The sequence below is a fragment of the Melozone crissalis genome, unplaced genomic scaffold, assembly GCF_028551555.1.
Source record: "Melozone crissalis strain CALT ecotype California unplaced genomic scaffold, PUWL_Pcris_2 ptg000013l_1, whole genome shotgun sequence".
NCBI classification, from domain to species: Eukaryota; Metazoa; Chordata; class Aves; order Passeriformes; family Passerellidae; genus Melozone; species Melozone crissalis.
In genome coordinates this window covers 60,936,352-61,216,950 of record NW_026535791.1, presented here as the reverse complement: position 1 = coordinate 61,216,950, position 280,599 = coordinate 60,936,352, and the positions used below count along the sequence as shown (strand labels likewise).

At 39.6% G+C, this 280,599-nt stretch overlaps 3 protein-coding genes across 8 annotated transcripts; 2 read left to right on the top strand and 1 right to left on the bottom strand.

Moving 5' to 3' along the window:
* The first annotated feature begins 6,801 nt into the window (after nucleotides 1-6,801).
* SMPX (small muscle protein X-linked) lies at nucleotides 6,802-43,120 on the top strand. Its single transcript, XM_054272148.1, has 4 exons — nucleotides 6,802-6,848; nucleotides 11,085-11,174; nucleotides 14,819-14,972; nucleotides 43,040-43,120. Exons 1-3 carry the CDS (start codon nucleotides 6,810-6,812, stop codon nucleotides 14,957-14,959), a joined length of 270 nt encoding a protein of 89 aa, XP_054128123.1. The 5' UTR covers nucleotides 6,802-6,809; the 3' UTR covers nucleotides 14,960-14,972; nucleotides 43,040-43,120.
* A 21,125-nt stretch (nucleotides 43,121-64,245) lies between these two features.
* KLHL34 (kelch like family member 34) lies at nucleotides 64,246-66,033 on the top strand. The gene has a single exon (XM_054272168.1). The coding sequence runs from the start codon at nucleotides 64,246-64,248 to the stop codon at nucleotides 66,031-66,033; it is 1,788 nt and encodes a 595-aa protein (XP_054128143.1).
* Nucleotides 66,034-68,097: 2,064 nt separating this feature from the next.
* Nucleotides 68,098-274,267, bottom strand: CNKSR2 (connector enhancer of kinase suppressor of Ras 2). 6 transcript variants are annotated; one of them, XM_054271704.1, is made up of 22 exons: nucleotides 273,905-274,267; nucleotides 238,161-238,324; nucleotides 226,090-226,292; nucleotides 214,815-214,902; nucleotides 199,804-199,845; nucleotides 189,939-190,058; nucleotides 183,422-183,481; nucleotides 178,646-178,714; nucleotides 163,191-163,337; nucleotides 153,447-153,580; nucleotides 149,543-149,754; nucleotides 145,544-145,633; nucleotides 143,961-144,175; nucleotides 126,061-126,109; nucleotides 125,019-125,191; nucleotides 122,851-122,924; nucleotides 120,375-120,446; nucleotides 114,491-114,558; nucleotides 109,826-109,926; nucleotides 108,061-108,598; nucleotides 72,887-73,083; nucleotides 68,098-69,865 (listed from the first exon to the last, which is right to left on the bottom strand). In XM_054271704.1, the coding sequence occupies exons 1-22, from the start codon at nucleotides 273,966-273,968 to the stop codon at nucleotides 69,650-69,652; spliced, it is 3,096 nt and encodes a 1,031-aa protein (XP_054127679.1). In that variant the 5' UTR covers nucleotides 273,969-274,267; the 3' UTR covers nucleotides 68,098-69,649. The 6 variants fall into 6 exon arrangements, with proteins under 6 accessions (XP_054127679.1, XP_054127682.1, XP_054127680.1 ...); XM_054271707.1 differs by lacking the exon at nucleotides 163,191-163,337; XM_054271705.1 differs by lacking the exon at nucleotides 178,646-178,714.
* Nucleotides 274,268-280,599: the final 6,332 nt, after the last annotated feature.

Here is a 280,599-nt window from a genome sequence, read left to right as displayed (position 1 = left end):
TTCAAAGTTGCTTTCTGTTAAAATCAAGCATAGGAATTTTTTGTGATGCCTGGTAAAATTGATAGCTCCACAGATTTTAAATTTCTGTGGTTCTGTCTGACCAGATGTGACTGGGTACCATTGCTAAGTCTCTGCCTTCCATCAAGTCTATGTGCCAAGTCATTATTACATGGATGCATCTTTACTAAGGGGAAAGAGCCGAAAAATACAAATAAAACCTGAATGACTTACAAAAATGGTTGGTGAATCTGGGTGTTTTTTCAGGATCCTCTGCATAAGTCCTCTGATAAATCTGTCTCATAGCAGGTTTCTTATTTTTACATCTTGACCAGTAATTTTGGTGTGTTGACTGAGGAGAATAGTTATACTAGTTACACAGCAACTTAAGTTTGCGTATTCTTCATAAAAAATTCAAATGAAGGTAAAGATAGGAATTAATTAGCCAAATATATAATATCATGGGCCCAGTATTCTTCCCTGATAATATGGAAGATGGAGCTAAGATTAAGACAGAGAAGCAAAGTTTTGCATTTCTAAAGATCTGTAATTTGAAGCAAAACTCCAGAAATGTATTTTTTAACTTTTTACTTTGAAGAAGTCTTATTTCAAGTGAGCTGAGGTTGGGACTTGTTATGTATGGACTTGCATTTTCAACTGTATTACACTGTTTGCATTACACTGAAACATTGTGGACTACACTAGAAAAATAAGTTCTTTTGGCATGCTCAGGAAGTTTTATCTATGCTCATGAGGTTTCTCAAAAAGCAAAACATTTACGTAAATGTATTAAGTAGTGACAGCTTTAAAAAACAGTTCTGACATTATGCAGTGAAATATCCCAGTGGAGAAGTAAGACACATACACATTTCTGTTAACCATCAACTTCACTTTCAAAACTAGTAAGTTGTGCCAGGAAGCATATTAATTAGACAAGCTTCTAGCAATGCCACAACAGTCTATTTTTAACTATATTGGGATTTTACACTTCAAATAAATGCATTTCTACTATATGTTTTGGATCTCTATACACAAGACATAATAACTTTATGCCATGTGTGTCAATGTACAGGGCCCTAACTTGCCAGACACTGAATCCATCATGTGAAATGCACATATGCCTCCTTATTTACTTGCTAATTCATCTGCTGTATGCATTTATCAGATGACTCTGCAAGTCATGGGGTTGTGCATCCCAGAGGGTATTCAAAGGCAATAATATGCTGCAAAATAATGCTGAGTGACTATTTTTCCCTTCAAAATCTACTCAGATCTGCATTTTCTGATATTAGTGATAAGATTTAAGTTTACTCCTTTTATCCTCACAATTTAATATAGTTCAGGTGTAGTGACAGTTACTGGATGTTAGGTGGGTGACAGACTCTTTTCTTGTTTACACTTCACTAAGACTACTAAATTACTTGTCACTGCTATGAAAATTTGTTGAAGGGAACAGTGTTGAGCTGATATTTCTTAGGCATATTTGCAAAATGAAGAAATTATAAAATCTAAACAGTGGTCTACCTTTGCTTAATTAATGACACATGGAAGAAAGAACTATATGTTCAAGAGCTAGTTTGTAATATTACTATTGTAATATAAATTGAAATAAGTTAATGTACAGGACCGTGTTACAAAAATGTATTGCCTCTTCCATTGCCTTCTGGTACTTTTGTGGTAAATATGAACCTTCAGAAGAGGTATGTAAAGTCACTTACCTGAGTCTGGCTTTGTTTTAATGTGGTCTCAACCACCTGGGAGGCAGAGCCTTCAGCTGACTGCAGAGTGCTCTGTTCTGGCCAAGGAACAGCTTTGTGAGCCCTCTTGGGAACCCCACCACGTTTCAAGTGCAATAGTTCTCTCCTGCCTCAAAATCTTTGGCAACAGGCATAACAGGCATTAGCCTACCTGAGGAATGGAGGTCTCCTTGGAACGAGCTGATGGCTGTGTGTACACCCATCAGTCCTACCCGACACAAATGCATGTCCTGGTTGTGTGCCTGTTTCTGTGTCATCCATCTTCTCGTGGCTGCTTGGGAAGGTGTGGCTGTAGGTAGTCAGCAATCTCCCAGAGCAAGTCATCAGCTTTATCAGCTTCCAGATGACAACATTTTTGGGAAAGAGGGCAGTGGAGAGTGAGTCACAGGCTTAATGAAGCAGCCTGCTCGGCCACCTTCGTATTTCAGATACTTGAAATTAAAAGGGTTATTGGTCAAATGAGTTAAACTCGAGGGAGATCCTTGACAGTTATTGCCCATAATGACACTGCTCTTGTCACCATTACTGTTGTGGGTCCAGTGGAGATCAGGTACAGCAGAGGAGTGAGGAAGAGAGAAATTTATTCTTGTGAAGACGCACAGATGACCAGGAATTTGCACTTCTGCAAGTGGAAACCTGAGGATATGCCCCACACGCGACTTGTTGTGAGAGCTCCATCAGTAGCCCTCACTAAGACAATACTCCAGCCAGCATGAGCATAGTTATGTAATGTTTTACTTCCCTCATGAGCTATAACAACTCTCTCTCTCTCTCTCACATACACACTCCTCCTTTGGCTTTTCTTCATCCCCACGCCCACAGGCTCAGCAGCTGGTCACTGTGGCCTCGTAGGCTCAGGAGCCCTCCCTGGTGAGCAGGGCTGTCCTGCAGGGTGAAGGCTCTGCTGACACCCCAGGGCAGCTGCTGGGTGAGTTTGCCCCGAAAGCAGCAGCAATATGGTCACGTTGGTCACCATTCACCTCCCCTAGATAGCTCCTCTGAGGTGACTTCCTCATAATTACGTCTCCATAATTATTTCCTTCTGCAGTGTGGTGTAGGGAGGCACACACTGCCCCAAATGCCGTGGGAGGAGTTCTGTGTTACCTGCTACTGCTGTATGCCTGGCACTTGGGAAAAGCCTGGAATGACAGGCAGAGGGAGGGCAGAAAAAGGACCTAAAGGTGTGTTCCTTCAACACCTCCTGCTTGACAGTTGAGCCCTGCTTTTACCATGGTCAAGTGTCACAGGGGACCAAGTTACAGGGTGAATCAAACTCTATATTTAGGAAGAACAACTGGAAGCTATGACAGGAATTCCCTTTTACACTTTGCTTCTCTGCCGAGTCCCACTCCAGCCTGGAGCAGCACTCAGTGCCGTCCAGGCTGAAAGCATCGGAGCTATTTCAGACACATTAAAAGGGTCACAGTCAATACCTCAGCTGGTAGAAGAAGGTACCTCTTTCAGCATCAAAAGGAGGTGTGCCTACTTACTTGACGGTTTGGAACTTTTTTTATATAAGTAATTAAGTTAGCTACTCTTGAAGGGGTCAATTAAAATCTTGAAAGACCCTCATGAAAACTCTTTAGGAATTGCTGTGTTTACTACAATAGTTGTGGTTTTCTGCCTATTTTAATGTCTCATGCAGTGCATCAGAGAATTCAGAGCAGATCGCTATTACTTCATAGTCTGTGGGGATCTAAAAATTTAAAATAAAAGTCACTTAAATACCTCATGACTTGTAAGAAGTGTGTATGAGTTTGAATATTGTAGTAGATAGGCAGAAGGCTATTGTTTTCTGTATGTTTATTATAGTTAGTGAAATATTATTGTTTTGATGTAAGAGAGGTTTCTTTCACTAAGCCTAACAGGCAGCTGTAACACAGATTATTGTGTATGTATTACGGAAAATGTGACCACATTTGCCTAGAGCTTGTAATAAGTTTTTGTGTAACAGGCTGAAAGCTGCAGAGTAGGGGTTTCTCTTCTTTCATTAAATTGCTTGGGTCTCACAGTCATGTAGTTCCTGTCAAAGTCTTTTAATAAGATAATACACTGCAGTTCTGTCTCCAAAATGCCCGTTGTGCTTGATGCTGTGCATGCAGTGGGGGGAGAGGACAGATTCCAGCTGGGGCAGGGGGAGGGCTCTTGCTGTTGTCTGTGTGCTACTGTACATCTCTTGTGTGCATTACAAAAGAGGGCATTATGATATCTCATTGTATTTAAAGCAAATTGAATAAATCAGCTTATTATCTTGCTGCAGCTCTGTCAGAAATTATTTTTAGCAGAGAGACAGAAGATAGGTTCCTTTGTTTTACAAAGTTTTGCTTCAAAACACTCATTTATTCCCCTGCAGTAGTCCTATATTTCACAAGTAGTCCTGCTCGTGAGTACTTCACTGGAAAGCAAGGGAATTTGCAAGGGAAGGTTGCCATAAACCAGCTCCAAATTGAACTAATGCTGCCACTGCTTTCTAAGTTTGGCTCAGCATGCAGCCCATAAAAGGTAAAAGGTAAGGTGTGGGGAGGCCAAAAAGACACCAGGGAATACAGGCTGCGTGTCTGCATTTCTCTGCCTGCCAGAGATGTGAAATTCTGCTGTGGAAATGAGGGTGAAGTGGGACTTTTTCAAGTTTGCAGAGCTGATTGGAATACCAGAAATAACTTAATACAATCAGTGCAGCACTCTTGACTCTCTCTCTCTGAGACACGTGGTGAAAGAGCAAAGGAATTGATAAAAATTAACTTATCACTTCTGTAATGGATGCTTGTGTAATCTAAGGTTTATTTTCCTGTGATTGATGGTCAGTATTGCTCTGTAAGGAAATTCAGGGAAGGGAGGGAAGGGGAAAGAGGCACAGATCTATTTTTACTCAGTAGTGTGCTGTTGTCCTGATTTCTCTGGCGGTAATGAGGACAGCACGGTCTGCTAGGAAAATCACCTCCTCCAAAAGCAGTCCTACACAATTGTATCATGCATCCCTCTTTAGGCACCAGTGTCTGATTGCAGTAATTTCCAGCACTGGCTGCTTGTGAACCCAGAGCACCTCGCTGAGGAGCACTAATGCTGGGCTTGGTTCAGAGCTGAGGTTCAGGGTAAATCCTTGCCATTTATCTCTAAGTGCCCCAAGAGGTGTGTATGGGTGTTACTGCAATGCACAGGCATGCAAGATGAAGTACATCTCAGCAAGAATTTCTTTGTGACAGTGTTTGGGAAGTAGATCCACTGTGCTTCAAAATATTTAATGTTATTTAAACATTTTAAAATGTGCTTTTGTTTCCATTTTTCAGTCTGATTAGAAAGATGAGAATTTGATTAAAAATTAATTAAACATTCTGTATTATGACTTCCATCTTCCCAGTCAGTTGGGGAATTATTTTGTGTTTATTTTGGAATACAGTCACTGATCAATGGAACAGTTATTTATATGCCTCATAAAGATTTTCAAAACTAAAGGAGATAGAGTCTGGTAAATCTTTTTGTGTTTTTGAAATGTGTTTGAATTTTATCACAAATGTCAGTGGCTGAGATTACATCCCCTAAAGTAAATTCTGAAGTTTTAAAAACTCCCTCTCATTTGAAGATTGTATATATAAAACCACAATATAAAGCTCATTAAAAGAATGCTGATTTTATTTTGCACAGTGGGATTTTTTCTGATTTATTAATTTAGTAGAAGCAACTTAAACCCAAACAATTTATGAACATGATTGTCATCTGTCTGAATGCTGTGTGGGTTTGGACGCTGCTTTTTGTAGCTGAGAGTGTGACCAGAGGGAGACCTCTAATGGCAGGTCATTTGTATTTTTAATTCTGCTCAGCATCCTGCACAGATTTAAAACTGATGTGAGAATATGAAGGAGGAAGTCTTCTAGTCAGTCCCAGCAATACAATTTCAGGCTGATATTGCTGATATTCTAAGTTGAAGCCAACCTACAAATGATCTGTTTTTTTGGGGACTGCCTCATGTGGCAGTTATACTCTTTGAGGTAGCCAAGTCTTTACACACTTTTAATTTCTCAGTGTATTTCTGCTATTCTCTCCTATGTCATTTATTTCTCTTCTCATTACTTCCCTTCCTATCTAAGATTAAATACAGTATCAAAAATGTGCTGTAGTTTGGTGGTGATCTGTGACTTTTCTGGTGAATTAATTTCTCAGCCTTTAGAATTACTGCCTTACTTTATATTGTATTAGTTAAATAACAAGACTTTGATGAAACTCTAGTCCAGTTAAAATGTAACTTCTCAGTGAGAGAATGAAAGGCTGAGATGGTGTTTCAAATAATCTGCTAATAAAATTTCTTCCTTTTTACTTTGGTGTATTTCCCTTTGCTATTGTATAATAATAGTGTATCAGTCTGTGTTTCTCCACCTGCATAAAATTATATGGAAAAATATGTTATTTTTGATCTTATTGCTTAAGAAAATTGATGAATCTATATGATCCAAAACTTTGAAGGGAGGCTACTTTGTGCTCTAGCAATTGTCAAGGAGAACGTTTCTGTTTGACCATCTTGATAACTTTCAGTCCACAAGCATTAAAGATTTGCAAGGACTGAGTCAGAAAATTATTATGTCTGCATTTATCAATATTTTCTAACAAGTTATGTTTTATTTGAGAGAAGGCCTAAACTAATAATACTGAAATAATAATAAAACTGAAAGTTCTAATAATTCCCACATACTGTGACTGAGCTAATCATACACTGTTTATCCTCAAAAGCTTCCTTTAATTCTTACTCATTTTACAGTGCTGTTAAGGTTTGAGAGATTCCTTATCTCTACTCATTATTGTTTTTAATGTGAAAGAGATAGCTTCATTTGTGGCTATGAAAGATTAATTGGTGAAGCTCAGGTGTTCTGTCTCCTCCTGATATCAGAAGGAATAACTAAGCAGCTTGGAAACTGAGATGGAAACAGGAGCTGGGCAGATGAAATGGATGCCTGTCAAGAGGCAGCGTGGGTTAAGTTCTAGCTTATCTTCCACAGCTATCAGAATGTCAGAGCCTGTAACACTTTCCAATTTTGCTTGCAGGGATAAGCCTCTGTCGTAAAAATGTCAAAACAACCAGCATCACATGTCAAAGCCATTCAGGTAAGAGATAGCATTTATGTTTTTAATATAATAAAATAATAAATATCATCTTCCATTGCTTGGCAGACTGCATTTTTACTCAAACAAAGCACCATAGGAGTGCTAGCTGGGGTTATTCTGTTAAAGTGAAAAGCTTAGTAGATATGAAAGCACTGAAAAAGCATGACCTGGAGATCATCTTTTGATCTGAGCTGATAGAAAAAGTGGATCAGATAGGTTCATTAATCACTTGTTTGCATGGTCTTTGCAGTGTTAGGGTATGCCTAGTGGAGGATCATCTAAGAAAAGTATGGTAATGCATCTGTGTAACTGTAAAGTAAAAATAATTCCTACAACCATTAGATTTGCCACAAAGCCAATATAATGCTGGGAGAATGATAGGCTAAAAAGATAGCATGGGTGTTGTGAAGTTTTTCATGTTTGCATTCTTAAGGAGAAAAACCTTCAAGTTCAAATAATTGTTTAAGAAGCCTTTTATTTAGAAGCCCAAGGAAAATGAGAGGAACACAGATCTTTTAATTTGAAACATTCTTGTCTGCCACGTAACTTTTCAATGATATATTGAAGGAAGATGGAGTTGACTGTTGCATACTTCTTGCTTATAAGGATAGAGTTGATTGTTGCATACTTATAAAATAAACAGCTGGAGAATTATCCCAACATCATCATGAAGTAAAGTCATGAAGAACGTGTTTAGTTCATGTTATCATTGGTTCTTGTCAAAAGGCCAAAATATCTTCTCAACTGAAGAATCTTACAGAATTCTCATGTATTTTGTAAAATGCACTTCCAATGAGATTTTACTAGGAGTTCAAGTTGCCTTACCTAAGAAACACAAAATGGAATTTCTGAAGTCTTCTTTGTTCTCTGTTTTCTTGAGATAATATTAATGCAATGGATTGGAGTACCAAGATTAATCAGCCAGGGGCTAGGCATCATACTAAAGATGCAAGGCACTGTGAAAATGCAGATTCTCTTTATCTTTATCATCATCATCATCATCATCATCATCATCATCAATTCTACCAAAATAGGCATGCAAAATACTGTACACTAATTCTGTTGAAATTAGAAAAAAATTGCCATTTTGCCAGACTTTTGATTTCACTCAGTTCAAATTTAATTCCCTCTTTTACAATGACTATAGAAATGTTTGTAGGATTAATGAAAAAATATGGATCTTTAATAGCTGAAAAGTATTTATTTACACTTTTCCTTTAATCTCCACAGGTACATACAAACATTTCTAAGGTATTAATTGGTTTACCTTTTTTTCTTAGAAATGTAATGATAGGCTGCATTTTATTTCTAGGATGGCTTCCACCTTCTAAATATAAACAATGCTCCTAGGTTGTTCATTTAAAAAATGCATTAAATTTAAGCACTAAGTGTTATATTTTAAGAAATTTTATTTTTTTGCAAAGGTAACTTGAATCATGAGAAAAATTACAGCAAAAATTTAAAATATATCTATTAAGCATTGGGTCAAAGGTGGTTCTAGTAGGGAGACTTGCACCTGAATTGATGCTTGTTACACTTTGAGCAGTCTAAGAACTATGACTCAAAATGTCACATTACTTTTCTACATTGCGATTCATATCTTATGATCCTTTGCTATTGTGTGCTGGTATAATAGGACTGATGTGCCCTGGGGAACGTACATCATGCTGCAGCAAAGGGAATGTAATGGCACCTCACTAACTGAAGTGTTTCATGGTGTTCTGTCTCTGAAATGGCTTTTTTCTGACTGTGATAGATATGGACAAAAATGTTCACTTCCCAATAGCTACTTAACACAGATGTGTGAGAGTTAAAGGCAGCAACTGATTCCCAAGAGTAGTTTGGGGCAATAGAGGACCAAAGGATGTTAATTTCTGGAAGCAATTGCTGACCTCCCCTTCTCACTGTACTGAAGGCTGTGAACAGCTCTGACTGAAAATTATTCTATCTTTAAACACTCTTGGCTTTGCCCAGAGGTAAGGGTGAGGAGGTTTCTAGGTTTTTGTTGTTGTTTGTTTATTTCCGGATTTCATTCCATTTTCTCTCCAGCTCCCTTCCTTCCTTCCTTCCTTCCTTCCTTCCTTCCTTCCTTCCTTCCTTCCTTGTTGTTAGGCAACACAGCACAAGTCCTTGCAGAGCTATGCTGCTGTACAGAATTTGGCACACACATTACACAGCTGCTCATCTGCAAGACAGGACCAGCTCTGGATTAAGAGAGATTTACAGCTCAGAACTTTGGTACCTATGGTCAGGAATTGTTTGGAAACATCATATTTTCATTTCATACTGGAAATACTTTCATTTACAGTATGTATTATCAGATCCAAACTGTTTTTAACTATGTCTTAAAGGATGCTCATTTTACTAAGTTATTTTGTCACAACTGCGTACCTCTTGCTTGAACTCTGACATGAATGTCCCTACTGCAGACAAAAAGGTACAAACTGCTTTAGTGTGACACAGATTACTGGGAAAGTGCTGAAGCAGACCAAAGAGTTCTTTATTGAATTTAATTAGCAGCCTGGGACTTTTGCTTTCTGAACCACTTTTAGTTGCAACTGGTCTGTCAGTCACAGTGGGAAATGCAAGGGCTGTAGTGTTCTGTGGGAGGCTGGCTTCTGCTTTGGCTGCCTCCAAGGGGAAGGAATGTCTAAGTTCAGGATGTGCACCACAAGGAGAGATATCTCTTAAAGGTTCAACTCTGCAAACCTTGCAGAGCAGTTTCCCATTCCAAAAATCGAAGCTGTCTGGAGATACCAGAGCTTGGTGGGGCAGTTACTTAAAACTAGAAATGGCAAAGCTGGGTTATTTCCACCCATAAATGAAATAATGAGTTAGGAACTGTGAGGATGAAAATTCCCAGTCCCCATGGAACTTAAAAAGTGCAGGTGAAAAGTTTCACAGTATCTAAACTAATGCCCAGTGGAAGACCTTTATGAAACAAATGTCTGTGACCCTGCAGATATTTGTCAGCCCCACTGAAATGACAGTGTCATCTTGCATGAATAAGATAATGGGAAACAGGTAAGCAGAATAGAAGGAAAAGCATTCATTTCTTGGCAGATGGATTTTTAATTTGCTTGTCATTTGATTACAGCTGTCAGAACAGTTGTTGTTACTGAAAACCGTGAGCTGTTTTCCTGTGGTTGCCCAAGTGGGTCATGATCTGCAAGACCATAACTTGAGCAGGAGGATGGGATTATTTGTCTTCATTTAGGTGGTAAAGGACAAGAACAGAGCTCTCTGTTAGAAGGTTCTCTGCTTCTGCTCCGTAACATTATCGATTCAACCCCTGGTTTTACCAGTGGGAGTCGTGGTATTTTGATGACATTTCCTGGGAGCAGCTTCTCTTCTGAGATCACGAGATAAGAATAAGTATAAATTGTGCATTTAGTTGATTGTGCCATTTGACTTTTAAAACAATCTTGGCTGGGTCACATTGGGAAATGGATACTTTTCAGCTGCTCTTTCCTAAGCAGTGTTTTGTGCTATTCTGTTCCCCAAAATCTTTACTTTTAAGATATATATTATCAGCCCAAATTATGTTATGGCTGCTGGCTTTCTGCCCCAGGTAAAAGATGAGATTGATGCAGTTGTGTGGGTGTAGTTCTGGAGGGAGTTTGCAGAAGCCAGGGGCCAGTGGTCTGCCCTGTGTTGGAGCTGGTTCAAGTGTTTGCAGTTCGTAGCAACTGTGGGTAAATTTTATTGGTAAAATCACATTTTAAATACTTACGGCTTAAGATGACTCAGGGCAGGCTTCCCTTCTAAGATACCTGTGATTAAGTGAGGTGAAAAGTGGTGTCATTAGAGAATGGAGAGTGGTTCAGTCATTGGGTGTAATTGAAGGATTTGCATGATTTACACTTAAACATTGTTTTTGGCACTCACTCTCTGTTTGACCTTGACCAAACTGAAGCAGACCTAGGTGCCTAAAGACTCTTTAGTGTCCAGTACTCATTTGTTTTAAAGTTCAATGAAATCAGAAAGCATTAGTCTAAAATGCAGAAATTCAAAAGCTCTCTAGTTTGTTTTTTCACTTTCTCTCTTTCAAATGGAGATGAAAGCACTTCTCTTTCCACAGGAGTGGTGTGATGATGCATACATTGAAGACATAAGTGCTTGGAAAAACCGTGATAATGTCTGTATGCTTGTCCCACTCCTTTCGAGTTTTGCCCTTTACCAACTGTATCTTCATTTATCAGTCACTATTAAATGCATCAAATTTCCTTCTGACAGGCTAATATTAACATCCCAATGGGAGCATTTCGCCCTGGTGCAGGCCACCCTCATAAAAGAAAAGAAGTTACACCTGAAGAAGTAGAGGAGGTAAGCAAAAAAGGTTTTTTGATTTGTTTTTTTCCGAGGAGAATCCCTGCCATAAAATGGAAAAAGCCTTTAAAGTGTTCTTATAGCTCCACATACCCCTCTTAGGTACCACAGCTGGACATGCACTGATCATTCACGGAAATAAATGGCCACTTACTAACACTTCATGTATAAATAGTTCTGCTTTTGGTGCCAAGGCACCTATAGGAATATAAACAGCTTTAAAGGTGTGTAGCTCTGCTTCCCCAGCAGGATGATATCTGCTGTCAGGGGAGAGAGCCAGGATTTCACCAGCAGTATTTCTCTAGATGGGAGCTGATGAGATACAGCAGGAAAAGTTATAGCAAGGCTTTGGAAGACTTTGCTGCTACCTGTCACCCTGTGGTGTGATTTATTGTTACAGCTTAACAATATTGGAACAGGTTTTCAAACACAACGCTTTTTAGAAGGTTTATCAACAAGAAGAAATTGAATGTGAAGACACTTGCAAGTTAAAACAGAAATTCCAAACCTATTTATCTGCCCAGGGGTGAAAATACTCCATTTTCGACTGAATTCTGTATTTTCATGCTTGTATTTTGCAGGAAGTGTTTAACACTGAGGTTTGAATATACAATCCAATTTATACCTTAACTAACATTGATCACAAAGGTTATGATTAAACACAGATATCATATTTCTGAATCATATCAAAGCATCTCAATTACCATTAACTTCAATAATAAATGAGACCCTAACACCTACAGTGGAAGAAAAGGTAGTGGTAGATATTCCAAGCAAGATAAAAAAGATGGGTGCTCCTGGCCAGTTTACTTAGTCTGGATTCACAGTCCCCACATGAGAACTCATCCTGCTGGGCCAGAGCTCCCACTGCTCCTCACAGCCAAGGGCAGGACAGGCTGTGTAAGACCCAATTCTTCCTCTCCTGTCTCAGGCAGATTTTTTCTCTGAATTTTGCCATATTTTGATATAAACAGTGCTCTGTTTACAGAGAACTTTCCTGAAATAATCAAACCTAGGCTGACTTGGCTCTTCAGAAGATTTAGAAAAAAAATATACAAAATGACCTTGGATAGGTATTGTGGCTTTCTCTCTTGGAAAGGAATCAAAGCATATTCTCTCTGCAGTAATTAAACTGGTGAAGGAGTGGATGTTACTAAGCAGAAACTAATATAGCATGTGTGAGTTCTAATAGTATTTGAGAAATAAAACAAATGACTGGTGCTGATAATTACATTTGTTTGGGTAATTGAATGTTGGTTTCTCAGCTGCATGAATACCTATAGGAGACAGACATTATGGAAGATCTTGGCCCAGGTTTTATGGGCAATACTCAACCAAACCAATGGGATTAAACACTACAGACAAAGATCTTGTTATAGGAATAGAATAAAAATGCTACCAGTGAACTTGTCATTTCAATTTTCTCATCTTGTTAAGTTTTGCCATACAGCTCATGATTTTTCAGAGCAGTTTTAGACAAATGCAACTTTTGCTAACAGTGCATAATTACTGCTAACAGTGCATTTGCCACTGTATTTTAAAGCCTTGACATAGGAGATGAGGGGAATATGGATCTTACTCAAAGGGGTGGTGGAGTCAGATAGGAATGTGTATTTTTGAAGGTCAGTGGAGCAGACATGTTAACATGAAAAGAAATGGAGGGTGGGAATTACAGGAAATAACTCTTCTTCAGTCAGAGCATTCCCATGCTTGTATTTTTTAACCCTTATTGTATATCTATTAACCCTTATTTTATATATATTGTATATGTAAGGGACTCTTCAGGCTTCCTTCCATAAAACTGAAGGCTTTAGTCTAAGCTCAGCTGTGTGTTGCACATGGAGTGAGTGATACAGGGAGCAGTGAGGTCCTAAACAGCAAACACCTGAGGCTGGAAGAGAAAGCTGACAACAATTTATGGAGCACAAAGTCTCCAAAATGTGGGCAAAGCTTGCACCACTTGTTCTACAAGAGGAGTGGTATTGCACATGACTTGAAATGGTATTTTTTACATAGTTTCTGCTATGTATTAATAAGTACTGCTGGGTTCAGGGAGTGCTTGTTTCCCGTGTTTATTCAGATTATCTAGGAAAACTGTCAAAGGAAACAGTACAAGCTCATTACATCTTTGACTACTAATACAATTTTGTGCATCCTTCCAAACAGCTTTTGTATCATTTTACTTATTCTCCTGCTGTGCTTTGCTACTGTTTCAGGATGTTAGATCATTAAACCACGTATCAGGCAGTACATATAGTTCCTGGGGATGAATTACTGGCTAGGATTTGAAATAATCTGGCAAAAAATAGTCAAATATTATTAGTATTATCTTGGATTAATTAATAGTGTATTGGCTAAAATGTCAGAAAAGATAATACAACTGTACCAAGCCAAGAAATGTAATTATCAATTCTATTTTCTAATATCTGGTGATCTTAGGAAAGTCCTTAAAGATCAGATAGGAAGAAAGTTTTCTCCAATACCTTGGTTTTTTGCTAGTAGACATTGCAATCTTCTTCCTGCTTAGCATGTAGTCCATTAGTCGACAGAGAAAAAAAAAGAGGGGTTTACTGGCCAATAATATTTGACAAGTAATGTTGGAATTTTAAAAATTAAGTTAAATATTAAGAATTGACTGTTCACAGTTAATTCCCCTTTTCAAAAAGGGTGGCTAATAAATCTGAATCATGATTGAATTCTAAAAAGTCCATCACAAGAGGACATTCACAGAGTAATCAAAAATGAAAAAATAATTTCATAATGAAATTATTTATAGTAAAATATAAATTAATCTCTACATGTACTTGATTCCTCCTTTATGTCACCTTTATAAAATACACACCAGGCTGGAACAACAGTACACTCATGTCTGGAAATCTACTCCTTGAAAAGATTACCCAGTCTACAGTAGAAATGGTCTAAAATAGCTGCTCTACTCACCTAGAAGCAATAGTACAGCTGAGGGAAGTACCAAGGGCTGAAATACTGTGGTCCATTGGGAAATGAGCTGAGTTGCTCATTGTTGTGTAATTGCTGTTATTTAACTGGTATTTTTACATGTCAGCAAAATAGCCATGCAGCACTACCCTAATTCAAATATAAAATGATAAAAACCCCTTCTGGTCTTGCAACTGAAGTTATGAAAAGTTAAATTTCAACTCATGTTGATCTTGCATGGAGCTTTTGGAGTCCATAACCCACTATCATAGCTCTTCTCCAGAGCTGCAGAAGTACATGATGATCTTTCTCTCCAAGTGTCTGCCAACTGTGAAACTCTAAAATGAATTAGATGATAAAAAATGCTGCTTTTTTATCATTTAAAATATGAAAGATTTAAAGTTTAATTCTCCTTTAATTCTCCAGTTATTTTCTAGAAATATAATTGCCTGGCATTATAAATTTTAACCCATTCTAAACCTCATTCCTCTACACTGAGCATCTTCCATTCTTTTTAGAATGGTTTTAGACACTGTAGACAACAACCAACAAAATAACTTATCTCTTCATGACTCCACCCCTTTTTCCACTGGGATTGCCTTTAGAATAAAGACATCATTTCCTGTTTTTCAAATAACTGATCTATGCTCATGTTCAAGAGATTGCTATTGCAGCAGGAAGGTCACTGGTGTCTTTTTGTGCAGAATGCTCCTGCTTCAACAGAGGAGGAGAAAGAGAAGAAACTGCTCCCAGGAGCTAAGAAACTTCCAGGTCTTGCTGTCAACTTGTCAGAGATTCAGAACATAAAGAGTGAGCTGAAATATGTCCCCAAAGCTGAACAGTAGCTGGAAGAAGCAGGTGAGTAGAAGAGAGGTTCTCTGCATGGCTCTGGGAGAAGCAGGCTGATCCAGAAAGCTCTCTAAGTAAAAAGACGGTTTTTCAACTACTCCAGTGGACCTGGAGTCACACACCATAATTCAAAGGAAAAATATTAGAACTCATAATTGGGATTTGCTGTTATTTCAAACATTTTGGAGACTATATCCAGTGATATATGGCACCCACCAACCAGCCTGAAGTAGTCTGTTCAGCATACTAGGAATTCAGTGCATTTGGAATATCAAAGCCACTTTAAAAATAATGTATTGCTTCATAAGCATAAGTTCCAGTTTTGTAAAATATAGATCTTTTATTTTTACAATATAACTACAAATTAATGTTTTCCAATGCAAATAAATTTATTGCAATGATGGACAAGTAGGTCAGTATTTTTGAAAAGCTCCTTTGGAACATTAGTTATTTGATATTAATTTATTCATGTAATTGAAAATTGACATACTAATGGTTCTATGTATTTGACCACACAAACATACCCCACGCTATTTGTGGCACTCCAGGGCTTGCTGTAGTCCAGCACAGCAAGGACATGGATCTGTTGGAGTGAACCCAGAGGAGGGGCACAAAGGTGAAGGGAGGGCAGGAGCATCTCTGTGAAATACAGACTGAGAGAGTGAGGTTGTTCTGCCTGGAGAAGAGGAGGCTCTGGGCAGATATCACTGTGGCCTTTCAGTACTGAAAGAGGGCTTATAGAAAAAAGGAGGACAGAATTTCTGGTAGGTCTTTTTGTCATAGGATAATGAGTAATTGTTTTAAACTTGAGGGCATTGGATTCAGACTAGATATTAGGAAGAAGTTTTTTGCAATGAGTTTGATGAAACACTGGACCAGGTTGCCCAGAGAGGTGGTGAATAAATGCCCCAGCCCCATAAACACTGAAGATCAGGCTGGATGAGGCTCTGAGCAACGTGGTCTAGTGAAGATGACTCTGCTTATTGCAGAGGGGTTGGAATAGATGACCTTTAAAGATCCTGTCCAGCCCAAAGCAGTCTATGATTCTATGATCGTTTTATTTAAAAGGAAATCTTCAGTGCCAAGTGAATATTTCCAAAAGGAAATATTCAGCGCTTCAGTGCCAACTTCAGAAAAATTTATATCTGATTTCAAACTAGACCCATAAGCCTTTCTTGTTCTACATTCTGAACCTTATAGAAATTTATGATAACCTCTGTCCATGAAATTATCCTATGATTTCTTTGAAAAGCCTGAGTCAGTAAAGATGTGTCAGGCACTTACAATGAAAAACCCAGATGTACAGAGAAGTTTTAATTCCAAAAAATCCCCACCCTGGCTATAGTAAGAAAAAGATAGTTGTGTCACATAATATTCACCTGAATTGGTAGTTGTGCATACTGACTGATAAATCCTTTTTATCTTGAAGAGAGGCAGAGGAGTTGAGCAGGAGAAAATCATCTGGAATTTACTGCACAGAAACATAAATGAAAAAGAGAGGAAAACAGAAAGCCATGCAAAGGGGTTCTGGGAATGCAGAAATGCTAAGAACCAAGAATATGAAAAGAAATTGTGTATAACTTGAGTGCATTACCCCAGTGCACTCTGCATCATTAACATAATTATTTTTTATATGCAGCATAAATATGCCATTTGGAAGGAAAGAGTGTTGAGTTTTTTCTTGCTTTTACCCTGCTGTGTCATAATGTTCCTGATATTTTAAACATGTAACAGAGTCTTTCTCTTCAGGAAACTTGGAGGAGGGGAAAAAACATTTTGTAAAATGTAACATTTTAGTAATTTCAGTAAAGCACTGCCCAGAGAAATATGAATCTTTAATGTGAGGCTTTAAAGAGGTTTTTTCCTATAAGAGATATTCCAACATAAATTTAGTCCCATATTTATTCTCAGATAATTACTATTTTTAACATTTAAAAGTTTTTTAGTAATTACCTTACTGAGAATCTGACAGAAACATTTAGGGCAGGCTCAGATGTTCACTCTAAAGTTTTCTACAGAAACATCAGCCAAGTAAAGGGCATCTTGAAAGCAATGAGATTATTAAGAAGTAATTTCTGTCTCTGTCCTTCTTTTGATGTATTGGTTATCAGGTTCTGACAGGGATACAGGTTTCTAGATTTTGGGTAGTGCAGTCACAGATCAGATCTGAAAACTCAGTGTTCACAGGATCTGCAGGTACAAGACTCACTGGATGTTGGGCAGAACTAAGCATGTGCCTGAATTCCACATAAAATTGAGATGTAAATTAATCAGGTGCCACATCCAGCAGCCTTGAGTGATACTAAATGTAAGGACTGTCCCCTGTAAGAGGAAATTAATCAGATCTGTTGCTTAAGTTGTGGCCTGCAGCCTTGTATAAAATGTGGTCTTGTCAGAGAGCTGTTTAATGATTGATTGTGCAAATCTAGAGAAGATTATCTCAGTCTGGAAGAAATTCACAATCACATATACCTGATGCTTTGCTCCATCTACAAGAAGGGGTTAGAGATCATCCTTTGGATGTGATGATCTCAAAAGAATGGTGAGCTAACTGGTCAATAGAATATGCCAGTGCAGAGTGTGTACTGATAGATGAGAGTGTTCTTTGGTTTTCACAGTTTGGAAATTAATTCTCTCTTACATCAGTACTATAATCTTCTCAGATATTAACTATTGAGGGATTTCCCTTTGATATTATTTTTTTTCTTTCTTGTGGTACTCTGTAGGAAACTCTGTTTCTACTTGAAACAGTTAGAATAACTCCAAATACTCTGGATAATTTCCATTATTCTGTGATCCTATAATATCATGCAATAAAAAAAATCACAAATACACTTTAACATGCCACAGATATCAAGGCTTTTAGAACCACAGCAGGTATTTCCAACTTTACCTCCTGTATTTTCATATTTCATGGTTAGTTTCAATAAATTGTAAGCTGACATGATTAATTTTGTATTAATTTTGATCCATGTTTTCTTGCTCAGTTTAGCATGCAAACCCAGCAGCAAAAATAAGAAACCAACAAAGCATTAGGCTGGTTCAGTATTTGCAAACCCATTCCTACATAATTTTCACTTTAGAGTAACTTCTGTTAAATGTCTTAGGTCTTGCTCTTCACCGAATTAGGAAACATGAATAGACTTGCTAGGATCATAGTGGTGACTACAACAGTTTGTGGGAGGAATGTAATTAGGGAGATGTCATGAAGCTGGATCCACTGAAGGTCATCAAGTGCTCCTCAGTTAAGATATTACTGTAGTCATCCCTTATGGGGATCTGGTCTATCATCTATAATTAGCTAATTAGCATAATCTCTCATAAAGATTTTTTTCTTCCATACCTGTAGATGATGTGTTACATGCAGCTAGTTTTAATATACAATGTGAGTTATGATCAATTTTCCTTTTCTCCATCTACAATTTTTTTCTGCTCTTTTCACACCTGGACATTTCTACATGCACAGGAATGAAGCATATGCAAAATAAAGTAGTAGCAAAATATCATACACTAAAAATATATGCCCTATTGAATAAGCAATGGTAGGAAGCATTTAGTTTGTGACAAATGGAGCCTGCTGCGGCTGAGATTTATTGCCAATTGTTGTGATATCTCATGTGATAACTAGCATGGTGATTGTACTTGAAAATGGGCCTGAGCACAAACTGGCATTTCCCCTGAGAATATAGATAATGGCAGCCAGTTACTTCTGCAGCTCATGTTCATTCTTCATCCTGCATCCCTTCACCTTTGTGTCCTAAGTGTGGAGGGCTGTGTAACAAATCTTTTATGGTGATGGGCCATGGAATCTAAATGTTGGACTTTGGTTTCAGAGGACCTAAACCTTCAGCTAAAGGGGTCTCATCCTTTCCTCTTGAAGAAAGCATTCTTAGTGGAAGAACTTCTCAAAAGGCAAAAAGGGAATTTACTATCTTGAAGTTACAAAACAGTCTGTCATGGACATAGGGGCAGCACTCCCAGCACTGTATTCTGGTCGTGTTTGGAGAATGAGATTGTCAGGATCCCCATCACAATGTTGATGAGATGGTTTCTCACCATCTAATGCAGTACTTGCAGACAAATCATTGTCTTTACCTGGAGCTCTACTGGAGAAGGTGGTTTGATTGCAGAAGGTAATTCTGTTGTCAGGTTACAGAAGCAAGGGAACTCTATTTTGAAGTCTGAAGAACTAGCGAAAGCTTCCTAGCTCAGCTTAGCCTTTGCACTATGCAGAGAATTCTGCCCCACATAAAATGAGAAATCTTGTCAGCAGAGCAGCCTCTGAGATTGGCATCACTTGGGGGAAAAAGAAAAGGGGAAAAACCATAACAGAAGTCCCTCAGGGAATAAAGGTCTTATATCCATACACACAAGATGGTGTGCTATTAGTTATTCCTTGGTGTTGCTATTAATTATTTACTTAAAAAAATTTGTCTATCACCCCAGGCTAAAAATGCACATTATAACTTTGCCCACTAAAGACTTAATTACAGTTTCCTGCTATATATTGCTCTAAAGCTGCCCCTCAGTTGCAGCAGCCATTTACCTCTCCTGGTGTCCCTGCTCTTACACACAATTTAGTGTTTGCATCTTGTCCCTGTGCTCTCATGGATCAGAGGGGTACAGTTAAACTGCAGAACAGTTACAAGCAAGGTTATTGCTTTTTTCTCAGAAACACAACAGTGCTTTGCCAGTAGAGGAACTCTGACCTGCTGTGAGCTCTTGAAAGAGCACTGCAGTTTTAGGAATATGTGTTCATTTAATTGAGTCCCAGCAGCCAAAGCTTCTGTGAGAGAAGGAGATCTTGCATCCAGAGGATGCCAGGGTAGGTCAGGATATAAAATCTCCTGGAGTGGGAACTATGGGGTGAAGAGGGAAGATGTGCATCAAGAATTTCTGCAGGACCCTCCTGCCAAAGTGAGAGGGGTCATGGGGAGATCTCCTTGGTGTGCATGAGTGCCTGAAGGCAGGGTGCAAAGAGGGCAGAGCCAGGCTCTTCTTGGTTATGCAGTGACTGGGCATCCCCCAACATACTCACTGTGTGGCCTGTGTTAATTTCAAAGTCTTCTTGTCTTCCTCTATCTATGGTTTCCCACCATTGTGCTGTTTTTGATTCAGAACTCCCAGACCAGCAGCACTCGAAGGTTTCATGGCCAGCCATCAACTTTGTCAGGTCCCTTCTACTTGTAAAACTGTCCTAAGAAACTAGGTAGCTGAAGGCTTGTAGGATTTTTTAATAGCATATTTAAAGTTCTTTTGGTTTGCCTTCCAGGTTTTTTGAATGTACTTAAGATGTGCTTTCAGACTTTAAAATGGAAGAGCTAGAAATTTCTTTTCAAAGAGAAAAATGGAATGTCCAGGACATTATTTAGTATCAGATGAACCATTGTAATCCTATTACCTCCTTGAGAAAAAAAAGATCATGTTATTATTTCCCAGAATTTCTGTGAGCAGAACAAAAAAATTAGTTGTCATGGTTTAACCCCAGTCAGCCACCAGGTACCACACAGGAGCTCACTCACTCCCCCACCAGTATTGGGGGGAAGAAAATTGGAAGGGTAAAAGTGAGAAAACTTGTGGGTTGAGACAAAAACAGATTAATAGGTAAAGCAAGTGTCATGCAAGCAAGCAAAGCAAAACAAGGAATTCATTCACAGCTTCCCAAGGGCTGGCAGGAGCTCAGCCATCTCCTGGAGAGCAGGGCCCCATTGCACACATCAGTGACTTGGGAAGACAAACACCAGCACTCCAAACATCTCCTCTTCCTCCTTTTTTCCCCCACTATATACTGATCATGATGCCATAGGGTCTGGAATATCCCTTTGGACAACTGGAGTCACCTGTCCCAGCTGTGTCTCCTCCCAGCTTCCCACCAGCATGGAAGTAGGAAAAGCAGAAAAGGTCTTGGCTTTCTGCAAGCCCTGCTCAGCAATAACAAAAACATCTCTGTATTATCAGCCCTGTGTTCAGCATAAATCCAAAATGTAGCCCCATAGCAGCCACTGTGAAGAGAATTAACTCCACCCCATCCAAACCAGCCCAATTTCCTGTAATGTGGTTTGCAGCTGTCTGTCCTGGATTGAGTCTCTAGCCCAGCACACATCAGTCCTTTGCAAGTCAAGGAGAAATTTCCTTCTCATTCTCTAGCTGAATTGTGGAAGAGGAGGGGGAAAACAGACTGGAGAGAGTCTGCTTTCTGGAGGCCTAAGAAAGCTTGAAGGTGTGCGTTAGGAGGTTAATTTTGCCAAGTAAAGAGCAGGGCATATTCTTATAAACCACAAATGCTTCTACATAAATTAGTTAGGAAAAGATTTTGCTTTGTCGTTCTGGAAACTGACTAATAACTTCAAAACAAACACTGAAGAATCAGAAAACATTTTGCTTCAAAGCAAACTACAATAATAGATGCTTGTATTTTTTTCAAAACAAAAATATGAAAAAAATAGTCTTTTATTTCCAAACTGTATATTCAAACAGAGCTTTTAAAATTATTATTACTGGAGGAGACAAGCATAAAGTAATAACTTGAAGAAGTCTGTCCTAATTTTTGGAAGATGAGCATGTTATTTACTGCTCTATCCACACCATACACAGGAGAGTTTGCAGACGTGGAGATGAACAGGCCTCTACACAGGGACAGGAGAAATGTCTTCATTGACCCTCTCCTTTGAAACATTAATGCACTTAAAGTAACAAAATATTTCCAATGCTAGCAATGTGGACCCACAAGTCTCTGCTCTGTTCTCAAGTGAGAACCATTTCTGGAAGAGTTTTGTTTGAAAGCTGAACATTTTCATAGCACACTGCTATTTAATAACTGCTTCCCTGTAGTCATTCTGTTGATTACTTAGTCCTGAACTCTTTTATAAAATAACCCCTCTCTTTCCATGGGTGCTGTTCATGAAAGATTTTCATAAAAAATAAACTTTACAATCAGTTGCCTGAGATGCAATTTCTGGGGTGACATCCCTCAGAGGAAGCTCAGAAAGGCAGGAGGTCTCATGATATATTAGATGTTGAGGGATCAGTGAAATGTGAAGAGGGAATACAGTCACCAGTCTTTTTTTGGCTCATCTCTGCTAGATGTGTTAAGACTTAGCCCATGAACTACAGCATCTAAGAACAGGTACTACTGGAATGTACTCCTCTTGGAAATCTCAGTACAGGATATCAGGAATCCCTAAAACTTCAGTTATTTGCCGTGTGAACAGATCCAAGTATTTAGATGAATACTGTGACTTGAAAGGCACCTATTCCCAGTCATATTCATATAAATCCATGCAGAACCAGCTGTGACCAGGGAACTGTGGACATGAGAAGCTGGAGAGCAGGAACAAGATCCTACTGATCACTGCTAGATGGGTATGAGTGAGATGAGAGCAATGCTGTTTGTCTCTTTCTGGGAACTGTCCTGCCAGTGTTAGGTACGCCTGGAGCAATCAGACACTGCAATGACAGAAATCATCTGAAACACAAAATAATAAGCAATTCCAGTCATTCCCACCTTATACAGTTCAAAATGTGTTCAGCACAAGGTTTTCAAGCACTACATCAGAGTGAAAAGGCTAACTGCTTTGGAACACATGAAGTGTGACTTCCCACAATAGTAACAGCTCAGATAGTTTTATCAAATCTACATAAATTGTAGCCAATTAAGTTGACAGTATGATCTGAAATATCTCAGCTCTGATGTGATAATCAAATGAATTTTCTTCTAAATTTAGTGCCTCATCATTTTGTTTTATAGATTTTATTCATTTCATTTGATAGACTACCTAATTATGTTCTCACAGCCTTGTGCTTAAAAACCACATAAATTACTGCATTACTGTACTTTGTCATCTCTTGCAGAACTGGCTCTATGTGGCATAAGCTTTGTCACCCTTGTCCAGGAGCAGGCCATCTACAAGTGTCCCAAGCCCTGCTTTGTACTCAGGACTACATCTGCTTCAGCCACCAAATTGCTCCTGGTGTGCCTTCTTTTAAAAAAATGTAGCTCTTTTAGTGCCAAGGCTACCTCTGTTTCACACTTGTTTGCAAATTTCTTCAGAGAATAACATTTTGTAGTGTTTGAGCTCACTGTGTGGAGGTAGAACATCCTATGTAGGTGGAGCTCACCATGACACTGATCCCAAGATCCATTGCCCCGCTGTCGACACTACAGAGGAAATTCAAAGCTTCCAATGTAGCTGGGTTTTGCTGACCCTATCTGCTGCTGTTTTAATCTCCTAATTTCCCTTTGATTTGGCAATGGAGTCTCAAATACGCTGTATTTCCATGTGAACAAAGGACATAGCATAAATGAGCATTTCCCTGCAGAAATATGTATTAGTTTTACTCTCAATGTTGGTCATAACTTATTTTTCAAATTTGATTTGCTATGGGTTTTAGCTAGCTGAAGGGAGACTCAGCTGAACTAACCTTTACTTCAATTTGAGAACAAGTGTAATGCCTAGTTTTCTGTCCTGCCATTTACTGTCATAACAGTAGGGCTGTATTTGCTTCTGACTGCAATTGACTGAGGTTCATGTACAGATATGGATTCCATAAAAGCAGAATCAAGCCCTCAGTCTTGCTCTTCAGAACTCACTCCCCCACCTTGGTAAAGCTGATGTAGCATTGCTTTTAATTTAATAATTCAGCTATTCAATAGATAAAAGAAATAAATTGAGTCCTTCAGCTTTTAGCTCTCCTGGGTCTTTGTTCTCATTTATTGCCTTGGAGCACACCTTGTCTTAAAATTGCTGTTCCTCCTACGTGAATTTGCAGAGCCTTTGAGGGCAGAGCAGAGCAATGCTGGAGCAGTGATGGCAGAGGGCAGGGATGCACTCGGGGAGGGAGGCGCTGGCCGCGATCGCCCCGCTCGCAGCGATGCAGGAATGGGGCTGGGACAAAGGGACAGAATGGCTTTTACTGAGGAAACATCAAAGAACAAAAAGCTTCCCCCAGAGCCAAACTGCTCCTGTTCTGAGAGAAGGATGATGACAATAACCGGATATTGCTGTTTCAAAGCTTTGAAACGTGCTTGCTGCCTTTGTACAGAAGATGAAACCAGCATGAAGTATGTATTGAAATGGAAGAAAATGCATATGCAAAGACTTGAAAACAAATATTTGAGCTGAAATAGGCAGAATCCAGGGAAAATAATACCTTCAGTTTTTCTGTGTTTACAACTCACACTGCTCTTGAGTGCAGTATCCTTCCCAAAGATTGTTAAAGATGGCATACAATATGTCCTCTGCTAAAATTAATGAAGGATCTCAGACCTCCATTAAATACCTAATGAAGGATCCCAAACCTTTCAATTCTGAATTTCTCAATTTCCTCGGTTTTGTGGTTTTGTCTGAAAATATTTGAATTGATCTGTCTCTTCAGGCTTTAAATAGAAGCATTTATTTTTGAAAAATATGTAATATTTCTCTTTTTTTAGTTCTCAAGAAAAGAAGAGCTCTGTCAAGACGAGGCATACTTTCAGTTTTTCAGTCCATTTTGCTGAAAGTGAGTCCAGATGGGTCTATCACACATGTACCCTTTTTTTAGTTTAAGCCCTTAATTAAAACAGTAACGAATAGCATAGTAGTGCATCTCTTTCTGCTTTTTATATGCTTCTAAATTTTTTATTCTGGAACAGAATCAATATGCTATATATGTGAATAATTACTCTGGGGCAAATTAATTCTGCAGCTAAGTGTTGTCTGTCTCCAGTTACTACAGTTTAACACATTAGCAGACAACACCTGAGCCACTTCTGAGCTCGTGGATGCTTCAAAGTCTGTCACAAACCACATTTGTGTTTTGCCTTACACGTGTGGAGAACAAGAACCTGGCCAAACCTGTGTTAATCCTGGCCACAGAACACCACAGCTCACTTGACAAGCAGTCATGGGCCATGTCCAGGTGTGAAGTTCTGTGCAGCTGGGTTGAATTAAGAACACCTAAGGCAGGATGACTAGTAGGGTGTCATCTTCAATGCCTTGCTTTAATAGACACCATAGAGATGAGTAGAGGCTGGCTCTCAGAGAAGTTTGTGCTGACCTGCAGCTAAAAGCCTCATTTTTGAGCTAAAGATTGACCATCCTTCAGCAAAGTCAAGTCCTTGGGGCTCCATCTCCAGTGAGATTTTTGGCATCTTAACCATTTCCATCAAGGCAAACCCATGGTACAAAAACCATGTGCAATGGCAGAAGAATACCTTGAGCCAATGGACCCTCAATTCACATAGTGAGCAATGTCTGGAACTTTATGAGCAGCGCAGGGACCAGATCCATGTTGGGCAGAATGAAGCAGGCAGCTCCAGACAGTCATCCAGGATGGCAGAACACACCTTGCACTGCTGTTCTGACCTGCCTCAGGGAGACACTTCATCTCCATGTCCCCCAGTGCTCTCTTGGCCAGGGAAGTGATCCTGTGCAGGATCTACCAGGGGGAACAGCTGCCTGAACTGCAGCTTCTGTAAACACTCACTGCCTCACTGGCTCCCTCACTAAAGAGGGGAGCTGAGTGCCTCAGACCCTGAAAGCAGGCAGGCAGGAGTGGAGAGCAGCTGGCCCACGTTATGGCACTGCCTTCTGCCTCAGTTGCAGCATCCCAAGGGACGGATGAAGGCCAGAATTGTCTTCCCCTGCCAGGGTGCTCTAGCATTGCTCAGGGGTAAGTCCTGGCTCCCCCCAACAGGCTGCAAAGAGATGTACAAGGTTATAGAGAGAGGAAAATGGAGGCAGTGTCCTGTCTCACCCATGGTCCTCAGTGCCTCTGATCACACAGATCCCTTCAGAAACTTTCTGCCCTGCAGAAACCCACACTTCTGCCATCTTGAGAAGATGATTTTGGATGTGCTGTTATGAACCCTTGAAACACTTCTGCAAGCAGCATGATGAAGCTTGTGTGGAAAGCTGTTTAGACATAGCTAACAGAAAAAAATGGAAAACAATCAGATTTTTTCCCCTGGAGCTTCAGCAATGTTCTCAGTAAAGCCAGGAGACATTTCCCATCACCCTGAATAAAGTGTGAACTGTCTCCTCCAGATATGCTTCAAATTTTTAAAAAAGCAAGTAGAAAAATTTGCAAACATGCAAGAGAAGGGATGTGCTGGTGGCCCCTCCCTTCTGCCTTGGCTCAGTAGTTATCACACATACACAGCCAGGAAGCATGAATAAACCAGGTCAGGTCTTTCTTTGCCTCAAAAGGATTAAAACCCACAGTTCTTCCTTCCCTGGAGACTGCAGGCTAGCTTGGCAGGGGGCCCTTTCTAGACTTCAAGCTAAAGCTAACCTTCTGTGCAGAAATGAATTAATCTCTAGATAAGTCAGCTTGATGGAAGCTTAGCAAAGTGGAGCTCAACTTGCACTGAGGAAACTTGCTTCCATGTGCCTTAGCCTGTGGATTGCTGTGTACCATGTCTAAAGGATAATTTGTGTATCACCAGTCTCCTCAAGCTATGATGTGAAAGAAACCAGGATGGCTGCTGCTGTGTTTTTGTACAGTCTGATGCAATCAAATAGATGCTGAGGAGGACAGTCTCTGTGGAAAGCCACCAAGCTTCTGAGTGCTGCTCAGGTTTACACGTCTCCCTGGCACTCAGATGAGCAGGATTATTTAAACTCAGGTAATTTTAGATGGGCATGAGTACAGTTTGAGATTATGGTGTAGCTGGTTTTGAGGACCACAATTTTGGATTTAAGTACCTGCATCCCATTTGCACCTGAGGCCTCCAGATTGTTGGGGCTGTCCTTTAGTGGTAAGGAGCTCAACCCCAAGGTCACTCAGTGGGAACTGTGCTCATAAATCACTTAAGTGCATGTCAAAAATCACACTCCAAATTTGAATCTTCAAATTGCATATTGCTGACTGCTGAGAGTGAGTGGGACTCTGTGTCTCTGCAGCCAGAGCCAGCAGCTGTGCTGGTACAGCTGTGCGAGTGCTCCAGCAGGAGCTGCTGCTCACCTCTGAGAGGAGCCTTTCTGCCAAGCTGAGCTAAAGAAATATTTTCCGCAGAAACTGTACATCATGGCCATGCAAATTCAAAACCAAAATATAATTGGTCTCTGGTGCCTGTGTTTTAACAGCAGGTGATTCCTCACAGATTTTCCTTCTATTTCTCTGTGGAAACATATTCTTTTCCTTTTCAATTTGTATAGTCAAAAAACAATTTTCTATTTTGAAACAGTGCTGTGAAAAAGTTTAGTTCTCCCATATGTCTTCCAGTCAATCCTAATAACTCATTTCTAAATGCTCACTTGTCACAGATTGCAAATCAAGTATTAACACGACAGGCAACATGTTGTAACACTTTCATTTATGTTTAGAAGAAACCTGTCTATTCCTTGGAAAAAATGGGCTTACCTTTGAAATCCTAATAAATGACAAAATTCTATAAACACAACATATATATATATATATACTGGTTATTGATATGAAAACATGCATGCTGTAGATTTATGTATTAAAACTGCCCCACTACCTGCAGTAGCTTTGAAGAAGTGAGATAATGTGAAGAATTGAGCATATCCTGTACAGACCAGATGTCAGAATGCACAGTTTTCTGATGCAGTCAGTAACATGTCAAGTTAAATTAACAGCCTGTATATGATGTCTTGGCTTCATGCTTTTCCATCTGAGGCGATCCTCTGGGTTAGGTGCAAGACGGCTGTCAAATTTCCCAAGCTGATTAAGAACTCTCACTTTTCCATGGCAAAGGAGCCATAAAACCTAGAATGAGACTTAGATATGCAGAAGAGGCTGCAGAGAATGTGGGTTATGTAAAAACTATGTTGGGTTTTGAGTTGGCAATCATTTTCTTACTGCCCTTTCCTTTTTCCTCCCATTTGCTGTATTTTTCAATATATTTTACTTCATACAAAGTGCTAAGAATTTCAGGAAAAGTATTTGCAAAGTGCCCAGAGACCACTAAGCCTCAATTTAAATGTATTGAAAATAAAACCAGAGCCAACTTCTGTCTCATCTGTGAGTATATTTGCAGGGATGTGACCATTGTCTCAGGCCCACTCTTTTTACTGCACATGCCAGAGTTATGTTGAAAGAAAACAGGGGGATGATTAGTACCACAATTAATCATAGTTCAGTCGTGCTGTGATATTATCTGTAGGCATATCAGACATACACTATATTTATATGGAACAACACTCACTCACACATTATGAATTCTGTGAGAAGCAGCCATATGACCAGGAGAAAGTAGCATTTTTAGAAACTGTAACTGGCACAGAAAGTCAAATGTGGGTTATTTGCAGTACAGACTGGGTAAAGTGGCAGAAGAGGCAGAACTCATGATGAATAAATTGGGTATTGCTGCTCAAATAGAGATAGCTGAGATTTCTTTTGTCTTTCTTGGAGAGGAGCCTCTTCTCAGTGACTTCAAGATCACAAAGTTTGCTGCTAATGCACTGAGAGCAAAGAAATCAGACAGACAGAGCTTAGGGATGGGGATTGCTTCAGGTTTGGCAGCACTTGGCTGTCCCAGCCCCACACTGCCCATCCCTGTTCCTGCAGTGCAGCTGTACTGAGGAGCCACCTGGCTCCACACCAGCCTCACAGTCGAGGAGAAGGAACTTCCCCTGCCTTCAGAGGCCAGCAGGGACCACTAAATGTCACTTCTGCTGACTGGGATCTCTGGGCACATCTTCTCCTTCAGCAGCAGAGCAGCACACAACACTGGGTGTTACTCTCACAGAGCTTCAGCCTGTCCAAGTGCCCACAAGATCCCTGCAAAGTCCTGAAAGAGCTGAAATTACAGCAGAGCTGTGTTCCTTTCCTGAGGCTTCCAAACAAACACAGATCCTGGCAAAGCCCTCACGTGTTCACCTCTAGGAAGCTTCTGAAGTGGACTCTCTGTGTAACTTTAATTGCAGTTTAGTTTTAAAGTGGGGAGCACATCAGGCAGCAGCAGGGGAGCATCTGCAGGATGATCCCTCCTCCCGAGGGTGGCAGGTCAAGGGGCAGCAGCCCTTTGTTCAAAAAGGGTCTGTACAGGTTACACTGCTGCATTTTTCCCCTTTCCCTACCACAGGTAGGTTGTGCTGCTGCTCTTCTGTGTTTCCCTGGCTACCACAGAAATGTGGTTGTTTTACTTTCCCCAGCCTCTTCTCAGTAGTAATGTAAAGGAACAGTGTGTCCTTCAGCTGCTTCAGCAATCTGAAGTGCTAAGAATGCAAAAGACTCTTTTCTTACAGTCTTTTGTCTTCTTATGCTTCTTTATTTGCCATTAATATTGTTTTTTTTTTTCCCCAAGCACTAATTTTCAAATGAATTGTGGTTTTGTCAGCTCTACTGATATAATGATTTAGTACAGAACACTGCCCAGAGGGTTAATGGTGAATCGAGTTAATTTACACTGTTGATTGTTGGTAGGATGTGGTTTGGGAATTCTTTTTTCTTTTTTGGTGGTGAAAAAACCAGGGGAAAAAACTGTTACAATGAGATAAATTCCAGTCAAAATATATCAGTAAATACTGCATCATGGCAGTAACTCTTCAGGGAAACTAGAGGGCAAACTTCTAAAGTAGTTAGAGCTCTGTAAACCTGCAATTAGGTATCTCCTCAGCTTCCCAAAGAAACGCTAAGTGCCTCACTCCTTGGGGCTGGCATGTTTAATCAGCTAAATGCTTTCAAAATATTGCCCTGGGAAGGCTCAGGAAGCCTGCTGCATAAAAATAATAGTCATTGCTGTGTGTCAGCAGTCAAGCAGCTCCTATTGTAAGTCTGCTGATTATTATACCCAATATAACTGAGCTGTCTTTTGCCTATCCCTCCATTTGTCTCAAATTTTTGTGCCATGAATTGTGTCTTATTGTGTACTAGAAATCACTGTGGGCCAAATAGGGCCTTATTATTATTGTTATCTTTATTGTATGTGTGAGTATTGCTTAGCATCTACATGGGGCTTGGCTTCTAGCCCATTTATAAAAATAATTTTTCATTTCCTGTGGGTCAGTCTTTGTGTCTGGGGGAAACTGGGTATACAGCTCATTTTTAGAGCTTGTAGCTGTCAAAATGAATCTTGAAGGGCAGCATTAAAGTGTTTGGCATCACACACCCTGAATGAAGGTGCAGATCAATGCAGCAGGAGACTGAGATGAGGCAGAGGCTGTGGAACCAGTTTGGAAATGCCAAGTTTATGTTATTCTGCAGATTTAGCCCCTGGTCTCAGCTGAACCACAAGGGAGCAGGAATAGCTGGAGTTAAACCATACTATTTACAGTTTTAAAAATTGGATATTTCTCCTCTCACTTAGGAAGCTATGTCCAGCAGCTTCTGAATGTTAGAACTGTTGAGCAGGGATTAGGGGTTTTGAGTCTGTCAGACCTGAAATTGCTGACCCTTGGAAGCCCCCAAAGCCAAAGAGCAGCACCAGCCTCCTGGGCAGCTGCTGGGATAAAAACCTGGCCAGATCAGTCATGCTCAGTGTTCCATGTTGTATCAGGAGAATTGCTGAAATCAAAATCTTTCCATAAAAAGTTACATTTTCAAATCACCAAACTTTCCCAGTGGAGAAATGTTCCATCAGAAGAATGTTGGACCATTTTGACTCTTGGCATACTCTAAGGTACAAAAACTCATTGCATTTTAAATAAATTTCAGCAGCCTCAGCCCATGCCAACTCTCAAGCAACAAATCAAGCAAACTTGGCTTTTTCTCCAGTAATTATCCAACCTGATAATTCTCTTGTCATTTCACCCTTTTGCTTCACTGAAGGAAGAAAGGGCGTGTTTGCAGCACACCAAGATGCTGTTTGCTTCTATTTCCATTTCCCTGCAACTTGAAATTCATAAAAAGTCATGATCTAAATATATATATAATTTTAATCCCAAAGTAAGCATACACTAATAACCCCAAAATCAATTACCTACAGGATACACATGATTAGACTTTGTTTTATAAAACTTTTTTTAACATAGTCGTTTCTAAAATCAACATAAAATGTGCCTATTTTTCAGGCACACACATAAGTCAACAGTCTGCCTTGCCAAAGTTTGAGTACATGGCTTTTGAAAGTCTAACCAGTCAACACCCAGTGCTTAGACCTTTCTTCTCAACCATTAAAGTTGTATGAAAATAGAAAGCATATACAATAAAAAATGAGTGGCAGAGCTAGGATCCTGGACAATATGTGAATTCCTATGGATAATGAAATAAAAATCTTTGGACAATATTAAAGTCTGATAGGAAGTGAAAAATCGGGCAATATGGAAGCTAAGGGTGAGTGTTTATGTGTTTGTCATTGCATGTGTATTAACATACTGTACAGTCTGTTTTATATTGTGTTGCCTGAATTTTATGATTCATAACAATTTTCCTCATACCATCTCATAGCTACAAAATTATGTGTTGTTGCAAAACAAGCACAGCAATGCTGAATCATCCTTTCTACACACCAGTAAGCCTCTGAAGTAGCCTATCTCACTTTAAGTATAGGGGAAAAAAAACTTGGTATTGATCTCTTAATATTTGTATATTAACAATCACTATTAGGCTTCATGTTCAGTTTTGACTGATTAACTGATGCTTATGTGAGTAATTTATCAACTCAATGTTATTTTAATATGTGCTTTTTATCATTAAGTTCCTCAATTTCTTGTGAATAAGAAAAAGCCACAAGAGTCAGCTGTCAACAAAGACCAACAGCACCTTAGAAATGCCATTAGTGAGGGACTCCATAGGAATCAGCAGCATGCCAAATATTTCACTTTCCACAGTCTTTATCCCAGCAGCTCTACCATCTCCGGCAAAAAAAAAAATCCTTAACCTTTTGCTTACCATTTCTTAATTTAAAAAATGCAAACAATATTTAAACTCTTCTCTGTATGTGAAAACCATCCAGACATGAAGCAGTGCTGCTTAGCACTGGGCATGTGTCTCTGGAGAAAATGCCAGCTTATCAGGAGTTTGAAGTGGCAGCCAGCGTGACAATAGCAAAAGACATGGGCATTCAGGTGTGAAATCATAGAACCTTCCCAGCAGCAGCATTTTGCTGTGTGATAGGTTGCATTTGGATTTGTGAGAATGTTTCATACATAATTTCAGGTAAAGCTTTAATATTTGATTGGAGAGCCAGCACAAATGAAGTGCCAGTGTAAAAGGAGTCCAAGGCCAGTGCCTCCTCCAGAACCTCTTTTGTGCAAAACAGCTTGAAAATCATTGCTCATAATTTAATTATGCAATACAGCTGTGCCTTTTAGAGTTCACATCGCATGAGGCAGAACAATCTTGAGGGTGACAGCCCACCCCTAGAGTGGCTTTTATTACACTCTTTGAGGGCCTACAACAGGACTGCCAAAAGGATTCACATGGAAGAGTCTTTCCCCTACTAAAAAAATGTCAGTAAAAATAACATCATCTTTCTCCAAATTTCAGCCTCCCCAAATCAAGTATTTTTCTAGCAAAACAAAACCAGGTGGCCTGAATTTTCCAACAAAAGCACAGAATATCTGGGCGTTGTCATCTTATTGCAAAAGTCTCCCTTACCTTCTCGGTGATTTCTCATGGTCAGTTCCTCACAGCACTGACTCCTTCTTCATCTTAGTACAGGCAACAAACCTCAGCCCTCTTCATAGCACAACAAACAAACTCTAACTCTCTCCTCACCACATTAACCCCCCTCTTTTATAGCACTTGTCTTCTTATTGGACACAGCTGTGGCCTATTAAGGGCAGGCCTGTTCCTAATCTTTGGTGATTAGTACAGCTGCAACTCCTCAGGTATGAGACTACCTTCTGCACTATCTTTATTTTCTTACATTCTATCCCTCCACATCTGGGGATTTTCCATTTCCTGAGAATGAATCCAAATTTTTAACCTATCAGGCCCTTTTGTCAAGAGGCTTTGATTTGTTTGATTTACAGCTCTCTGTCCACCCCAAACAACATTTCTAAAAGCTTGCCACAGCTGTTCAGCAGCTCCAGTGCTGGGTGCTGTGGGTCTGGTGCAGACAGAAGCATTAAGATCATGATGAAGTTTTCCACTCCAGGCTGCTGGAGGGTTTGCAAGGCTGGGAGGTTCCTGCCCACGTGTGCCCATGTGTGCCAGGCACAGCTGGGGCTGCTGGGTCTGAGCTGAGCCTGGCCTGGGCTCTGCTGGGTGAGGATGCCGCGGCACTGAGTGAGAGGGGCTGCCACGAGAGGAGCAGCCAGGGCTGGGGAGCTGCAAAAGGGCTCTGGGCCGGGGCTAGGGAGCTGCAAAATTGCTTTGGTCCCCTGATTGTGCTGTCCTAAGTGGGACGTGAGAGGTGTTAGAAACAACTGCTCACTTTGAAAATTTAAAGAGGTTTATTGAACCTTGACAAAAATACAACAAAAGGACTATATAAGGAAAAATTCACAGTGCAGGGAACTGCCTTCATGGATACCACATAGCGGTTCACCATCAAGATGGAGTCTCAGTCTTTTGTACCCCTGGGGGTTGCATCAGCCAGCCCTGGCCCCTCCCAAAGTCTGTCAGTCAGTTCTTCTTTGCCATTTATCAGTGGAAACTGCTTTCTTGTAACTAGATTGGAGGTCAAGTGTTGCCATGCCTCACCCCCTAAGCACCAAGCTTTTCCATTCCCACCTGCCTCATGCAAGGGACACCTGTGCAGCTTCTTTGTACCTGTCCTGGACAGCCCAGGCTGTCTGATGGCAACAATACAGGGGGAAAGGGAACTGTGGGGAGAATAGAGGACATCTAAACTACGACAACATAACTACACATCACTAAAGCTTTTCTTAATATTCATACAACAGTTATCTTTTAATTGCGAGAGCCAATCATCTCATTATCCATCTATAACAATGGCTTTGGACCAGGGCTTGGGAGCTGCAAAATGGCTTTGGTCCCCTGATTGTGCTGTCCTAGGTGGGATGTGAGAGGGAACACTCTTTTTGGAACTGTAGTGCTTCTGGTGGGCTCCCTCACCATCCAGCCTGAAGGCTGTGGCCCCACACTCACCAGGCACTTCTGAAGCAATGCAGTGTGAGAAATAGCTACTCGCTTTTCATAATTTTAGAAAGGTTTATTAAACCTTATCAAAAATACAACAGAAGACTGAATAGAGAAAATGTTACAGGGCAGGGAGCAAAGGGTTTTCCCCACCATGTGCTCTCCCTCCCACACAATGGAGGTTTTGCCTTTTAACCCTTCCCAAAGTTCTGTCCATAGACCCCTTCTTCTCTGTCCAGTGGTGGAGAGCTCTTCCTCAGATCCTGGCTGGAGGTCAGATGTCACCACAGTGACAAGCCAGCCCTCCCAAATATCCCAGCCCTGGCTGTCCCTTGATAACAATGCAACAAGGTAAAACATGACTATAAATCTATAAAACTTTTCTTAACCTATATACATTATATTTGTCTGTAAATTGTGAGAGTCAATCATGGCATTACTCATCTCTCACAGCAGGAATCCGGTGGTGTGGCTGTGTAACAATCTGACCGTGCTTGATCTGGTTACAGAGTACAGCACCAGTGATGTGTTCCTGCCCTTACTCCGGCTGCAGACACCTCTGAGGTTATTTCCCCACATCATCTCTGGGCTGGGCTGCCAGATGCTGGCTGCAGGGAGCCTCTGCAGCAAGAGCACTCAGCACCATGCACATTTTCTCCTAGCTGGAAACTTGTTTTCAGAGATATTCCCTGGCTGGAAAACCCCAGTCAGACAATTAACTCTCAGGGAGTGGATTTCATATTGTATCACTGCTCTCAGTACAAGAAAGATGTCCCATTGTTTTAAATGTCACAGCTTTCTTTTACTTCCTCTTTTAATATTTTTATTGTTTATTTTGGGGTTTTTTGTTTGTTTGATTGCTTTTCTGTACCGAATATTTTACCAATCATTATTTTATTTGTATTAACACTTCATCTGGTCCCTTCTGTGTAGATCTTTGCCTTATAGACATCAAAATTACCACTCCATAATGGCTCCTAGCAACCTCTTTTCTTTTTGATGCTACTCCACCACCCAGGTGCATTGCTACTGGCTATTTTCCACTCTGTGCCTGCAAGCAGCTGGGTGGTTATGGTTGTTATTGGAGAAATCAATGGGATTTGTTGCACCTCAAAGGAGGTAATAAACACTTTGCAGGATCAGTCATTAGGCTTTGGCTTCCTTACTGATGAATTTGCCCCAACGATGATTACTGAAGTTTCACTGTCTGCTGTTATGGGGAATGAAAATGAAATACAATTAAACTGTCCAAGAAATCCCTCTCTAATCTCACTGACATAAACTTTTTGCTACTTAAGCTCTTTAAGTCATTTGGCTTCATTAACAGACAACTTGGGTATACTTGCTAATATGGTCAGGATGACACTGACAACAGTGACCAAGCTGTTGAATGGTGCCTACACTGGAAATCAAATGCTTTTTAATGCAGAGATTGTATAGGTGAATGAGAAGCACTTAACATAAACTCAGAGAACAATTTTCCCTATATTGATAAATAATTGCAAAGAGTAATAATTATAGGCACACACCTGCATGGACTTGGCAGAGCTTACTGAAGAGCTAGAAAGGAAAAAGCTTTTTATTTTTTTCCTTCAGAAGACACTAATTTAAAAGGTAGAAAGTGCTGCAGCATAGTTCTCATTAACAGAGGTAAAAAAAGCCACTGCAGCTCCTTATCAACAACTTTAATCACAGCATATGCTATATGCTGCTTAATCTTTGCTGGCCATTATGAATAACAAATTACCTCATACAGTCCCAAAGCAACTGAAGATGGGTCTGCAGAATCTTTTTATAGGGGGGACACTTTAAGCTGTGAGAATTTGTAGTAAAAATGTTAATGAAAAGCAGAAAATTGAATTAAAACTTGAATTTAGTGTGAGGTAAGCATTTGTTACAGCCACTGTGCTTTAAACCTGTACAGGATAGAGAGAAAATGTAAAGGATAGCTCTAGAAAAAGTCATTGCAGAAGTAGTAATAATACAAATAACAGAAAGTATACTAGAATTTATATAGAGTTTCCTTTGTAATAGCATTTTAAAGTGCTCTGCATAATCAGTCCTTTAAAATTCAGTCTCTTTTTTAATTACTCAGATATGATAAACTTCAAAATACGTTTTACCAGCTTTACGAAACTGTTGATTTTTTATCTTTCTAGACAATGTATTTGTATCAGCATTTGTAGTGAATCCATTAGCTAAAAAAACCCCCATGCTCATTAAGGTTCTATTTCGTGTAAATGAGAACTGGCAGCCCAGCATAATCTTTTAGGCAGCTTTCTGATCTCAGCGAAGAAATGCCCAAACAAAAGTAAAATTATAACTGGTAAGGCTAAAGAGATGTGGAAATTCAGAACACATTTCCATGCTCTAGAGGCTGTAGTGTTTGTAGCCCACTACAAATCCCAAAACTTCTGAATTAGTACTAGTCAAGAGATAGGGATATTTGTTTGTTTTTCACTGAAAATGCTGATATCTGAGGGGTTTGGTTTTTTTTTTTCACTTTTGGAACTGCTACTTATTGCAAGATAATACCACATACCTGTGGATCATTGGCATTGGGGTTCCACTTACAAAAAAAGGCAACATAATAAATGACAGGTACCATGTCTTTATGGACATTAGGTCTTTTGGAGAACACATATTTAGAATTCAAGTTGACCTGAAAGACTTCTATTTGACAGTGTCATTTCAGAACCACTGAGTGAAATTGTTCATTTCCAAGCTCCTTTGGTGCCAGAGCTTTGTGTCAGTGCAGGTAACAAGAAATTTTGATAACAGTATAGCACAAGGAATGTTTCCACCTGACTTTTCCTGTGTTAATAAAAGGGTCTATTGTGTCTGGCTAGACCTGCTGTTACACAGCACTTGGCTGCAGCTCCTTTGTGTGTGCACTACTGAGCTGCAAACAGAGAAAGGGTCAAAACTGTCCTTCACTCCCCAGGTCACTCTGTCTGAACTGAGATTAAATTAGAGAAAGAACATATGCATGTCAAAAGGAGCAGATGGCTTTCAATAATTTCTTCATAGTGAAGATAGCAATGTTTGTTACTTAAAAGATTACTTTTGTGTTTTGGTAGAAAATATTTTTTGCCTAGTGTTCTTTGTCAGACAAATTGGAAGGATAAAAATTCTGACCTTTCTCTTTTTGTTTTGAAACCCTGCATGTATGTGTATGTGCAACCTACATTTCAATTTTCAGCTGCTTTCTTACATATTTTTATTGACTGTAGGTAAAGGGCAAAAAAAACAACAAAGGAGTTAAAAATAATTTTTTAAAAAGGCATACATTTTTATCTTTCCAGGGAATTTTTATATTTCACAGAGACAATGCTAAGAAAATATAATAAGAGAAAACATATTTTAAAAGACATATGATATATGCTCAGGTATATGAGAGATGAGAGCTGCTCTCATTATCCTGACAGAAATATAACAAATGTGTTGAAATAATTTGTAAAAAAACCACGCAGGAAATTAAAATAGTTGAATTTAAAGTAGGATCTTTCATTTAGTCAACCAGATATTGTTGGAAAGGAGTCAAGGGATGAACTCCCTCCCCTTTGCCACTTAAAACATCTCTCTGGCATCCCATCACAGTATTAATATGTTAACCTGGAGCACATTTGACTTCCTACTGCTTCCTCTGGCATCTGTGTGGACATTGATCTTGATATGACATAAATATTAAAGGAGTTGCATGGGAGAAGCTGACTGCAGCAAGGGCTGCCCATCAAAGGGAAGTGAGGGGAGAGGAATTAAAGCAGATCCCCTGGCACTCCAGGTTACTGTCTCCAAAAGGTCAAGGCTTTTACCAAATGTGCAGGAGAATTAGAGAGTCTAAGGAGATAGTCTGGCTTTATTTCACCTTGGCAATTCACTAGAGCAATGAAAAGAGACATGTCCCTGGGTTTACCTTTTGCCCAGGTTTTTCCTTCTGTAGAGCAGTGTGTTTGTAATTCTAGGCTAATTCTGCTCCAGACTCACAGACGTTCACGACCTCTGTCCCCTTCTTACCTTACTGTAACTGATACCCTTTTCATTCCCAGTGTGCTATCTGCTGGGAATGGCCAGATGTCTTTTAAATGACATAATGGGAACAAAACTCTTTCCTAGGACTCCTAATTCCATAAGAAGTCATTACCTGCATTTCCCACTTGCACTTTTGGAGGGGCATTTTTTAACCCTTTTTATCAATTTTTCCAAATGGGGCAGTATTTTCCCCAAGCCATATCTGTTGTCCATGTGCAATTCACCTGTTATGTAATAAACACTTTCAGGAGTTTGGGATCTTTAGAGTGTGGATGACTTAAATCATGATCCACAGCCTGGCTAAACAGCATTGTGAAGACAAGGGCCAGTTCTCCAACTGTGGACTCCCTGTCTGCTCCCAAATAGAGCTCTCCTTGCTGCCTCTTTTTGAGGGTTGCATTTATGGCTGAGGTAGTGGTGAGTAAGAGATCTATAAATGGGTTCTGGTGAGGAGTAAACATCATGTGGTCGTTCACTTTGGAAGCTTGTTGAGTGGGAGGCATTTACTGAACCTTGGTGCACTTGCTGTAATCACTGATCTTCTTCGAAGTGCTAATGTCTCTTTCATCCTGTGTAAAGCTACTTCTTATAAAATAGGATGCCTTAACAGAATTTTGGGGTTAAATATATAGGGCTGGGAACTATTGAAAAAAAAAAAATTATTCAGTGCTCAAGTGATTCATGCATGGTCTTTAATTATATAATATTAGCACCAAATGTGGTCATTTTATTGCATATATGGAGATACAGCTAAAATCTGGAGGGATTTCATATTTCTTGTTCTTTCAGCTAGCATGCTCTCTAAGAACAGAAAACACTGACAACTGGAACTACTAGTGTGTTTTTAAGAATAAATATTTTGCGTCCTTGCTGTTAACTAGTTGAGTGTGTTCAGAGAATAAAAGGGAGATGCAGCATTAAAAACCGTAATTTTGAAAAAGGAAAAAAAATAGTGAGATTTTTGCAATTCATTTCTTTATTTGCATTTATTTTTGAAGCTGCATCTGTGTTGAACAGCACATACATTAAATAATTTCTTATATAAAAATAGCTACTCCTTTTTTCTGTGGTCAGAAACCTCAGGGATCCAGTCTTTTTTATTCCAGAAAACAGCGCTGGCATCCAACCAACTGCAATCATAGCCTTGCAGATTCTCAGTCAGGGAATGGAGAAGGTCTTGAGGGCTGAAAACTCCCCTAATTTCATGATTCAAAGTGTTCCTGAGCATGTACTTATGTCCACCCTTAATCAGGACAACATTTAAGCATTTGTTCTCAAGTATATTCTGTTTTTAAATGCCTGAGGGTTGTTTCAGGCGAGGTTGATTGGAGCAGTGAGGGAGTCTGGTGATAACCTGCAGCAGCTGAAAGAATCACCAGAGAACATAACTGTGAGCATTGCTAATGTACCATAAGCAACCTATTTTTGAGTTTACATGCTCCCATGGCTCTCTGGAGGAGTTTGTGCTCTAAAAATAACGTGCCTTTGGGAGCTGGGACAGGGAGAATTGCAGCTGGCCAGTGGGAGGTCTGAGTGGATTAGAGCATCACAGGGAGATAATAGAGAGTCCACTGACTGCAAAGGGAACTCAGGTAGTAATTATAAGCAACCAGAGAGCAGAGAGTGTACCTGAGAGAAAGATGATACAGTTACCAGGTGTCAAAATAGCACCACTTGCAAGCAGCATGCTTTAGACAAGATTTTAGAAAAGTGGGCTTGATTTTCCTCAGCACCTGAACCCCATGGTAATATTTATCATCATGGCCATTTGGTTTTTGCTTATTTTGAGTGGCAAGTGGCATCATTCCTGGGAACTCTAGTTTTTGGGGTTTTTGCTTTTCCTGCTAGCTAGCTACTCCTGTAGGCACATGGTCTCCTAGAAGGCTGGGTTTCCTTTGGTTGGAGCTGCTGTGTCCCAGTTGGGACTGGAAGAACTGAGCACAGCAGGTCTTTTGGTGGTCCATTGCCTAGTGAGAGACCTGAGTCATGGAAGGAGGGGAACAGAGAGGTGCTTGCTTGGCTGGATGGGACACAGTGCCACTTTGGACCTTTCAATCCTCAGATCATGAAGGTGTTAAGGGATATTGATTTTAATGGGAGCTGAAGGTCAAAGGTGTGGGAGCTATGAGAAAACAAAGAAAGGACAGAAAAGTATTTAAAAAGATGGAGCATGTGACCAAAAGTAATCCCATCAACCAGATTACTTTTCTTATTAACAACACAGTAATACAGTTTATAGCACCTTGCTGTTTTAGTTTGTAAACTCACTGATGGCTCCATGGCCAGGCAGGGGCAAGAGGGACCTTGTACATGGCCCATGAATCCACCTTGGCCCTCATGAGTAGAGAACAGCTTCCCCTGGGACAAGCAAAGCCTCTGCCACACTTACAGACTGCCTGACCCCCAAGACCACCTCAGGAAAACATCCAGTCTAATGTCCTACTCAGGTTATTGCTCAGGGCCATGTCCAGTCAGGGTTTGAGTATCTCTAAGAATGGAGATTCCACAACCTTCCTGGGCAACCTGGACTAGTGTTTGACCACCCTGATGGTAAAAGTTTTATTTCCTATCTAGATGAAATTCCCTTTATTTCAATTTGTGCCTTTTGTCTCCTTTCCTGTCACTCAGCACAGTGGGGAAAGTCTGTCTCCATCCTTTTGTACCCAAAAGCTTTGTACCCACCTTCTTTGTATTACCATGATCCCTGGGTGCTGGATGTGCCCAGCAAAGGGTGGCTGTCATGAGGAACTCAGGAAGTAAGGACAGATAAAACTACTTAAAGAAGATAAGCGTGTAGCTCCCATGCAAGGCAGATGTGTCCTCCAGGACAGGATGACACCTGCAGAAAACACAGCCTTAAATCTAAAATGCTGAATCTGCTGGAAGGATACAAAAAATATAATGCAATCCTAAAATCCAGAATGCTAAATTACAGCTGTCCATCATGCCACAGTCTGCCCACGATGTGTTTGGAGGCAGAACCTGTCACTGGCCTCTTTCAGCAGAAGGATCAGAAAATGCTTGTGATGCTGAGGACCACACTGTGCTCAGATTTGCCTGCTGTGCCCTGCACACTCTTTCTCCTGATCTCAGGCTTGAGCCCTTGAGTTCAGGCATAGCCAGAAATGTTTTATTCACATACCACTTGAAAACAGCCACCCTGTGATACTCAGGAACAGGCACAGAAGAGTTTGAAAGAGAAAGGAGGATAATCCTGAATGCTGAAGCACATGGAGAGTGTGTGTAGGCAGGAGGTAATTATATAGGACAGGATTACTTGTGCGTGTGTATCCCAGGGAGCCATCAAATACAGTCCTAAAGTTGGGTTTTGTTTTTGAGAGCAGAAAGAGAAATACCTTAAATTACCTGACTGGAAGGAAATTTCAGCTGAAACAGAACAGTGCATTGCCTTACTGAGCCCAGCTATGAGATGGCCACATTGTTTGATTGCTAATGGCCACAGAGTGTTGGTAGCACTACTTGTGGTGCTATGGCGGCTTCACTTGGGCAATGACTCCCTCTCAGTCTCTTTCTAGACAGGTTAATTAACATTTCATTTCTTTATTTAAAGGTTGCCATCACTTTCAAGCAGTCAGTGTAAGCCATGCAGGGTTTCTCTTAATAACACCTCTCTTCTCCAGGGAAGAGTTTCTTCTGAAAGCAAAGCAGTCCCAGCCTTTTGAATGTCCCTCCACTGTTTGCTCAAATGTGCACAGCCTGCATGTGTTCAGGAGCACAGCAAAAAACTCCCTTCATGTAACTCATTGTGAGATATAGAAGGTTGTCATTTTTTATTCTGTCCTGTGACTTTTTCTCGGTTTTCTAAGTGTTTATTGAAGATTCATGAGTTCAATAAAATTTACCAAAGGTAGACATATTCCTCTACTTCAAATACCTATATCTTAGCTGATTAAACATGTATGCTGAGACAGTTAGTGCCTTGACCTTTTGACAGTTAATTGAAAAACCTGTTTTCAGGTTTTCAATATTGAGCTGTCTAGAACCACTGATATCAATAACAACCATGGTATTTCTTAACTTCAAAGAGAGCAGAAATTGGCCCTGTGCTGGGCTCCAAATTAGCTGTGACTGTGCAGAAAAAAGTCTGTAGGTGGGTCAAAGGAAATTGCTCATCACTCCCCAGACAGAACCTAAGTGCCCCCTGAACCTTGCTTTAGATAAATAAATAAATAAGTAGGATTTATGAAAAGAACACAGAAGATATTTTGCTACTATTTCTCGAATACGGTCCTTAGGACTGGTCAGTCATGAGAATTAAAGCAGAAATAGGGGAGAAGCAGAGCTGTGACAAAAGAAGTTACAGGAATATAAACACTATCAAAAGAAGAGAGGCTGAAAATTCCCGAGGGCCATTCAGTTTGGGTGGAATCTCACGAGTAAAGACTCTAATGGGTAGAACAGAAGAGGCAAGAGAAGGGGATAACCAAAGCAGCTAAAAAAATTAAAAATGCACAGACATATATATGTCTATATCATTAAGTAGTATTTAATGGTAAAATTAAATACCATTTTGATTTTTATGAATTGATGCATCCCTGCTCCCTGCAGCACAGCCACACTGCGGAGCCACAGGGCAGGATTTGCCTCCTGTGCCTGCTGGAGCAGTGGCAGAGCTTTCCTGGGGCTGAGCCCCACTCAGGGTCTGTGCAGGGCTGGACCTGCCTGCCCCAGGCTCTGCGGGATGGGATGGGATGGGGTGGGGTGGGATGGGATGGGATGGGATGGGATGGGGTGGGGTGGGATGGGATGGGATGGGATGGGGTGGGGTGGGGTGGGGTGGGGTGGGGTGGGATGGGATGGGGCACAGACCCAGCATCCTCTACCAAGGGCAAAATTCAAGGCTTTAGAGGCCTCAAGTCTTGAGAGAATCATGAAGTTTCATCAGACAGAGATCTGATGGAGAGCAGGTGGGAAGAGCTACTGGATCACAAAGATTTGTATTCCCTAAGCCTGGCTGTAAACAAGTGCTGTCAGAGAAGGAAAAATTGCAGGTGTGGGGAGTGTTGTCCCCCTCACAACTTTTCTGCATGATCTGAAAATACCTGTGAGTGCACTGATAGTGATTAATTTCTGGTCTTGTATTTGTTGCACAGGTCTGACAAGTGAAACGGAATGGATTCCAACGAATGGAGAAAATTTCAAATATTTTATATATTTGTATGAAGACTATGAACTTCCCAACTCTTCAATACCCCCTAAGAAGCATCTTCTTTGTACATTTATATCAATGCTTTCTCCTTGTCCATTTTGTTTAACATAGGAAAGTAGTGCTGAAATAAAACAGAACAAAGCAACTAGCAATGAATATGTGTATGTACAGGAATGTTTTTGACCTGGGAAAGGGGAGTAGTGTAATTTGAAGTTTGAGCAAAAATAGAAAAAACTTAAAATAATTACATCATTATTTGCAATTAATTTGGTTTCTTTTTGAAAAATGTCAACGTGTACAAAAGAGTTTTAAAATTAATTCACAAAGTGCAGAATAAGTGAGTGATATAACATCTTATACTCTGCTGGCAGTTCCTAGTTATAGAAGAGGAATCATGTATCATGTGTAATAAAGGAAATTAAAATATTAAAAGCAATGGTCTTTCTGGTGAGTTCAGCTAAATTCTTCCTTTGTTGTAGAGACAAAGTATTTCTTTTCCCCTGGAATCTAAAATGCACTGCTGTTCTGATACTTATGCATCACCTTTACACAATGAATATACAAGATGTGAGGTAGCTGACAGAAAACCTGAACCTTTATTCAAATAAAGAGTCATCCAGCCTTGATGGAACATGTTCATGAATACAGCTTGAAGGATCATATCTTCAAAAGCTCAAATCAAAAGGGGACACCGGAACATGGATGCTGGGCTAAAGTAATGTGTGATCACTGCACCTCTTACACAGAGTGATTAATCCTTGATGCTTGCATTATATGGACTGTACATAAAAGAACACTGATGCATATTCCATTTTTGGAAATGAGATCTTATTGTAAGAGAAAATTACACTCTGTCTCCATGGTCTCTTTTATGTTACTTGCTGTAAAGGGATATGAGGAGCTGTTTTTAATAATATTCTTCTAATGTTGATTGAAACTATTCTACATACTCTGAAACTCTCTGCCTGGCTCTTGTTTATTCAAATAAAATAAAGATAATTATTCTGGTTAGAAAACAGATTTCAAGTTGAATATTACTTACAATGACATCCATCTAATTCTTGTTTGCTCTATCAGATAATACCAGAGCTAACTGAAATGATTTTTGAATTTTAAGTTTCCATATATTTGCATTACTTTGTACAGGAAATTAGAAAGGAGCTATACTCTCTGCAGCTCAATTAAAATGACATTATTGTACTTTTTGCTTTGAACATGCAATATCAACATTGCTTACTGTCCTGCTTCATCCTTATGTGCTCTGATTTCCTTTAATGCATTTCTTGGAGGTGAGCATCCCTGAAGGACAGGTTGAAATGGAAATGTCAAGAGATGGAATGTATCAGGGGCAGTTTTCATTTACATCACAATGAGATTAACATGTCTGTTCAATCAAAAATGAACAGTTTTCCCCCACACTGCATTATCAGTCACTGATATTGGACTGCATTGTTCCTACCAGTCTGGAAATGATAAAAAGGAGAAAACAGATTGATCCAAAAGCACACTGAAGATGAGATGAGTCAGGGCCTTGGCTTTTGTTTTCTTTACTCACTTAAAAAATACTCATTTCAGAGAACTGGGGGAAGGTAAAGCCTCATTTCCCTCCTGCTTTTATAGTTAGGAAAATTCACAGTGTAAATTCCAGGGGATGGAGAGAGTTGGGGCCACATCCCAGTCTTTATACCTGATTGTGTAGGTGAAAGAAAGAACACCTACCCCTGACAGAGGAGTGTGGTTCTTTTGCCAGATTTCAAATCCTTGATTCCAGATAGAGGGTACCACTGGGGGCCACTGAAGCATCTTCAGAGTGGTGAGGGACCAGTCAGAGGCAAAGAATACTTTTTCTGAGCTTTGTCTTTATTTTAAATTAAAATTTTTACACTCCCTTGAGACTGACAACGAGTGGGGAGTGGGGATCAGTGAGAACCCTGAGTTAAGTCTAAGGACTACAAGAAATTCTTAATAGAACATGAAATTAGCAACAAAGCACTAGGAAAAAAGGAGGCTGTGAAGATTCTCTGTCTCAGCTAGCAAACAGTTTACAGCTGGTCTGAACCATCTTGTGCTAGTGAGGTTATTTTTCATCTAAGCCTTATTAAAGGTTCTGACTGTAGTGTGCACACAGGCCAGTGAAAGCTGTCCCAGGCAGCTCTGCAGCCTAGTGCTTCTGGCATGGGACATTCCATCCCCCAGATGTTAGAGTCTGGCACAAATTTAGGGAAGGACTGAGGTCTTACAATGAAGAATGAGCACACATAATCACAGATCATGCTAAAATCATGCCCTGTCCTGTGGTCACAAGGGACTCTGTGGGAGTGAGCCAAACTCACTGACAGGGTCAGTGTGTGGTGTGAACACCTCCCTGGTGATCATCCCTAGAGTGGAGCCAGAGCAATGGCTGCACCAAAGCAAACACAGAGAGAAAAGCTCCCCTCCACTCCTGTGCCTGACCCTTCCACAGGAGACCCATGACACAAAGCAAAATGATGGATTTCAGTGCCATCTCTGTGCCTGGTCTCCTTGTGGTGCTGGTGTGAGAGTGAATCAGAGGGACAGTTCTGCCCCTGTGCACCAAGCACTGGGCATGAAAGCTGGGGGAGAGTTTCCTTTGTTAACTCCCTACCCAGAGCATTGAATTTTATTTTTTTTTCCTAATGCCAAAAAACAGATTTTGTTACTCTACGAGAGATTGCTCAATGATGTTGCGGCAACATGTTCTGTTAGAAAAAACAGAAATAGGTGTCATGCAGTGCCCACAGCAACGGGTTTAGTCTAATGAGGCAGCAAGACCACAACACATCTGGGAAGAGATCTTTATTCACTGGCTAGTGAACAAAACCACACTTTAATGATTTTTCTGGTTATCTGCATAGAAAAATCCAAACACATTTAGCTTAGAGGTAAAGATAGAGGTAAAATAATAATTACTGTTCTTGAAAATTTTGGGGAGTTTGAATGTATCTCCATTGGTTACTCTGGTTTAATCACTTTCAGTTAAAAGATTATATTGCTTCTGCATTTCTGAGGCAAATAGTGTTATTTGTCTTAAAACTCTGGAGGCTTGGATTTATGCATTAATTTGAATTATAGAATTAAACTGGCAGTTTTATCTTTTCTGTGGTGGTGTAAGCTAGTAGTAAAAGCAAGCAGTTAAAAAAACCCCAAACCAGTACTTCCCCACTGTACTGCTTTACATATTGTATCAGTAAAACATCTATAGTTACATGCAACTGTGTTTATGGATGTAAGTGCCCCAAATCAGATTCTGGAGGCACAGTTCACTGGGTTCAATGGCATCTCACCAGGACTGTGCTCAGTGTACTCACAAGGGTGATGAAAAAGGTCCTTTTATTTATCTCTTGTTTTATGCAATCTGTAAATTATTTATGTGAAGGCATTAAAAAATCTGGCACTTTGACCATTTTTTATTATAAAAAATTGATGTTGAGAGAAGAGAATCATGGAAGAGGATCCAAGAAAAATAGATGTATCTTTTCTTTAGCTTCAGGGACAGAATATTGAAACAATTTTCTTTTGCCTTTGTGACTAAGTCCCAGTTTCTCTAATGTGTGGATATTTAATTCTAGTGAGTTTTTGCAGATTAAATAATGCGCTTGGAAAAAAGATCCTAATTTTGGTATATGGGCTGCCTAGTACTACTGGTGCATAAATAATTACAAAGAAATCTTCCCCTAAAGCCACTTTTTCAGTCCTCAAAAAATACTGCAGCCCCAAGATGAAATATTCTGTAGAGACAAAAAGCCTGAGGGTTGGATATAAGATCAGTCAAACCTGGTAAAATCCATTTCTCTTGTGTCTTTGGAAGAAGTTTCAAGCCATTTATAAAGTAAGCCCACCTATCCATATGTTCTATTTACTTCCCACTACATTACTTTGCAGTAATCTGTGAGGTGGATGCTTTCAAAGGCATCCTGCAGAAGACTGGTGGCTGACTGCAAGTGCAAGTGAAGTGAGAGTTGGGGGTTTCTTAAGCACTGGTGGATGGTAAATCTTGTCTAGTAACTAATCAAATTTGATTCTGTCTGGATATCAGAATACTGTCTGGATATCAGAATCACAGGATACTGTGAAAAGGGGTTTAGTCCACTGTATCTTTAGTGAAACTGGAATTAAATTTGTCTTACTTACAGATGCAGCATCCACAGTGAATGTTTTTTACAGGTCCTGCAATAGTTTCTGTTGAGAATGATCTTCATCTGATACAGTGGTACTTCACTTCCATCTAAGACTTTCTTTTCTAGCTGAACAATTGCAGGGTTTTAGTGGTCCATAGGACATCTCCCTTCCAACAGGAGATTGACAATCCAAGCCCTGGATCTTCTATCCTTAGCACATAGCTGTCAACCCTGTGAGGCAAGTTTGGGCACAAGGGGCAGGATTCACACATTTTTTTGGGTATGAGGAGGATCCATATGAGTAGATGTCATGGGCTGACACTGGCCAGCTGCCAGGCCTCCACCAAAGCAGCTCACTCAGTCTGCTCTGCAGCTGGACAGAGGAGAGAAAATATAATGAAGGGTTCATGAGTTGAGGTAAGGACTGGGAGAGATCACTCATCAAATACCATCAAGGGCAAAACAGGCTCAACTTAGAGATATGAAGTTGAGCCTGTTTTGCCCTTGCTAGCTGATTTTGTTAGCTGATTTTGCTAACAAAATCAGAGTGGGATAATGAGAAGTAAAGTAAACCCTTAAAAACACCTTCCACCCACCCTCCCTCCTTTCAGCTCCACCTCCTACTCCAGCAGTGCAGGGAGACAGGGAATGGGGTTATGATCTGTTCATCTCCCGTGGCTTCTCCCTCTGCTCAGGGAGAGGAGTGATTCCCTGCTGCACCCTGGGGTCCCTCCCATGGCAGAGAGCTCTCCATGGACTTCTCCAGCATGAACCCATCCCATGGACACCCATCCCCCTCACACTGCTGGGGTGTGGGTAACTCTTCCACGGGGTGCATCCCTCCAAGGACAGGTTCCTCCAGCCTGGGAGCAGGGTCCCTCTCTCCACAGGTCTCCCACAGGATCACAGCCTCCTCTCAGGCATCCTCCTGCTCTGGTGTGGGGCTCCCCCATGGGCTGCAGGTGGATCTCTGCATCCCTGTGGATCCCCATGGGCTGCAGGGGCACAGCTGCTTCACCATGGGCTGCACCAGGGGCTGCAGGGGAATCTCTGCTCAGCACTCAGAGCCCCTCCTGCCTCTCCTTCACTGACCTTGGTGTCTGCAGAGTTGTTACTCTCACGTGTTCTCACCTTGCTCTTCTCTGGCCAAAAATTACAACTGTGGCACAACTTTTGTTTTGATTTCTTAAATATGTTATCACAGAGATGTTCCTACCATCTCTAATTGGCTCAGCCTTGACCAGCAGCCTGCCCATCTTTGGACCCAGCAGCGATTGGCTCTGCCAGACATAGTGGAAGCTTCCAGCAGCTTCTCACAGGCATTTCTGTGGCCTTCCTGCTACCAGGAAAGCCAGGCTAATGCAAACCCAATACAGCAGATCAACACATCAAGTGCAGGAGGATAGTGCGAGAGGGATGAACCATAGAAAATGAGATGTGGAAGGTGGGGCTGAGAGGCAGAAGACAGCCTAGGCTAGGTTACTGCTTTGAGAAATGGGGCAGGGAGAAGATTTACTTCAGGTAAAACAGATTTAAGTATCTTTATAAGACAGATGAAATATTCTTATAAGCCGTTGGGAGAAGTCTCATGATCACTGGCCTTTTTTCTCATGGGGGCCTTCAGCTTTCCAGTTGTCTGCTGGAAATACACTCCAGCAGAGAGGAAAGAGTCCAGGAGGTTCCTGGAGTGTGTGGAAGATTGTCTGACCAGCTGGTGAGTGAGCTGCCCAGGGGAGGTGCCCTGGGGGACCTGTTGTTTGTGGACAGAGGACTCGTGGGTGATGTGGTGGTTGGAGGGTGTCTCGGGCAAAGCCATCATGAAACAATAAAAGTTTTTGATTCTTAGAGACATAAGGAGGGGGGTCAGCAGAACTGCCGCCTTTGACTTTGAGAGGACAGCTGGTCACAACTGGTATCCCTAGGGCTCAGCTTTGGAGCCAGTCCTGTTCAGCAGATGGCATCAAGCTGGGTGGGAGCGTTGATCTGCTGGAGGGCAGGAAGGCTCTGCAGAGGGATGTGGACAGGCTGGATTGATGGGCTGAGGCCAGCTGTATGAGTTTCATTAAGGGAAACTGCCAGGTCTTTCACCTGTGTCACAACAACCCGAGGCAACACTCCAGACTTGGGTAAAAAAGGATGGAAAGCTGTGTGGTGTAACAGGGTCAGCCTGGGGGTGTTGGTCAACAGCACCTGAGAATGAACCAACGTGCATCCAGGGGGCCAGGAAGGCCAATGGCACCTGGCCTGGATCAGCAATATTGTGGCAGCAGGACCAGGGCAGGGATTGTCTCCCTGTACTCAGCACTAGTGAGGCCACATCCCAAATCCTGTGCCCAGTTTTAGGCCCCTCACTACAGGAAGGACATTGAGGGGTTGGAGTGAGTGCAGAGAAGGTCAGTGGACACTGTTTAGTGGTGACCTTAGCAGTGCTGGGCTAAAGATTGGACTTAGTGATCCTGTCTTTTCCAAATTAAACAATTCTATGTTTCTGTGATTCTAAAATCCCTGCTGCCATACCACTTCTTTCTTCCCAAATTTTCAAACAGATAATGCAGCAGGTTCACCTGAGCAGGTCCAGCAGGTTGGTGAAAGATATGGGCTGGACTGAACCATGAGAGAAAAATGCTTAGAGGAGGCCAAAGACTTGAGGCCAAACCTTAAGGCCCTTTGGATCATTATTGTTACTCAGCTTAGGAAAACCACCTTTCTCCTTCCTTCCCCCCAAGAGTGCTTGTGTGTGCTGAGGTGCTGATTTGGAGATGCTGGTGAGCAATGGAGGAAACAGCAGGGTTTGAATGAATAGGGCTCTACTTCCCAGTCTTGCTGGTTGCTGGCACAGTTGCTGACAAGCCTGGCCCTGACCTGATGAATTACAATGACCCCTAGAATTACAAGGGTCAGGGGAATATCCAGATTTGTGCTTTCCTACAGAAACTAGGTAAAAAACCACAAATTCTTAAATGTCTTATTGCACAGACAGGTAGCAAATGCACACAGACACAAAATCAAATGAAACCAATAAACTCCTCTGCCCTGTGAAGCACAGAGTGTCCTCCTCCTCCCTCTTTCCATGACAGACACATGTCCCTGGAGCTGGGGTATGGTTTACCGGCCCTCTGGCCTTCACAACGTTCTCGGCACTCGTTGTACGCTCCCTGCATGCACATCCATATGCTCATCCTCTGTTTTTATTGCTGAAGGTTATCGAGGGCAAATGAAGGCCTCCAATGCCACTTTCTATGGCCAATTTAGAGCTCACAGATAATCTCCTGTGAGGTCACCCACCTCTTCTAAATGTCATGCACGCATGTGATCTGAAGGCCTTCACAGTCTGTCCCCATGCCTGAATGACATCCCAGTGACTCAGCCACTAACACCTCTGAATGAGGCCACCCCTTAACTCCCTGCTATGGCTGTTTCTCCAATAAAATGTTACTGAGCATCCTCACAGTAAGGGCAAACAGGTGGGGCAGTGTGAGGGGTAAGAGCTCTGTGGAGATTAGGAAAATGACACTGGACGGCACCACAGAGTTGAGAAAATTCATTTGACATCAAATTCATATAGTCATGACTCAAATGGGACGTGTGGGATCTTCCCTTGCCTTTGAGAGGAGAGGAACGTGCTCTGCCTATGCCACACATCCAGCCAGGCAGCTGAAATCAGTTGTTCTCACCTAAACCCAAAGGCCAGGTCAGCTGCAGGTGCAGGTGAAGCTCTGCTGCTGTGAACCATGGATTTATCCAGCCTCCACCTGGAAAAGAGCCCCAGCAGATCAGGAGCTCTGGAGGAGCCTGATTCAGTAGGATGTGAGGTGGGACCACAGCCTTCAAAACCCCTTCCTGCTGCGGTGGAGGCAGGCCAGGAAGGCTCCTCTCCTTCCCTCCCCTTCCCTTCAGCAAGACCCAGGCTCTGGTAGCTCTGCCAGCTCTGCTAGCCTCTCCTGGGATTGCACCATCTAGCCTGCTTGGCTGGGGCTTCCTGCCCTGCTGTCCTTCAGGGAGCTCCTCACACCTGTGGGGGAAAAGCCCAGTGCCAGGATTTCCAGTCCTTTCCCACAAAGCTGAGACTGTCTCATCCCTCCATGAGCTTCTTTATGTGTCTGTGATTTCCTCTGTGAGGTCATTCTGTCCTGCTGGAGCAGAAGTGAACCAGCACCATGGGGGAGTGGTTTTGCATTGCAGGATTTCAGGAAACACAATGTATGTCAGTGTGGAGACAATTCCTCCAGAATTTGTCTCGTTGTACCCCAGCAGTCTCACTGGTGTTGCATCATCTGGCAAACCTTTACCAAGAGCAGCTTCCAGTTCTTCAAGGGGGGGTCTCTGTGCTGCACCTCTTTCAACTTGGTATGGAACAGCATGAATCAGGAGCATATGGCTGTTGTTAGTCTTGCTTGTTGTTTTTTTTTGGCTTAGTGATATTTTGCACACCTTGTTCCCTCTCAAGAAAAGGGAGAAGAAAGTGACATCCAGAAATACAAATTACTAATATCCAGAGCAAGAAATACTTCTCCTCTACCAATCTAAAAAGAAAATTACCTGTTTTATTCATCTTTATGACATGTAGGAGAAATAACAAGAAAAAACTAGCTCTGACATCAGTGATGGTGCAGTTCATTTCCATACTACTGCATTCAGTTGTCAAAAATACATTTTCATGCATCTGTCTCAGCAGAAGTTCTCAAGTCAGGACTTCTCTGGGAAGCAGCTTTATAAGGAGCAGTGATGTTGGGCACTGGCTTTCCAGTGGCTCTTTCTGTGAAGAGAGGCAGTGCTTTCAGGCAGACACTTTGCATGTCCTCTGTCCTGTACATTTTCAGCTTGCTGACATGCTTAGTAAATTTTGCAAACAGCAATTATGATGTCTCCTAAGCACCACACACCAGCATGCATCCCAGGCTGTCTCCTATTTAAAGCTTTTGTTTGTCAGTAAAGCACCCCTATTTAGAAAATCACTTGTGTGAATCACCAAAGCCTGAGGACTTTGTGACTGAACACTTATTAGAAGCAGAAGATCCTTAAGTACATCCCTCAGAGGGGTTCAAAATGCCATCTAATCCATCTCCTTGCCTCCAGGCAGATTTGTAAGGAATGCATTTTTTGCAGCACATTTTAGAGATGATGCCATGCACGATGGCAACCTCACAACCTCCCTAGGCAACTTGTCCTAGCCTTTTGTTATATTTACTTTTAGAAATTCTTACCTGATTTAAAACTGTTATTATTGGCCTGCATATGCAAATTGGAAAATTATGACAACCATATCAATTTCCCTCTCAGAGGTGAGAAGGCAAACCCTGTATTTCCCAAGACATGATTGACCTACATGCAAGGGGGGACCTTGGTCTCTTGTGATTTTTCTAGGTCAGATGACAAAAATAATGAGTCTTAAAGGAAAGTGAGCTGGTTCTTGCTGAACCCAAGCAAGAAGGCTCACACTCAGAAGAGCTAGTGGTTCCCAGTCCAGAGTAGGATGGAGAGAAGGCTCCACCTTCTCTAATGCCACTAGAGAACAGACCAAAACCAAAACAAGGAAAAAAGGAAGAGGATAGATGACTAAACTTTAAAAGTCAAACCCCAAACCACTTCACCATGCAGAAAGTGCAGCTCAGAACACATTTTTTTATCTTTACAAGCGAGGAGCCCAAACGAGTGTGCAGTGATTGGTGTAATTAGAAATTATAAAAGAGTCAAGGCACAAAGTTGGATTATACCTTCCCCAGCGATTCTCCTGGTTGGAATTTTTGGTCATGATGAAGTGAAAGGTAGGTATAAGTAATACTGATAGAGATAATTTCATGTCTGAATAGTCTTAGGAAGCTGAGACCAGTAGCTGAGTTGAAGCTCTGCTGGAGCTACAGCTTCCCCTTACAGCTATAGCTGTGTAGGGGATGTAGAAGGCTAAAATTGTTTTAGAAAACCTGAACCCCTTTTTATTCCTAATACAAATTTTCACTACTAATAACAATCACAAGAAAATCCTTTTCTCTTCCCTCCATCCACATTTTTTAAATGAGAAGGTAATTCTAATTTCCTGGCGTATCATTATCACCCAACAAATCAAACCCACCCAAAAGAATAAGCAGAAGGAAGGTGTCTATTTTCATCACTGAACACATAAGCTTTTAAAAATAACGTGCTGAGGTGGGCCAAGGGGAGAAGAACTTTACCTCCCATCTCTGCACATTCATCCCATAGTGATGCCTGCTTTTATGGCAGTGCAGGCTGCCCCAGGAAGCCAAGGTTAAATAGCTGAAGGTTGAATAGCCTGGCTCCCCTTGGAGATAGCATTTGTGACCTTTAGAACACTGTCCAAACCAGAAGCTGGTAAATATTTGTTTCTAAGAGAAACCCAAACAATGAAGAGCAAAAGGATTTATTGACTGCAGTGCCTTACAGTAGTGGCCTCATGGGAGGGCAGTTTCCAGCACCTTCTGAGTGTTTCAGAAGTGCCCCTTGCACTGTCCTGAACAAATCCAACAGTTTGGTGTCACCTTGATAACAGAATCACAGCATTTTAGTGAGTAGGAAGGACACTGCCATGAGGAGCAGTGGCCATTAGGATTGTTTAGCTGCCTGATGGGACCTTGGCTTCTAACTGCTCTTTCTGCCTTTGCAAGGGACCTGAATACTTTTGTTTCTGATGCTTAGTTATGCCTATTTATCCTCTTGTTTGTCTTTTCAGTTGAGAATTTCAGTACATGGGAAACCACAAATAGCTTATAGGAAATGAAGTTCTCTGCAATGATGTTTTTTTTCTGGACTTATGGAAATGTGTTGCAGTTCCAGAAGCTGTAGAAATGCAGTATTTTCTCCAATAACTCTTTTCTGAAAACAAGAGGAAGATCAGGAGAATGCCTGATCTGACAAGCAGGGGAAAAAATCAACCTTTTAAAATTAATTATTGTTATTAATAATTTAATTAAACATTTCCAGAAGTTGAAGCAGTAGGAAACAATATTGCCTCTGGAGTAACCCAGGTGAGATCAGCAGGGCACCCCCATAACGCTGGTGCCTGAGGACTCTGCTCCCCAAAGCATCAGTGCAGGCTGCAGAATGGGAACATCCTAGCAGAGATTATTGCGCCCTTCCCCACCCTTGCTCACTCCAAACATGCCACTGACAACCTCTACACAGCAAGAGTTAACCCATTAAAACTAAAGTGCTGTAGGTAGAAACTCACCAGACTCTCTTCTCTAGAGGATAAGGGGCTCAGTTGTAAAGGGTCTGATCTTTAAAATGACCTTTATTCTAACAGGACCCTTGGGAGTTGATTATACCCTGCATATCAGGTGAGAAAGACAGCATATAATTGAAATAATAATTGAAAAATTAAGCTGAGAGAGCCTCCCAAGCTTCTCTGTGCTGCTTCTGCTTGTTCCAGAGTTGATGGCAAAATTTCTATTGGTTTTGAAGGAACCAAAACCAATCTCCATTTCCATATAACTCTGGAAACTTTGGACTGAAAAACACTTATTCAACCACAAGGTTCATTTGAAAAAAATTGCAAAATATAGCTCCCTGCAGAAGATCTGTTAGACTTCTGAGAGCAATTTTATATCATCAAAGGCAAATAACCTGCTTGGGGAAAAAGAGACAGGTGACTTGCATGATGACTGCTTTCATATTCTGTTTCTACTTTCAACTTACAGCCTCTAAACCACAGTCAGGAGTGGCAGAAATATCAGGGTGTGCAATTTGTGTGCACAGACTGTTTATTTTACATGTACAGCTGGTGTGTGTCAAAAGTGAGTGCATATGGCTATTTCAAGGTATGTCCCGAATTTGAGTGTTTTCTTCCCAGAAAGTGCAATCTTCAAACCCTGGAAATTATGTTATGGTGCTGCTGTTGGGAAGTATGGGAGAATTTACCTCATACAATCCATTTTTTTTTAGAAGTTTTGACTTAGCTGCTGTAATGAAGTGCTATACCAGCAGTGCATAGTATCTGCCTGCATAATGATGGGCTGAAAGTCTGCCTCCAGTCTAATTTGTGAAGTTAATATTTTAACTTTTCTTTTGGTGGTTTTTGTTTCATTTTGTTTTGGTTTCATTTTTTTGTCAGGGCTGCTGGCATATTCATATGTTACTGTGAGCTAAATGAAGGTGCAGGCAGAGAGATTATCTACTGCTCTACATATATAAACCTAATCACCTTTTGAAAGTTTTCTTCTGACCACATTTGTCATTTTCACAGTGCAAATTGAGGAGATTTTCTTTGTGGTAATTTATTTGTTGGACCATGGTTCAGCAAAGAGGAAGATGGCAGAGGATGAAGGTAGGGAAGCCATAGTTACACCCTTTCAATTTGGTCAAGCTGGCCTAAATCACTGTATTAATGTCCTTGAATGACCTCCAGAAGATATTAACTATGTCATTACTTGTAATTTAAAAAACAATTGAGACATAAACATTTATTTTTATTCTCTTCCTCCTTTCAATGCTAGGATATGGAATTGACACGATTGTGTGGTAGCTCCATTTAACCACATTTCTCACTGAACCTCAGCTCTCATTAGCATCCTCCACTTGGACATGGCTCTGTTGGGATCAGAGGAGGTTCCTTGACAGTAGTGCTTCTTTCTTAAATGAAGGAGGAAGGTGCAACTGTACTGGGTTTTTGTGTGTGAGGACTAAGAATTTTCTGGCAGAACCTGGCATCCTGCTGAGCTGTATTCCCCACCCTCAGCCCCCAAGGCCGCTCTCTCTTTACTGCAGGAGGGGTTTTGCCATCCCACCCCAGCCCACCCCTCTGGCCATTCCTGGGGAGGGTGTGTGCCTGCCCCGGGGGCACTGCTGGAGTCCTGATTTACAGTGTCAGACATTCTGCTGAGAGATCCCCCCTGGTTCTGCTGGGAGATACCCCCTGCCCTGAAGCCACCTGGATGTCCAATGGGCAGGTGAGTCTTTGCAGCACTGGGAAGGTTGCTCTCAGACATTTCAAAGCTTGTGTTGCTCTCAGACATTTCAAAGTTTGTGTTCCCCCCCAAAGAGTTTCAGGTCCATCTGTCCTCTTCACCTGCTTCTTCTTCACTTGTCTGTGGTTTCCTTTCTTGGGTGTGACAGAAGAACTAACACACAGCAATGATTTTCCCACTTCAGGCAAAGTGCAAAGGTCCCCATGGCACTCTGCTGTTGTACCAGGGAGATGCTGCTGCACTGGTGCACACTGCTGGGCTCAGGGCAGGAGTGGTCACTCCAAGAGTCACTTCTGTCAATCCTTATCCTAGACAGATGAGACCAAAATAAACTTGCTGAATATAGAACAGCCTTTCAAGCTGTTTTGGGTATACTGTGTGGTTTTTTCTGTGCAGGCAAGACACACTGTGTGGGGGGTTTTTTTCCACTTCCATGAGGAGTCAGTATTTGCATTGTTCCTGTCATAAGAACTCCAAATTAAAATTAATAAAAGTGAGCTCATAGTACATTAGTTCTTGGAGAGGGCCTTGGAGATGAAGGTTTGGCTCACTGCTGTCCACAGTTTATGTGCATGCCCAGCTGGCATCCAGATCATACCAGCAAAGAGGGGAGATGACTGAAATCCTGCATGGTCTTCAGGGACTCTGGCCTGGGGAAGAAAATTTGACATACACAATTTCTGTAGCTACCCTAGGAATTTCTTTCAGGAGTGGAATTTAGAGACTATGTCTGGTGCGGAGGGAGTTGTCTCTCTCCCTTTTTGGTGAGCAGGGCCACCAGTACCTTGTGCCACTATGGATTGGCTCTGAGATCAGCCTGACAAGTGATCAGAGAGGCTTGCTAGTCACACATCAGTCAGTAACTCCTGAAGATCAGGGGGGTAAATGACACACATTCCATCAATGTCTTTGTCACACTCCAGGAGGGCTTTATTCAGTCAGAGTCATTGAGGGAAAAAAGTTCTCTAGATACCTGGGGGTTTGTCATCCATCCTTCATCCTTTGGCATGTGCAATTTTTTCCAGCTGCACTTCACCCATGGGTGCTCTCCCACTCTCAAAACTTGTGAATAAATGAAAAAGGATCAGCATGTGCAGGTGCAATCCCAAGGATAAGCTTGATACTTACAGGACATGGAGGGACCAAGTCCAACTCAGTGAGTGGTGTGGTGGTGCTGCTGACAGTGATCACAGCAGTGATGACGATACTGTGCAGACTCCAGGAACACTTCCAGTGATCAGCTGACATCAGGATCTCATTGTGCCATGCAGAAACAGCAGCTGATTGCACTGTAACCTTTACTTTGCTCACCAACAGTCCATGTGAGAACATTTGCATGATTGTGAATTAGGAAATCAAAGAGGATGGTAGAGCTGAATCCTAATAGCTTATGTGAAAAGCACCTTGGCTTCAAAGACATGCAGCTTGGCTTCAACACTGCAGCTTTACTTCATCTCTGTGGTGTCCCAATACAGGAAAATGTCAGTTTTCTCCTCTGTGGTCTCAGAGCACTGGTTGTGCCTTACATCTCTATCCCTATAAAAACTCATCTTCCTTCTAATTACAGGTAAATGCATTCAAAGATGAGTGAACTGTGGGAGGCCAGTCCCCACGTCCTTATCCTTCTCTTAGAGCTGAGGTGTGTTTCCCAGCTGTAGGGGTTTTGTGCTGGATGCATGGATCACCATGGAACCAGGCCAGGGTGGGCTGGGCATGTGCAGGGAGTGCTGGCTGCTCTGTCCAGCCAGGGCAAAGGTGGAGCCCAGCTCTCCTGCCAGGAGTGCTCACACAGCCCAGGCTGCAGCTGCTGCCACTACATGTACCCAAGCAGATAAGGGCTGGGAACACAGTTCAACCAGCCCCAAGGTCTTTGGGAGGCAGGAATGCCCCACTGGGTCAGAAATGTTCCTTTTATAGCAGGAGGGATTCCATATGTGCAGAAGGGACCCATGAGCAGAGTAGCTTCAGCTAGGGCTGTGCATACCCATGCTGTGCAAGGTCAGCAGCCAGAGGTGTCTGTGAGCACCCCTGAGCTGGATGCAGGGGGAAGAGGCCCCTGGGCAGGGGTTGCAGGTCCCCAACAACAGCCCAGCAGCACTGCTTGCCCGGGGTGAAAGCCAGGGCTCAATGCAGAGCATCTCTGGTGCCACCTGGCCATCACAGGAACAGACGAACCCCAAGCAGCCCTCCACCCTCAGCTGGGAGATGCTGTGAGAGCTATTAGTGCATCTGCTCAGAAATGGGCTCATTAAAATACACATTCTCCTTCATTATCCTGTGTCTGCAGTGCCTGACTCATCCCACTGCAGTTGCTCTGGAGTGGGAACCCAAGTTTAAAATTTTCCAACTTGTTTTTTATTCACCAGGGAAGCTCATGTCTAACCCACTGAGATGGAAACTGGAACAGCTTCTGTCTTCATGGGAGGCAAACAAAACCTGAAAAAACAGAGAGAGGAAATAAATGAGGCATAGTCTGATTGAAAGTCTGGTATTTCACATTGCCTTTCACAATCTGACCCAGGATGCTTTCTTGCACAGGTGAAGCTATGCTGGAGTGCCCCAGCTGGGACACGGCCACTCCCAGCCCAGGTATGCCAGGGTTTATTCCTCCTTTCCTCTTCTTTTTCCAGAGCACAGAGGAGTGCCACACAGCCATGGCCCAGCAGCCATGGTCCTGCAGCAAGCCCTGCCTGGATCCCTGCTTTGGCTGCTGACCCTACCAAGCCTCTCTTCTCCCCACGGGCAGACAGAGCCCTGCACTCAGAGCTTTGGCTGTCCCCAGACCCCTCTGGGGTGGCGCAGGCATGGACACAGGGTGCTGAGGGTCTGCAGAACTTCTCTGCCAGGCTGGGGGAGGCTCTGCCTGGTGCTGCTGCCCAGCTCACAGGTACAGAGTCCTGTGGGCACCACTGGGACAGTGCTTAAAGCCACAGGCAGCCCCAGCTTCCCCCTGCCCCAATGGAACCCTCACAGCTAAGCCCACCTCGTGCAAGCTGGGATCTTCTCTTTTGCTTTTGTACCAGACATAATTCACCAGACATTGCTTTTAGCTGCAAGAAAATTCCTCCCTCTTACTGTTTTGCTCTTAAGAGCTGCTTTCCTGGGCTAAACATCCTTTGCTTTAAATAGATGTGCTGACCCAAATACTACTGTGAATGATTATTCAAGGATGAAGAACAGACTGTAGTCCAACGATTTTTGCAAGACAACTTAAATCAATATGATCTTTCTGATTACCACTTCCAGGAAACCTGTAGGGCTACACTCATTACTTGGCTCATTTTGCTGTTATTTGTTCATTTGTACATTATGAAGCATCTGAAATATTTACTCTGTTGTCCTCTGGACTGCATTGATTTCTTTTGGAACAAAATGTAGCCTGGTAATCCTCTGCTGTGGAATTTTATAACAAATATTTTACAGTAAGGCACTTGTTAGTAATGAGCCTAGTAGCACTTGTACAACTTTTTCTATAATCTTTACCCTTAAAAATAATGGGCAGCATTTAAAATAATAATTCAATTGTTTATTAACCAATGGCCTACTTGCAATATTAAACTGAACGTGGCATTGTAACTTGGGCCATTTTTCAATTCTCTATAGCAAAAAACCTCTGCATGTGTGGAAGCCAGCATTTTTCACAGCACACATCTGAATGTTTTTTTATTTCAGGCTGCCTACTGTAATAGAGCATCACTTCAACAGAAAATATGCTGAAAGCCTGAAATTTAAATCTAATTTAGAGTCTAAAGGATGCACATGATTAAAAATGTATTATCTATTCCCAACAAATCAGCATCATTGAAATACTAATATTTCCCTAATTTTAAGCATCATCTAGTGAGTCAAACATTAGATCTGATCTTCCAAATTATGCCCAAGGAAAATAAGATCCTGGTTTCACTGCATCCCACTTAGTGCTAGGTCTGGTGCTGAGATTTGTAAGTCAGCTGTTTAGTCACCATCTGTTCTCTCACTAATGGACATTAAATATTCTTCCAAAGGTGCTGCAGACCTGAGCTTCTGCATGAAGATAATTTGTTTGTTGACAAAGGAGGGTCTTGGCTGAGCAGGCTCCCTAGTTAGACAAGCCTGACTGCCTGGAAGTGAAGCAGGGAAAAACCTCATTTTGATAATGATAATTTTTTTTATCACTCCAGAGCAAGGGACTGGAAAGGATGAGGTTTTATTTCAATTATAAGCCAAAGGAAAAAATCTCCAGGCAAATAAACAGCTTTATAAGGATCATGATTGTTACTACTTCCATTAGCTGGCTTGCCATGAAGATGAAGTAGGTCTGAGAGAGAATAGCACAGCAAGTCTGCATACAATTATAGGACCTGCTTACCTGGCACCGGTGTTAAATCAGCTCAGTTAAATCAGCTCCAGCAATTGACCTGTATGAACAGCCAGCCACAGCTGGAACTCATTTGGAAAGGTGTAGGATTGATGAGGGTAGGACGGTTGGGACAGACAGAGACGAGAGAGCTCTGCAGCCAGGTTGTGGAACTTGCAGTTTGTTGCAAAGGGCCTGGGTGCAGGGCCCTGCTGGGATTTGGGGTTTATTGCAAAGGGCCTGGGGGCAGGGCCCTGCTGGGATTTGGGGTTTATTGCAAAGGGCAAAGGGCCTGGGGGCAGGGCCCTGCTGGGATTTGGGGTTTATTGCACAGGGCCTGGGTGCAGGGTCCTGCTGGGAGCTGCCAGCCACAGCTCAGAGCAGGCCCGAGAGAAGAAAGGGGGAGAGAGGATGAGAGGGTAAGAGCATAAAAGGCAAGAGGTAAGAGACAAGAGGTAAGAGCTAAGAGGTAAGAACTAAGACAGTGAAGTTCCCGTTGCAATACAATAAATCATCTTCTGTGTTGAATATTCTGATTCTCACTTAACCAATTTAGTACAATATACAAATCCTATACCATTTCTATACAACCTATAAGAATCACTACATTACCATATTGTGCTACATTTTAAACCCTAAAAACTACTCTTTGGACCCCTTCTGCCAAGCTGGCAGGGTCTGCTCGGACTCTTGGGCCTGTCTGCAAGCAGAGGGTCTTGTTTCATCAAAAGGGGATTACCTTCAGCCAGCCACACCATTGTTTTCCCATTGTTCAGTAACTAAGGGATCTCAAAACTTGCTTTCATTTCAATCTCGCTTATAGTTTCTATATTCTCAAAATATTTTGCCAGGCAATCATATTTATAAGGTTTTCCTGTTTCATCTTCCCCAACAGAAAGCAAGCGATGCACACCTGGTGGGGTTAACATGGAGTCACTCTGGGCACAAGCAGAGATGTTCAGGCTGAGCCTCGTTTGGCCTCTGAAATTACAGAGCTTGTGGCTGGAGCTGTGCTGGCACTTTCCACATTCCAGCCAAACTGGTGCAAGACCAGGCAGTGCCTTGCTGGGGGTGAGGAAAAGGCACATTGCCTTGGACTGGGGTGCATCACCTGGGAGGCAGGAGTGTCACATGGGGGTCAGAAATATTCCTTGGCTGCTGCTGGCAATACCCTCAGTTGGCCAAGCCATACATTTGTCCTCTTTCTGGTCAAATCTGGATGCTGGGGAAGTGGATTGATTTATGTGTCCTCAGGTCCCAGGTACTCCATGGTACCAGCACATGTGGCCCTTCCGCAGTGCCCTGGGGCTGGTGGCCCTGGTCCCACAGCAGAGCAGCCTTGCTCTGTGCCCAGGATCCCTCCTGGTGCTGCACCCCAGGCACCCAGCCATGCTCAGCTCTGCTGGGCTACATCTGCTGGGAGGCCACACAGTGAGGGAGGCTGGCAGCCTGGCCTGGGCCACAGAGGCCTCTCTGCTGCTCTGGTTTTGGGTTTTCCCCATTTCTCCCTGTGCAGCACTTCTGGCTGTGTCAGAGCACTTATGGCAGCACAGGCTAAGGCTGGTGGAGGACAGGAACTGTTGCCTCTCATCTCAGGCTCCAGGGAAATTGTGATGTGCAGTGCCCACCTGCTATTTCAAAACAGTGGAGGTTTATCTGCATCTCATGTTATAGAAATCTGGTACCTGCTGGGGTTTAACCGGGGAAAGCAGCACCTCTAGGAGTGGGAGCATTTAAGGCCTGGTCCCTCATCACTAGGACTTGTGACTGCCAAGGGTGACAGAGGTACCTGGCCTTTGTTCTCTACTTCCAGAACAGGAGAAGTATCAAAACTAAAGCTTGGAATCACCTGCACAGTTTCACTAACACCTGAAATACCTTAGAGTTGTCCCAGCTTGGACATTGGCAAAACTGCTGGGAAAAAGAAGCAAGCATCCCTTTTCTCCTTCATCCCTACTGCCCACACATGTTGTGTTGCTAGCAAAGGGCAAGATCCTGATTTGTGGTCTATAATGTCATGATGGGAAGTGGATTCAAGCAGGAAATCCATTTTCAGAGCTCTACAGCAACAAAAAGTGATGTTTTTGGAGTCCTTCCCCACAAACAGAGCAGAGCATGTGTGGGTATCAGTCTGTTTAGCAAGACAGTTTAAGCTCACTGGAACAGTCACACAGCATGCACAGCCCATATTAGGATCCAGTCAGCTCCAAACACTGCTCAGCTACAGGGGTAAGCCAGAATTTAATGACATCACATAAATAAATATAAACAAATATAGTAAAAAGGCTTTACCTTGGGCTTAAGCAAAAAGTGAATTTTTCCAGTCCTGTGGGATCCTTCTCTGCTCCCAAGTCTGCTGGCTCACAGTGCAGCAAAATGATCAGGCATTTATCAACCCTGGCAAGGTCTGCAAGTCCTGAGGGTGTTTGATTTGGAAAGAAAGGTGTCTGGAGGAAATTCCTGAACATCTTCACCCAAAGTTACACAGGGGAAAAAAAGAAGAAATAAAAGCAAGCTTTAAGAGGTCAGAATGTGTAGCCTGCCCAGAGCTGCTATTCCTGGTAGAAATTAGACCCTGAAGTGCCCAGGTGAAAATCAGGGATAATCCCTGTATAAGTGCTTCTAATTAGGACAAACTGAGAGTGAGAAAGTTGAGCAAGTCAGCACTGGCCCACTCCTGGGGGCTCCGGGTTTGCTCCCAGCTGGTAACTGAGAGCACAATTATGCAAATCCTCCGCTATAAACAGAATTTGGTTTATTATGGCCGAACTGGGGGAATCTATTTTTGTCCCCACTCTGTGTGAATGTGTTACCCTTGTGATTTCCAGCCAGGTCATTCCAAGTCAGCTGCTTTGGCCGTGGCTGTCGCTGGAAGCTCCTCTGGCCCCATTTCTCACCCAAACGGGGTGGCTCCCAGGCGAGGGGGACGAGGGGATGAGCCTGTGGCTATTCTGGTAGCTGTGAGCCACGGAGGTGTCACGTGAAGCAAAGAGCCAGAAATGCATGTCAAATCGGACCAGTGACTAATCACGGTATTTTGGTTGTCTTAGTGGCTGCCGGGGAAAGATTTATGGACTCAGAAAATGTTCCCGTAATAATCCCCGGGTGCTGATTTGATCTTCGGCGGAGGCTTCCCAGGGCCGTGCGGAAAGGGGACAGAAAGGGGACGGAAAGGGGACAGAAAGGGGACGGAAAGGAGCTGCTGTCCCAGGCTGGTGACGTCTCAACTGATCGGAGTTCAAAATACAAACAAGAGGAGCAAAGTCAGCGCTCTCTTCACATCTGTGTGTACTCAGAGCCACGCGCTGGCAGCCAGAGAGGATCCCGGGGATCCGCCTGTGGAGCAGGAAGGGTTGGGGGTGACGGCCGAGCAGACACGGAGGGCCATTGATTGGGACCGTCATCGAGCTCCCTCATCTGTCACCTGATGGCCAGCCAAGCAAGTGCTGGGCACAACCGTGGACCCATCATCCTTGTGCAACGTGTGGAGGCAAGAAAAGTAAGCATCCCACAGCTGATACACATTCAGCTATTTTCTCTATAAAGGAATGAATTGAATTCACTACAAAACTACTAACTGTCCCCCTATGCCAGGCAAGAGACTGACTTGGTATTTTTTGGGTTGGGCTGGGCTTTTCTTTAACAGCTGGAGGTCTGCTGGGCATTCAAGCAATGGCTGTTGAGTGAGGCAGCTGTTTCAGTATCTAATTGCATTTTAGCTCCAATAGCTCAAGGGAAAAGCATTGCATTGTCTGCCATGAGCTACTTCCTGTCCTACTGCAAAGCACACTGCACTGCCGTGCTTGCCCAATACCAGAGCCTGAGATCAGAGGGCTTTCTCTGTGACATTTTGCTGAAAGTGAAAGAAAATGAGTTTCCTGCACACAAGTCCTTGTTGGCATGCTCCAGCGACTACTTCCGAGCCATGTTCAAAAGTTATACCCAAGAGTCTAAAGCCAGTGTCATTCACCTACAAGTTGTCTCACCCACTGGGCTCCAGCACATCCTGGATTTCATTTACACATCCTTGCTGCCCCTTTCCTTTGAAAGCCTGGAGGATACCTTGGAAGCTGCAAGCTACTTGCAAGTGACTGATGCTATTGGCTTGTGCAATCAGTACTTAGTTAAAAATCTTGCCTTGGAAAACTGCTGCTACTCTGCCAACGTGGCCAGGAAGTTCTACCTGCCAGATGCCCTAGCAGCTGCAGAAAAATACATTATCAAAAATGTCTGGAAGCTGCTGGACTTGGATTTGTCAGGACTTCTCGAGCTGAACTTCAGGTCTTTGCTAGCAGTGATTCAATCAGCAGATCTCCCCATGGTGGAAGAATGCCGCCTGTTGAATCTTGTCCTGCTGTGGTTGAAGCGGGATAAATCCAGGCTGGATCATGCAAGCAGCCTTTTAGAGCACATAAGATACGGTCTCATCCCAGTGGAAGAGCTGAGAAAAACCTACACCCAGTCAGAAGTGTCCCTCTCAGCAGGTATTAAGTGCATGATCATAAAAGCAATAAATTATCACACATCTGTATACAAACAGCCTGTCCTGCAGGATAAGTCCACCACGCTGAGGAACCAGAAAACTCGGATCATTCTGCTGGGAGGAGGCACAGCAAGCGAGGGGCTGGTCACCGATGTGGTGGCCTTTGATGTTTACAACCACAAATGGAGAACCCTCACCCAGCTGCAGGACAGGGTGCAGAACCACAGCGTGTGTGTGGTGGGGAACTTCCTCTATGTCCTGGGGGGGGAAATACAAACTGGTACCCTGGGTGATGCTAAAACTGGAAAGACCTTATTAGTTACAAACAAGGTCCATCGGTATGATCCAAGATTTAACACATGGACCCAAATCACGGGCATGCTGGAAAAGAGATGCCAGTTTTCCTGCTGTGTCCTAGGCAAGAATATCTTTGCCATTGGTGGAAGGGGCGAGGATGGGTCGCTGCATTCATCTGTGGAAGTCTATGACATCAGCAGGGATAGATGGACCAAGGCCAGGGAATTGCCATGCAGGATCCATGGTCATGCCAGTGCTGTTTGCAAGGACACCATATACATCTCTGGGGGCAAGTACTCGGCCCCAGCCAGCACCAGCAATGACGTTTATTCTCTGAGCTCACTTGAAGGGCAGTGGGTGAAACGTGCCCCAATGAGCATTGCTCGGTTTGGGCATCAGATGGCAACAATCAGGGGATCCATATTCACCTTTCTGGGATTATATGAACCTTTCTCTGAAATAGAAAGGTATGACCCGGATCAAAACCAATGGACTCGGTTGAAACCCCTGGTCTACGATCGATTCTCCTACGGCCTGGCAGTGGTGGAGGAAACAGCTCTTCTCATTGGGGGAAAGAAGTGGCAAAACTCCCTGGAGGTCTCCACGCAAGACGTGGTTGGCTATGACATCGACAACGATGGCTGGGAGGAGATCTGCAAGGCCCCTCTGCCCTGGTGTGGGCTGCAGTGTGCTGTGCTCCAGCTCTCCGAGGTGGCCGAGGAGCAGGACAGTGACAGCCACCAGAAGAAGCTGCCCAGCTGCTGAGCTCCCATGCTGAGGAATGTCCATCCCAGGGCAGTCCTGGAGAAGAAGAAAATTGCAGTGGCTCTGAATGTGAGAGTGGAAGTTTTGCCTGGATAAGCCAAATGCTTGGTGGAAACAGGCAAGAAAATCTGGCTCCAGCACAGCAAATACATCTAGGATTTATAAAGCTGGAAGCTGATCTCACTGAGCAAGGATGTAGCAAGTAGCTTGCTTAGAGGTGATGAGTGAGAATTGTAATCTTTGACTTTTGGATAATACCTAGATAGCAATTAGTAGGTGTTGCAAGTGGGATTTTTCAAATATTAAAAAATATAATCTGTCTTTTCTGTTTTCTTAATCAGAGGTAATTCTCCCAGCTGGTAAGTGCTATTGAGTTTTATGCTATGGCTAAGCAAAAGGAAAGAGAGCTGTATAAAGACTAGAAAATTGATGCCTGCAAGAATTAGTAGCAAGTACTGCCAAGGAAAAAGTATTATTTGATATACTACTTACTAGGCAAGAATGTCTTAGCTAACCAGCATGAAATTACTGGACAGAGGCATGGACTTTTCACTGCGTAGAGTCAGCTACAGCTGAAAGTTAAAACAGTGTTTGTTTGATAGAAGCCATTTCTCTCTCAGTGGCATCTGTTCCAGATATTTATTTTGTGCTACTTTAAAGATGCACACTACTGGTGATGTACATTTCTTTTGTGTCCCAGCCCTGTGTTAGCTTAGATGGCCAGAGCTGAGTGGATATCCTTATCCTTATCCCTAGGCTCCAAGAAGCTTCTTACAGGAGTAACAGGATGTCACTGACACCTTGGCATTTACCTTGGCACCATTTGCTGTTTTATCACACCTGCTCATAAGGGTAAAATGCTTCCTTGCTGTTGAACTGCTGCATGACAGAACCCTGCAGTCAGAAAAGGTTTACTTTCATCAAAGAGTACAAAGGGGAGGGAGGTAACTGAAGGTTTTCAGAAGTCTTTACTCACTGTCTGCCTACATACAAATCAGCAATAGTGTCACTCCCTTTTGGCCACACTGGCAGCGTTTGAAGTCACATGGGGGCACTTTAAGATACATGGAAATGTGAAAGGCAGACAAAATGGTCAGATGCCACAGAATCAGTCTGGTATGGAGTAAAGTGAATCTTGAGCCATAAATGTTCATTTAAAAGCTAAATTTATTGTACTTCATTTTTACAGTGTTCCCTTTCTAGGCTGAGAGTGAATATAATAAAAATATATATAGAAGAACATTTAATAGTCTTAAAAGAAGGCAGCACAATGGAGAGGACACATGTTCTTTGTCACTAGACTAGCTTAAAAAACTGTAATGTTGAATTTTCACCTTTAAAGCAATCAAGCTAACTTTACTAATGTAAAGTGCAGGCAGAATGGCTGTTGCATAGCAACAGATCTAAGTCTTCTGAACTGCCTTGGTTTTGACAAGGAATCAACTACACAATGTGCATATACATCCATCAGATATAAAGAGTTTTTCATATGAATATATTTACTTTTGGTCCAGTAAAACAATAGCAAGATAATCTAAATGCTTGGAACAATAGCACAATCCATTTCAAGTCAAGCATTTTTAAGAGAAATTTACAAAAACCTCACAAATTTAATATACAAGTCAGTACCCATGCAGTAAATAAATGTCCAGTTTATACAAACGATATTCTTCTAATAGTACAAATCTTACACTGGATCCAGAATTATATACAAATATTAATACATGATTTGTCATCCAGACAACTTGAATATAGGATTACTGAAAATGGGCTACAGAAAGGCCACTCTTCTGTACAGTTGTGCAAAATCTGCAGAACATTTGCAATCCAAAAGCAATAACAAGGTAGAAAATGAGGGATAGAAAGAGGAAAAGAAAGTAAAAGGGGGGAAAAAGAAAAAGAAAGAGAGAAAGAGAGAGAAAGAGAAAGAAAGAGAGAGAGAGCGAAAGAGAAAGAAAGAGAGAGAGAGAGCGAAAGAGAAAGAAAGAAAGAAAGAAAAAGAAAGAAAGAAAGAAAGAAAGAAAGAAAGAAAGAAAGAAAGAAAGAAAGAAAGAAAGAAAGAAAGAAAGAAAGAAAGAAAATGAGAGAATATATCCGTCCATTCTTTCCTTCATCCCTTCATGGATATAACTGCCAGGAAATATCAGAGTTCATAAAGTTTAAAGTACATTCACTGAGCTGCACAGGCAATAGTCTCAAGTTGGTTAAGAGTACAACTCATTAAAGTATAAAGTAGGCTTTTTCTTTCCACATGAGCATTATTAAATTATGTCATGAGTCCTAACTTACGCAGCAAAATACTGAACAGCAGCAGAAATATTGTGTCATGCTCTTAACATTTTTCAGAACCAAGTTCATAAAAAGTAAATATATGATTTAAGAGTTCCCTCCCACTTTTATTTCAGGCATGTGCCTAACTCTAAGGAGCTACTTCCCCTCATATTCACTGGGTTGTCTTCAGCAGATAACAAATCTCATGGAAGTTTAAAACATTTTAATTGGCCTGTGAACTCAGCAGAGCCCAGAGACATCCCTTCCCCTTCAAAAGCAAGCCAGAGGCTTTTTTACTCCTCAGTTATTTTTCAGGTTTCATGCTCAATTCTGTTCTCATCACACATTATCCCTGCATACAATACAGCCAAATTTCACAGCCCAGAAAACACACAGGAAACTACTTGAAAAATCCTGTTCACTCCTTTTCTATTGTGGGAATCTTCAAAGCATCTCAGATTTGAAGCATTTCATTGGAAACCTTTTCCACTGCTGCTGTTCTGGGCTAAAGAAATGCTGCTACCAATGCTACCAATGATGTTGAAAATCTGTATTTTCTCTTTTGCAAAATCTGCACATTATACTGATACCTTCAGTGCAAAAGCTTCATCAATCACAGTACCATGACTTTTTTTTTTTTTTTTTTTGTAAATCAACCTAATGTGTTTAAGAGACAACATACAATTTGGTCTTAATTATAATACAAACCAGCATCCCTTTGCAATGGTGGTAAACCTAAGCAGCAGGCTTTAAAAAAGCACAAGGAAATAAGACCTAACCTTTTGACACTTAAACTCACATTAGTCATTTCTTTGTCTGCTGAGTTTTACCCTTTTATGTGTTTGACAAAACTGAAACACAACAGCTGCATTACACCTTTTCCCTGTTATTTAAGAAAACTCCTAGAGTTTCTAATGAAATATAAAAATTGGTTTTCTCCCACCACCAAAACAGTACCTGCACTCCAAAAAATGCAATGCAATACTGGAATTATATAATATAAAATATCATTGTAAAACTGACCTTTGATAACAAAAGCTTTATAGCATGTGGAACTTCCTGCATGAAGGCCACAGTCTTCCAAAAACGCTTTTAAATCCTTTTCTTCAATAGCTAAAGATCATGTTTTTTTTTTTAATTCACAGAAGGTAAACACAAGCAGAGCATTGGTAGCATATAAAATATACAAATCCTCATTAAAGAAGTGGTATCGTTGACCATTGAAGGTTTCACACAACTGAGTAACATTAAAATATAATTTACTAGAGCTCTCACATATTGATATAAAAACTACTTTATGCACTTAAGTAAAGGGCTGGGGTGTAGCAAATGGACAGAGAGACCTTCATACATGTGTTTCTATGTAAGAGTGAGTGTGTGCTAAGGAGCCTATAAGTGCTTCAACCTCCGATGAGCCGCTAACAGAGTCCCTCCGGGGGCTGCTTTCATAGGTGCTCATGAAGAGATCAAGGTACATTTGTTTCCATTCTTGAAAGTCTCTAGACGTCAAGGCTGGATTATCCAGAACTTTATCTATAATGGCTACTTCTCCTTCCCTGGCCTGTGAGAGAAAAGGAACAAGCAGAGAGTTAATGCAAGGGATTAGTCAGTGACAACATCAATCATGTGGGTGGAAGCAGAGAATGGAGGGTACAGCTCAAGCCTCAGAGCCCCTGAAAGCACAGGGACTATCTGATCTCTGAGCACTCACACACAGGAGCCTTTCTACAGGGTGTCCCACACTCCCCCGTGGGACTTGGGCTTCCCTTGCCTTGTCCAGAACCCTCAGTGAGAGTTCCTATTCCCCCACTTGCCCCCTTGTTCAGACAAAGCCTTGCCCTATTTACTGTTAGCTGCTTGCATTTCTCAGGATGGGTTTCACACAGCAAAGCGCCATCTGTTTGCTCTTGATCACATCAGAAATTCTGTGTGGGTGTGTGGGATGCAGACACAGGCACAGCACAGCTACACCTCCTTACAGGCTTGCCATGGGGCACCTGAGCTCTGCACTGCAAAGGTTTGTGCAAGGAGTCCCAGGGAATGAGAGCTCATCTTCACTGCAGATCCACTGCATGCCACAGGCTGCTGGCTGCAACCTCTTCTACCACTGATGTGGCAGAGAGAAGGCAGAAAAAGGGAAAATATAACACAGTTGCTGGTGCCTCATTATGCCCCATGGAGGCAGGGGAAGTGACTGTACCATGAACCCTCTCTGGTGACTGTGCATGGAGCTGAGTGTCCCACATGTACCCACAGCCACTCGTGGTTGTTGCAAGTGGAGGAAGCTGGATGCCACAGCCAGAATCCTTGGAAACACAGCTAACACACACCTGTGGTTCCCAGCGCTGCTCCTCAGCACAGGAATGGCCTGGCCACCAGCAATCCCCCCTCCAAGCTCCCTGCAAGATGGGTTTCACACTCCTCATGGCTAACTCACATTTTCCATGGCCATACTATGAGCATGATAAATCCTTCTGGGTAGCATGGCAAGGGGAAATACCAAGCTGTGCATGATGGGACAGGTCAGAAGGGTCAGAGACATCTTCCATAAGCAGTGCTTTCATTGCTGTGCAAACAACAGCAAATTAACACTACCTGCTAGAACACTCATTTCCAGAAAGAGAGGGCAAGCTGAGAGCAAGCTGTGGAAAAGAAACCATGGGAACTCCTGGTCACCAGATCTCTGCTTGAGCTGCCATAACTTATTTCTCACAGATTGTGGCTGGTCCCACACTTCTGCACTACCAGCCAGGTAGCCCATACTCAATGACAGGAAAATGATTTTGTGTTATCACAGGATAGAGAGGTGTCTTTCATTAATGACTTAGAAGACAGGACATCAGGAGCCAGAAGCATTTTGGAGGACTGTCTCTGGATATTATTATGTAAGAAAAAATTCAAGGAGAGTTCAGAACATCGGTGCCAACAGGCCAGTGCAATTGGCTGCATTCAGGACGGAGAAATCAAAGTTACTGATGGTAAGAAAGACTAATTGATTGGGTAATAGCAGTAGCTACTGGTTGATACAATTGCCAAGAGTATGGCAGAGCTGGAGCTCTGGGCTGTAATGCAGTCACAAGTTACCATGATGTCACTGCAAACCAAGCATGTGTCACTCTACACTGCTGCACTCTGCAGAAAACAACAATTATCTGTCTTTGCTCCTTGCTGCCATTGCATTTCCCATTATTGGTCTCATGTACATAACAATGATTTACACCAATCACAGTCCAAACAAGAGTGCTGACAGGCTTAGAAAATACAGCTCATGGTCAGAGAATGAAAAATTGTGTTTGCTTGGTCCAAAGGAAAGAAGTTCCAGAGAAGATCAAACACAAGCACTGCTGGATCAAGAGGCTGTGCTGTGTTTTGGACTTCCCTGAAGTAAAGCAGTTTCATTTGCAGGAAGCCACTGGTATAATGCATCTCAGGTATCAAAAACCACTAACAAAGAGACAATTCACACGGCAGCAGGCTGCTGGTGCTGCACCACAGCTGTGGGGTGTGACCCCACTGTGGGACAAACCCACAACCATGGCATCAACCTCCTGCCACCCCGCTGTGTGTGAGAGCACTGAGATTTTGTTTCACTTTCTCATGCTTGTAGAAGTCATGGACAGCTGTGGATGTTGCCCTGTTTTGCCAGCCTTCAATCCTACAAAACTTGCATACCAAGATAATAATGCAAGTTGCCTTCAAGGAGATGACACAGTAGGGAAAGTTAAACACATGTAGCATTTCTTTTCAGGATGGGAGCCCCACAGCATGAAAACAATATTGTCTAAAGGCTTCTCTAGGTGATAGAAAACTAAATTAATTAATGTTTATAAAGCCCTCTTTGATGAAAGCTGTTACAAAATGCACTGTACAATTATCTGGTGGCTTAAAATGTGGTAATTTAATATAGTTAACAGGGTCCCTGAGGAAATCCAGCATATTGTTTGCTGAAATCTCTATCAGGGCATAACTGAAACTGCTGTAACAAAGGAAGCTGACAAGGAGGCTAAAAGAGCTGTAGTACATTTAAAATTACCAGATAAATTTTCAAATCTATCATCATCTATTATCATTGCTTATTTAATCAATCTTACTGATTAAATACAATGATCCTATCAGTTTACACAGAAAGCAAGCACACAGTTTCCTCCTGGACAAGCTCATCAATTAGAAAACAGACAAGTGTTGCAAGAGATACTGTTCCCTTCTAAAGGCTGGCTTTGTCTAACTTTAGACTTTGGCAATTACAAAGGGAATGTGTTTTGGTAAATCAAAACGTTCAGGGACAAAAAAGGGATTAAGGTTTCCTCCAATAATTTGGTGTGTCAACTTCTGTTAAACTAGCTAGAGGAGGAGCAGCTGACTGAGATTAAATACAAGAAAATAAAGAAATTAAAACTGATCCCCTCACTTTCACTGCTCTCCCAGGCACATTTTTCCTCTTCTTTTCAAGCAGTGCTTCCTCATGTCTCTCTTGTTTGCACACTGGGCTCAGCCTGGACTCCAGCTGTACACAATAATCTCTGATTACAATACAGCCCAATCCAACCCTGGGGCAGGATTTTTCCTCCCTGCTTTATCTCACCTTTAAAGTGCTTTTCAGAATTCGCAGCTGGTGCAGTTTTTCATTGACTACTGGGTCACTACATCTCTTTATAAAAGATTTCTTATACTCCAGCTTAGTGGAAATCCGGTGCTCTCCTAAAGGAGACAGGCTGGCCTGCTCCAAGGCTCTGTACAAATCTTGCAAGGAGTCTGCTGTTTTTTCCTCTATAGTTTCAACTGTAATGAGACAAAGGGGAAAACAAAAAAAGGAGGAAGAAATAGAGAAAGCAACAATGCATCATTAATGTGATTACATGAAGACCTATCAAAACCTTTGCCAAATGTTTAACAGGTTTAACTAGACCATAAAGAGAATATTTCACACCTCCTAAGTCCTAGAAAAGAGCACTACCACTGCTCCTTCTTGCTATTGGCTTCACAAGAAAGGGAGAAAAACTTTCAAGAATGTAAAAACTTGATATGCAGAGAAACAGGGAAAAAAGAGAAATAGTGCAAGGTGCAGTGATTTACTACCAGAAATCAGATTTCTGGTACTGCAGTTACTTAGTTCTGGTGACCTCCTTGTTACAAGCAGAGGAAGCCCTGGCAGCATCCTGCTAAGGAGCCCATCAGGGATCACATCTCAGACTGGAGTGCTGATAACAGCACTCAAGAATATGTGATGGTGGCCCTGGAATGATATGTCCTAAGAAAGTCCACTTATTTTTGTCTCTTATTTTTGAACTCAGCAGTGTTGTTCAATAGTCAGTAATGCTGTCACTTATGCTGGTCTGTTACTTTACTATTACCTCATGGTTCAGCAGCAAACTAGAGACTAAATATAAGAGCACAACCATGACCTGGCAGCATGGCAAACCAAAACAGAGCTGTTTGCATTATGGTTTGGTTTAAAAAAAATCAATATTTATAATGTACTATAACAAAATACAGAAATATGAGAAGTATTTATTTATCACAGGTTTAAAATATTTGTTCTAACTAGTACTGAAGGCATTTAAAAAAAAAAGGGAGAAAGGTTTTGCTTCTTTAAAAACAAAACCAAGCAAAAAAGCAAAAGCTGGGCATGAGGTGTTACTCTGATATGAGCATTTGAAATGCTTCACTTAGAAAACATCAAACCACTTCAACCTGTCACACAATGTTTCCCCCAGAGGAAACTCTTTGGTGACTCTGTACAAGCTTTGCAAGCACCAGTGCAGCCAGGATTAGCAGAGTGGGGATCAGGAGCAGCCAGGGCAGCCCTTGGGGCAGTGTTGGCTGCGTCCCTTAGCTCTGTCCCTGCTGTCCCTTGCACACTGACACAGGTTCATGCAGCACCCAGGCACTGCCTGTGGCCTCCTGGCTGCTCCCAGAGCCTCGGGATCCCCCCAGGCTCTCACAGTGGTGCCTGTGGCCTCAAGAGGCTCTCCTAGAAGCTCTTGCAGGAAGACTGCTTGGTTCCAAGCATCAGCTTCACCCGGTGACTGACCCAAGACAGTGATTTCCAGTGGCTGGAAGTTTCCCACATACAGAAGTACCCTTCAGTAAAGAACACCAGTGTCCTCAGGGGGTTACAGGGTTTGTTATCAGTCACCAAAAGAGAAGCAGTTTGTGTTTAGAAGTGACATTTTTAGTCCATCGAGAGCTACCTGAGGCCACCTCCCATTTGAGCCCATGCTATGCAGGAGGGCAACAACTCTTCTCAGGCTCAGGCAAGAACTCCAGGAACCCAAATCTCCTCACCCCATCACAAAAAGTGTTTGCATTTGTACAGATCTTTATACAATCCAAGAATTTTGCAATCAGCAACTAATCTTGCTTCATCTCTCATCAATTTATTCCTTTGGCCTATTCCTTTTATTTCCTTTCCTTTTAGAAAATTCCTTTCTAAAAATTTAGAAGGGAAATTTTTTTAAAGCACACATCTTACATTTTTTTTAAAGAGATATGGAAGTGAAGAAGGGTTGGAGACTTTTTATTGATGGAATTATTTTGAGCTCCCTAAATCATCCCATCCTGTGCTACCCTGCCTGGTGAGCAGGGTTCATCACTGTCAATGGTGGCCAGAACTGAAATAAAATGGAAATGAGATGCTTTTCATTTTCTTGTAATTTTCTTTCTTATTAAAACTAATTAAACTGTATAAAATTTATTAAAACTAAATCTAATAGGCTAAAGGTCAAAACATACAGCAGCTGAATAATTAGAAAGTGGCTAAAATCTTCTGTGGTCTTGATTTTTATGCTTTCTTGAGAAGTCTATGCAGCAATGAGGTCAGAAGTTTGGGATCTCTCTATCAGTTCCTATTGCTGAATGCTGATGCCCACCAGTCTGACAGCTGTGGAAGGGAGTGATTTGCTAAAGGGCAAAGGGAAAACTCCCTCCTGGTCTGACACAGGAGGATCTCACACCTGTTTCTCTCTCTCCTTCTCATCTCTGGCTATCCAAGGCAAAAGAGATCCTTCCTCAGGTGTCCCTTCCCCAGCAGCACTGCCAAGGCTGTACCTGGGGGGATCAGGACAGGGATGGCTTGCTGAAGCAGCAGACCAGCACTTTGGTTCCACACCACCTAAATTCACTTTGCTAGAGTGATCTAGAGCTTGGATTGGCAGCCAGCCACCACACCCAGGCTTGCCATCAAAAACCCATGGCTTCCTAAAACACAGTAAGTCCCCACAAGATAAAATACAGCCTTTGAGTTCAACCCTAAGGTTCAACACTGAATGCAAGTGCCTTTAATGAACCTGGATGGCAACATGGCCCCTGTGATTATAAACCCTGTGCCAGGGAGGCTTGTCCTGCCCTCCCTCTCCACTCTGCTGGCCTGGGATCTGCATGGCTGGTGCTCCTCAGGGCTCATCCCCTGGGACAGGCTCCATGTGGGCTCAGAGGGACCATGGACACAGGATTTCTGCCTTCCCCTGAATGGGCACAGCTCTGAGCGGCCAGGACTGTTGGGGCCAGGACACAGGCTGGGCTGGGCAGCAGAACTCTGGCAGGAGGTCTCTGGAAGGCATCAGAACATCACCTCCACAGGCTGGGGCTGCCTCCCCCGCACTCTGTCACTGACTTGGTGATGTCACTGTGAGCAGCACGTCAAAAAGGGGACAGGATTTCCTAAAGAGGAAAGGGGAGGGAAGAAAAACAAGTCCCTTCAATGCCTTGCTGCTGCTGAGGCTGGGAGAGCTCTAAAGAGGGCAAGATGCCTTGTTCACCCATGGTGGGGGAGAGGGCAGTGGGTGGCATGAGAACACATCCCAAGCCCTTAATATTTCCCAGAGAAATGCTGAAGGTGGTGCTGCTGCTCTCAATGGCTCTCAGTGGGCGGGAATGAGATTACACACACAGCTCCCCTCCCTCAGCCTTCTGCTAGAGCCTTTGATTGATTTCCTGTAGGTGTTGGTGAAACCCTTGGCACCATAAAGCATCTGAGGTATTCTGTCAGATATAGAGCTGAGCTTAAAACATGTTTTCTTTTTTAAAACTGGTGGATTTGCATGCAAGTCATGCTTTTACAGCATGGCTGTCTCGTTAAGGAGGAATAAGACCTCTGGTAATGTTTTGTTTAACTAGAAAATGTGGTCTAATAGGATTTGCAGGTGACCTCAGACCAGCAGCCAACACAACAGTTGTTTTTCACACTCATTCAGCTGCTGAGTAGGGGGTTGCATCTTTCCTGTTTCTCTGAGTGCACTGTACAGGTCACAGTTTCCACATACTGCTGAAAAGCAGGGTGTCTTCTCTGAAGCTGTACTTTTGTCCCCTGCCCCACAGAAGCCTGAACAGCTCTGTAACTCAGGAGCAGAAATAAAGCTGCAAAACTGCAGCACATGGGATCTAAATTTGGTGAGAGCCCTGTCTTCCAAATGCAAGAATATACAGGCACTGAATTTTGTAACAAAGAAGCTCCTGCTGTCTTCAAGTGAATCTAAAGTTATTTGCTTCAGTTCTGGACACAATGAGTACATTTGTCTAGTAAACATTGTGTTTATTATTATTTTTCACTATTCTGCTTTCTAAAGGAAAAGTTTCTGAACTTCTTGTACTTTGCCCTCAGTTCTTAGAATGCAGTAAATGTTTGTAACTACTTTTACATTTTCTCAGGAGAGAGAGATGAAGATTTATAGCTGACTAGGTAAAACTCCAACAGGTGTTTGGGTTCTTGGCATTCAGGAAAGAACTGGTGGGATTTCTCATACTGTGTTGCCACGTGCTGTTGAAAAGAGCAAGCACCAAGCTCTGTGATGTACTACAGTGTAATCACCTCCTGGCTGTTTGGCAATTCATCTTTCCATTATTTCCCTCTTATAAACCAAGATCATAAGGTACTTCTGTGAAAAGTGACCAGAGAGAAGTTACCATTGGTATTTACATGGATCAAGAGATCATTGGTCTGTGTAAATTGATGATTCAGGAAGATGGTACTGAATTAGAACCCTGCAGAAGGTCACTGCAGCCCAGCTGGCTAACACACTCCTCTCTGGCCACAGAGAATCTCTAGGCACACACTTCTCATAAATCTGCTCTAAATAGATGGAATAACCTCCAGCAGTTTTCAGCGGAGGTCCTTGCATTTCTGTGATTCCCTTTTCTGCTAAAGCTCAAGCTTAGCCACAATCTTGCATGGTTTCTGTCTTTCAGTGAGGTACCAGAGGAGCCCATGATTTCAGGTGGGGCTGAGTGAACAGAAGTGCCTATGTAAGGACAGTTAATAAATTTTGTCACCTACCCTGCCAACAAGGTGATGTTTTTCAAGGATCAAAGCTCTTCATTGGGACCCCTCTGGTCTCTGCCAGTGCCTCCAGACATCACCCAGGCCCAACCCTGTTGCCTTTAGACTTCTCATCCTGACTGATGGACACCACTGCCATCCTGATGGAATTCTCCATTTCCCACTCTCCTCTTTTCTGTTTGCTGCCTTTTCTGCTCAGTGACGCACTTTCTTTGGCTGTGCAACTCCTCTCACACACGCCCACTCCTCTCCTTGCAGTCAGCCCTGCATTTGAGCAGAAGTGCCACCCTCTGCAAATCTCCAGAAAGCCAAGCTGCTGTGAAGTCTGCGACAGGAAGAGAACAAGGCACAGTCAGACTGAAATCTCCAGGCTCCACTGAAATTTAAACTTCCATTTTCACTCCTTTCGGTGAGCTTACTCCTTCTGGCAGAGGAACCAGCTAACCTCAGCTTTCTCAGGATATTAAGGAGGCAATTTTGTTAGGATACATCACTAATTACATTATTAAACAGCTGCCACATTATTTTCTTCCTCCAAATCCCAAAGATTTGATTCCAATTTGAGAGTTACACCTTTTTCTTTACCGTTTGTGCAGGGGAGGCATTTACCTCAAGTGTCCCAGAGACTTTCTGCGAGTGACAGTAAATGCAATAAATACTCCCCCAAAACAAGAAGCATCCCAGGCCTCTGGGAAATGGTCTCAAGTTAGATAAAACAGCCTTGGGTGCACAAATCTCTGGGTGTTTTTTTCCCTTTGCCTTCTTGACCCTGATGTGTCTATGTTGGGGACAGACACCCTGGTCTGCCACAAGCTAACTAATAACTGATATAATCCCAGCAGCAAGAAAGCATTTGTAATCTTCAGGTTCTCTCTGCCATGTCTAAAACAGGGACCATCAAACCTGCCAGGGCCTGCAGTGGTTTCACTGACAGGGAGGCAGAGCAGCACACAGAGCCCTGCAGAGCCCTTGGGAAGGGGCAGCTCCTGCAGCACACAGAGCCCTGCAGAGCCCTCGGGAAGGGGCAGCTCCTGCAGCACACAGAGCCCTGCAGAGCCCTTGGGAAGGGGCAGCTCCTGCAGCACACAGAGCCCTGCAGAGCCCTTGGGAAGGGGCAGCTCCTGCAGCAGCTCTGCAGCCCCAGCTGTGCCAACAGGCAGACAAGGGTTGTGGCCACAGTTTGCCAGAGCCTAGCTGGGCTTGTAAACCCCAGGAACACTTAGGAGAGAGACTGAAGGGATCTCCCTAGGTACTAGATACAAGGTGAAAAAGAAGAAGGATGAAAGGAGAGTGGATGCGGACTTTAGCAGTGTTGCAGTGGAGGGGAGAAAAGAAATCCTCCAGAGAAGCAGTTGGTTTCTCAGTGCAAAGCCTAAATCCATCTTTGCTGCTGGTCAGGTTAATCATTAAGAGTCCAAACTGCCCAATAGTGAGACATACCCAAATGCTTTAAATACAAAGATTCAGGAATTGATAATTTTTAACATTATTTAGATGGCTGGCTGGCAGACTAAGCTATGTATTTCCTTCCCCCCTCACAACCTAAAAGGAACAAAGTGGTGAAATCAATGAAAGGCTTAAAGGAGATGGTGTCTGCAGAGCTGTGGCTGTGCATGATGTCACTCCTGCACAGGTATGGGGGGAGCCACAATGACATGGAAAGTCAGCTCCTCCTAGGAAAATGCTACAGGTCACATCCCTAATTACTGAGAAAAGGAAGAAGCAACACAGTATTTAAGCCTGGCATGGTACAGCAGGCAGGAGGCGCAATAAAAAGCAGATCTGCATAGAAACAGCAGCTGATCATCTGCTCTAGGTAAAATAGAACAAAGTCAGCTCCTCCTAGGAAAATGCTACAGGTCACATCCCTAATTACTGAGAAAAGGAAGAAGCAACACAGTATTTAAGCCTGGCATGGTACAGCAGGCAGGAGGCGCAATAAAAAGCAGATCTGCATAGAAACAGCAGCTGATCATCTGCTCTAGGTAAAATAGAACAATTTCCCCGTTAAAGTACAAAAGATACCTATGCTTTGTCCTATGCCACTTTAACATCAAGGTCTGACTGGATATGTGATTACACCTGTAATCACACACACACATATTTATATATATATATATATATATATATATGTGTGTGTGTCTATACACACACACATGAGCATATTAATGTTTTCTACAACTGAAGCAAAGCTTAAGCAAGCTGAGTTAAAAGTAAATTAAAAGCAAAATGGGGGCTTCTTGAGCAGTACCCAACCTTTGCAACCCTTCTCTCTGGTATTGCTTCCCTTTCCCTGCCTTCTTCTGATTCATGTAATCCTCTGTCCTTTCTGTCCCTGTGTTTGTAAAAATGCAGGATTTTCCCAGAAGTCTTGAATCAAGGAAGGGAGGAGTATCGTTTAAAAACAAGCTTTGATCCATGTGTTTGGTGAAATTTTAGTAGCTGGAGGATCATTAAATTTTATATTTATTGTATTTACTATTTTGTATTTATTCAATACACGTATTAAATCTGGATTATATACCATAATTTCCTCTAAAGTGGGAGTATTTTTGGTTACCAAGATAGTTGTTCACAGTTTCTATTCTCTCCTGTTACATAAACTTGCAGACAATAAAAGATACTCCCTAGGGAGGGTGTTCACTGAAAGCACCAACACAACACAGTCCTGCACTTGCCGCAGTTTTACACCCCGTGGTACAGGCCTGCTTCTCTCACATGCATGAGCATAAATTGGGTTTCTTGAAATAAAGTGAACTGTGCAAGCAAGTGGAAAACTCATCTTCCAAATGCCAGATATCTGAAGGTATTTCAGGCATTTTCCACTGCAGCCAAGTTCAACACCAGAATCAGGTGGGTACCACCTTTAAAAGATCTAGCCCTAGCCTCTGCCAGGCCTGACAGATGCCAAGCCTTTGCTGTGGCACCCAAGGTCTAATTCTTATTGGGAACTCCTTATGGCACTAGCAGTTTTCCTTTTGGGTCAGTAGATCCCTGAGAATCTCTTTTCCACTGGAGTCACCTTTCTGGGGACGTCTGAAGGACAAGCCATGGCCCCACAGGCTCCTGTGCCCTGCTGGCTGCTGCAGTGTGAGCTGCAGGCTGGAGCACGTTCACAGTGCCACCTCCACCTTCATGGGACACTGCTCTTGCTCTGAGTCCCACACCCACCTCAGCCACATCTCTGCAGCCTTCCACACAACTGGAATTGCTTACTAAACACAGCTGGAACGAAACTGAGGAAAAACTAAGGAAAAACCCCCTCCTGCAGATCTGCATTGTGGAGCTGACAGTGACATTCAGCCATTCCTGACATGCACTGAGCAGTGAAGTACAGGTGCCAGCTAAGGGGTCACTGTGTTAGTGAGAAGGGGACACACAGAGGGAATAATTAACTTTATCTGCTTGTGCTGCCTCTTGACAGCTCCTGCACGCCTCAAATGAGCATCTGTAGCTCCCTCTGCTCACAGTCCTGCTGTTTCATGAGGTTATATTCGTGGGCATAAGAATGAAGTCACTCCAAAGCTTCCCAAAGTAATGGAATTCTGATCAGTGGCAGAAGTTTTCTGCAGTAGGGTTATAGTTGCATCCTTCATTGGTTTTGGATATGGTACTCTGCTCATTAAGCTGCCTGAAAAGGCACTAGTTTAACCTTAATCTGCTGATTTTAGTGACTCTCTGGGAGAATTTTACACAATGAAATAGGATATCCTGACATTTTTCTGTGCCACACACTGATATAAGTGCTGTTTAATTTTACTACAAGCTATCAATGCTGAAGTGAAATAAACACACCAATGGTACACTTCCCCTTGGGCCCTGCAGTTCAAAAACAACAGAAAACTTGTATTTATGAGGAAAGCCAGGAGCTGGAGCAAACTGGGCAAAACTGCTAGACATGTGGGGATTCTGTAGCTTTGGAACAGGACGAGGAGTTCCCTACAAATACTAATTCACGAGGAATATATAGAAGGAATTACTCCTTGAGGAAAATACTGGTATTACAAACCTAACCTAAGGTTGCAGCACTCAAAGTTGTGAAAGGTTAAGTGACAAACGATACGGACCCAGCAACATTACTCACCAGTGAGAATCAAGCCACAGTCACGCTCGTACAACAGCAGTGCCTGGCAAGGCTTATGGGACTGATACCTGAAAGCAAGCCTGAACAGATGGGGGACACGTTCCTGGGGAGCAACACCCACCCTGAACATGAACTCCACTTCAGACCACACCCCAAGCTGCTTCTTTGTATGAAAATGTAGCACTGAGAGTGGAGTTTTCCAAAATGCATCACTAAGGAACTGCAATTCTACTTTCAACATGGGAGAAACATTAGTGTGGGCAGGGGCCAGGTTATTGAATGTCTGCCTCAGTTACCTCTGTAACCCACTGGGGTCTGCTGGGGAAGCACCTCCTGAGGCATTTCTGAAAGGGGCCCAGAATACTTCCCAAAATGTTATCCCACAGGATGACATATTTATTCAGATATTCAGATTTATTAATGGATTTATAACTGCACATTATGATAGCTGCACTGATTAGATTCCAACCTAATTAAGCTGTACCCTGAGTTACATCTTAATTATGCAGGCCACAACACTGCCAAATATTAGGCATCCCCCATCAGCTGCTGAATGCCCATCACACCCCCATGGTCTGTAAGCACCACACAGAGTTCAAGGTACCTTTCAGGACAAAAGCTTTTGCTGTGATGAGAGAAATGCAATAATTCCACGTGGCTCTTCCAGACATCACTCATGTCACCAGATGTCAAAATGAACTTGTGAACATGCATGAACCTCAGCATAATGTGCTCTGAAAACTGGCATGAGAGTTGTCACAGCAGAAAGGTCCAATCCTCCCCCATTGGGCAGAATGTGTTTGCCACAAAAGGAACAAGAGAAAGGAACTGAACGTCAGCCCTGACAGACAATGGTTATGCAAAAGCAAGACAGAAAATTTGCTGGCTTATTTCCTTTATTAAGCCCAAAATAACACCTTTAAAAAATCCTGACTTCATGAATAAATCAAATGCCTTCATTAAAGAAACATTTACTGCCATTTTCTATACTTTATTTTAAGGCATACAGAAAAATATTTAACAAATGTGTATGCAATTAAATGCCAGGGACTGCTAATTACAGCCCTTCTGAATGCCTCTGCAAAACAAAGATACTCAATACAATATGTTAGAAAGGGTGGGGAAAAGAAAGAGAGGAAGCTGAAGACAATCTAACAGGCATTAGTGCAGATATATGCTGGCCTTTGGCTACGAGCAGCAAATAAGCCATCAGTGTTACCCCAAATGGCAGCCAAAGGACATTTTAGAGTCACATCCTTGCTTCTGCTTCTCTAATTCATTTCCAAAACATTTCACCTCTAACTAATTATGGAATTTAATGACAGAATGTAAAGGACTGGCTGGGGTTGCAGGCCATTCCAACAAGACTTTAATCACATATCCTTCAGGTTGCAGAATCTTTATGTACTTAGCAGTGATTTATCATTCCTGGCAGAGGCAGGTACTTCAAAGGCAACCTTATATAAAAAATAAATTCTGCCTTTGCCAAGCATTGGAAAGAGCACTAAATTATATTTTAAAATCAATTCCTACAGACAAACTCAGAGGGTTTGTCTATCTGGCCAATAGGCAAAAATTTATGACAGTACAGTTTTGTAATCAATAATAGCAATACAGTGCATGTTTCTGATTAGAAAAAATTAAAGATGCCAAAACAACATTGCTAAATATTTAGGCTGTTTTGTGACAGTCCCATTGAGCAGAAATATAAAACATGCATTTTGATGAATTTCCAACTAATTTATGTCATACTATACTTTTTATTTTTCAAAAAAAGAATATTAAAACTATTATAAGCTTTGTCACCTGCTGTAAGGCAGAATGATGTAATTTTATTCACTGCACATTTCCTGTTTGTGAGGCAAAAAAGCATAATTTACTTCTTTATAAAAGGGAAATATATATATAACTATATATATATATAATTTTATTGGTATTAACATAATGCAATACCATACATTGAGCAAACAGAAAGAAAACATTTCAAAATACATTTTTTAAAAGTATCTCCCCGTAAGATAGTATGAAATATCAAGTAATTAGCATTAACATTATTACAATACACCCTTAGCCAAATATATCAAGGAAAACCCACATTCTAATCACAGAGATAGAGGCAAACATCAACCCATAGGGGACTCAGAACATAATGATAAATACAATATCTGAATCTACTTTGAGTGACATCCAGACAAATACTGGCCCCAAAACAGCCCTCCGGAGTCTGGGTGTTACACAGAGAATACTTTGTGCCTGCTTGGCCAGGCAGCATCACTCACATGTTTTAGTCCTAGAAGATAAAGAGGAACCAAAGATTGAACTGCAGAGTCTAATAAATCTCAGCGTGAGGTATCTTCTCCGTCACCGTCCGAACGAGTGCCAGTGTACCCTCTGCGAATTCAGTACAAACCACTGGATTAATGGAAGTCTCTGAAAGGTCTGTGCATACCTCCACTCGACAGAATACACTTAGTTTAGCATGACACAGTAAGGAAACTTCCTTCACTAATGTGAAGCACGCTTAAATGACACGACTCTGTCTGGTTGGCCTGAATGGGTTCACTGGAGTTCAGTACAAGCAATGGGAAATTACAGTTACCATGGCTGAATCCCTCTTTAATTCCTCGAGGTGTGCAGAACAAAACTGAGTGACATCAAAGCCCTTCCCCTGCCAAGACCCTCTTCCCCTTCCGTTCTCCCGTGCGGGGGGCAGTATTTTCTGCAAATGTGCTCCATGTAGACTGGATCTGACTTTGTGCCTAGTCCCACTGTGGAAAGGGTGCATTCTTCAAAAGACTGGCCATGCCCTTTGACACCTTCCTGGAGGCCTCATATTCAGGCATGTGGTTGTCTATGCTTTAACAGGTCTGTTCTCAGTTATAAACATCAAAGTTATTCAAGAAGAACTGACTTTCTGAACGGAGGCCATTAGGTTGCTTGCAAGAGGCTGAAGTTGAGTCTCCGTCGTGCCAATTCTCTAATGATAAGTTTATCAACCTTTGAGTCCAATCGGTTCAGTGCCAAGAGATGTGGTTCCCATTTGACATGGAGAGGTGCTATCAACTCTCGCAGTGTATTAGCCTAATATGATAAAGCAGTGATACAATATGTTGAAAGATCGGTGATGTGCCATTATTTCCATATCATATTAGTAAATTAGAAATACTATCATGCAAACAAGAGCAAATAGCAAATCTAGCATACAGTAGCAGCATTACAGAGCCTTTCTAATCTGCATGCAGCGATGCTTGTGAGGACAGAGACATGGCACTGTTCTGCTATTACACCTCACTCCATTAAAATATCCATCCCTGATGCAAAAGAGGTATTTAGGGCAGAAAGTTATATATTCTCTTTTTGTAGATATGTTTTTTTAAAAAGAACAGAACAAAGACCAATTAAAAAAACCCCAAACAACCCACAAATAAAACAAGAGAACAATACACATCCTAACCAACTTAGTTGGTTTTCTCCATGTTGAAGACACATTAGCTCATTTGGAAGCACTGGGAAAGGGTCACATGAATGAGGAGAATGGAAGCAAAGAATGTGCCCCAAATCCACCAAACGTGCTACAAACACAGAAAAATATCCTGGTGGCAACTTATGCGAGAACTAGAAAAAGAGGTGGCACAACACAATCTGGCTCCTTTCGTTCTCCTAGCTGACAGTCCAGCGTTGTGCAATGGTGGGTGAAGGATAAGATACAGAGCTAGGAGATCGTGTGATTTTGCAACCACACTGACATTACACACTTCCATAAGCTAGGGCTTGAGAACTCGAGAATCTTTGTGGACCTGTGTTAGCAAAGAAAAGAGAAAGAGAGAGGTGGAATAAACAGCATACAGCTAAATTGTTAGAGTTTCTGTGTGGATATGCAGTCTCTGCACTGGCAGTTTCAAAAGCCTGGCTGTTCTCGGTGCATTCCCTATTCTATTGTCTACTACACTAAACTGTAATAAAAAATGAAACTCCGTGGATCTTAACATCCATTGTCATTTTGAATCCCACATATGAAAAGATGGGGGATGTTTTGTTGTTAAAAAAAAAACAAAAACAACTTCAGGAAAGAGTTCAACTGTGCCTAATGTAAAGATGTACAAACTCATTCCAATTAAGGGGTGGGATTTGTTTAACCCCTGTTAAAGAGATTATTTTTTTCCAAAAGACAGGATGGAAAGGAAGGAAAGCATCAAGCATTGCCATTTTTATTCTTGAGCATATCACAAAAGGTCTGGAAAGCAGACAAGAAATATTTTCTCAGGGACAGAAAACACAAGGTAGAAAGAATCCCAGATGGAAACATTGGTGACATTTACTCCACACATGGCAGCAATTGGAAAATGAGTTTCAGAGAGGCAGAGGGTGAGCAATGCTACACAGAACTCAAACCCAGTTCAGCCTCTTCTCTATTACTGAGATTTCCTGGGACTCTGTGCGTCAACAAGGAGAGGAGGAAGAAGAAGTGTGAGGAAAACAGTTTATATAACTAAATTCTAAGTATAGCAGTCAAGAGAAACTTTTACATAACCTATTGTTTAAAATAAAAAACCCCATTAGATTTCACAACCAAAATGAAAAAAAAACCCCAACCCAACCCCCAAAACCAAACCCAAACCCTCTGACAAACAAAAGGCCAAACCAGCACATTTCAGGACTCATGGGCTTGAGGAAAGGGAGACTTTGTAGAGCACAAGAGGGAATGTTTTTCAGATTTCTTCCTGTTCTATACTATGAACAGTTGTAGCATTGAAAATAAGAATCTTGGATTTATTTGGAAAAAGGCATTAAGTGAAAGAGGATACTGCTGCCTCATAGGTATCACTTCTGCAGCTTCAGGAGATCCTGTCATCTTATGGCTGTTCATACAACTTAATCAGTAAGAATTCAGAAAGTTTGTTTCAAAGGTCAGGCTTTGGCAAAATAAACTTCCCTTTTTGCGAAACAAGGTGGCTGTGAAATAAAGGAGGGTTACTGAAGTTAAGGCAAGGGCATTATCTAGCAGATGCCCATACCAGCTCTTGCTCATGCCCAGCTGAGTCTGGCTGGGACATGTCCTCTATCTGTGGAAGAACTGCTAACTTCAACACATGGTGGGACAGGACTTGTGTTATGTACATAAAATTCAACTAAATTTTACACTAGAAAACTATTTCTGAAAAAAACCCTGCTAGTAAGACACACTTTTGTAAAGACTATTCCATAATATTGCTAAGGTTTTATTATTATATAAACTATATAAATTATCAAACACTGGTAATTTTTCACTATCCCAGTTTGGATTAGTCACTGTGCATGAACTGCCTTCCATTAACCTCTTAAGGTCAGTGGTAGCATATGCTTTCCTATTTATCTTAATGTGACTACAATTCTTAGGCACTAGGGGGCTTTTCTAAATAGATTTTCAATACCACTTACGGACAGTAACTAAGTGTTTAGAAAATCTGCTTTTTAGTAGTAAAAATTATTTTTCCTTATTCTTACAAACTCCACATTTTTTTCTGTATCACTAACATTAGCAAAATTATTTATGTAAAAAATCTCCAGCATATGGTTTTGTTTCGAGATAAGGGATTTAAAATTTGTTTTAAAGGAGAACAAATACAAATAACAATGAACGAGTAACATGCTTTTGGACGGATACTTATTGACACTACAACTTATGAAACTCATGAGACTTGCAAACATTTTGAAAAATAAACCAACTGCCATTCACATACAAAAATGAATGTGACCCTGTGAATACAGCAAAGTGAACTTACTGCATTTATCAACCAAATTTTGTCTGCATTATGAATTTTATGGCAAATGACTTCCCCAGAGTGGTCACAGATCTAAAACTGTCTGCTGTAAATGTCTGCCCATTTATTCAGCTGAAGTGGTCATGTAGGATATGAGGAATTTTATATCTGAGCAAAGCTGCAGCAGTAGGAGGTACTTTACCCATCTAAAGTGGTGAGACAGAATGCACCTGGGCTGGGATCACCCCACCAAGCAGGAGCAAGGGGATGCTCTGTGTGCCTTTCCAGGCCAAGTGTCACAATCCAATAAAAATGGAAGCAAAGGGAAGCAGAAAGTTCTCATGAGAGAAATATCTGAGAGTCACAATCAATACGTTCTCAAAATGGCTCTCACACAAGAAGTCCTATGTAAGGAAAGGGACACAGAAGGTGATACAACTCTTTCTCTTTGAGACTGATCTATAAATAAATAGTTAGGGAACACCAGCAGTCACTAATAAGAAGGTATGAAGTTAGGGTTTTTACTTTGATGAGTTTTTTCATAATAAAAAGCACAAGATTTTACCACTGCCACTTAGTGGCACACTTTCTTATCAATCTTCACGTGATATATTTTGCCTAAACAGACTACAAGATACCTGGTTATTAAATAGTATTTTTATGACAACTTCTCTTTTCAAAGAAAGGTTAGGTTGAAGAATAGCAGGTTAATTAAATTATTTATTTAATTCATACTGAAGTTTATAGTGACCATCAGTAAACCTGTACCTGCCTTTTGAAGATCTACCTTTTCCTTAGCTTTTATCCTATTTTGTGTACCTATTTCTACATCTGTCTACATATTCAGGAGAGAAGAACTTTGACTGGAAGCCCTTACCTACTGTCTAGTCTTATAATGAAGCATATCTAGTCATGCATTTTCTCCAAAAGGTAAATCCTTTTTATGAGTGATCAGGGTACCAACAAGAAAGAATGCAAAGAACAGCAGGGAAGAGAAAACCTTCCCCATGTGCCACAAAGCTGCCTCTGCTGGAAATGCACTGGCAGATACATCTTTCTCCTTACCAGGGAAATGGCCCAAGGCCCTTTGACACAGAGTGCTGGGGAGGAACACTGGCAGATCTGCAAACTGCCAGTGCTGCTCACTGGTGGGAAGCTCCCACCACCTCCAGGGCTCAGACAGATGCCATGCAGAGATGGAAAGGAGCTGGTAGAGCCTGGCAGTGAGACTGCCTGAGGAAGGAGAGATTTGGTGCAGCAGTTCCCCAACATTGTACTCCAAAGCAGTGCCTGCCCACGTCATCCTGTGGGAATCCAGTCAGGTATGGAAGCAATAGCAGGAGTCACTCAGCACTCTGCAGTAAAGGGCACTAAATCAAACAATTCTAATACAGGAGTATGCTCTCTGCAAAAAGCAAGTTTCAGCTTTTCCAACACCACAATATAAGCTTTAGTGTGCCCCATGTCCTCACAGAGGAACACCAAGAGCACAAATGCTCCATGGGAAGGCACCATGGTGAGGAACAGGCACAGGGTGTGAGCCCACATACAACCTCCAGTGCCTGCTCCTCTGCAGGTGCTGCACTGGGTCCCATGAGAACAAGGCAGTGGAAATTACAGGGCTCTGATCAGCAGGCATTTTCCCTCCCACTTAGCGCAGTATTTCTAAATTGCAAATGTAACCCAGCTCTCCTATGCACTTCAGGTACTACAGCTACTGCTAAATAACCCTGTCTACCCAGTACTAAAGAACTAAACAAACTAAAATGTAGCACATTAAATTGCCAAATCACTAACTCTTACTATATTATTATAGTGTATTATATTATATTATATTATTTCTAATTCTGCCCCTATTTTGTCCCTCCATATTAGATTTATCTCATGGTTATTCTTATGCTGTTCAGATATCTCTCTAATATCTGCAAAACTCTCTCCTTCAGCTCATTACCAGGGTCTCACTGGAGTGACAGTGCACAGCTTCAAGATGGAGCAGTCTGAGTGTCATGTTGGAAAATAAGGTTATTTTTCCAGAGCAGTTCATTTTGTAACAATTGCAAAGCAATACAAAGAGCTGCTCCCAGGAAAGGAAGCCCTCTAATTTGGGACATAACCAGTGAGACACAGCTGAATAACCATTTTCAGGAAAAAAAAGAAAGACGAGCTGGCTGGACTTCTAATAGTTTTATATAGATTTAGAAGCAGAGGATATAATCACAACTTTAGCATCCCACTGGGCAGTTTGTGAATTCTGATAATGATATTAAAATTTCTGCATATTGGCACTCTAATTGCTGGATTACACAGAGAGTTAAGTTACATAAGCCTATGGGACAAGCCTCACCTAGGAGAAGACTATGTTAAATCCCAAAGACAAGTATATAAGGCATATATCTAATAGTGAAATTCCTTTCAATACAAATCTTAGTAGTATTGTAAGCTAAAATCAGCCAGGCTATGACTGCAACGGCATATAAGACTCAATTTAATCTACTAAATCTCCTGCATTGTTTATTCTGGGAACTACTTGAAAAGCCATGTCCTTGTTTCCTGATCATAAAGCAGGAACTGTAGTTCCAGTCCATCACCTCATGAAAGAGGAGCTCATGGGAGCTCTGTTTCCTGACTAATGCTTTGGACATCAACCCTGAAAAGAAAGCAATGGTCTAATTTTTTGCATTGTTATCAATGATTTTTGTAATAAGGAGTATTTAAGCAGAATTAGTCTTATTATTGTGACAAATTATTCTTGTAATGTGCATTACTTTACTAATTACTTTTTCAAGAACTGTAGTTCTGGAATTTTTTTTTACATTAACTTATTCAGGGCTTTAAAAGCAGACAGAAACATACTGAATTAATTATAGCATAACAAATTTAAATTTACACAAATAATTTTTTAACTTCAACCAGTAGAAGCCTCTTTGATCAGAGAAGACTCTAACAGATAGCAATTATGTTATCAAGTAACATGATTGCTTTTTCTAGCGGGGCTTTCCATCCTGATAACAAAAACACCAATACACTGACAAAATCCCTGGTGTGACTAAATAACCCCAGCCAGACTGTCATGTTCCCACTGCCAGGCTGGCCTGGGACCCCTTCTGTGACTGGGCAATGGAAGAGGCACAGAGCACCTGAACACTGCAAGCTACTGACAGCACAAGATGTGGTTAAAGTAAAACAGACTGAGAAAAAGGTGTTATCTTCTTTGTGCCACATTCAGCTGAGGTCTTTCAGCAGCTTTTGCCAAAACCTCCAATGGGAATGGTGTCAAAACCTACTTGGGGAAAATTGGGGGAGCAGATTATCATTATTGTTATACCAACATTGATCAGGTTGAGATACTGTAATTTAATTGGAGCTCACTGGAGGGGTACACACACAAAACATGGACTCTACTATTACTGTCCTGGCAAGGCCAACAAGTGAATTGTTGGCACCACTCCTGGCTGGCTGTGCTGTGTTTAACAAAGGTGTTCCCTTCTCCTCTCCTCATGTTCTAGCATGTGTTTCATCTGTCAACCCAACCTGCCTTGACTGTTCCCAGGCAAGAATTATCGTTCTGCTCCGACTCTATTTTTGACTCAGTCAGGTGTCTTTCAGGTTTGAGGAGGACCATATTTAGTAACAAAAATGCTACCAGACCTGAAGCCCTCCCTCCTATCAACAACCTGAAATATACTGCATAAAATTAGCATATAAAGAAACTGCTTTTAGAAGTCTTGCTTTTAATTACTTTGGTTCACATAAAATAAGACAGGAATCGCCTTTCTTTTTCTAAACCAATGACTGAGCTACTTTCTTGGCTATCTATGGTGTCTTGAAAGCCCACCAAACCAACATGAAGAAATGGCCTCCTTGTTTGCCTGGGGGAAATTCCTTACCTATTTGAGAGTATAAAATGAAGAATTACTGATTAAATGTTTCACACTTGTTGGATGCTGAAGGCTTGTATTTTCATCTGGTAAATTTAAATTATTTTTTATGAGAATAATTTTCTCTATATAGAAAGCTTGCACTGAAAGGTTTTATGCAAGGTACTCTTCTGACAAGTCAAACATTGCTATGTTATTTGTTAAGAATCACTTGCATATTTTTAATGTGTAAGAGCTGTTTTCAGAGGGGATACAAATTGTTCATGAAAAGTGTATCTTAAACTTTTCATATTCCAAACAATGCTATCACTAGTGTAATAAAAGAAAATCAGGGTTGCACAGGGATTTCATGACACTAAGGACTCCTGTTACAGGAGTTAAGTGCCGAAAACATCAGAATCTCCTGACCGTATTTTAACTTTATAGATAGCAATAAATAGCAAATTTTAAATTATTTGAAATCCCTGAACATGCTAGACTGGATGAGATATAACATGGATACTACCTCCTGAAGCCTGCTAAGACAATATTTCAGTATGCCCTTTAGGAGGGGAAAAACCAGCAAACTGATCAAGGGAGTATTTTGTCACATCACCTTATGTGTTCAAGCTGCTGGCTAAACTCTTTCTGAAAATCACAAGGCTGCCATTCACGAAAATGGATGGCAAAAGGGATTTGTGAGACTGGCCAGGAACCCAGACAAAGCTGAAAGATGCCATGCCAGGGTTTCATGGCCATGATGCCCAGCCATGCAGGAGTCCTTAGCCCTCCTTCCCATCCTTTTCTGGAATAGAGAAAGGCTGTATTTCACCCACCAGGGACCCTCTTGGTGAGAGGATGTGGTGCACCCAGTGGTTTTCAAAGAAAGATCCTGATGAAGTTCTTGGTGAACTGGTGATAACCAGTAAGAGGGTACATCTACACTCCCATCCATTCCTACTCTTCCACCAACTCAGGAGGTTTTACCCGCAATGACCTCTGCATAGAGGTATAAAGACACAGGTATGAAAATTGCTTCTCTTTAGCCTCTTCCTTCCTAATTCATCCCCAAGCATCTCCAAAACTGCCCATCACACACTGTTTGGTGAGGTGTAGCTGCCATACTTCTGTATGATGGCACTGTTCCACAGAAAAGATTAATCCTGCACTGAACATACAGCACCAATATGTGACTCAGGCCCTGGTTCTGTTCTCCTGCACACCTGACCCCTCCCCAGTGTGGAAGGGCAGAGCCTGGGGGAGACCTGCTGTCCCCCTGGAGGGATGGAGCAGTGCACAGGGCCCACCAGGTACCAACCTCACCATTCCTAAGGTACATCAAGCTCCTCTACTGGCAGAAACCAGCAGAGCTGTGTTGGAGATCGGCATTTCTCAAAGCCTTTTGAGTTGTTAGAAGTGGTGTTCTTTTTCAGGAGAATGAAAACAGGATCTCTGCAGCTTTCAACTGGAAATGAGAGTGCCATCATCTCAGAATGACCATGACTACTTGCTAGCTTCTGCTACCTCATCCAGGTCTTTTAATCGCAAAAAGGGAAAAATACTTTTAGTTTACTCCAAGTTAACAATATCCAGGGAAAGAGAAGTCTGAAATAAGTGAGGGCAGCTGTTCCTCAAAGGGCTGCCCCAGCTCTGGGAGCAGCTGGGCACAGGGAATGGCTGGTGTGAGATGGTGGCTGATCAGGCTGAGGCAAGGAAGGGGAGTTGGAGAAAGGCAGGGACTGGGTGAGAGGGAGCACCCACCACAGTGACACCACTGACACCTGACCCTGGCAGTGCTGTAGCAATCTGCTGGGGGGTGGGGACACATTTTAAACATAACTAGTTTTACAAGAAACCTCTTGATCTGGGTAATGATGTGGAGGGCTCAGCCTGCTCCCCTGGCAGCCTCCAGCAGTGCCAGTGCCCAGAGCTGCTGTGTGCTCAGCCCTTGGTCCTGCCAAGAGCAGCAGAAAGGGCATCAAGAGACTCGAGGAGAAAATCCCTTACTGTCACCACAACTGGTGACTTTGTACGCAAGGGAATCCAAACCGACCAAAATACCCTGAGATGCTGGGGAAGGGTCACCTGTAAAAACAGGCACCTTTTGAAAATGGCAGGTAAGAGTGGCCTTCCCTCAGGGGAAGGTCAGCCAAAGGATGCTTGTAAGGAGGGGTTTCTGGTGTCCACATCAGTCACATGCCTGAGCAAGGGTCCCCTGGACAAGTTGCACCAAGACCCGGAGCTGGTATGCAGGGATGTATTCCCAGCAATTTGCTACACACTCTGGCTTTGGTTTGCTTATGTGCTTTTCCCCAAAATATCACAACTAAACAAAGAAAATAACCTCTCTACAGCCTGAAAAACACAGACTATCGTGTAGCTGAGCTCTGTTCTTACCCCATAACAGCAACCTCCCTCCCATGCATTTCTCAAGCTGCTCAGTTAGCTATTGTTCTCTGCTATTTTCTTCTGCTACATTGTCTTTTTTACTTTCTTCTCCTCTGCAGTCTTGTACATGAATAAGCACTACACATCTCTTTTTCATGCATTACCAACATCAAAACCAAACCTTTTCCTTTTTTCCTTATCAGGAAGAAACATCTTATACCAAACAGCTCCCTTTAGTTCTCTTCTTGGATTGCACTTGTTAAAAATGTCAAATCAGCTTCTACAAAAACAGAGAACTAAGGAGGTTTGGCTTCTACCTACATATAAATAAAGGAAGTAGAGTAGATAAAGCAGAAGCAAAAAAAAAAAAAGAGACTAATTTGTGACATCTCACCTCAAAAAAGCAGTACTGAAAGAGGCAGAGAAGGGCTGATAGGATTATTGTTGTGCAAAAGGATTTTCCTGCAAGGAATACATGGTCTGGGGCTAATCAAGATTTCTCCTCTATAAACAAGGGGGATGGAACAGAAGCCTGTTTTCTAAGGACATAAAGGCAGAAAAAAGGTTGGTAATTGCCTCTTCAAGTAACTGAAACATCTGAAAGTTTGTGTGCTAGGTTCAAAACTAACTAGAAGACATGCTTGGTCTCTCTAGCTTGGAGTTAAAATGTGCAACTCCTTATTGCCACATAATAGAGCTCAAAGTACTCCTGAGTTCAAAATCAATAAAACTGTTGTGTGGAAGAATGATCCATCAAGGGTTACAAGAAAGATGCCCTTAACTCTCCCTAGAAATATGTTTTTAGGCATGGTTCAAGGCATTGGGGTCTCATCTCTCTTTGGTACAAACACTTGTTCTTGCAGGTGACTTTTTAAAATTCGAATAACTCAGAGTCTGATATCCGATATAGAACTAGACAAACCAATGCTTCAGACAATTTTTGCTAAGCTAACATCTGCTGTGCAGAATGGAAATATTAGATTGCAAGGTTAAACAGTAAAAAAAGGCTCAGCGAATTTTTCATTTTGCAAGGATTATTTTTTTCAGACTAATGTAGACTTCCCTCTTAAAGAAGTTGTGTATCTAGTGTCAGTAAATGCAATAATTTTCCACTATAACACCAGGACTCACCATCAGTGCAAAGGGCTACTGCAAGGAGTTACAGAGTAACCAAAAAGTTCAGTGTATATTATATGACAGACCTTTTCAACATCTTGGTGGAAAAATAAGAATATTTAGATTTCCTATGGAAAAGAGAAGGTAGGAACAGGCAAGAATTGATCTGTTCTGGTTATGTGTTTGGCAACACAACAGCTGGTGATGAAAAATGTTGGTGACTATTACTCACTTCTTTGTGAACTATAAAATACAGCAAGAGCACACTCAGCTCAAGCTGCAGATGTTTAAAACAACCTCTTAGAAGGTGTGTGCGGAAACCTTGGGGGGATTTCAGAACTGGAAATCCACAGCTGAAGTCTAACTGCAGAGAACAATCTCCCCTGCTCAACCTGGAACTACCACAACCATTGGCCTTGGAAGGAGCAACAGAAGTGAGTAAAACCCAGGAGGATGAGAGAAGAAAATTTGGCTGTATACTTTTGGTCATTAATAACATTGCGAAAGAAAAGCAACACCAGACTAGGGAAATGCAAAACATACAAGGACAAAATAAAGAAACAGCCTCATGAATTTTTCTTTTAAAAAATTTACTCTATTTGCATACAGCACAACTGAGAAAGTCATCTGAAGAAAAAGTCTCAGCTAGTATTTTCAGAAGACAAGAGCTAAGGGGCCAAAAATAACTGTTGTACCAACTAATTATGGATGTTAATATTACAGGGTTTTCAACTTAACAATGAGGTTATGCCAGAGGTTTTTTTATTTATTCAACTAAATAATGAGGTTATGTCTCCTTGGAAGACAACTTGCACTGAGAAGTATTTCAGTGCATTGGCATTATCAATGCACAGAACATGGCCCCAGCATAAAATCCATCCACGTGGCTCACCTTGGCTCAAAATGCTAAACTGCATAAATCTTTAAAATAAAGGCTAAAGCAGCATAGGTGCATTTACAGTAGGTTATGCTGTAAGAGAAATGTGACACTGTAGAAATAAAATACTTTTAAAACAGTTTTTCTAACTGGGGAAAGATTTATAACACCATCATCCTCATTTGTGGCACAGAGAATTAGAGGCTGATGGGATTTTCATTTCAAAAACCAATCACAACTTAATTAAACTTGTTCCATAGCTTACCTCACCATCACAGATTTATACCCTATTTCTAGTCTACTTTTTGCTTCCATCTCACCCCACTCGATTTTGCAACCTCCTCAGCAGCTACACCCTGATGTTTCCAATTCCCAAGTACTACAGATCAGACTGCACAAGCTGTTTCTTTTCTTTTTCAAGAAAAGGGGTAAATTAAGCCTCCACCACCTTGGGGGTGTGTGCTTTCCTTTGTTCATTGGGTTACTCTCAGCAACCTCCTACTCCCCATCATTCCAAGGAGCAGTGGTACTGAAAAATACACACAACCTTCTGACAGCCTTGGCAGCAAAGCCAAATCCATATAGGATATAAAGGATATAAAATCTCACCCCTCCATGTCTGTTTTCCTCCAAGTAGAAACTACAGGGGGCCATGGGTACTGGCTGATCATGGCCATCCACCATGCCCTCATCCTTCCACATTCAACCTCCACTAAATTTCAGAAATAATGAAATCCACAGATCCAAGTTCTATTCTCAAAACTGAAGAATCTAATTTTTACTTCAAGTGATTTTTATACTCTCCTATAAATCCCATAGTCTTATTTAGCCACAACATACACAAGCTTAGGAAAATTGTCTTTTGGGATGGGACAGGCCAAGAAGAAGGTGGCTGACATAGTTCTGAGTTGCATCAACTGTAAAAGCCATTTCCAAACTGTGAGTACTCAAGGCAATAATTTTTTAACTTTATGAAAACACTCCCACTTCCACCTTCTAACAATAGTTCAGAAATAATTGTGCCAAAACTTTCAGCCATGAGTAAGCAAGTATTAAACAAGTATTCCCAGGAAAGCTAACATGTATCTTTTTTTCCTCTTATTTTACTATGAAGACATTTTACAGATACTTTACAAATTGTGCAAAGCTTTCATAAAATGAATTTTTTCAACTTCTTACAATTTGCATAGATACAAGGATAACTTGTTTATGCTTAAGATTCATGATAGCCACTTAAAAGAGATCTTTATCTGCTGGCAGAATTTGTGAACTCAAGGTTAAAACACAAAGTGAGCAGAGAACTTGGAAACTATTGATTTATTAATCCATAATGCAGTGGTGCCTAAAGTGCATTTGTGTTTGTTGGGTCTTTTTTATTAATTTTATTTTTATTCCACAGTCTCACCATTTCATAAATCCTGTTAAATTTTCAGTGTCTTGGTATAAAAAAAAATTTGGTATGGTTAAATTAGTCTAGTTCATTAATAAGTATTTCTAGCCCCTAAAATAATCACATGAAACTGTTGAGGATACATTAAGAAAGAGGACATTAAATACCTAGATCATACAGTGACACTGGAGAAGGTAAGCAGAACAATGTAAAAAATTAGTAATTCAGTCTTGGATAGTTTTAGTTTGGAGTGTAAAATTTAAATCGAGTTTTCCCCAGGTTCTTTACACAGTCAGAAGTAAATAAATAAAACTTCTCTCTTCTGTCTTCTAAAGAAACGGAAACCAGCAACTCCAGTTGTCTTTAAAGCCATTACAATAAAGTTAGAAATATAACTGTTTTGCTGTAAAATTATGTACATATACTTAGCTTAATGAAAAAAAAAGAAGAAAATGTCTTGAGAATAATTTTTCTTTTTTAACTAGAAGTTTAAAATAAATGGCAGGACACATTCTAGCAGGGAGGAAAGAACAAGAACTCTCAGAATAATCAGCTTCAAGCCTTTTATAGATTTAGTATGATTTTTAGATTGGCTTTCAAGTGTGCACATTAGTACAGCAAAAAAATCTCACTTTAATGGCAAGTGTAGAAGCTATTGAAATACTGTTATGTGAATTCTAAACCAGATTTTGCTACTTTTACTACAGGAAAACACTCTCTAATTGTGTCTCTTACTCACTATCTCTCAAGTATTCCATGAAGACAACTTTGCACATGCAGGAAGCCCCTGCAACAGGGGATTCTGGCATTGCCAAGCCCCTGGGTACCACAGCAGGAGCTGTTCCTGGAGCCTCCCCAAGCTCAAAATCTGAGCTCCTTTCAACATGGAACTAAAAGCCCAAGGGTCCCCAGCTGAGTTTTCTTGCTTACTTTCATCAGCAGTGCTGGGTAAAGAGATGAGAGTAAACTTCCTGCCCTTGCCTTATCTCTGTCCATTCCTGAATTTAAAACCAGGAGAAATCTCCGAAGTGAGGCTCCCTTAATTTTGCTTCCTCCTTGAAGCCTGTAAATCATCTCATGATTAAATGAACGTTTCAAAACTGGTTGAAAGATGGTTTAAATTGAAGTTTTTTGGCAGCCTCTCTCCCCTCTCTCTGATGGTGATAACAACTCAAATACTTTTAAAGAAATCAGTGGTGATATTTTATATTCCAAAAGCCTGAAGTTTATCCCTCTGGAATCCAGAAGAGAACAGATAATGAGCTGGTATTATTTTGTGCCAGCAATACTCAAAAAGTGAAGCCAGAAAGCAAAAATCCTGCTTAAAATGCAGTAATTTTCTTCATGTAAATACAGTAAGATCCTGCACAGCAATTTTTCCATGCTTTGTTCATAAATCATGCTATCTAATAGCACCACACTAGTACAAGCATGCTGGACTGCCAACTATGCAACAGATTTAAAAACTTGCAAATTTGAGACACAAAAGGAAAAAAAAAATTACCTTCTTGTTTTTGAACTGTGTGTTTTAAAAATAAAGGTAGGAACCTATTTTATTAATAATGAATGAGAACTGCAAAATTGCCTGATTACAGGGCGCTTTTTTTTTTGTTTGTTTGTTAATACTGTGTTATCACATTTGTTTCAAAAGAACTGGAAATATTGAATTAATTCTTAATTCTTAACAGAAGATCTTACAAATTAAACACACATGGCTACTATAAACTCTGAGCATTGCACACTTTTGAGAGATTGATGGAATCCCAAGTGACAAAAGCAGGAACCTTCCGCTCCCCACTCATCTCCAGGTAACTTCTTCCTTGGCTATTTAGATGCAGAAGGTCTGTGACACAGGGAACTGTACTTTCCTTCTAGAAGTTCAGCTCTCAGAAGTAAACAATATTAGCTACCTAATAATACCCAAACCTTCCCTATAACCTCCGATAGCAAAGCCAAGCCCAGATGGAGGAGACACCAGAGGCTCACTGTTAAAGGGAGGAGCTGCACAATGTGGGGTTCCCCTGAGGCTGCTCTGCATCCAGAAACAGCCCCAGATGGCACCAAGAGCCTGAACAGCGCAAGAGAATGAACTTATTAAAATCCACAGGCACCAAAGTGTGAGGAAACATCTCCTAGAGTGCTGGAGGACAGTTTCAGAGCTGGAATGATCTGGAAGGATGAAATCCCTTGCCAAGTTTTATATATCAATATGGTAAATGCTGTGCTAACAGACACAGAGCCTGGCAAACACTAGGTTTTGTTTTGTGGGGTTTTTTTGGTTTTTTTTTTTTTTTTACTCAGGCTGTTAGTTTTACAAAATGTCACTATATTTTAATTCAGCTGAAGCTTTTATTAACATGAGCTAGTTAATGTGGATAGGTAAGAGGCCCAGAAAAAAATCAGAACAACTCCAATTAGAAAAACAAGCATTAAGCAGAAAACCATCTGGGACACTGTACAGCCCCAAGTGAAATATGAAATACAGTATGGTTGCCAAACAGATGCTTACCACAGTACAGAGCATAAAACAGCCAGGGCAGAGCAAGCTCCCTGGTCTCAACCAGATGTGATGCACCCAGCCTGGACACTGCCATGGCAGAAGGGATGGGAGTCAGCCTGGAAAACCCAGGGAAGCTCAGCAAGAGCACTAACTATGGGAAAAAACAAACTAACCTTCACAGCAACCTTTCAGCTGGGAAGAAGGGCTGCTGTAATGGAGCAGTCTGTTTTCTGTGCCATAAGGGAATGGAAATGCTGGGCTTAAATTGCAGAGGGAACAATTCAATATCCATTAGCAGGAAAAAATAAAATTATTCCTTCCCAAAACAGCAAAGAGGAAAAGCACGGCCTGGAGGGAATGAAGAATGCCCACCACCAGGGGTGTTTTAAATTTGGAAGGTATGGCAGCTCCAGATCTAGATGGCAGAGCTACAATGGAAAATCTTCCAAATAATTTCCAGCTCCTGGGTCCGAGGCACCCACATCACACTTGCAGCTTCACCAGGTCATTGCAGGGACCAAGACTTTAACCTATATACACTGCCCTCCTGCACTGGAAAGGTTTAGGAAACCAATAAGGAGATTAAGAGGCTAAAAAATAAGCATCTAGTGCCATTTTAGCTGCCCAGGGGTATCCAAGAAGTTGCATAGGGCTGGCAGGTGGAGCAGCAGCTAGCGACTGCTAGGAAAGGCAGCCAGAAGGCCAAGCAAGCACGATAGGTTTCACAAAAATTCACAATTCACAAAAAATTGTCCTACAACATTGATTGCATAGACCTCCATGAAAATATTCATCTTAAATCCAAAAATTCTGAGGACTTCTTTTTAAAAAAATAGTTTAAACTCAACTGCTTCATAAAAAATATGGCTTTTCTAGAGTCCTCTGTCCAGCAAAAAAATGTTGGCAGGATGCTGACTGTTTGCACTGAAGTCTTTAATAGCCTGTCCTGCTTCCCATGATGAATATCAACTAAACAAGAATGCATCTTTACATGGTGACCCTCCAGACATTCAGCATGGTAGTAGTTTAACAAAACCATATCCCTCCCATGTCCTTGCAAGCACTACTGACTCAAGTTCATCCTTGTTTTAATGATTGCCTTGAAAGAACATGAGAGGCACACACAACAGATGGCACCACCTGGAGATGTAATGAAGACATTCTGATAAGATTTTAGTACTCTGTTCCCCCTAGTCCCCCTATGCCATCATCTTCTGACTTGATTGCCATTTTTTATAGAAAGGGTTTCATCTTTTTTTAGCTTTGAAAATTTAAAATTATACATTTCAAAAGAACATTCTCATGTAAATCATAGGGAGCTAACTTTTTCTATTGTAGATTTTATTGTAGATTTCTGTTTCCTTTGCATTTAGAAGCCTTCAGATTAGGCCAAATCCCTGCTATATCTCAAAGAAGAACTATGCCAGTTCTGCAAAAATCCCAGTGAGAAATGGCTTTGTCATGGAAAAATTGCAGTTAAATTGCAGTAGTCAAATCTAAGAATGTCTTTATAACAATTTTCCGTAGGTTTCAGTGAGAATTTTTATATAAATGATTTTAAAAATGCATGTTTTTCATATTTGAAACCAAAAGAAATGTAAGTAAGTTTAAATTTTAGGACAGGAAAACCCTCTTTTCACTGGAAAATTATGGGGTAATGAAAAAATAAAGTTGGATTTTCCTGTTCACCCACAAAATAATTAAAAAAAATCTAAGTATCTTCACATAGAAAATTTGACTATAGCTTCAGAATTGAAAGATTGAAAGCACATTAAGAATAGAGGGAGTGGAAGCAGCAAGCACAAAAAAGGGCATTTTTAATATTGCTACCAAAACTTTTCAGGCCAGCAAACTGGGATGGAACAGCAGTGGGGTAAACAGAGAGCCCTAGAGGACTTGTACTGTCTTCCCTCTGCTGCTTGTGAAGTGTTTTAACATTTAGGAGTGACCTTTCCCAAGGAGAGCATCTCTGCAGCCAGACCCAGACAGGCAGCAGCAGAGACAGAGCTTGCTGACACCATGAAGTGGAAAAATTAAATGCAAAACAGACTGGTTGCACAACACCTGGCAAGAGAATTAATGCAGAACATAAAAAAGCCCCACCAGAAATATATTTTTTCATGTACAGATTCTTTGTTTCACCACCCAACCCAAAGGGGTCTCTGGTAGGGAGCAGCATAGCTCCATTGACAGTCCCCAGCTTAGAAACTGAATTGAGGAAACTTAGCAAGAAAAGCAATTTGGAAGAATGGCCATGCAAGAAATTCTCTTGTGAACTTCTTTTGCGCATAAAAAGACATAATTTAATCCATATATTTCAGGCAAAAGCAGATGACCTTTATTGGCAATGACACCCAAAGCTATTAAAACCAAAAGAAAAGTAGGAATTCATCTCTCCTTTGTATTTTTAGCAGCATGGGCAATGGAAATCAAATAAAATTTTAAATGTGGCAACAAGATATTTGTGGGCAAAATGCATCTATATGTATAAACACTAACAAGCATAAAATTAAAACTATTCTTATTTTTGTTGACAGCCCATATTGCTTTCTGAACTGCTACTCAGTAAATGATTCAATACTTGGCTTTCAAACACTGCAGGCAATTTTTTCCCCTTGAACTGCAATTTAAAACCAGGATATAGAGGTTTTGTATCCCATCATTTTTGTTTAGAATACAAACTCATTTCTGCAGTGGAGCTGCTTTTGCAGATGAGAATAGAAAAAGCTTTATTTATGAAATTTTAAATTTTAATTAAGGAACATGCTCAGAAATTAACATATCTACTCCAAGTTGTTTATGTAAGGTAGTCATAGTTTTGAACATAATTGGGCAGCACTTTTAGGTAAGCTCAATCTGAGTTAACAGCAAAATCACTGCCTTGGAGGCAATGGGACAAGTAGACAAGGCATAAAATGCTGATGGTCCTCAGCCCACAGGAGTGCAAATGCCTAGCCAGGTGCCACAGGAAGGCTCAAAAGGGAATTAGGAATGAAAAATCAGATTACAAAAACAAAGCTCAGAAAAAGTAGACATTTCACTAACCTACTCCAGTGTCTGAGCATGCATGGGCTGTGTTGCCCAGAAGGATGTCAGGCAAAAAAACCCAACCCCCAACTTGTTAAATGCTCCTGGTTGTACAGGACTGATAGTGGATGCAGTAAGTCAGAATAACACCCTCAGTGTCCCAGAAGGTGCTGCACTTTGTGCTATGCAGCAGTTTCATATGGAATACTTCTAATGTGAAACATTACCTCAGTTTCTCATAACTCTGCTTATTTAAAACCCTCCTGGGCATTATATCCAGAGGGGAAGATACAGTAAATCTTAATGCTTCCTCCCTTGCCTCTCAGTGAGGATAAAACTAGGTGGTCAGACAACAGGACACCACTAATGATGTCCTCTCTAAAATGGAAAGAGGCTGCCATAAAGCAAACTGCCCTATTAAATTCAGCCATATATCCTCATCAACTCCAGAGTGTGCAATCCAGGCTTCATGTGTTATTCATCCTGACTCCCACATTTCACTGTTGCCTAAAACCTGCCAAGTGAAGACACTCTGCCTAAAATGCAGAGAAGCAAAGCCTAGAAGTGTACACAGGGTACCATTTCACAACATACTGTTTAACTAGCAAACATTGATCCTTCTGAGACATACCATTTGCACCATGCATTACAGCCCCCTCATTACAAAGAGGGAAGCCTCCCTAGACCTGTATTTTAGAATTTGAAGTACCTGACCTTATTGAGAGTATATTTTTCACTGGCAATAACTCCTTCTTGAAAGAAAATCTGCCTAGGATGTCCCATGGATACACCTTGGACACAGTGCAGGATACTTGCTGCCAGTCAGAGGAGTCCTTACCTCCTCTGTCCTATTTTGTGAAAGCACTGCCACCTTGAATTTAATTTCTGCAACTGGGAAGTTGCAACATGGGAGAAATTGTTCTGAGTTTCCCTTATTCTCTGGCTAGTTTGTAGTTTTTTATTGGGGAAAAAAAAGAAGAAAACCTCTCAGGCTTGGTACCTCAGCACGGTCATTTGGTACCTGTTTCTGTGAGCAGTCCTCCCTGACATAAAGCTGATCTTTCCTGAAACTCTTCACAGGGACTGGACATCTCTCAGAGGTGCAAAATGCCAACATTAGCTCCTGCTCTGGTCTTTGACAGTGTTTTCAGAAGTTTAGGGTCAAAAGGCAGGTTTCAGAGACTGGAGCATGAGGCTTTTGTGTTCCTCTGGGGCAGCATTCACAAAACTGTGTGGGACCAAGCATGGGATGCCAGGAGATGCTGGAAACTTGCACAAGAGATTGTGGTGATGGAGCAAAATGCCAGGGATCATCTGTGAGTTTGCCCAGCCTTCAGAAGCCCTGTGAAATCTTTCAAAGGTGACAGAAGTCACATGAGGGAGATTGTAGCATCTTGTAAACACTCTGGAGGGTGAAACCAGTGCAGCAAACAAGCAGCTCTCAGCCATTAATTGCCCCAGAAGGGCAGCCAGTAATTTGTTAGAATTTATGTAAAAATTTTTTACAGTTGTCCATGCTATACAGAAGGTATTATCTGAAATTAAGATGATGGGGTAGCAACAAAAAAAGTCCTTGAACACATGTCAGGAAAAACAATAGTATTAAGAGTGCAGAAAAAGGACTGAAAACTTGCAGAACAAAGAGGCAAGAAACAACACAGAAGGAAATAAGATTTAACACTGCAAAGACAATCTAAGTGATTTCTTCCTGCTGCAAATCCCTTTTCAGACTCAAACACAGACATAAGTGCTTTTCTATCCATGTTCCCTGAATAAATTTGTATGGAGGCAGCACAGTGGAAAACTCCCTTGCACACTGCTGCAGGTCCCAGGTGTGAGTTCCCTGCAAAGTGTGCCAGTATTACCCCAGCCAGCCCTGCAGCACCTGGAGCCAGCAGCAGAGCTCCTGTCCCAGCACTCTCTGGGCAGATGACAGCACCTGAGACTCCCCCAAACATGGCTGTTCTCCAAAGACTTTTTCAGGGAATATGCAAAAAAGGTGCAGGATTTCCTGCAACTAAGTTAACTTGGCTTGCAGGATCAACAGCTAGCTACACCCTGCAGAGAGCTAGTAAACCCTAGTAATGCACAAACCAGAGAAGTCTTTGAAAATGAAGGAACCACCACCAAAGATAATTTAAAGAAATAAAGAAAAAACTGAAGCAAGCTTTCCTGGGACAAAACCTGGAAGCAGTCTCTCTAGAAGTGTTCTTTGCATGAAGTGGCAGAATCTGTCAAAACAGAGTGCAGACAGAGGTGGAGCCAGAGGGGAAGAGGGTGACAGTGTCATGATATGCTGCTGTCTCCTATTACCTCCCACTAGCAGAAAACAAACCTGAAAAGGCCCAACTTTTCCTTCACAACTGAATCACAGACATGCAAACACTGTGCCACAGCCTCCAACCTGCCCTCTGTGTTCAGGCTGCCTCTGAACAGCACAGCAAGGGGCATGCTGGTGCTGCAGGTCTGAACGTGGTTTGCCATTTGCATAATCAGGAACAAACACATGGAAAAGCTCAAATTTCCCACAAGAGAATCCTCTTTGATTACAAAGCAAGAGACCACTACAAAATGGTGTCAATATGGAACATCTAAATGATTTACACAAAAGTCATTTGGGAAATAAAACAATCCATTAAGGATTAGCAGTGCAATGTTAATGTGATATAACAGGACAAAATAAGCACCTGAACACACAACAAAGTTAGGTCCTGACAGATAAACACAGGAAAGGACAACCCATATTTTCAATTTGCCACATATATCTAGGCATTCTAGAAGAGTTGAAACACAGAACTATTTACAGGGTCAGTAAAGTCTTGAAATATCTATTTAAGACATAAAGTGGTGACTGTCTGAGAGAAGATGCTTCATTGTTGCAAATCAGCGTAACTTTAGTACAAAATCAACAGAAATATGTTAAATTATAGCAGCTGCGGACAGCATCTGAAAAAAGTGTGGAGCTCCTAGTTTGTGGTGCAGTTATTTGAAAACAATTCTGCAAGAGAAGTTGGAAGAAACAGGACTGCATTTTACTATCTAATTTAAATTCAGGTGGTTCTAACAGTGAGAATGTAACAACAGAAAGCTGAGAGAACAAACTTTTGGCAAAGGCATCTGACAACAGCAAAGGAGCTGCATTCTTGTCTTGCACAAAAAGCAATAGGAATGATTAAGCTTTAAAACACACACAAGTACACACAAGAACACACATAATCATCCAAGAGCCCAGAACTCTGTCAGGATCACAAATGTGTAAGGCAAATAAATATATTTAAAAGATTCTGATACCACATGAGGAGACATTCAATGTGAGGTTAAAACATTTCTGAAAGAGAGAGGATTTCCTTTCTCCAGCCAGTTGCAATGTTTCATTTTCGCAGAGCAATGGAAGTGAAGGAGCCAGTGAGGTAGCACACACAAGGTAGTGACTTAGCAGATGTAAGCAAACCTCTCAACTCAGAAACTGGATTTTGCACTTAGGAACACCATTTGCAGGAAATCCTCCTGCCTTTTACTGGTAAGGGCACTGGAAAAAGTCAGTGTTGCAAACAGAACATTGCAGTCATAGCAACAAGCAATTCAACAGTTAAACTTTTCAACAGACAAGACAGTATTTTGCTTCTCGTTTTTTAATTTCAAGGTCAACAACTCATCGTGAACACTTGACCTGTCTAGCTGGTCATCAGTGACTCAAAAATAATCTGTTAAAGCTTCAACCAAGGAAACCTCCCCACTCAAATAAAAAATATAAGCATGTATATACAGGGAGATCACTTCAAAAATTACACCTTTGTTCTCCTTTTCTGGAAATTAGTATAGAAGGATGGAGAAATACCCCAGATGATTAAATCAAGCACTAGCCTTTTACTAGTAATTAGCATGCTATAAAATGCTACAACCAGGTACACAAAGGCATTGAAATTGACATTTAAAACACCTAAAAAAGCTCTTAGACCTTGCAATGGTATCTGTAAGTAGTGCCCAAACAGCACGGCAAAGCCAGTGGAAAGTCCCCTTGACCCTTTCCATTTCAGTAAGGACTTTTTTAGAAAAAATTTTTATATTTCTATCAGTAAAAACCCATTTGAAAACCAAATCTGAAGGCTAAAAATAGGACAAAATGTGCTGCATGGTTGATGAAATTTAACCCTGTTAATTAGACAGCTTCATTTCACAGTCAGTAAGAATCTAATACTACCCTAATAAATGCATCAGTTTTTTGCAAAGTGTCATGCATGAACACAATTGAAATAGTGCCTTTTTAAACTTTAATGGCATCAAATTTAATATCTGCAAAAGAAACCACTGTTTTCTCAAAGCAGCAGAAGAAAGTAAAGAATTGGAGATGTTTAGAAGGTAATGCCTAAAGCATAAGAACAATGGAAAACTTTTGATCTCTCCTAAGTGTACCAAATAACATCCACATGAATTTTAATGCTCAGCAAAGGTGCTAACTTTAATGAATCAACTTAGGTAGACAGTTAATCATACAAAGCCTTCATTACCCTTTCCTCTCTCTTAACCATTTTTGTACTTATTTACTGCAGTGAAAAAGCTGAATTTGAAGGAATAAATAGCAGGTAGCTTCAAGGGCTATTCTGCCTTCTTTACTTCTTCAGATAACTTAACTGCAGTGCAACCCCACAAATCATGAGTGCAGGCTTCACCAACTGACCCTACAACCTGGGTGCGGACTCAACGTTGCTAGCAGCACATACTGAGAAGCTCCACAAATGACAGTGAAGGACAGAGCATGAAGCAGACACAAAAATGTGTTTACATGTTCAGGAGGGGCAGGGACCTTTTCTAATCCCTGGTCATTTGGATTATGTTTGATAAGTGGGACTAATAACCATGGAGTTTTTGTGCCAGGTGACTGACAGTTACTCAGAATTATGGGTTTTTTTAAAGCCTCGCTGGTCACAGTTGTTTTCTATATATTTTTTTTTTATTTGAAATGCTTTTTTAATTTCTTTCCTTATAAATCACAATGAGAGGAACTGGGAAAATACCTTCTCTTTTTCAACTTCTTACAGATTTTGGGATGTCTTTTGACCTGCCTGCTTGGATACTGCACAATCACAGCCTGACTCTGCACTCCAGGATTTACCAAGAGGTTTTTAAACTCAGATGGGATTGGCTGGAAATCTTACCAAGTATGTCCCTTAAAAACATGTTTGTTACTGGAGGAGGATACTGTGCAAGTGTAAACATGAAGAAAAGCATGGAAGCAAAATCCATTTAAGCTAAGGATTACTAGTAGAAAGGGATTGGTGACCAGCCTACAGGGAAATGTCTGGGGATTGAGAGGTCATGCAGCATTCTGGTTATTAGGCCTCATACACAAGGCAGACCAAAGAGGTGTGCAACAAGGGGGACCTGGTAAAACATGGGGGATGTTGAAAGACTGTAGGGGATTTTTGATAGGAAAAAGGAAAAACAACCACTACATTACACAAACAGGACACTTGAAAAGCCACAGAAACATCCCATACTTACTTTTATCTTCCTGGTTTTCTTCTGCTGCTTTGCCTTCCTCCTCCTCCTCCTCCTCCACCTCCTTCTGCTGTGCTTCTTCGTGGTGGTCGGCAGCGCCGACCGAGAGGCTCTGGCAGCAGTGGTTGAAGCCGCTGTCCCGGGGCAGGGTGAAGCTTCGGGGCTTTCCCCCGTTGCCGTTCAGCGCCTGCATCCGCTCGCCCTCCACCAGGGGGAAGGGGCCGTAGTGGTCTTGCAGGTGGCACTTCTGGGTGGGCAAGGTGGACTGCCGCCGGTGCTCGGGGGACACCACGGCCACCTCGGAGAACACCGAGTCCTCCAGGGGCAGCGTCTGCAGGTAGTGCAGTCCCGAGCTGGTGAGCGGCGTCTCGATGAGGTCCTGCCAGGAGCGCCGCTGGCTCGCCGTCTTGCGCACCGGGGACTCGGTGGCGCTGCCGGCCACCTCCGGGCGGAACTCCTCGTGCGACGACTGCGACTGCGACGTCTCCGTGGACGACAGGCGGCTGTGCTTGGGCTCCACGTAGGGGCTTGTGCAGCTCATCTGCAATGGCAGCAAGGAGCAGCCTTCAGATCAATGCACTCCGAGAGATGCTCCTAATAATAACTGTCGCTTCTCATTATCAGCCATGGCACCCAGTTCATTAATAAGTCGCAACCTTGCCTAATTAACCTGTCCTGATCCTAATTTTAATGCATACCCATGTCTCTATGTTATACCTGCAGGTCAAATACTGATAGTTATTCATAGTAAGTATCTTTACTATGTCACTTAATCCATAAAATAAGCCATGAAAATTTGCAGAAAACTTTGCAAAATATAGCACTTTGGAAGACATAGAAGAGATGTACCCGATTCATTCAAAACCTTAAAAACGCTCTCCAAATGCCTGTTATTCTATTTTGCTTTTCTTTGGAATCATGCTTGCAGTGCTTCAGTACTGCCATTCAAAGGTCTATACTTCTGTAAGATAAAGTACTGCCTTCAAATTAAACATCATGAATGCTCTCTTTCCCCTGTATTTCCCCATTGTTAATTCCAAAAACCATATCCAAGTAAGATGCATTACTTAACACTAAGTATGCAGAGATGAAAGTTAAAATTTAGAGTGGAAAGTAAGCTACAGGTCTATAATATAGTTTTATATCAACAACTGCTTCAAGCAAAATAATCCCCCTTTTTTCTAATTTATATTTCTCTATAAGAGAAACCTACTTTTTCACAATAAGAGAACACCTGGTACTGCTGTTTGCAATACAAGACAGAACATTTTTATGCTGGCATTTCTCTGGAAATTCAAGTGTAATTTGTTACTGTAATGCTTCATAGAACTACTGCTGGAGCCTTAGAGAAGAGTCTGTGTTGTTGTTCCTGAGGCAATATTTTCTCAGAAAGTTGGTAAGAGGGTGGTGAGGGATTGCATGGATGAGTAGCTGTCCATAATGAATGAAGAACAAGAAGAAAGACTTCTGTAATTTAATCTATTTTGTACAGCAAGTGGGATTATAAATCCCTGTTCTCTAGAAACCAGTGGAAACAGCAAAGGTGGCCATTGAAGTCTGCAATGTGTGTTGCTTAACCAATGCCTTCAGTCAAGCACTGACTAAAAAACCTCCTGGCCGCGCTCCATCCTGGGTGCATGATTGTGCCCCTGGGCAGGAGAGCAGGCAGGGGTGGCCCTTCGGGCACACATTCCCTTGCCAGGGCCAGCTGCAGGGGTGGCCCTTTGGGCACACATTCCCTTGCCAGGGCCAGCTGCAGGTGACTCACCGAGGGCGGCCGTGGGTAGGTGTCGTACGGGGGCGGGGGGCTGTCCTGCTTCGGCGTCGATGGAGTGTCAGCCTCCTCCTTGTCACTCTCGCTCCAGTAATCTACGGGTCACACAAGGATCAGGTCAGAAACTGCCAGCACATTTTGATGCAGTTTTGTATCAGAGATGTGCTTTCACAAAAGCAACATGAAATTCCTCCTTTGGTATTGTTGGCAGTGAAATACTGATGCTGATGCTGTCAGTCTTAGCTGCTGTAACTTGGAATTGTCTTAATCTAAAGAGGGAAAATCTAAACATTATGGGGTATAATAAATCTAATGTCCCATTACAGAACTATTGGACAGCAATGTGAAAATGACCACAAATTTAATTCTTGTGCTTACCTTATAAATGCAACAGGCATACAGAATACTCTTAATATGTGTATCAGACTTTCCAATATTTATACAGCCAAGAAAATAATTAAGATTAGATATTTATTGGCTGACAAATCCTGCAATATTTTTTGAACTGAAATTATTAAAAACATAGTTTTGCTAAAGTCTTGTTGACTGCAAATAACAACAACAAATGTATTTAACCAACTGGAAAATCAAACAGGTAGGAGTTATTGCACCCATGAATAATCAGTGCTATTTTTCTACCCTTTTTTCCCATTATTTTCTACCAGTCAGACATGTTTTTCAGTTCAATTTCTAATAACAAACAGTGGTATTTAAGGCAAGACAAAGAAAAACTTTATATCATACATCTGCTTCATAAACAGCTGCTGCCCTGTCGTTCATGCAAGAACATAAAGGTGATATGGTAAGGAAAAAATATGACAATGACATTTAAGAACAGAATTCAAAAAGAAGGATGAGAAAGTATAAAGGACATAGATTTTGTGGGTTAAGTTTATGGTTTAATTAAAACATTTCATTTTTTCAGGAAATCAAGTCTTGGCCAAGCTCATTTCAAAGGGGAAAACACAAAGAAGAATATATTATATGGGCATTTATTATGTTACAAATATTTTAGAAGTAGAACAGCACCTAACTAAAAGGACATTGAACCTTAATATTTCCTGCAAAAAAAACCCAAACAAACCCTAGTTAACTGCTGACCCGGTTCAAGACAGACAACTCTTAACACTTTTGCATGTTGTAAGACTTGTGCAAACATTTCTGCTGTCACTTTGTTTCTGACTGCATCACCTCCCAGTATTTGGGTAAATCATTGTGTGACAGGACACTATAGCTCAGACTGCTCACAGATTAACCACTGGCAATTTTCATTTCACATGTTCAACAAAGTGCATCATTACTACTCTCTCTTTGAAAAATAAGGAGAAAAAGACTGATTGCTTCTTCACAAATAATCTAAAGTAAAAATCTGATCTGGCACCACATGTAATTTTGTCTTTAATGATTTTCTCTTACGATTACTGCATTGTATCATCAGTGATCTACCATATTTAATCTTATTAGAGACTTAAAGCATAAACTTACCTTTAAATGACATCATCTTGAACAGGAGTCTCTACAGTTTTGTTTTTTAGATTTCAGTATTGGTGGGGACAGTCTTATTTATCTATTCAATTTTTTCCACACAATAGCAATTCTGTTTTTACTCTAAGCCTTTTCATTTGCTTCCTGCAAGCTTACAGCTGAGACATTCTCTTTAAGCAGTATAATAAATAAGTTGCATAAATAAAGCTTTTATGACTACAAAATAAAAAAAATTCCTAACAGTTATGTCTCTAGACATCTGCAAATAATTATTTTCTGCTGAATGAAAGACTAAATCAGTGAAAACTCTTTTTCTAAAGAAATCCTATTTTTAAGAAAACTTGTTTCCAGCAACTTAAAACAGCTGAAAATATTGGCAGGTAGGCATGTTTGCTCCTATTGCAGCAAAGCCTAATGGTGTGCTGTGTGGTGAGAGACCTGTCAGAACTGCATTGCTCAGTGACATTTCTGCAGACTTGGAGCTCAACTGTTTATTCTGAAAGCAAAATTTAGCAGCCGCAGTGCAGGTTCCAATTTTGGCTAAAAATACGAAGGTGTTCTTCCTGTCAAATCCACACACAAGAGAACATCGTGGGATGACGCTTTTGCACACCTTATCTCAGACAGGGAATTCTGTTGGCAGCCTGTAGCTTGTCTTGAAAATTTCTGCAGTAACAGGGGTCAATTTTCAGATAAAATGTATGAAAATGGCCTCCCACCAATTTTTATAAATGCTCTGCTTTTGGCAACTGACTCATTAGAGTCCATGTAAAACATGTATGATGCTATGAAACAGCTGCTGTATCTCTCTCTGTAGATTTGTCCAATTCAGTGATGGACAAGCTCTATGTATCAGGCATATCTTGAAAGTTTTCTCAATGACTAACAGACTGAATATATTATATATAAACCAACACTGATCTGCCATTTCCTGAATAAATATACTCTATTTATATAAACTAGGGATTTTTTCCCTCTGATTTGTGTGACTGGAAAGTATATAACTTCTCCATCCAAGGAAGTCCCTTGATATATTGCTAACATGCATTGTATTTCACATGAAAAGTTGAAGGTATTTTTATAAAACTGTTCTGTACAGAATGTAACATTTTATTCAGCAGTACACCCACAATTCGATGATTCGTGCATCTCTGAAGCTCTTGAAATATATTTATGAACTTTAGATTCAGAACCATTCAACTCTTAATTGAGACAGATTTGACAACTCCTGTTGAATTGTTTCAGAGGTATTATAAAGCTTTGCTGCAAAAGGCTGAACCACATAGAAAGAAAAGAGCTTTTGTCAAATCAAATATGCAGATGACAATTGGTACAGTCACTGAATATAGAAAATTCTAGCTTCACAGTTTCTATAATGGCAAAAATGCTTGAAGTGATAGAGAGGTTTTACTTTGCTAACTTTGCTAATTAGGGACAATACTGAGCTGTGTAACTGCCCTTGTGCTGGGAGCCAAGGAAAATCACCAGAGGCATTAAAACAGTGTAGGGCAGTGAGGGGACCATGCGATACTGCCTCCCACACTAAACACAACTAAGCAACACAAAGAGGATACAGTTCTACCTACCTGCCTGCAACAAATCAACATGAGTGAATGGTGATAGTGTAACAAAGAACTCTGTCAGTGCCTAGGATATAATTTGCATAGTCAGTGGGGATTCACTGATTATCTTCAATAGGGAGACATTTTAATAATAAGCTACATGAGGCCTGAATGCACATCATCTCATGTCTATCTGGATCATCTGCTATTTTATTACTCAGTGATTTCTTAGTAGCAAAATATTTCTCCATGTCCATCTGGATTTTGAAAGGTGTATATGTGTAATTGTGCACTTGGACACCATTAGCATAACATACACCTTTTCACTTACTGCCCCACATGGCATTGTAATTCTGGTGCCAACCTGCTGTCAATAAAAATTGTAATTTGGCTTTGAATGCCAAAACAGAGGATTTCCTCGAAGACTCTGAGATTCAGAGTTTGTTCACAGCCTCTTCAAGCAGTGACAACAGATGGTACACAGGTTCTTTTAACAGGTTACAGTAGTGCTGCTTAGGAAATATGGTTCCCAAACTGATTTCCAGGTCTGGTAAGGCACTGAGAACATGACTGAAGAACAGTGAGCATGGTGCTGCTATCCTGGGCTGTGGGAATGCAGAGGGCCTGGTGGCAAAAATGACATGAGTTTTTTGGCCCAAAACCCAAAATCTTTCTGATGAAGGCTTCAGAGCCACAGAATTAAAAACTGAGATTTTGACTGAGTGGGAAGCAGGCAGACAGGCATCTGGATAAGTTCTGGATCATCACAACCACTGCAATTTTCTGGTGCCTGCTGCTTGGTACATATGTTAAAAAGAGCATGAATTCAAAACCTATCTGCTTGCCAAAGCAGATACTTAGATAGGAACCCTTCTGTGCATCCATGTCACTGGCAATTCCAAGAAAGAGCCTCCACAACACAATTGGACTGACCCTTTCTTTTTTCTGTCTGCAATTACAATTTCTACTGCAAGAGTTCAAAGAAAATCAACACATTATTTTATATGCTGTTTTTTTGACCCATTAAATATTAGGCATAAAAAATAAACATGTAAAATGTTGTAAGCCTACAACTCAAAGTGAAATGCCAACAGGGCTGTAGCAACACACTGCAATACAGTAAAACCAGTAGGAATCACAAAATTTAAGTGGCCTTAAAATTAAAGTCCTTAGAGTAAATCCAATTATCTCAACAGGCTTTAGAAAAATGGTTTCGTTCCCAAGACCAATTTTATGCACTCCTGCCCTCTGTGAATTCAAACACAAATGCAGTGTTTCAAATATTTTTTTTAGCCTCCAGATTCTTAAGTTTCTTCTGATAAGGGACACAGATTCCTTGGTACCATACAGTGGAGCTTACTGGCAGTACATCTGCTTTTTTAGCTATCTTTTGCAGTCTTCTCAGGAATAATCTCAGAAGTGTCTGCAGATGAGAGTCTGAAGGAATTAGTTAGAACTCCTGTCAGAGAAGGAATTCTCTAAAGCAACAGGAATACCCATATGTGATTTGCTTTCAGATGATGAGAATGAGGCCTGATACACAGCAGGGAAAAGAGAACAGATGAACTTGTGATAAGAGCTGACAGAAGAAAACAAAATAACAACACGTTACCTTGCTCTTGTTTGATCCTCTCTCTTTCTGCATAGCCAGCAGCAAGCATGTTAATTCTGTTGAGCCATCTGAAATAATATTAAAAAAACCAGTGATACCCATCCAGCCTCTTAATTTTTGCATGCATTTCTAGCAAAAACAAACCTAGAAGCATCTGAAGGAGATTAAGGACAATGTTATTTTTCATATCAGACAGCTGTTCTCTTTGATACTCTTATTCAGGGAGTCTCCAAAGATCTATGATTTTGCTGTTGAACAAACTGTTTTCACAGCAAGGATTTTGTTTCAAATGGAAAACCATGTATGATGTCAAACATCTGTAAAATAAAGGATTTAGAGATAATCAAAGAGTTGTTAAGTCTGCTGCTCACAGATATGCCATCACACAAATACTCCTGCTGTTCTGATTTCTTAAGAACAACTACCACTTTTCAGAGATTGAAGCAATATTTTAAGGCCTGAATTGGCAACTTAGCAGAGGAACAGAGCAGAAAATGGCGGTAAAAAGAAAAGGTTCACTCCCAAACAGACATTGTGGTTTAATTATGCCATTATGTTTTAGAGCTTACCTACAGTGCCATGTACAAAGAGAAGGAGGCATATCAGAATTCACTTTTGTGTTTGTGTCACAGAAATGCAGGGAGAAAGATAGTTGCTTCAATGCAATTCACATCTAAGGCTTTAATCCCAATTTAGCTTTGAAAAAATGCTTCCATAAACTGCACAAATTAAAAAAAACAACCCCAAACAAAACTAAACAAAAAACCCCCATTACCCAAACACTCAAAAAAACCAACCAAAAAACAAACCCACAAAAAACCCAATCCAAAAAGCAAATGAGCTATTGCTGCTCTCTTCTAGTAGGGCTGTCATTGCCAAGCATACACTGAACTGTCTGTAGCAGGGCAGTTTCAATCTGTGCTCTTTTCCCATGGGGCTCTCAGTGTATTCATCAGCCAAATGCTTACACTGAATCAGGTCCTTCATCAACGAGGCTTTAAACCACCATGGCAATCTCCCGTGTTGTCCAGTCCATGGTAAACCTGGAATTACTTGCTCCAGTCATCCCATAGCCAGAATTTGACAGGCCTGGTTTGCCAACCTACTGGCTTGCAATTTAACTGCTAGGGTATACAGAAAGACAACTGCAGTCAGGTTTGGGTTTTCTTCAGGAATTGGAAACCCCCTTTTCAGAAACCTGTGCCTGAAGGGTTTTGTTTGCACACTGCATGCACAGAAACAGGATGTTTGTCTCAGCAGAGGAGATACCTTTGCAATGTCTCCTGCATGCCTGCCTTTGAGACAGGCATGCAGTGCAAGGCAAGCATCAAATCATAAAATACAGTTGCTTTCCTAGAAATTAACTCCTGTCATCATGGAGTCAGAGAACTACAGAATGCTTTAGGCTGGAAAGATCTTAACAATCTTCTAGTTACAAATCCCCCTGGCATGGGAGAAGGGACACTTTCCACTGACTGCCACTGTCTTAGCACAAACAGTGACCACATTTTTGACCTGTCTACCATATTAATCATCCATAAATCATTGTACATTGGGAAGAAAGCTAGGGATTTGCTCCTAAAGTGATTGCAGAATACTTCATGTTACCACAGAATCAAAATTTCTGCCAGAAGAATAGGGAAGCTGAAGAGGACACTTCGAATTTGAGTTGTAATTGTTAGCAAGTGCCATACACTTGTAAAAACAAGCAGCACACAGGAAGAGAATTCCAACAAACCTCATCTCAGACAATGATGTTATACCTTCAAAGCCAAAAGAAAAGCCATAATTTAGGCTCACGTTTTTGATATGTGAAGACCTCCTTTGGGGAATAAAGCTCAGCTGCCAGCTGAGCCAGCTCTGCCAGCTCAAATCAGAGGCACAGAGGCAGGGACCTCACCCAAAGCACTCCAGTCCTGTGCTGTAGAGGGACGAGCAAAGGCCAGAGACTTGTCTGTGCCCTAAGGGTAAAGCAGCACAAGATGACAAGCATCTGCTCTGTCAAATGGCATGGCAGACAGTGGGGATGGTGCTTTGCTTGCCTCTCACCTCTTCAGGATTTCACATTCCCAGTTCAATCCCTGGTTTACCACCCTCACCTGCACTGCCAGCAGGGAACAGCCACCTATGAGCCCCACTGCGTAGGGCTGCTGACCACAAAGCATTAGACAATAAAGCTATAAAGGTTCTCCTGTCCTTCACTCTGTCCTAAACATGAGATAGCATTTCCTGGTAAGTTTGCTTATTATTGAGGTAACCAGTTAAATTAATGAACGCTCAACTGTCAGACAATTGATGCTGCTTACAGAGATGACAGATGACTGTTTCCAGGAAAGCATTATTTCCTGGAAAATAAAATCTAATGAGAGCCCAGGAAATGTGTAGCATTCTCTCACTCTTGAGAGAGACACCAGACTGACTCCACCTCTAATGAATTTCTGCAGGTCATGATCTGTGTTGAGGTGTGCACTGTGACCTGCAGTGCCTGCGGGGTGAACCAGAAGGTGGCTGTAACCCCTGATGAGGTTGTACACTGTGAACAACCATTGCTTTTGAGCAGTTTGCCAGTCTGGAAACTAAAGGAATGGTATTGACTTCTTCTGCATAGTTTCTGAGATGTGGCTGCTAAAGCCTTTTCAGATAGGGTTAGGGAATAAGTATTATTTTAATAAAGCATTATTCTGGTTTGTTCAAGTTCTGGTTCGTTCAAGTCAGACTTGTATGAGAAATCCAACACACTGGACTTGTATCAAAGAGGAAACACACTGATCTCCTCAGAATGGAAGAGGAGTAATACATGCCTGGGTTACAATGCACTGAGGACAAAAGTTCCAATCATACAGCTACACAAATGTTTCTTAATATGCATATTAACAGATACAAAGCCCTAGGCCATGGGAGGATTTCTATCTTTCTTCCCTTCAGTGTGTGTGTCCTGGTAGGCACTGTAACCTTTGGAGGGCAAGAGGCCAAGAACATATTGTTTCTTTACAGCAAATACAGCTTCAATTTTCTTGTGAGAATTCTAAAGTCTATTTTCTAGGTATGACAATACAGTGTCACTGGTAACTGCAGCAGTCATTCAGGTTTCCTTTTTTTTTCTTTTTAAGAACAGCACATTCATTTCTTGTCAGTATTTAATTAAAACAGTTTTATGACACATAGAACAGGATTAAAGCCCCCTGACTTTCTGGAGACCTGCAATTTATGTAAGGAAGGATGCACAGTACTCTCGCTCTCACAGACTAGTAGGAAACATTTCTCTATCTTATCTCACATTCAAGCAGATGCAATAAATTTAGTCAGAGCAGAGTGTCAAATTCTCCTTAATCATAAACCTCAAGGCTATAGGATGAACTTGCTGTATGGGAATTTGGATACCTTAGAGTGTCTATGAATACCTGAATGCAGTTTAACCAGAGTGAAGAGAATAACAACGAATTTCCAAGCAACATGTTTCCATGACCATACATTTACACTAGAAAAAAGTACTTTACATCTATAAAGGATATTCTGTCCTCTTCTCACATGGAAAAAGCATGCTAACAGGTACAAAGAACATTTTGCTGTTGTGGCCATATGGACTAATGGACTTCAGATGCCACAGCAACAAAATTCAGTGATTACAGCTCTCCAGATTCCTTACCAGCACCATGGTGTGGCACAGTCATAAAAGTAGTAAGAAAATTTGAATAGTGACAGAATTACCTGAGATTAAAATACCCATTTTATGTGAGTAGATACACACAAACAAAAACTTCATAGCTAGCAAACATTTTTTAATACAAACAACTGAATCATTTTATACAAGGGATGAAGGAATTGAACCATTTTGAATTTTCAGTCATTCCATATATTAGCAATTTTCTACTGTTGTTTCTTCTGCATCAAGTATAAACAAACTGAAATGACTGCCTGATACATAACTAGAATTTATGTTAGAAATTTGACAAAAAAAAGAACATAAAATGATCAAAAGAGAACTAATTTAACTTCATAATTTCATTCCATATTTTACTTAATCTAGGCTTCAAAATACTTTTAGACAGGAAGTATTTTATTATCCCTGCATTTGAAAGACTATTTTTCAGTAAATTTTTTCCCATCTATTGAGTCAACTGAATATTTGTGAAAGTGAAATAATTTTTCTAAAACATTAAACAAGGAGAAAAAATAAAATTCTTTGGTGAGACTCTGATGGCAACTCAAATGTAAGAATTTCAAGTAATTCCACAGACCCTGACAGAGTTTAAATTTACATTTAAATTTAAATTTATAACTCAGATCCAAACTTTGTCAAGCTCATTCTAAAGGAATTAATATGCACTAGTTTCAAAATATGGTAAAAGGAATATTTATGGTGAGAAAATAAAAATATTGCAATTCCTGGGTTTTACACTGTGCAATATATTTTTAAAATATTGCTGCACATTTGCTGCTGCTTTCTGATTACTGAAAAAATATATAAATTTCTATCCTCAAAAAGAAGGTGCCTTGTCATACTGAGTGAGGAGCTGCTGACAGAAATGATTCAGCTACTGCTGTGGTTCAGGATATGTTGAATACAGACCAAGCCATTATTCTGTTTGCTGCACAACAAACTGCTTTTTGAGTGACTGGCTGGACAGAATTATCAAGGAAAGGCAAGCCTAAAATTTCCCAAACCAATAAAAAGGTTTTAAGTGTTCTAACTGTGAAGAGACTTTTGCAGTGAGCCTCAGTCATGCACAAACTTCTGAAAAAATGTTGACAGATATTTCTAAAGGAAAGCAGGCACAGTGGAGTATCAGCATGCCTTTCCACCCAAATATTATCAGCAATGAACTGGCAGTATCCTGAAGGTGCTCTGCTAGGTAGTGGAATCAGGTACACACAGGAGAGCTTAAACCATGATTACAGGACTTGTTAAGTTTTATTGATTCAGTTTTATCTCCTTTTTCCTCTGTTTTGAAAATAGCTCTGGTCAGTGAGGATATCAACAGACATTATCTAAGATAGAACAATTCTCAGGCTGCAATAATAGATTTTTGTTTGTGTTGTCTGTCATTTGATGAAAATGGCATATTATTTTGAACTGAGTTAATTTCTGTTGATATTGTGAAAATAAATGAAATAAAGCCCCTAATATTTGAATAAACATGGGATTCACGGTCTAATTTACCATTCAAATGAATTAAGAGGAATTGTGTTTATTTTGTGCTGAAATTTCAATAATTTTTCTGAAAAATTGTGCAAGTAGCCAAGAACAGATACAGTAAAATTTAGTACTCAAAGAGCTAAGACTTAAGTCCTTGTTCTTTTTGAAATGCTGAAATTTTCCCTATCAAATCCAATACAACCAAAGTTTCACTTCAAAATTCATGGACGTGGAGAGAATCTGCAAAATTCATTGTAACTTCCACTCCTTTTTCAAGACTAGCATAAGAAAACAGTGACTGTTTTAAATCTTTCTCCAACTTCTTACTCCCTTCAGGACAAGAAACAGAAGGACTCCCAGAGGAAGCATCACGTGTTTGGGAGTATGAAAAGAAGCAGAGTTGGAGATACCTCAGCTTTGCAGGTGCCACACAACCAAAACCAGAAACCTGAAATTCTGAAATTGTGTTTGGATGTTGTTTCACACACTGTATTTATTTCTTTTTAGAAACATGGAATCATGTTTCTAAAGATTTCAAACCTCTGTGTCAAAAAAGAGGTAATATTTTTGAATTAAATAATTAACATATGAAGCCAGTCAGAAACAATGTTTCTCTGCACCTATTTTCTCAGCAACTAAACTTATCTTTTTATACTAACAAGTAATTTGTTATACCTATGTTATTAGTAGCTTCAAGAAAATTCCCATTTAAGGAGTGGGTCCTTGAACTTTGCTAGATTTCCTTACCTGTTCATATCATCTAGATGTTCAGCAGCAAAATAAAAACTTTTGATCTTAGGATGGCAGGCTTTGAATGCACTGTAGAGGAAAAACACAATTAAAGAAATGTAATGGCACAACTCTTTTTTTTTTTTCTGAAATGTAAGATCACATGGTCACCAAGGAATGGGATGAGTTCATATTTCTGCATGCCCCCAAACAGTATATGAACATACAACTTTTAGGATTGTGCCAGGTTTCACCAAGTGAAGTGCTCTTCAACTACCCTTCTAAATAATCCTTGGTTCATATGTGCATAAATAATTGTTCAACCATCACCTGTAGTGTACTGTTAAGGATAGAATTTTATGTATTGGGTAATTTTGCTGATATACATATAGCTATCAATTTTTTCTGAACAGAAAACTGACTAAACAATTAATTCAATACAGCAGTAAAATTTTTAGTCCTTGTGATTTCTCACATCCCAATGACTTTGACATTACCTTTAGCTCTAATGATTGCATTTCAAGCAGGAAATTGTGACGTGCTGATTGACTTCTAAAAGCTGTCATAAATCAACAGTGTCTTCATGAGGTCATCCTAAGCAATGGGCAATTACATCTCATCTTTCCTTTCCACCAAAGTAATCAACATGACTGGGCTGAGAGAATTACTGCATTTCATACATAATATGAAATAAATTACTAGAAAGAGTCTTTTAACTATGTTGGATAAAGATTTACGGTGAAGTACCTGAAGATCCAGCAAATGCATTTGAAATAATGAATAATTTACAGTAGAGAAGAATAATTTTGAGAACAATCTGAAGGTGTCTCTTAACAACAAAAAATGTAACAGTCCTAAAGAAAATAAGGAAAACTGCAAACATGATACATGATGAGCATCATCACCATTTTTCTGAGACATAATAGATTTTATACATATACACATACACACATATATATAATGTAATATAATAATTCTCACTCTCTAATCGAGTCTCAGAAAAATGGTGCTTATCACCATTTTTTTATGCTTATCATGCTTGCCATTTTCAGTATACATGTATGTGTGCACACAGATGTACACAGATATGTGTTTTAGAAATCAGGCAAATGAAATTGGTAACAGGAAAGTTACTTCTAGAGAAGATAACACAACACTGAGACTAAACAGATTCCTCTATCACATGACAGCAAACAGTATTATGCAAGTCAAAGCAGATGTACAGTGACATCTGCCAGTTTAGAAAGACATCATCAAGTCACTGAGACCTAAAACTGGACTTCTTAAAACTGTTACAGCATCTGTCATCAGGATTCTTAGAGGGTTTTTCCCTTTATGTGCCACCCAAGCAAAGAATCTTAATAACCACATTTTATGTGCTGCTATTCAACAGACATTAAATCAAGTAAAACCAAACCAAACAATTTCAGCAGGGTGCAATGCTGAAAAGTGAGTCGACTTTATGCTGCTGCATCAACAAAAAAGAAACAATGTGGCCCAAGGACACAGGACAACAGACTCAAGCTAATGTATCTTTTTTTTTTTTTCTTCACAGCTTTTATCTTCTGCCCTTTGAGACCACCATGAAGTGTAGAACTCATCCTAAAGAGAGATATAGATCAACTGATACAAGGTTGGTGCTTTCTGTAGAACTAGAGGTAGTACAAATCATACCATTTTGCATTTCAAAATTATGTTTTGGACGAATTTCAGCAATTCCAGTCTCGTTTAAAAATGTACAAATCATTAGAAGGTACGGCAAAAAGATTTTGAACAATAATGGCTCTAAAAATATCCCTGTGGGAGCATGGGACCTGTCACATTGCTACACAGGCTTGAACTTATCTAAATAATAAATGGATTTCTGCAACAGCACAAACCTGGACAGCTGCATAAACAGGTGAGAAGAAAAGTTCTTTTAAGACCTTTAGGTCATATAACAAAAATACAACAAATCACTGTCATCCTCTTTTTTTTACTCTGCCCCAGGAGTGAAATAATGTCTCAGCAAACTTTGAGATGATGCTAATGGATTTGGAGTTATATTAAATATTGATGCCTGGCCATGAACTTGGGGACTTTCTTATTTGGATGGTCTCTGTATTATGCTTAAAGCTGTTTATTGAGTATAAAGAACACAAAGACTCTCCAACCCTCAACAAACAAATAAAAAAAAATATAGCAACCCCAAACAGAAAGGAAAAAAAGGAAAGTAGAACTAGGAAAATAAAGGGACAGAAGTAGCCTTGCTCATAATTAATTTTGGTCTAGTCAAGCACTGTGGTTCATGATGAAGTGAAAAAATAGCCTTCTTTGGGCAAGACGGCACTCCAAACAGAAAAAAATAATTTGCTTTTTTCATATGAGCTTATTCTGTGATACAACCTCTTGACAATTGTAACAAAGTCCATTATTTCTCTGTTTTAAAGGAAAACCTTGTCTTATGTTAGCAGTTCATTTATTGTATCATTGCATTATTTTTAAGCATGCTTACTATTTCTTGCGGCATTCACTGGCTCTGTCAATTTTAAATTCTGGTAGACTGATGAATCCTTCTGCTTTTTCATCCTGCAAAGATAGTTCCAGATATTACTGTAGCTAAAGTGTAAGGTAAAAAAAAAACCCCAGCCTGTTGAAAACTTGCAAATATTTTCACTTGCCTGCTTCTTACAAAAGGAATACTTATGTCTGCTCTGCTCTGGCAAACCTCTCACAGAAGTCACTGGGACTTCTGCTGAAGTAGAAACACAGATCCCTTGGTGAAAAATACAGTTTTAAATACTCAGTTTTCTGAAACAATTTCACAGCTGAATCAACATTTGAAAATATACAAAATCACCAAATGTATTCAGTCAATTAGTTATTGTAATTAGTTAATTTTTGGGGAAAATGGACTAATTAGTAAGGAGAAATGCAGCCTGGCCGAAGAAACAGAGAAAAAAAGCAATTTCAATGGGTTTTGTTTATCATTTTATGTATCACAGCTAAGAGGCATGATATCTCTTCAGCTACTTTTATCTCTCTGCAACATTCAGCATATATTTGACCTTTCTCCCCTCTCCTCTGAAGATTTTACAGGGTTTATTTTATCAGCTATGCAATCTCCCTTGACTTTTCACAGTTTGAAAGCATTATTTATATTAAGCTACTCTTACATCAATAACACAGACCCGGTTATTTAACTGCTCATAACTTTGCATGCAAAATTAACACAGGAACATAGAAATGAAGCTGGAAAACACACAAATGTATGTGAACAAATATACATCTTTTCCTAAGAGTTTAAATGGTTATTTACACCACATATGCAGTCCATATGATTATATGCCTTCCTCAAAATAAGTAAGAGGCACAAATCAGCATATAAAACTAGAGCTGGAGTCATTATGTGGAAGGTACAGGATTGTAACTGGTTCTGCATTAGCAGGTATTTTAAAATCAAAAAGACACTGTTTAAAATAATCTTGCTATTTCTTTTTTTTGAATGGTTGCCTAGAGAAACAGAGTTTTGGCAAGAGCAGTGTTTGCTTGTCTGTCCACCTGCCACTGAGGCACCCCCTACCAGCCTTTGACTCTACTGGTGATGACAGACACTGTGCTGAGGGAGCTGAGGCCTCAAAAATAACCAAAACTCAGAAAACCTCAGGGAAACTTGGGATGGGGTAGGAGGTGGAGGTGCTGAGAGCACTGCACTCCACATGGGAAGGATGGCACAGCTCAGAGCCGCTCCTTGGACCCAGTGCTGACCGCTCACTGCGCTTGCAGGCATCAATTACTGCCCTGATGAAAACCTTGTCATGGCCAAGGGAGGGAGAATGGAGAGGAGGGAGTTAGGGTTACTGATCTGAAGCTGGGATCAAGGCACAAATGGAATGAGTCTGAGAAAACAAGCTTTGGAACAACTTGCTCTCTGTTTACTCAGAGAGAAGTTGGGGATTACTTTGAAAAAGTTATGTACAAATGCTTGCTGTGATTAAAAGAACAAGTCCAGGACAGAGTGCATACAGATGTTAACAATGGTTTTATCTCAGCATATTTACTAATGAGTCTAATAGGATTAAAAATCAAGGTATCATAACCCTGGCAAAAAGCTTTGCAGCTAAAGCTGATATAATAAATGTGTACCAATGCAGAAAATGTTGCATAATCAAAACTGTACACAATTCAGCTGGGATGCTCCTGTGCTTTTAAGTTCAGCATTTATGAGCACTGAAATGATATCAAAAGCTACAACGAAGAAACAACAGGAGAACAGAACTGAGAAAACAGAACTATCTTCCTTAATTGCCTAGCAGAGATAAACAAGAAACACCAGGCAGCACAACATTAAAGTTTACACTTCCATGACTAAGCTTGAATGACAGGATTAAGTAATTACCTTTTCACTTTCAAGGGTTTGAGGATAAATTTATTCTAAACTGGTGTCATGAGGACACAGAAAATTGTGTTATTTCTCCATGTAGTAAGAGGTGAATTGGAAGGAACAGATATCTCAAAATCTTCATGGTAATATTGTCAGACAGTTAATATTAATTTCAGTATGATTGTTTGAGTGAATAAAGTTATTAACATATATAAGCACTGAAAGCATTGTTTTCACACCAAATCCTGACTACAGCACTACACAAAGTATTCATTGAGACCATGAGTACAGGTGTTTACCTCTTCATTGATATACCAATACAGAGATGTATCCTTCAGGACAAACCAGTACTTTTTCCATTTTTGGGAGAAATAACTCTTGGCATCTTTCTTTTTCCAAAGCCAGCCTTCACAGTCCCCTCGACCAAGATCTTTACACGAGATCCGTCTTTTGCTTTTACCAGGAATAGGAGCTGAAAATGACAATAAGGTGATGTGAAAGCATTTGATTTGTCCACTAAATCAACAGGATATCTAGTGAGAAAGCACTATATGTATGTTTAAGAAAATTAATTAGAAATTTCAACATCAAATTGCCATGAAAAATTATTACAAGCATTCTATTTTGAGCACAAAGCTTATGCACACCACCTTAATTTAAAGGCCAAACCAAACCAAACCATGTTCAGCATCTCAGAGCTCATATCCTATTGATAAGACAAAAAAAAAAAAAAAAAAAAAAAGGCAACACAGAAAGAGAAGACAGAAGACACTATAGGGAAAAGAAAGGCAAGATATTTAAAAATAAGAAAAATGCTTGTTTGTAATTTTCAACTTATTTCACATTACAATAAAGCGCACAGCATATAAATTCATGTACTTCCCACTTGGTTACCAAATACAACTATTTAAGTACTTCACAGGTGTTCACAAACCTCTCTTTGCAGCGCTTTTTGAAACTAAACAGTTCCTAAGGCCTTTGTACTTCAAAATCAAAGGAGGAAAATTTACTATGATATAAATTACCTGAGAGCGTAGGTAATGAGCAAGTGCTGCAGTGAGGCATTACCTGAACACAGCTGGAAAAACCAACCCTGGCCCCAAAGAGGCTAGAGTCTAAGTATTCAAAAAAAAAAAAAAAGATAAAAGCAGATACATGAAGGTAGAGGAACATTAGGTAACTGAGACATCAGAAATGGACTAATACATTCTCAACATGATCAACTGAATTGAACATTTTATTGGAGCTAACAAGTTAGTGTTCCTCAGATACTGCAATACCATAAAATTCATCTTGGCAAATCCCTTCGTACCCATATATGAAAACAAATTTATTTTTTACCTTTGTTCTTCTTTTTACTTTTCTGCTGTAGAGAAGACTGCTGAAATGTCTACAAGAAAATCAAAATGGAAGAAGTGAAATTACAATGCTTATATACAACCACATACTTATAATAAAAGAAATGTTACGTTAAGTCATATCAGGTAACACCAACCAAGAGACTTCTAGCCTAAGAATAAAGGTGATTTTAGTTCACCTGTTCATAAGGTTGTAAAGCAAAAGCACACTGTCAAACATCTCAAAACAGATCACCAGTTAAGTTGCCAAACTAACTGTAGTTTCTGCCCAAAATGGTCCCTCTCCTCTTGTTCTGTTAATAAAGAAGGAATATCTCTCTTTGTTTAGTACAGTAATGAAGCTACACAGCCCATGTATTTCTAATGTATACACTAAATAAAGTATTCTTGACATCTATATGTAAATATACAAAATAACACATTGCCTAATGCAGGTGTGGAAGTATTCATACAACGGTCATTAGATCATCAGACAATTTTCTCAGAACCAGGCCTAGTATTCTGAAAGACATCAGTAAATTCTGCTTAATCACAACTGGAAAAAAGTATCCCAAATAAAAAGTCTGAACTTTATTTTTTCACCAGGTTTTAAAGTGGAAGTATTTCCCTTCAGGTGATCCACTCCCACAAACTCCCCTGACAATGAGACAGGATGGAAATTGCTCCTTTATTTAAGATCTTAGCTTATTAGTAAGATCAATAGGTATTAACACATTTTATAACCATTTCTGTTTAAAAACTGTGACTCAGATAAACACAGTCCCCAGTGAACTAAAAAAATAATAAATCTGTAATGAATCAGCAAAAATTTAAAGATGTGATTTGACTTGTTTTGAACTTCAGTTTTCTAGAAAGGCAGACAAATGTTATCAGTGTTAAAACTAAGAAAAGGTTACCATTATTAGTGTGTCTGCTTATTAAAACTTTCTATTTCAGCTTGTCAGGAATCAATACAGAAATCAATACTTCTGTGCCACTTGGTAAAAATAAATCTAAGCAAAAGCACTGACAGTTCTGCAAGTCCAAATCCTGTTCCTAGTAGTAACACAAACGCTCTCCCTAGTTTACAAGACTAGGTTCAATTCAAAGAGCAGCTTTGGTTTTGCACCTGGCACTCAGTGCTATGGCTTAATTGATGTGATATTTTTTGGTCAAATGTTTGTGATCTTGGAGTTCTTTCCCAACCTTAATGACTTTATTCTAATAATGTCTCTCCTCCCTGCTTCCCACACCCCTGAGCTCACATGCAGCAGACTCAGCTTCAAAGGGATCTCTTGCCTCACAGCTGACAGATTTTCATGCAGCAAAAACTAACATGCCCATGGGGAATCATTACTAGCAAGACAATAATTAAGTGTAATTAAAAAATTTAACTGACTTGCTAGATGTGCTGATCCCTCAGAGACCCTATCTGACAAAACCTACTCCCCTATACTGCTACCTCTGTGGGTCAAAGTAGGCCTCCACTGGGAAGTAAAAAGAGGATCCCACTCGTTCTCATTTCCTGGCTCTTGTCCTTTTTCTTCTGCTACTGGTTACCAATTAAATAAGCACCAGCTCTCAACAAACCAAGACAGCAACACCCATCCCACTTACATCACACAAAATATTTCAACCTGCGAAGGACTAGAAGAGATCTTAATGACCCAGGAATAACAGAGCGGCTGAGCAGAAATGAGTAACTCCCTCTGAAAATCTTACTTAATTCAAAGTGGATGAAAAAATACACAAACATACAAATCCAAAATTTAGCACTTCTCAGTTCACAACTCAGACAATTTCATTCTGTTGTTTGACTTTTCTGCACCATTATTTTCACAGTGTCAAAACAGAAAAGGAAAATCTCTGCTCCATTTTCTCACAAGTAATTCTGAGAGCAGGTGAGAACATATGAAAAGCCTTCTCTTTAGATGTTTTGTCTATAAATTGATCCTGCAAACCTCAGTTCACACCTCTTAACTTCTGAGTCAGTTTTTGGGAAGAAAGGGTAATGAAGGGGTATCAGTTTTTAACAGGAAAAAAGCATGTAATTTACATGTCTAACCATTTTTCCATACATTATGTTATATTGCAAAATAGAAAGGTTTTATTAAATCCAACTATTATTCTAAATTAGTTCATTGAATGAAATAATAATTAAGGGCAAATTCAACAACTGTGAGAAGTTCCTAGGAATAATTTAAACTGCAGTGATTTTAACTAACACTTTGGATTATTTTACATAGACTTCAGACTTCAAGTTAGTTGACCCTTTGCAAAAAACAGCACCATCTTTTTTCTTAACTCAGAAAATGTATATGTAATATAACATATGTAATTAGAGAACAACAACAACAAAAACAAAAAAGTGAGCATGAAATCTAAAAATGCTTCTTTTATTGCTTTTTAAGGAACTCACTGAATGCAATCTACAGCCTCTTACCACTTGTAAGTGCTGTTTTCTCAGTGGTGTCAGGAGGTCATATCCTTCCTCCTGACTAGAGCAAGGCTTGCTTTGAAGCCAACACTGGGTCCATCTCCAGCCTTGATAAACTGTCTCCAAAGAGGTACTTTCCACAGCTTCTTTAAGCAACCTGTTCTAATGCTGGCCACTATGATGTTTCCTCTTTTACAGCTTAATTCTGTGATGCGGTAAATACAGAAATAATGTAACTATGACTTCTAAATGCCATGAACCCTAAAACCATGGATTTACACCAAGAAATTCAGCTGTACTTATGTAAACTTGCTGTAAGACACTGTTTAATCACTCGCCCACAAAGCCAGATTCAATGTATGCTCACTGCATTTTGATTCTGATACACCTTGAGCTTTGAGTAACTGCTTTCATAAACATCTTGTCCCAGTTTCCAAGAATCCATCTCTTCTACTAATTCTGAGAGCAAGCATGAAATGAAATAGAAAGCAGCATTCCATATTAAAGAAAGTCATTATTAACTCAAAATAATGAGTAAAATGGAAACAAGACGGACACTGAAAAGATTAAACAGATGAGTACCTTAAGATAAATGGAAATTGGCACTCCTGAAGAAAATGTGAAACTCTTTAATAATATTCTGAATTATATGCTTTCAAATCATCCAAAACACAACTAGAAAAACTTTGCCCAAAAGCAAGGTATCACTTGATGTTTAACATTCATCAAAACCCCTTTGAATACACTGAGACATACAGACTTTTTTAGACACAATGATTTTCTCTCCTGTAATATGTGATCTTTGAGCTTGTTCTATTGAATAAAGCCCCTGGACAAGTGCATCTCTAAGGAGAATATCAAAGAAACATTTAATGTATATATAAGCCTGTCTTTCCTATTAGCAGCCTCAAAGGACATGTATTTTAAGAGGAATAAAAGACCATTTAATAAAGGGTTTTTTCCTGTTTCTGGTTTGGTGTTTTGGTTTTTAGGTGAGAATTTTTGGTTGTTTTTTGTCTGTTTGGTTTTTCTTACCAGTGTTCTAGCATGCCTCTAGCCCTACCTTTCTGAGGTCTTAGCTTGAACCAGAGCCAATGGAGATTTAATTGTGCAGGGAGGAGCCACAACAGTCCCACTCTTCCTGCAACTGTTCATTACCAGACTTGCTGTGTGGGTTGTATTTACTCTAACAGTCTTCAAAATGATTGACAGAGTTCCAAAAGGCCAGCAGACTGCACCCCTGTAAAGAGCAACCTGCCCCAGGGCAAAGCCTTTTAGGATTACAGCACAGCAATGCAGCTACACTGGAAAAAACTTGCAGGTGGAGGCTCATCCCAACCAAAGAGATCACCACTAGCCTGTAATTGTAGTTGTTTTTTAGCAAGAAAATAATCCCATACAGCTGCTGTAATCAATACTCTCTGCATGCACACAGTAACATATCAGCATCTTTGTATGTGTAACACATTTTCAAGAAAGGAGACTTTCGTGTTTCTGTCTCATTCTCAGAGTTATTCAGGTTTCTCTTCTGGGAGAAAGTATTTATTATCGGTTAGTTCTGTGACTGCTCTGTATTTGCTCAGAAGGGAAACAAGATGGAAAGTTAGTCATTAATGTTCAGAAGGGAAACAAGATGGAAAGTTAGTCATTAATGTTCAGAAGCCTGAAAATGTAACTTATTTAGTAGTAATTTCATAGCTCTCTATTTGGAAAAATGTATTTAAATGAAAGTGTGAAATTATTTAAGTTTCAATGAATTTATTTGCTTCATGTCAAATAGGAAACTTAATAAAATGGTCTTTCAGTACTAATATTAAATTGGAATGAAACTGCTATCAGAAGAGGAGACTGATATAACTGTTATGATGAAAGTTAGAAAACTTATTTTCCAGTTGATAGCTCAAATAAAAGTATAATACAGATTGGTTATCAAAATGATAAATTTGAGAAGATTATTTTGACAAACTTCAAGAGTCTGAGGAAGATGTCTGAAGATTTGAGGTTAAGCTGTTCCTTAGATTTCTCTAAGACTTAATATAAGTTACAAAGGTGTGACCAACAGATTATTACATCCATGTTCAAAAAATAAATATATTATAATAGTTATATGAACTTCTTCATGGTTACAGAATGTGCAGGTCTACCAAAAAAAGACCACAACTGAAGATTCTCTGAAGGAACAGACTGACTACAGCAACTAGTACTATATTGAACAGCACCTAAAATTCTCATTCAAGGGCTTTTTTGTTTCTCCACTATTCTGAGATTTTTCACTTGCTCGTTTAAAAAAAGCTGGAAGAGAGAACCAGGTTATGGAAAAAAATAATATCCAGTCCTTCTACCCAAATCTGGGCTCAGTCTGAGTGAAAGGGAAAATGGCACACATCTATAGCTTTATTTAGAGCTCGGGTCAAATCCAATTTTTCTCAAGCTGCAAGTTTAGACACCAAGGAACTGTTTACAGGCAGGCACATCCCCTCTGTCACTGTAAGACAGCTTTCTCTAGTTTCAGCAGGATAGCTTGCAACACATCTGATTACTGGAACTTTCTGTTACAGATGGAAAAGCCAGGATCTGGGAAAAAAATGAAAGCTGGTTCTGCCTATCATATCATTGATCTCTCACTTTGAGAGATCGTTCTCAATGCTTTGAGAACACGGGCAATGTTCTATTTTCACTGTTTTAATATACCACATACACATTTCTCTGCATTTGGTGTGTTGTGATCCAAAATTTCAGAGCTAAAAGAAGACTGAAAAGGGGGAAAATGCAAACCTATTTAGATACAACACCACACTTTATATCAGTATTAACATCTCATGCTTAAGGGTACTCACAACACAGGATTTTGCCAAAATCTTTTCTGTTTACCACCTTGTTTAGTCTCCATTAAGACCCTATAGCACACAGTACTAATTATTTTTATGGATATTTGTGGAAAATAAAGATATGATGAGGTAAGACCTCTGTCAGATTAGAAAGTTTGAAACCCCCTGCCAATCAGCAGCAGATATTCCTTCTTGCATTTTGTTGATGTCCACAAAAAGAAAGAAACAGCATGTGTGTGCCTCAAGAGCTTTTTACTGCATAAAAAACACAGGCTGATATTTTGAAGCTGCCAAATTTTATATACTCCTCTGAGGTGAGTAATGGCTATATGAGCTGTGCAGGATGATCTCCTTATCACATAATCTACAAGGGTTGATAACATCTAAGATGTCTATTCTTTTCATACAACTGCTCCTATGTCAGCCTATCCAAGACAAATAGGCTAGCTGAGGGCAGAACTATGATTGTCTGAAATGTGATAGCAAGCACAGCTTTTCTTATTCATTCTCCCACTTCTAAATGTTTCCTTATCATTTGGGGGGGGGGGGGGGGGGCTCTGTGGCAAATACTACAGCAGCTGGATACAACTCAGCAGTTGCAGAAGGTAGTGCAAGTATTTTGTCAGAAGTTGTTAGCATAATGAATGCAAAAATAAAATGATTTTTTAAATCTTCAGGCTATTTGGAAAAATAATATACAGTGGTGCTGCTTTCCACCACTAGGGAAAGACTCTCCTTCTTAGCCATTAAGCCACAGGACTCTTTGAAATACTGAAATACCAAAGCAGTAAAACTCCTGGACAACATTAACTTTAAATGAGAGTTCTCATATTCCCCCAGTCTTTCTGACTGGCATAACAAGGACTGCAGCAGTGTCCCAGCTGCCTGAAGCCAATGAGAATAAACAGTTAAACTAGACAAGTGCTGCTCATTAGGATAATTTATTCTGTGGTCATTCTTCTGCTCTACATCTACTTTGAAACATGCAATTTTGGTACCTCCCACACTACTTTTTATTGACAGTAAGAAATCTAGGAGGGAAAGGGAGGATTCAAATACTCTATGTATCCTTTAATGGCATAAGTCCAAGATGCATCAGTTGCTCCATCACTCTGTGTTTCAAGTGTCCATTTAAGAAGGAAAATAGAAACTAAACTACCACCTGTCACAGAACAGTATTTAACCCTTTATTTGGATTTCTACTCCCCATCAGTTCCCAGTTTAACCTCTTACTGAAGAGAATGGACCAGTCAGAAAAACCACAAAACAACTGAGGCAGGCAATCAGCCCTGGAGATCATTTTATCCAGCCTTGTTGCTCAAAGCAGACTCCAGCAGAGAAGGCTGTTCAGGGCTGTGGCCAGTTGTGTTTTCAGTGTCTCCAAGACGGAGACTCCACAAACTCCATGGGCAACCTGCTCCAGTTAAACCATCTTCACAGTAAAAGCATCTTTTTCTTATGTTTATATGGAATTTCCTGGATTTCAATTTTTGTCCATTGCCTTTTTTCCTTTTCACAGTGTGTCTGAGACAAGTCACCCCAAACACCCCAAGGATACTTGTGCCCTGTTGCTACGCTCCTCCAGTAGATACCAAACTTTGCAATTTCCTCCACGAAAAATCTTGGTTTGCTTAGAAAATTTCTATGTTATTCACAGAGAAGGCAGGTTTTCCTTGTATGCTTATCTAAACATTAAAACAGCAAGATGATTCAAACGGATTTAAGAAACTTATTCTTGATCTACTATTGGATTCAAGAGGTGGTCTGTGGCACAACATGGACCTTTTCAGAAGAAAAAAACTGCTGTAAAACTAAGTCACCCCTGGGGCATTAACAACATCTTCCACCAAGTCCGTGGTCCTTGCAGAGGAAAAATCATTAGCCTAGAATAAAAGTCTCATGCCCCCCTACAACATCTTGGTGCTTGCTTATGGTGACAAGCACAAACACCTCCTTTTGCAGGAGGAGGGAGCAACACTTCTGATTGTGCCCCTCAGCATGATCTCTTTCATACTCTGACTGTGTGACAGAAAAAGTGCAGAGGATGTAGGTGGTCTGAGAAAACAGATTCTGCTTTAAGGAAGACACACTATTGCAAGTTATTCTCTGTTAGCACTTGGACATAATATCCTTTGGGGAAAGAAACAGAAAACTCCTTCTGGCTTTCAAAAGAGGGGAAATTTTCAGGGGAAAAAGAAGGAAAGAATTTCTGTACATCAGGAATTACATATTCTGTTAAAATTCATACCAAATACTTGCATTGCCCTTATGAATTAAGGCAGGAAAAGAACAGTTCATTGCAGGATAAAGGTCTCATTACTTGCTGGAATTCAGTAAGGTTTCCTCTAAGCATAAGATGAAGCAGAACTTTGCAGAAGGTGGGGAAAGATAACATTAGGTCTTTTTAATTCTGAGCTGGCCATGGTGATTTTATGGGTACAAACCAGCTTACAAGAAGTTTTACACATCACTCTAAAGCCAGAATTATGTAGTGTTGGAAATGCTATCTGCTTGGGTTTATCTGAAAGCAAAGGGATATACTTGAGAAGTGGACAAAAAGCAGTTATTGCTTTATGAAAAATACCAGGCTGCTTTTTCCTGCACAGCGCAGTAGCAGAGATGGATTGGCTGACTCAGGGATCAGGCACTAAGCAACAAGCACTTCTCTCCAGTAGAACAGAAACACCCAACAAAACAGCTTCATTTCAGGAGCTGCAGTGCTGCAAAGAGCCATTTTCCTCCCAGGTGGAACCATACAATCTCCCATATTGTGTGCTAGCAGCAGGCTCGAGGGCCACCACTATGTAAGTGGAGCAGAGGAATGGGGCAGAGACTCCTGTGGAGTCAAAACCACTACTTGGAAAAAATCCCTTGTTCAGAAACAATGGAGTTCTTTGTCAAAGCATTTTGAGGCTTTGACATAAAACGGAACTTTGAAACAGGCACATGTGTTCCATTAATTCAAACAACATTTCCACCACTCAGTACAAGTTTTTTAGAATGCCAAATTTCTTGACACATGCCAGCCAGTGTCCTTGGTTAAATGCTTTCAGAGTCCTGGTATCTCCCCTTCCCTTATGCAGAAAGAAAAACAGAGAAGAGCCACTAGAGAAGGCAGGCCCTGGATCAAAGTTCTCCTGGATGTGACAATCCCCAGCATATTGCAGTGGTAACTCATGCTGAGTCCCCTCTGTGCAATACCTGACATAAACTTCTCTGCTACAATGTACTGCACTTCATCTCTTCTTTATCAAAGGGGAATAACTGAGGGACTAAATCACTTATTCTACATTAATAAGAAATAAAACTGTGCTACTGTGATTGTACCAGCTACAGGTAATGCAGCTTACTCATGTTCAAACAATGCTAATACCTACAAAAGCAATGGTCCTCTATCAGGTAATAGAAGCAGGATAAAATCAGGAATGATTCTATGAAATACATAACATAAAAAGATATAGAATGGGGACGTGAAAGGAAATTAGGAAATGTTCTGAGATGAGAGATTTATTAATGTATAGATCTACATCTCTAGATCATATAAAATTACATTTTCAGACCATTATATTCTATGCAGTAGGGAATAAATCTAGACTGGCAGAGCTGCACTGATGACCTTTACAGTAACTCTCTCATTTTTAAAGATTTCCCCAGCTTTGCCATGGAAAGAAATTATGACAGGCCATTTTTTCCCCTCATGGTCACAATGCAAAAGAAGGTAATAGAGAAAGTTTAAACAAAAATTTCCCACAGAAGACTCCCACTGTCTTATGATGGCCCATAAACAAATCTTACCTCATCTCTAGAGGATTTTGCTTTGTTGCAATAAGTAACTCTGGATTTTAGAAATGATCAGAGAGTATACAGAATTAGATGTAAAATCTCCCATATTCAATACCTTCAAATTTCATTTGGGCAACCACTTCCCCAATAGGAGCAAATTAATGGTATTACCTATTTCTTTCAAAGAGAAACAATGCAGATGTGAAAATATTCTCTAATCTGTGACAGGAATAATATACCTCAAGAACAACGCAGATATTATTCCATATAATTAAAAGAACTTAGCACTCCCTCTCAAGGAGACTAAGTATTAGCGTTTCACAAAATATATGCTCAAACAGAACTCAAATATAAAAGCTGCATATGCACATCTACTCTCATCAGTCTTGAGTTCAAGGGACTGAGAGTCTAGAGCTGGGAAAATGGATGTGAGATTACCAAGGCACATCCCCGAGATGATTTTAGCTAAGGAGCAATGAAACAACAGAAACTATCCCTTAAATATGAGCAAGTTGCCATCCTCTCAGCTATTGCCAAAACACCTGTTTTGCTGTTCATCTCCAACTTTCCTGCCATGGGGCACACAAGCAGTGCTGCAGGTTGGCCAAGAGTTCATTCAGTTTCCATCTCAGGAGGTGTTTAGCATCCAGCTGGGCAAAACCCTGAGAAGCCTCGTCTGACCTCAGAGCTTGCCCTGCTTTGAGCCAAAGACCAAGCACAGAACCTCGTGAGGTTGCTCCCAGACTGAATTATCCTATTATCCTATGCACTTTATGCTGGTTTCTGAGGCATCTGGGTTTTGTTTTTCTGTAGTAAATTGATTAGATGCCTTGCTCTTGCTGGCATCTTTCCTCCCTCTGTCCAACATTTTACTTGGAATTATGACAACTGGCTACCCATTCACCCAGTTAATCATCTTTTACTGGTCCCATCATTAGTAAGAGCAATTCATATCCTATTTGAATGTGGAATTTAGTACAGATCTGAATAGGAATAAGTGAAAGAGATTGACTGTAATAGCAGAGGACTAGACCCACAGGCCTCTCTATTCCTCTCTGTTGATTGCACTAGACTAAAAATAATATAAAGCCAACTTCCATTAGCAAGGAATTTATATGCTGTTTCTCTCTTGCTTTTTCTCTCAGAAATGTAGATTTATTTTGAACCAAATTTTTACTAAACTCTGATGGAATAGCAAAAATTACCTTTGACCACAACAATTTTATGCCTATGGCAGTCATTTTCCAACTGTCACAAGAAAGGCATATTTTGCTTATTGATTAACTGTTTCACTGCATTGTTTGTTTATTATGCTATACAGGTCACTTATGACCTAGATGAAGTTTCTACACAGATTTTGACAACATGAACACTATTTTTATCGCTTATCTTGTGTCTGCTACATTTGTGAAGTGCTGCATTCAAATGAAAGGACACATACAGTCCTGTTTAGATGGTTTCTTTTGGGGTGTAGAAGATGGCCAAGTCCTGGAACCACTATTCCAAATTTTAGAATATGAGTGAGACATGCTGCTCTCCTGTCTGAACCAAATATACAAACCCACAAGTATCCAACTGAAAGAAACCCCACATGTGTAGGCACTCAAAGCTGCCCATGGCCAATGAGGCTGTGGGACATTATGGTGTTTCAGACTCATCAAGGCAATAGGTAAAAATTTTCTATTATGTTTCTTTTTCTTATCCTACTTTTCCCTTAATTTTTTCAGCATTGTTCTTTCTATATATGTCTCTCAGAGCCAAGGGCTGTCTATACCTGAACCATAGATTAGGCTGATGAGAAATGGATAGAAGCTCATGATGTCTTCATAGCACAACTGCACTTGCTTCTCTGCACTGCATTATATAAAACATTTGACTAGCACTTTTGCCTCTGAATAGACTTTGAGGCTTTTAAAATAACTCCAAATCAGATTATTCTATAACTTCATAAGCCTCTTCAGCTCAGTTTCTACTGCAATGCAGTGAGTTCCTTCCATTTCCACACATGTGGACCTAGCTACCATCACAGCCTTATTTCCTCATTACACTGATGGAAAAGGGAGCAAGGAGCTGAAGTCTTAGAACAAGACAAACAACCCCCTAAGGCTACAAAAACTTAGCTGAGATGTGACCAGTGTAACCTAGAAAAGAAAGATGTAAATGTCTTAAATGTTCCAGTTATCTCCAGAGAGGACACCCAGGTGCTGAGCTCTTACCAGCCAAGCTCTGCTGGAGCTCCATGAACATGAAGCACTTGAGGAGAAACCCAGGCACCACAGCAGCTCAGTGTTGGACTTTGCCCTGAGGCGCCCAGGAGCCTCCTCCCAGCCCAGTCTGAGACAGCTGTCTTTGAACAGTCCAGGCATCAGGAGAAATTACAGTTTGTTCACTTGTGACATTTTAACAGCATATGTACTACTTTTAGTAAAGGCCTGCATTTTTCTGCCTTTAGAGTAGAAGCACAGTACAGTGTGCACAATTATATTTCGACTGTAAAGGGATAACTTTCAACAAAGCAGTAAAGAAATGATTTTTAAAATAATTTCTCACTGCGGTAATTAGACACTGAAATTTTTCATGACTATTTCTAAAACTGTTCATTATGTTTATTTAATTTCTGGACAGTTACTTGAAATCCAGTGCACTTTCTTAGCTGGGAATATAAAATGCCAATGGTTTTTAACTGGAACACAACTAAAATTTCTTTACATTACATAATTCTTACATTTTAAAAAGAGAGTTTAAGATTTCCTTTGCAGATAATTAAAGCACATAAATCTGTAATCTATCTGCAAGTTTCAGTATTATTTTAATACATATATTTAAATGCAGATGAAAGACCACAGAAAAGAACTAACACTAATTCAAATATTAACAAAATTTATGGAGACTCTATTGGAAAATATTTTTTACTATGCACTTAGGTTAAACTGAACTTTGATACCAATGGCTAGATTTTTATTCTCTAACAATTATATGCCTAACTATAGACTACTGTGAAAACAGGGAGGAGAAAAAGAAAAAAGGAGGCTTGTTATTTAAATAATGCCATAGTTGGACTCCAGACACTTTTAAGTTACAAAAAAACCAACTCCATCTGTTGTAATGGTACAATGACATTCAAAATTTCAGACTCCTACTTAAAATCTGTTCAACTCATTTTTAATCTGTTCTCTACAAATTTTTTGTTTATTTACAAATACCCATAACAAAAAAATTAACTGAACAGACATTCTTTAAATACTGTGATATCTAAAATTGTAGGAAACTTCTAGTTTTTCAGTGGGCTAGATTTGTTTGGGCTGTTTTTTTAGTAAATCATTCTACACTATTTAATGGGTTTTAGTCGCCATTTTTATAAAGAAGAATTTTTGCAATAGGTTGATGGCTAGCTTGCACATAAGCTTATTAGGAAACCATTTGCACATGTTCTGCACTTTTTAAGATGCTAGTTATTGGGAACTATGATTAAAGGTTTTATAAATACATGCATATTGATTCAAGAATTTTCATAAAAAATTATGTAAAGTATTTTCACTTTTTACTTCCTTTCAGCCTTTCTGCAGAAAGGAAAAGGAGAAGTAAAGGAAAATCAACCACTTCAGTTAGATCTGAAGTTTTCAAAATCATGAGTTTTTTAGTGACTTCTTCTCTGTATTGACAACATCTAAACATACACATTTTGCATTCAACTTTTAGAAAGCATTTTCCTGTATTTTTTCTGGAGGGGTTTGTAGGAGGCAAGAAAAACCTGGAAATATGCATGATTTAAGTAGAAGTCATTTTGGCTAAAAGTTACTGTCTCCTTTCCAATTTATATTATTAGCTAAAAACTGACTTTTGCGATAGGTCCATAAACAAATCTTCTTCACTTGAAGTATTCTCAACAAGATCACTGTTGCAGCCAGCTGACCCTGGCTGATGCTGCACCACCTGCTCTGCTGAGAAAACCCAAGGAGCTGCCCTGGCACAGCCACCTGGGGAGTTCTGGGGGGAGGAGCAGCTCAAACTGAGCCCTGCTCACACCCCTGGTCCTTGCTGCCTCCGTGGCAGAGGAGGAAGGAGAGAGCCGGCTCTCCGTGGGTGCTCACTGCAGCCAGTATTGCTGTGAATTATGTGATTAAGAGTTATCAGGCTGCATTTCAACCACATGGATGGTTATACATTGCTAAAGAGGGAAAAAAAGAAGTTTACCAAAGTTGGACCAACTTAATGCAATTTGCAGTACAACTCCAGCTATAGCTTTTATTTAATTTCTCCCTTATTAAAAATAGAACTGGAATATTAAAGTGCATGTGTACATATCTGCACGTGTAAAGTTAGCAAAATCCCAAAGGTACAAAACCCTGATTTATCTGCTCAACCCACTACTGAGCGATCTGTTTCAGTTACATGAACTTCAAGTGACACATTTCATACTAAACTAACCTTATTTTCAAATGCAAATAAAATAACTAAGAAAACTCCACTATTAATTAAACAAATTTAAATAGTCTGGTTATCACAGCATAGTGAGAAGCTGTTATTTTTCTGCCACTTGTCCTACAACTAGCGAGTCACTATGTATTGGTAAGAACATATGAACAACTGAGCATACACTGGAAAATGCAGAGATAATGGGATGCAGGAAGGGAGAAGAAACAAGGTCAATAATATAAGTTTATCTGTGGAGGTTACAGCCTATTGTATACAGCAGGGAGTTATGCAAGAAAAAGCAATCTCACTTACTACCACAAACAATAGCCTGTAAGCTTTTCTTCACATGGCAATGCTGCTTCTAGGCTAAGGGAAAGTTGTATTGATCCAGTTAGCAGCAAATTATTATTAACCTGACACTGAACTTCTTTTGACCTATGACTCTATCTCCCTCCTAAATAACCACATTATTTTCCTTCAACAAAAACAAAGCACAACACACCAAGAAAATTCCTTTACAGAAAACATAATGAACTTGAGAAACTACAACAATATGTCAGAGTTTTCATCTCTTGTGCCCCAAAAGTTCAAGACAAAATGTGCTGTTCTCTACCTACAGAAATAGATCACATTGAACACCTGCTTGCACATCAGATTAGCAACAGCTCAAGCAGTTTGCCTCAGCTTAATAAAAACATTACCACACTGTGTTGGTTTCTTTTACAATACTGAGGAAGAAAAATAGAATGCAAGAACAACTTGTCCAGAAATCAACAAAATACTGAAAACAATTTCTATGATGAGAAAAAAAACCAAAGAAGTGCAGAAAATTTATATATGAGGATTCAGAAACACCAGAAAAGGATACAAGAGATGTTTAGTTCACAGACACAACACAAATTAGTTTTCATTTTGCTGTGTTATTGGCTATCACATTGGTTTCATTCAGTGGATACAAGCAAACCCTGTTCACTTTTCAAGGCTGCAACTGAAATGTACCCTTGACCAGACAGTTTTGATTGCAAAGGCAAGTCAGTAATACAATAAAAACTTTTGAAACTGGTGATTTAATGCAAGTTTAGTATCCTGACAGTCAGAAAAATGCTAGACTGACACAATCTTGTGATCATTTTCGAATATAACAATTTGAATCTGCTGGCATTTTACAGAATAGCTTTTAGCAAATAACAACCAGGCACTTCTACATTACCATGGTAATTTTTTTAACACCATCCACTTTGTTTACAGCACAAAAAATAATACCATTTCTGCTGTGGTGATTTAATTCAGCAGTGTATTTTTTTATCAAAGATTTTTCTTTTCTATAGAGCTATACATAAAAGCAGCAGAAGGAGCTGAAGTCAGCATTATTGTAAAAGCTGCTTTTCTGCAGAAAAGCTTCACAGTAAAAAGGTAATCAACCTGCTCACATCAATGGCTGCAAAATCCAAAAGGAAAGAGGCCAGTGGGATGCATTTTAGTCCAAAATTATTTAACATTTATAGCAATGGAGTCAAAAAAGAATGAAAACATCACTGAATAAAGGTAACACAGAATCAAAGACCAGAGAATGACACAAAACCTTACTGCTGAATGAGCAGCATGGCTTTTACTCCAGGGAATTCAATAAAAGGGAAAATAGAACAAAAAGAAGAAGAAATAAAATGTGCATGCTTTCTATTTCACAGAGTACACACATTAAAAATATAATTTCAAAACAAGGAGACCCCACACCAGACCCCAGATTCCTGGAGCTTCAATACTCCTTTGTTATGGACTTGAGAGTCATGGGGGTCCAGTTTGAGGGTCCAGAGTCCTTACTCTCACATATTTCATACTTAGGGTTGCTTCAGAGACAAGGATTATTCAGCAAGCATATCCAAGAAGTGACATGTTTCAACGTGACCAACTACATACAATTTACTGTATTTAAGAACAAAGAATGCAAGATAAAAGCTTTTAGATTGGGAATATCCATCTTGCCTATAACTGATTTGAAATAATACCATTACAGAAAAAATAAAACTAAAACCAAGTAACAAACACACTCTCATTCCAAGGCTATGGATAAAATCAGTAATCAGTCCTTTGAGCATTTAAATAGAGAAGTAGTGAACAGGAATGGTTATGTAACCTTTCCAAGCAGCTTCTGGAAATTTATGTGCTCTGCTGGCATACTTTAGGAAGGATTCTTAAGATAGTTTAGGATTAGATATGAAGATTTGAAAGAATTTTGAGAATGAGGAAAGGATGTGAAAACACAATTTTTGAAGAAAAACCTAAGAAGCTCATTGTAACTCTTGCAAGCAAGAGGAGTCTACAAAATTATTTGATTATAACCTGTAAAATCCTATATTGAGGGATAAATTTGGTAACTAAAGATGGTTAAATCCAGAGGATAATGCATAATGGTACATTTAAAATTACGGTTGGACTTAGAAGCCAGGTAAACACAGGGTAACAGATGAATACTCTTAAAAACAAGAGCAATGAGGGATTTGAGCTACTTAACAAGCCTGGTGGAGTGTTCTTTAGCACTGGGACTTTATGCAAACAATTGAGGCACTAAAGGTTCAAATTTAACTAAAGCCACATAGTAGAGGCTGCTCTTTACTTTAGAAAAATCTACTGGCTTGTGGTATACACAGCACAGAGTCACAGTATTCTCTCTTTCCCTGATATTCTATCATGATGAAAACATTGACTTCTGAAAAAACCCAGACCAAACCAAACAAAAAAAACCTCCAGCTCTTTCACTACTATCAGGGTAGTTCTTTTACACTCAACTCATGCATATCTGGAGGCTTCAATGTAAAAATAATCTGAAATATTTGGGAAAATCTAGGTAGCTGCTGATTGCAAATAGAAAATTTTAATAGGACAGCCACTCTTTTAGTGATCTTTAAGATGCAATTTGAGTATAAAGTATGTTTTCATTGCCTGATTTGTTATCTATAGCTTAATAAAATTTTACTGCAAATAGATAGGAGTTCCTTGTGTGTTATCTGTACTCCCCCATTCTTTGTGTGCTCACTTTAAGATTGGAAGAAAAGTTTTGCCCAATTTATTAAAAAACCTTTGACTCTGCTGTGTGGCAAAAGAAATATGCACCAGAATACTTGGGTGTCATTACCACTAAAGAGGAACTCTGGAACTGCATGATAGCAGCCAGCTTCCAGAGGCAGCATCAGCAAGATTCAGCTGCAGAGCACTGTAAATGCTTTGTGAAGGGCTCCTTTCTATTTCCCATTTCTTGGACAAATCAATAGTCCAAGATTCCTTTTTCAGTTTACTTCAAGCATTTTGCACCATAACCAGTTAGCAGATCAATACTGATTTTTATTCTAAAGAATGGATAACCTTTATTTATTTTTATAAAGTAATAAGCTCCAACTAAACTTTCAAATAGATGCTGAAGATTTAACGGCATTACAGAGAGAGATGGCAATGGCAATGATGCACAAGAAGGATTAGCTGATACTGGTGGAATTTGGGGTGGTAACATTTCAAGTGTTTTGTGGATAAATATCCAAAGTAAATGAAAAATGCTTATTGTCAATTCTATGCTTGCTGTTGCTCATTAACTTCCAAACCAGAGCTTTGAGAATCCACCAGTTCCTGTGTGCATCATTAATTTTGTAGAATTTGGAATCTAGACTTACTATGTTAGAGAGGGAACCAAAGCAAAAAAAAAAGATGGTACCTTAAAATAAAGATTTTGTTACTGCATAGTGTCAGGAATTTAACATATACTGAGAAACAAATGTCACTGAGAGATGAGTATTCTCTTGATACATGGAAAGTGCTATGGGGTGAATGTCTTATCACATTTTAAATATGTTGTGATCTTCTAACTCCATTTTTTGGACACACTTAAAAACAAGCAAGTTACTGCAATTTTCCTTTTGCATCCTATCCAGCAGAACTGCTACCTTCACATTTATACCTGCATTCTTGAGGGCTGTATGTTAAAAACAGTTACATGCATTAGAGCTCCTCTTACCTCAAAGGAAAACAAACACCTCCCACAAGTTTTCCTGCCATTATCAGGCCTTCCAAGTACCTGTAGTAAAGGGGCTGTCTGACAACACTTAGCATACTGCAGTGATGGAGATGCTGGGAAGAAGGTATCTAGCCAGTCAGGAAACTGCTGCTGCTTCCTTTTTCATCAGCAGCAAGTCAGTCAAGGCAGAGATACCACACTGCATTTCAAAAGTGCCATTTTCAAATACAGGAAATAAAATAATGCTGTCCATCCTTCATCTTAACAGCAAAATCAAGAATTCTGAAATATTTCTTGGAGACTTAGTTACTGTCTGAAGAATATAAATCAGTGCAACAACAGCAGTCCAGAGAAGGTTTGAAGAACACTATTAAACCAAGACTGTCTCTTACCACAAGCACAGAGCAATGACTTTTGTTAATATTATTTTTACTTACATGGTACATAGCAGCTTCTGGTCCAGGTGTGCCCATGACTTCTTGCCTCAATGACTCCATTTGTAAACTAGGCAACAGTGAGTAATGACTTGGACTACTACTCTTGTCTCCCTTCTTTTTGGACTTTTTCCCAGTATCCTTTTTGCTATTCCTTTGAAACATGTAATCTTCTTGACCTATTTTCTCATTGCTCATATAGCGAAGCAATGAATTTTCTGTTGAAAGGAAAGTAATGCAAAACATCATTGTCAACTTTTACATGCATGTAAATCCTGCTTCCAGAACATGCAATATTCTTGCTAAGATCTACTGCCAATTTGAACTCTTTGGGACTATTTAATTAACAAAACCTATATGCTTCTTTGGTTCAGATATAATGAGAAAGAAAATCTCTGGTAGGGAAAATTCACGACATTTATTCTGGTATGTTTTAAATAAAGGGAACAAAATGTAAGAGAAGATGCACATCAATAAATTTTGTCTTGGAGTTTTAAAAAAATGAGCAATGATGGACCTATGATAATTTTGTGGGTTTTGCTACTTTTTTAACCAGGAGTCATAATTAATACAAAAGTCAGTGGCACCACACATTTTAAAGTAATTTTCTCTGAATGTTCATTGGGGATCATTCACCCTATCATACATACTTTCCCTGAATACTCTTCCAGCATGTACCAATTTGTATTTGACCCAGAAGCAATGTCTGTCAATTTAGGAAACCTCATCCGATTTCTTTTTCACAAAATTGTCTCTTTCCCTGCATTAGTGTGAACTGCTAGTACCCACAACCTCCTGTGGCAAGATGTTCTTCAGCTTGAACATGAACTGCACCAGCTAATTTTCTTTTTATCCAGCATCTGACAGGGATATTTGAGCTCTTTTCTCTCGTTTCAGATTAAACACTGACAAACCTATTTCCTTACTTCAGTCCACATAAGCTTTTATAAAATTTTATTATGTCCTGCTCCCAAACTGAGAATGGACAGCCTGTGTAACTGGCCCCAGTTCAGAAGTCAATTCAGGCATCTGATTAATTTTTGTTGTCTCCTAAACTTTCTTGAATTCAACTGTATTTTTCTTAAGAGATTAAGAGACTGGAATTCCACACACATACCATGACAACAACTGACACGGCAGCAAAAGAATGCTTCTAAATTTGGTCTTGTATTCTTTTCCTAATAATTCCTAAGTGTTTCCTTTTGTGATCCCTACTGAATATTTAGTTATTTTTACAGAAATAGCTATCATTGCTGTAACATCTTGTTCTTGGTTGATAACAGCAATCTCAGAGGTTGCTGTTATCATAATTTTGTACATGGAGTAATGTATCCAAGTCTCACAACCCAGAAAAACTTATCCTCTTTGATTTTGAAGTAAATCCCATTCTGCTCTAGAATGTTTTCCAACCAACTTCACAATCCTAAAATAGACTCTGCAAAAAATTAAGCATATATAATAAAGAAAATACCAAAACAGGTTCACAAACATATATAGCTAAGCAAGCAGCAAAATGATGTTGAAATATATAGCTTAAAGCAAGATAAAACCTTGCCTTGTATAAGATGTGTGTTCAGATTACTTACCTCTCCTAGTATCTCTTTTTATTTTATTGGGGTCTTCATAATCTCCCACCCAGTTATATTCTACTGGCATAGAAATAGGCCTCAGCTTCCCTGGAAACAGAGGAAAAAATTGAGATCATGCACCATAAGGCAGCATTAACCCAACATTCTTTAGAAGAAAGAACAAATTATGTGCTAAGCTGCAATTCTACAGGGTTGCTTACGAAAGAGGATCCAGCGCTGCCTCTGAACAAGAGGTTAAGACAGGAGTTCTGTTCTCTTTAACAGAAAAGAAGCAGCTAAGTATTTAGTGGAATTTTTTTTAAGTTTAGAAAATAAATCCAGTGCCCTACAAAGTCATCAGTAGAATGAGGTCTGATACTGAAAACACATTCAAATTACTTCGGCTTTCACTGAGCAGTATCTATTTCTTATTCTGGAAGCCCCTGGCACACACATGGGAGAACTGTTTTAAAGCACATGGGAACTGTTGGTAGCAGAAACTTGTGCATATCACTGAAGTACCTTCACAAATGGCATATTTGCTGGTGGGCTTACAAGATCCATCAGTGACTGAGAAAGGAAATAGAAAACCTCTTCATGTCATTTCTTTTGTAGCATTTCATCCACAGAAAGCAAAGTACATTATTATTGCTAAATTCACTTTGATCTCAGACAGCAATAAAAATAAATATATTTTATATATTTAAAATTAAAAAAAATAAAAATAGCTGAAGACTATTCTGTCTTTTAAATTTTGACTGGAAGCTGCTGAATTGATTTCAAAAAATGCTGTAAACTATGATTTCTGTTAGGGACTTCACGTATATAGCTGGAAATCAGTAAAATCAGTGTGCTAAGGAACTTAGTGGGGCCACTTAGAATGGTCTTAGAATGGTCTGAATTCTTTAGCAAGTTAAACAGTGTATTGAAACAAAGTGTATGTAAAAAATATATTGAAACAAAACAGAGAAGCATAGCACATGGCATATTATCTGACAGACTGAAAACAAAATGTTTTCCCAACAAGATCAGTCCTTGCTCTTTTTAAATCAATCTACCAGTCACAAATCCAAAAAGCAAGTAAATAGTTTGATTTTAAAAGTAGCAAAGCTTAAAGTAAAAACTTCAAAAGTCCTGTAAATTATTTTAGTAGAAAATTCCTACATGAAAGTTTTACTCCATATTTTGAGGTTAAATTCATGATACACTGAAAAAAACCCCCATATTTATAATGAAAGCAAATATTCAAACATGTCCATCTCCCTGCTGAAGTACTGTGTCCATGGAAAACACACCAACACCATTCAGCCAGCATAATGATAAAAGTTTTTATTATCTTAAAAAAAAAATTGACAAAAAAAGTTTTACATTCTGTTCAGACCACAGGATCAGGTCACAAATACTTCACTACTCAGGAAAATCATAATTTTCTCTTATCATTAATTTTACTATTTAGGGACACATATTTAAGTCTGATTGCACCTGGTGAGATTTAGTGCACACAGTCATTTCCTGAGTGGGGAATGCATTCGGCTCATGTTTACTAGATCAAAAACAGCTTTCAACAGTTTCTTTTTCTAGAAATAAAAATTTCTTTTCTTTGTGAGGCTAAACACATAGTATCTTATTAACTGCACACTTAATAAAGTAGAAAAGCTACAAAATTGATTGTTTAAATCTGACTGTTATCAAAAGTAACAACAAATTTTCTGCAAAGCCTTCAGCTGTTCAAAGTATCTGCTTTTGTATCTGGCATTAAAACTACAATGATCAAATTTGTTTCTTTCCTTAAATTCACGTTTCATTTGTTTGTTTCCTCTCCTAACAACCTTGGTTTTACATCCCTATGGATTCCCTAATCTCTTTTCCATCAAAAGGACACTTAGGAAAATTTTCATCTTTCCAAGGCCAATTAGCAGCAACTATGGAAGACCTCAAAGCCAGTAAGAGCAACAAAGAGAAATATCTTTGTTAACATTGTCAAAAAATATCAAAAGATTCCAGTAAAGAAATTACAAAGGGCCTTATTAACCTCTCATGAAGGAGAACTGAGAAAATTTTTGTAAAAAAGTTGACACATCACAAGATTAATGGTAAGTACATGTTGAAAATAATTATTTCTCTAGGCCTGGGAACACTCTCTGACCTTCTTTAATGGATGACCATAAGCCAGAAGAGTGTTATTGTCATTTTCCAGATTTCTGTGAAACCCTAAGGCCATGCCTACCCACAAACCTTATGCTAACAAATGCATGTGGGAAACTTTAGAATTTAATGCTGAAATGGTAATATTTTTAGAAAATACACTTAAATGAAAATGGACTTGACAATTCATTAAAAATGGAATTGAATTCATTAAAAAAGTGAGATCAAAAGTGAAAGACTGTAAAACAAATGTGTTAAATAATGACTGATTTTCAGTGGAGTCTTTGATCCATGTCTTTATGACCCTTTCTGCTAACAGAAAAAAAAGGCAGAAAAAGCTATCCTATAACAAAATAATAGATTCAGCAGTCCTTGAAGAAGAAATGTGTTCTTCCCTCTCAACCACCAGTATTAAAATTTAATGTCTGGAACAGTGAGTACATCTCTGTTAATGGAACTGACTGCAGCCACCAATTGTAATATTTGAAATACTGGAGTAATAAAATTGATGTATCCATTTTCAAAACTTAGTTATTTTGCACAGAATGGGCATGGTTAGAAAACACTTGAAAACACTTTGAAATCAAAAGGATACTGAAGATTTTTCAGCAGGATGGTGTACTTGTGTAGAAAGAGTGCATTTTGTGAAAATGCAACCTTTCATGTTGTGCAAGCACATTGCTCCAGGTCCTGAGGACACTTTACACAGCTCAAGTTCAATTTATATCAAGGTCCCCAAGTGATTCTGTGGCTTGGCTGCATGATGTACTAAATCTATGCTTCCTCATAATTTACATCTATTTTCTTCACAAAGGGATATGATGACAGGACTGTTACAATAACTAACATACAGCTTGTGCTCACTTTTAAAGCTGAAGTAACACAGCAGGTAGGTTGAAAAAATGTTCAAGTGTGTGCTTAGCTAATACTATAGCAGTCAAAATAACTTTTTTAAACATGAGATATCCTATTCATTTTCTTCCACAGCCTACCAACTCTATGTCTGTACAATTTTATACTTGGCAACAGAAAACCAGGTCTCCTAGTCCAAAGCTAAATGAGTTACCACACTAGGTAAAGGAAGAGTTCCAACAGTTTCAAGGGTAAAATAAGTTGGAGTACAAGGGTTTGAGCATCAGAACTCTCACCAGAAATTGTTCCTGAATTCTCATCCTAAATAAGCCAAAATCCAAGATGTGGGTGTAGCACAAATACACATGTGTGCTCACATGCAAAATTCCTTTTGTAACAACCTATGGTCCCAAATAATGAGGAACTGCTGTATGTAAAAAACCACCATTTGCAACATAGGAAGTTACAGGAGGTTAATACAGTACTACCAAAAAAAGACGACTGTCATCAGTCATACTTCAATTCTGGAACTAAAGAATTATAGAGTTTTAGAGAGCAGTGTAGCATGAAAGCAGCAAGTCACCTTTTGGTAAATCTGAAGGGATTTGATTGTTGTTATACCTAAGAAACGTTTTCAAAAGCTGAATTCCAAAGCTTATTCAAATCTTGCCCTTCCAATGAGAGAAACTCCATTCTGAATTTTTAGTAAAAAAATATGAGCTTCTAGTATATGTTTTTTCAATAAAATCATACTGAAGCATGGTCTGGAAAACTAAGTTGATAGCAAAAATATATATACAAAAATCTCATCAATTTTAAACTGGACTTATCTATCATAGTAAATATTTTTCTTTCCGATAACAGAATAAGCTCTTTGGCTGAAATTATACTAAAGTAGTATTGAATTCTCAGCAAAATCAATGGCCACCAGAAGTATTTTCATGGTTAAAAACAAAAGCAGATGTATGAAAATCCTAAAATCAACAAATGGTGATTATCTTTATGAGATCAATGCGGTACCATATGTTGGTGTGCTCTCTCTCCTTCCAGGACCACTTGTTCTTCCCTTCTCATACTCATAGCAGTACAAAACAGCATCTTCTTCAACCACGTTGAAGCGTTTCCGATACTCTTGGTCCAGAAATGAGTTTGGAGATTCAGATCCTGTATGAACTGGTTTGCCCACTATATGTCTGCCCACATCGTCACAGGGGAGATTTCCCTTTTCATCCCTGCAGTTAAAAAGAAAAGTTTTTAATATATTGAGATAAGACACTGATTTTTTTATACTGTGAATATTGCAATAAACATGGGCCTATGCCAATATTTTATATGGTGAAACAGATGAAATCCACCCCACATCAGGAGCACATAGTATACATGCATTTATATGCCTTTATATGCATTTATATGCCAGCTACCTCACACATTTCTGCTTGTTCAGTTCTTTACTGATTTATCCATCTCATGGATTTCTCTTGAAATTTATTATAGAAATAAAACTGATGTGCAATTACTCTTTTCATTTTTCTTGTTTTTTTCTGGAATCTACCTACCACTTTGGGATTTAGGTCAGAGGAGGAATGTTTGCCTTACATTGCATACTTTTAAGAGATGTCTACATGGTAAGCATCAGCAAACACAGTCTGGTTCCTCACACTTTATCCCAGATCAAGATGAACCAGGCACAGAAGATGTACAGACACCTGACATAGTTTTGCACAATCATTTCAGGTCTAGAAGTTGTACAGGCACATCCATGCAGTTTCACATACAGTGTGCAGCACCTGCTCATCAGCTGCTACCCCAGGAGAGTGCTCACTCTGCACTTTGTGTCAGATCCCCATGATCTTTTTGCTTTCCTCCACCCATGCCCCACTCTTTGAAAATGGGAACTAGTCAAAGGCATCAAACAAGAGAGCAAGCAGTGCTGGGTTAGGAGTCTTTTCTTGCACTAGATGAACCAGGACTTATCTAGTAAATGTGCTGCTACAACTGCCTGGAGATGGCTGCAAAAGACCTGATCAGACAGCCATTTCTGGGCAGCAAAATGCAGTAGTCAAGAGAGAAGTAGGTATTCAAGAGGTAATCAAAAGAAAAGCTGGGCCATATGCTCTGGTTGGAACCCTTCAGCTCCTGGGAACGTCCATGTGAGTTCCAAGCTGGCCACCATGCTGACCCCTACTTCACCTGGCACCTTGAGACTCCATTTGAGGACCAAGCAAAGCCTCCTCATGGCACCCAGGCAGCCATGAAGGATGACAAAAGGCCATCCTGCCTCAGTGTGACAGTGCAGCATCACAAACCCCCACTGATCACTACACTCACTTTGGCCAAGCTGCTTTCCCAGAGCAGGCATGGTGTTGGCTTAGTGAGGGAGGGAGACCGGTTGCAGCCCCAACAGGACTGTGGGCTCTCCTCCAGCCACAGAGAGCCCTTCTGTGCTGACAGAGCTGGGCACCCCAGCAGGTAACAGGATGGACACTGACATAAACCAGCCAGATGCTGATTGATGCTGCAGCCACCATCAGGGCTGGCCCAAGGAAGGCAGTGCAGCCTGACCTAGAGGGATCTTTACTGCAAGCATGGAGTTAATACAGAGCCATCAGACAAACACCCTTTGCCACAGCCCTCTAGAGATGAGGGGTCCAGTTCCCATCCCCAAAGGTGCTTGATAAATATGAGCAGGCACTAACACACAACCAGCACATGGCAAGTGTTGGTCCCTTTTTGTCATGCCATCCATGAGAGGATATGTCAGCAGCTGTACTGTCTGTGGGTATCATCACCAAGCCTTTGGGTTTTACAATTTACATCAAAATATCAAGTCTTTTCCTCTATTCTAGGAACAAAAGGAGGCTTGATTGTTTGCTTTTCTTCCTTTGGAATGGCAACAACAAGCTGAGAAACAGATGTTGAGCAGTTTGATAATACCCAAAATACACACATGATTTAATATAGTTAATCACGGGCAAAAAATCTGATGAAATGACCTAACAAATTATTCAGAAACACTGCACCCTATGAGACAGGTGAACTCAAGAACAGTCCATTTGGATTAAGCTGATGAAAAAATTCAAATGTACCAAGCCTAATCTCTCTACAAGATTACAGCTTGTACTAATATGTATTATAAGATTTAATCTGAATTGGTCCAAACTACTGCATTATCAACATGATTTAAGAGATGTTATTAAAAATAATCACAATTCATTTGGAAGTTCTCAATTTGTACAGCAGAACTCAAAAAATGAAGAGTAGTGAATGTTTAGCAAAAATAATTTAAAAATGAGGATGCACTTCTTATCAAATAAAAATATTGTGATGGTAAACATAATCAGTTTCAGGAGCACTAGGTTTTTACCATATGACTACTGCATTCAAAGAGAAACACACCTAAGACTACTCTTTGGTTGGGTTTTTCTTCCCCCCCAATGTTTTTTATGTTATTGGATTGGAATTAAATACTTGGTTCTTTTCTGTAAATTTTCTGAAAACCATGCCCTTAAAATATTTATGTGAGCATAACAAAGAATTGTTATCAGGGAGGTAAAATATGTATTTGATTACTGTGCACAATTTAAGTGTCATGACTAAAAATGTTCTCATTTAATCGAAAGAAAAAAAATAGTTATAGTAAACGAGAGTATGGTGAGCTCATCTGGGTTATACATGCCGCATTTGAAATAATTATTTTTTTCCCTGAGAAACAGAAACCAAGCCATGTACATGGAAGGAACATGGGACACAGCTTAAGGCTTCACAAAAGGCTTCTGACATCCTCATGAAGTCAAAATCACACTTGTGCCCTGCAAGGTTTTTCATATATCTGAAAAGTAATAATTTATCATAGCATGTAAACTCCTTCTCCCCAGGAGGCAATTTAACTTGCCATATACCTCACTCTTGGACAAGCCCCTGGAAAGTCCTGTCAGTATCAGGTCATCTTATCAACTGGCTAGAGGAGTTGCTGATAAGAAAGAGTAAGAAAAACTCAGGTATAAGACACTGAGGTGCAAGAAAGAACATGCTGCCCTTATAACTTTTCCAAGAAAGGTAACTAAAAGAAAAGCAACAATTAATTTAAAAATACATTAACTGGACATATGATACCTGTGTCTAGGATTATGGAAGCTTTAGGAATTCTGATTCCTCTTAAAGACAATCCTAAAACTCTGGGCAGCCACTTTTTGCACTATTTGTAGGCCATAATTCTCTCAGAGTTTCAGGAATTCAGGAATCTGTGTACATTATGGAAATATACTGAATCATTGGTGGTTGTGTAAAGGTAGGCTAATGAATCTGCAAGGAGGATCTGCTGCTCTTCTGGCTAAGCAAGTCCAGAGACCTGGGAGAAATGAAAATGCTGTTCCAGGTGGCAGGTCAGAGTATCAGCTGTACTGACAGGGAACAGCAAGGTCACTGCACAGTCTGGCTGAGTGGCCACACTAGAACACAAATCTGAAATTTCTCAAATATCAGAGAAAGAAAACACTATGGCAGGACTGAACAGTTCTGTTCTTGGAGTTGAAAAGTTTATTTCATTTAACTCAGACTCTCTTGCTGCATTATCAGTTTTGGGCAAGGGGACAAATATGAGCTCCTTTCCTAGTTACAGATCCAGGGTTTCAGGTAAATTTTGCTCTTCTGAATGAGACTGTTGCAGCCAATTGATGACCCCATATATGAGAAAATAGGGTACTGGACCTTCTTTCTGAAGGCTACTTTTTGCAGACAAGATACTGATTCAGAATATTCTGGGTCTGATTCAACACATCTACCCTTAATAACCAGTTTACCTGCAAAATACAGTATCAATACAGTATTAGCTACAGGGAAGACTAATAAATAGGTATAAATGGAATGGTCAGTTACTTCACAAACATTTTTTGATCAAATTGTACTGTAAAATGGTCTTTTTTACCTTGGAACATAAGGTTCTGTTGGAGGAGGAGGTATGTAGAGATCTTGAAGGGCAGAGCTGTCTCTTTTTGTAGGTGTGCTGATAGTGCTGGATGGAGTAGCAACACTGCTTGTAGGGCTTCTAGGAATAAGAGGCTGGGTCAAAAGAGAAAGAGAAATAATCAGGATTATCCTTATATATTACACATTTTTATTTGTAAAAGCCAAAACCAGAATTAGTTCAGAAATCTAAAGAAATAGTTAGCAGTTCTAACATTCTGCATGCTTTTAAACTGACTAAAAACCCACTCATGCTAAGAGGACAGATCTACAAATGGACATGTATTGTGCTTATACAATTGACTCCTTTGATTGCATCTTTTTCCCTTTAGCACAGCAAGTTTATTGCCAATGCCCATAAAATCAGTGATCACATGAGCTACTGGTGAAGGCTTAATGAGTAAATAGCAAAGAGAATCCAGTTAATTCCTTAAATAAACTAACATTGTAAAGAAAAAGTATAGTGTTTACAGCAAAAGGTGAATAAGTAGGTATTAAATTTAATGTCAAGTCCTTCCATCTGCTCTACAGCTTAAGAATTAACTGTAAAAGCTTCAGCTTATGCCTGCAGATGCTGTTAAATCAGGTGCTGCATCCTCAGAGCACACACGCTATGAGAGAATCAACTGGAGATTATTATTATTATTCATTCTCCTGGGTACACTCCTCACAAAATAACATTTACTCACAGGTAAATAAACTGTACCCTCCTTGCAAAATAATAACGCATTCTAGTTATCATTCTAGTCCAGACAGGATCCTTCTCTTAATCACATTTTTTCACAGGATTTTCTAAGTGTCTACACAGATGCAGAAAAATCAAATGAGAATAAAACTTTGTTTTAGTCTACTTAATAACATATCTGTCTATAAACAAAAGCCTTGTGTGGCTTGGTTTGTGTGATAGCTAAACTCAGGCAGAAGAAAAAGAAAGAGCAGAACAGCAAGTACAAGAGTATCTTTATACACCCAAAAAAGAATCCAATATTAAAATATACTGAGTTCTGCTTTGAAAGAGTTTTTTCTCCTCCATCTTTTTGGAAGTTTACTCCTTGAAGAAAGAAGTGCTAGGATTGAAGGGAATTCACTATACCTAAAATTCTGACCTTAGTAACTACTTAAAGACACAAACATTTCACATTGTATTGATGGCAGAGATGCTCTAAATGTGGACTGAATGGGTGCATAGAAAGATCCTTCTCCCAGCACTGTTACCAATACTTTATAACAGAGCAAAAGGGTGTTCCTGTGCAGAATAATAAATTCTCATTTTCTAGATACTAATCTTGACACTGGAGCAGAAAACCCAAAAAGTTTAAAGCAGGATCATTGCCAGAATGTTGGCCTTTCATCAGCTGGTGATAAGAGATACAAATCTATGCCTATCAAGCCAAGGCCCCACCACTGTGCCACTTTTTTACAATCTGTACGTAGGAACAACAAATATCACTTAGGAAACCTCATCCTTTAGCCAGTTACTGCCTTGTTTTGGAACAGAGCTGTGTTAGGTGCTATGTAGCCCTAATAAAATACATGCTTAAAATTTGCTTGTTAAAACTTTGCAAGTCCACCTTTAGAGTGACAGCTATAAACTGACACAAGTTTTCTGGTTTTGAATGTTCCAAATCTGTTTCCTATAAACAGTGATACTGCCTAACTCTTCTGTTGCTCATTAGAGTTAATGTGAGTATCCTACAGCCAGGCCAAAGAAAGACTGCCAGTATTTACAGGAAGAAAGGGAGAAAGACACACACAAAAACCAGACAGGTAAAAGACTTTACAACCACTAAAAACAAGACAAATCTACAAAAATATGAATAAAATTGGTGGCAAGAACAGGTCAAAAACCCCAAAACAACCCAAAACAATATAAAACATCCTAAACATCCTCCCTCTCTCTTTCAGAGAAACAAAAATCTTATCCTTTACATTTTCATCTGTGACAATGTAGCCATAGATGTTTTTGAACCACTAACACAACAGTGTTTGCTACCTTTCTGATACCCTGCACTTCTATAACAAGAACACTGTGGCTTGCTGAGTGGCCAACTGAATTATTTTTCATTGTAAGCCAAGAGGATTTTGTGACCTAGATCCTGTTTACACTTGTTAAGCCCAAGCTGTTTGCTCATGGCTCATACCAGCAGAAGCACTGAGAGGAAGACAAACTGTGTAGACAGGTTTGCTCTTCTCCATTTAGAAGAAGTAGTCAAGCCTTTACCACACCTGCATGAAAAGGGAGGTAAGAGGAGAGGGGGACTTGGAGACCAGAATTGTGGCAGTCAATGAAACCAAAATCAGTCAAACCATAAGCAGTGAGCTTATGGTTTATCTTACATAGGGAAAATAATGCTCAAGCATGAAAGCATTCTGGACTTACAAGAGTTTGATGTCCCTCTGGTGATCCTGACAAGCTGCTGCAGAGCTAGAGGACACAGAGAAAGAATTTCCCTTGTGTTACAGCCTAGAATACCTGGCTGCAACTATATAAATTCTAATAATATTTTCCTAACTTCTGGAAAAAGAAAAAAAAAAAAGCTGAAGTCTGAGGAATCTGGTATAACACACAGCCCTGACATACAAGTCAGCTTGTCCTCCAGGCAAATTGCTGGCTGATCCTGGAAATCAGTTTGGGTTTAGACATCTTTGACAAATGCGTATTTTGGTTTATCTTTTAGCACAGGAAGGTGGCTGAAACAGTGAGTGCAATAGGAAGAAATGGTATGCAGTCCAACCCAGAAAGCCACGAGCTATCCAACTTACTGAAGGCCAGTGGTTCCCTGTCAGAGGTGCAGACACAGTATAACTGTGGACACACTGAATGACTGTGGTACCTCACAGGATGACAAAGCAAATTCACCGTTCCAGGGCACCTGGAGCTCCCAAGGTGACAGAAATCATAATCCAATCCAATCCATGTGGAGGTACAATCCTGTAGGATTGTCCCAAAACATACTAGGATGTCTCATTTATTTTCAATATTGCTTTTGCATTGCCAACCTCAACTCTGCTTATTTTCAAACAAACAGAAAAATTGTCCAAATAGAAAAAAAGGGAAATCCCAATTTAAAAACCCCAGCATTTATCACAATTACGTCAGTAAATCAGTAGGTTAGTAAGAATGTTTACATGGTAAAAACATACAAAAGGTCTCTCCTGGTAGTAGCTCAACACACTGAGAGCCTTGCTGTAACTACCACCTTGTGCTGTTTCACTTTTATGCACAGAATGAAAAAGTCTTCAGACCCCTCTGGTTGAAAAGAAAGCCTTCAGAACATGGCCTAAATGTATGGTACATGTACACAGCACTTTGCATAGGAATTTAGAGACCTCAACTGCTCAAGTCAATCTGGTCACATGCAAGCAACCAGCTGGTGCAGCTCTCTGCTTCAGGGGCAGCCACCCAGAGGGCCACATGCAGGCTCCTTGGACACAAAACCACAGGCAACTCCAGTCAAGTATTTCTCAAGTGGATGCCTTGGAGATCAGTGGTATCACTGATTTAATTCTCTGCCAAGGAGTAGAGATTCTCCTGCTGCAGTTCCTTCTGGCAGGCTGGCCAGGGGAAGTGGGATTGCTGAAACAGCAATAAAACTAAAATATTTTCAGATCTAAAGAATTGAATACTTAGCCCATGGGAAAAGCCTGACAGAGAAAGTTTGGAAGTTACATATTAAAACGGGAACAACCTAAAAATGTCACACAAATGACCCTGCATCAATCTTAATCCACAATGACAGACACAAAAGCTATAATTCAATATATTTTGGAGTACTATTTCTCAAACATTTTGAATGCACCATCCTCCCTCAGGTTCATTAGTCTTTGCAGAGCCTTCCCAAAACTGCTGCTTGGCTGCAGAACAGGAAAGCAACAGTCTTTACTCACAGCAGCTGGGAAAAAGGAAATCCCTGTCAGCACTGACTGGCAGCAGACAGGTCCCCTCCCTTCAGTAGCTGTTCTGCCCCTGCTTGGCTCTGCCCTGTGGTCCCCACCTCCCTCTTGCCAACAGGACCCATTGCTGCTTTTTGCACTCCCAGTCCTGAAGAAACTGGGAGGGTGTCCCAGTGAATCAGCATATTCTTTTTGATTTTACTATCTAAACAATTAATGTAATCAATATGTAATATACACTATCTAAAATTATTTTATATGTTTAAATGTCAAAACTCTTTGAACCTTTCATTAACACCCTTGGAAGCTGCAATAGAAGTCTGAGAAACATTGCTCCAAAAAAAGACATACAATTTTTCAAAATATAAGCAAAGCTAATACAAAATTTTAGATCTCATTATCTTTATACAGTATTTGCATCAATAAGCAGATTTTACTACCAATATATTTTTCACATTGAATCAAAATTACAACAATACATTGAACAAAATGTTTCCAATAAATATTTTATAATAACAATCATGACATGAAATAATGAGACACTGTAACTAATTCAGAGTTCATTTTAACAGTGCTACAAAGAATGCCCAGTTCCCATGCAGTTAAAAGACAACTAAGTAATTTAAAAACAAACAATTGTTTTATTCAATTTTAATAATTAAAAAGGATAGGATCATTACTTCTAGTCATAAATGATGAAAACAGTATAGCATTGTGTCTAGATGAATGAAAGAGGCGATATAATCAAATAAGAAAATACACTGAATAAAAATAATAAAAGCATCATTTTCTTTCAAACAAAGGGCTTCTTATTGTTGCCTTTGCTTCTTAGGAAAATTAAAAGCTCAATGTGTAACAGTGGAAATATGATGCACATCTAATCCAAAACAAACTCTGTTAGAAAAACTACAGATACTGAGCTGCTGGTGGCTTTTAAAACAGTACAATTTAATCAAATACAAAACAGTACAGCAAACTATAAAGATATACAAAAGGTGACATTTAAAAAGGCTTGGTGAAGGAGGGGTCAGAAGGTTTTTTTCCAAGTCAACACAGCAGATGTGGCTGGCAGCTGGACCTGCCCCATCCTCAGTGCAGGAGGAAGAGCCTACTCCCTGACACCAGCAGGTGCATTCCACATTAACTGGAGCATGGCACAGGTTGCTCTGGCACTCTTCTTCTGTATTGAAAAAGAACTGGATGAAGAGTCTTCCACGCTGTAATAAAGTCCATTTTCTTTTGAGTAATTAACAAAGACTTTTCCAGAAGACAAAGGAGGACTTTGCAGCTAGGTTCTTGCTAGTGTGCTGCCAGCAACTTACACAAAATTTCATATGCTCTGAGAATCTTCTCTATTGAACTTTCCACCTTTATTCCAACAGCACTTGAAGGAGCCTTCCTTTGAAACCCCCCCAGAACAACACAAAGTGGAAAGGAGAAATAAAACAGACAATCTAGAGCAGAGGAAATTTATTTTGGTTAGGTTTTGAACTAGACAAAAATTTAGAGAGTTCAAAGATAAAATCACCTCTATATCAAACAAGGAAAATGAAAAAAAAAAAATAAGGGTTAAAGTTAATTGGTCTGTTCACTATATTCAGTAGCAGTCAGAAATACAAATATTGCAAACCGCAACATCATTCTAGGTTCTCACACAATGGATCAGCCTATCAAAAAAAGTAACTGAAAGGCAAATTTAGTAAGGTTTGTCTTGCAGGCATAACACCTTACCATTTATGGTACAATACCATATTAATAAATACTTTCAACTTTGCAAAAGGCAACCACTAAATTCCCCAAGGCCACAGCTATCTAATTCAACTGTTGAAAAAGCAGTAACAAACAACACAGGCTGAAAAATGCCTTGACTTCACAAATTTGGACATGATTCTAAAATGCATCATGGGAGAACCTTGATTACCAGTAAGAGGTTGGATACTGATGGATATTAAAACAGACAATCAACTCACTGAAAACACAAAAAAAAAAATCCCCAATCAACCCAACAGCACTTTCTTTAATCAGGACACAAGGGGGAAAAAAAAGGAGGGTTTTTTTTCTGTACTGATTGACCTTAGAGCTGGAATTAGTGCACTTGTAAATACAAACTCATTATGTAATGGTGCATGGTATAGCCAAAGGCTAATTGTATTATTTTACTGCACATCAAACCATTCAGTTTCAGGATGGCTACATGAGATGCATAATTCTTCTTCTTCTTCTTTCTTTCTCTCTCCTAACCTTTCATATTTATTCTAAGGATAAAAAAATTTATGAAAAGAATAAATATAAGTGTTTCTGCTAAAAAGGAAAAAAAACTTCACCAAGAATTAAGAATTAATCAATAATTATGTAGCCTGAATTTAACTCCTAGTTCATGGCAAGACTGCAATGCAAAGGCAGAGCTCTTCAAAGTAAACAGCTGAAAATTCTAAGAAGCATTTATGCCAATTAAAAACCAGTTAACATCAGAATGATCTAAAAGCATTTTCCACACTTGGAGACTGTGAATGTTTGGCTGGCATATGGCTAACCTAGATCACTAACAGTGGGCAGAAAGCTCTTAAACACTTCATTATCAGTTTATAATTTAACTCCTAGGACACCCTGTCACCCATGCACAAACCAGCTCGATGCACTGGTGGTACCTGCACACTGCCTGAGCTGGGACACTCATTGAGCACTTTCTCAGCTCACAGGGATTTTTGATATCTCTCCATTAAGCTTAGTTTGTCATGCAGCTGCAAATGGTAAACTTCATGTTTTTAAACGCAACTGCAGACTGAACAAGCTGAATGTCATTTACCAATAATGCCTCCACATTATTCACTTTAAGCTAAAATTAAGTTTCAGAGGTTCGCAATTAAAACATCACATTGTAAATTTTAATGTAAATGAGTCTTCTAATTTAATACAATGAAAAATTTACCTTCTATGCCTATGGCAAAAGCTATTAAATGTATTGATTCGTGGGATGCATACAAAAAAATCCAGTCTGATTTTGTGTCATCCTCCTTACATTAGGGCACACTTCCACCTTCCCCCCTCATTCATCACAATATGATTAGGCTGTGACACCACATTTTTCCTGTGTTCACTCTATTTGCAGACACAAAAAGACCACAGCAGTTTTTTTGCTGATCCTATTTCCCATTTTGTCAGAATTTCACTCTATAATCTATATCTCACTCTATAATCTTTTGAATATTTTACACTTCAACAGAATTTTTACTAAGTAACAATTTCCTTATAGCTTGTGTCTGCTGAATAATACATTTAGTTCAATTAACTTAACTCTGGGATGACAGCACATGTGTAACATTCTCAAACATTTCAAGACATCCTGATATGGGAAAACAAGATAGCATAATCTCCCCTGCTTGCAAAGTTGATGTTAAGCAATGCTTTCCTTTACGTTTTTCTGGTATTTGCTGTCACTTTCCTTCCTCTCCTCTCACATTACATCCCAAGCTTTATTAAAGAATAGCTCCTTTATGTGAATCGGGAACATAAGAAATTTCAGAACTGCCATAGCATCAAATTGCAATTGTTACACTTAAGAGTTTTTCTGAAGAATTTTTTTTCCAGGCAATTAGCTAAATATAATTTCTTCATATTTTAACAGCTATAAATTTACACTGCACTTGGACTTCTTTTGATGCTTGTTATTGATAAAATATACAGTACTGATATCACACTTAGGCTACACTTGAACTTCAATATCAGCTGACTTCAACATCTGTTCAACTCTGATCTGCATAAATCAACAACAGAAATTTCCACATTATGCATCTTCTGAAGTTTGCACTTCACCCTGGAGCTTTGGCCACACTCCGCCTACTTAAGGAAACTGTTGTTTCTCACACTAAAATTATAAATTAAAACAGACACATACATGCCCACTGCACACAAGTGCTGAATGAGGTTCTGGCCTTTTCCTGGTGTCATGTTTGATAAAATCAGAATAATATCATCATGATACCAGAACTCTATCTGCAATGTTTAACAGTATCTCTATTTGTGCTCTATTTAGCCTTGAAAATATTCATATTTTTCATGCTAACAGCAAGAACTGATCTTCCCACCCCAATACTCCCATTGCCCCCCATTCCCCAAATCTGTAACATTATAGAAAATCACCATCTGGGGTCAATGTCATCCAGTAAAGAAAATCCACATTCAAAGCAGCTGTCCAGATTCCCTTTATCATCAAATGCAGAGAAAGAGGCATGTGCAGGGGCAAATTCACTGTATCCTAAAGGCAGATCAGCCAAAAACAGGCCAAGATGAATGGATCAGTAATTACTAATGCCCATCTGCTGGCCAAGGGGAGTTTAAATGAGAAACCGGAATCACATGTAGATATTTACATAGCAGATCTAAAGTTCGATCAGTTGAGTAAGACCCAAGTACCTGTCAGAAAATTTTGATGTGGGGTCTGCAGTGTAATTATTCTGGTAATAAATGATAAAGTGAAGCAAAATGGAGTATTTAGGAGCCTTGTCCAATTCACCTGAAGAAATACCAAACACACCCATACTCACGATTTAGACTGAAAATATCTGACTCCATTTAAAGCAATGATGTGAATTTCAAATTTGTATTTATATTCTCACTAAAGCTATGGAAAAAGCCTTCAAGTACAGACATTCATACACTCATTTCATGCATCCAGATTTGCACTTTTATCTCCAGATACTAATTTCTGGTTGAAAGTTTTTGTCACATGTGCATTAAGCTGTTTATATCTGAAAGGCCAAAAACCTCAATTATTTAAAATTTTAGTTTCAAAGACTCTAATACATTTCACCATTATATAAATATTTATACACACACACATATATATACACACACACACGAAAGAAGTTCTTCATGGCATTAGTTTTTAATGTATCTCCTAATATTTCAAATGGCATAAGACCACAGATAATGGCAAGGGCATTTCCATATCTCATTTTCCTATTGTTCAAACTTTGCAGACGTCTTTTCTCTTTCATATGTACTTAATTTTTAATTAGAACTTTTAGTGTGGTTATAAAAATGTCCCAAAGAATGCACTCTTTATGCAAACAAAATAAATTTCTAAAGAGTATTCTGTTTGAACTGAATGGAAAAAAGGATTATTTGTTGGTTGCATCAGTTAGTTACATGCCTTCATCAGTCTGAACATAACTTTTATTTCCTAGAGTAATCAATCACAGTGACATTTTATCCTAGAGTTAAACATGAAAGCTTCAATGAAATTCTTCCGCAGCTTTCAGCACGTTGCAGATGTACTAAAATTATGTGCCCAGCCAGACATCCTGTGCTATCCCTCCTTACGTGCAAGCCTTCGGTCTCAAACACAACTCTGACACAAATACAGCTTTGTTTACATGAGGAAATTTTGATTGTTAAGTGATTTATTGAATACAATCACCTTATAAATTTTCCTATAACTCCATCAGTGAGAACTCAAACATTTTTACCCCCTCTTTTCAGAGGTTATGCTGTACTGAGATCTTCACAAGAAATCAAACTAAAATTTATCATTTGTGAAGTATTATTTTGTCTCTCCTTAGCTAGAAAAAATTATCTACTTTTCTGCATTGTAGAACACTGGGATGGTTATTTTTTAACTTTCAAAAGTTCTAACAGGTTTAATTTCAATTAAGCCTATGAGAACAAATCACATAGAAATAATTTCAGAAACAATTTTTCAAAGTATACAAGAGTAAATCTATATGCTGCTGAGGATGAAGCACAATAAAGCATCATTGAGATAATCTGTAGTTAAAATGATGGTGTATGACTTATGATTAAGCTTCATTACCTGCAGAGCAAGGGGCTTCCATCTCATATTTTTCAGTAAAGCTGGTGCTGAGGTAAGCATGCTCTGAGGTCGCTTTTTCAAAGTTAAGATAACACCACTCGGATCCTCTCGTAGTGCATTCACCAAATTTTTCAACTGCCACCCCACCTGGTAACCAGTAAAATCATTACAATAAAATTGAGGTACATTATTCAATATGTAATGTTCCCTTTTTAAATATGATTAGTAAATAACATAAAGGAGTGTATATATATCATAAAGGAGATAACTCTAGAAATGTCAAAACTTAATTACTGCATAAAAATCACATAAACTAAAATAATTACTATAATGCATTAAGATGTATATGCATCATGTCAGGTTTTAGAATTAATAAACTACTGTTATTTCACTGAAAAATGCACAATTAAATCTCAAGGTGTTTTCAAACTCAGCTCTGGTACGCAGACTTTAGAGACTAGAAAGTTAAAAAGCCCTGGCTTTTGCATTGACAGTTCATTTCAAAACTGAGCATTTTGTACTTTGTGGTTCCTGTTCAAACGTCACTAACCACATGTAGTCATACACTACTACTCCTAGCAGCTTATGCAGGCACAAACCAGTTCAGGAAAACCTACTCTTCACACTGCTATAAAAATGAAGCCAGAATCACAAGGCCTGTTTTAAAATAGTGCTTCTTTCATGATGATTTCAGAAACAAATACAGTAAATCAATGACAGAAATGTAGTCCAGTCACTACACATTAGCCCAAAATAAAATTTTCCTAATTTAATTACAGCATTTTGAAATATTTTAAAATTAAAACCTTGATTAAAATGGAAAGCAACAAGTTTCTATTTATAAATGCAAGGAGTCTGAATAATTCATTTTGCACTTTCAAGTATTTTAAATACTAAAAAACGTACTTTAAATACTAAAACAATTTAATTTATGGCAATGGTTTTAAGTCTGAATATGGCCTGATTACAGGGTACCTATTGCAAAAAGCTTTAGGATAGTAAAAGTATGCTTTTTCAAGTTTGGCACCTAGACTGGCAATACATAGAATCATATATCCCTTCAAAATCTTGGCCTGCAGACCCAGAAAGTGATTATTTCTGTAAATTTGACAGCTTTTCTACCTCTTTTTGCTCTGTCTCCCACCCTTGCCTGGCTAAACAAACAAGTAAATTTCCCTAATTTGTAAATGATCACAGTTATGGCCATTTTCCTTCTTTCACAATTTGTACAAGAACACTGTCAAGAAGAAAATTATCTAGCTGAGAAAAGGAAAAACAAAGATCTAGAACCTGGAAGTGATAAGGTTATTTTATATTTGAATAATACATTGAAAAATCCCATTAGCAGTGTGAACAAAGAACACAGATGTTCCTTATCACTGGTATAGTGCAACGTGACACAAACATATGTTACCTATGCCTAAGCAAGATAATCACATGTAGGTACTTGCTATTTATTTTGTACCTTGTTCCCTATTACACCAAGCATTGGTGTATCACTTATTTTGATTAGTATCACTTCTTTTAAGAACTGCTTCTCCCAAACAAACCACCTGAGCCAACACTGATTTTACCAACAACCCTGAATCACAGACATGGCTCAAACCCCATCACCCTTTCTCCAGCTCCTGTGAACCTACCTGTCCTGTTTCCACCACAGCAAAGCCCAATATATCCAGGATGCACTTCTACAGTAAGATTATTGTATGCAAAGAAAACGGGTATTGATAACATGCATATTTATAAATATTTTTCAGCTCTCACAGAAAACTTCTAAACATGCTGAAATCCTTATTTTTACTCCTATGTACTAGGCATGTGGCTATTAAACTTTGAACAAAATGAAACATTAAATTAACCAATTCCATCTCAATTCCCACATCCCACTGAAGTTTTTCATTGTGTTTCAACAACATTTAAACAAAATATCTTCAAGCCTAAGCTTTGTGTGTAAGGACACTGCAATCTTATAAAAAAACCCCCTTGCTATTTACAATATTGTTTTCTTATTTTAGAGACTCCCACCACTGCTTAGAAGCAATATATTCCCCACAGTTACATAATGTCACTGTGGGCATATGTGAGCTTTCATTTGCTATCCAAAAGAAGGAATCACTGGCCTACAGTTCATGTAAGCTATTTCTGTACCTAAGGTACTGCACACTGTAATTCCCTAATGCAACAACTGAAGAGGGATTAGTGGAGCAGAATCCTGCTGAACAAAGCAGCACAGGGAGCCTTGAGGAGAACATGACCTGACCTCAGTTATGGAGTCAGGATGTAAAGTTCTTCCCAATTAAGTTGGTAGTACACTGCATGTGAAAACTGTACTTTACAGCCATGTGTTTCTCACTGAAATAGCCAGAGGAATATAAATAAAATTGGGGCTTTTTGGCTATGCTAGCATTTTAAAAATAATTTTAAATGCACTTTCATACTATGCAGAGATAAACTGCCTCATGTATTTGAAATATGCATTACATTGCAATAAATGGGAGATTATCTAGTCTCCTCATAAGTTTGGGGGATTAAAGAAAAAAATAGCTTCAAAGCACTAAATCTGATGTATTTAATTTAGAAGCTCATGAATAAAAACAATTTAACTTAATTTTTCACAGTGAAATTCTGAGTTTACTATCAATTTCAAATGAAGTTCATCCTCTGCTTTTATCTAGTTCCCTGACAAAACTTTCCTCGCTGTTCAGACAGGCCTTGATGACTCCTCATAATCTGAACAAAAAGAACTAAATTGGCCTAAGAGGAACAAGTCACATAAAAGGTAGTCAACAATCAATTGAAGGAAATCAATGCCCACATAGGAGGCCTGGTTTTCAGCTCCAGCATAGTTCAGATACTCTCAAAATTCATTCTGACACAGACAAAACAAATTTTTTTGAGGAGGTCAGGCTGCAAAGGGAAAAAGCAGGGACTATATCTGGAACTGAAAACTCTTTTTCAGAATTCCACTTCAGTGACAAGTAACCTACCCTTTAACTACAATTTGGTTTTACTCTCTCTAACATTGCCTTTCTCATTAACACAGTTAAAAATTTGCAACTTCTAATCATCCAATTTTTGGGCAGAATTTTTTAAGTTCCTATCATATCCTTGCCCATGTACTGCAAAAAAAGGACAGTAACAAGAAAGTTTCAACACTGGTTTGAAAATTCAATATATACGTAAGAGGACTGTATTAGCAGACTACTTTACTTATAGTAAAATAACCTGAGCAATTAATTTTGAGAACAGTGCACTATGCTGACCAGATGGCCATTTTTATGGGGCAAGGAAGATACTGCTGTTTGTTTCAACATAAATTTACATTGTTAAACTAGTGCCACCTGGAAGCAGCAGCCAGGAGAGGTGTCTGATGGCAGCCCAAGCCCAGCGCTGGCTTTTGCTGCCCACGCCTGAATCCCTGTGCAGCTCATGGCCACCAGGACAGCCACTGGCGCCCTGAGGGTCTTGGTGAGATGGGTTTGCCAACACTACAGCAGCTCTGCTGGAGGAGCCTGCCAGAGCAGGGAGGGACACAAGGGGTGACCCACACCTATGGACTGGTGGCCCAAGGCCAGATCTACAGTGTTGCTGGGGTGGCACAGGCAGGGGCACCACGCTCCCAAAGCAGAGGGAACCCTGCACAGAGACACAGCCTGCACACAGGGTGCCTACAGCACCAGCATCAGGCCACCTCCACATTTCTCATTCATTCCACCACCTCATGCCCAGGGACCCTGGCCAGGCTGGGAAGCCTCGCAGGGTGCTCCAGAGTCACTCAGGACACCCAGGTTCCGTCGGCAGGGCAAGAGAGGCACACGGGAGGGAGCCCTGCACAGCCCTGACACATCCTCCTCCTCTCCTTGCCAAGCACCCACTAACCCAAATCACAGGCAGCTTTAGCAAAGGGTGCTGTTACAAGTCCCCATCCATCACCTGGAAAAAAACATGCTTCTGAGCAAGCTGACATACATTTAAAAGATCTCTATGCTTCTTTGGCTTTCAGCAAGTCCATCTGGATGACACTATTACAAAAGCCTGAAATTAAACTTTTATTTTGAATTTCTATTCTAAATTGTCAAGAATTTCACTTCTAAATAATTAAAAGTTGTTCTTAAATAGGTTTTCCCCCCCAAATTAATCTATTACCCCCTTATGACAAGCTTAGAAGATTGGCAATAATCTTGCTTTTTCTGAAAGTAACCACAACCATTCATTGAATCTTTTTGTCACTCAGCTGCATTCATGACAGTATTCCCATAGTCCTGTGCTCATTCATGAGTACTGCTGTATGTTATGATCCAGAAAGGAGATCTGTAAAGTGTTTGAGCAGGCAGCTCAAATACAATTGGATGGCCCTGCACTAACTATTTTTAGGATGCTATGAAATAACCTACAGTCTGAAAAATCTATTACTTGTATCCCCAGAGAACAGCTACATCATTTAAAAGCAGTGTGCAAACCCAATACACAGTACAACTACAGCATTGAGAGGGTGGGATAACAGACAAATGGCAGAGAGAACAGAGACCTTATTTTTACAGGCATAATTCTATTCTAAGGGTGACCCATGAAGGTTATTGAAAGCTTTCTGCATCCATGAAAACAAAACTGGTGGTTTTTTCCCATTACTTTAATTATTTCCTAACTTGCAGATTTTGAAAAGGTAAAAGTAGTAATATCTTTAGGCTTTTGAAGGAAAAATAGTACCTTGCTGCTAAATATAATCTACTAAGCCATTTCCTATTTTCTAACTAGGGGAATATGCAAAATCCACTCTAATGTCTAATTTTAAAAAGTTGGGGGACTGGGAAGATAACCAAAATTCTTTTTCTTTCAATGCCGCCTGTAATTAGTTGCATGCACCCAGAGTACTTCGATCAAGATTTCAGGCTTCAACTTTTCAGCTAAAAAACCTGAACAATTTCTAGAAGCAAAAATGCATTCACCTCAAAAAATAGGTTTTTTAAAAGACTTCCATATCAAACACTATCTTGCGTTTAATGAAAAAAAATAGTGCATAAGGAAAAAATCCCCAACACTGCACTTCAAATAACAAATATCAAACATAGCACGTTGTTAAGCAACTCAGAATCTGACAAGAAATTCAACAGCATCATGCTGTTAAATTAGCAAACTGATTTCCATGAACACAGGCCAGGAACAAGCTCAGTCAGCTACTAGTCCCATGAAACAAATGTTAGTAGCAAGTATCTTCTTCCCTTTCCTTTGCTGCAGATGCCTGAAAAGGTGAAAAATTAATGGAAAGCCATAGGTCTTCTGTCTCCAGAAAACATAACTAGTGAGGAAACCACAAAAGGATGCTTACAGCATGGACCACCACAGAGATGAAAGCTGTGTCTGTATGCAGTAGGGGAGGCAGTGTCAGGAGAGCAGGAAATGTCTTTTCAGGGATTTATCCAGGTTCTTAAGCTAGCATGATAATAGCATCCTACTTGCATAATGGTTTTCTCCTAAAGAGGAGAGGTTAATAATATTGTGATTGCATAGGTTGCAATTCTAATTAAAGAGTATCTTGGCTACATTATTTAAATCAATGCAATTCTAATTCAATGTTAAAAGTCAGTTCTGTGCATCCTAAAAATGTCACTGATCATACTGCACTGTATCATTGCCCAAAGTCACAACGATACAGTTTGTATGTAAAGTACATTGAAAAAAAGTCATATCTTTTACTTGAATAATTCCTGATATTTCACTAAATCTTCTTCTTACTACCATCAAGCCATGAAATAAGTGATTTTTAAATTCATTTTTGGCTATGTACACTAAAGATCACAATTAAGAGACTTTCCCAAGAATAAACTAAGTTAGGATCCAAACTGAGAGTTGAGTGCAGAAATCGCCACCTCTCATTAAGCTGCCCTAAACACATTTCCTTGTCAGAACATATATCTGACTCAAAGCTTAACTTCCACAAGTACAGCAAAGTACCACCATAATTCAACAAACTTGAAAATATTAGTAACATGACTACAGAGCACCTCAGTATAGGAGGCAACCATCTGTATTATCCATGAGGGAACTAAAATTTGATTTATCCAGAAACAGAGAATCAGTTTTGTACTGAAGCTTGGACACTGTTAAATAGCAATGCTTACCTTTCAATTTCTACTGATACAATCAACCTTCAGCTCAGAGCTACCCCATTGCTTTTGAGTCATTGCTAGTACAACATCCTAGAACAAATAAATGAGCATATTTGTTGGAAGAGCAGACTCCAACTTTATGGGTTTGGTTATATATTTTACAGACATAAAGGTCAGTTACTAGGTACAATTTCTGAGGAAGAAGGGTCTCATTTCCCCATTTTAGGGTATGGCTCTAAAAAATGGGGTTGGTTCCAGCTCAGATTTGGTGCACCTCTGAAATTCGAAGCATTTTCCTTCACTTGGGTACCTGCAGTGACTGGCTGTCAGCAGTGTGGCAATTATAAGGCATCTCTCTCTTCAACCAGGAGCACAGATAACCAGAAAAGACAGCTACTGGCAATTTGGAAGGTTTTTACTCAACTCTCCATCTAGTTTCAGAACATGGATCTCAGCACTTTCTATCTTCAGAAGGACTAAACTCAGTCAAATATTTTCAAATACTACAAAGGTGTTTCAAGCACCAAGATGTGCATAACTTCCATGGGGGCAAAGCACTGTGCTGATGGGACTATGCAAACACAAACCCCAATCATACAACAGACAAGAAAACATTAGCTCCTTGCACTGGCATATGGGCAATGAGGGCTCTGGTCCCAATTCCCACACACCTCTTTTTTATGTAATATAAATGCAATACAAACTAACACACACTGCAGAGAACAGGGTCTGGGAGCCCTATTGTGATGAGCAGGCCCTACCCCTTTCTTCAGCAAGGACACAGAAATTAAACTCTTATGAACAAAGGTGCTGCCACCAGAGTCCCTGCTTGGCCTCACTTCCAAGGGCTTCCAAGGAACATATGGAGAGCCCAGGTGCCTATTCATTTCAGAAGGGCTTCTGCCAAAGGACAGTATCTCCCCAGCCTATGAAGAGGCATTTCAGCATCCTTGGGTGGCCTCTGGTGAATGCTAAGAAATCTCAAGTGCCATCTAAACAGGCACAAAGAGCTGGTGGCAGGAGCTGGAGGCTGAGGCAGAATTTAGGCAGACTGGGTCATACCCTGCTTTCCCACAGATTAAGCTGCAGTATGGATGTGGATGGGTTCCCTCTTCCTCAGGAGAGAGGAAGAGCCAAATTCTCCACATTTCACATGGCATAAGGAATGTGCTCTTCAGAAGTGACCCTGCAGTATTAACCCCCAGCCACATTTGCCTTACAGGAACTCATTTTTGTGGCCCTGTGCTTCATCTCACCATGGGAATTTGACTTGTGTGTGTGTGCATTGCACAGTCTCATCCCCAAATGCTTGTCCTGGAATTGCAACAACAAACATATGGAAACATACATGCATACACATATGCATATTTCTTTCAGATTAGATTTACATCATCAAAACTCATTATTTCAGAATTATTCCAGTGAGTCAGTAATTCCAACAGTCTTTGACCTCCCCCAGATTTTCAGTGTATAAATAAACTACTTGAGATCCCCAGCTAAAGTGCTGTTACCCTTGAAGCAGATGTTTCTCAAGACTGAATTCATATAGTGAAAATAAATTAAGACATTACATAGAAATTGTCAAAAAACCCCAAAATTAAGGACACTAATGACCAAGCAAACGGAAAAAAACTATCCAAATCGAAAATAAGCCTGTAAGCAAACTTAGTCTGCATCACTTAGCTGGGAGGGAGGACAGAGATATGGAGTTAAAAGAATTTGTCTTAAAAATGCAGGAATTATTTAGTCATGATAGAGCCTTTCTTTTTTTTTTCATTTTACTTCCATTAAAATAATCAACTATAGACTATGTACTCTGTTCAAGCCACTGAGTTGTTTGAATCCAGTGTTGACTTTTTTAAATAAAAATATATGTGCTCACAGTACATCTACTCAAATCATAGAATTTCCCTTGCTATATTTTTTCCTCCTATGGGAGCATGGATTTGCTTTTCTTACTGTTTTGATCTATTTTTACAACAACTATCGCTGTCTTACACTTCCTCACAGATAGCTCCTAATTTCACCAGAATAAGACAACAGATTATGCAACAGAACATCAGGCTGGCACCTGAAGATCAGCTGTGTCATGTACACACAGCTGCTACCTGCACAAAGCACAGAAGTAGTCAAAATTATTCCATCCTAACTCATATATGGTCCAGGCTGTGCACAACTGTAATGTCAGTTGTGTTAATATGCACAACATTGAAGACACCTCTCCTTAAGTTTTCATCATCTTTTCTACAGCGTACTTCAATTTTCAGCAACCTCAGTTAAAAGGAAATTATTAGCAGCAGAATAATACCTGCCTTCCTTTCCAAATACACACACCTGAACATACACTAACAGTAAGCCTTTTTAACCTCTTCTTAGGAGACAAAAAGAAGTACATAATCTGTATTCTATTCTACGGGCATCAAAAATGTTAACAATACAAAACTCTAATTCCACTTAATATCTGCTACCTGGCATAAAAAATTTAATTATTTATTCTGAAACAATAATTTTAACTGCAGAATTTACAGTATTCTCACTATAGAGAACATACTGTCAAAATTTTAATTTAAACTGCCTACAAATACAAATTGTACATAGATTTATAGCCAGCAGCAACTACTGAGAATATGAAAATAATTTTTATCAGTAGTATATGCAAAACATTTTGGCAGTATATTGTCTTTCAATATTTATGTTGAAAATATTAATACCATTTACAGCACCACTTAGAGGGGTTTTTTTTCCTATGGAAATGCTATCATGTGGAGGAAAAAACAAACCAGACAAAAACCCTCTAAAATAAAACCATTAAAATACATCATCTTCCAGTGTGTTCTGTGCAGAAAGATGAATTTATCAATTAGGTCACAAAAATACTCCACAGAACAGCAATTTTTAGCAAACACATCCTCAGGAGTATAGTCCTAAGTATAGCTTGTATAAAAATACTAGACTTGGATATGGACTCAGAAACGTGGCTATTGCCAGTGGTGACACTATGAAGGCCCACCAGTGACACTCAGAAAAAGTCAATTGGTGTCTGCAGAGGATTTCTTACCACAATTACACTGCTTTTAAAAGATACTTTGGTGCCTAAAAGTCAGCCCAGGTGTGTATTCCTAAACAACAGCTGCACAGAGCAATCTAAGTCCTCAAGTACTGAAGAATATTTTCCCCCAAAGAAAAATAATTTAAGAACTCAGTATGAATTTTGTCTGCTGAATGTTGTCCCTGTATGTTCATATAATCACACAAGTAAAGTACCAGGGCTCAATAGCAGTAGAGTTGTCCATTCTGGGGTACAGCCAGGACAGAATAAAGGAAATCTGGTTTTGACTGAGCTGTAGGACAGCAAATGGCATTTGGTGAGCAAGACCATAATCAGCTGGCAGGGAACACCTCTAGAAATACAATGTATGGGTACTGAAGCCATGTCCCAGTCATACGTGATGAAGACCATCTCTTGTTGCACCAACTTCTTGAAAGAACTTCCTGAAAGGACTTGAACAGCAACATCAGCCTTTCAGTGCTTGACTGCTCACAGATCCATCAGTTCCACACCAATCCCATGGATGAGGTTTACCATGCCCAGCACATATTCTAGAGCACCAAACTGCAGCAGAGGGTTGGGACCGGATGCTCTGGAGCACAGAACCAAGAGCACACCGGATGTGAGATGCCAGTGCCCAGGCTACAGGACCAAATGTGCCACAAAGTATGGACCCCTTATCCTGGTAAACTACAAAGAGTTTAGGACGGAGCCCTACGGAAGTAGGTTACTTCCATAAAGACTTCCATGAACGTCTCTGGATAGCCCTATAAAGGTTATAAATGTAAATCCCGCCTTTAAAACTAAATATTTTTGTTAACATTTACCAAACTTCCATAAGCAGAAAAAGTTCAAGGATTCAGGAAGTATTAAAAGCATGATTTGGGAGCTGTTCCTCTATCTCCTCCTCCATAAAACCCCATGCATGACAGCAATAGAAGGAAATTGAACAAAAAGCTTATTTCCATCAACTTTCATAAACTTGTTGGGGTTTTTTTTGTTCAAGTCAAGCCTCACAAGAAAATAAAAGTACTGCTTTAAATAAAGATGTTGTGAATGTAAGCTGTATAAGGTGTCAAACACCTTATGTTAAAAGCTTGGACTGACCTGGCTGTCCCCTCCCTTGTACTGTTGATGCTTTAAGTTTTAGCTTTCATATTTTCCAGATTCTGTACTGCATTAGTACATAACTCTGACCTTCATATAAAGCGTTAGCAGGTTCTCTTTACAGTTTAGTTCAACAAAACAATCCTTTTCCAGCCAAGAACCAAGGACACCATCACAGCTTCAGGCCCAAAAAGTACAAACAACAGAGAATTGAGGAGAGCAGTCTGGGAGGATGGGACTTCATAACCTGAAGCTGTAATAAGCCCAATATGTAAATGGACCAAAAGTGTGAAAATGCCTGACCCATCATCCATCTTGGGTGTAGCGTTGGCCAGGCTCTTGTGCTGCCCAAAGTGTATCCTTTGAAGGCCTTTCAATAAACACCTACTTTATTCCCTTAACACTGTCTAGCCTCTGTTCCAGGTAGCTTCTCAGGGCATCATTGTTCCAGCCCACTTCCCCACTATGCCTCTTAAGAAACACAGCCTCATTAAAAGCCAAGCTAACAAGGCCATAAATGAAATACCTGTGCTAACAAAAGCCTAGCTGGATCTGAAACAGTGAAGAAAAAACAAACAAATATTTGCAACACAATTTTTCTACTTAGAGGTGTTTTGTTTGGTTGTTCCCCCAGAATAAGAAGCCATCTACTGCAAACTCCATTTTGGGTGCATACACTCTAGAGATTCACTTGGATCCCAAGTTCAGAATTTTTTATGAGCTGGAATTTACCATCTTCCAAAAAATCTTAAGACATTCTGCAGAAGTCAAACTTTCCTCACAAATTATACAGTAAAACTTAAAAATCTGTTCTTTCATTTTCCTAAACAAAGATTTAATTTAGGATGAGTATCTAGAAAGGCATCATATCCTTAAATGCATATCCTTACAACAAGGCAAGGTATGATCTCGTAAATGTATCTGTCATGTTTCAGAGGAATTTTAGCAAAATCTCCTCTAAGTTTTTGTACTGTAAATATAAAAAGAGTTCCTGTACATATATTATGTGGACTTGGTTTGGCACACTGGAGTTTCCACAGTAAGAAATATGCTGTATAAAACCTAAGTGTTATCTACTACAAGTTGCCAAGATACCAATTCCAACTTATAGGTGTTAAATACACTAAACCTACCAGCTTCTACATGCAACAGATTGATAATTGACCATAGTCACCTATTATTTCCCCATCATCAATATTTACATAACTTCTGATGAGTTTTACCCAACAAACACAAATTTTGGGAATTCAAAACTCTATCAGGTCATATCAAATGTGTATTCAATCCATAAGTCATATCATAATGGTATTAAAAGTATATGCATATGCCAAATATGCCTCCAAAAAAAAAAAACTATTACACAAGAACAGACTGTTAATTAAAAATCCTATACCATCCTGAGTCTGTACATCCCCGTTCTCTGCTTGCAGTATTTTTTCTACTGTTTTATCACTGATAACAGCAACCAGGAAGAATATTGTGGAGAGTACTAATTCATTTAAGCAGTAATATAGTGTTCTGCACTTTTAGTTGCTTAAAGAAAGGACTATCCTGAGCCAAAATAAGCTCTTGAATTATATATGCGCAGAAACATGAGTACTGCAATGAATCAATTTGCAGTGCAAATTCTGAAATATCCAAATGACAAAGGTGTTTTTCCTTGTTTGTTTACATTGGAAATATTTTAGACATGCAGGCTTTTATACAAGATAAAGGATGGAATTTGCAGGGAAGTTTAGAAGACATTGTCTAAATCCTTTGAATCTTAAAAGAAGAGTCACAGAATCACAGAATCATTTGGGTTGGAAGGGACCTTAAAGATCACCTAGTGTCAAACCCTCTGCCATGGGCACAGACATCCCCACAAAGCCCTGTCCAACCTGGCCTTGAACATTTCCAGGGATGGAGCATCTACAGCTTCTCTGGGTAACTTTTTCCAGTCCTTTACAAGCCTCTCAGCAAAGAATTTCTTCCTAACACTGAATATAAACTTGTCCTCTTTCAGTTTAAAGCTATTCCCCTTGGCCTATCAATAAAGGCCCTTGTAAAAAGTCCCTCTCCAGCTCTCTTGCAGCCCCTTTAGTTACTGGAAGGTGCTACACAATCTCCTCAAAGCCTTTTCTTCTCTAGGCTGACAACCCCAACTCTTTCAGTCTGTTCTCATAGGAGAGGTGTTCCAGCCCTGGGATAATCTTTGTGATGTCCTCTGGACTTGATCTAACAAGTCCATGACTTTCTTATATTGGAGGGAGTTATAACCCTTGGTTACAGAGCTACTGAAGAACAGATCTGTCCTGTAAAGCAAAACTGACACAGAAGACTCACATAGCTATTTAACCTCAAGAAATCACTATTTAAAGGACAATTTTCTGAACATTAACTTTTCACTGACTTTAGGCCTAATAATTTTTTTTTTAATTTAGAAGATTCCAATAGTCCAAACATCGTGCCAGCAACAAGTGGAATAATCCTGTTATGCATGTTTTATATTGAATAGCAAACAATCAAAATAATCACTTTAAATTCTTTGATTTCACTGCCAAATGAGATACTACAAAGATTAAGAATCACTAAAAGCAGAGGATGTCAATAGATAACTTAAAACTATTTGACCAGTATTAGGACATGCATAATGATAAATCAGTATTAATCACTTAATCATTCTCCTACTTTGTCATGCTGCTTATTTGAAAGCCAGTGGACTTTCTGAAAAAGCAGCCTTTTCATAGTTATTACAATATGACCCTTGTAAAAAGTATTATCTAACAAGCTGGATTTTTAAACCAATTGTATGGAACTTCTCTTCCTCATATTTGTATTTACTCTCTGAAATATAAAGTACATAAGACAGACATTAATTTCAATTTGACAGATAAATACACTGAAGTACCTGAAAAAAATTTTTTCAAAAGGGGGCTTTAAAAGACATTAAAGTTAATTTTTTTTTTTTACATTTTGAGTCCTCATTTACAAGACATGAGCTTAATAACAGCTACATGTGAATAACACTTCCTTATAGCTTTAGAATTAGATATTTTTAAAAATCAGATATTTAAAAAAATTTAATCAGTTATTTCTATGGTCAGTACTAGTGATATAAGCATTATGAGTTACATATGATATGTATGATATGTACATATGATATATATGATAAGTTACAGGGAGCAAGTTGTCCTGTATCTGCTGCTGGTGAGTAGTACATCAAGTGTGAAAAAATCAATAACCAGCAAAAACAAAATATACTATCTTCAGAATTATTTATCTCCTGAGCAAGAGTCAGTGTAAGGAATAATACCTCTTCCCTGAAAAATAGATTTCTAAAACTGGACAGTAAATTCCTCATGACAGGGGCTGGAGTACAAAAGGATTTTCTTAGATTCTTATCAAATTCTGCAGAATCTACAGAAAAAAATAAATATTTGGGCTTTATAAAATTGAAGAGTGAATGCAGTGTACTTTTGCAAAGATAACGTGAGAGGTACTATCAGATTTCTAAGAAAATCCTTGTTGACTTTCACTGTGGAAAATTAACACTAGAACACAAGAAAATTATTTGTATACATTGTTTACAATATCAATGATGACAACTATTTCAATTATATTGTTGATACAACAAAGAAAAGCAAAGTAAATGTGTGGTTTAGTTTATTGCTATATATATTCACCGTTTAAACTAAGTTTGTCTCAGCTCTCTATGGTCCCTTCTATCTAAAAGTACAATTATTTCTCTCTGTGCCTCTGAAAATACTTCACTTATGCAAAAGCCAAGACACTCAAATCCTATATTAAATATTCCATCCATGTAGGTAAGAAAGTTTATCTTAAGGATAGTCAAAACATTACTGGTAGTGTTAGGGTTAAGAATCTGATCTTTCCATCAAATAAATGCAGTTTAGATGTGCTAAGAAAACTAGAATAAATACCTAGCCAACTGGAAATTTTCAAGTTAACAAGGCAACTTTACAGCACCATCAGAAATTTTTGGAAAAACAGCTAGCTAGTACTGAATGTTTAATGATGTGCTTCTTCAGACGTGTATACATATTAATAGCCAAAATAGTAATGCTCTAAAATGTTTTTCAAATTAAATTGATGTCATAACCTCCCTCAGTGAAGAACACCAGAGAAATTAGTCATCAACTGTACATGAAAACTAATCATAGGATACGACACTTAGAAAGAAGCTGTATGGCCAAAACAATATTAGAATTCACCCTGACCTGCTTGGATTTATCAGATTACATTGCATAGCTCCAAAGATAGCTTCTCATCTCTTAAGGTCCACATATGTACAGTTTATGTGATTTCAGACTTAACTGGAAGGTATAGTGAAATATTACCCTAATCTGTGCAGAGGAGCTGACATGATGTACAATGGCCTAAAGCTGGAAGTGGAGTCCCATGTGGAATGACAAAACACAACTTTTAACAAATGGCTGCTGCACTAATACCATATATTGAATTTCACTACTCTCAAGAAACTTCATCCTTTGGAAAAAGAATAGCTGCCTCCTATATTGTAAGGCCACCTTTTCTCTTAGAAAGCCTTACCTCAGAAAAGGTAAATTAATTTTAACAGTTCACTAATCCTATATAAAATCACCAGGCACTAACAAGTATCTGTTCCCACAAAGGGCAATTTGTGTAGTATTAGTTTTCTTGACTATCATATCTGAAAGGTCTGTTTGATTTTGAATTCCAAGTTTAAAACTTCTCTTTACATTAGGTCAACCACCCTATGTACCCCTATGGGAATTTCACATGCTTGTCTTCTTAAAAATCACATTCTCCACTTTCCAGTCTGTTTGAAAAGTAGTAACTTTTCCAGCCTCCAGGAAGCATTCTTGATGTGAAACCCATACGGGCACAGTATTTCCAACTCCTTGCATCCATTCAACCCAAATTTTCCATTACACTTAAACCAACTTGTGCATGGGCAAGCAGAAAACAGCCTAAGAGATCTCCCAAGCCATAGATATTTAGCCTAACTTGGTATCTCCAGTAATGCTCAGATGATCAGGGTTTAGCTAAAGACCTAAGAACTATGTGGTTTCAAAAGAGAAAAGGAAAATTTAGATGTTAGAAGAATTAATGACTTATAAAAATACATTTTTCTATACAATTCTTCTCTCCACATGCTATGTGCCCCAACACCTCTATCTCCAATTGACACAGAACATAGTTATACATACCACAGTTTGGTGGTTAACTTGAATCACTTCATCCCCAGCATGGATTTTCTTGCACCGATCTGCAGGTGACTGAATTTAAAATAAAAGAGATGATCAAGAATACAGGTCTTACCGGTCATCATCTCTCTTTCAGCAGTATGATTACTAAGCTATGTAAATCAGGTTAGATTGATAGACATTCTACTGTGAAATAAAGAATTAAAGAAATATTTAATAAATCAGTTTTTTCTTGTGGGAGAAAAATGATATGCACTATTCTACACAATAAAATCACAGGTTAAGAAAGGTATGAATATATGGTAACTGAGTCCTAAGGATTTCTTCTGAATTTCATCCTGCCAAAAGGATGCTTTAATGCGCTGGACATATCTTAACTCTCAAAACTCAGTCTCTGGCTGACTTTTGAACCTATCAAGACTAGCTGATAATTCTTGTTAAACAAATTTCATAAAATTGTCTTTTTATTCTACAACATTTCAATATGGGTCAGAGAGCTGCAGTAAATTACTGTTCTGCAAAGAGTGCAAAGAAGAGAAGATTGGGTTAGGCACAATCTAGGAAGAGCAAGTAAGTTAATGGTAACTGTGGTTTTGAAAAACTATCAGGGTGAAAGAAATGTAACCATCATCAGAATCCTACAGTGATCACACTTTCAAAAAAGCAAAGTTGTTTTGTACTTTGCTTTTGCCTCAAAAAAATTCTCAGTGAGAACAGCAACAAAAAATCAAATAAAAATAAAAACCACAACAAAAACCGCCTCTTTCATTAAAACGAAAGCCCCAAACATTCCCTTCTCTCTTTACAGTAGACCAATTGTTTTCTGAGGGGAATAGTTTTAAGTTCAAAGGAAAATAAATTCCTTCAGTTTTTCAGAGCCACACTTTAATTTTTCTCACAATACTGTGGCTGCCAGAAGGCACTTAATTGACTCCACAGTAGAAGGTGAGACTGACAGTTTGAAAAAAGAACCCAAAGGAAACATGTTGCTCAGGAGCAGATTTAAAAAAAAAAAAAAAAACCTGCTATAAATTTTATTTTCAGGAGTGAAATTAATTTAATTTTCACGTGAGATAAGAGGTCATCTAAATAAAATGCTCCACATCTGAAATGTGGACTTTTTGTAATAACCTATGTAGTGCATCCCCATTCAAAACATACGTCCCACAGCTAAACCATGACTTTCTAGTTCAATTGCACAAAATTCACAGCCTATGTTAAGGACAGTGTACAAATGAAAGATATCCAAGAGACATGAAAGCCTGAAAGAAGGGTCACTCATGACTCATTCCTAGCAGACACTGCACAGAACATCCTAAATCAAACTGGGCTGGTAATATCATTTTACTTTATATAAAGAACACCAGCCTTGATATTTTGGCACTACTGAAGCAATAAAGGTATTGGCTGAGTGACCTGGGGAAAAATTTTAACAGTGGTGATTATGTCCTAATAATCTGTCTTCTGTCTGCCATTTTACTACTCACACTTACTCATTCACACCTCTAAAATCTTTACAATCCTCCTATGCAATACAGCTATTTTAGCTCAGATGTAGTTACATCTAAGACTTTTAAAATGCAAATGCAAGTGAATTCTGTGTCAATTACTCTTGACCTCTTCAGGAGTTTATTATGATACATCCTTTGCTTTACAGTGTCTTCAGCATTAGCAGCTTAAATCTTGAAAAAACAGGTCAAGTTTGCCAAGACATTAAAACATGGTCTGAGAATCTTCAAACTGGAAAAGTCTATGTTAAAAAATGCCTCATTGCAATTATGCCTCAAATACAAGGTGAGGCAAAAAAAAAAATTAGAAAGATATGTCAAGGCTGTGGTCTTATGAAGGGGTTGTAACATCTGTTCCTTAATGCTTTTTCCTCTCCAGTAAAAAAGAGACATCGCTTGTAAAACAGTATCTTTTATCATGGCTATTTAAGGAAAACAGAGGAGAATCAATAAGGTCTTTCTTTTTTAGATGTATATGCTGATCATTAAGCACAGAATCCACTCATGAAGTCCTACTAGGAGGAACAAAGTGTGCCACACCACAACTGCATCCTCATTAGCTGGTAAATTGGTTCAACAGGGAGTTGAAGAGATGGAAGCACCTGCCACTGAGGCTCACACATCAGTAACTAAAAGCTATCCAGAATGTGCTTGGATTTATGCTTTAGAATAGATTTAGTTTTGCCCTTTAGGCTAAATGCCTTTTTCCTATTTCCCTGGTAGACCCACACTGTCTGTAAGTCCAGTTTAGAGGCCCTGGAGCACAACTGCTGCATGCCCACAGTCGAGATTTTGGTAGTATATCTTCTGAAAATCTCTCTTCCCTGTGATCTAAGGGCACAGTGCAAAGCAAACCAGACCACACTAAGTACTGACACTGGGAGCTCTCCCTCCAAAGCCACATTCCTGTGGGAGATGCACTGCATGCTATTACTTTACCAAAATGCTCTTTTTTATTGGAAAACCAAAGGACAAAATGGTCTTATTTGAAGGACACATTCAGTTTGTGAATTGAAAGAATCTCTCCAATATGGTCTAGATGGGCTACTCAACAAGGAACCTAAAATCTTTCATTGGACCAAAACACCCTTTAGACTGTTATTTCCAAACAAAAGACACAAGACAGGAGCTGGAAAGATGAGCTTGCTCTAAGGCTACAGGGCCACCAGAGAGAAGCCCTTACAGGGCAGTGACCTGTAAGGAACACTGCTCTCTCTCAGTCCAAGCTTCAGAGCTCAGTTGCTTTGATCTGCAGGGCTGATGTGCTGGAGAAGATGAGTTTTAATGCCAAACAGTAAGATCCAAACTCTAATGGGCTTTGCAGCTGGACATCAAGCACCTCAAAGGCCAGACAGAAAAAGCAGAACTGTCATTACAAAAATACTCTTACATTAATGTGGAGAGCACTACCACGATGTTGTGTTTCATACAGACACGTTCCTCTCCATGATCATTCAGACAATTGTGTCACTGTCTCACTTGGAAGAGAAGACTTGGAAATTAAAAGGACACAATTTTTTGTTGAAATGCAAGAGAATTCGGATTCAAACTGTACTGCAAAGAGCAAATGTGTTGAGGCCAGCAGGTCAGATCACATGTGCACCATTGTGATCTTATTCTGGACATGCTGCTTAGATATTTCTCCTCCAATCTACCAAAATCAAAACTCTGTGTGCTTTTGTTTGTGTGTGCATGTGTGTGTTAAAGAAAGCAGCTAGAAACTGTGTTCTTAAAAGCAAGAGACATCCTTCTTTCTCTAAAGCACTACTCATTTTCACAACTGCTTTAACACACAGCAGCTTTTTCCCTTGATAACAGAGTGCAGTTTCTTGGTCTGTGAGCACCTCCAGGGTGTCACAGTGAGTGAAAGAGTCAGTAACAACAGCAGAAGAGTCATCATGACTGAAGCTTCCTGACATAGCTTTAAATTATATTCATGAATCACAAAAGATAAGGGTTTTGAGGGAATGCATTAGGATTTTATTTTTATCTTTGCCCCTGGGAAATTAAATCCATTAGCAAGTTATGGAAAGAAATTGTTCCTTCTTTAATTTGAGAGATTCAACTGTAAAAATTTTTCTTTATTTCATATATTTTCTAGATTAAGTTCAACTGTAGTTCTGTTTGGTTTGTTTAGTTTTGCTAATTTCACTAATCATGTCTACAGCTGTAGGCCTGACTCTAGAATTTTTATTTTCCTTGAAATTCCTTATTTTATTTTTAAATTCCAATACAGATCTCATTCACACAAATTCTACAAGTATTATCTATTGGTTATAACCCATGGATATTCTGCCCACAGCAGAAAACAGAAAGGAAAAAGGCTATCAGATTGCAGCTCCTATGAAAGGATGAAAATATTATTCCTATTTTATTGAGATGTTAACAGAACCTCGCTGCAGATCAGATGCAGCAGCTGTAAATGTCATGTAGGTAGTTTGCACATCCCACAGGATGACACAGTAGCATGATAAAACAAACATTTCTGACAGCTTCATTTTAAGAAAATGCCATCAAAATCTTTCAAAGGAATTTACTAAACCACTATGGAACAGTTCAGAGTTGTTTAGTGATTGTTCCACATTAATTGAAGACCAGGGATAGAAGTCTTTTCCTCCAAAATTATAATTTTTCTCAACTCCTAACAGACAGCCAGTTCCCTAAATATAGTGTACAAGGGAAGGAGGTTGTATTTCAAAGGCTTTTGAAAAGTATTCTGTCATGTTTTACTTGCTCTTTAATGCCTTCAGTGAGAATTAGTACACTGGTAATAAGTGTTCCTTTCCATAGGCATTACTCAGAAGTTCATGCAGAAATACATGGTTATTTGTCAATGTGAAGGGATGTCCATTTCCATGCACTCATTTCTTTAAAAATGAAGCTTGATAGATGGAAAATATAAAAGCTGTTTGTCTAATACTGCAGCAAACTTCAGCATAACAGTCTACATACAATATAGACATTTATCTTTTATTCACAGAGCAAAGTAACTCCAAGACAGCAGCTTCCTGTCTGGATCAACTAGAGCATTTTAGGTGTCTTGCAAGAACACATCAAGACTGGTTCTCTTGGTCCTTAACTGGGAACAACTCTTTCAATTCTGAGGTAAACAAGCACAAGCATCTCTGCTGTCCAACATGCCATTGGTTCTTAACAGCCAACCAGCACAAGTTTGCAAGCAAAATGTAGTTTATGGGAAAGGGAAAGCATTAACCACAGGAAAGGTCAGAAAGGCTTCCAGGTCTGAACATACAGTATTAACAATACTTACATTTTCTGTTGTTCCAGTAATTACATGAAGACCATCATATGTTGACTTAATGTACATACCCTAAGAAAAAGACATTATGGGAAAGAATTTTTAAAGTGTTTCACAAACCATCACCATCCAAACAAAACTTGCATTTCTCTTAAAGAATCGCTCTTTTCTTTTAGTTTTCTTTAAGACATGTGGACTTTATTGCATGCCATGAGGAATTTGTCTCTGCACAAGAAAGTGGTTTTTTATACACTTCAAGAACAGCCCAAATTATTTTGGCCCTAATTAGCAATAGAAAACTAAAATGCTTATCACAGCTATGTCCATAAATACTTCCCAGTATTTTTAAACACACTTCTTCAACTGCAAATAGAACAATGGCTTCCCAAAATCCCCAGAACTACAAATTGCCTTAGTGTGATCAATATGTCTGTTTTGCTTTGAAAACTACATTGAGTTTTAAAACAACTGGAGTCTTTAGTAGGAAACACTGCAAACACAACTTTCAAGCCAGCACTTGGAATTGTGCCTGTAAAGTGGCTGTAAGACCTTCTCAATAGCCTCACTCATCCCAATGAACACTTCAGTTATAAAACTCAATGATGGAAAATTCAACATCAGCTTTCTTAGCTACCCCACTTCTTTCAAAAAAATACGGAAAAGGAGGGATAGCCTGTGAACAGACAGAAGTTCCTGCATGGGTAGTCCAAGACAGTGTCTCAAATATGCCTTTCCACCAAGCCTCAATTCAAACATTTTAACAGCATCTACTATGACACTGAGAGAAGGAAAAAGGAGAGATAATTGGCACATTCTGAGCATTCAATAATTTCTGAGAAATTTCCTTTCCCACAACCACTTTACAGAAAGCAGGTAAACATTGAGTGCCTGAGTAAACATCCTCTCCATAACATACTCTTTCTCTTTTCAATCAGAGTGCCACAGAGAAGTCTGTCCCTAGCTGAGGAGCCCAGTGCACTCCCGGGTGAGCAGGGATGTAAAGAGGCAAAGAAGGCAAATCGAGTTGGACTAACCTACATTGGGACCAGAACTGGCACACATTTTGGTAGCAGATATGAGCAAGTACACCTAAATTAACAAAGTAGATGATACCCCTAGTAAAACAAGCCAGGGGCTTCCTGAGTTTCTCTGGAAAGGAGCTCAAAAGTGAACTCCTATTTTGTTCTGCGCAATTACATGTGTTAATCACATCAAACCCAGTTATCGTGTTCAGCTGCCACAGCTAGAAGGTAAAATAATCCAGAACCTACTAATTAATACATGGTCAGAAACCCCCTGACAACATCCTTCAACTTCCAGCACCTCTATGAACCTTCAGCAATTTGTCCATTGATTGGCTCCATCACACAGCTTTTGCTTAACTCAAATGTAGAATGGCTTTTTCATACATTTATCCTCACAACACCCCTGTGAGGTAGGGAAACACTAATAATATACACACATCTTAACACTCACACAGATATCTTACATGAAGCATAATGAGCCACACAAGAGGCTGAAATATGTTGGTATCTGTTCCCTGGTACACACACCTACCCTCAAACCACCACTAATGGGGACCTCAATCCCTCTCAGGATCCCCATCTAAGTCACTGGGCCACACACCCTGCAACATGGCAAGAGCTAAAACCACAGTGACCATGGTGACAGGAACTTTGAGTCAGGGCCCCAGACAGAGCAATTTCTGAAGAAAGCCACATCTTTATTATTATGCACAGTGAGTTACTGCTCTCAACCTTAAACATCAGGGTGAAAGCCAAGGGAAAAGTCTCACACTTTATGGTTACACAGTGTTTAGTTTTGTGCAAAGCATTGTTCCAAAGGATAGTAAATTCATCCAAGTGTCCTACCATTCCAGAGGACAATTCACATCCAATCTAGTCTTTTTAATAAATTTAAAAGACTTTGAAAATGCAAAAGAGGAGAAAGAACTTTGGCAAAATGTTCTTTAAAGGCTAGGATCAAGATTTTGCACACATTAAAAAATAGAGGGAAGAAGGAAGCTGAAAAATATCCACCCGAGATTGTATTTATACCACAAGAGCAAAACTAATAAATGTTATATTTGTACCATGTCACATTAATTTTACAAGAGCCAACATAATTCTTGATATAAGGCAGCTTTTAAATGAGGAGAGGTAACATTTTGCAACACAAAAATAAGCCCTTTTCACCCATGTTTCTTCACTCCTTGTTTTAAGTGAACAATATATGGGAAATGGTACAGAGAAGAGAAAAGAACATTTCTGGCTTACAATTGTTTGATCTGGAATGGAAATAAGAATACCACAGACATCTGCAGGTTTTCTTTTCTCTGCCTCCTTGTGGCTGCACAATATCAATAATTCTTTTAGCAATCAAGAATACATGGGAGATCAGTGTGTGCTCTGTCCATTTGCACTGAAATAAATTGGTAGATACAGTCTTAGATACTCAAAGATAAGTCCCTAAGAATTTACAAGAATCAGTTACACCAGATAAAAGCAAAGATAATTCCTGCTATTTAAATCTAGTAATCAGGAATAAATGTATGCCTAGATTAAAAAATGAGTAACTCATGCCTAATTACATGAGAGATTGTCCTGATCAGTTATGGGTAGAGCTCTAATTTCAAACCCATCATTACACTTTATCTTGGTGATTAAGCTTTAGAAAAGAGACCATTTGTGCTTTTTTTTTTCTTTTTTCCCCCCCTTCTTGGCTTTTGTTTATACTTTTTCAGAATGTGACATATTTATAACATATTTCTCAATATTTATGCAATGCTGTATGGAAAAAGAAAGAAGATACTAATTTCATTTTATCACACATGTAACTGAATTTTTACTTTGACTTGACTTTCATGGAGCCCTCCAAAGTCGCACATGCCTCTTTAACCCCAAACAACTGTTAATAACTCTTTCCCAGCTCTTCCAGTATTTCAAACTTAAAAATTCAGGAGAAATATCAGAAATAGTAGTGCACTGGAATCCTGGAAAGAGAGTAGGCAGTACACTTAAATCAGCTGCCACACCCTGCTGTGTCAATGACTTGTATTTTATGAGCATTTTTTTACATTACAGCTTTCTTTTGTGTTTGCTTCAGCAGGCAAAAAGGAACCCCATATTCTGATGAATTTACCTTTGTGTTTCTGAACCCCTGAGATCACATCACACTTACCTGGGATTAAAATGATTATATGAACAGGAAACAACTGAAAGTCAAGATTAACCTTTGCTACAGACCTCTGATATTCTTTTCTATATTAAAAATAAAAATAAAGTAGGAAGCGACTTTGCAGAAAAACTGCCCAAGAAAAACCCGGTTTTCTGCTTTTTGTCTAAATAGATTCACTGTTTTCAGTCAAGCAGTGACGTTCTTAAGTCTGTTTCATGGTAAAACGTACTACCTAAGCTAGTCAGTTTGGTTTCTTTGTATCTGAACAATGTAAAAACATACAAAAGAAACAACTTGCAAATCCATAAAGGAAAAAATAGAAAAAAGGAAAGGATTACACATGGGAGCATGTTGGTGATTGCAAAGTTGACCACATTAATCCATTTTAAGGCTTTTTAAGTAAGTTCCTATCATGAACTCTTCACCCTTACTGCACAGCCACTGCAGGCTATATCTCTTCCCCCAGCAGCACTCACTGGAGAACATGAATGCAGTCAGTCACAAGACATAAGGATAGAGGGGGAAAAAAAATGAAAAAAAAAAAATCAAACAACAAAACCAATACCAAACCCCACCCACAACATTGCTTTACCCCACCCACAACATTGCTTTACCCAGTACACAAAAGGTTCTCTACATCACACCCTAACAGTTTTTTCTGCTTGCCAGGATTAGTTGCTTGAAAGGTTATTTAGTCAGAGATGTTAGCTAGTTTTAGTATCTATAAGACATGGTAACACATTCACTTGATCCTTTTTCATTCAGGTATTAGTCCGAAAATTTACATTTACCTCTGACAAATACTTACGTTTTCACACGAAAAGACCAAACACAGTGAAGGAACTATTTGTGTTGATTAAAATATCCTGATCATGCCAATCTTCTTTAATTGTAAAAGCTTCAAGCATTTTCATAACTCCATCATATATTTACCATGAGTTTAGGGAAACAGCATTGTTTTCCAATTGTTTCAACACCAACAGCATTGTTTCCAATGCTTTTAACTTCCTTCTCATGTCCTTTGCTTTTTCTCTCCCAGATTTACTTTAGCTTCTTAGCTATTGAATTTGAGATGGTAGATGTTCTGTTTATGATAGGTGACAAAAAAATCTTCCCAGTTAGCAGTCATCCTTGCCTTTTTTCTTCTGCCTGAAGTCCTTCTGTTTTTATACAACATTTTATTTAGTGATTGGTAAAGCCAGCACAGAACTGTAATGTGGATCAAAAATCTGGAAACAGGAAAATTGACAATAAACCATTTTTCCAGATCCATCATTGCACAAATCCTGGAAGAAGGTCCAGAAATGATTGAGCTTCACATTCATCCCAGCATTTCTGATGTGCAAAGAATATTCACATATTCACAACTCCAAGCTGCACCACCAGTTCTTAAACTGACCCCCTCAGCACTCAGTGGGGCAGGTATTGGTTTACAAAGCAAACAGAAGCCCAAGAGCACATAAATCACCAGGAAGCACATGACACAGGTGGTCTGTTGGCCAGACAGGCGCAGCTCCGAAGGGAAGGGGACGATTTTCACTCTCCCGGCGCGAATCCACATTCTTGGTGCCTGCTCTGGAGAGCTCACAATCTACAGGAGAGGCACAAGGCCCAGGCAACACAATAGCGGCACACAGGCAAGGATGAGGGGAAAAAAACATGACTGTCAAAATGGCATTGTATCCTTCTAAAGCTTGTATACTGCATGGTAGCTATTTTCCTTTTTTAAAAAATTACATATAATTATTTTTTTAGACAATGACATCAAGACCCTGCTGAATTGGTTGACAAATACATAAAAAGAAAAAAACCCTGCCTTGAAGAGCTTCCAGTTTAAACAGACAAGACATACAGAGGGTGTAAAACAGAGGCACAGAGAGGGAAAGAGATTCTCTCATCAGCTACCCAGCAGGAACAGACCCATGAAACACACTCTTAGTTACAAAAATACCATTCAACATTTCTTGGTCCCTGGGAGTTCATACCAACCTACACGAAGACTTAAATGAAGGGGAAAAAAAGAAAAAAAAAAAAACCAGCCACAAGACAAAGGAAAAAAAATTCAAGTTCAGATAAAAATGGACAGCACTCAAAAAAGGGTGACCAAGAGAAAGAGGAAGATTTTCTCATTATAATAGAAGAAAGTGTTTCAAAAGGCTGACTGCAGTGGTTCAAAAGGTTGACTACAGGGGAAAGGGAGGGAAAGAGAGGGAGCAGAGAATTCATGAGAAGCTGAAATTCTGAAGGACAAGTTTAAAATGGATTCAGAGATAAAAAAGAAAGCCAGAAGAGGAAGGGAAGACAAACTGCAGACTAAAACAAAGGATGGGGCCATATTTACTCATCCAAGCTTTTGAGGTTTTTCTCATATTTCAATTGCAATTTTCCAAAAGAATGGAAAATTAGTTTAGTGTACAATTGCTCAAAATAACTTGGCATACCAACTTTGCCAAGAAAAACAAATCAACCCAAAATCCAGCTACAACCAACCACCCCAAAACCAAAATATTCTCCAAAACTGCAACAACCAGACAACTTCAAAAACCTGTTGTAAAAAGTATGGCAGTCCTCCTTCAAGACTATTCAAGAATATAGAGCGAGAATAAGCTTGGGCAGAAATTGCAAAAGCTATTTCTCTAGACAAAAAAAAAAATTAACTGTATTCTGAACATCTTTTCTACGTCCAAAAATTATGGGAACAGATATTATTAAAGATGTAAAGTCATACATCTGGAATTGTTACCAGTGTTGGTTTTTTCCATGCAGCGGGTGTTGGATACTTGAGTAAACAAGAGATCAATGGTCAGCTCTTGAACAAAAAACACAGGATGGCTGCATTAAGAGCCTTCACAAGCATCTGATTAAGAATGCAGAATTCTTGCAGTAAAATTCGATGAGTTACTTATCAGCAGTGCTATGAAGCCCTGGAATAACTTATAAAATAGCTTTGTATCCCCGAGATACTATGAAGCATTTTCCAGAATCTGACAGGTTTTGTGCATAAGCCCACGCAAACTTCTTGGTTGAGTTGATCTCAGTAATTTAAGTCCCTTCTGACTTCAAGATCCTAGAACAATCTGAACCATTTTTCAGAAGCTGGTATAAATGGCAAGAATTTCTTACTTATTTCTCCCTGTTAACTAAACTCCACATACTTCAGTCAGCTTTACAAAATCCCTTCCTGTTGGCCCAGCTGCATGAGCAACGAAACTAGCAAAAGGAATCAAACTGTTTTCAAACTTTAAAATAGAAAAGGCTAAAATGTCCTATTTATTTTCATATATACAACTTCTTTTAAAACCATCACTTTCTCGTCCTGGATGATGGGTTTGATTAACTGCGTACTTCTTACCAGCCCTTCACTTGGCTTGATGTTTGTAAGCTGGATCACCTCGAGATGGGCAGACTGGGAAACCAGTGGATCAGAAGAGAGTGAGATAATGTGATCACAGACTCCAGAGAGAGTTTTACACTAGGAAAGAAAAAAGAAAAGAAAAAGTCACAATAAGCAGACCACTGCTAACTATTTTAATGTCAATATACAGTTGAAATCGCCATGTTTCTCAAGTTCATATGAGGCAGAAGGGGAAAGGCCTCAGGCAGCAATACAATATGAAATACATAATCTGTGATGATCCTGAATTAACAGCATCAGATCAGGGAAGAACAGGATGCCAATGCTTTTGTATCTGAGTAGAGAAAAAGAGGGGCTCCCAAGCACTCTCAGGGATAGATGCCCTGCTCAGGCTCACAGGGAATGTGTGGTGAGCCCCAGCTCCCACCCCACCCACATCTTTTGCAAAGACAGTAAGTGTCTCAAAGCCCACTGATTTCCATTGATTGTGCAGCTGTTCAGCACAGATGAAAATCAGACTCTTGATGATGACAGGTAACTCCCATTAACTCTGAAGTTCTATACTAATAAAACATGCTAATTGTCCTTGGACTGCATTTCCCGTGTTCTACAGCTGCCACATATGATTTACTGTTGCAGACATGAAGATTACAATAAAGTACCACTTCACAATGGGATAACTCTTAAACCAGTTATAGTTGGCAGCCTCTGCAGCAAGACAGAAAAAAAATTCTAAAAAGGCTGAAACTGTGAAATTGGTACTGTTTTATCTCCTGATCTCTCACTCCCTGAACAACCTCTTCTAAGAAGCAGGAAAGCTGTGAGGCTTTCCTATCATTCTCTGTAAGAAAGTGATTTTTGAGAGTTTCAATGTTTTCTAGGAAGTCCCCTTTCAGCAACTTTAAATGATTTCCCTATTCAGATTTTCAATCCATCCTTTGTCAGCAAATTCAGGGATTAGGAGATTCTTCTGGTCCCAAAACTGGCATCTCCAGAAGCAATTAAGACACAGCTTAACTCCTCTGAAATTCCAAAGACGAAAGCTAACCAGTCTTCTCAAATGACTGAAACACAACTGCACACGACAGTTGTTCCAATCAATCTTCCAAGATCCCAAAATACAGTTCTTACAGTAAAAACATCTGCAACAATGCTATAGAAACGTGATGTAAAACCAGATATAACCTCCTGCCAAATCACCATTATAATTTCAAATTGTAAACTACAAATAACTTATGTAAAAAGGAAAACTTTAAAAAAGTGATTAAAATCAAACAAACAAACAAAACATCAAAAAAAACCCCAAAAAACCAACCAAACAAAACAAAAGGAAAAAAAAAAACCAAACCCCACCAAAAAATCAAACAAAAAATACCCAAAAAACCCCAACCAATGATAGTGACATCTTAATCCTGTTACAGACCAGTACACTCTTCTCCTCTTTCAAGTATTTAAAAACAGATGAAAGTTTAGCCTTACGTAAAAATTGCTTATTTTATTGAGCAATAACGTTTCAGGGTGAATAAGCAAATCAAATGGAAAATGTAACAAAATTTATAATACCAACATGACCTTCTTCCAGAAAAAATACTATCTTCAACCACAGTCACATACATCACCCTTCTACTTCTTCATGATGGAGAATCATTACTAAACAGAAGACATCAAGAAATATATAAAATGAGGTTAAGAATGGTTTGTGCTTCACCTGAACTACAAAAAAGTGAAAAAAGAGAACTTTATTGAAATTTGGGCTTCTTTAATGGCTTTTGGACACATGAAAATTGCTTTGAGCAGACATTTTTAAAAGGTAAAATTATAATAAATTACATAATAAAAATGAAAGCTTAGATTTGTGTTAATTTGTGCTTTTAAATAAAGTGTTGGCATGTTATTTCTACTTCCATCTTGGAACTGCACTGAGAATTATTGAAAAATTGCTTAAAAAATTACAGAGCACTCGGCTATTTCTGCAAAGTGAAGAGACTCACATCATAAATTATTCTCTGCAGATGAAAATGGAGTTTTTCATATCTGTTTAGACTTCATCCACCTATTCTTCCCAATAATCTCCTCTAAACCCATTAAATGTATGGAGTTATTAGCAATTTCAGAAAAGCTTCTATTTATAGTGAATTATTTTTTTTCTCCAATTTTCAACCGTTGCATTGCAGAGAGATGCCAAAATACACAGAAAAGGAGTGTTCCTACCACCTAAGACAAGGTATGGCATTTCACAGATGTGGCTCCTCATTAAAGAACATCCTCCCAGCTGCCTTGACAGATGATGGGGAAAGGAGAGGAGTTGGGCATGTCCAGGATGTGGCATGGAGCAGAAGCCTAAGCTGAGATACATTAAATAGTCCTGTGGAGCAGCTGCACCTCTGCCCCCCATGAGAGGGGTTCAGGCAGTCTACACAGCAATGCCTATGGGGATCAGCATTCCAGTACAGTTAATTGGTTGCAATCATAAAAAAAGATGGTGTGAATATTCCTCAAGAGGAGCTCTGGGAATATTAGGTGCCAAAATCACCAAGCTGCTAGGATAAAAAAAATCTGCCATATGCTTCAATGCATTTCTAAAAGACTATTGCCTTTTGGGTCTCACAGCTTCCTTATATATTCCCATTGCAGTCCAACATTAATTAATTATGGGGATAATGCAGCACATTATCCCTATAAACTACTACACATTTAAATATTTTCATTAAATATTCCTTGGTTAAAAAGCTGAACTATAAGTTGGATCAGGTATCTATTTGGTGTATGTTTCAGTCTCAAGTTGCTCCGAGTGAAATACAAGTTGGATATTAGGAAAAGGTTTTTTACAGAAAGAGTGATAAAGTACTGGAATGGCCTGCCTGGGGAGGTGGTGGAGTCACCATCCCTGGAAGCGTTAAAAAAAAAAAAAAGACTGGATATGGCACTCAGTGCCATGGTTTGATTGAGGGATTAGGGCATGGGTTCATGGGTTGGACTTGATGATCTTTAAGGTCTCTTCCAACCTAGTCATTCTGTGATTCTGTAAAGAGAAATTTTCATTAACTCTGAACTTGTCCAGAGAGAGCCAGGACAGCAAGCAGCACACACTTACACTGCAGATATTCTCTGCCCACTGCAATGGCAGGGTACATAGGCCCTCACTGGAACCATGTCCAAAGGCTGACACAGGCAAAATTATGCATTTTTTTCCTTGCCTTTACTCTCAGCAATCTCTCATTCACAGTTTGTGTTGATAGCATGCTAATCAATCGGTGTACAAACAAAACAGTCTGTTCGCCATGGAGGTGCTTCCTCCCCGTTAGGCATCCGTATGGAAAAAGACCTTGGACCCATTCAGTGGATCAGGTCCTTCCAAGGCAAAGATGTTGCCACATGGCAAAGCACTCAAGCATTGCACTTCTTCCACTCATTTCGTTCCTAACAATTTTTGAACACATTATTCAGGACAATCTGTACTACAGACATGTATTTTAGTTCCACTAAAATCAGATGGTAGTCACCTTTCCTCTCCAATTGTCATACCTTTGGAGGCTTTGTAAAACTACACCTCTGATTATGAAAACACTGTTAATAAGATCAGTGTCCTTTAGCCTTTGTAAGTGTTGATTGCCTGCTGAAATGCAGTATTAGTTACAGTAAGACACACAGGAAGCTGAGGATCCAATTGCTCCCACAAAAATCGGCAGGCATTAAAAATCCCCAACCTTTTTCAAGCTGCACTCAGCTCCCACCCAGTGTGCAAGGTATCTGCACATAGTGAAAGGATTTGTCCAGACCAAAAAAAAAAGCAAGTTACAAAAGATTAACTGAGAGAAACCAACAGATAATCATATTTTCTCCTGTTGTCACATGGTCCCTGTTCTCACTATGAGCCTTAAAGCAATGATTTCAGTTCTCTTTTGCAGTAACTCATCAGTGCACTTCAGTAATAAATTCTCCTCTCTATTCAAGTGACACACCTATAATTGCAGATTGAAGCTACACCACAGTCTTTATGTGCAAAGCTAAATGACTCAAAGGAGAACAAAAAATATCACCTCACAGCACCTCGTTGTTTGGTAGAAATTCAAAGGGAAACATTATTTTTCCCTCAGTAGGCAACTTCTTTATGCCTCAGAGCATGAAGAATGACAGATAATACTTAGTTTCTACCTGTATTTTTGGACTGTAAGGTACCAATTTCTAACAGCTTTTCCACAATTGCTCCTTCTTTCAGCCAGGGGGATGGGGAGCTAAAGGTGACGGAATTAGATTTGCATGTGCTTCGATTCTCTGTGGCTACTCCAGTTTGTGCAGAGAAAACATCTGTGTTCTGCATCCATCAGATGAACCTATGGACACAGCCTCAGTGGCCTCTCCTCAACCTGTCCATCCATTGTCTGCTCAGCTCAGGCAGCTCTAGGGTCACCAAGCATTTCTGGTCAAGCAAACAGACTTAGGTTTGTCCCTGTCCTTCCTTTTACCCAGGCTAGTGGCCAAGTTTAAATCCTATCTTGCCAAGTATTTGCAGTACTGAAACGTCCTGGCTTAAACATGCTCCCAGGACTGAGAAGAAGAAAAGCACCAGCGTCCCTCATCAGCATCCCACCTATGGCATTAGAGTGAGGAACAGGATACCCAGAAGACATATGGACTTTCAAGACTAACAGTAAGAAAAAAAATGTCTGGGTAATGTTAAGCTTAGTCTGTTAGTTTAGTTAGTAGCAGCTGTCAAAGATGAATGAAGTCTAACTAATTAACTGAAGCCAAACCAAATCATTATTAACCAATTAATTTTAGTCCAAAACAATTGCTATATTGCACAGAACACATCAGTAACTCCAGCAAGTTAAAACCAAGTGGGCCTGAACATGCACTGATGCATACATAAAGTTTAAATAGTAAACCACATCTGCTTTTGGCTGTAAAAAGCAAAGTTTCTATTAAACTGAAGCTTGTTCAGTTCAATTTACAAGGTATAGACTCTTGAAAGGCAGAAAGTTGTTACATTTTCTTTTTTTTTAAGACTATAAAATGATACCTTTGACAATGTATTTTTAGTCCATTATACTTCTATAACAAATATTCAAATATAGTGGGCAGGAGCAAATTATCATCACTGTGGTTTCCATAAGGCTCTTGCAAAAAGAGAACATTCTGATCCATTGCTTGTTTCTCTTTTTTAACTCTTCAAATTTGCATAGCTCATTTGCTTTTGAAAAAAATTCTGAGTATTAGTTTCCCTCTGCAGATCGCTTTCTACAGTTTTTCAACTCAAAATTGCATTTTCTGTTTGCAGGACATGCAGCCTAATTTTTAAAAAGGGAAACTCCTTAATCAAAGTGTCTTTTTTCTTACGGAATTAATCTAAAAAAGTTAAAAGAAAAATTATTAAAAATTTTCAGTTAAAACTTATTGTTAATCTGACTGAAGCCTGGCTTCTATTTTCTATAATTAGTTCTTCTAGCTTTGCTCTTCTTTTAATATTCTACTGCTTCACGTGGATTAATCTGAACTGGGTATTTCCATCAAATACAGCCTTGAACAGCTGGATGGAATCAATGAATTATTTTTCAAGTATTTTAAAACTGCAGTCAGAATTTTGCAAGGATTAACATATAATTCCCCAAATAAGCAGATATAAACTGATAGCCTTTTAGGTTGAGCAATTTTCTAAATACTTTATCATCTCAAGTTAAATCAATATAAAGATTCTAAATATGAACTAGCAAGAGCATAGTAATTTTCAATTTTGAAGCCAGCACCACACCTATGGCTTATCCTTCCCTATTTAGGCCCTATGTAATACTAAACCAGTTTTCTTTAAGATACTAAAAAAATTAATAACGCCATCTACTTCTGTTAGTATTATTTTCTATTGCTATTTCATTTCTGTTTCTATCAAGAAATTATGATTAGTATTATTTAACTATTTATTACATTGCTTACTTAGAGGAAGCTACCCTGGAAAAAACATACTGAGAAATGAGGTGGCAGAAATCCAAAGCATTTCTCCTTATTCGTGAACATTTCAGAAATTTAATGAGCAGAACCCAACACATTATTTCTGTGCAGTTTCATGCTTCTTATTCCACAGAAACCAAGTGTTTCTGAGAAAGAAGTCACAGAAAAAAACCCCAAATTTTAAGAAATGTAGGTGTCTTTAAATAACTTTTTCAACACTAGGACAAAAATATTATAGAAAAGACATTTTTTTCCCTAGACACACTGAAAGTCCGTTTAGAAGAAGTAAACAAGTTCAAGTAGGTAATTGCATCTTAAAACTTCATAATTATTCAGTCAGACCTTTTTCATTCACATACATTTTATATGTTTACTTGAATAACATAGATTCATTTTCTGGCTAACCTAATACCATAAGTGATAATCAAAATGCTTTTCAAAAACATTTGAAACTCATATTGCTTGGAGCAAACAAAAATATATCTTCCCTGAATATAAGCTGAAGCTATAGAGTTCTGTGTCTTCAAAATACCATTTCTTAAAAAGCAAATCCTGAAAAGTTAACATGTGAATACATTAAGTGACACTGAAATGTGCTGTCTGTGGACAAGACAATTCTGCCATCTCCACATGTCACACACTGTCACCTCTGAAGGAAAGAGGGCATTCATGTGCTTTCAAAAAAAATTAGTGCTGTTAGAATATGAGCACATGAACTCTTTTTTGGCCTCCCTAATTAAAGCAAACTAGTCAGTCATTTATTTGAGATTCTTGCCTACTTCACCATGCTTCAGAGGAAGCTGTTGTCATCTTATTGCAGGGGTTGTTGCCTCCATACTGTTATCTCTTTGTAACAGAAGTTCCACACCCTCTTGGAGTTTCTCATGGTCATCTCCTCAGAGCACTGACTCTTTCTTCTCCACAAAGCAGCCAGCTGACTCCAGTTCCCTTCTCAACCAACCAGCCACCCCACTCTTTTATAGCTCTCTTCTTCTCATTGGTTACAGCCGTGGTCTGGTAAAGTCAGGCCTGATCCTAATCTCTGCTAGTTGGCCCAGCTACAACTCCATAGGGATAAGATTACTTTCTACACTATCTTTGTTTTCCTGTATTCTATCCCCTTAGAGGAAGCCATGAAGTCTCATTGATGGGTTAACTTTGGAGGTTTCCTTGTGTGTAATTCAATAGCCAAGGATGGCCTGCTGTGCCCACACATTCTCTTCTTCCCCAGTTTGGCACAGGCTCACTCCAAGGGAAACAAGGCAGCATCCCCACAGGAGATCTGTGCTTACAGAGCTCCAGCCCTTGATCCACAGCATGAGTCAAAAAAACCCCAAAAAAACCCAAAAAAAACCAAAACCAAAAAAACAACCCCCTTTTCATTCCATGGACAATGGAGATGTTCAACCCAGAACACAAAAATCTACTACTCTGATCCAACAGTTTGCTCCTAAGGTGGTAAATATCTTGGCATCCTGACAAGTAAGAGTACACAACTGTCCTTTAAGTTTGGTTTTTTTTTCATTTCTCTAGCTTTAGATCGATTTTACTTATGTAAGAAGGCTCTCTTAAAATTTGGCTTCAATCTTAAGTAAGAATACCTTGCAATAAGGATTTCCTTATGAAATGCTAATTGATTGTTAGTAATTTTTTTTTTACTTTTTTGAGAAACTTGTTTCCTTGTGTCACAAAGAGAAAGTAGTACATGAAATTACATGGGATGAGCCCACAGCTTTGAATTCAACTTCTTGTCTAAGTCAGCTCAGCAAACACAGCTCTATGTTTGTATCTGATCATTCAAAGGCAGCTGGATAGGATACTGGTCAAACGTCACTTCAGACGGGAAATGGACTCTGCAAATGGACTTGGAATGGTGTGATCTCAGAATTTAAAAAGAGAGAATTTACTTTCTCTCCTACAATATCTGTGCACACGTCCTCTCAATCTTTCCTATTTCTCCCAGTATGTCTAACTCAAGGTTCCTTCTGTGCCTTTCCCACAAGTACTGCTGTTCTTTTTGTGTCAGAGAAACCCATTTTCACTGTTAGATTGCTCCCTCCAGATTGTCTAATGGGCTAAACCCATGACACCTTTTTCTATCTTCCAATGAAAAGGGTTAGAGGGAATTGTGACTGCTTTCAATTCCAATTCTTTCATCAACCTTGTTACCTGCACATGTAAAAAACTATCTTTCAAACTGAAAATATGATGAGTATCTTCTATGTGCCTCTATGATCTCAAATGCCATAATTTAATCACTTAGTCACAGATCTATCTTTTACCAATTGCTTTTGGTCAGCCTTTCCCCATCAAATCCCACTGATCAGCTGATATGCACCATGGTCAGAAATGCTCCAAGTTACATTAATCCATATAGTTGTGTTTAATCCTTACAGGGTCATTTTTAACCCATGGCTTCACTAAAGCATTCAAGGCTCTGTCTGTGCTCATGTTTCCTTTCAAACTTGAGCAGTGATCACAGAAGGTACATTTATACCTCTGTCCACCTGTTACTTTTTTAGAGTATTAAAAGTAACTTTCTTTACTGCAGACTAAAGAAATAAACCAACAAGAGTCTGAATGATGTAAAATAAATTTTGAAACCTGTCTCGATTTTGTGTACTCATGTATCTCGAATTAACTCCTCTCAGTTTCTTCAAAACTGTCTGTTAATGACTGTATAAAGTGATGTTTTCTCAGTCCTAAATTCTGGCAGCTTCCTTTACAATCCTTTCTGCCAATTTGTATAAGGTATATAGTGTATATAAAAGATTTCAGAACTCTCAGCTCTTACAGCAGACAGCAAGCATGCTTTGAAAACCAGGCTATACATATAAATTTCAAACTCATAGCACTTCAGCTTTTGCCAAGATTATGTAATGAAAGATTTTATTACTTAAATACTTGCAGAGGTCGACCTAGTGTAGATGACAATGTCAGCCTCACCAAATTTGCTAATTCTTTATGTCTCACACCTGAAAAAATGTCAGTGAAACTTAAAAATACAAGGAGACATTTTATTGCAGATTCGTTTCCACTGTGAAACGAAAGCATCAAAAGCTTACAGGATTCAGCCTGACAAGCATTTCGTACAGGTACACTATGGATAAAATAAATAATGGAAAAAGAAGTACATTTACTGGGAAGATCACTTAAAGAAATGTAGTATATTCTGGCTTAAGCTCTGGTAATAAGAACAGTAAGATATCAAAACGCACCTGAATGTGAAATAAATTAAACTAATTCATTATTCACCCTTAAAGAGATTATCTTCACTTCTAACTTTTAGAAACAAGCTGTAGGTTAACTTAATACTCACTAAAGCTCATTCACAACTTGAAACACAATTTAATACCCAAAATTTGGGTGCAGCTCTCAGACAAGGTTTACTCAAGCTGTTGACACTCTATACACCAGCCTTTTAAACTCATAATGTTTTCTGATGCCCTGATAACTTTTATCTGCTTTATTTACCATAAATAGCACTAAAGATTCTCAGAAGAGACAATTGTATTTATGCTGAGAATTCAAAAGGAAACATTGCATTAATTTTCCTATAATTAGGCTATCTTCTGGCTCCTATGGGGAATAAAGCTGTATAAATTAAGCTATATTACTAACAAACATAAATTATTTCATAGAAGCCTAGCAACCATCTCTCTCTCAAAAAACTGCCTTTTTAAAACATCACTCTTCTAATCATGGTTTACAAATAACAGCTGGGCCTGAGCCAGACAAACACAAACCCTTTCAAAGCTCCTGACCTGCTCACAAGTAGTTCCATAAACTCATTCAGTCATACCCAGTCTAGTTAGTTATCAAACTGCCACTGCATACAAAAAGCACAAAACACACAGCTCTAGAATTCTATATGGTCTTTATAAACTTGGTTATGAGAAATCCAAATGGTACTCACCACATGAAGAATTTTGTTCTCTGTTTCATATACTGTGCAATCCTGAAAAAGGAAAGCAGAAAAAGCAGGTTAAATTGGTCCAATCATTTTCCCTGCCTTTACTTACCCTTAAAGCAATTTGAAACAAATTGAAAAGTCTTTAGGATGAAACAAAGTATTTCAAAGACTTAGAATTGAAAGAAAGTGTGAAGCTACCACTTAAAGGAAATGAGACACTGGTAAATGTTTCTATCTATTCACTAGCTCTAGTTGTTTCCTTCCTTGAGACAGACAACACTCTCTCCACTTTGTATGCTTTTGGCATGTACCAGTTAGTCACATGTCTACCACCCAAGTGCCTTCCAGCAGCCACCCCTGAGCATGGACAAAAATGACCAGCTTCTAATGGTCTCACTGGAAAACAGAGATACCAGCAACAGTCTTAAGTGACTGAGATGAACAATTCTGGCTGAGCTGAACTGCCATTTTTGCACACTGTTGAAGAAGGGAAGGAGAACCTTGGTGGAGAGGGAAGAGGAGTTGATTGTTTATAACACACCTTGACAAGAGGGAGGAGAAACACCTCACCCAAAGCTCACTCATTAAACCTGAGGCACACCCAGCCTGCTGGGACCCTGGGTACATTCTCAGTTCCTCATGCAGCACGTGAGGCAGCTTCCATAAGCAACACCAACAGATGGGGGGCTGGGACTGCAAAGGTTTTTCTGACAGGCCAGAATCTCAGTGGATATAAGGAAATAGAATTCCCAAGGCAGAGAGCACACAATCAATATTGGTGAAAGAACCACTCTTGAGTTCATTCAGGTGCTGTAACTTTGTGGTAATTAGTGCAAGCTCTGTTTGGAACAGATGCTTTACATGCTATCTAACAAACCACATGCAAGATGTGACTAAGTTTTCATGTTTAAAGTCTCATTTTAAAATCAATTTATCCTGCTAGGAAACCAACATTTTTATATGCAACTCTTTCAAAAAAAAAAAGAACTTTTAATCCATTAAACACTTCCAGTGTTACTCAGGCAAGAAAAGCCAATGTGTCCTTAAGCTTTATATAAAGCCATGCATGCAGAAGTAGCATGTTGATTGGGAAGCATTTTCCCAATAACAGCTGTTGGCATTCAGGAAACATTTGCCAGTAAGTTTAGCCGGAAAGAAAATCTAACACATTTAATTATATGCAGACATCAATGAAGTATTTGCAATCTTAGTAGCAATAACACACATTTCATTGTTATATGTGGGAGGGCATGTAACATTTTCAATCTGGATACATCTATTTTCTGCATGGTTACTTATGAATCATTTTGTAAAAATAGCAGGAAGAGATTGCAACATTTATATTGAAGAAAAAAGTGCTTTTAAGCAGACATAATTTCATTGGTAATAGGAAGAGTTTACTATAAGTTTAAACACAGTTTAAAGAGGATACTGTTTGAGAAGTCTCACTACTAAGAGAAGAAAGATTTAATTTCAAATGCTGTAGGAGTTTATTACAAACAAGAAAGCAGTGAATAACAGATAAATATTGCTAAATCCTTAAATTGAAAACTTCCCCACAATCATGAAGGAAAGTAAAGAAATATGCTTTCTTCTGGCAAACCAAGACTATATATAAAAAAATTAAAATGCTTCTGAATCCACAAAAGATAGCAAAACAAGTGGAAAACTTCTCAGGCATCCAGTCTATGAATAGATTCACGCTGAATTTCCCTCCTCAACACACCATTCCCTACAAATCCAGGGTTTGAGTAAAAGAATTGCTAAGTAAGTCATCACATAGTAACAGCAGATTGTTGATATTACATGCAGGCAAGAGAAAGTTCAGTAAACTATAAAAGACAGAAAGACTGGAGGACAGCAGATGCAATGCTTAGGTAAAAAAAAAAAAAAAAAAATCCAAAATACACTTTGTCTATACATGAACGACACCCAACTAAACATAATTCAGGCACGAACTCTGGGAAATGTGCAGGAATGGCAAGAACCATGATGGCAATCCAGAGCAGCCCTGAAGTCTAGGATTCAAAGAAACTTCGGAAAAGGTCACCAAGCTGATCCCTCAGCTTGTTTCCACTTCCTGCAGCCATCCCTAGAGAGGAGGGCCGAGACTGCTTCTGAACAAGCCCAGCAGTAAAAGCCACACGCCGCTTTCTGTCACAGGGAACATTCTTTCCCTTTGCTGCCTTGTGCTTTGTCTTTAAGCAAGGGCTAAAGAGAACTGTGCCCACCCTCCACAAACACCCCTTGGGTTTACTGCTTATTACTGGGGGCTTCTACCATTTACAGTTATTGCTTTTTAATGCCCATTTCATCTCACCTAAAAGAGCTTAAAACACTTGAGAACTATAAAAAGCCTCAACTATGCAATTAGAAATAAATTTTTATTCTTAGTAGCAATACACCCACACCTGGAGAATGTCTTTCTCTTCCATACAAGCCTATATCTTACTCCTTAAAGGTTTTCTTTAATATCTGTTTAACTAGAGTACCAAAATATTGCAATTAAGGTAAGAAACAGATCATATGCAAGTTTAACATCAACTTTTTTTCTACTTTAGAAAAGCAAGAACACGCACAAAAATCTGCAACCAAGCTTTACTCCTACACAAGCTAAAAATTTGCTATTCACTTAGTTAAACCAATACTGTGATTATCCCTGAACTGAAAGGCACAGTTACAGCAAGGAGGAGATGTATTACTTCTACCTGTTTATTCTCAGAACTTTACATATATATTCACTGCCATACTGTAAGTATACCTAGGCCATGTGATCTTCTAACCAACCAAACAAAACTTCAGCTGAAACACTGTAAGGTTATTTTCTAATTATGGATTATTTTCGAAAACATTAATGACACACATTGTTAATAAAGCAAAAAAAGAAATTCTGTTAATTTACATTTCCTGAAGATATAGTCAAATACTGGCATTAGTAATTTAAGGGAGAAAAATGGCAGAGCATCATCCACAAGAAAAAGGAGAGATTTAAAAGGGAAATACGATGGAACAACTTTATGAGTAATATCAGATCTTCATGGTCACTCTTTCCAGCTCTGCCTCGTGCACAAAAATGGCAAAAGGGACCTTTGTCATACAGCTGGAACTATCCTAAAAAAAGAGAAACAAGAGCTCCAATATGGAAGGAAAAAAAAAAAAAGCAATAAGGGAGGAAGATAAGAGCAGCAAGAACAAATCACACAAATCAAGGAGCAGGTTCTTCTCCATCTTCAATCCCAGTACAATTTCAAAACCTAATTTTAAGACTAGCAAGACCTATGCCACACTGTAACTGAGAGAGATTGCTTTTTTCTTCCAGAAGTTCTGACCTTCACAACCTTCACATGGTCTCTACAAAATAAAATATTAAATTATATCTGCACAGATCCTACCATAATGTCATAAGGAATAATTGCTGAGGACGTTTATATTAAACCCTCTGAATGAGACAGCACTGGCTAGTGACAACACTGTAACATGTACACATTTTATCCATCCCAACCCAGACACTGCTGGAACAAATCAGATGTGAGACAACATATATAAAACACAAATATCTGTGGGCTTTTTTTTTTCCAAAAGCAGTGTTTATGATGCTTTATTTTTTCCTTTTTTTTTTTATCGTCAGTATTACCAACTTCTTTTTAAACATTTGTCTTAGAATCTCACTGAAGTGGGGAATGGGATCACCTGATTACACTACTACCTTCCTTATTCTTTGTTTTCTTTGCAACCACATTGATTAAGTCTCAACTCAACTCAAAATGTGAAAAAAGGAGGTACAGACAACCTGCCAACTTACCCTACTGCTCCCATGTCCCACAGATAAAAAATGTTCATGCAGTTCTCCATTACTATAACTGTGGGATAAATATTCTGCAGAAAACATTTCTATTTTTACATCTATATGATTTGGTTCACAAGTCCAAGTTGGCAACCTGTCAAATTACCTATTGCAACTACCTGTCAAACATTTCTCTCAGTATACTTGCAGGCTATAATCTTAAAACTTTCCATCGTTATTACCGCTACTACGACTATTATTATTATTCATGGTTTTGCCATGTATTCCAGGCAGCTGATGCACTGCACTCTTCGTGGCAGTCTTAAGTTCCTGTCAACTTAATACTTCAGAATAAATTATGCTAGTTCAGAAAAAGAAATACATACACAGAAATAGTTAATGGATTTTTAAAAAGGGAGAAATGCAGAAATATATGCATTAAATCTTTCACCAACATTTCAGCATTTCTAGTAAACCTTACATCAGAGCACCCAGAGATGGAGTGGACTCCTTTCATTATATTTGCTTGTTCAGCAGAATGCCTTAGTTGCTCATGCATATGTAGTCATTCTAATTTATTTTTTCCTATAAGGCAAGGCAAATTCCTAGGCAGAACTGATATAGAAGCAGACTACACGATTTTCAGGAACAAAATGTCAAAATTTTCAGGTAACATATTAATCCAAAAATGTCCTTTTTAAATGCATATGAGAGTAGCATTGCCTAAAAAGGCAGGCTGTGTGATTGATTCAACTGGAGCAACTTGTGAAGAGCAAGAGCTTGCCATGAAATCATCAATTCTCTGGGTAGCTTTTATGATGCTTGTGGTGGAGCTTCTTCACTTATTTCTTCATTTCTTTTTCCCTGCAGTCCAACTGAATTTACAGGAAGCTAATTATGATTAACAAAGTGATTAAGCTTTTTAATATATGTTTATGTTTATGTATGTTAATATTGCACTGTTTTTTCCAGTATGTGGCAGATGAAAACGTAGGTAAATGTGTTAGGAACGCCATTTAAAAGCAGTAGTAAAATTACCTGGAAAATGCATGAGAAATCCCACTCATCTTCTATGTCTAGTTTCAAGAGGGCTAGATTTTACATACTGCTTAAAAACATGTCAAATGGAATTGTTGTCATCATTGTTTTTCAAGTCATGCAAAATATTCTAAGCTATGCAGCTCCAGTTTTCTATTTGTAACAAAAATAATGAATTACATGATTGCTTAAAAGGGAGTTCAGACTCTCATAAATCGCCAAACCTTTGGCATAAAACCCTCTTGAGCAATGTAGCCATTGGGTGGAATTAAACCAAAGAATCCTTTACATCCCTTTGCTTCTCAAATTGATTAAAACTGTAACTGAATACTTTAATAGCACTGAAAGTCAAATGGATGATTTGTTGGTCTTGCTACTTAGCAACAATAAAAAATAATTAACTTGAGAATGCCCAGATCATAACTTCCAGCTCCTTCAGTCTCAGGAGTGCAAAATAAGTTGTTCTGGCTCCAAGGTGCCTGTTTGAGAGTCACTGGGTCTAGGGAACTTATGCCATTGGCTCTAGAAGGGCTCATTTGGTTTGAAAATGAGCTGCCCAATTCAGCTAAAGCAAGAGAGCCACAGGACTGAGTTTTGCTGAAGTCATCACTGAAGGTCTTCACAAAAGTTCTCAACAATAATGATGACAAAGTCTAAAGCTTGGCCAACACATGAAGGTGGCAGAAGTTTCATAACCTTTAGTGTACTTTCATTCATTATTATCCTTATCACTTTTCTCCCACAAAGACACTGGTACATAGTTTCCAAACAGGTAAAAGGGTAAGACAAGTTGAGTTAATTTAGACTTTCACTAATTAGAAAATACATTGAAAATATATCTAATTCAGCTGATGGCAGGAATAAACAATGACAGTTTTGAAACAGTAGACTTGAATGATATCCTGTAATGGTTTGGGCTGGAAGGGACCTTAAAGATCATCTCGTTCCTATACCACCGTCATGAGCAGGGATGCCCCTCACTAGACCAGGCTGCTCAGGGCCCCATTTAGCCTGGCCTTGAACACTGCCAGGGGTGGAGCATCCACAACTCCTCTGGAAGACCTGTTCCAGTGCCTCACCACCCTCACAGAGAAGAATTTCAACCCAATATCAAATTTAAAACTGGTCTCTTTCAGTTTAAGGCCATTGCCCCTTGTCCTGTCACTACACGCTCCTGTGAAAAGTCCCTCTCCAGCTCTTTCGTACCCCTTTAGGCACCGGAAGGATGCTTATAAGGTCTCCCTGGAGCATTCTCTTTTCCAGGTTCAACAACTCACTTGGCCTGTCTTCCTAGCAAGAGAGACTCCATTCCTCTGATCATCTTTGTGATGTCCTCTGGAGTCATTCCAACAGATCCACATCCTTCTTATAGGGGGCCTCAGAGCTGGATGCAGCACTGCACCTGGGATCTCACCAGAATGGAGCAGAGTGGGGGAATCACCTCCCTCAATCTGCTTTTGAAGCAGCCCAGGCTGTGTTCTGTAGAACATGATGATTAGAAAACTGATGGATATTATGGACTCCTGCTTAGACTATGATTTACAGGCATGTCTTTGTAATTACTGGAATAATAGAAAACAAACTGACAGATACACAGCTCACTTCAACCCCCTCCTCCAACCCCCCTTTAAAAGTACAAGGAACAAAAAACCTTAAATGCCCCAAAAGCTACAGAAGCTAGCAAGCAGGTAACATTCCCCTCTGGCAACATGCTAAGAAATCAGAGCACTAAACAGTTAGCCACTTCCTGATGTGCTTTACCACATCTTATATTTTGAGGTCTGGCAGGTTGTTGGATACAAAAGGTATGGACCTTGACACTGAAAATTACAAATGTTTGGAACAGAGAGAGGCGGAAAGGAAATACTTTTCTGTCTCTTACCTAATTAAAATGCAATAGCAAGCTCCTCCAAGCTATACAACACTCAATACTTGCACAGGTAACCCTTGGCTGCTGCCACAGGAAATGAATTTTTAAAATTACACAGACACTGTTAAAATTTGCGCTGTATTTCTAAGTAACCATCCCAAAATATGCTACTTCCATGACTTTCTTTCCACTGGGCTGCTCAGAAAGTCTCCCATTATGGCTGCTTCAACTGCAACAGTCCCAGGGAGCTCTATCCTCAACTCTCCCCTTTTCTGCAACCTCTTCCCTATTGCTCAGCAGCCTCCTAAAATCATGCTGCTTTAATTATCATCTCTGTGTGGATGAGTCACAGATCTCTCAGCCCTTCTGTTCACATTCACAGTTCAGAATCTCCTTCTGGATATTTGCCACCAGCCCTTACACAGGATGCTGAAGAGCTGCAATCACGTTTCTTCCCAAACACTCCCTGTTCCCCCTTTCTTTCCCTATCTCTCAACAGCTCCACCACCTTATGTCCCACAAGCTCACAACCTGGGTGCCATTTTCAACTCCTCTTCGCTTCCCACACAAATCCTGTCGATTTTATTCCCACTGCCGTTCAGAAATATTTGCTTTCTTTCTCATTTATGCTACAGTTATTCAATTCCTGCAGTTTCTTGCCACTGGATCTATAACATCCTCATTCTATTAGAATTAATTCCCTTCCCCTCCACACTAATGCCAGTAAAGTCATCTGAACCTGCAGGACCCACTCTGTCCTTGCCCACTGGAAATGTGCATAAGAACTGAGAGAGGTGGGGGAAAGCAGAATGGTGAGCAGGCATCACAGTAAGAGAAGGAAAAAATCTCTATTGGGAAAATCCAATGCAAGCTACTAAATAAATGCTATAAAAAAGGACATTTCTTATGCAACCTACACACATGCTTCTAGAAGTCTAGAGCCTTTCCCTGAAAATGCAATAAACCTGCAGTACTCTAAGTTCATAACCCCTGTGTACAAACTAATAGCAATTACTCAGCTTACTGAGTACAAAGAATTGCTTTAATTTTATTTAAACAATCTGTGTGGAGTGGCACCTATCACCATAGTAACAGAATACTTCATGTAGAAATTTAATACAACTTACATAAATCACCCACAGACCAAGCAACTACTGGGAAAAATTGCTTGCTGGATTAAGGGAGATGCAATAGGTACACTAAGCTCTTTTATTCTATCTTTCTGAAGTAATTTTCCATTTCCAATTATTTCTCCTTTCTGTAAAAGACATCATGTTGCTTTCCTTAGGGATCTGGTCACATATTAATTCTTACTTTGCATGTAGAGAGTTACACCTCTTCCTTTTTTCCAAAATGAGCCAGCACACCATTCAGTCAGAAGCTACAGCCAGTATTTCAGCACCAAGTAAAATCACTGATACTTGCTCATATATCCTTCAGAATCCAAGTGCTTACATGGCCTAAGTCAAATTTCAGCTGCTCAGATGATTTCTCTACTTGGTGACATTCTCAGAGGCAAAAAAAAAATCCACTGAAACTATTAACAGATGAGAGATAGGAACTGAGAAAAAAATTGTACATCCAAAGGAAAAAAAAACCAAACTCAAAACACTTCCCACACCTCTAAATAAGCCTCATGCATCCAAAACTGTTTTATTATTGGCATGCAAAACAGAGCTTGTAGCACAATGTATTGCACAGTTCTTAAATTTTCAATGTCACTTCCAAGACAATTTAGAGGTAAATAACTTCTTAATTTTTCAGTTCTGCTTTTCTTCCAATAGTGTCATGGTAAATAATCCCAGTTTTAAAAATACAACTACAGCAAAATATTGCATGTTTTATATTTTTATAGGTGGTTATTTTGCCAATAGAAAAAAATTAAATTATTTGAACTGAAAAAAAAGTACTAATATTTAGGTAGAGAGCATTCCAGACTCGGCTACAACTTCAATGTTTCATATTGGATCATCTCAAATGTATGTATTTGTAATGGATTTAAGCAAACAAACACATTCATAGTCCTGAAATGAAGACAGACACTACACTAATTTATGCTTAAGGCTCTTACTGGTTCCTTGGCAACACATGGTTTCTGTAACTCACTGTACTGAACTGGAATGTGCTTCAGTGTACCTGGTTACAGAGAGTGCTCTGGCCCTGGGAAAGGAGATCAGTGTCCAAAGTAATAGAAATGCAGAATCTCAGGCTTCACATCTACTGATATGACCAACACCACACATCACCATTAATCATGGAAGTTACCATGTATAAAGAATTACACAGCAAGAGTGGCATATCCTGTGTGCCTCACTCAGATGGAGACTGTGATGCCACTCAGTGTGCACAGACACAGTGCCCACATCAGCCTTGTTAAGAAAGCTTTTGTTTAAAGGAAACATGAGATGCAAAACCACAGTTTCTCTCCTATCTACACTTTATCTCAGTTTTCACCAACTTTCTGCAACTTTCTGCATGTGGTTCCATAGTCTCTGACTCCTTCACTGTCACCTTGACTCACTCAACCTCCATTTCTTAGAAAACTTTAACAGCTGCATTGGTTTACCAACACATGCCCTGTGAAAAAGAATACTCTTTTTTCACAAAATATTCTGCTTTGTGTTTCACTATTCCCCATGTTCAGATACTGTCAATCATTAATCTGGAAGTAAAGCAAGCAAACAAAAAACAAAAAAAGCCTAAAAATAACAAACCAAGTCAATATCAACTCATTTTTGCTTTCTGGTCACTAATTTTTTTACCTATTAAGCAATCGAGTATTTTGGTGGGTTTTGGTTTTGGTTTTTTTTTTTTTATCCTTCTATCCCCTAGGAAAAGAAAATTACTTTCTCTGAGAATGGAAAAAAACCAAATTGACCTTTACAGGGTGGCAGCTTCATAAGCTACTTTGAAAATGTCACATCACAGACATATACAGCAGTACACAACTTTAGGAAGAAAACCCCATACCTCTTTACAGCACCTATCTCAATGACAACTAATGAGTCATCAAATTAGCTCTAGTAGAGGTTCATGCCAATAGACTATTATTGACTTTTAAATCTTTCAGTTATTCCATGCCTAATTCCATTTCAAAAAGCACTTCTAAATTTACATCGAAAGAGAATACATATGCAAGTAAACCATTTCAAGGGGAAAAACCTGTATAATCAAATAGCAGAAACAAACTACCAGATTCAGAAAAAGGCATCAATGCTAAGTACCTCAGGCACTTTTTACATTACATTAAATTACATCTGAAATTTTCCATAAAAGTGTGCTTTAAAAGAAATAAGCTACTTTACTATGAAAAAGAGAAAAACATTGCTAAAGAGCATACATGAGCATACATTTAAACTACTTTGATATAGCTTCTCGTAAACAAACAACAGTTTCATGCTTCCCACAATCCTTTAGTTTCTATTTTTGACTATACATACATTATATGCAATACACATTAACTTTTAAAAGTGAAGAGAATAACTGCACAGATCAGTATGTATCCTGAAACACCACTACTGAGAGGTGCTTTGAAACCTATAGAACAGAAAATCTTGCATAAGAGCAGCACATGAAGGATACAAGATAAATGAATTCCTGTCAGCATTACTGACAATGACTTATAATACTCTCATATGAAAACCTTTCTGATTTTATATACATAGACAGATATTGCCTGTGAATTGTTTTCAAGGGGAGCTATTTAGTTGTAACTTTCCCCAACATCTATCCAGCTACCTATTCGTACACTTCCCCCTCACTTGAACACTTAACAAATATGGGGCAGTTTTGTATAAACAAAAATATATACACTGTATAAACAGAGTGCTATGCATATAAATAGGAAATTTCAAGAATGTGGCCTCCTCATCATGCAGTATTTTTACCTAAAAAGATGGGGAGGAAATTATTATTACCACAGCAGGCTAACAATTTTTTATGCAAACACTTGGTAATAAAGTTGGGGTGGAATGAATAATGCTAAAAATGTAAATAAAAAACTTTAAAATTTAATATGCAACTGTCTCCAGCCAACACATGTTGCTTTGAAAATCCCTACAATCTGGAGGCACAAAGCAGCTTCAATGATGATCCAATCACAGCTTCACAACACTAAACTATTAAAACCATTTTATTAGCTAAAGATACCTGAGATAATTAGCAATTTGGTATGACCTGAAATTTTAAAATTTAAAACTATATTTAGTGAGTCCTTAAAGTCCTTAATAATTAGGACTTAAAAACAAAAGTGAGGAATTGTGATGGAAAAGATGAGAGATAATTTGTAAGACTGGCACTCAGGACATTAATTATTCTTCTTCATTCATGATTTTGATACTGTCCTTAGTAAATGAATAGAACCACTTTATATCACTGCATTTGAATTCTGAGTCAGAGCAGGGGAGCTAGGAAGGTAAATTTCCATTTTATCCTTTTAACTGGAAAACAAGCCTCTACTGACATTTCTCAGTGAAACTTAACATTTGAAACATCTCTCTTTTGAGTTTACAGCCGTGTGATTACAAACCCCACAATGACATGAAAAATAGTGCATTTCCCAAGAAATAATTTGTGATCCTTTTCAACATCTTTTATCTGAGAAACAGCCATGGCTAAAAGCCCAACAGAAATATCCCCGGGGATGGGAAGTGCATCCATTGGGCAAGGAATATATGGATGCTTTTTCTTTTATATCTCAAATGCCTTTAAATGGGAAAAAAGTTCCAAACCTCTCAGCTAAAGCAGTGCACAGAGCATTTCTGTGTGCCCTATAGCACAGCTTTTAGCCCAAAATCACAGGTGCCCATAAAGTCCAGACTTTGTGTAGGATTATCTTGGTCTCTCTTTGCTATCTTCCATCCTGGCTGCCACTTCCCAAATTGCATCACTCAGGTTCTCACCCCGTGTCACCCAAAATCTGAGGTGACCTCCAGAAGTTGCTCTGATAGCTGATGACAGAAGTGTGCTCTGTGCAGCAATGCAAGGCAGATTCATGCCAGCCAAGTGACTGCTCTCCATCTCCACCCCAGTTACACAGCATTGCTTCCACCACAGCTCTTCAAAGAGGTCTTTAGGCAGAGAATTAAGTGCACTGAAGCTTTTCTAAAGGAGCATTTACAGGCCTACAGCTATGCTCCTACTGCAGCATACTCCTGAGTAAATCCCACCAGACACTAAAGCTGCAAGATAAACATCGGTGGTTTGAAAACGAAATAAACACTGCAAATCATTGTGAAAGCTGATTAAGGAAAGTAAAAAACATGTGATGAGGGCTACTAATGATCACTATTAAAGAGCAGCAAAAGAAATAGTGTGTTCAGCAGCAAAATTTTCTTAAACTGTCTGGTAACTTACAAAGTCAATATAAAATTAGACTTTTCAGATATTCCCAAGATTTCCAGGGCTTCAATTTTAAAGAAGAAAGCTTCTTTAGTGAAACCTTAATGAATTTCTGAGGAATAAGAGCATTGAGAATAAAAATAAAAGCTATCTCCAGATTCCCAAAGAAAGCAAGAAATCTGCTGTTCCCTACAGTTATCGGTCTAGCTACTGCTAGCTTTCTAAACCAAAATGAGCACACTCAAAAGGACCAACCAGTTCTTGGCACCCTCTGAAGCTGAATAACCCAGCTATCTAAGTCAACATCAAGATTTCCATGAACACCATCAAGAACAGGCTCTCATGTTCTTCCTGACACACATTTGTGACTGGAGTAATTCTGTCAACACAAATCTAAATTCATGAATGAACCTAAGGCAAACAAACACAACCCAAAGCAATCTCACATACACACAACCATAGCCCTTTGACATCTATCCTGTACCATCACGAAAGAACTTGATGTACAGGATCTATGCCTTCTTTATGCATAGCAAAGGAAACAGAAAGTACAGATAATGCTCAGCCTTCAATTCCTACTGAGAGACAGATATGTGTAGGAGAGAGAACGCAAGGAAATGGTAGCAAAAAATAATGACAGTCTCATGGATTTGTTTTTTAAATTCTTTTTTTTCCCCTCTAGTTTTTCTGCAAGGAAAGTTTCTTATAAAAATGAACAAGAATGCAAGCCCTGAATTAGAGAAGCCATCAGCAAGGAGGACAGTGTTTCGAGTCAAAACCTGCAGGAAGAGGCTGTGAAACAATATCCTAAAATCCTAAGGGGGAGAAAAAAATACCTCAGCCAAAATAAAGCAGCTGCATAGAAGCAGATGATTAGTGCAGGCTACCGTGATAACTTGCAGTGGTCTGAGGGGCCTGCTCTCACTGGCAAATATCCACTGCACACTGGCCTGTCAGGCCTTGGGCAATGTGCAGCAGACATAGAAAACCTGATAGTTAAAACAAAGCATGTGTCTTCCCACATTTTATACCAAAATCTGTCTATAAATCCAGCTTTTCTAATTATTTATAAGTTAAAACACAGACAATCATTAGGTTTTCTTAGACTTTATCCTTATAAGAGTGATGCAATACTGTCATTTTAATTCATTATCCACTTAGCTTTGATAATGAGGGAGACGCCCAATATAATTTAACTCTATGAATAAACACAGTATTACAATTACCTTCAAAATGTGCAAAATAATTCAAGCAGGCCACTTTGAGTTTAGTGGTTTTTATTCTTCATATTGACTACAGAATTGGTTTTTTGGTTTTGGTTAATAAATCTAAACATTGACTATAAATTAATCAACACCAAAAGTTCCTAATGGAACTCAGGTACTGAAGTTCTGTTTTTAAATTTTACAAAAGTCTTAAAAAAGTTCAAAGGTAATAAAAATGTACAGACTGTATACCTTTTATAAACCTTTAAGCATAGTAAGAAACTGTTCTCTGCTGTTAAAAAGAAAAATTGCAACATTGCCTTCTGAATACTTTTTATAAAAAACCCCTAAGCTAGTAAGGTACTATAAAATGCTTTGCATATAAAAGAAAACACGATTCTGAGACAGAAAAACCATGTGATATTGAAAGATTTAATTTACATCCAAAAGAAAGCACAATGAAGAATATCAGTGTGCTCAGTGAGCATATTAAAAAAACAGCAGCTAGGACATTTTGAAATGCACCATTGGAATGCATTTAAGTTGAGCACAAAACACATGTTTGAGACCACTAATGGAATTTTTCATTATTGTTCTTCTGAATATAGCCCAATTCAATTTCAGTACATGCTTGAATTTAGGCACATAAATGCTCCTTTTGATTTCCAAGTATGGATTCATGAACCGCTTTCTGATTGCAGAACTATGTTATTTTTGGAGCAGGTAAAAATGCTGTTCTCCAAAGGTATTAAATAGTAACATTTATTATCATCCACACTGAAAAATATACCTAGAGAAACAACAACCTATACCACAGTGAATTAGCAGTATGATGGATAGGGATGAATTTTTCAGAAGAATTGACAATGACCTAATTCCAGGGAAATACTGCTGTGGTTGCTACTTTACCCACTTTCTAATTAATAGGGAAAATTGATCAGGTGCCTCCTTCCCTCATCTAAAAACTATCTAAAGACAGTGATGCACAGTGGAAAATGACCAGTCTGGACAGCTGAGACAGAAGTTTAGTTTTTCTTAGTTTGGTGTGATGCTTGTGAAAACCAGAAAGTCTCCTCAGTGCTCCTACTGCCTAGCCCACTCCCTCCCTTTTTCTCCACTCTACCTTCTCAAGTGCAAACCATCCCTCAGACTTCTGCCTGGCAGCAGAGACCTAACAGTTCAGCAGAACAACAGACAGCAGAACAAGAGACAGACCTAACCCACAGACAGAAGGGCAGGGAAGGTTCTCAGGTTTGCATTCCCCAGTGAAACTCATTAAGCAAGTTACTTCTCAGTAACTACTTCTGGATTTCTTGAAGGTAGGATGTACAAAAATATAATCAAAATATTCTAACTGCCCCATGGCAACATGTTTCAACAGCTGTCTAGATGATACAAACCTTAGGAAAGAAAGGATTACTAAAGTTCAATAAATATATATCATTTGAACCAGACAGGCAATTAAAATTGAAAGACAAAATATAAAAAATTAAAGATGCAAATTATCAGGTAGTTACCTCATTTTACAGTGATTATATTATACTAGAGAACCCAAGATAAACATTAGTGATGAGATATGCAGAGCCATATGCACAGAACAGAAACTAGTACTATAAAACCAGAAAACAGAATTTTAAAAAAGCATTTACTAAATACTAGTATTCCCTTATTTTGGTTGGACAGTGATATAGCCAGTGTTAAACAAAATTGTGGGGAAAAAGGTAATAGCCATTTACAGTTCAGAAAAAAATAAACTGCTAAGCAAACTGTCTCATACCTGTTGTACTATTGTTGTTAGTTCCAGACAGAGTTGTATGACATTATTTCTTGTTACTGAGTAATCTGTGACAGCAGCAAAAGGTGATCTAAAAAAAGAAGAAAAAAAAGAAAAAAGTTGAATAGCACTAGCAGATATCCACCTGAAGTTTTAAGTTCCTCTTTCAGAAATTCAATTTATAAAAGCATTATTCCTAACAGTTTACTTCTGGACTACCTTTACTCCCCCAGAAGAAGCCCAGCTGGCCTTCTGCATTGGTTTGGGAATACCCTTATAAAGACAGCCAGAGGCACTACTTCCTCCTGTGATATGAACAGGGTCCAGATGTGAATGAGATCAGAGAAGCTTTTGGCTGATTCACTGGGATTCTTGGGATTTGATCTAATATCTGGGAGAAGTAGTAGAGGGACTTGGAATAGGTAGAATCTAGAGGGGGAAACAGCATTTAAAGCCAGAGATGCATCAATGAATGCTGAGAAGTGGCTGCAAAGCCTAAACTGGAAGCACAACCCAACATTCTCACACACTGCTACAGTCAGAACTGCTTAGTGAAATGAACAGTGTAATCCAACATTCACAGACCTTACCTACATGTGTCCTAGCCTTTAAAAACTTTATATTAGGATGTTTAAAATGCTTGCCTACTCTGGAAGCTTGATTGCCTTCTAGAGGCACTGCTAAAATATATTTGGTTAGTGAAGCTGGCAGTCATCTGATTTGTGTTCTACAAGCCTCTCAAACTGTAAGCTCATATATGTGACTCATTCTTTATTCAAGAAGCAGCCAAACACTAGGCAGAACTGTTATTTTCTCTAAGAGGAGTCAAGAGCTTGACTTTATTAGGATTTTATGGGCATTATTAGCATCACAAAGATAGCATTTGTCTCTAATATACCTGCTTCAAACATTTAAAACACACAAAAAAACAGGTGGTAGTGAGGTTGTCTTTATATCAGGATGGGTGACTGATACCTTCCCCAACTGGCTTCTTTCATCACTTCACATACAGTTGCATCTACCTTTACAGCACTGCTTGGTATTACGCCTTCCTTATTTAAGCCTGAAGATATTTCCAGTACAAAGAACTTTGCTACAAGCAAGTGCCAGTGATAGCTGTAAATACTCTGTTTCTACTGATACTAACAGGTTTCTAAATTACATTAATTCTAAACACAGAATTACTGAAATTTTAGTGTGGGAAGATTTAGATTTGTCCATTAATAACCCCATGTGAACTCCACTATCTCTGATGGTTTCATCTCATGCTCTCTTTCTTCTCTAGGGCTCTCAATCCAGCCCTGATGGTTCATAAGACAGAATTAACTCTGAGGTGCTTAATTAAGTCAACCAGCTTTAATTTTATATAATACATCACACAATCACATCCACTTTCTGCCTTTATTTTCTAGAGAGGAAACCAGTACATTCTTTTAAAATGAAAGTACAGACACTGGAAGCTAAGGTAAGTTCCAAAAGGTGCCTTATGAAAGTCACTGGACATAGACATACACTCACAATTCAGAGCCCAAGTTTTCTGCAGCATATGACAACCATACAGTAGGGACACACTAGAGCAGGCCCAGAGACTATTTCTGAAGTTTAGGACATTTATGAGCATATTAAAGGATGAAAGGTAACAAGGTAACTGAACTGCTTGGTTATGAACCACAACTGAGCTCAAGAAGTATTTGGGCAATGCTTTCAAGCACGTAGTGTCATTGTCAGAGTCAGGAGATGGACTCAATGATCATGATGGGTCCATTCTAACTCGGGATTCTGTGATTCTGTGATGACTGTGTTTGAAGAAGTACATTAGTCAAGATGTACAAAACCACTGATTTTTCCTTCCATAATTGTAACTACTGAGGTTCTGAAATCTACCTGAAACCTTGATTTAAAAAGGTCATGCTCATTTAGGAACTTACTTTTATTGAAGATGAATGGAATCAAACTAGCAAATGGTATTATTTTACTTTAAGTATGGGTGTTAATACAATTTGATCCTGAAATTACACAACTGGAATCTATTTGACATTTCACAGCCTCCAGCATTTCTCTAAACAAAATCACACAGTAGGCTTTGGCTTCTAATACCACATCATCCTCCCTCATACTTTTGTAATTTAGTTTGGTTTCACGGTTCATGAGAAAAATAAGAGTATTTTTTACCATCATTACTCTTAGTGAAAATCATTAGAAATGCCCCAAATAAACTTTGTTGACTTTAAAGAGCAGGCAAAGGGACTGAGACATTACTCATTTTAGTTACATTTAAGTTATCCCAGTGAAGACTTACTGGCAACAGCATGTCAAGCAGGCAGCAAGGGTGCCAGCAGGAAGAAGAAGACTACTACAAATCAACAACTAAGATGTAAGATTTTGAGAAGTGCTTCACAACTTAAAAAGATAAGGAGGCAGATTCATAGTTTAAATAAACTCTGCTTTGGCAGAAAACCAAAGGGATCCTCCCATTGCCTCCTCTGGAAGTCTCTGTAGCTTTTAAACCAACTCCCTTGCATCAATTTCTGCAGATGCCTCTCTAGGGTATTGCTGCAAACTGGACCAGTAAAATTGCAGGTCCCTTTTCTCCCCATCTCCAGTTCAGACCCCATCCCTGGAGGCAATCTACATGCACAATTACACAGCCACTTCTACATAAGCAGCTGGGTTAACGGGAAAGACCTCTCTAAATCTTTGCCTCCAAAGGAAATGTATTTTGGGATTCCATCCCAAGCCTCAACTTCAGTAGCCAAAGTCCAGCAAGATTCAGTGTAACAACATGCCAGCAGTTTCAAAAAAAATAGCAACAGAAACTTCACTGCAGGATCACCAACTGGATTTCACATGAGACAGAGTGAAAAATACCAATCTGACAAAAAAAAACAAAAAACAACTCTTCATTGGTAATATACCCATTGCTTATAATTTTAATACAGCACAATATTATTGACTGTGAATAGATGAATCAACTTGTATAAATGCAAATAAAGCCTACATATAGTATAACTTCAGATGGCTGCTAAAACACTTTCTGCCTTGAGACCTGCACCAGGTGTAAGAAATTCCCTGTTTAATGAAACAACTTCTCTCTACTTAAAAAAAATAATATATCCTTGGCTTGGCAAAGTCACTTCCATCACTTGCAATGCTTCTATGCTTTTCTTTCAAAGCCACATTTTTCACAGACCCTAGGACCTTCAGGTCTGCGGAACTTTATACAACTCCAGTGAAGAAAATTCCCTGAGAAAAACTTGCAATTTTCAACACCTGTACTGTCCAATTTGGTGCTTCCAAATTAAAAGAGGAAGTAAAGAACTGCCTTGTTCTGGGGCTACATGTTGTCTCACTTCCTGCTGTAACATTGATCTGTGTCTCATTGTCTCACCTCTCACAGGAATTTCCAAGATATTTCCAATATACATTTCCCTCTGTGGAAGATTTTTTACTGTTTCTCATGTAATTTGTTTGTTCTTCCTTCAAAATTGTGATTTCCTTACAACACCCACAAGAAAACACGTTGTAGCTCCACAGCATGCCTACCACATGCCCTTTCCACATTTCCTCTTCCAAACCTCTGTTGGTTTCCCATTTTCATTATTTCTCTAACCCTTGTATACCTGATATCTTAAGGAAAATAAATTTACACAATCACGTGAATGCTTTTGCAAACACACGGTATTTTTTGCCTTTAGTTTCCCATTTTCTCAATCCTTCTCCTTTCCAACACTTGAGGCCATTAGTCATTTTCAAACCACTTTCACAAATGAGTGGGTAATGGGTTTCAAGGATAATTAAGTTCATAGACATTTTGTGATCATGAATACAGCTGGAAAAGTGGGAACCATGATATTTTGTCACTGTGCAAACCCACATTGTGAACCTTTACCTTATGAGACACCAGGGCAAGATGAAGAGCTTTGAAACACCTCATCCACAGGGAAAAAAACACTGGTGCTTACTTTTTTTTTTTTTTTTTTTAATTAACACTAAAGTCCATCAACTTCAATGCCCTGATCTATATAGGATGTAAGGTTTTCCTAAGATAAGGCATGAAAAGACAACAGGTTCTTTTCACACTTTTTTAAACCAGTGTTGGACATAAATAATCTAACAGCTCTGAAATTTGACTTTGTTTATATACATGTAATGTAGGCTGCAACACACATGCATATGTGTACACTTTTATGAATGGAGACCTAATTAGCATTTTTAGCAGCATCAGCATCTTTCAGAATGAAAAAATAAGTTATATTATTAAACATTCATTCATGAAACCACCCTGAAGGACTATTAGAAAAACCAGCCACATTAACATAGCACAGCTAATTCCATCACAGAATTAAGAAATAATACAAGTCAACAGCTATTAATAGTCACGACTACTGATTCCACATGAAGAAAAATCCTTCAAAAACAATTAAAAATTTGCAAAGGAGATGCATACCCTCAGTACTTCTACATTATCAACTTTTTTGTCCTCATCCACTTTAGCCTCCTCATCTGTCTTCTTCATATAACATTAAGGGGAAATAATACATAGAAATAACAATTTCACTTTAAAAAGTTGCAATTTGGACAAATTCAGACTGCTGTTAGTAAAAGCATAATCCAAACCAAAAATTAATCCTATTTCACCATTAGTTGTAGTACTGAGATATTTTATAACAATAAACACTGTGAGCGGTTTAAAACCAGTATCATACTTATTTTAGCACCCTAACAAGGGAAAACATCCAAAAAGCCTTTTGATTAAACATAATAGTCCAAAATCTTTCAAAGAGAGAGGCAACCAAAGCAGTACTATAACGCAGTCTTCAAAGGCAACATATTAAGGTCAAATAAAAATCTGAAGGCACAATACTGTCGTATATACACTGCCTAAGCCATCCAAGGTTCATAGTTCTAGGCTTTCATGAAACAAACATTTCATTTGTATTTCTAATGGAACTGCTTTATGTAGAATCAGGGAAGAATGCAGTAAAATTCACACTGGACAAAGGAACTCTTTAAATGAGTGCTCTATTAAACTTCTACAGCTGTTCCAGGAGCACAATACAGTTAAGTACCATAGCATTCTAAGGCAGCACTTACTGACAGGTTTGGTATACCACTCAAACCAGCAAAAAGGGAAATGCATAAAGGAAACAAGATTCAAAGGTTTAAGGCTGAAACCCAGTTGACAAATAGTGCAATACTGGTGGGGTGAGTAAAGAACCACTAATGTCTTTTATTTCTTTTTGCTTGGGTTTCATTTGTTTACTCCCACTACCTTGTGTACAAAGCAGATTTACCCTGTCAGGACAAGTAATAACCAAGCACAGCTAGCAGGACTGTATGAAGTTTCTAATAAAGGAGACTCTAAACCAGTAACACTTTCTTTGTAAGTAAGAAGTTATGGGCTTACAAACAATGCGCCTCTTTACTAAAACTACAAAACAGTCACACCATAAACATCATCAGGGCTCATTCACCAAAAACAATGAGGCAAAGAAACCCAGCTCAACACATTCTACCTACAATGGAAGGAAATGTATGCATTGAGTATGTCACCATGGTGAAAAGAAGGACATCCATTTCGGTGCGGGGAGCGTTCTCCTACTACAATGCTTTACACAATGCACACTCAGAGGGTGTGCTAAACCCGAACACCCAGAATTGTTCAGTCACAAACCAAGACCATTTACATCATTGCAGGCTGCACTTCTCTGATCCACTGAAGCATCACCAAAAACAGCCCATGGTGTAAGGAGATCCTGTTCTGCTGTCAGCCACTGAAGCATTCAAATGTCCTTAACTTCAGGAACAGGTTTTACTATTATTTAATAGGATTTCTGAATGGATACAACTGCTTCACAGAATTGTAGCAATTCATGCCAGTACCAAAATAATTTGCCCACCTGAGGTTTAGAAGTTATAGGATTATACCCCACTATTCTGGGAATGACCCTAAAAGTAGACCTAGACTTGCCTAAAAGGCCTTTTACTGTGAAAGTTTATATCTTTTTTTATTTCCATCAACAATTTTACCATATATTTTATATAACAATTTCTAGCTACAGTTAGGTTTTTTGTTCACCTTTTTTTTTTTCCATTTTCTTCATGTACCATGTATCCAGACAGCAGTGGTAAGTTAATCAGACTGATGCACATTTGTCAGCCTATTAGCTTTTCTCTGGCCACAGCACTGAAAGTCTTGAATACAAAAATCTATCTCCACAAAATCTCTTTGTTTCTCCTACTTAGACTGCAGTGTAATCTGCAGCAGCACTTCAAGTTTTTTATTTTCAAAAAGAGGATAGTGCTAGTATGAAAAACAAGAGCTACAGAAGAGTTGCTGTGAAAGACATATTGAATCTCTGCCCACACAGATGGCTGAGTCAAACAGTACACGAAAAAATCCAGTGGTGCTTCACAAATCCTAATTCACGACCATTGAAACCTGTGACACAACAACAGACGCAAAACACTGTAGTAGTTATCTCATGGGAAGTTGACTGTATTTTCTTAAATTCTTAAAAGAAAAGAAAACAAAAACTACCAAATTATCTTAGTCTCTTTAATTAGGACTCACGTAGTCCTAAAAACAACCAATCCTTCCTCACTACAATTCTCTAAGTCTGTGTTTATACTTTATACAGATATTACTCCTATTGTTAAGATCCAAAATGTTCTATTGATGCTGCATAAGATATATGGTATAAGGAGTCCTTGCTCCAGATAACATGGCCCAAACACTGGACTAGATAGGAAGAAGCCCAGAAACACAACTAAGAATTCTATTTATTGCTTAATGCAATCTGCAGGAAATACAGATTTCCAGGGATTTTGGTTGGCAAAGACAACTGAATGTGGTGAGGGTGAACGAAGAGAATATATCAAACCAGGAACAACGTAGGAGATGACATCACAAGAAGTTTGTGCTGGCAGAGCAAGGAGAGAAATGGGAAGAGACAGAGTTCATGAAGCTGCCTTCAAATGTCACCTCAGTCCAGGTTTGCTAAGGATCCTTCCTCTTCCACAAAGAACAATTCAGTTCTTCCCAGTCAGGACTACAGTAATGAGCTGTACCTGTTAAATCCAGCTGTCCCATGAAAGAAAAACATATGATGTATAGTGGGACTTGAAGAGGAAGAATGAGGTGCTTAAAGGATTTGTAAAAGCCTTTTGCTCCCAAGGCTGTCTTCACTTTGCAGCTTCTGACTCATTAGGAGACAAACTCAACACTCAGAGTTGTGCCAGCTTCTGAAGAAGATACAACTTTCTGTTTGCCTGTCAGGTGGTCTGCTAAGATCTGGGAGAAAATCTATTGAATGAATCTGAGCACTCAGGAATTCAGGATTCATTGTGATTTCAGTACTGTAACTGATAGGTATCAGCAAATCAGTAGAAAAAAAATGAGCTGGGAGTACAGTACAAGACCTGGCTGTGTCCTAAGCAGAGAGAAAGCTACTTATAGGCACTGGTAAATGTTCTAAACTTGGGGCTCAGAAGAATTTTCTGGGATCCCCATGATATCATTACTTTCCAGTTTATGCTTGCCTCTAGACAACAACTGGGAAATTTTCACTGGTGTCATTAAAGATGCAAGTAACATGGTAAAATCCTAACAGAATTTTGTTAAAGATGGAAAAAAGTAACTTCAGTTCTCAAAATCCTTGAGGTGTTCATATGTTCCTTTTAGATCATGAAAGCCGTGGATGGATAATGTAGGGGTGGATAATGTATACATAATTCAGAAATTGCAGAGGCAGTGAATACCAACACATCCACACATAAAGCAACATTTTACAAAGTGATTTTCAGGTGGATTATAAATGTGTGGTCTAAGAATGAAACTTTAATCCGGATTAACAGAAGTAAATATACCTAATTTCAATTTCAATTAAATGTGCAGATACTATTGGACATACTAGTGCATAGAAAAAAAAAATATTTTCATGAGGTTGGAAATAGCTTTATGCCAAAAAAATTGCAACACATTCATAGTGCAAATCCACAGTAGCGAATTTTAATCAGTAATCCTAATTAATTTACACATTTTTAAATATTCCTCACCAGGATGGAGTGAATCAGCCCTACAGAAAGCAGAAGAATTTCCAGGAAACTGACACATCAGAGAAGAAGGAAGATGACATATATTATAAAGAAAGGTGACATATATTACTATTCCAAAGAATATAACTTTCATGAATTACAGGAGTAAAGACTGAACAGAACTCCAGAGATTTATCTGGAAGTCTAGAAGATCTGATTGACTGTAATTCCAGAGAAGTATCACAGGAGACAGTCAATGCCAAGTTGCTTTGATCAGGTAAGTAGTTTCTTGCTATAGCCTGAAGTGTGGGTTTCCATCTGTCTACGTTACATTCAGAGTCAAGTAGAAATGCATCACCCTTTCACAAAAGACTCATGGGTTTTCAAGGCACCAATCCTGTCAGGAAATTCACTTGGAAGAATTTTAAGATAATGGAGAAAGTATAAAACAAAAGGTTTTAAAGCTATGAAGTCTCCTGAAAGAAAATACATTTTGTGGGCTGAGAAAGTAACAGGAAGTTAAAATTAGACTCAAATGTATCAGTGTGATGACAGTTTCCTTACAGCATGTTACAGCAGAGTTATTCCATGCTCCTCAAAATCCTCAGACAACTTTTTTTGAAAATAGAAATCTCTTTTAAGTTTTCCAGCTCATAAATGAAACTAAACCAAAACACTTTTAAAGCCTGGCAATAAAAGCTACTCTAATTTTCAGTTAAACTCAATTTCTGACATACATCTGGAAGTAGGACTGCTCCAGGCAAAGACCTGAAACAAAGAGTGTCCTTGGATCGGCCCTGCACAGTCTGCAAGACCACAGTGAAAGTAACTCAGCAAATCACAACTCTCACACTCCTTTAGATAACTGTGCCAGACATCACAAAGTCCTTTACGATCTTAGGTGTCCCACAGAAACATCATAAACAGAGCACTCCCTACAGCAACAAGGGAAGCACAACCTGTATGGTGTTGTCACCATTCCCTATGTATAAAACCCCATCACTGCATGTCTATACAAGTTGGAGATGCTGCTAGCTGCTTTTCCCAGACAAAACCTCAAAATCCACTGCACAGGGGCAGCCTAGCAGGGCAATGGGGTGGACAACCCTAACAGCCACTTCATTCATCCTAATCATCCCCTCTCACAACCTAAGATGGAACTGGTACTAGAAAACAACCAAAAAACTAAGATTTGGGGTCTAGATTTGACAGTAACAGGTGTGCAGAATAAAATTTAATCCATGTTTCTAACTTTTACTAATCAATTTTTTAAATCTTTCTATCTCCCCCTAGTGGCACCAATACTTTCTTAGAAGGCATACAAGAAGCAGAATCATATTGATATCCTGATGTTCCCACTTCCTGAGAAAAAGGTATTTATTGGCCTACCTTCATCTTCATTTCGGGTCTTCACAAGTAAGGAAGAACAAACTTTACCAAAATACCCAGACATTCATAAATCAGAAAATTCTTAAAACGTTTTAGAAAACATTTCTTAGAACCAGGTGTTTAGATCTTAAAAAGAACTTTCCTGGAAATCTGAAGCTTTTTTTGGACACTCAAGACAGCATTGCTGAAAGTGTGATATCACCATAATTTCCTTCATTTTTGACTTCTTGGAATTCCTGGGTTTGATCACTGATCATTTCAGCTAAATGCAAAAGTACATGCAGTGCACAGTACTGCAGTGACACACCAGTCCTCAGATACAGATGTTTTCTAGCATTAATAACTATCTTCTTCCTGAACTTCCATTATTAAATTTATATTTAGTTGCAAAAAACCCATTGTTCTTCAATGTGTTAAATGTGTGTACATGTATATGAAATTTACTTTTGAATAACAGAGTATCAAAAAAGAACTCAAAACTCCATCAAACAAACAACCAAAACCCAAAACGACTAGTTCTTACTAGTCAACAGTCTTTTAATCATGACCACAGTTTCAATGAGAAACCAAACAAGATTATTTCTCAACAGAAATCTGTGGCAAAAATTGACTCATCTATGCAAAAGAACATGTTTTTCTACTGTTCTGTTTCAAAACCCAGTATGATGTGTTGCTTTCTGCCAATAACAATTTTGCAGGGAGAAAAAGTGAAGCCTATAGATATTCCAAGCACTAACAGTTTAGAATAGAGCTAAAAATATATTCCCAAATTTTCAAGTCTCAATACTAAACTCTTTCCATGAGATTGCACTAATTCTCTACACACTGATCTTAAATACCTAAAGAAAAATTTAGGAGCCAACTTTAGGTACTCTGGGTTTCAACCTTAGGGAAAGGCTAGAGAGGGAGTAGAAAAGAAGAAGCAATGGTAGCTGCAAACTTCTGAACAAAACAAAGAGCTTCCAGTCCAGCTTAAGAAGTGGAAAAGATTCAGGCCTCACCTAAACCATTCATATGGAAATAATTTATGGGAGAGTAGTTGGTTTTCCTCAGAAAAACAAAACACCCAGCAATAAAACTAAATAATTCTGTTGGATTTAAAAAGTTACACAAATATCATACTCTGAACAAATCTTCAGCTGCTTGAAACAAAGTAAGATACACCTTTAAATCAAGATAAGCATTTTATTTTCTCTGATGAAAATCCACTGTGATGCATTATAAAAAGACTTACACATAGACTAATTTTAACCACTTCAGGAATTTCAATGATCATCTTAAATACCTGCATATTATTCTTGTTATAATTAGAAAAATTCACTACAAATGTAGCAAAACACTTCAATCCTGGTCCCACACACGTCCTAGGTAACAGAGTTTAAAGTGTAGAGCACTACTTCTAGAAAATCAGAAGTATTTCACTGCTATTTAAAAAAACCTAAAACACAACATCCATGTTTGTACACACACACACACTCTGAAATTATATGCTGACATCCATTAAATGAAAAGTATGATCAGTGTTGTGAACTTGATAGTGAAACTGATTTATGCAAGTTAAATTGCTGCTTTATATTAGTAAAAAATACATATATAACCCAATGATGTCCTCCTATTGCTTATATGTGTTGCATACATATGTGTAGGGTCACAGTGCATTTGAAGGTATTGTATTGAAACGCTAATCTGAATTGCATGCTGACCTAAAAAAAAAAGAATTGGTACAAACATTCCCTTGGAACATATGAATGAATTCTGCTTCCACTCAGTTTCTATGTTACATTTTGTAAAGAAGTTGTAGCTTGTTCATGTGCATGATCTGGTTACCTGTGAGACATTTGGGAGATTTTACCTGTCCAACCAAGCCAGAAGACTTTTTGCTGCTCCAATCAGATCCACTACTGATGTCAGAAAATCATTTGGTAATTTGCGACTGGTCCTTCCATCATAGTGTCCACTCCTCCTCCTCCCAGTAATGAAGTTCTGCAGATTTTTGGCAGATGCATTCAGTTTGTGAGAAAGGGTTTTTAAATTTTCTGTTTCCAAACCATAGTTCTGCATTGGAAAAAAAAAAAAAAAAAAGAAAGTTAGCTTTACAGATGAACAGAAGAAGAACAGAAGAACCAAGAACAGCAAAACTGATGTTCTACTTCATTCCTAGTAATTAAGGCAGCAATACACCCACTCAGTAGTTTTTAAATGTATAGAATGTTCTGTTTCTGAAGTGCATAAAAAGAGAACAAAAGAAGAGCAAAATTATGAGTGATCCTTTAGCTTGTTCTAAGTGTACTGAGAAAAACATCTCAAAGAAAAAACCTAGTCTGGAAAACTGTTTTTCAAAGCAGTGCATCACTGTCAGTAGATTACCAGAATCACAGAATGGTGTGGGTTGGAAGGGACCTTCAAGACCATCTCATTCTAACACCCCAGCCATGTACACAGTCACCTTGCACTACAGCAGAGCCCCATCCAACCTGGCCTTGATCAGAGGGTTCTCTCTGTAGACCTGATGATAAGGGATTGGTACCTCATGTCCATACTCACAACTCCTCAGACACACCTGGCACCAGACCTTGCAGCTTGCAGAAGTATGCAGCATGGACACGGTGTGGCACTAAATCGGTCTTGGTGGCTTCAGAGATCTAAGTTAATTAGCATACTTTAACTCTTTTTTAGCAGTAAAGGACCACCACAATCATATACCAGAGAATACAGTGCTGCCCTGCACCACCTCTATCCTGTATTATTAATTCATTTAAAGTCAAGTTTTAAACTATCTTTCTATTTGAGAGTCACTCGCTTAAATTACGTTCCTTCGCTGTGCAGAAGAGACATAAATAATTATGCAGAAATATTAACAAAAAGTAGTAAACAAACAATATTAACAAACAGCAGCTGGAAATCCTTCAAAAGTACAAGTGTTACCAAAACAGCCCTCAAGAATGCCCTGATTTAATGTTCAATTTTAATAGAATAAAGTACCATCAGTGATTTGTCATTTCTATAAAAGATTTGTTTTCCTCACATACACAAAGAGTGATAGAGTTATTACAAAAAGGACTTATTTGCCTTTGCAAAGGAATAAGCAGTTGCACAGACTTGAGTTTAGTACTCCTCTAAGAGAATTATAGAATTTTGAAGGTTCTCACTTCAGCCACATCAGAGGGTGATAGCATGGGGTGCTGACAACTCGCTCAGTTGACAATGAAATAGGCTACTCATTACAGAGCATGGACCATTTCCTACCACAAACTATGAAGTAGAATGCACAAAGCCCCTCAGATGCACACAGAAAAATCTACTTCCTAATGACACTCCATGACAGCCCCAGCTCTCCTCCCATGCTGATCTGCCCACAAGGAGAGAAAGGAGAAAAGATACACTCATCAATGCTAATTGAAGACTGCTGAAGCTTATTCACCTTAGTCTTTTTCTATTGGAATTGAGGGGGCACAATGTGAGGTGGTGATTATTTACAGCAGTTGTCTTGCTCCCAATCCAAACCACCTACTAAATTATTTCATCCTCTTTTACTACACAGGGACTGCAGGAACACTATACTGAAGCCATTCTCAGTGAGCCCCCAGCCCTTCCACAACATCCACTCCCATGCCAAGGGAGCTCATGATGGAAAGACTACAGCACACAGCTCATCTGCCACCTCCCAGCCAGCTCTGTGTGCCTGTAAACTGAGCACACTTTGTGAGGGAGCTGCTCAACCAACAACCATCCTTCTGCAGCAGAAAACGTACTTTGGAACTCTGCTGAAGGGGCCACTGACCATATATTAAGATTGCACTTTATAAACCATTACTGGAACTTTTGTGAACATCCCTATCTCGGGCAAGAAAGGCTCTGCAGGCATGTTTCTCAACTATACAGATGCTGTCCCCTGCCACTACAATCAATCCCAATTAGACAAATTGTATATTTGGGCAGTAACTTTTCCACCATGTACATATTTAAGAGCAATTATACAACAGATAGCATTGGGTTATAAATAGAGATTACAAGATGAAAACAATTAATTGGGATTGAAAAGAAAAATGCACTTTATTATGCATCTAAACAGCTCATAACTTATTAAATGAGTCCAAAATAAGAAGATAAACATCAGATAAAAATATATCTGTTTTTTCCTGTAGCTTTCTGTGGTTGGCCTGCTGAGGAAGCACGATTAAGGGGGGGGGGGGGGGGGGGGGGGGAGTAAGCTGAAAAAAGATAACAGATTTTTTCTTACTTCATTCTGCTTCTTGAGCATCTAGCTCATTTTGGCAAAATTAATGGGGGAAGAAATAAATGAAAAATGTCTTAAAGACTAGCCACAAGCAAGCCCCAACAACATGGCACTCACACCCCCACACGTGGGGGTACAACCACAGGCTGCAGGCCAGCCACGGGCCTGCTCACAGGGCTGCCTCCTTTCTGAGACACTGAAACGCTGAATTTCTTAATTCAGCAGGCTGTTCCTAAGGAGCTGAGTCTGATAATCCAAAAATAAAACTAAGGTGGGTGAGGAAGGGGTGTGTGGGTAGGGTGCCATACAAGGCCAGGCACCTTCTTGTCACCCCAGCCGTGCCCCACACAGAGCCCAGAGCCAGGGGAGACCACGCTGAGGCCGAGGCAGGATCCCAAAGGTCCTCAACAACTCCAGATTATTTCAGGTCCCCCTCTTCTGCCATTTCCTCTTTGTCACCTTGTCTGTCCCTCACCTGCTCGGACAGGCAGGTGCTGGCTCCCAGCCTGTGCACGCCGCCATGCCCACCCCAGAGGGAGCCCTGGCAGGCAGTGTGCAGACCTGCAGCACCAGCAGAAAGTAAAGCACCAGAATAAAAGAAAACCTGCAATATTGAACACTGCAGACCAGGCAAAACACTCAGGTTTTTTTGTACAAGAGGAAAATAGGCTGCATTTATGTATACACTTCTTTAGAAAATCAGCTACAAAACCTTAGTCGCTCCCTCTTAATATCTAAATGATGGCCACCTCTTTTTCAGAGGCTGTTTTTCACCATCAGATATGAGGGAAGGAAGAGACAGCATTACAGATTCAAAGCCTGTTTTAACACCTATTCATCAAATGTGTGCATTTGTGTGTGTGTGTGTGTGTGTGTGTGTGCGTGTGTGTGTGTGTGCGTGTGTGTGTTAACACGAAACACTGTGCCTAGGCCACATGTGAATTCAGTCTTACATGAGGATGGCTTTGGTAAAGCCTCTACCTGTAATATCATACAGATAAAGCCAGAGATGGAAAATACAGAGATAAATTTCAGGCAAAATATATTTCAGGGCAGCTGTATTTATTGAAGCCTTTAAGTAGAAGGATCCTAAAGCAGCAGCCAAGCTAACAAAATCCTCACTTTGTTTATCACTAATATTTCTGGCCCACGTTAAAAGCAACCAGAGCTGTGTGTTCTAATACTACGGAAAAGCATGCTTAAATAAAAAGTGCCAAGTTGAATCATACTTTATACTCAATAATACACTATTAACAACACGGTTTTGTTAGAAAAGCACTGCGTTTATTTTCAAGCACTGTAAGAAGATAATTGCAGGCAAAGGAGACAGTTCTTTGTTTTCCCCTAGTCTGCATTTAGCCAGCACTAACACGAGTTGTGCTTTCATTAGCCAAAATATATTCACAGTCACTGAATGAGCCACAAAGAATCTCTGCATGCCTGTAGAGATTACGAGAAGTGACACAAGCCTAGGCATCCACTCCCCCAGTGAGAGGCCACAGAGTGTCTTCAGATACCCTGCCCCAACAGAAAAGGCTCTAATGGAGTCCCTTCTGGCAATCATAAAACAAGAACTTGATGAAGCTGAACTACACAGAGTAATAGCTTGTCAGCAGGTGTTTGAACTAAAGGTGGTGGGTGCTATTAATAGACATCTTACCTGCTAATTACTTTTCTGTGCCTTAACATGACAGTGTGAGCGAGGAATTGTAGCTCTTTTCTTCACATGCTGACAAGCAGCAGCTCTAATCACCACTGAGGAGTTTTTTGAGGGTATTTTTGTGAGAACAGCCAGCCTGGTCCCTCTGCAAGCCCATCCTTGCAGGAGCATACCAAGAGTAGGAAGAGAGTTCACAAACCAAATGTGAAAATAAAGCAAACTTTTCTTCAAATAGTTTCATCAATGTTCAGTAGTTATGTTCCCTGCTTCCCTCAATCAAAAAAAAAAAAGTTAAAATTTAGACCTCATCTCTTTCCTGTGTTAAATTCACTTGATTCTTGATGGTAGGAAATACATCTGACACTTTTAGCACAGCTGAAAAGTAAAGTGTTCCAAACTCGAACAGTGCTAACTAATCTCTGCTGGCTTAGACAGACTGTCTAGAAGATGCCAGGACTTTGGTTTTGGGTATTTTTATAGTGCCCATTCCAAGTGCAAGGCCATCTCAGCTACCTAAATAAGCCAAGCTCAGATCTAAACTCAGTGCAATGTGCAACACAGACATAACCACAGTCCCATTAACAAACCCAGAAATCCCTTAGAACAGCTGTCTCGATCACAACTTTTATGCAACCATGAATATCTCTACATCTCCAAGCACAAATGCTGTATCAAGTTCAGTGACACTGACTCTTACCAACACTGCAAGACAGGGAAATGAACATATGGCCTCTCTGCCTACCTTTCTAAATTACTGTGTCTTTTCTTCAGCCCAGAAATCTGAAAACATTGGGAAACAAAAGGCATGAAAGAATACTGCTGAAAACCATGTGGAGCAAAAGGCATGCAGAGACCAGTGCTCAGTTCTGCTGAAGAGACACAAGATGGGAACTGAAGGTGCTACTGTAATACTGGTGCTTGTGGGCAAGAAGAAAATAAAAGCAGTATCTTCACCAGACAAGGGAGAAGACAGCAGTGCTTACATTGATTAATTTCTGCTGCTCCTCTGCAGAAGGCAACCATGACTGTATAAACTGAAGAAGGTGAAGGTTTATTTTAATTTGGTAACTATTTTTTTGTAACACACACAAACAATATAATTTAAGGAAGAGAGAAAATGGTAACCATTTGAAAAGATAAATTTTATAGTCTAGATAGCTGTACTGAGCAATCAATTATGTGTAAAGAAGTGCAACTTCTCAATTATATCTGATATATCTCAGTAGTAAGGATAACTATCACAAGAATGAAATAGTACGTTGTCTCTCCAATGCAATAAAAAGTCATTTTTCACTTATTCACAGGAGTTTTAGGCAAGAATAAAACATGGCTGCTAAGAAATGGACCTAAAATCACCTCAGGAGAGTTTAATTCTTTTCTTCACTATCTTTCCAATGCTTTCACCTTCCACACTTAATTCTTAAGTATCCTTTCTGTTTGTATGATTTATTTGCTTTTAAACAAACAACCTGGAAACAGTAAAGTTCACAGGATCCTCATTTATTGAAAAGCCTGAGGAAGATTTTAAATGAATAATCAAAACAGCATCACACAGATATCGCAGCACATGCAGTCATTTCACAACCACACCTGAAAATTAGTGGTGGGCAAAAATTCACCAAGATAAGTTCCACCCTTTGCCTCTGAAGTTGATTTTAAAAATGAACAAAATGGATCTGAAACTCATTCTCGAAAACATTTGGCTGAACACATCCCACAAAGTATGAGGCAGATAGCTTACCAGCCCAAAGCTGCTAGCAACTGATATCACAGCTTGTCATATGGAAGGTGCCTTATGTAACTTTATACCTCATCAGATCTGCCTACAACATATATTTCTAACGGCCCTTCCTCCAGCGTCTAGAAATGCTAACACTAAGGTTATCTCTTCTTCAAATAGCATTGGCATATGGGGTAATTTAGAAGTGCACAACACATGATCCTGACACATCTGTTTCTTCAACACAGAATAAGTAGATAAGGACAGAAACCCCAGATAGCTCAAATGACACTTATCATTTACTGCACTTATTAAACCCACACTGATTGAAAGACAAACTGTTTCAAAGAGTATAAATATTTGCCCTAAATGTTTATGGTCAGAAAAACACTCAGGGGTGTGATACTTCTAGCCTTGCAGAACCCAGGAAAGATGACTCTGAAGTCATCATCATTATCTCCTTGAAAAATCCCCTTCTGTTTCTACACCACAATCAAGGAACATGTCAAAAAGCCAAGCCAAGGCCATGCTTTGTAGCACTAATAGAGCAATTATATAAACTATTCTTTTTTCTCTTATTCAATCAACAGCCTCTGAAAGACCAAATGCTCATTACTTTTTTGGGTTTTTTTACTTTCTCATGCAATTTAGTCCCTAGCCTGCCAAATGCTCTTATTTCTCCATAATTTGAACTACCAGTTCCATATCCAGTTACATGCATTTCCAAAAGTCTTAAACAGCTAATCAGCAGTTCAAAATAATTGTTTGAAAAAGGAAATAAGTATTGTTATGAACACATTACCTTTTAGAAACATTTTACATTGTAACAGGTCTTTTTATCTGGTCTGCTTTTAACTGGAGGTTTACAACTTTATGAATGTCCCTCCCAACTCAAGCCACACTATGACTCTGTGAACCAGGGTATGTATTTCATACTTGTCCAAACCTCCAAGCAGTCCCAAGAGGGAAAAAAAAAAAAAAAAAAAAAAAAACCAAGAAAAGAAAAGAAAAAGACCACCAACAACAAAATCCACAATGGATCCATGACTGATTCTTGAGGCTGGTGGGCAGAAGGATGTTCACCCTTTGCATGCAGATATATATTTACTGCCTTTGGCACAAGATGGGGTTTGCTGCAGTTCTGTGCAAAAGATTTGCTAACACATTTTCTATGTGATCTATATGAGCTATCAGAAACTCTTTAGCTCCTTAGCTTTATTGATCTGGTGATGGACTTCAGGATTTCCTGCACTGCAGTTAGATTAGCTCAGGCTGAGGACAGGGAGGCATATGATATATGATAAATAAGCAGAACTTTGACTTGCAATGGGCAATAGTGAAAGTGGTAAGTAATTTTTCTGCTATGAGCATTCAGAATACTAACAGTAAATTCCACCTTCAGTACATATAAATCTCCATTCTGAAATGAAGCCTACTTCATTTAGCACCGGAATGATTAAGTCTAATATTCACCGTTATTGACAAAACAGTTTTAAGATCTGACTAGTGATAAGTGCAAAAAAAGTATTTCTGCGTGAGAAATGGCAAGAAGATGAAATTAAGATAAAAGGCATAATTCTTAAGAGGAATCAAATCATTCATGGGTAAAGTAGGCCTATTTTTTACATTCATTTGCATATCAATGTTTTGTGTTAGTGGTAAATGGTAAGAAATTTCATGCTGTTAGTGCACACCAATGTTTCCTCTGCCAAATAATAATGCTATTTCATCTGCTGCAATTTTCTAGCTTTACAGATTCAAATATAGTGTGCAATAAATTCCTGTGCAGCCATAGCAGATTTAACTAACTAGCATGAAACTAGTACTGAAAATGCTCTATAAAGCAAAAGCTGTTTTGTTTTATTTTTTAACTAAACTCTATTCTACACAAATTAAGACTTCCTGAAGAATTATTTTGCAAATTCACAGGAACTTCATGAAGTTCTTTGCTAATGAAAAACTTCAAAGCATCCAAATACATTTTTGAAGCTTTTCAAATTCTTATAACAACACATCTACTTTAGCATCTCTGTTTAAAAATATTTGCAAAATCAAATTAAATTAATTTAATCTTCATGCAAACACAATGAACATGATATTCAGGAAAGGAAAAAAAAAGAATCTTCATTTGGCATCTCATTTATCAAGGCATTGTGGTAAACTAGATAACTAGATCATTTTCTTAAAGATGGAAGAAGTCATGTTTGGCTGAGCAGTCTTCAGTCTTTGTGCTCTCCAGGCAGCATCTAGTCTTTCTTAGGGAAAAACAGTCATACCCAGTTTCATAAATGAAACTCCATCTCCTGATAAACAGATGATGGAAAAAGAATTATGTAATTTCTTTGCTTTCTTCAGGCCAGTTACATATAGCAGAAGCTACAAGATCCCCCAATGCATTCCAAACCTGGTGACTGGTACAGTGATCTGACAGCATTATCTAAGGTATTTGTTCTTTATTATGCACTTCTCTTCTCCCAATGCATCAACTCCTTTTCTTCTCAATTTATTTTCTACTGGCATTGTTCATTCACATGCAGTTTTTAAAGCAACCATCAAAGAAACAAGGCTCATCACATTTTGTGACAATGAGGTCTGCTAGACTGTTGTTTGTTTAATGATTGAATGAAAAGCAGTGTTAGGCTAGCTTCACCCTCACACACACACTGAAAAGGATCATATTGAGGCTAAAATCTTAATGATAATTGTTAGAACTAATGAACAAGTATATTTCATTACCTGTGAATAGTGGAGAAACATGGCACTCAACTCAACTCTAGAGCTGGTTCCTCAGTCTATAATTTTTCACCAGTTTTGAGATGTCAATTACTTTGGGTGATTTTGTTAGTATGAATAAAAATGCCCATCCACATCAAGTAAAAATCTACCTGCTGACACCACCAGTGTGATTGCTTGTCCCAATTTAAACAGAAAGACAAGAAAAAGAGATTTGTCTTGCTGGAAATTAAGTAATGCTGCCAGCATATATCCATCATGGTGGCTTCTCAAGGTTTCTCACCTTAAAAAACACGTGACATTCTTAGCAGCAACAAAATACCATCACAGACATCACTACTCATTTCTTCTAAGCACAGAGAACATTTCCTTTATCATGTCCTTTCTGACATATGGATTTTGTAAAACACAAAGCTGCACCAAGGCATGATAATCTATTGAACATGCTCCCACCTTCCCAGTCTGAAGGACAGAGGGAAGAGATGAACTATGTTCATTAGATTGCCTGCCCTCTCCCAGAGCATGTTCAGCTCCAGTGAAGGTATGCAGGATGTAAACCCCCACCATTACCAGCAAGCATGACCCCTAACAGCACTAGCAGCTGGGCAAAAACTTTATTCCTCCTTCCCCAAAGCACCACAGGAAAAGAAAACCTGTGAATCTCACCCCCTGAATGCTTGTTCTGCTGTCAAGAGCACAGTATGGCAGGCTGGCAGCCAAGAGAGACTCTACTAAAGATGGATAGCACAGGCCACCATTTGTCCTCTGATCAGCTCACAAACTCTGGAGGATCCATTTGTTGCAAGTGCTGATGACAGGAGGCGAATAATGTGAGAGACCACAGCCAGCCACCCACCCACCTTCTGTCGAAAACCCATACAGAACATCCTTTAAATAGGATGTGGTATCAATCATAACTGGCTCCCAACTCTTACTGTGGCAGTTTGTGTGCTCAGCACAGTCCAACAGCCCCCACCGGCATGTCCCCTGCACTCTCCATACCAGCCAGATTTGCTTGTTCAGGCTCTCCACCTTCACCTGGTAAGAAGCTGCAGCCCTGTGAATTATAGGCATGCAACACAAGCAGCTGGTTTGCTGTTAGCCATATCCACAGCTGCCAGGGACTGAAAGCAGAAGTTTACCTCCAAAAAATATTGGGAAGGGGTGGCAGGAATAAAGCACATCAGCAATCAACATTGCAGAAACTTTCCTAAGTGACAGCAACTCTGCATTGGAAAACTCCCCCCCGCAGAGTGGGAACAGATGAACAGTGGGAGAAGTTCTGTCCCCTCACTTGTACTCAATGCCAAAAATTGTTTAGGCGGTCACTCACTAACCCAGAGAGAAAGGGGGAAGAAGCAGAAGCAACAGTCCTTTATTTTTCTTATATTTGCTTTTAAATCAATCTGGAGTTAAGCTTGCAAGGCATAATTAACTTTACTATTCATAGCCCATCATCCCAACCATATTCTCCAGCATCCAAAGAGATGTTAACTCATTTGGATCATGTATTTGTAACTCTTGCTAAGTTCTATCATGAAACCTCTGTCAAACTCCTATCAAACAAACAAACAAAAAAAAAATCAAATAATTTTTAAAAAATTGCATAGCCACTATCCGAATTACCAGTTATCCTATATTGGAGAGTCATAGGCTTAATGTTCTTCTAAACAATACAGCTAATATTAAAGTCAAACCAGAAGAAAAGACAAGCCCTACCCAGGATAGACACTCACAGATGCAATACAAAAAGCCTGTAAGTATAGGACCAGTCCAGCCAAATGGATTGCCTCTGAATTAAATTTTCCAAGAGGTTTATCTGATTGGTAAACAATAAATTCAAATTAAGTCCACTGAAATCAATATAACAATAACATTTTGTATCCCTGAGGAGCCATCGGGAGCCAATTGTGAGACTGCAAAAACCTCATATTAAATTAGAAGCTGCGATCTGAACTCATGCCACTGTGTCCTAGCAATTTTCTCTAAGACAAACTCAGAAAAGCAGACAATACTGTATGTGCAACAAGAACCAGGAATGGAGAGTCTTGCTGCATGCATTTAAGATGCAGCGTTAGCCTTTGCTAGAAATTCCTTATTTTATATTCAGCTTAGTTCCATATACTTTTGCCTAAGATAAAGGAGCTACAAAGACAAGCTGTGTTTGTTTGTCTGAAGATTATATCTATAATTACATACCAAAGAAAAAAGAAATTTCAGCTAATAAACAAGGGGATTTTCCCTTAACAGTAATCTATTTTTCAAAGAGCCACAATCTGTTTCTCTGTGTGACTGGGAAAAATGGTCATTGGTGCTCCCCCTAACTTAGACTATATCTTTCTCAGTTAACTGAAGTATTTACTTGCTTGTTTTCTTTTGCACTGTCTGATAAGACAAGTACTTTGTGAATAACTCTTTATGTCCCCTTCTATATCAGTAGCATTTTTTTAAGATTGCGGCTTCCTTATTTAAAAAAACAAATTGATGAGTTAACTTATTGCACTGACTCACACTGCAACGCTACTAGAAACTGTATTCTACTGAAGATAATCTGTGTTTAAAATCAAATGTTTTCCTGTACCAAAAAGCTTTCTCCTTTTTTAAACTTTGAGTATGTTTTTTTTTTCACTCTCTCCTTTTCATTACACTTCACAATACCCCAAAAATGTAACAACAGGGTATTCAGAAAAGCTGCTGCATATGGAGAACCAACAAGCCCTTGTGAAGAGCCTTTCAGCCTACCGTCTTTGATTGCCTCTCCCAGGATTCAGCTTTCTTAAAAGCTCCTTCTGAGGCTTGAAGAATAGCATGTACTAAAAACCCACAAAACAGCACCTTAGGCAGTGAAGTACATCTTAACAGAGCTATTCACAATCTTTTCTACAGTGGAGAATGCTGTGTGCCCAATCTATCACTAATCTTTACAGACACACACTAGAAGTTCATAAGGAGGGTGAAGTCAGCACCACACCCCTCACTGAGCAGATAATCCTAGTTATGCACGACATGACCTGACTGAAAAGACCATTACCCAAAATCCTTCCCTATGCCCCATCAAAAATTTATATATTATTTATACATAAGGTAATTACTTCAGTATTTAATCCTTTCAACTGTGAAATATAAGCAGCTCTGTTTCATCAGGCTCAAAAAACCATCTAAAACATAATTTGCATGAAAGGACCAGTGAAGAATGACATGGTTAATATCAGAACATTTTGTTTGTAAAGGGCAACCAACACTCAATTACACCATTCACATATATAATTATTTTACATTCCAAACTAGAGTCTAGCTTCTCTAGAAACTAGTGATTTCAGATAAACTTTTATTCTATAAAGACAAATATGCAAGCCCTAAATCTCTGATACGAGTTTATTTAGCAAACATCACTCTATCAATAGATTTTTCCCTTTATCTTGCCCCTGGTTTAAAATGCTAAACTGTTCACACATTACAAATCAGGAGTTTCTTGAGCTGCTTAGACAAGTCTTTAGGACTAACAATTTGAGTACAGGAAGTGTGAATATGTGAACACAGTTCACCCCTCCCCATTTGCCCCAAGAAGTTTACCAGTGCACAGAGCAAGTCTACTGCTTCCAAGATAAGCTCCTGATGGCCAATTCGTGTGACTCCAAGATCTTCCAATTCCTGATGAGTAATTCGTAATAGCTGGTCACCACTAATCTTCTCTCTCTCAAAGTTCTTTATATATTGCTGCAGGCAATCATCAAGACCTGCAGAAAAGGACAGAAGGAGTGAAGACAAAAGTTAGCAACATTTTGTACCCTAATAGGAAATAAAACTGGCCAAAAAATAAGACAGAAGAGGATACTTGCCCTATCTCTAAGAGAAGCATTTTAACACTAAAAAAACTTTATGTTACCCAAGAACCTTGAGCTTCAAAGAGCTACAGCAGCCATGGCTTTTATAACTGTGGACAATACCAACTGCTCCTGAACCCTGAAAAAAGCCCTGAATTCTTGTAGTTTACTGTGCTATGAATGCCATCCTGGCAGCCCCTAATAACAGGTATGCTAGGGATGCCTCCACACATCTGGAAGGGGAGAGGAGAAAATGGAACACAACAGTCACAGTGGCAGTGCCACACCACAGCATCTCTCGCACTCCAAGATCCCTCACATATTGCTGAGATATCTGAAAGTTCACAGATCATGCCAGCCTCTAAAACAAGCTGCAACGAGCTCTAGAGAACAAGAAAGGCAGTAGCACTGCAAATGCAAAAACTGGGCCCCAACCCAGCAGCAGATCCAGCTCAATGTCCCACAAAGAGACCTGCAAGGAATGACAGTACACAAATGAGCATGAAAAGCCACACAAAACAAGACCTGGCTGCACTTCTCAGCACACAAGGAGCAGAAACAGGCCCATTGTGCCAAAAATCATGGCTGAAAGTCATGCACCACATTTGCTCAGGACATGGCTCAAGCAGCATTGTACAGGTCCTGCTTTGAGGGGCCTCCATATTCTACCTTTTCAGTTTGATTATGAGTCAGTGATATTCAGCTGGCCACACATTTACATGGAGCAAAGAGCTCTGCAGATTGTGAGAGAATCCATCACACATCTCTGGCCCATCCATCTTTGCCCAAGAGAGCCAGGCAGTACAGGGAAGCTCTGCAGCATGTGCACTCATGTACCAACGGGACAAGTAAGACTCTTGGGTATTTGGTGGTCCATTTAACATTTCTGTCTGAATATTTCCAGTGGATCAACATGACTGCTACCAAGCAACAGGACTTGACAAAGCTCTAAATGCATTAATTTCTTGAGAGATAATACAACCTTTCTGAAAAATGTCTTCAAACAATCCCTAAGAGTGAAAAGACATCTGCTCATTAGACTGGAAGAAACCAAGAACATTGTTACTTGCTAATCAAAATGTCTGAAAAATCTGAAGATACGTGGAAGATAAAAGATTGATCTGACAGCTGAGCCCCAGTTATATTGTAAGATCCCTGGTATACAACATAAAGCTTCTCTGAAACTGGTTTTGTTGCATTTTTGGTTCTCATTCATGCTTTTCAGGGTGTAGTCACACCTCAGAAGAGACTCGCATGAGGAACATGTTGGTGCTGCAGGCAGGGATGCCCCAGTAGCAGGCCAGCCTGCTGCTCCTGGCTCAGCCCCGGGGCAGGAGTCACCCACACTCTGTCCATGCTACACCAACACAATATTCATATTGTGTTGGTGTAGCATGGACAGAGTGGCTTTAACCTCTAGAATTCACACACTGAAACTAAACCACACACAAACAAGCTGTAAAAGAAGTGCTCCAGTCTCAAGGTACAGGAGAAAGTCCCCAGTTCCAGCAGACTTCAACCATGTCCTTCCAGAGCCTGCTGCCTGATTTTCTGCCTCCAAAACATAACCACCTAAAGGTCTAGGTTAATCAAGCACTTGAAGCTATTGCCTTCATTTCACTGCTCTTTCCAATCAGTTGCTCAACCCATTTTTTAGGAAAGAAATCTTAAGAGGGCAGGAGAGGCCCCCTCCATAGGCAGCTGCTTAGATCAGCTCAGCTGGTCAGAGCATGGTGCTAACATGCACCAAAGCTGGGAGGGTGTTGATCCTTGTACTCTTAAGAACTGGACTCAATGATCCTTGTGGGCCCCTTCAACCCAGAACATTCTGTAATTCTGTGACAGGGTGAAAACTGAGCTGTCAAGAAAGAAGACCAGCCTGACTGAACAGAGATCTTTGACTGGAACTCAGGGAAAAAAGAGAGTTTATGACTTTTGCAGAAGGGACAGGAAACTCAGGAGGACTACAGGGATTTCATGAGGTTATACAGGGAGAAAATCAGAAAGACCAAAGCCCAACTAGAACTTAATTGGGTCAGTGCCACAAAAGAAAACATAAGTGTTTCTATAAATACATTAACAACCAAATGAGAGCCACAGAGAATCTTTCACCTTTATCAGATGTGGGGGAAACACAGTAGGGAAGAATGAAGAAAAGACTAAGGTAGTTTATGTCTTCTTTGCCTCAGCCTTGAGTAACAAGACCAGTTGTTCTCCAGGGAGCCAGCCCCCTGAGCTAGAAGACAGGGATGGGGAGCAGAATGAAGCCTCCATGACCCAAGGGAAAATGGTCAGTGACCTATTAGGTTACTTAAACACAAAAAAGTCTGTGGGGTTGAATGGGATCCACCCAAGGGTACTGAGGGAGCTGGTGCAAGTGCTCACTGAGCCACTTCCCACCAAATACCAGCAGTCCTGGCTAACTGGAGAGGTTCCAGTTGACTGCAGGTCAGCAAATGTGATGTCCAGCTCTAGGAAGTGCTGGAAGGAGGATCTGGGTACCCACCAACCTTTCAGCCTGAACTCATGCCAGGAAAGGTCACGGAGCAGTTCTTCCTGAGTGCAATCACACAGCACACACAGGACAACTGGGAGATCAGGCCCAACCAGCATGGATTTAGAAAAGGCATGTTCTGTTTGACCAACCTGAGCTCCTGCTGCGACAGGGTGACCCCTTTAGCAAATGAGGAAAAGCTGTGGTATTTGTCTACACAGACTTCAGAAGAGTCTCTGACATCATTTCCCACAGCATTTTCCTGGAAAAACTGGCAATTCATGGCTTGGATGGGTGTACTCTTGGCTGGGTATAAAACTGGAGGGATGACTGGGCTCTGGGAGGGGTGGTGAATGGAGTTAATCTAGCTGGTGGCTGGTCACAAGTGATGCTCCTCGGGATGCTCTGTTGAAACCAGTCCATTTTAAAATATTGATGATCTGGATGAGGGACTCAGTGTACTTCTGCTCTTCCTGAACTTAAAACCCACACAGACTCCTGAATGAGAATAACATTAAATAATCGACGTCATCAGGTATCAAAAAATGAATTACCAGTTAAGGCACTAGCAACACAAATTCAGAATAAGACATGACAGATGCACTTAATAAACAGTTACTGACAGATAACTCTACGTAAAGGCATTACTCTTCCTCCTCCTGCTACCTAACTATTTTTGTCATTCAGATGTAATCTAGATGGATGCATGTAGTCCCTACAGGGTGAGAAAAAAGTTTAAGAGAACAAAATACTACCGACAATTGTTTGACTCACCAATTTCAAATAAATTACAGCCAGGAAACAACAAAATAATTTAACCATATACTGGATGACGTTTACAGAATAGCTTGCCACAAATATGTCACCTTATTCCCTAAGCCTCCTTTTAAAGTAATTTATTTCTGTCATTTTATTTCTAAATTAAAGAACAACTCTTCTTTTTGTAAACAAAACTGTGCACAGATGATAATGATGACAATGATGATGATGATAATAATACAAAAAGGCCAGCATTCCTCTCCCACACCTTTTGCCCCCAAAGCCACAACACATCCAGACAGCCATGGCTGCCTTCAAATCAACATGAGGGGAGCTGCAGGGAATGAGCATTCCCAGCTGATGATACCATTAACTTGGGACAGGACAAGATGTACCAAAAAACACCAGGTGCCTGGAGAGGAAGCTAAGTGAAAATAACATCTAAAGAGTACTGTCTTCTCCTAATTTCCTGCAAGTCCAAACTCCACCCAACCTCAATGTAGTTAGCAATTTTTCTAGCTGCCAAGGGCTGCTCTACTTCTTCCCCTCTGTCATATGAGAGGATGTCACCCAACCCTCATACCACAACAATTCCAGCAAATAATTCGGTATGATGCACTGTTCCCTGTGCCTGGCCACGGGTGAGATTAAGATTGCAGTGCATCTAGCACTCGTGGATATTTCAAGAAGGGGCCTCAGTCCAAAAGCCAGGTTCATGATTATGTTCTGGATGTGTAAGGCCCTGGAGTATATAAAAACCAGGTTTTGTGGTGTCAGTACACAAGTAATAGTCTTATATTCAACAACTCTGTTCCTCACCCAAAACAACTGTAAGATTTCTGAATATGTAAAGGCACAGGGGTTTTAGCAGGAAGAGAGGTAAAGTACGACACTCGTCCTCTTAAACTGGATGATGATAGTCCTCTTCCTTTTAAACCTACTCTTTAAAGGGAACTATATACTATAACCTTTTCTTCCTTGAAAGATCGCTGGTCTTGAGTTCCAGCAGTAACACAGACCTCCAGTGATTTTAACTCCCCTGCCCCACATGCTTTTCACCCGAGCTTGCCAACCATGGAGTCTGAATGCTGTCCAGACCCCACAGTCACTCATTACCTGGCCTGTTCAATTCACGCCTACAAGAGCAATGAAGATGCTGAAACACTGCCCATCTTTGTTAGCTGGTGTGTACCTGAGGTGTTGTGTACACAGATGGACCATTCTGGGCATTGACAGAAAAGGAACAACTTTTTACTTTTAATCTCAAGCAAGCTCTACCTCTCTTGCGGGATTAAATACATAAATACCAGCAAGAAAGTAAGAAATGCTCCTCCAAAAGAAACTGTACAGAAGACTCAATGCCTTAAAAACAAAACAAACAAACAAAAAAAAAAAACCCAAAACAACCCTCATCTAGAAGAGTTTCTCTTCCAAGTACAATATACTGGAGCTGGTTTTTTTCCCAACTCTGTCATTGAGTTCTACCTTGCATGGGCTTATTCAGAATTCATCAAACTACTAACAATTTTTAACACTTCACAGATGCAAATCAGACAGATTTCTGTGTAATTAATTCCTTTTACTACAACAGCATCATAGAAAGTGATCAAGAAAGGTTTAATTTTATTTTCTTATTCATATGATTTTCTGGAATAAGACTGCAAGATCCACTACAACCCTCCAGAGAAATCCTCCACGGTCACAGTCTCCTAACTAATAACTTCATGATCATTCTGAGGAATTGTCTTATTTTGATGTGTGTAACAGGTCATCTTTTGAAACAAGCCAACAAACAAACTGCCCTGTAATTCAGTGCCCCAACATGTTATGCACATCTGTGATAACAGAAACTCAAATAAGCCTCTCCATGAAATACAATTGAGGTTCTGATCTCAGTCTGCTCCTCCTCTGCAAGCAATTCAGTCTTTTCTTCTACCTCTAAGAGACTAAAAAATATTAAAATAGGCTCTTTCTATGGCTAGATCTGAATAAAATCAGCTGCTCAGATACAGTTCTAAAACAGAGTCAACTAGATAGAATAGTCTTCCCGAAATTGGCAGTCAAAATTTTTTTCTTCAAGGTTGGGAAACTACAGTGGAAATAACCAACCTTCTGTCCTTACCAGCCACCTTTTCAGTTTGGGTTAAGGAAAAGATGATGAAGATAACAGGTTTAATTATCACACCTGAAACTTTGACAAGGGAGTATATTTTTCTACTCTCCTGGTATATCAGAGTGAAGACACAAATTGACAACTTCCCTGAGCAAGTCCTTGTTCTGTAAATACAGCACTTACTGAAAAGAAGTAACATACAAACAATCCATGGAATAATTTTGCATGGGAAGGAAAGGCACACAGCTTTACTAAAAAAACCCCAGAAAATCAGAAACAAAATGAAATGTCCAGGCTTTTCTTTTTTCTTTAAATATAAGGCAAACAAATTTATCTTTCAATCTGAACAGAAGGAGTACCTGAAATCCAACAGCTTTTATACCTTAACAAATAAAAATTCAAGCAATGGACTGCAGCACAGAATTTGCCAAACCATGAAAAAGAAAAGTAAGCTGGAATGTAATATAGACTGGGTGTGCATATATGTAGCACTATCCCAATGCCTTTTCATATTGCAAACTATTATTTGCAATGCTTTTACCTAAACCAGAATGCTGGAAGTCACCTCTCAAAAGTGACAGTTGTTTTATCCCTGCTCACCATTAAATGTAAGCCAAGTATTCTTAAGGACTGACAATCTTTGAGACTGCACATCAGTCTACATATGTTTCAAACTCAAAGTCTGAAGTTAAAAAATTGTTTCAAACTCAAAGGTAAGTTAAAAATTTTGCTATGACATATGCATTTGCACCTAGGCTTCACTAATCCAGGGCTGATAGGCTATTAGTCTATTCACTTTAATTGTACAAAAGTACAAGCTTTAGTTATGCCAAAGAGCAAGGCAAGTAAGCAGAAAACTATGCCCTCTCTTCCCCTTCCACCAAGAGAGCCATTCCTGGGCACAGACACTGCTGGCAGGTCACAACAGGCAATTATGCCCACTCACATTTTCTCCCCAGAACCAAAAGATGAGAGGCAAGACCAGGAAATGCCAGTTTTCCCCACAGTCTGTACATGGGAGATGGGCATTTGGAAACCCTCCATGCCCCTCAGTCCTAATGCCAGCACAGAAAGCAGGGGCGAGCCAAGCCAGCCGCCTCCCCCCTGAGAGGCAAAGATAATTCTCTTCTGCCCACAGAAGGGATGCTCACTGCTTCAGGGTCTTCAGCACCTCCTGGGCTTCATATGTGACAAACAGATGTCACAGTTATTAGTGCCAGAAGACAGTGCAAAGAACAGAACGTTTTAAGAGCCGTGGATGGCAAATGCCTACTGTGAACACGATAGCTGCAAAAAAGTAATGCCCCACCCCAGAGGAGCACTGAGGAAGGATGTTCCATGAGCCACCAGAAGCAGCTTTCAGTACAGACTGAAAAAACATTATGATACATTTGAAACTGGAAAAAAAAACCCCAGCACATTAATTGCAGGCTGATTAAGGAATGGGTACAGGATTAATGAAAAAAAGAATTGCCAAATGCCTGGATTACAGCAGTACTTGCAAAAGAGCCGGACAAACAGTTTGTGCACTGTTTATCTGTAATTTCAGATGAAAGCTCTCTAACTGCAAAACATATCTGTTCTTCACTCTGTAGAATTGCTCTGTTACTTACTCCCTTCTCTCCCTCTCTGTGACATAGCGGAGTAAAATAAAATTCCAAAAGCATTAAAGAGAAGTATTAAAAATTACCAAGAACATCCAAATAATTATTCCTTCAAGCATAACATGTATTCATAGAATATAGTATAAGATTACATGCTTTCTATGTGCAGTTTACTTTAAATGTATTTGTTACTAAGAATTTTCAAATGTTCAGTCAAAACATTAGCTGAAAGGTACTGCTAAAAACTACTATTTTAGATAATGAAAGAGAAACAGAATTAAAAAACCCACTATATATCCACTGAGTATATACTACTACATCTAGAAAAACATGCTAAGTTTGTAAAATGAAGAATACAAAAGAGATATGTGAACATGAAAAGCGGCAACATAATTCAAATTCAGCCTCTCTTGACTGTTCTTCTTAAGGTCCTTGCCAGGAGAAGGACCTGTGGTTGGTCAGTGGAAAGCCACAAGCAAACAAGGAGATGGCATTACACTGGGCAAGAACCTGGGAGTCAAAGGGTGCCTTTGTGACAGCAATGGATCAAAACAGAAGCCTGAGATGAGAGATGTACTGTCTCAAGTCACTGTGAATTCTGCAATTAAAAATTAAATCCTGCTCAAGGAATCCAACTGTGAAGGAGCTGCTATTTCTATGCCTACAGGTGCATTCTCTTTTTGGGATTGTCCTCTTGTAAGATCTGGATATATTAATTGTATGACCATGTTAGCAATACATGGCAATTTTGTTCATCAGAAAATTAGAGAAATATCAAGACTTTGTGGATTACACATGGCTCATCAAAAGCTCTACCTTACAAAGAACTTCACACTGACCAATTTAAAAGTGTTCTATTGAAAAAAGAAAACAAAAGTAGACAAGAGAAAACAAAAATGTAGATGTAGAACTAATTATAAACATGACTTAAAGACACACAAGACCAAACTGGGCGCTGTGTCCAACAGGGCTTATTTTAATAAAATCAGTTTAGACTACTTGTAATCAGAGCTTATTATGGCAAGCTGGACTTGTTAATTACAAGAATAATATCCACAGTGTTCTGTTTAGCTGTCTGTAAATGTAATCATAGGTATTTCTCTGGGTACATTTTGCTTCCATTATGCCTATCTGTACAGCTAAGCCAAATCTTTACACAACCACATAGCAGTTTTGCAAAGTCTTCTAAACCTTAAAACATGGATAACACTGCAACAACCAGTGTTGAGCTTTATTTTTATGAAATTCAAGGATTAGTATCCCTGATTATCAATATTGTTCTCGATGTAAGGGGTTATAATTATTGTTATATTTAGGACTTTTATTATTGGATTACAATGAACACATTGTTCAACTACAGCTGTGGCCTTTACACATGAGAATTGCTGAAGTGTGCTGAAAAGTTTGTGTAGCTGATAATGGCAGCAGAAATCTCTGACAGTGGAAAGGAGAGGAGCCAAACAACCCACAGCATCATTAAATATCAGGAATCCCTCAAATGAAGCAAAATGAAAGGAACACATTCACTTACTCTTGATAATCACAATACCCAACTGCAGGGGCCTAGGACAGCCCCAGTGGGGCTGGGATGAGAAAGTGTGCATTCACTTTTAGAGTAGAATGTATAAAATGACAGCTTTTTAAGTTCAAGGTTAGAAGTTCAGCCCAATAGTAGAGGCATCTCAGAAATATCTGATCCAAAATCAGAAGTTCTCCAAAAAGTCATCCAAGCATTAAGATTATAAGACTATAAAGACCGAATTAAATACTCCCCTAAAATTTCAAAGAGGAAATTACATTATTTTTCTTACTTAAGTCTATGCCCTTATGATTTTTGGAGCAGAACTGACGACAGGAATGCACCATCAAAGCTTTGCAAAAGCAAGAGGTAAAAGTGACACTGGCACTTTACATGTAATAATATATTTTTATGATCCAGGCTTATGATTTTTAAGAATCCAGCCAGTCTAGCCTTATTCAGGGCCCCACAATGCTAGAGACTGAACAAAGTAACATACAAGGAGACATGGCCCTGACCCAAGAAGCTCAATATACTTCTCTTTTCCCAAGAAATTCACGCTGGCTAGCTAATAAAGGCAAATCCCTCAACAGCTACTTTCATTTCTACTCTGTTTCACATTGCAGTTTTCATATTCTCACAATCATTCTCCCCTTTTTTCACACGTACTCTAGTGTGCAGAGTACCTCAAGAAAGGGAAATCTAACATTCTTCCTCAAAGTACCATGTTTCTGCTCCAATTATCACAAATAAACTAGAATACACTGCAATTATCTTAGCATATAGGAATTTTTCAACCACCACCATAAAATTAGGGATCTAAATACCATTAACTAACACCTATTTAATTTATATTTCATTAAATGTTAAAATTTCAAATGTTACCATTTTTCTTCTCTAAAATGATTCCTTGTACAACAGCTGTCTGCACCACTACCACTGTAGGGATTTGATGCTTCCTACAAATCTGCTATTACACATCCAACTATAAGGAGTAACTTTATAACTAATTGGATCCTCATACAATACAAATGACCACAACATAAAGTTTTTCTCAGCAGCGTCCTTCTGACTTTAGGGTATCTGGGGGCAAGAACAAAGCAACTTTATAAGATTAAAACACAGCTTATCCCCAAAAATACAATATTCTGGTACCAGCACACAAAGAGGCTAAACCACTGGTTTACACAGAAAAAACAACTGACCATTTAATAACAGTGTGGCTTTGTTACTTCTCCAACACATCTCTCTAGCAAGCACTGAGCACTGATGACATTAAAACAGGCTGAAGGGAGTACCACCATCCTCAAGCACACCACCAACATAAACAGCAGTGCCAGAGCTGGAAAGGACCAAAGCAAACCTGCCCTGCATCTGTCCCAGCCCTGGGCTACAGCTGCACATCTCTGAGCACAACTGCACTAATGTGCCTCACCTGCCCCCAAATAATTTTGCGCCAAGTAACAATGACAAACTATCAAATTCCCCAATGTTACTATAAGCATTGAAATGCAACCACCATATTCCCTAAGGATGGCAGGCTTTGTCTAAATAGGTGTGGTATTGGCTTATTCAATACTTTAGAAGAGGCTAAGTCTGAAACACACCCTCAGGACTTAAGATATGAAAGCCTTAATTTTCCATAACTTTTCACTGTCTCCCATGATTATTTGCAGCTGTGCTTCACACCACATAACCATAGAAAGTGCAAAGCCATCAAATGTGCAAGCATGCACCAGGCAGGACAGGAGGGAAAGTTTCTTCAAACTCTGAGTGAACTCCCTCCCATTCCTTTTTCCTTCTCACAACGCCCATGCATTTCCCAGGCTCAAAACTCTTTAGAATGAGTTCGCACAACTCAGCACAGTGTGAGACTTGGGATGGTTTTAGAGTTGTGGGCAGAAAAAACTGTGCATCCCCCTGCACATGACAAAGAAACATCTGTAACTTAAAACAACTGGTCAAATACTTCGATATGTGTAGGAGTGTCTTGAAGAAGAAAGGGAAAGCTATAATTCTAATATTCATCACTTCATATACAATGTCTCAGTAACCATCCCACACCGCTGGAAAATATAAATGAATCATATATTAAACAGAATAAACAACTATAATATGTTAGACAGTCAAAAGATGTTTCTGTAAGCCAAGCACACCCCTGACATTAGCCAAGTAAGTAAATAAGTACTGGTTGTTCTTTCAAATGCTTTCCCATGTTTGCATTTTTACAGCGTGCTCTGGAGCAGCCACCTGAAACCAACTGTTCTTGTTACACGACAGGAACAACTGGCCTCCTCTTCCTCCCTCACATGGGCTAATATATATGCTATTATGCAAAATAGTCAGATAACCCCTCCACAGTCTTTATTAGAGTTTTGCACCATGAAAACCAGCTTTGCTGCCAATAATTCATTATGCCAGAAGGCATCCTTTTGGCACAAGCTGGAACACTGTGTCCCTGAAGAAATAATACAACAGTTGTTAAAGCTTTCATTTACCTCTGTACTTTACAGTCTCCCACCCACTAGAGAAATCTGCTAATGGTTCAAATAAGGCTTCAAGATTTATTTGGCCCTTTCTCCACAGAGGGTCTGTGGCTTTGATACAGCCCAGCAGGATTGTTAAAACCGATTTCTTTTAACAGGAGAAATTCCATAGTTTTGCTACAGTTACATTGAACCTCTCTCTAGAACAACAGGACAAGATGCTAAGTTTGGTTGGGAGTATTTATACAATGACTTCATCCATGCTTCAGATTACTCTTCCTCTCCTTGTATTTGATTTTCCTTCTATGACCAGCAAAATCATCCAGCATTCATTGGCTCTATCTGCCTGCTCTCAGAAAGGATTTCAGAATTAAGAGAGAACCCCAATGACATCAACCATAATTGGAGAGAATATGTTCAAATTACTTTAAAAACAGTCCTGTAATTACAGCTTTATTACATTCTGATATGCATAGATATGTTAAGAAGTAAAAACATTTTGGTTTTAAGTTTCCTGGCTAACATAATCTGCTTCAAACTATATCCAAAGCAGAGAGCTTTACATAAGAGCAAAGGATATCTTTACATGTGTGCTCTTCTCCACTCTTCCTCTCACTCATTAGAAGTGAAGAATACATTCTATCATGTAAAATCTACAACATGGACTGCAAGCTTGTAAGGTGGAAATGCAAATCACACAAATGGATCATGGTAAAATATATCTGTTGGGTTGTTTTTCTTTAGCAATATACTTCCCAAAATAATGTTGTCAGTTTTGCTGAGGTTGTAAATACATTAAAAAAAAAAATCTGTTGAAGTGGCAAGTAAACTACACTTTAGTTAGTTTCTCATTTTACATAATCACTTGCTTGTACCATTTATCCATATGAGCAAAAAGCTGTAACTAGGAATTAGACCCTTCAAAGACTGAATTAATCTACAGCGACATATTAGTCTCTTTCAAGTCCTGTCAATGTTACATTCCCAGAGAAGTGAAATGAACATTCACATGGAAAGTAACGTGTGCACACACAAAAATAATAAAAATTTATTTTTAACTATTAACTGCATAGCACTAAATTAATGGTATGAATCCCTAAGCTTCCTTCCCAAAGATAGGGTTAGGTAATCCATTAAATAATAGTATTACACACTAAATACATTTGTACAAAATGCTGTCATTTAGTGCTACTAACACTTTATAATGCAGATATATACACAAACATTTACTTCACCCATTCAGAGGCCTAATGCTAGGAAATCCTAACTTGAAATTCCCACACTTTCCACTCTTGCAGGCAAGACTGACAACTGTCTGTGGGGAGGTGGAAGATGCACAGCACACTCATCCTCCCAAGCAATTCACGCAGAAAGAGGCCAGGAACATCCCAGAAAACATGCTGCCACTGAGAGCTCTGCTGGTACAGAGCCCTCCAGAAGGCAGCACAAGGTACAGTGATGCTCTCCTGCACTTCCCTTGGCTGTACTGACAAACAGCCCTGCCCCAAGGCATGTGGAAGGCATGGGAAACAAACAATGTTGAGCTTCAACTGCAGCTCTAGTCTATTGTGGCCTCAGCTTATCAGATAAAAGGAAAAACAAAGTAAAATAAACAAAAACAAAACAAAAGGTGAAATTTTACCTGACATAATTTTGAGGTTGCCTTTTCTTTCTGTGATCGTCATCCTTTATTCTGCAATAACCCTGGCTGGTAGAACTAAATGCTTGTATTAGTCAGCATGGGATAAAGTGCACTGATTATGGATATTCCTGCCCATTTCCACAAGACATCAGCAGGAGGTTTATGCTAAGTGCTGTTTAGCATTTCCTGTGCTAGCTGGATATAGCCAACTGTAGTGTACTTCCTGGTCTTGCTCCATTATCTCCTACCCATTTAAGCATTATTTGTATTGAAAAGTGATAAGAGAACAGTATAAAAATCCTATGTATTTTGTTAGCGCTTCATCCATACCTAATCAGAAGCCAGGAAAATAAGAAATCAAAGAAAGACAAAAACAAAAATAAGGTGAAGAAAACCCCTGAATTTTCACTCTGCTGAATTTAATAGGACTTTTTATATGTATTGATTTTTCTACTGTATAAGACTTCTCTTATTCCATATTTAACCTTTAAAACATACCTGAAACAGAAGGTTAGACAGATATAATTTCAAGTACTTGTAAAACATGAATGAGTCAATAATTACTATTTTGATATTACTGCTGGCTGACTTTGCATGCCTTCCTACTTGTTGCTAACAACTGAAAGAAGTGACTGTCCCTGCTACCTGCCACAAATTCCTCTGGGTTCACTGAAAAAGAACATTCTGAGTGAGACTTAGAGTGCTTTTTTGTGTATATTTATTAAGAGAAAAAATGTCTAAGTATGAAACACATAATTTGTGTTTCTCTAAGTATTAAACACAAAATTTCACCACCATTTCTAAATCCCAACCATGTATCTATCAGCTGTATTCTGATCTTGCATTGCATCAAATGCATGCTAGTGTTTGTGTTTTACTTCATCCCCCATTAAGAAAGAGTAATACCTTAAAACTTTCAGTTCTTTTAGAATGTCTTTCCTAACTTGAACTATTTCAGAAATAACAGGGCTTTTAATAATAAAGCATGCATGAAGATAAGCTCTGGTAGAGAGGAAATGACAATTCTAATGCCTAAGATAAGGTGCAATTCTCCTCACGACAGGCTCTGCTCTGATGAAGTTCCCATCAGAGTTGGTTCTCTGCATAACAGCCAGTTTCAGAACTGTAATAGGTAGAGAAGTACAAGATTGAAAGAATATCTGACACTTGATAATAATAGCTTACTATCAAAATTTCAACAAGTTATTGGTGGAGTTTTGAAAAGAGAAATATAGGACATGCAGATTTTTTGGGACAGTACTTTTAAACAAGCAAATGAACCCCAAATGTTAGGGTGAAAATGATGGGCAGAAGGACACTCGGGGGACTTTTGACTGGAGTGGTTTTGCAACACACTGCTGCATCACCTCAGGCAGCCCTTCCTGCAGCCAACTAATAGGACTCATCCCTGAAGACCACTGCCTTCTAGCCAGTTGTCACCTTTTCAGCTGAAACTGCAGCATTTTCATGTGCACTCCACTGCCACGAAAAAAAGTACTATGGTTTCTACACAGCAATAAGAAATTGCTGCTCAGGCAACACCTGAGCACCTGTGACACAACCCTCAATAAATAAAAAACTGTAACACTCCTTTAACTATCTTGCCTCGATATTGCGCTCATAAGACTATGTGGCCAACTTGTGGTTACCATCAGATAAGAAAATCTTAACTACATACAAAATTTCTGCAAGAACCCTAAGCACCATCTTCAGCAGAGGGGTACAGAGATCCTCTTCAGATTCCTGTTTGGAGAACCCATCTTACCACTGAGCTAGAGCTTGCATAAAGACCAGGTAAGTTCCACCTACATCAGCATCACTGTCATTTATTCCTTTCCCAGCACCATCACCAGGAAAAATTCTTCTCAGCACATTTGTTACTTTCCCAGGTCAACCCACTCCCTCTCTCCTTTAGCTCCACCCCGTAATCCTTCCACTTAAATAGGAATGGAAAAAAACATTTTATTCAAGCATCCAATTTTCATCCTTCTCCCTCCCCGCACAGCTCCAAGGTCACCATCTCCTGCAGCATGCAGCTTTCCTAAGTGGCAGGAGCTGTACAGCAGACTGACAAGAGCCTCAAAGACTTAGCTTCTGCATGAGATATGCTGCTGACATTAGCAAAGCCACCCAGAAGGGCATTACTAGTTTCACCTCACTCATGTCACTTGGAAAATCCATCACTAGCAACAGAGGTATCAAAGACATCTTCTAAATTCCAAGCTGGCAATGTTGTGGTGCACCAGAACCAGAGAGAAAACTGTGTTTGTTCTACATAAAAATTCAAACTGTGAGCAGCCTGTAGGGATCCTCCCTCCTTGTCAGGAGAACTGCATCTCCACCATTTGCAGACAGAATTATGTAAGCCAGTCTTCAGCAGGCAGAGCACTGCTTTGACCTCCAAGCATTCAACAGGAGATGCTGTTAATGAAATAATTTTAACACACATCGTTGAGGTAGGGAGTGATTTGCTAACATGTGTCTCACAAAGTCTGAGCACCACATTACTGCTGGGACCATCTTCTCTGATACAACTTGACACTTCAGTCATATGTTAAGCTCTAAAGCATCTGTTTCATAATAAACTGTTATATGCTTGCCAAGAACTGAAGCACTGTGTTTTTGGATGAGTACAACTAAGTTGCAAGCCATAATTTAATACTCATCTGACATTGATGGTGACCCAACATTTAATGGAGCTTAATGCTCTTCTGATGCCACTGATTAAATTATCGCTCAGTAGTCCAGTTTCATAATCTACAATTTGCAAGGAAGCAAGACAGATATACAGGCACTGTCTCCTCTCACATCAGTGAATCAGTTTACTGGCAGGGAAAGGTTCCCTAATTGAAGTTAAAGGTAAGTACACCACGGTGCATCATTCGTCAGTCAGTGCAGAATTTTGTTCAGATGCTTTCAGCCAATTATATTATTATGAAAAAGCAAAGCATGAAGTCTTCCCAAGCATAAGGGGAAAATATGGGTAAAAGCCTTGACCCAGCATGTGCAATGACTTCATAACGTCCTGAGCACTGTCCAGGAAACTCATTGCTCTGGCCAACAGGCGTTTCTATTCATTTTCTCCCCACTAGGTTGTTTAACAGTTCGGTCACCGCTTAGGCACAGCTGTGCAAACAATCTTTCAGTGTTTGGCCTGATGCTATTGAATTCCATCCCAAAACGTCTCCTTTCTGTGCACAGGATGAGGAAGGCTAGTTTGGACACAGAGGATTAGAGGCTTACACAGCCCAACTTAAATCATTAGATCCTAAAGTTTCTGAGTTTTGAAAGAATTTTACCAAGCAAATTAGCAAGCTTAAATGCGTATCTAAGACAGCTGGCAGCAATTGTACTTTCTAAATCCTCTCAAAGTCTATTCCCATCTTGAGGGAAAAAAAAAAACCCCACTCTGTGAATGCATTTTAAACATTTTAAAACAATTAAAAGCAATTAAACAAAACCAATGAGAAAGCAATGTTTTTAAAATGCCTTGAGGAGAACAACTAGAAAAAGTTTATGAGGGTACAGGCATAAAAAACAACAAATGCTTTTTTTAGCTTCCCAGAAAGTAAACCTTTCATCCCAGATAAAACAGAGGTCCTTGCCAGTACAAAAGTAGTTTTACAGGACTATTCATTATTACATTATTTTCACAGCTACTGGCAACCCAGAAACATACCACCCTCAATAAAGTAACTAAGGAACAACTACATGCAAACTGAATGGTAGATGCTAGCAAAAATGCAGAATTAAAGCTGCAGAAACAAAAAAGTCAAAATCAGAAAATCCCCAGAGTAAGCTTTTTAAGGTATACCTACCACAGCTACACTGCAGTTCTCAAATATGGGCTTCATTTCTGAGAGCATCCATGATTTTAACTCTGAGACAGTGAATACTCCTACTGAAACTAATGCAGATCTCACTAACATTTCATGTTAGTGTGACCTTGCACATCTTGTTAGGTGATGAAGCCTTAGTTCTAGTAGAAAGTTGTGGAGCTACTCATGTCCTAATAATTTAATTGATATTACTGAAGGAATATATATATATATATCTATATCAGACTAAGCATGTCATGCACAGCCTCTCTCAGAAAATAATGTAATTACCTTAGAATATTGTGAAAATCTCAAAGGGATCAGCATTTGGAAATATTTTTAAAAAGCCCTCCAATTAAACATATTTTACTAAACGGAGTTAAATTATAGAATATATTCCAAAATTAATTCAAATACAGTTTTATAAAACCATAAGGCCTACTGACATGTTCCTTCATTTTAGCTTTAATACTGGCAAAATAATTTAATTTAACTATTTATGAAATTGGTCTTCAAGAATTTTCAATGTTATAGAATGGAAAAACAGAATGTGTTAGAATAGATGTTAGAATATAATATATACAGAATGTATTAAAAAAAATCTGCAAGTGTTTTGAACATTAACACCCCAATAATCAAACTTCAGGAATTTCATCTCATCTCTTCAGAGAATCTCAAATCCTACCACATTGTCTACAGGAGAAAGCTCTCCAGCCTAAAGCTGCACTGAAATCTCGAGAATCAGGGTCCCAGATGTCTTCTTGTGAGGTGCCTGTAACATCTTATGGTTCCTGACACCTTCAGATGCTTTGTCAAGGATAAATGCATTTTTAGGATTCTACAAGCTGTGCATTATACACAATCCTTCTTCCCTTTTGTAAAGAAGTATTTTCTGTATTGTCAAGCCCACAAAAGTATTTTTATTTCTAGTAATAACTGACCTTTTATTGTTTGCATCTCACTCTCCAATTTCACCATGCCCACCTCTTACCAAGGCTGCACTTCAGCCAGACCTGCAAAGAGGCTGTTCTTCCTATCTCTGTATGAAGGAAGCCAAGCTCCAGAGAGAAGGAGATGACTTTCTTCTGTAAACCCAGTCCTCATGACTCAGCATCCTCTAAATGCCAGCACAAAAACATACCCCATTGGCATGCAGGAAAAATGTAACAATTTTTCATGGTCAGGTTTCACAGAAAACTTTACCATTCATCATTTATAGGAAAAAAATGTCTATTTTTCCTCCATCTCAGCTCTTCTCAAGACCTTTGACTGCAGCAGTCATCACCTGCAGTCCACTCACTCTTTCTCCATGGCTGGCTGAGGCAAAGGAAAAAAAGAATGTCTCAGCCCAGTTCCAATTCTTCAGTGCAAGCAGGAACACCCACACGAGTCAGGTCGTTCTCATCCCCAAATTCCCTGTACAAACCCACTGCTCTTCCTGCCCTGTCCATGCCTTGCAGTGTGGACACCTTGAGTCCCTCACTGCATCCACTCCATCTGGGGAAGACTTCAGTGTGACCATGCCCTGTCTCTGCCCAAACCCCCCTGATCTCTGCTCAGAGCTCCCCCGTGCTGAACAGCCACCCACCCCTCAGAGCCAGGGGAGGAGCTGCAGGGAGCCACAGCCCCATCTTCCCACTTTCACGCAGCCTTTCAGCTGCCTCCTCCACTGCCCCTGCCATGGGATGCCACACACCTCTAGGTACAGAGCTGGCTGCATGCTCCTAAAAAGCACAGCTGGCAGAAGTCATCACAGTCATCACATTCATGGTGAAGATGTCTCTTGACATGGTCTGGGAAAGATCTGGGCTATTTAGAAGAGTAGAGGGAAGGACAGGGGTTGATTAGCAAAGTCTCACTGGTATTTTCCACAGCATTCCCTTCAGAGTTTGCTGGAACATACCATTAAAAATGGGTGCTTGTTTTTATCTTTCACATATTCTGTACGTCTAGAGCACAAGTAGTTATATGAAAATTATTTTGATTAAATGCTGATTCTGTGCAAAGAAACAGATCTCAATTTAAGAAATAGGTCCTATAATTACAGACCCCTGAAAGAACGAGCTGTTTTATTTTACTGAAACCTTTTGAATATCAAGCTGAAAACATTATAAAAGACTGTGCTTCAGTATTTTGAGGATTTCTGAGGCTCATAAATTTTCCTTTAATCTATAATTAAGAGAGCTCCTTCTTAAACTTAGTCAGAAGTCTATTCCAAATAGCTTTTTTAAAAGCTAACTAGTATTAGGGAAGAGAAAAGCAATTCAATGAATGTGTCACTGCTACAGAAAACTGCTGTATCACGCTTATATTTCATTAAATAGCAGACTGGGGAAGATGACAAATCAGCAATTTCAATCATGACTAAAAGTTCCACCTTTGCACGACACACTAGAAATGCCCAAACATATAGAGGCAGTAAAAGGGGATCTTCTCAGCTACAAAATGACATGTAGAATTATTATGCTACTATTTCAAGGGTTAAAAAACATTATTTAAGGGAGAAGAAAACGTAGTTTCCTCAGGGCAGTAATCTCAATGACTGAAATTGCTGCATCCCAAGTAAAATTGCTAAAGTACAATTTTTTCACTTAATTACAATTTTTTAAAGTATTCTGCTAGTGACTACTGCTAACAAGAAAAGACATGGTGATTAAATGTTTCATGTCCTTTAATAGCTAATCTGAAGTGCTAATGAGTGTTCAGAACATAATTGTCAATTGTTACAGAGCTTCTCACTACAGTGGAGCAATGAATAAACTTGACTCTTTTGCTTGGCTTGACTTGGAATCAGAACATCCCAGACCTGCTGGTTTAAGCACTGGTGACTCTTTAGGACTGTCTCCCACCTGTCTCACCAGGTGCCTTGGCTCACACCCACCTGCTGGGAAGGCTCTCGCTTCCCCCTGCTCCTCACAGCCCAAGGGCAGTCACCAACTTCAGAACCTAACTCAAATAAAACCACAGTATTACCACTACCACTCTCCCCCTGCCTTCTGCACATCAACCAACCTGAAAGAATTCTCTGTGTTAACTCTGAGACTTTCTCACTCCCTTTCCTTAGATGCAGGCCCATCTCACATGCCCGACAACCTCCCCCTGCTGAGCACATCAATAACCCAGGAGCACTGCAGGGAGGCTCAGGGCTGTGGCAAGAGATGCCCCCCTGGCCAGCACCAGAGCCACCTCCAGCAGTGGCCCTGCCACCCTCACCTTGCTCCCACACCAGCAGCTCCGTGTCCACACCAATATGCCATAGACACACCTTGAAGGACCTTCTTTCAGTCCATCAGGCAAGAACATGAAAGCATCTCCATCTGCCCTTCCCTGTAATCCACCTTTGGCCTATGGTAAAGCAAGAAAATTGGTGTATCCTTTATACATGATATGTTGCACTGGTAACTTTTTGTTTTCTGTAACTTCTATGTTGCTTTAACTGCCAGTGTTGGTATCTTAGCATCATAATTTCTTTTATGCAAACTTAGAAACAGTTTAGTCTCAAACTGTAAGATACTGTAATTTCAAATTTTCCTTGAGAAAGTCCATAAATACCCATTGAAGTGTTCCTTTAAAAAGCATCTCAAATACTGGTGCAAATAACAGCTAAAGCTTACCAGAATATCAGCATTTACTATCATTACTAATCGTGAGTACTCTTGAGGACCTCAGCTGATATTCTGAGCTTCTTTTAACACATGAACATACTGTACAGACTCACCAAATTATCTGGTACACTGACTTCTCTTCAGAGCACTTTTAAAAATCCTTGCAGTCCTATTACAGTCACAATTGGTGACTTACTGGGCAGGGTGTACAGAAGCCCCACCTGCCCCTGGAATAAATAGGATCCAGCCCCACATGGCCCTGGAATAAATAGGATGCAGGCCACTGCAACACCATGTACCAGTGTTTTGTCACAGCTCTGGTATTTCTCATAAAGCTTCAAGGAACTTCTGAACTAGGTTTTGGTGTATTCACTTATTTTCCATCTACACAAATTTGTTCTCCAGTGTCTTGCTTATCAACGTAACAGTAATATGTGCTGTGCAAGATCAAACCAGACCTGTAAGATATGTCAGGCAGGAATTTTATACTGAAGGGTTTTCTTTTGCTTAAATAATCAGATAATATATGTAACACAAAAAATTTGCAGTACCTTTCCTCTTTCTGTTCATACATTGCCTTCCTCTTTTTACATGTGACGAAGTTATACAGGGCCTACATCTTACAGAGCCCAAGAAAAGAGGCACCCATTCAGTTGATTTCTGTCACCAGGCCTCTTCCAACATAGTGGGTTATGAATTACAAACATCTCTTCTCTCCTACATTGAGTCAGAATAATGGTGAACCAGACAGCAAAATGTGATGGCTTCTACTGCTCAGGCAGAAGTATGAGCAATCACCACTGGGTGACCAGATCTCTTCCTCCAAATAACCTACACAATTATTTACTTCACCTTGTCTGGTGCCATTCAGGCTGCAACATCCTCTTCACTCAGGGATGAAGAGAGGTGCTTACTTAAGGCCACCACATCCCTTACTTTAGGGCAGGTGGGGGTGGTTGTTCTTAATTTTTAAGACTCCTGTACTTACAGAAAGAATCCAACCTCATGTGTGAAATTTTAAGCCACTAATAATGACTTTTTTACTTTTCAGTGTGCTAAGAATCTGCATCATCATGACCACCAAAAACCTTTTCAAGGGACTGCTTGACAGCAGGGACAAAAGTAATGAGGATGTTAATCCTCAATGCACCCCACAGCTTTTGGCAAAAGACAGGAGGAAAAGTATGGTTTGTTTAGGAGGTGGCTCAGTCTTCCCAGGTGGGTGAAGCTCCTCAGACCTCCAGTCTCAAATCAGGAGTGACAGGCAGCACAGCAGTCTCTGGGTCCCACCTGCGCAAGCTCCGATTGGTGTGGAAGAAATGAGAGCTCTGCAATGAGGATACCACAGAACAAACACACAATGCCCCAAGTAATTTGAAAGACATCAGCCACCACTGAGTGCCTAAGAAAGAATAGACAATCCTGCCTCTTCACTAAAAAAGAGCATTTTTCCTTTTAAAAATGGATTACGGCATTGTAACCATTTCTTTATTTAAAACGCATTCCCAAGCTTCTTGTATCAAAACTAAAGGTCACTCAGCTTAGTCTCCACATAAGGCAGAGGCATTCACACAGGCAGAACAAACCATATCTTATGAAGCTAAGAAAATGTTTTCTGTGTTAATGATTAACAAAACTTTGTATTTGCCAGTATTTAAAACAACTCATTATTTCTAAGTTATATAAGTCCGAGCTAGCAGCATCCTATAAAACTAATACCAACAAGAAATTAATCTGCCAAAGTGCAAACAATTTCTGCCTAACGAAGAGGATACATGGCAAGTAATATAACAGTGGTTTTAATTAGCTGGGCATATAAAGCTGTTACAAGACAAATTTCTTTCATTAAAAAAAGCAGACAGTCAGTTAGAAATGTTTCAGTGCGCCAAAACTGAGGATGACATAAGACAATAAACTTTCTCCCTCTCTTATAACACGGAGGCACCAGAGCAATATCCCCAAGTAGCAGGCGATGAGGAGCCCCTTCTCCTGCTACTGGAATACTGGTAACTTCCCAGAAATGCCAGCAATAAAGGGGGTCCAGCAGCACAGAGAAAAAAAATTCAGCATTAAAAAGGACCATTTTCTATAATTTTCCAAACATTTGGGCTAAGAGTTTCATGCAAAATTAACTGTAGGATATTCTAAGTCCCTCCAGTATTGAGTACCAATGTTTTGTGCGTTGGCCAAAAGTGGTAGCACGGTTCCCACAGCATATTTGGGATACACTATTTTATAATGCAAAAAAAAAAAAAAAGGACTAAGAATATGTGTTTATGCATAATAGACCTTTTTTTGTCCACACCACTTAAGTGGCTCTGCTTTCCACATCATACAATTGCATTCCAACATAAGGTCCCCATCTTCCCTCTGCTTCGGGCTGAGGTGCAACCCAAGCAGGGCTGTGCCAGCTGCTCCTTTTCCCAAAAGCACCAGGGGCAACATCAAAAACATCAGTGGAAAGCCCACTGCACATATTATTAGCAGAAGACTTAGTCTGCCCAGGCCTAAGGAGAGACACTCAGGGACTTGAAGAGAGAAATTAGATGCGTGAATTTCAGATCACAGGGCATGATTGCAGGCAGTTTTGTCTGATCAAATTAGGATGCAGACAGGCACATCCTTGCCTCCACATCCTGCTGTTGCCAATGCCACCCTGGGCACACCAGCCAGGATGCTCAAGGCATTTAAGAGCACAGGGAACCTTAAGCTCCCAGCCCTTCCACCCATGATTATTAGAAGATTTTGCGTAAAATGAAGAGCAAAATATAGACAGTCCTGGAAGCAAAGCTGGGAATCCAAGACACATCCTTGCAGCTAAATGGAGATTCACTGGACAGCAGTTTCTTATTTCTTAAAGTGGTTTTAGGAACAGAGATTACAAGATATTGCATGAATGCTGGATTGTTCCCCTTCAATTCAAAACAAGCCATTGTTCTAGGATGGGAAACTGGTTTCTGAAAAGATAAATATCCCTTCTTGCTTGTTTCATTAAACTGGTAAAAGAAAATTTAATTCAAATTAAGAAAACTTATATTCAAACAGCTCCACTGGAGAAAAACAATTGATATTTATGTGCTGTTGCCACTTTGCACTCATTACAGGGGCTAATGTTTTGCAAGACACATCTTTTAAACCTTCCTAAGCTTATTATTTACTATCTCCTGACAAGCATGACTTCATTTCATGAGCTGGCACACATCCCATTGTGAGAATCTAATCTTTAATAACATATCCTAATTAAATATGCACATTTAATGCAGAAACCAATAGCCAAAATTCAGAACAAAACAAAAAACATTCATTTGACAAAACAAAGGAATTGGATTAGAGTGCACAGAGCAAACTCAAATATTAAGTCACATATGTCACAGCAAAAAGTCATTAAGGGAAGGGGGGGAAAAGGGTAAAAAAATCCCCAAAAAACCAATCAGGAAGACAATTCCTTATACCTGACCATATCCAACCTCTCTGAATTCCCAGCTAGCTTACTCCCCATCTGTCATATGATAATAACTTTGAAAGAAACACATTTAAGAACTCATCAAAAGTTCAAGCCAATTGTTCTTAGTGCCTTTGATTCCACTTAAGAAGGGTGTGCTCTTCTACAGAAACTACAAGGATTTATTATTCTCAACACTCATGGCATAATTTCGCCATTAAACTATTCATTATTTTGAGTGTTCCACAGGGACAAAAAAATCCTAAAATAGTGAGCAGCAAACAAAAACAAAACAAAACAAGAGCAAACAAACAAAAATTAAAAAAAATATCTCTTAAGATTTAAACACCAAAATCACACCACCAAAACTCTCCTTCTATGCCCATTTTTGAATTCTTGTAAACTGGAAGCCACTTTCCTTCTAGTGAGTACAGGCCTAAAACATTTGGCATTACTGAGAAACTTTGAGTTACAAGTTTGTGACCTGCTATAACACTTTCAAAGACTCTATCAAAAGAAAATTGGATACATTTGTCATTTTACAAAAAATGTTACCATTGATTGAGACTAAATCCTAATACACATCAATCTTTGCCTTCAGAGGTCTCACTGAAGAAGTGAGAAGTTTGATTCAGTAAGATTTATCAAAACTATTTTGCAGGAAACTCCTCATAGTATTTGAGAGCACGAAACAAGAGGGGAAAGGCTTAGGGTTTACAATTTTAATTCTTAGGATTTACAATTTTAATTCTTTGTATAAATACAAGTCAATTACCTACATCACATTGCTGAACACAAAGTTAGAAAATCGAATGAAATGACAATATTACAGTTTCTAGGTCTTATTTCATTCTGCCTGACTTTGTATATGCACAAATGAAGAGTTTTAAGATGTTCATTTTCCCTTTCAATCTAAAATGTCACCATTCCCACTACAGACTACAATACTGTCAACCGAAAAACAAATTATTTGTAAAGTAAAGGTCTTACAATTTTTTTTTTTTTAGTAACAGAGTGAGCAGTGAGGTTTGTATTCAGCTTTACCTTCTCTTGAACTAGAAAACAAACTTTAATTAATTTTTGGGTTTTTGAAGGGACCTGTCACATATTGAAGTTCTATTTTCAGTTATTCTATTAAACGGAGCACTCATTCCTCTAAAGAGGGATTTGCTCAGATCTGCAGAGGTGAAAAACATTCAGGACATGCTGTTCTGCAGACTCAAGCCTCTGTCCCCCAGTCACAGGAGCTGGATGGTGCCCAGGCAGCCACCTACAGCGCCACCACTGCACCCCACTTTGTCAGGAGCACCCATGAAACCCCCGGTAACACAGGCAGGCATTCACTGCCCAATCTGTTTAGGTTTACTCATTCATAGCCCATTAGCATTAGTTACCTCCAGCTCATAAGTGGATAGTTCAGCTTACAAATGAGCTCAACAACAACAGATAAGATGCAAGAGAGAAACTAGATGATGCCCAAATAAGTAACAGGAAAGGGTTTTAGTGTCCAAGACAGATCAACCAAAATACTGGTGAGCTCCTTGTAAACTAACTTTGTAGAATTTTAGTAACTGAAAAGAAACTATCTTTAGACCTCTGCAACAGATTTAATCTTTTTCTCATCCAACAAATACTACCCAGTACATGGGATTTCCACAGAAAAGTAATTTTTCTTTTGCTGTTTCTTAAGACCTTGGACTGGTAAACAGTCAAGACCATTTTCAAATATTGACATTTCCACAAGGGAAATGGGGGCAAAGAAAATGGTGCCAGACTGCTTTCAATAGTGCCCAGCAATAGGACAAGAAACAATGCCCATAAACTAAACTGCAGGAAGTTCCACCTTAACATGAGGAAAAACTTCTTTACATTGAGGGTGGCAGAGCACTGGAACAGGCTACCCAGGGAGGTTGTGGAGTCTCCCTCTCTGGAGGCATCCAAAGGCCAGCTGGACACATTCCCATGTCACCTGCTTCAGGTGACCCTTCCTTGGCAGGGGGGTGGACAGGATTATCTCCAGAGGCCTCTGCCAACCCCAACAATCCTATGATTCTGTGAGATGGCTACCACCTCTTCATGGCCACTACTCTTCAGCTGTCTTATTCGAGCCAAGGTACATCAGGAATGCCAAAACCAATTTATGAGAAAAAAACCCACAAGAACAACAACAAAAAACACATTAAAAAAATCCTATCAAACCAACAAGAAAACATGGTAATCATAGGAAATACAGAAACTTCACGATTATATATACATTATACTTTCTATACTGCAAACAGTAGCTTCACCACAACTCATTAGACATCCAAATGTCTCTCAGTAATGAAGTTTGCTAAAGCATTCATAATTAATACAGTACTTTGAAGGCTATGAACTATCCAGTTCTTTTAAAAAATGAGTTTACTTGCTCTCAAGGAGTTATGTCATAAACCTGTCTTATTTTTCTAATGATAATCTGTCCTATGTCTTTCAAAAGTCCAGACTGACACTTATATGGATTTTTTTATGTGCAATGATTACACTTCCAGACTGAAATTCTGTCAAATCCACATGCAGAACATGACAAATTATTCACACTACACTGTGCTCTTGGACTCAGTTATCAGAACTCCAGAAACAGGCTTTTGACCCCAGACTGCATTAAACAGCTAAGATCCAGGCTGTTTAAAACATACAATGAAATAATGACTGAAGCAACAAAAACTACATCTGCTTTTGAAGTCCAGTATCCAACAGTGAACTTACAGACTGCTGGTATTTTCAAGAGGACTTGTGGGGCACAATACTCAACACTATATCAAAAAACATTAAAAGAAATTTAAGAAACATTAAGCCTCCACATTCTAGGTTAAACTAGCATATACTTTCATTTGAAAATATTTAAAGACTGCAACATTTGAAATAATTACACCTCTAGAAAAACAGTAAGGACTATTTTGTCATCCTGCATTTACAGAAAATTTCGGAAACAAGTAGAAGTGGACTACCAAAATAAAAACAGACTAATACATTTGGTTTGGGTTCTTTTCATATTAGCTCTAATGAAATAAAGTCTACCAAAAGCAGCCATTCTTGATCTCTGTGGAGAAATGGAGACAAAAGGCACATGGTTCTATCCATGATGATAAAGCAACAATAAAGACAGCCAGAGGTCAGTCAATGCTGAACACTCAAGAAGGTACTTCTTGGATATCTCACAAAAAGCTCTCCAGTCACACTTCACTCAAACTAAGCAAGAAGAAAATTGTTTTGTTACTTTTTTGGTGTTTAAAAAGCGCACACCAAACTGGACAAGTGCAGGTTCACAACTGTTCAGTGTACACAACCAAAGATGTTTTTATTAAGAGAGCAACTTCTTCTTTGTTTTCAACAGATCCCTCTACCAATATTTCTTCAAACAGAAAAATCTGAAGCAAAACAAGGACAAGAACAGCACTGCACCTTGCAAATCAAACTATCCACTACACAAAAGCAACCAACAAAGCTGCAAAGCAATTAAAGAAAGTAAGGCAGGCACATGCCAGTAATGGATATTGACGAGGGGAATCCAGTTACAAAGATTTTAATTATTAACATGGAATGTAATTAGGGTGCTGCAGCTAACTCTGCCACTACAATGAAGCAAGCCTTCAGCAACCACACCTGGTCAAGATTTCAGGTTGGCATCTCACTAAAATGACTAAGTTCTCTTGTCATTCCCATGAAGGGTTTCAGTGTTGACTCAGAGGGAAGAATGCCCCTAGCGAATTACTCAGACAACACTGGCACATCCCACCTATATTTACCTGGCCTCAATACTCAGAGGAAGGACTTCTTCACCTTCTTATTGATGTGAAGATTACCAGGAGAGAAAGGAGATAAAAGAAGGAGGAGAAAACAGGGAAAAATAATACATATTTAAAAATAGGTCATTTATAGCTGTAGTTACTGGCAACTGGTGGATCTGGCCAAACTAAAAATAAATTGTATATTTTGACAAAAACAGTAATGTTATCAGTTTCTTTACAGCTGACAATCATTGCCTGTGGGAGGAAGAGCCCTTCAGAGGTGAGCCTGCCAGCTGCTCAGCTCTATACATGGGTATGCTCATCCTCCCAAACACAGGAGGCCAGGAGAGGTCCCAGCATTACCCACGCTCATGGACAACCTCAGCTGCTACCCCAACACTCCTGCAGACTGTTCTGGCCAGCTCACACAGGAATGTATCATTCCACCAGTGCTACTAGACCCCACAAGCAATATCTGAAACTCTGTGAAAATGGCACATGCAGCTCTGCTGTACACCCTCTGACCACCCACAGCAGTAAAATCCTAGCAGAGGAGTCACCACAGTATTCACAAAGCACAACTCAACACCACCAAATATAGACCCTTAAATCAATGGATGCTTGAGGCTGATGCGAGTCCTAAACCATTTATTTTAAAAGTTACTTGAACCTTCAATTTAAAGGTTCAAATAATTCTCATCAACATTTCTCCCTCTTTTTCACACGACAGAAAAAGGTATCGATACAAAAGTACAGCACTTGGTAACTGACTATATTAAAATAATACACTTAAGCTGAATATAGTTTAATTAAGGCTTACTCTGGTGCACTCCAATATTAATTAATAGTTTACTTGGAAATTCCCACCATATGGCACTGCAGCAGATGTTAATCATGTAAAGCCAAACACTTTGAAATTACTGTTCTAGCCACTTCATCTGAGGTACCAAGTGCCCTAAATTTCTGCTTAAAGGATAAGCTGGAAATGCCAAACATCCTACAAGATGACATCCACAGCTATTTTCTTCAAGATAATATTATCTGGCAGATAAGTAGCACAAAATGGGGTAGATTTTTAAGCCTCCAGTACTATAAAATCACTGGCTATAGACAGTGCTGGACTCCCTTTGCATAAGAAAAATGCTTGCATTGAAAACCTAGAGGAAAAATTTATTTTGCCTCCCAGATAAGTGCTAAACCCCCTACAGAGCGAGGGCAAAAATGTGTTTAAGAAAGGATGTGCATTAAGCATGCCAGATCTTGACTGCCCCAGACCAATGGATCTGTGTCTTCCAGCCCTTCATCCTTCAAGTGCAAGAAAGGAACATCATGAGGAGCAGTAGATGCTTGCTCTTGGACTGTCAGCTATTTTAAATTGAAGAGGAACTGCCCTGCTAGGCCTGTCTCATAACAGGAAAATGACAATGCTCTGAGCAGATTCAGGTGGCAGCAGATTTATTATAACATGGGCCTAATACTGGGCTCCCAAAATTTTTCATCTGAAAACTTCATCTTTTAGAGATTAATTTCATCACTCACTTCATCTTTTAGAGAAAGTAAATGCATTTGAAAAGCTGGAAGAAATCAATGAAGAAAATCTAACCTTTTAGAATTTCCCAACACGGTGTTTCCAGACAGGATTTTTTAACAAGGTATTTGGGAACTTATTCTTCAGCATTTGTCTTGGTAACTATTCAGCTTCTAAACTGAAGGTTTAGAGTATTCAATAAGAAAATAATTTAAGCAGTAAATGTAAAAGTACAGTTTTGCTTTATTTGGATCTAAAAATCTGAAGTTGTTATCTTGATGAAAGTAAGCCCTTGCTACAGGTGATCCTCCGTGCAGTTATGATTTAATGATGATATTGCAACTTCTTGGGAAAAAAAATGCAGTTACTCAGAATGGAAGCCTTGAAGAATTAGTTCTTTTTCTTCATTGCACACCTTTAAATACAAGCCTATACAGGGAGAAATTTCTCAGGAAACAGCTTCTCCTTATTCCTCTGGAAAATGGTAACAAATATTACTACTTGACTCAGGGAAATACAGTACAATCACAAGCTACAGCAACTTAACTGAGATTAAATGGTTATCTACACTTCTGCAGATCAGACAGAAAGGCTAGATCATTTGTCAATTTGGGGTTTAGAAGATAAAACTGCCTGGGTTATTATTGTTAAAGTGCTTAAAGACAACTACTTGCAAAGATTCTAAAAATACATCAGTATATATATTTCAATCCTCTCATCTGAAAAGTGATCTGGTTAATATTGCTGCCTTGCAAAATTCTTGACATGCATTAACCAGAAAAGGCATTTGTAAATTGCTTGGTTTAATACTGCATTGTGCAAATAAATTTGAATAAGATCAAAATACAGAGCTGTACCGAACTGTTGCAAAAAACCACTTGAGAAAACATATTGTGAGGCCATATTTAAACTAACAGATGTTTCAGAAATAGAACAATATGTTCAAACAAAATTAAGGTGTAAATGGGCAGTGCTAAAAGAGCTTCACAACTAAGCACATCAATTTTAGTAGCGACTGAAATGACCTCATCTAGGAAAGCTCCCTCCTAAAAAGATCATAAATTTAGAAATGAATTCTGATGTTATGCTTAAAATTTGGCTGCATGAATTATTTGCAGAGTGGCTGCTTATGTAACATCGCCTTTGCTATGGCAACACCCGGCTGTTAGGCTTTGACACATCCCAGTTGCAACTGCAGTTTCATTTTCTGCTGATAAACAATGGCAGGAGAGGTTTTCTAATCACAAACAAAGATGCTCTAAAACATTTCCTCGTGATTGATGTGGCAGCCATTGATACTGCTAAAACTCCTCATGTCAGAAGGGCAAGACAAAAGTGGGAGATCCACAGGAAAAATAAACTAGAGAGAGAGAGATCTTCCAGCACTGCTTTCAATCCAGTTTTAAAGCTGGAGAACTTTAAACTAAAGTTTGGAATAGTGCAGTTTGACTCTTGACTACCTGTCTTTGTTTAAACTCCCCTCTCTTTGTCCAACTAAAATTCTTGTTACTTTCTTACAGAGTAACTGTCCATAAATTAGAGAGGTTGTGTGCTCATCAAAATGAAACTCCAGCTATGCAATTATTTCGCATTTTTCTACAGCTTTTTTTGCTAGGCATTACAGTAAAAGCCATAAATCCATTTAATAGCATCACTTCAAAGCTAATGGAGTACTACATGTACCCTCTGATACTATAAAATTTTAGTTTGCTTTACATAGGAGAAAGAAAATAATGGTTTCATGCTGACAAATTGTAAAATACCTGATCTATTCCACATATGGCACTTAGCAATGACTATTAAGTTGATGACTATTCTGACGCTCATCAGTCACCTACACACACTTAACAAGGAATCAAAGTTTCAGAATCCAAGTGTTTTTCATATTCTCATCCAGCTTTTTTTTTTCCCTGAGACAACTCAGCCTTTTCCATACTATTTCCAATAGTCACAATTTTTAAGGGCCCTGCCAAAATCAATGTGAAGTGGCATAAGAAAGAAGCTTTAACTTAATAGACCACTAGAAGAAAAACTAGAAATGATGGACAAAATTGAAAGCCCTAAACAAGGCACATACATCTGTGGAAGCACACCTCCTCTTTAACATAAAGTAGGTGCTCACATGCCTTTGTAACACTGTGGTCCATCCTATCCTCCAGAAAAAGCTCCCCCCTAAACTCAGTCCATGTCAGTCCTTAGAGAAAGCTATGGCCGAGAATGAGGTTGGTCTGATAGTGACCCTGAATGCAGGATTCACCCTGACTTTTTTTAAGGCCTAAACTGATTTGTTAGATCCCAGTGCTGTGAGAGAATTTGTGACCCCACTGATGAGCTTCCCTGTTGCCACCTGATGGCTCAGGAACTGCAGCAGAACCCGGGTGCTGCCAAAGCACTCCTAGGGCTCGGCATATGCACCAACAGGAGTAGGAGGATCCCCATGGCAATACTTTTTTAAAATCATCATTAAGTACTGGAGTATTTAGTGTCAAAGTATTCCCACGAATTGTTGCATTTTCTTGATGAATAACATATAATTCCCACTACACCAAGTGGAGCACAGTTGTTGGCAGCCTGTGATGACTCTGCAAACACGTGCCACTGAAAATGGACATGAAGTTCAGCACACGAACAGAAGACAGAAACAGCTCTCAAACCCATGCAATATTCAATCATACAGATGGGGAACTTTTGCACTCTGCTTTCACTTTGCTAGCACGTTCATATTTCTGCTTCTTCTCCCCCTAGTCCTTCTAAATATCTGCATCCTTCTAAACCCTGGTAGGGTAGACCTTTTAGAGGTTAAAAGCCCGTATTCCTTAGCAGTAGAAGCCTTTAAAGGCAACCCCATGCCTCAGATGTCAGCTTCTTGATTATGACTACCATTACAACAGCTTAAACTGTATGAGTTTCATATAAGCCCCATGAGCTATCATTCAGCAAGCAAAAAATAAATTTTTAAGCTTTGTTAGATAAAGTAATATTGATTTTTTTTTCAGGTGGAGTGCCTTTTGGAACAGATTCTGCCATTGAGAGATTGGTACTGAATCAAAATTTGAATATTGTTAAAAGCAGCAAGCCCTTATCAAAATATAGCAATCATCAATAACCTCAGACCAAAGAAGTTAGATTAGAAGACTCAGTTAAAAACATCCTAATGTTTGGTAAGTAACTGAGTGTCTTAAGTGTTCTCAGAGCCTCAGAAATCTAAATTACATCTGGCATGTTCCCCTCCTGAGTGAGTGCAAGCCATGACGTTTGATGACACTTGCCTTTGTAACGTGTCAACATCTTGAGACCCGGCAGTGGAATGCACACAAGTCCTCCAGAGGGGAGGCAGAGGAGGTGGCTGACACACCTTCATCTCACTGATCCCTACAGGACCTTAAAATTAGTACTAAATGTACGAAAAGCACAGTAATGCATTGTTTGAATCAATTTAAATACTCATTTTCTCCTCCTTGTACAATATGCCATCCTGTGGGAGAGATGAGCTAATCCATCTACGCTTTTTCCAGCTCTATGACAGCTTCTCTTCTGGGTTCACTTTAAACCCTGGAAAACTCATATGCTGACATATGAGGCTCTCCTCACTTTGTCCCATTCACTTACAGAGTTTTAACTGGTACTTTGGTCCACCACTTCTTGTTACATACAGTTTCATAGTCAAAATTCAGGTAGTTACTTATTTGTATAACCAGCTCCAGGAACAACTCTGTAACTCAGCAGCACTGGCATTAGGCCATTACAGGGATCCACAGACAATGTGTCTGTCAAGGAATTAAAAACTGACAAGATACTGGAGAAACTGCATTTATTTCATGAATACCCAGTCTTGAGTCTGTTTCCTATACAAACATCCAGCCCAGGGACTGGCACTTTCATCTAACCCCTTTGAGTTGAAATACTCTCCCTGTGTTCATTTCTCACATCTTATAATTTCAGGCCCAATGCTTTATCACTACTCTGAGCAAAATGCCACTGAGGTAATGATTCTTTTGCCTAAATAAAGAATTCCAGATGAGGCCTTTTACTTCAAATGTTCAGGTCATACCAACAAGACCATCACAAAAACACTAAGAACAATAAAATCTAAAGTGTTTCATTTCCCCTTGCTTTCAGATAACTGTAAACAATGTTGAACAGTAGGATTTTCCCTTTTCAGGAAAGATTTTGCTTTGAACATTGAAATCTATTTGGAAGAATTTTCTTTACAGAACTGCTCTGAGCAGGCATTTGACATAGCAGGGCACTTACTTCAAGGAAGAGATTAAAACCAAGTTCAACATTTATAATTCTGTAAAATAACCCCCAGTAAGTCAGCAAAATATTCTCACATTTTGAAGTTTAATGTAATTTCTGCAAGCCAGACTTGACTGCCGCTAATGCAAAGACCACTACTGCACTCCTTCCAAACTTCTCCTGACAGACACATTTTTGTTTTACTCATCAAACTTGTCTTGGGTACCTCTTAAAACACAAATAAGCTATTTTGGGGACTTTCAGAAACAGAATTTGCTGGAAACAAAGCACTTAAAGCATTAGAAGAACAGATTTTCATATGGATTTCAATACCAATGTTTGCAACGCTACAAATTATGCGTAAGGAACACAAAGTTGTTGCAGCAAAGACCGCTTGCCCTTATCCACCACCACCAAACTCAGCAAGGTGTGACCCATCAGGCAGGAGCAAACCTGCCCCCAGCTACTGGTCATACTCGTTTCCAGGCTCAGCTTTTGAAACCAGTGGCTCCCCAGGTGCTTCTTCTCCAAGAGTGCCAGACACAGGCAGGTGCTTTAGCTCCCTGCAGCACCTAAGTGAAAGTTCCTGTGCTACACAGAATACAAAATGAAGAAATGGAAGCGCGAAGCAACATATATGCATTCGCTCCGTAAAAATGAAAGTCCTCCAGAGAAACAATCAAACATTCAGGCCAGAAAAAACAGGTTAAACACTAAAAAGCAGGCTTTGTATTCCAGAAAGAGGGCACGACTGCAATAACTGCCTTTTTTTTGGTAAAGTTTACATGATTATTTCTAAAAGATCTGCAGCTCTGAGTGTGAGTCACAGGTTTCTAACTACAAACCCTTATCCAACAGCACAATTTCTAAGGCTACCATTTAGCCTGTTCTTTTCAAATGACTGATTTTATAATAATGTAATACAAAAGCAGAGTATGCAATGCACTTCACCTGTCATTTAGGAAAAGTAGTTGATGTATTACATTTTTTAGATGTTTTAAAAATGCATTACTTGCAAATTCATTGTTTTTATGCATTCCCCAAATTATGGGGAAGGTATCTCAGACACTGATTAGATAAAAAGTCCTACACAACCTTTTCATTTTGAAGTAAAAACGTTGGAAGCTAAATTGCTGTAAAAAACACTTTTATGTTGAAAATGCTTTCCTCTTAATACTGATCATCTGTAGCTTCTTCAAGTTTTTTATTAATATTTATTAACTTCCCAGGATATAAAGTATTACATCATTCTTTTCAATTATTATTCTATAGAGTGACAACGCTTCCGAAAGTGCTAAACTATGTATGTTACTAAATACAATTATAACTCGCCAGCTATAAATGCCCGTATTGAATAACTGAAAACATATGCTATATGCCTGAAATTTTAAGGATGATGAAACTGTCACATTGGTAGCACACGGCGTGTTATAAAGAACTCCCACAATGTAGCAGTTGTTCAAAACTTGTACCCATCCGGTCATTCTATCTTTATAAAGAGATATATAACACTAGATGGTGATTTATTCAAAACACAGCTGCAGCCTAACTTAAAGGTAATACAAAAAGAAAAAAAAAAACCTCACACAAAAACTACACAACAAAATACCTTTTCACATTACAGCATTAAAGCCATGTCCGAATGGCATACACAGAGAATAAAAGAAAAGCGTTTCCAAAAGGTCCAAATTTTATTCCCATCAGAGTTTATTTGAGGGAAGGACAGGTGAGGGAGCGGGAGAAGCGGAGCAGCGGAACAGCCTCACTCAGCCCAGAGCCCAGACTGTTCGCGCTCCCTTCAATCGCGGATCCTAAAGCGCAGCCCCCGGGGAAGGGACGGGGCCGCCCGAGGCGCGGAGCCCCCGGCCCGGCCGGAGGAGGCCCCCGCGGGCACGGCGGCTTCCCGGCAGCGGGGGCAGCCCCGGCACCTCCGGGGGCGCGGACCGACCCCGGCTCCGCCGCCCGCGGAGCGCCCCCGGCCCCTGCTGGCGGGGGAGGTCGCAGCCGAGTCTCCCCCGGCCGCCCCCAGCACCGGCGGTGCCGCACGTTCGGCTGCACTTCCATTCCCGAGGCGTTTCACGCCGCGCCCGCGGCGGGCAGCCGGACCCGCTCCCGCGTCCCTCGGCGGCTGGGGGGCGGCTCCATCGCCACACCGCGGTCGCCGCCCGGGAGCACCCCGGGCACCCCCGGGCTCAGCCTCGCCTCCGCCCCCGGCCCCCTCCCCAGCTCTATGGACAGCCGCCAGCCGCCGTCCCCGCTCTGAGCCCGGGGCAGGGGGGCAGCGCGGCCCCCGGCCCCAGCGGCGCGGCCCCGACGGCCTCTCGCCTCCCTTCCCAGCCCAGGCAAAGCGTGGGGGCAGCCGGCGCTGCCAGGAGGCGGGATCCCCGCGCGGGGGAAGCCGCGGAGCTCCCCGCACCTGCGGGGCGGGGTGGGGGTGATGGGAGAGGGCACCGCGGGGCCCCGGCACCGCTCCTCACCTTTCATCCAGTCGACGACCTGGCTCGGCGACCACTTACTGACAGGCTCCATGATGAGGGCCATGGGCGGCTCGGGGGCGCGGGGCTCGGGCGGCCGCCGCTCTCCGGGCGAGGGGCGAGGCTGTGCGGGGCGGAGGGACCGCGCTGCCCGGAATCCCGCCGGCGGGAGGAGAGAGCCGCTATATCCCCGCTTGCCTTCGCTCCGCTCGCTCGCTCGCCGCCTCTGTGCCTCTCTGGGGATTTCAGTTCATGTTGCCGACTCGGCGGGGAGGAGGAGGAGGAGGAAGGGGGAGAAGGGGGCGGCACACTCAGACGCCTCCCGCCCCCGCGAACCCGCGGGCAGCGGCGGCGGCTCCCGGCCCCGCCGAGAGGTCGGTCCTCGGCGGCGGCGAGCGGGGCACTGGCTCGGCTCTGCCCGCTCTCGTAGCCAGCGGCTCCCGCGGCTCTCCGCGGCCGCGGCTGCCGCGCCGGTGTCTTTTTCTCCTGGCGGAAATGACGAGGCGGCTCCTGCCACCCGAAAATATCTCCAAGTGAAATGGGAAGCGACACCCGACGGCCGCCCGGGGCGGGGGGAGGGGAGGGAGCCGGGATGACTCGCAAGGTGCCGCCGCCGGCGGGAGGGGGTCTGGGGCGGCGGCAGCGCCGAGCACCTGCTCCCGGCGGGCCGGGCAGCGGGGGAGCGCAGCCAGCGGCACCGGGCTGGCGCTCCGAGTGTGGGTTTGTTGGATTTTATTTTCCCTGAATTAAGCATCACTGCGTGGGCGGGAAAAGTAATTTTTTTTCTCTTTTTTTTTTTTTTTGAGAGAGCGAAGCCCGGCTGTAAAACGGCAGTGATGGACGGTGTCGCCGGGCGCCCCGAGGGAGCCGTGCCAGCAGCACCGGTGCGGTGGCGGCATTTGGCCGCGGTGTGCGGGCAGCGGGGGCAGCCCCGGCAGGGGAGGGAGAGGAGAGGAGAGGAACTGCACCTTGTGGTTTGCCCGCCTCACTCCGAGGGTGCGGTAATGGGGCCATAGGGAGCGAAGTCAGCCCGCAGAATGGGGCTCGGACCCCTGCGACCACGGCATGGAGAGAGCACCGCGGGTGCTCCTCTGCCTCCCTGTCCTGCGGGTTGCACCGCGAACGTATGGAGGCTGCAGGTGTGAAAATCCATCATCCCTGCAGCGGGTCATCATTGCTGGAGCTGTTCATTTTCTCCTCATTCTGTCTCCCTAGTCTGCATCATCCTGGATGTTACCCCAAAAAAGGCAATTCCCATGGCCCTGTGGCACAGTGTTTGGTAGGAACCCCTCCCAAGGGCGCAGCGATTCCTCCTAGGATGGCTGTGGCACCCTTTTCCAGCACCCTTCATAGGAGCCTCTGCTCTGAGTAGGTGGCATCCCCTCTGGAGCTCCAGGCAGAGGATAGTGCTAAAGGTTATTTTCCTGCTGGTAAGTTGGCCAATACACGACTTTGCCTGCATTTGCATTCACCCTGCTTCTCCTGCCAAGGCTGAAGCAATGACCACCGAGATGTTCCCTCTGACAGGTTGGCTGCTGAGCACCAGCTGCTGCTACTGACATTTATTATCTGTATGTGAGGAAAAAAGAGGATTCCCTCAGCCCTGAAATGCTAATAGCAAAGGAATCAATTCCTTTGTGCTGTACAGGCAGTGCCAGGAGCTTTCCCACTTTGTTATGTGAGGCTGAAGTAGTAGTGATGGGGGGCAGTAAAGCAGCCATAGGGTTGGGAATGCCTTTCCCTGGAGACCCAGGAAGACTTTCCCCACCAGTGTTAGGTAGACTTGGCTCTCACTTTAAAGGTTGTAGTGATTTATCTTTGAGAAGAATCTTTTCACTGAAAACTGGGGCTTGCACACTGTAATTTTCCTCGAATTTAGCTCTAGACTCGTGTCTCCTGTGTCACATTCCTGCCAGCACGATGACGAGGCCGTCTGCTTCTAACGAGGTTGTGTTACTTAAAGCCACAGAAACAATAAACTCACTCGCAAACTAAGGCTGACTTTTTTCCTTGTGAAAGGTTTGAAAGGTATGCAGGATCCTTATATACTGAGTTATTGTTCTTGAAAGAGCATGTCATAATTTTAATTAGAAACCAGTAGTTTGAAAGGTTTAAAAGCCTAAATGTGCAAGATCAGACTGAAGCCTGGCGTGTAATTTATAACGTCATTGTGTAATTCTTATTGGGCTGAAACATTCCTTGTAGGAGAGGACCGGGGAGGTAGGTTCTCAGTACATATGTATGTATGTAGTCCTATAATACATAATTATGCATGCCCTGGGTTTCCTATAGCTTGCCAGTGTAATTTGTAGCTGCAGCAAGTTTTTCAGTAAAGCATCTGTGACCCAAGCCTGTCCCCATGGTCAGTGTCTATTACTTTTAAAACCCCTTTATGGAGGTTTTATCAAATTATGGGGTGGTAAAAGGGAGTTCACTCTTCCACTTCAGTAAACAGATGAAGTGCTGAGCATGTATTCTAATTACCTTTATTGTTCTTCTCACAGAGTATAGCCATGTCATAAATACTGGGGTAAATCCCACTGTTTTACTTAGATCTTGTTTCAGTTTCACTGAAGATTGTTGGCTTTGCTATGGTAGGGAGTACTTGGCTCAGGAGTAATGATAAAATTATCCATCCATGCTATTTAACTTGGTGACCTATTACAGCAATGAATTCTGTAGTCAGGGCATGTGCTACATAAAAGTATTTTTTTAATTTGCTCTAAATTTATTTCTGCCTGATTTTATTATTGTTCTCTCTTTCTAGGGTAAGAAGGAGAGCTGAATGACTTTTTCTGCTGACCTTCTAAAACTAAAGTGTTTCAGCCAAAATGCCTTAACCAATGTCTTTTAGATGTTTTCATCTTTCAGTTTAGTGGCCTTCATCTTGCTATCACACTTGTATGAGTCAGGCCTTTTACGTAAAGCACATGGGATAGTCTCCTGCAGAGACACTGAACTACAGAATTATGTCTTAACTCATGCTTTAGAATTACTCTGATCCATATAGTGCATAAAAATTAATATGTTTAAAAATATGTCTAAATATACATGTTCCTGTTAAGAAAGCATTTATTAGGTAGTAAATGTTAAAGAAGGTACACAATAAAACTCAATATTGAAAAAAAAATAAAAGAATAGGAATAAGTTTAAAATTGAACTGTCAGTCTGAACTCAGAAATATTAAACTACATATATGCTTAGGTATCTATTCTCTGAGCAGCCACAGATACTGATGGACAGCTTCAGCAGCTAAGTTTGAGCACACACACCTCATGGATCAGCACCTCAGACTGCAAGCTCACAGAAGATACTGCTTTTTCTGGCATGGTACATTATCAAAAAAACAACCTCCCTAGAGCTCAGCTGGCAATCATAGCTGCTACAGCAATGCAGATTTGAAAATAATACCAGTAAATAGTTCAAGTCTGTCCAATAATGTACATTTTGTGCATATTTCATCAATAGGACAACTGAAGGAGAGCACTGTTCATCTTGAATAATGGTGGCAGCTAGATCCAGGTTTTAACAATAGTAGACTGAATAGTCATTTGTTTTATGTATATAAAGCCAGACTCTACAGTGGCTATCAGTGGTGAGTTCTCAGTGGGTGTCAGTGATGAGTTCTGAGGTGCCTCAGAAACTTCATGGTCTTTTTGCTAGAGTGTCTAGAAAACATGCAAGATGCTCAGAAATGAAATCTTGCCCTGAAGTTAGAGAAACAAATTGAACTCTCAAAAGATGTTGTTTCTGGTGCTGGATATTAAAGCTGTTTCTTAGGTGGGAGATGAAAACAAGTGGAGACAAATTAACAGTAACTAAAGCTCAGATCTAATAAAAACAGTTGGAGTAAAATTAAAAAAAGCAAAAGCAAGCAAAGTGGAAAAGAAGCTAATACTTTCTCCACATTAATAAAGTTTGTTTGTGTTTTGATAGCAAATGAATTCCTGATTTTTACAAATGAGGCTTTATAAGAATCGAGCTTTTCCACTGGTATTAGCTCATGCTACAAATACCTGATTTGGATGTCATATCTGCATTCTAGAGAATATTTTATTCCACAGCTTGCAGCAAGGTGTAAAGCAAGTTGCTCTTCTCCTTGAGGGGAGGGCTGCTGCCTGTCCTCTGTTCCCCAGAGTCTTTTCCCTTCAGAGGGGTGCCTGAACTGGTGCTTCAGCAGGATAAGGATTGCTGCCCCTGCCAGGGCTGGCATCTTCCAAGGTTTAGGAGGAGGGAAATAACAAATAGCCTTGATTCCAGGGGCCACGGGCAAGCAAAAGAGGAAGAAAACGGTTCATGATCAGAGGCACAGTAAGGTAGTAAGCCTCTGAGAAGAGTAGACATTGATAAGATAAGGAAGATAAGAAAGTTTAGAGGAGCAAAGGGGCTTAGATGCGCTTGAAGACCCAAGCTGAGTTAGACTGAGGTGTAAATCTGAGCAGTTGTCCCTGGCAGTGGAGCATGGGGATGGGAAGGAGGCCCATCCCAGCTGAGGAAAGCAGGTGGCTCTCTTGCTGTGCCTCAGGGGCCTGCATGACCCTCTGCCCTCTGGCAGGTGGCCACTGCTTGGTCGTGGCCATGGGCAGCCTCTACCTGTACCGCAAAGGTGACAAAAAGACAATGAGCCTCCAATGATTTGGGACCTACATTGGGATCTCCCTCATTTCTTACCACTCATCTTCTTCAACCTGCTTGAAAGCACAAGTCTTTTTAAATGTTTCCAATGCAAATATCCTGGCCTTGAAGTATGTGCCTTACATCCCTGGTAGTTTAATTTGATATAAATGGTGGGGAGGGGAATGTTGTTGGGCAATTGATACTATTTTGTATAATCAGAAATAGAAATCATAATCCCCCAAAAATGTTTAATAATTTAAAGTATTCAGAACTCAATTAAGGCTATTAAGAGATTAAAAATTAGATTAAAGGTGGCTAAAGGGTAAAAATTCAAGGACTTCAAACACCTTTTGTAATACAAAGGCTCTTAAAAAATGAAGAGGCTGAGAATTTCCCCAGGAAATTCTTATAATTTTAATTAGGTTTCTTCATTTAAAATAAAAAAAAGAAACCACACAACTTGAGTACCACTTCCTCTCTCAATCAGTGGACTCAATTAATTGCCTGCTGAGACCTCTTCCTTTCTCAGGTTTGGGGGGATGTGCAAAGGTTTAATAGGTTTTGACTACCAGGAGGGACCACCCCAACCATCTGACATGTTCTCCTGTATTGATTCCTGCCAAAGAAATTCTCCCAACCTTTCCTGTGGTGGTGGGAATTATCTTTCCTCTGATCATGTTTTCTCTGGCCCAAACTGTATCCATTTCTCATCTCCTTCCATGTGGAGTCAAGTTGCTGGTTCCTTTTGTCACTGAAAAGAAGAGGAATGTCTGGAATTGTGGAAGGCTCTTGCCTTTCTGCAGCTCATGGTTTCTCCCAGCTGGCACTGCTTCACAATAAAGATGGGAAAGAGTGATGCTGATGTGAGGAATGTGCAAGCCAGTGGCAGAGGGGCAACAGGTATGTCCCTGCAGAGGCAGAGGGTTTGTCAGGAGCACTGAGTTGGAGCTATGTGGGGAGCTGCCATCTCAAAGAACAGCTTTCTGTTCCTTTGTGAAAATAAATACACATAGGTTGTGCCACATGGGCCTTCTCATTTTCTGTTTGTCAGGCACGAGCTCATGGATCCTGTTTGTTCATCAGCTTGGCTAAGGCTCCACCTCTAATACTGCCACACAAATGTCCTGCCCCAAACAATGAGAAACCCAAGAGAAGTGTGCTTCTGTGCAAAAATCATATAGAAGATTATAAAATAAAACAGCAACTAATTATTAACATCAGGTTCCTACTCAGGTCCCCACATTATTAGCATCACAAATGTAAAATGGCTGCCAACAAGATTCAGCTTGGAAACCTCATTAGAAGGAAATGTCAGAGTTTATTCCTGGTGATAAATGCTATTTTATTGCCGTTGGAATGGTTGGCTGGTTTGGCTAAATGCAATGGGTGGGTCCCCTTGAGGTATATATTTCTACTGATGAATTCATATTGAAGAATAATAAATATCTGATAATTTTCTAAGCAATCCTGAAAATATTTAATGTTGCCAAAGAATGCAGTCATCTAAATTGCACACTGGAGTACAGAAGAAAAAGAATAATGATACGGTAATACAAAAAGGGCAAAATCATAATGAGGAGGGACATTTGTCAGTATACTCAGAAAAGCACAATCTGTCTCCCTGGTAATTTGGTGGAGTACAGAAAGTATTACATGCCATATTACAAGTATTTTATTTTATTTCTGACTTCAAGAATCGTTACCATATGTTCAAAGTCAGACATGACCTCTTAAATATAGCATGTTCTTTGTTCGTGCTGTGCGGGCTTCATCCTGCTTGGAGAGTATTTATTCTGAAAAAATTAAAGAGAATATAAATCTTCTAGTGCCAGAAGACTTCATATCAGCCAGCTTTTGTGGATGAACTGGACAGCAATAATTTGGCTCCTACTGACGAGGGAAACTTGACAGGTCTGCTTTATTTCTCATACCTTACAACTTTCTCTAAAAATTATTTCTACAGAAATTGTCTTGAATTTCAAGAAGCATTTGTTGCTTTCAAATGCACTTTACAGGAAAAGGAAAAAACTCACATATTTTCAAATATTCCTGGCGTGCAGCAGCTTATTGGTGTTATAATT

Bases quoted from the DNA above. Each gene is read 5' to 3' on its own strand.
- SMPX (XM_054272148.1), top strand. From the start codon at position 6,810: ATGTCAAAACAACCAGCATCACATGTCAAAGCCATTCAG. The intron at 6,849-11,084 runs GTAAGAGATAGC...TCCTTCTGACAG, and splicing joins CACATGTCAAAGCCATTCAG to GCTAATATTAACATCCCAAT. The intron at 11,175-14,818 runs GTAAGCAAAAAA...CTTTTTGTGCAG, and splicing joins CACCTGAAGAAGTAGAGGAG to AATGCTCCTGCTTCAACAGA.
- KLHL34 (XM_054272168.1), top strand. From the start codon at position 64,246: ATGAGCTACTTCCTGTCCTACTGCAAAGCACACTGCACTGCCGTGCTT.
- CNKSR2 (XM_054271704.1), bottom strand. From the start codon at position 273,968: ATGGCCCTCATCATGGAGCCTGTCAGTAAGTGGTCGCCGAGCCAGGTC. The intron at 145,634-149,542 runs GTACCGCATTGA...CTCTGTTTCCAG, and splicing joins AGAGAGCACACCAACATATG to GGAAGCTGAGGCCTATTTCT. The intron at 122,925-125,018 runs GTAAACACCTGT...CTATCTTTGCAG, and splicing joins ATTGGTATATCAATGAAGAG to GATGAAAAAGCAGAAGGATT.